The sequence below is a fragment of the Onychostoma macrolepis genome, chromosome 14 (assembly GCF_012432095.1).
Source record: "Onychostoma macrolepis isolate SWU-2019 chromosome 14, ASM1243209v1, whole genome shotgun sequence".
NCBI classification, from domain to species: Eukaryota; Metazoa; Chordata; class Actinopteri; order Cypriniformes; family Cyprinidae; genus Onychostoma; species Onychostoma macrolepis.
The window spans coordinates 16,655,073-16,943,430 of record NC_081168.1 but is presented as its reverse complement, the minus strand read 5'-3'; the positions used below and the strand labels follow the sequence as shown (position 1 = coordinate 16,943,430).

General features: G+C 37.9%; 5 protein-coding genes and 1 long non-coding RNA gene across 18 annotated transcripts; 4 read left to right on the top strand and 2 right to left on the bottom strand.

Annotated features, from left to right (window-relative positions):
* Window positions 1–47,674: 47,674 nt before the first annotated feature.
* rxfp1 (relaxin family peptide receptor 1) lies at window positions 47,675–125,558 on the top strand. 2 transcript variants are annotated; one of them, XM_058798929.1, is made up of 18 exons: window positions 47,675–47,963; window positions 50,649–50,798; window positions 96,146–96,229; window positions 101,827–101,932; window positions 109,622–109,693; window positions 111,079–111,150; window positions 111,334–111,405; window positions 111,806–111,877; window positions 112,065–112,133; window positions 112,375–112,446; window positions 114,468–114,539; window positions 114,865–114,936; window positions 116,100–116,171; window positions 116,587–116,658; window positions 118,340–118,569; window positions 121,470–121,880; window positions 123,219–123,437; window positions 124,657–125,558. In XM_058798929.1, exons 1-18 carry the CDS (start codon window positions 47,921–47,923, stop codon window positions 124,956–124,958), a joined length of 2,262 nt encoding a protein of 753 aa, XP_058654912.1. In that variant the 5' UTR covers window positions 47,675–47,920; the 3' UTR covers window positions 124,959–125,558. The 2 variants fall into 2 exon arrangements, with proteins under 2 accessions (XP_058654912.1, XP_058654913.1); XM_058798930.1 differs by lacking the exons at window positions 47,675–47,963; window positions 50,649–50,798 and adding exons at window positions 75,221–75,239; window positions 95,290–95,350.
* On the top strand, window positions 73,171–76,055 carry LOC131553946 (uncharacterized). The gene is made up of 3 exons (XR_009274297.1): window positions 73,171–73,262; window positions 74,767–74,855; window positions 75,027–76,055. It is a non-coding gene; the product is annotated as an uncharacterized LOC131553946 (long non-coding RNA).
* A 5,355-nt stretch (window positions 125,559–130,913) lies between the features above and the next one.
* etfdh (electron transfer flavoprotein dehydrogenase) lies at window positions 130,914–138,983 on the top strand. Its single transcript, XM_058798176.1, has 13 exons — window positions 130,914–131,117; window positions 131,728–131,874; window positions 132,902–133,131; window positions 133,372–133,453; window positions 133,652–133,770; window positions 134,518–134,595; window positions 134,872–135,018; window positions 135,231–135,371; window positions 136,478–136,621; window positions 136,707–136,875; window positions 136,994–137,176; window positions 138,120–138,341; window positions 138,511–138,983. Exons 1-13 carry the CDS (start codon window positions 131,087–131,089, stop codon window positions 138,672–138,674), a joined length of 1,857 nt encoding a protein of 618 aa, XP_058654159.1. The 5' UTR covers window positions 130,914–131,086; the 3' UTR covers window positions 138,675–138,983.
* A 184-nt stretch (window positions 138,984–139,167) lies between these two features.
* ppid (peptidylprolyl isomerase D) lies at window positions 139,168–145,256 on the bottom strand. The gene is made up of 10 exons (XM_058798177.1): window positions 145,079–145,256; window positions 144,256–144,396; window positions 143,766–143,872; window positions 143,151–143,339; window positions 141,421–141,543; window positions 141,194–141,300; window positions 140,753–140,894; window positions 140,387–140,473; window positions 139,695–139,737; window positions 139,168–139,599 (listed from the first exon to the last, which is right to left on the bottom strand). The coding sequence occupies exons 1-10, from the start codon at window positions 145,161–145,163 to the stop codon at window positions 139,511–139,513; spliced, it is 1,113 nt and encodes a 370-aa protein (XP_058654160.1). The 5' UTR covers window positions 145,164–145,256; the 3' UTR covers window positions 139,168–139,510.
* A 1,003-nt stretch (window positions 145,257–146,259) lies between these two features.
* Window positions 146,260–150,760, bottom strand: LOC131553615 (uncharacterized protein C4orf45). The gene is made up of 5 exons (XM_058798400.1): window positions 150,538–150,760; window positions 150,220–150,446; window positions 147,273–147,322; window positions 147,001–147,115; window positions 146,260–146,853 (listed from the first exon to the last, which is right to left on the bottom strand). The coding sequence occupies exons 1-5, from the start codon at window positions 150,620–150,622 to the stop codon at window positions 146,851–146,853; spliced, it is 480 nt and encodes a 159-aa protein (XP_058654383.1). The 5' UTR covers window positions 150,623–150,760; the 3' UTR covers window positions 146,260–146,850.
* A 1,076-nt stretch (window positions 150,761–151,836) lies between these two features.
* rapgef2b (Rap guanine nucleotide exchange factor 2b) lies at window positions 151,837–287,610 on the top strand. Of its 12 annotated transcripts, none has more exons than XM_058797260.1 (32): window positions 151,837–152,476; window positions 190,680–190,750; window positions 194,248–194,304; window positions 209,704–209,787; window positions 218,741–218,816; window positions 222,163–222,330; window positions 228,504–228,521; window positions 250,956–251,087; window positions 252,963–253,001; window positions 256,510–256,687; window positions 260,960–261,096; window positions 261,813–261,971; window positions 263,320–263,472; window positions 264,246–264,410; window positions 264,492–264,599; window positions 264,688–264,891; window positions 266,204–266,312; window positions 266,505–266,781; window positions 267,787–267,944; window positions 268,372–268,386; window positions 269,019–269,259; window positions 269,360–269,746; window positions 269,867–270,078; window positions 272,039–272,162; window positions 272,571–272,594; window positions 273,544–273,767; window positions 274,641–274,811; window positions 274,902–275,051; window positions 276,985–277,186; window positions 277,638–278,089; window positions 282,918–283,169; window positions 285,367–287,610. In XM_058797260.1, the coding sequence occupies exons 1-32, from the start codon at window positions 152,408–152,410 to the stop codon at window positions 285,390–285,392; spliced, it is 4,842 nt and encodes a 1,613-aa protein (XP_058653243.1). In that variant the 5' UTR covers window positions 151,837–152,407; the 3' UTR covers window positions 285,393–287,610. The 12 variants fall into 12 exon arrangements, with proteins under 12 accessions (XP_058653243.1, XP_058653237.1, XP_058653239.1 ...); XM_058797254.1 differs by having other exon boundaries at window positions 282,918–283,269; XM_058797256.1 differs by lacking the exon at window positions 228,504–228,521 and having other exon boundaries at window positions 282,918–283,269.
* The last annotated feature ends 748 nt before the right edge of the window (window positions 287,611–288,358 follow it).

Here is a 288,358-nt window from a genome sequence, read left to right as displayed (position 1 = left end):
GGCCCTGCAGCTGTGCACATCATTCTCATATTCATAAACTTAGGAATTTATAGAGATAAACAAATATCATAATATCACATTACTCCAGCTTGTTGAAATTTTGCAAGCCCCTAAGTTGTGACAAATATTGCTGCAATTGAAGTCAAATACTTTCCACATGCCCCAAAGCTCTTACCAACATATATATTGAAGTACAATATCTCTCTAGGTGTATTTTGATTTATTGCAAGCTAAACTGATTCTCAACATCAAGGCATTAACACATGCCATAAATTCAAAATCCTTAATGTGTTAAAATAATGTAATGTAAATAAAGTATTGAAGCACACGAAATAGCGTCATTAACGTAACCTAATTTACATCCCGTAGAATCACTAAAATCACCATCATGAACACACACTGCTATAACAAACCATATATTTGAAGTCTCAACAAGTACATCCTTGCCAAAAAACACTTAAAACTACATTCTGTGACACAAAAATAGTATTATTTTTTAATTATAGTGGATTTGGACATCTGCCATGACACTCGCTGTGAGAAATACGGAAAGCGAAGTGTGATACATGATACAAACGGTGAAGCGGTTGGAGGAGCTCTGTTATCAATCTAATATCGCACTCTTCTCAGCCAATCAGATTTGAGAACCAGAAAGAACTGTTGTATAAATATATAGGCTACATACACATACACACTTACATATATATTACAGTTATATATTTACGGTATTTAGAACGAATCAATGCAGCCTTGGTGAGCAGAAGAAACTTTTAAACTTCATTATAACGACAAATAATGACATACATGTGTGTGTGTCTCAAGACTACTGAAAAGTTTTCGTTGCATTACAGGGTCAGTTCACCCAAAAATAAAAATTAGCCCAAGTTTTACTCACCCTCAAGGCATCCTAGGTGTATGTGACTTTCTTCTTTCAGACGAATCCAATCGGAGTTATATTAAAAATTGTCCTTGCTCTTCCAAGCTTTATAATGGCATGGGTGTTTTTGTTCAACAGTCCAAAAGTAGTCAAATAAAGCGCATCCATCCATATTAAAACTGTATGTCACACAGCTCAGTGAGGTGAATAGATGCCTCCTGTAGCGAATCGATGTGTTTTTGTAAAAATAAAAATCAATATTTAAAATGATATAAACACTTCCGCCAACTTTCATACGTGCGTTCTTTCGTATGCATAGCGCATGCGTGTGAATCTCGCGAAAACCAATGTTAGTTTACAGGAGCAAAGAAAGCAAAGTTTCCTTACTAAGCAAAGGAAAACCAGTCTTTTCTTGGCTTACAGTGAAATCCTCTGACATTTTTCTTTACAAATCCTCATTTTGTACTTCTAATTCGTGACCGTTGTTTTGTTTTGTTCTGTTCTCTCTGCGCCGCGCTTCCGCGTTTGTCACTAATCACCGCCGCATACAGTACGCCTACAACAGTAAGCAGAAGTGGAAGAAAGGTGTTTATAACATTTTAAATATGGATATTTTTCTTACAAAAACATCGGTTTGCTACAGGAGGCCTTTATTCACCCCCCAGAGCCATGTGAGGCACATTTTAATATGGATGGATGCACTTTATTTGACTGCATTTGGACTGTTGAACAAAAACACCTGCCCATGCCATTATAAAGCTTGGAAGAGCAAGGAAAATTGTTAATATAACCCCCACTGGAATCGTCTGAAAGAAGAAAGTCATATACACCTAGGATGCCTTGAGGTCGAGTAAAACATGGACTTAATTTTCATTTTTGGGTGAACTAACCCTTTAATTTATGCACTTTTTCTCACTTGCACCTTTTTGTAAACTGTTCAGTTTTTATTCATAACTGAATCTGAATTAGATCAAGTGAATGATGAAACATTATTGCTTGTTGAAATATATTCAAGATATTCAATTGGTTTTGGTAACAGTGCATTCAGTATTGAGCAATGCACATGACCTATCGGTAAGCCCCTCCCCTCGAACGCAGACTAGCCAATGGCAGTCGAGTATCAGTTGCACTGGGGAGCAGAACTCGGACATCTTCAGGTTTCAGCGCCATAGAGAAACATTGGAAGATCCGAAGCTCGCATCGGTTTTATGGGGTTTTTGCTTCAAAATGGAAAAAAAGATGTGCCTGGGGTACTTGTAACACTGATTCCAGGTATCCTGAGAGGATGGGCGATATAATTTATTTTATTACATTTCCTGAATCCAAACAAAACAGAGCAAAATGCTTACTCAGAAGTTACAATTTTCATCTGCTCAAGCAGTTAAATGTTATCTTGTGCTTTAGCAAGGTATTGCTGGCTAAAACTAGCTAACGTTAAAGTTAGTGAGTCCATGCTGATGTACAAACCTAAATAGCGGACTGTTCTCGCGTCTTGTACAGTGTAGATCAAAAACACATAAACGAAGGTCTACATTTCAGTGCCTCTCCATATTAAACTGGTTAAATGTACATTAATTTAATCGTTCCCTGCGATACATGAACAGTGTTGATCCTGCATGTTGTCATCCGCGATCGTGATGACCGACTGTAATATGAGACTTCTCCCGCTTGCATTGTGATCTATAAACCCTCCTTCGAGTTACCCACCGTATTTATTTTTAAATATGTTATAAATCCCTCCATGGAATATTTAATTCCCATTTGGTGGCCTTCTGTGTCCAAAATTGTGCAAAAACATTGTGGGACAACGTTTTCACACTGCAGCTGTCAGTGAGCAACAAGACAGTGAGCAACTCCGTTTGTTTGTCCGAGGGAGCAACAGTAACTAAGGGGGGCGGGGCTTACCGATAGGTCAGTTGTAATAAATAAATAAACAATAAATAAAAAAAGATTCCTCCTTTTGAGGAATCTTTTGAAATATTTGAAGAAAGAGGACGCTGCAGCTTAGGTTCTGATGTTGAGGCGAACACCTTATCTACTATAAACAGACAGTGTTGAAAGAACTGGTCCTGAAGGCTGGCCATCATCTGTTCCTGAAAGGACTGACAGAGTTTCACTCTCCTCAAACACAGACACTGCATTGCTCCAAAAACCTCCAGTCCTATAGTTCAGCACAGATGCCTGAGACAGTGAATATGGGAATGCTGTCTTTTTCGGTTCTGATGAAGGGCATGTCTTCGACACATTGGTTTTTCAGAAGCCAATGGAGCTGTTTTGCAGTGTAATGATTTGAGACTTTACAGTTAGAGAAATAATGAATAAACAAACAAATAAACAAACAAACCACTACAGATGTGCGCCGCTGATAGGAGTGTAGGTCTCTTTGAAGCAGCAGTAATAATGGCACGGAGGTCTTTGATATCAGGGTTGCTCGCTCATGCACCCACTTGATTAAGAGTGGTGGCAGCTACTTCCTCACAGCCTATTTCAGAACCCTGCGTTTTTTCTTACAGGAAATTGTCGGTGTCATTGTGACATGTCATTCCTGGCACGGATGCACAGTTACATATAGTTACAAAAATATTACCGGTATTTAAGTATTTTCTGCTAACTGCTATCATGAGTGTGAGAAAATGGTCTTTTCACATGTTGTTTCAGACTAGTAGAAAGAAAACATCAAAAATATACAAGTGTTTATTTTATTGCACTTTATGTGTCGATGCATATCTTTAAAAGAATAGTTCACCCAAAAATGGAAATTTGCTGAAAATGTACTCACCCTCAGGCCATCCAAAATGTAGATGAGTTTGTTTCTTCATGAGAACAGATTTGGAGAAATTTAGTATTACACCACTTGCTCACCAGTGAATCCTCTGTAGTAAATGGGTGCCATCAGAACAAGAGTCCAGCAGAAAAAAAACAAAAACATCTCAATAATCCACAAATAATTCACACAACCCCAATCCTTTTTCTTTTGGCTGTTGGTAGTACATTCTGGTTCACATTGTATGTAAATTAGTGAATATTTAATTTGATAATGCTTAATTTCTCTGCAAACCTGTAGTACAAAAATGTTTAACCTAAACAGTTAAATTTTTTCCCCTATTAACCTGTGGGGTCTTGCCTCAAGGCATCAATAACAGTTTAAGTTAAACTATAATGCAGTTTATTGTAGTGCATATATTTAACAGAATAATTACAATTTTAGCTGTATTCCCTTTTTCGTCTTCTAACTGACACTGACTACTGATGTCTGTCCACAACTGAAATACTAATTTTGGGGTTACTTGAGAGAATATAAATGACTGTTTTTTTTTTTTTTCTGTATATTTCTGCATACCCTCTGATGTTCATGTTTTTTTTTTTTTTTGGTTTTTTGGGGGGGGTTTTTGTTGTTGTTGTTGTTTTATTTTTGTTTGAATTTAGTCATAAAATTAAAAAAGTTGAAAGCTGAGGCTTTTTTTACTCATATCAGAAAACTTTTTTTTCCTTATTGTTTTTCAGTACGTGGCTAATTGTGACTTCCAACTTAAAATGATAGAGTCGGTCACATACTATGTTACATGCATCTGTGAATTGAGCTCTGGTCTTTTATTTTGTCTCTAATCTAAATCTAAGTGCCATTATGTATAGTATTTGAATGCATGGTATCAGAAACACTAAGACACAAGAATGAAAACGTACAAAAGCTGTCACTGGGGTGGTACCCTTTTAAAAGGTACTAAAATATACCATTTATTTAATAATATGTACACTCTAACAGGCGCGGCTCGTCTATGAAAATATTCATCCAAAACAGACTTCTATATAAACTGAATCAATAATAAATTGTAAATGTGTTCAGTATTCTGCAACAAATATTTTTCGGATTTTCTATACTATTTTAAGTCGTAAAGTAAGCAGTATTAAAATCCTGCGCATGATACTAAGTGGGGCAGACAGTGCCTGAGCCCTGCCGAGCTCAACAGCGCCCCACAGTTTTGCAACGTAAATCTGTGGTGAAAAGGGGAACTGCAGCGCGCGCCCCGTTTATTTTCACGTTACCTTACGTGAACCTCGCTCCACCAAGACGATATCAATCCGCCATGCGTCTGCATCAGGTCAGTAACTAGTTGGCATGTCCGTTTTTTGTTTTGTTTTTGTTGTTGTTTTCTATGTGGAGTAGTGGATCAAATTAACAAATTAGGCTATACATTAAATCCTTTAGTTTAAATGTGCTCACATGAATAGCCTTTATGGTTCTGTTGTGTTTGTTTTGTTTATTCTGAGAATAGACATATGATCTTCCTTCCTCACCCGAATTGCTCCACAACTTGTAACATTCTAAATCAACATTTGGAGGTGATAAATACTATATTAAGGCAATTATTATACAGCATTTTATGCGTGTAACATTACTTCGAGCCTGTTAATCAACATTAGCGCGCCACCCACAGGATAACGCAAGGACATCTCTGCCAAAATTTTGTGTTCAGAGATTAGAATATAAAATTTACAAAATAATCTACCCCACCTAAATTTACGGTCCTGCACTCTAAGTAATGTAACAAATATTTACACTATTATTTTATATTACTAATATGCTCCCTTTACAGAGCTGGGTAACTGATTGCATGTAATCTGGATTATATAATCAGATTCCAAAAATTTAATTAATTTTTTTTTTTTTAAATACCTAAAATTCAATTACGTTTTATTGATTACATCATTACATATTATTTACATAATAAATTATTAATGGTCTCATGACTTGCTGTAAACAAATAAAATGTTTGTTTTTTTAGTAGGCTAAGTAGGCTATTTAAATCAATGTGATAAATGAGTTATTTATTTTAAAAGTATAATCGAAAAGCAGTCTGATTTCATTACTTAAAATGTTACTGTCGACAATTTTTGTCATTACAATTCATGTCATTTGGAATCAGTAATGAATTACAATTTGTAAGTAATCTACCTAGCTCTGTCCATTTAGAACAGTTTTGTATCTTTTTTTTTCTGTCCAATTCATTCTGAAAAGACAGTTGTGTAAATCCACTCACACTCACACTTTCAGTTCAAATGGGCTATTTAGTTTTATTGCTGAGCTGCCTGGTGCACTGATGGATCTTCAAAAGAAGTAGATGCAAAAACAGCCAGGCTTCTTCAGTGACACCATGCAATTGTGCATAAGTATCTGTTCTGAATTATAGCAAAGGTGTTTGTCATTTAGATAATATTTAAGGGTCTCCCCTGAAACTTTTTACTTGTTTGTTACTATGCAAATTACTCCATTTCAGCTTCCATAAAATCAAGCTGACCTTTCCAGGGACAACTCAGTCTTTCTGGAAATCAGGTTACTCACCCATGACAAGATGAATCATTTGAGAGCACACTTGTGTGCTGATGGTGTTTTTCTTTGGAGGTGGCATCAAATGTTCATGAACAGCTTCCTGAAAATGATTCAGTCAAAAGGTTCTAAGAAACCGTTTGAAGCTATGTCATTTTAAAGGGATTCAAAAAATGATTGGTTAAAGCTTTTTTTAACTGAAAAAGTTAAAAAGGCTTGTTTCCATCATAGACTGGGAAACAATAAAATATAATTCTGACATTATTTATTGTAATTGCAATTTTATTTATTTTAATAATCATGGCCATCTCTTTAACCCTCTACCGCACGCATTATGATAGACCTATAAAAAAAAAAATCCAGGATACATGCATCTACCTTTTTGAGACACCATGGTAGGCCAGTGGCTCACTGATGTAATGTTACCTGTATTCTTATCTAATCAAAAGTAAAATTACCATTTAAATTTGATTTTATCCATTATACACATGCCATTACCATACAACTAATCAACATTATATCACTAGCATTAATGGCGTTATTGTTACAGCTTAACAGATTGCAGCTGACCTGGCTAGCTAGCTAAACTATTGCAATGATATCATTCCACTATTGCACAGTGTTGCTGCTTGGCAACACATACATTTGACTGATTTACCAAAAACTAATTTCATAAAAACTTTTTTGAGTAGTGAATATGTCATTTTAACTTATCTGAGGTGATCTTTATGATTTTTTTGTGCATGTGACACGGGCTGGTCCTTGTTTTTTACTGACGTTTTAGTTTGCTTTCAGCAACTACTCACAAGAGACGGCAGTCTATCAGAAATCGCTCCACAGAAAAAAACTGCATGTCACGTGACTTAACCAAAGCACATCATTGGCTAAACAAAGGTCTTCTCTTTCCAACAAAAAAAAAACGAGAATGTTCTCTTAAAGACACAGTGGCAAGGAAATGAACACAAATTGTATGTTGCCATATGGCTACACCATGCGGTAGAGGGTTAAATCTCACAATATGGCTTTTTATGTTATTAAAGGAAAAGGAAAGCAAAGGACGTGACGTGTGGCCCATATTCGGACTTTGTGCTCTGCATTTAACCCATCCAAGTGCACACACACAGCAGTGAGAAGTGAACAAACACACACACCTGGAACAGTGGGCAGCCATTTTTGCTGTGGCACCCAGGGAGCAGTTTGAGGTTCAGTGCCTTGCTCAAGGGTCCCACCTCAGTCGGGGTATTGGAGGTGGAAGAGAGCACTATTCACTCCTCCACCCTACAATCCCTGCTGGTACTGAGACTCAAAGGTTTACAAGTCTGACTCGCTAACCATTAGGCCACAACTGCCCCTATTATTTGACTTAAAATATGCATTCTTATATATCCAGCTTTATATTATGAACTGGATGATAATATGGCTACAAACTGTAATATAGTAAAGGTGATAATATTATTACAAATGGTCTGTTCTATTTTTATTCTTAGAGGCAAAACAAGCTTTTATTTTCCACAAAGATTTAAAAAAAAAAAAAAAAACATTGTGCTGGTAGGTATTCTCATTTTTAAGCCAAACAGCTTTTGCATCCGTACATGGCCTCATTTTTGACCTATATTGTATATTTTTTATGTATATGTATAAAGCACTGAGGTACTAAAAGGAAGCAACTGATTTTAACTGGACATGATTTACTTCGAGAAGTTTTATTTTTTATTTATTTATTTACAGTTAGTAGCTTACAGTATATAAACATATTTTACTATTGCTGATATACTCCTGGTACTCTTTAAAAAAATCACCTTTGGTATTACAGTGTTGTCAGTTTAGGCAATGAAGATACTTAGCTCAATGTAAATACATTTAACAGTTCACTGATATATGCTGACATCTCTGCATGCTCTAATGATTTGTAGAATCCTTGGATATTTTATGTCAGTTTAATTTATTTATTTATTTTATTCATTTATTTATGTACTGGTGGAAAGCAAGGTGGATGCTGATAGAAATACTTCCAGAAGCATATCAAAAGACAGAAGAGGGGGGTTAAAGTGATATTTTATCTCCTTCCACAGAGACCATCTTCTCTCATGCCAAACACTTTGAAGTGTCAGGTGTGTGTTGTATACATAAGAAATCCTTCTGTGCCCATCTGCAGTAGACGTTGTATAGTAAATGTCTGCCTGGAATGTATAGGCTGCCTTCTTATTTCCAAATGAGGCATTTAAAGCCCACTGTTGGTAAGAAAATATCACTTTACGCATCTATAAAAATAATAATAAAAATAATGTCTCCATAAAGGACAAATAAAACACCTAAAGCACCATAAGTTGTATATTTGATTAATTTCACTTTATTTATTATATTTAATCGTTATGGATGTCAATGACATAAAAATTAAAAAAAAAAAAACTGAAAAGATACTGGTAATTTTCTGCCTGGACATCATTACTTAAAGCAATCTCAGGCCATCCAAGGTGAGTTTAATTCTTCATCTGAACAGATTTGAAGAAATTGCTCATTACATCATTTTTTCACCAATGGATCTCCTCTGCAGTGAATGGGTGCTGGCAGAAAAGCTGCGTCTTTGTAATAAATAAATCCATCATTATGAAGTTTTTAACATCAAGCCACTGCTTTCAACTAAAGTACAGGTCCTTTATAAATGTTGTTGTTTTTTCCAGTGAAGAAGTCATCTTGTCTAAGTCAGGAGAGAAACATGCACAGATCAAGCATAATTAATAAGCGTCCAAACAGTTCTAAACAAATTAATTTTCATGTGAGAGGACAACTGTGATGTTTTTATCAGCTGTTTGGACAATCTGATGACACTCCTTCAAACCCAAAACACAATGCAATCCGTAATGCAAAATGCGGCAAAAAATCAATGAGTAAAATGCATTCATATTATCCCAGTACATCGGTCCCAATTTTTACAGACTTCTCGTAGATGAAAAATCTGAGACACTTTTTTTAGTGGTATGCCTTTTGCATGGTTAGCAATGTTAATTATAAACTTTTTGACCATTAGCTCTTCTAACTTCTTTTTTTTATGCTGAAACCCATCAGCGACCTTAAGTCCGGATGTTATCAAAGTCATCCCACCAGTCATCACCTCCTGTCCGTACCCCTTGCCGACCTGCAGCAGTGCGACTTGCTGACTTCACTTGTCCCAGCAGCATGACACCGTACCCGCTTTTCCCATCCTTGGCTGTGTGACCAATTAATTCATCTATCATTAAAGAGCTACTGTGAAATCCCCCGCTGTGTTCAAGGTTGCTACGACTGTCTGCACTGATGAAAACTGAGAGTGCAAAAAACAGGAGAACTGGGTGTCTGGTGAACACTTACATCACCAAACAGGCTCCTGAGGTAGAAGCAGAATCTGATGAGGGAGAGAAAGAGAAAGAGAAAAGAGAATTTTTCTCTCTTTTAAACTTCTCCCACTCACAGACCTTAGAGGCCCCTGTGTGGGCCTTCAGATGATTCCACCCATATGCTCCTTGTCGTCTGCTCAAGAGGAATAAAGAATTGAGGATCTGTCATATGTCTCTGCAGTGCTGAGGCAAGACTTCATCTTCTGCAGCTTATAAGCACTGATGCCCTGTCAGTGGCCTTGTTTTCTTAGGACAGGCACCCTGGAGTGCATTAACAACTCGGATGATTTCAAACAGATCTTAATCTCGCCTAATCTGAACCCAGCTGATGGACATATAGGCCATTTTAGGTCACACCAGGTAATAATTGAAGTAGCAATTACACCAGGTGCAGTGGTTGGTTCTGATGTACAGTAATAGAGTGGAACATCTCACACAGCTGTGGAGGTACTGATAAGAGTAAATGCAAAATCGTACCAGATATTTTACTTTATAGCTGATTGATACTACAGAAAGTAAACTCCTACTTGTTTTTTTTTTTTATAAAATGAAATAATGAAATACAGTAACGTATTTTGTCTGTATAACTTATCTTCTACACACAACCATGTAGGCTATTATGAATTGGATAAGTTACAAAAGATTTCAATTTTGGCAAGTTAAGTCCCTTATTGGAAAACAATATAAGTAAACATCCAGACCCTTACCAGGTATCATGCACAGTCCATGTGGGTTGTGAACTAGAGATTTTGATTTATTCATCTCAGCGACTTAAAGCTTTTTAAATCCATTCACCCAAGAATTGTTCAGTTATTTTCTTGCAGGTTTCATCGCTTGTATGTTAGTGAGTCATGGAGTAATTCACTCAATTAATTCATTAAAAAATGAGTCATTGAAAATTGGTTTTGCACGTCTGCAAATGCACTCGAGAAACATTTGTGAAAGAAAAAAAAGTGTTTCTCCCCACAAATGACAATAAAGCAGATCTGTAAAACAAAAGTTAACTGAATAAACAGTCAACAGAGTCTCATTAGTGCTCTGAATCGTGTTAGTGAAGGGGCGTATCCATTCAGTAGTTCAACCAATGAAATGCTCTTTCTCAACATGCTTTGAAATTCTATTGCCTCGTGTTCCAAGACTGCAGTTAATCTCTCTCTTTCATCGACTGCAGTGTTGTTGATCTTAAAGGTGAACTACTTAGCTACTAAATGTATTTATGTCAGATCCTGACTTATTTAACTTATTTAGCATGTATTTAATAAACAAATTTAATATTATTATGTAGTCATCGACATCCAAACCACGAGCACCACTCTGCAGCACAAAATATCAGCGTTTTGTCTGATAAGATTATGTTCAAAAGTAACATTGCAGTCATATGGTCAAACTATTAACACAAAAAATGATCTTCAGATATTGGCACTGGGTCTAAGCCCTCTGCCCTCATTTTATGTTGGATGTACTGTAAGAGGTTTCGCCATCAAGCAGTGAACGATCCTCATCAAAGTTCAACATCTTTTCAAGAGAGAAGAGCTGTAAGAACAGCTGCAAGTCAGCAGATTTGAACACTAAAACACAAAAGAAGATATTTTAGAAATGTCTCAGTGGTATCTTTCTTTGTCCATACAATGGAACCGAATGAGCACAATTGCTGTTTGATTACCAACATTCTTTATTATATATATATATATAAAAATAAAATCTCGTCTTAAAACGTCTTTCTGAAACGTCCTGTCAGTTGCCAATCAAATTATATTATATTATATTATATTATATTATATTATATTATATTATATTATATTATATTATATTATTCATAAATAATATTTATAAATGCATATTTAGGGATTTATTTTTTGGTACATTGTATTTTAATCATTCATAGCAAATAGCAAATCCAGTGAGAAACACATAATAAAAAATAAAAAATAAACTTTTTTTTTTTTTTCATTCAAAATGTCCACTGATGGAAGTAAGGCAGGAAATATCCTGGGGCATGCACCCCCCAAAAATTATCTATATTGGCGTTAATGGATGTGTGATGTGAATTTTTTAACCATCTGAGTTGAGATTATCTAAATATAGTGTTTTTATTAAACTTTTGATACAACAAAATAGACATGCTGAATTCTATACTGTAGATTAGAATGCAGGGTTCTGAAAATGCTCCAGTGCAATAGGCTAATTGTCTATCGAGCCTGTGATTTTAAAGTTATAATTTAAAATGTTCCTTCCTTTCCAACTAAGTGACCTCTTATATCTTAAAATATTTCTGGTGAGAATCAATTAGTTTTTCATTTTTCTTCTAAAAAGATGTGCATATTCTTTGGGTAATGATTCTAGCCTGTCAGACAGAAGACCTAAAAACACACATCTTCAGAGCTAAAAAGGTTCTTTTCACAGTTATTCTGTGGTGTCCTTTATTACAGGTTCATTAAAACTACAAGAGGACTTTGATGCTCCCATGCTAATGAACGAGGCAATCACTCTTCGGCGTGCCAGAGTCTGCATATTCAGAGTCAGCACAACAGCGACACAGTTGTTAGTGATTGAGAGAGCACTGAAACCCTTGAGATTTCATTTTTAATGCTTTGAGCATAATAGCAGGTGTAGGTGTGCTTTGAAGAGCCAATTCTCTGATTGTCACAGCATAATATATAGTCTTTCTTGTCAGTTGCTATGAGAAGAAAGCCCCTGTCGATAACATAGATGTGTTTGGAAATCTCATTTACAAATACAAAGCAAATTGTTAAGAGAAAGCAAAATAAAAGGTCAGAGAAAAAGAATATACGTTGGAATACAAAAGGCTCTAACTGCAGAAAACATAAAAGGTGACAAACAATTTATCATAAAAATGCATTCTAATGAGCAGATTATCATAATAATGGACAGATCAATGAACCAAAATGAACTGCAATTCCAAAAAGCAATTTCAGGAATAATAACCCCCTAGTGAGTTCTATTATATTACACAGAAATAATTTTTTCCAAGATTAATTAATATCAACATGCATCCTGGGAAATGTTTGTGAAATACCAATTATTTCATTAATCTGTCGAAAGGACAAAGGACTGTTATTCACAATAAGAGACAGACCAGTCAAAAGAAATTGTGTTGTCAATGTCCAATTATACATCACATTTAAATGTCTGCTGTAAATACAAGATAAAAAAAAAAAAAAAACATTGTTCATGGTGGCTAGAAATGTGGCAAAGGTTAATAGAATGATCTGCTAGCAGGTGAAAGGAATTGGATAAGTCAATGATGTTAGAAATCTCCACGGACTGCCTTAGGGTGAGAACCGCTTATGGGATTGCTAACCAGCAGCAGGCTTGAGCGGAAAAATCCCTCTGTCACAGAAAAAAAACACACTTCTGTTCTAATGTTTGGCTAAGTTAGATTACAGAATGACATGCAGAGAGCCCTCAAGCTTTCTTCAGTGCTTAAGAATATAGATGAAGGAGCCTGGGCATTTGTGTCAGATGTCAGTTTTAGTCTTTGCTAAACTGAGCAAGATTCTCTTCAACCACTCAAACAAAATGGAAAGGATTTGTCAGTTGAAAATCCATAGAAAATGTATTAAAAAAAATAAATAAATTGAAATACTACCACTGGTGGTCTTATTGCAATTTGTTGCTTGTGAAAGGGGATGGGTTTTTTTAATGGTTTCAAGGTTAATTACATGCATTGGTTAAATTATCCTATTACTGTAAGATCTGTCAGTCATGGAAATCCTTGGAACTGACATTCAATGTACATTCCTTATTTAATTTTAATGGATGTTATTGTTACAAAACACAAGTCTGTCAAGTCTATTAAATAAGCAGTAGTTGAGCATGTAATTCCAAATATCTTCAAATTACTATATGTGACACTGTGGCTAATGACACTATCAGTACACCAGTCTGAACAAGACTGTTATTAACCAGCCAAAACGGTAATCATTTGTGAAATACATGTTATTCTCGTAGTTCTCAAAAAACAAACTGTTGGCTTTATTGTAATTTGTGACCTGTAATTTTGAGCTGCAAATGGCGAGGGGCTTTGTTTGATTTTTTATCATTTAATTTGAGCACACTGGCTAAATTATCATATTAAGATGTCAAGTGGAAAATCCTTGGAGCTGACAATCAATGTACATTCATTATATCATTTTAATGGATGTTATTGCAAAAGGCTTCAAATATAATTGTCTAGTCTGTGAAGCACTACTTGAGCATGCAGTTCCAAACATCATCAAATTATATGACACTGTGACTAATGACACAATGAACACATCACAAAGTCTCTGTGTTTTTGCTTACCTTCCTTAAGGTGCTGTCAGATTAGACATTAAAGGGGTCATCGGATGAAAAGTCACTTTTACATGTTGTTTGAATTGAAATGTGTGTTGGCAGTCTATGTACACAACCACCCTATAATGATAAAAAAATCAACCCATTTTTTTTTTTTTTTTTTTAAATCTACCTAAATGCGTCTGTGTTCACGCGAATCATTCGTGATCCAGTTTCACCTACAGAAGAAGTGAGTACAAGGTTTTTTTTTTTTTAATGAATTTTTGCAAATCGCCTTTCCTAATAATGTGCTAGTTAGCAAGTTCCATGACGAATACGGCTAAAGTTTACAGTCTCTCAGAGAACTGCTCATCACCCCACAGAAGAGAGGGGCAGGGTGAGCAGAGCTCATTAGCATTTAAAGGGCCATGCACTGAAACTGCTTGATGAGAACAGAGCTGTTTTTGACAGGGTAAAAAGGGTGTTGTTTTACACTACCATGGAGAAATTTTAACTAAAGTATGTTATAATTTTCATTATGACCCTAAATAATCTTATCAACTTGAGGAAAATGGGCATCCGATGGCTGCTTTATACTATACAATTTGATTTTTATACTATATGGCCCCTTTATACATTATATTATACAAGATGGTGCCACACATGACTACCTTGGTTAGTTGCTCCTTAGTACTTTTACTGTTTTTGTTTGTTTGTCCTGTCTTAAGCAACGTTTTTCTGATCAGCTTCACTAGAAACGAACTCTTGGACATAAGAAATAGCACACCAGATAACTTTTTGCCAAAGTTTGAACATTCAGATGTTTTACTGGACATTTTAAAATATCGCTCCAGGCGATGCAAGCGAGGGAAGCGTGTGGTGGCTGGTGTACAGACGTGACAGTTTTAAAGAAGATGTGCTGCCCAAACTTGGAAGCTCTCTTTATTAACTGTAAGCCTTTCTATTCGCCATGGGAGTTTTCCTAGTTTATTCTGGTGAGTGCATACATTCCTCTTGACGTGCGTGTGAGCGCGGCACTAGAACTGTTGGCCGATCAAATCACTCACACAGAGGAGCGTTGCCCGGACTCTTTCATTATCATTCTCTGTGATTTTAATAAAGCTAATCTCACCCGCGAACTGCCTAAATATAGACAGCAATATACTGGACCATTGCTACACTGTTTTAAAGGATGCATACCACTCTGTCCCCCGTGCAGCGCCGGGACTCTCTGATCACTGTTTGGTTCATCTTCTACCAGCCTACAGGCAGAAACTTAAATCTTCTAAACCTGTAGTAAGAACTGTAAAGAGATGGACTGTTGAAGCAGAACAGGATTTACAGGCCTGCTTCGAACTTACTGATCACCATCATCCCAGATACCCTTCAGAATAAACTGACCCAGCTCTCTGTACCCACCTCCATCTGTCAGTGGATCACCAGCTTCCTGACAGACAGACAGCAGCTAGTGAGGCTGGGAAAACTCACATCCAATACCCTCACCATCAGCACTGGAACTCCTCAGGGCTGCATTCTCTCCCCACTGCTTTTCTCTCTCTACACAAATGACTGCACATCTAAAGACCCCTCTGTCAAACTCCTGAAGTTTGCAGATGACACCACAGTCATCGGCCTCATTCAGGACGGCGACGAGTCTACTTTCAGACAAGAGGTTGAGCAGCTGGCTGTATGGTGCAGTCTTAACAACCTGGAGCTGAACACGCTCAAAACTGTAGAGATGATAGTGGACTTCAGGAGAAACCCCCCTGCTCTCCCCCCACTCACCATCATGAACAGCACTGTGGCTGCAGTGGAGTCATTCAGGTTCCTGGGAACCACTATCTCCCAGGACCTGAAGTGGGACACTCACATTGACTCCATCGTGAAAAGGGCTCAGCAGAGGTTGTACTTCCTTCATCAACTGAAAAAGTTCAACCTGCCACAGGCGCACATGACAGTTTTACTCAGCTGTTATTGAGTCGGTTCTGTGCTCCTCTGTAACTGTCTGATTTGGGTCAGCCAGCAAATCATATATAAGATGACTGCAGGAGACTGTTAGGACAGCAGAAAGGATCATTGGCGTGCACCTGCCCAGCCTTCAGAACTTGTACTACTCCAGAGTGAAGAAATGGGCAGGAAACATCATCACAGACCCCTCTCACCCCGGACACAACCTGTTTACACTTCTCCCTTCAGGCAGACGCTACAGATCTCTGTGCACTAGAACATCTAGGCATAAAAACTGTTTTTTTCCCCCATGCCATCTCCAGCCTAAACAGCTAATACAGGAATTATTAACTGTGTTCTGTAATTCATGCCTGTAATTCATTCGCCATCTCTAATTATTGCCTCTCTCTCAAAAGCTGTGTAAATACATATGCATGTTTTCTATACAGCTGTATATATAGAGTAAATAATGCACAAATCTGTACATAAATCTTCTGTTCCAGATTCATACACATTATTATTTATTGTTAAGTCTTATTTAAATGTTTCTTTTTTCATGTCAGATATGTATGTATATATGCAGAGCTGGGTAGATTACTTACAAATTGTAATCCGTTACTGATTCCAGATTACATTACAAAAATTGTAGTCAGTAACGTAATCCGTTACACATTTTAGGTAATATAATCAGATTACTTTTGGATTACTTTTAGATTACTTGATTATGCATTATCTTGTACCATAATGATGGAAAAAATGCAAAGTGTAAGAAAACTTATTCCATTCATTGTAATTTACAACATGAAGTGCATTAAACATTATATTACATCAAGGTTTCCCAAACTAGAGTTCATAAAGGAACTGCAGGGGGGTTGTGAGTTTAATGAAAAGCTGACAATTAATCATAAAAAAATTAAAACGAAAATAAATCATTTTAAAACAAACTCCCTTTCGAGGAAAGTCTCTTCACTCGGTAGCCATATTTGCAACGCCTCCAAGCAGCTCGTACAAGACCTATCTTAATGAATGGGGGAATCCTGAAATCTCAAAAACTACTCGTTGAACTCACAATTAAATTACATATGTCAAATCAGCAACAAAAATCTGAAATTAATTGCCCCATGAATGTTGTTTATTATGCTAAATAGCATTTAAAAAGCTTATTTTTTTCAGGCTAGACCAGCCAATGTGCATGTGGAAGCATAACGTGCTTAAGACTGCGCATGTGCATTGGCTGGTCTAGTCAGGTTTCAATGAGAAATTTGGCTCTTTCATTTAGAAGGTGGGACTATTCCTCCATATTGCGCGTTGCAGTTTCTCCCATTCATAAGTATAGGAGTAAATAAAACACTTACTAAAAAAATGAAATATTTTTATTTACCTGAATGCCATGTGATCATAAATCAACATCAAAGAAACCGTGAACATGCAAATGTATTAATTAATTGGTAACACTTTACAATAAGGTTCATTAGTTAAACATTAGTTAATGTATTAACTAACATGAACTAACCATGAGCAATACATTTGTTACTGTATTTACTAATCTTCGCTAACGTTAGTTAATATAAATACAGATGTTCATTGTTAGTTCATGTTAGTTCACAGTGCATTACCTAATGTTAACAAGATTTTAATAATGTATTATTAAATGTTGAAATTAACATTAACAAAGATTAATAAACGCTGTATAAGTGCAGTTCATTATTAGTTCATGTTAACTAATGTAGTTAACTAATGAACCTTATTGTAAAGTGTTACCAATTAATTATTGAAATATTTATTTTAAAATCTCAGGGGTACTTAAAGCAAATATATTTGTTGAATAAGGTTAAGATGACAAAACGTTTGGAATACCTGCATTACATGTAACTAAGAAATAATGTGAATATGTGCATTTTAATTAGTTATAATTAATAATACATGGTAAAAAAAAAATCTACAGAGTAATAATTCAAATAAAAATTAATGTCTTCATCAGTAGTTGATGCAATATTGAAACCCTTCTTAAACCTGAAATTATTTTTGTAAATCCAGTGGTCAAATTCTTTCACCACCTGACTAATGATGACTGATCTTTGTGTGAATGTCCACAAAACTGGACTATATATACATATATAATATGTATATAATCGGTAGGCTATTCTACAAAGGAAAATTTAAAAGATGAAAAAGAGAAATTAGGGAGAATCAATGAATTATGAATCATTTATTGCTATTTTGTGAATAATATGTAATCATGTAATCCATAAAAATGTAACTGTAGTCTGATTACGAGTATTTTAAAATGTAATTTACTCTAATTACAAGTACTTAATTTTTGGAATCTGATTACGTAATCCAGATTACATGTAATCAGTTACTACCCAGCTCTGTATATGTATAGATGACTTCAGGACACATATAAAGGTACCATCCCGTAAAATACTCCATTGTTCTGTGTTCATGAATGAAGATATTTATTTATAATTTGCCTATGGTGGGAAAGGGATCATGTAAAAAGTCCACACATTTATCATATTTTGTCGCTTGACCATGTCATGTGTAGTCCATGCACAGTAACCACAGAATATACCATGCTTCTCCCACCATATCCGTAGTTTTACTGTGGTATTTGTAGTTAAAGCACAATAACTTCAATATTTACTATGAGTTTACCTCAGTAACCGTAGTTTTACTGTGGTATTTGTAGTTAAATCACAATAACCTTGATTCTTACTATGGGTTTACCACAGTAACCATAGTTTTACTGTGGTATTTGTAGTTAAAGCCCAATAACCTCGATACTATGAGTTTACCTCAGTAACCGTAGTTTTACTGTGGTATTTGTAGTTAAAGCACAATAACATCGATACTTACTATGAGTATACCTCAGTAACTATAGTTTTATTCTGGTATTTGTAGTTAAACAGTAACAACAATACTTACCATGTTTTTACGACAGTAACTGTTTTTACAGTATACTATTTGTAAAGCACAGTTACCACAACGCTTTCCATGCCTTTAATATGTATTTGTGAAGTAATTTTAATTCAATATTTTTTTCTGTCTTGCAGTTACGTCAGATCACTTACTCCAGCAGCTCTTTTAAGAGTCCATCTCTTGTAAAGGTTCTCTCTCTCTCTCTCTCTCTCTCTCTCTCTCTCTCAGCTTTTCCTTTCCTATTTTTCCAAACTGTAATCCATAATTAATTTACACATATTTTGCTCTCTCTCTTTCTGTGGTTCATCATGGCATATTTTTAAAACATAGCATCAAATTTTGACCAGTTCTTTCAGAAAGCTGGTGTTCAACACCACCTGGTGTTGATGTCCTGGAGGGACAAAACATGTATTTAGGGTATGGTAAATCAATAAATAATATATAGTATTTTTATTTATAATTGTTGCACTGGACTTACCATTGATTCTTGTTGGAGGTATGGGCCAAAAGAAACCCTCCTCAACTATCTCTCAGTTGTGAAGTTTACTTTTATGGGCTGTAACATCTGCGCTGTCACAGTAGAGCTGTTTGTGAATGCGGTCTTCACAGCAGATAACTGATGGGTTCAGGCAGCAGTGCAGCACTTGGTGACCACTGAATTGATATCTTCATCAAATGGCTTCATCCTCCTTCAAACAAATTTGGTGAATTCAGGTGCAGGTGTCAGTACTCAGCATATTCAGTCATTTCCTGCCCAAATTCCAAAGTTGATGGCACAGATGATTTGCTCATTCTAGGAGCTATAAAAATATGTATGTGCGAAAAAATATAACTATCACAACCCATTGGACTCTAGTTTTGTCTCTGCCTGTGTTCCCTTCCTGTTTGCCCATATTTGGTTCTGTTCCTGTTCTCATTAGTTCATTGTCTACTTATTAGTTAATCACCTTCATTGTGTCCACCTGTCTGTCCTTCGTTATCTGCCCTAGATGAGTTCCTGTTCTTTGAGTTCTGGTTGTCGGTTATTGTTGGTTACCCTGTTTGTGAACCTCCTCATCTTGAATTCTATTAAATGGGGGAGGAGTGGCCGCCGACTCCATGGGGCTGACCAACGGTGGCAGAGCAGGTGGTGGTGGAGCCCGAGGTGGCGACAGAGAGCCGAAGAGCCAGGGTGACGCCGAGGTCCTTGAGAGCCTCGCCGCCTTCAAGTGGGTACTGGTGGACATGGCGGACAACGACACCAGCCCCACTCGGGACCCAAAGCCCAGTCAACTACCACCCCGCAATGCGGAGCTGCCCGAGCCCACCACAGACAGAGAGCCAGAGCCTGCCACGGTCGTTGAGGTCAGCCGTCCCCCTACCTCCACCTCGGGACTGCACTCCTCCAGCTTTGCTCCGTCCTTCCGTCCCTCTGGCTCCGTTGGGCTCCTCCTTCCCTCCAGCTCCACCTCAGTCCTCTGTCGCTCCGGCTGCGCCATGGCCTTCCGGATCTCTGCCTACACCTCGGTCGCCGAAGCCTCCGGCTCCGCCTTGGCCCTCCGGATCCTCTGCGTTACCCTGGCTCTTCGGCTCTCTGTCGCCGCCTCGGGCTCCACCACCACCTGCTCCGCCACCGTTGGTCGGCCCCATGGAGTCGGTGGCCACTCCTCCACCATGGCTCCTCCCTCCGTCGGCTCCTCCATGGGCCACCATCGTGACTGTGGCCTGGGTCCCACCGAGCTCCTCCTGCTCCAAGTCCCTCCTGTCTCCGTCCTGGCTCCTCCCTCCATCTGATCCGCCCTGGCTCCTTCCATCTCCACCCTGGACTCTGTTAGTCGTTGTCCTCCCGGGTGTCCGTCCTCCGCCTGAACCTCCTCTGGTATTGCCTGCCTTCCTGCCAGCCCTTCGCCGTCCCCTGTCACCATCCCACATCCACTCCTTTTTCCTCCTCCTAAGTCCCCCACCATCCCTCCCTTTGTTCCACGGCGTGAGGCCACGCCTTCCAGGAGGGGGGCGAACTGTCACAACCCACTGGACTCTAGTTTTGACTCTGCCTGTGTTCCCTTCCTGTTTGCCCATATTTGGTTCTGTTCCTGTTCTCATTAGTTCATTGTCTAATTATTAATCACCTTCATTGTGTCCACCTGTCTGTCCCTCGTTATCTGCCCTATATGAGTTCCTGTCCTTTGAGTTCTGGTTGTCGGTTATTGTTGATGTTACCCTGTGTGTGAACCTCATCATCTTGAATTCTATTAAATGCCTTATTTCATTTAAACCTTCGTCTTCCTGTGGCTATTGTGTGTGTGCACTGCACAGGACTGTGAAAATAACTGCTGTCTTTTGAGAGATCAACATCAATGCTGTACCACACATACCTGCATTGAATACAGACATAACAATGGAAATGTGCAACTTTCCAGCTCTGTCTTTTCTGTTTGGGCACAAGAAGGCCATGTAAATTCCTCATTCATCAGGACTGGTTTGACTGGCTTGCTGTGACTGATTTTCTCTGCGTTTTTGGTCTTCAGCTGTAAAACAAGAAAATATCTACTGACCCCATGTTTAATTATTGTTCTTTATATATTAAGCAGTTATAATAGTAAACTTCAAGCTCAAGTTCCCTGGCAACTCTAGCAGGCTCCTGAGTTCATCTGTATACATCAGATTCAGAGTCTCAGAAAAGGCCATCATGCAAACTCTCAGTTTCTACCTTACAGCAGAGCATAATAATGTGTGAGGGAGTAAAGGAATAAGATGAAGATAAATAGACAAAGGAATACAATGGACTTAATATAAACTTTATGATATAAACACTCTGACTACTTACAATGGGCACAATCTGCATGAGAGTTGAGGCAAAGGCCAATGACAGCAGGAGTAAAAGTCGTAGAATTTTGTATGAGTACACTTGTACAATATCATATGAATTTGCTGATTTAGTAAATTGTATGAATTATTACTACTTCAACATGACACTTTGTTGAGAGTTCTTCCTAACGGGGCCGTGGGGTATGTAAACCAAAGAAACATCAAATCCTGCACAAATAGTCAAGGTGCTCAGACCAACACAGACATACCATTGGAAATGTTTGCCTTTGCAGCTGTTGGTCTTCTCCGTAAACACACAGTACGGCCAAATTCAAATCCCATGACAGGCCTTCCTTTGGTCTTCATTCTCAGCTGAAACAAAGAGAAATATATACATGTTGAGACAGTGTGTTAAAAATGATCTGTGAGCAAAATATTTGAGAGGAAGGACTATAAGGACAGATATTACCAACACTTAAAATGATGTGTTCATTAAAGCAAATCAGTTATTGCTAAAAGTGTTCAACAAAACCTGTGAAGGGCTGACCCTTTGAAGGACTTGTTCAGCCTCCTTGGCAGCTTCTTCAAAATCAGCATTGAGAGCTTTGAGTTCAAGTTCCCTGTTAATTCCAGCAGCTTTCTGAAAGAATTGGTCAAAATGTGATGTTATGTTTTAAAAATATGCCATGAACCACAGAAAGAGAGAGAGCAAAATATGTGTAAATGAATTACAGATGCTGTGTCAGGTTTGGAAAAATAGGAAAGGAAAAGCTGAGAGAGAGAGAGAGAGAGAGAGAGAGAGAGAGAGAGAACCTTTACAAGAGATGGCATCTTAAAAGAGCTGCTGGAGTAAGTGATCTGACGTAACTGCAAGACAGAAAAAAAATATTGAATTACAATTACTTCACAAAAACATATTAAAGGCATGGAAAGCGTTGTGGTTACTGTGCTTTACAAATAGTATACTGTAAAAACAGTTACTGTGGTAAAAACATTGGTGGTAAGTGTTGTTGTTACTGTGCTTTAACTACAAATACCACAGTAAAACTACGGTTACTGAGATAAACTCATAGTAAGTATTGAGGTTGTTGTGCTTTAACTACAAATACCACAGTAAAACTACGGTTACTGAGATAAACTCATAGTAAGTATTGAGGTTGTTGTGCTTTAACTACAAATACCACAGTAAAACTACGGTTACTCAGGTAAACTCATTGTAAATATGTAAGTTATTGTGCTTTAACTAACTGCAAATACCACAGTGAAACTACGGTTACTGAGGTAAACCCATAGTAAGAATCGAGGTTATTGTGCTTTAACTACAAATACCACAGTAAAACTACAGATATGGTGGGAGAAGCATGGTATATTTTGTGGTTACTGTGCATGGACTACACATGACATGGTCAAGTGACAGTTACTATGGTAAAAATATGGTAAATGTGTGGACTTTTTTTTACATGATCCCTTTCCCACCATAGGCAAATTTTAAATTAATAACATCATAAACACGGAACAATGGAGTATTTTACGAGACTGTACCTGTATATGTGTCCTGAAGTCATCTAAATCCATCTTTTAATGTACTATTTTGCTGGTCTTTGGTCCGTGTGCAGTTGTTGGCATTGGGATAAACGATCACCCCTGCTGGTACTCCAGTGGTGACTTCACCTTCATACATGCGTGCGGGGATTAACCATGTGGATCGATGATAACAGCCTTCTCAGCCTACCAGTAGGTGCAGCAGCCCTCTTCTGGCCCATATCGATGAGCTGATAACCACTGATAACGCCCTCTTCTCATTTTAAGAGAAGCATGACTTACTGAACACTAAAGTGCTTTGAAAAAGGAATGCTTTTGGCATATAATTTTCAATTTGACTTCTTTTCAGTAAATATGTGTGATTGAGTCGTTGGCATGAGTAAAGCAGACAAACAAAACCCTGAAAGAAATACATGAAAGAAAAAAAGATTAAAAGTTGTTCACTTTTGCCTGCTTGGAGTAATTTCTAGGATGGATTTTTATTTCATAAGAGAGGCTCAGATTAATACATTTTTTCACTGAAAAGCATTTCTTTGTTGTTGTTGATGTATTTGATGTATTTCATTGTATTATTTTTTTTTTTTCAGCCATGGCAATCTCCAATTTGTTAAAAACAGGTTTTGTTTACATTAAAGGCCTACTTTTGTAAGAGTCTCGTGACCTGCATTTTGTTAAGGATATAGTAAGAATTAAAGAGTTAAAATTACTGTAGAAAATTACTAAAAATGTTGCATATTAAATTGCAACAATAATCACCTCCAAAATCTTCAAAAGAGAGTAGCTGAAAAAGAGAATGTTTCTTAGTTTGTTGAAAACATGCCAATTACATACAGGAATATCCATTAGCTGTAGAGCTCGTTTACAGGCATTTACTTCAAGCTGACCTGTCTGACTTCTTTACACCTAGCTCATATCGTACAATCTGACAGGAAACAAAAATCATAAAGGACAAGAAACTGCACACTGCATTCACCGGGCTTTACACTGCGTGTGTCTGCATAAATGTTACAGATAAACCCTAATGGGCTTCAGGGAAGGAGTCATTAAACTAAGAACAGGAACTGGAAAACAGTGTGGCTCCTGTTAAAACCTCACCCTGATTGTCTCATGCAGCCTTCAGGCAGTTTTATGCATCATGGGATGGGCTCTCTCACGAAGGCAAACTGCGACAACTGGGGAACAAAATTGGCGATGACAAGATATCTGCAGTTATTTTTGCTTCTCCTGGTCTCCCTAGTTCTCTAAATGGAAATGCAGCTTGACTGTCTGGCAGACAGTCCCAAACAAATAACAGTTATGCGGACATGTCAGCTTATGTAAGTGTACACAGAACAGATTTCAAGGGCAGTCACATTATGTACACCAGTGGAGAGGCTGGTGACACATTTAGCTGGATGGAGGGTGTTGTGTGTAGTGGTTTCTAATGGTTCCAGGTTGGTAGAAAGGAAGAAAAGTCTTGAGGGGGTGCTCACATCCCCACATCTGCCACAGGAGATAACAACTGCTATGGTTTTTGAAGTCTGCCATCAAAACATAACACGTTTGCTCACTGTTGTGCTAATTTGTGATGATAGCTCCCTCATAAGGTCAGTGGGGAAGGTTATGTCAGTGACATGTCCTTGTGAGATTCTTTGCATATTCATAAGAAAAAATTTAGATTTAAAAATTGGCTAAAATGGAGATACTTGCAAATCAGCTTGGCAGCTACTTTATAAGAAGCTTCAACAAAATATATATAATTTGGTATAATTGTAAGGGATAATTTCACTGTTAGTGATTTGAATGAAACTGCCTATTAAGGAAACCGGCTTTTCTCATTCCAACTTTTACCTTTGTAGAAAATTGAACATTATAAGTTTATCTAAGATGACTTGATTTGCAGAGCTCCATGCACAATGCACAGAGTTAATACTAGTTGAAATAAGCCACTTGTTTTGCATATTTAAATAAATTGGTTGATGGAAGGATTCAACGACTCATTTATAAGATATATAAGACAGCCACTTGTTTCCTTTCTCAAATCTTCATTGTTTTTGGATGAGTAATTTTAATGAATTCAATGACTTTAGAAGGTCACTTGTTTCATTCCTGAATGAATCTGCATTGGATAAGTTGGTTGCATCCAAAAGTAATTACTTTGCGACCACTAAAACGTGTTCTATTTTATGAATGTGTGTAGTGTGAATGTAATCTGGATGTACTACATCAGCCTGTTGTCAATGACTTGCCTGTATCAGTTGCGTCAATTCACCGCCATTCACAAATCCTCTCCCATGCCCTCATGGTAAAGTGTCCATCTTATCTGCACTTCAGAATCTCACCGGAAGTAGTAGGTCATCAGGGGTCTTTTCGCCTACTGTTTTATGTATACTGTGAATTTAAACAGTGCTCTTTTTGCATAATGTTTTTATCCTATTCATTGCCTGCCATTGTCAACAAAATGTATGTCATTTAAATTCAAAATAAAACAATTCGGTAACATTTGATTTTAAGGACCTATTTTTTGCTATTAACTAGTTGCTTATTAGCATGCATATTACTAGCATATTGGCTGTTTATTAGTATTTATAAACCACATATTTATGCCTTATTCTGCATTACCATATTTAAACATTACCATATTTAAACTTAACTATTAATAAACAGCAAATTGTTAGTGAATATGTGTTCCCTTTTCTAAAGTGTTACCAGCATTTTAAAATGCAGTTTAACGATTTGAAAGAATAATTATGGCTGGTAAATTTTCTATATTGCTCTGTAAGGTGTGCATGCAGCTGCTGTTTGTTTAATAAGCCTTTTTTGTTTGTTTGTTTGTTTTTTTAAATAATATCACCATTGCCGTCATCTCCCCATGGACTGTATCATTGTATGAATCTCAATCAGAGGTTTGGACACAACAGCATGCATTTCAATGTTCTTTGTGCCAACAGAATTCTAAGTACATGTGCAAGTACCTTTAGGGACCCTGCAGCTTTAATAATAAAAAGCTTTTCAATTAAAAAAAAACAATTATAAATACAAATAAATAAATAAAAAGATGAGTTAAAAGCTGCACATTAAAAGACTGAATTTGAAATGTAGTGTGAAGTATTCCTGGCTATGTGACCAGATGACAGAAATAGAAATAAATATGATACCTCAAAAGTTACGTCTGAATGGCAGACCTTTTCAAGTGTCAAAAAAGTTCCAGAAAAGTGGTTTTAAATTTTTAATATGTCAAATCACGATTTTGGAGTTTAAGTGACTGGGGAAAATGTGTGTGATATGAAATAATCATAGCTCATTGGTGACAGGTGTCTAGAAATATACATCCGCAGTCAAGCAAATGATTGGATTATGTCAAACAACTCATCTCTTGTTGATGTTGATGGAACAAACATACACCAAAAATATACCTTTTTATGACACCTTTGGTTTTCTTAGGTTTAAAAACAGGAAGCAGTTGTGTGAAGTAGACTAGAGTAATTGTACTTACTGTACTTTTTTGGGAATTCATAATCAACTCAAGTACTATTAAAAATAGAATTTTGCTTGCTTAATTACATTTCCAAAGACTGCCCCCCCCCCCATATTTTTTTCCTTTTTACAGTGTCATACTCTTTAACTTTAATCTAAACCAAATGGATTTTTATTGTAAAAATTAGTTAATATTCCATTTCTAATATTTCAAAATATTTAAATTTTTATTTTAGTTTATTTTAACTTTCTATTCATTAAAGAATCCTGACAAAAAAAAGAAAATATTTAAGGATGGAGAATCACAAAACACAATCCAAAATCAGCAACAGATACCAGGCTACAGGCAGCAGAGAATCAAAGACGGAGAAGCAAGCTCAAAAGGTCCAAAGGCAACAGGCAGGCAATCAGAGAAAAGTAAACAGTCCTAGGTCAATACACAGGGAATCAAAGAATCAGAAGAAACGCTCAGAAATTGTGGCCGGGGCTAACAATACTTCGCAATGGTTGATGAGAAGGGCACAGCTTAAATAGGGAATGGAAGTGACAAACACCTGGGGTAGGTAATCAGGCCAAGGCACGGGGCATGTGGGTAATGTGGTCCATAATGGTATTAGTACTCTGGTGAGGATGCCCTACGGTGGCGATCGGAGAGAGCCACAGAGGTGCGGTTTGTGACAGAGCCCCCCTCCTGCGAGCGGCTCCTGAAGCGAGGTCCATCTTGACACCGAGGTCTGCCAAGGGCCCTGGGAGCTGGTCTTTCCGGATGATCCCGATGGAAGTCAGAGATGAGCGTGGGGTCCAAGATATCCTGTGAACTGACCCAGGATCTTTCCTCAGGACCGTATCCCTCCCAGTCAATTAAGTATTGCAGCTCCCTGCCTCGGCGTCGTGAATCGATTATCTCTCGTACTCGGTAGGCCACCTCGCCGTAGATGATCAAGGGAGGGGTGTTGCTCTCCGCAGCCTCGTCCTGGTCCCTCTCTCCTCTCGGACCACCGGCGGGCTTGAGCAGGGACACATGAAATGTGGGAGAGATGCGATAGTTAGTGGGTAAAGCCAAACGGTAAGAAACAGGGGTTATTTGTCGGAGTATCTTGAATGGACCCACGTACCTTGGCAAGCGAAGATCTCGGAAAGACAGCCAGACCCATTGCCCAGGTCTATACTCGGGGGCCCCTCTCCTGTGACGATCAGCTTGTGCTCGGTTTCTTCGTACCGCCCATAGTAGGTGCACGTGAGCGGCGTTCAATACCTCTTCACTTCTCTGAAGCCAAGTGTTGACTGCAGGCAGGAAACATGGGTGGTTGATATCCCAGGACACATTGGAAGGGTGTGAGACCAGTCGGGGGTTTTCGCAGGGAATTCTGTGCATATTCGGCCCAGATGAGAAACTTGCTTCAGTCCTGCTGATTCTGGTGACAGTATGAGCGGAGGAAGCGAGTGAGCTCCTGATTCAGACGTTCTGCCTGTCCATTAGATTGGGGGTGGTATCCTGAATTCAGACTGACGTTGATGTTAAGATTGTTACAAAAGGCCTGCCATACCCGAGAGGTGAATTGTGGACCCCGATCTGACACGATGTCTTCAGGTGAACCATAGAACCGGAAGACTTGTTCCATTAAGACTTCTGCGGTCTGCCATGCAGTGGGGAGCTTGGGTAGAGGTACGAACCAGCATGCTTTAGAGAATCAATCAATCACGGTCCGAATAGTCGTGAAATTACGGGAAGCGGGTAGATCTGTGACAAAGTCTATGGCAATGTGTGACCAGGGGCGTTGAGGTATGGGCAGTGGCTGCAACAGACCGGCTGGTCGTTGATGGGAAGATTTAGAGATGTTACAGGTGGGGCATTGTTGAATGAAATGGATGACATCAGCTTGTAGTGTGGGCCACCAGAAACAATTGGTAGTGAGGTGAGTGGTCGCTGTGATCCCGGGGTGGCCAGAACTAGGAGTGTCATGGATCCAATGTAGCACACGGTCACGTAGGTGCTGGGGTACATATGTGCGATCGGCTGGGCAGGTTGGTGGAGTGGGTTCGGTATTCTGAGCCTCCATAATCTCAGTCATAATGTCCCATTGTACAGGAGCTATGATCAGAGTGGAAGGGAGTATGGGGTCGTGGCTGGGGTTCCCTTGGGATTGATCAAATTGTCTGGATAAGGCGTCTGCCTTGCCATTCTTGGAGCCTGGCCGGTAGGTGACTTTGAAATCGAAGCGAGCAAAGAACAGTGACCATCGAGCCTGCCTTGAGTTTAAATGTTTAGCCGTCTGGATGTACTCCAGGTTGTGATGATCTGTGAGCACTACAAATGGTAATTTCGCCCCCTCCAACCAGTGTCGCCATTCCTCGAGAGCGGCCTTCATGGCTAAGAGCTCTCTGTCCCCGACATCGTAGTTCTGCTCTGCTGCATTCAGTTTTCGAGAGAAGTAGGCGCAGGGAAATAGTTTGGCTGGGTTACCTTGAAGTTGCGATAGTACAGCGCCTACCCCGGTGTTGGAAGCATCAACCTCTACGATGAATTCCTTCACTGGGTCAGGGTGGTGGAGAATGGGTGCAGTGGTGAATTTTTCCTTGAGGAGTTGGAAAGCTCTGACACTCTCTGGGGTCCACTGTAAGCGTTTGGTGGTCTTCTTGACAAGAGATGTGAGGGGAGCGGCAGTGATACTGAAATTTCTAATAAACCGTCGATAGAAATTGGCAAACCCCAGAAAGCGTTGTAGTTCCTTCACTGTAGTGGGTTGTGGCCAATTGACGACAGACTGAACCTTACGATCGTCCATGGTTACCCCCTCAGAACTGATGATGTAGCCCAGGAAGGCCGCCCGAGTTTGATGAAACTCACATTTCTGCAGTTTGGCATATAGCTGGTGTTCAATAAGGCGTTGAAGAACAGCTCTGACCTGTTGGACATGGGAATCGTAAGACTCCGAGTAAATCAGGATGTCGTCAATGTAGACAATGAGAAATTGATGCAACATGTCCCGGAATACCTCATTTATGAACGCCTGGAACACTGAAGGACTGTTGGCAAGCCCGAACGGCATGACGAGATATTCATAGTGGCTTATTCATTAAGGCTTCGGTAGTCGATACACGGACGGAGCCCCCCATCCTTCTTTTTGACGAAGAAGAAACCCGCAGAGGCTGGTGAGGTAGAGGGTCGAATGAATCCCTTGGATAGTTCCTCCTTAATGTAGGCATTCATGGCTTCGGATTCGGGTTGAGATAAGGGAAATATTCGACCCCTGGTGGGCATGGCTCCCGGAACCAGATCTATGGCACAGTCATGGGCTCGATGAGGAGGCAACTGTGTGGCGTTCTTCTCACTGAAGGCGATGACTAAGTCTTGGTATTCAACAGGCAAGCCCGATTGGTTGGGTTCAACGGGCTGGGTAGTCAATGGAGAGGTCTTGGCGAGGGGTTTCAGACACTGTTGTTGACAGTTGGGAGACCACTGCGTTATTTGTCGGTCTGTCCAGGAGATAGTGGGGTTGTGCTTCTCCAGCCAAGGGAGCCCGAGAATTATGGGATGATGGGGGGACTCAATGACGAACAGTCGGATGGTTTCAGAATGTAGAGTGCTGGTTTGCAGGGTTAAATCCTGGGTGATGAGAGTTACGTTCCCAGGTCCTAAAGGACGTCCATCTAATGCTGCCACTGCCACCCGAGGTTCACATGTAAGGAGAGGAAGATCATGCAGTTTAGCAAACGATTCATCTATGAAGTTACCCGCTGCACCTGAATCAATAATGGCTTCGGTCTCAACCCATCTCTCCTTAATCTTTAAACAAACAGTTATTTTCAAAGATTCCCCAGAAGGTAAAGAACTCACCGAAGCAGGATTTTGGCGAACTGGTCTGGTGGGACAGGAAGCGCGGAGGTGTCCAGGTTGTCCACAGTACAAGCAAAGATGGTTCCGGATTCTTCTCTCTCTCTCTTCAGGGTGAAGGTGAGTTAAGCCGATCTGCATGGGTTCGGGGTCAGAGCTGAAAGAGGGTGACACGCTGGGGCGAGTGGAATAAGCACCTCGTCGGGCTCGCATCAAATTGTCTATGCAAATGGCAGTCTCCATGAACTGCTCCAGAGTCTTGCCCTCATCACGACATGCCAGCTCCGATTGTAGATCAGCAGTGAGTCCCTTTCGGTAGATTAATTTAAGCAGATCCTCCTCCCAGCCTGTCTGTGCTGCCAGCGTGCGGAAGGTTAATGTGTACTCAGCGGCGGTGTCTTTACCCTGACGTAGACTGAGTAGATGCTCACCAGGCTCTTTCCCTCCCGCGGAATGCTCAAACACGTCTCGAAATTGGCGGAGGAAGTTTGCGTATGAGGGAAAGGTCATGGGAAGGAAGGCGCATATGGCGGTAGCCCAGTCCAACGCCTTACCAGTCAGTAGTGAACATAGAAATGAGACCTTGCTGTTGTCTGTGGAGTACAGATGGGGTTGTTGATTCATAAACAGAACACTGAAGCAAAAATCCTTTACACTTGGTGGTGGTTCCGTCAAATTTTTCAGGAAGGCTGAGACGTGGGTTAATGTTGAACAGATTTAGACTAGAATCTGGGTGAGCAGATGCTGTGGCTGGAGGGGCTGATGTAGCAGAAGGTGGTGTGAGTGCTCGCATGCTTCTTACCAACACCTGTGAGTGAGGTGAGCTTGAGTAGTTGTTGTTGGTGGGCAGCTAGCATGGAAGCTTGAGCGGAAACTTCGGTGACCAGATGGTACAGAGTCGCTGGATCCTGTTGTGGCGAAGTATTCTGTGATGAAGGGTCAGAAACGTCTGGATCCATTTGCGATAAAACTTTAATGGTGCAAGATGGGCAGGGTCAAAACAACAGCGTAGAGAATCACAAAACACAATCCAAAATCAGTAACAGATACCAGGCTATGGTTGGGGCAAGCAGCAGAGAATCAAAGACGGAGAAGCAAGCTCAAAGGTCCAAAGGCAACAGGCAGGCAATCAGAGAAAAGTAAACAGTCCTAGGTCAATACACGGGGAATCAAAGAATCAGAAGAAACGCTCAGAAATTGTGGCCAGGGCTAACAATACTTCGCAATGGTTGATGAGAAGGGCACAGCTTAAATAGGGAATGGAAATGACAAACACCTGGGGTAGGTAATCAGACCAAGGCACGGGGCATGTGGGTAATGTGGTCCATAATGGTATTAGTACTCTGGTGAGGGTGCGAGAGAGAGCCACAGAGGTGCGGTTTGTGACAGTGTACTTTTAAAATAAAATATTAGCACAGATGTAAAAAGAAAATATGCACTCAAAGTAAAGATACTAAGTCAGAAAGATATTATAAATGATATTTATAATAATTTTGTTATAAGTACTAACAGAGAAACATTTTACTCCACTGAACAGGGATTTAAGATCAATTGGTTAACAAAAAGTTCAAAATGCTGCAATATAGCCACCAAAGGTCAGTTGCCAACATGGTTAAATGCAAAGAGAGTACATATAAAAAAAATTTAATCCATACTTGAAGAAAACTTTGCATTTACAGAGAGTAGTGGTAGGATGTTCGTCAGAATGATTCAAGAGTGGGATTTGCATGCCGCTTCCTCCCAGTACTGCTTAGCCATTCATTCATTATCGCTCCGGGAATGGACCTGAATTTTTACTTCCTCTGACAGTTTTTTCCTCATCCATCTGCCTTGACAAACAATGTGATCTGTTCTCCAACCACCCCAAAATTTCTCCTTCTCCGCTCATACAGAGGTCACATTACAGCCCGTCCATTGCAGAAAGGGAATGATTGGATGATGGTGTCAGGCAGCTCAAGGTCTTATTCTCTGTCTGCATGGCAAGAGCTAACGAGACACCACGGACCCATCAGTCACTATAAACTCACATACCCACAATGTCACTTCAATCTCTCAAAAAGAATCAGAATTAAGTCAATATGGCATTTCTTCATATAGCTGCTGGCATCTCCATCCTTTGTAGTATCTTTATTACGGCAAGATTTCAGTCAAACGATCACATTCATTTAAGCACAAGGCATTCATAATGCTGAGCTCAGACGTTTTTAAACTAGTCGTAGCAGGACTTGATCGCACATGGCTCAGCATATCATCTTCAACTGAATATGGCAAACTCTATAGCACTGGCTTAGAAATTCAAAGAGTACGGGAAGAAGATTATGAGTTGGATCTCAGTTGTGCATTAAGAGCAGAAAGTATTTTATCGACTTCGTATCCTAACTGCTGTTGGAAGTAACCTGTCATTGGGCTCTCCAACTGTCTCATTCTGAGTGGAACAGACTCAAATTGTTCTGTGTTTGGCATTCTGACTGGCAGGCTGGTGCCTGGCATCAATTTTCCTGCCATCAGACATTTGACGGGAGCACACCTCGAATGCTTGTGCATTCAAGGTCGGAAAAGGAGGGAGGGAAATTACACCGCAGACACTTCTCAAATGATAGATTGCCGTAATTGCTTGCTATGAGCTTCCCTGAGAGGCAGCAGTCAAATGTGGTATTATAGACAAAGCGAAACATTTAGTGTTATGCAAATAAAGTGTGTGTGAATTAATTCAAATCTGTGGTGGCAAACTTGTGAAAAAGGGGTGCTACCTGCTTTTTTTGTCAAGATAAAACAGTGGGACTTCTGGTATTTAGGATGTACCTTGGGATGAGAGAAGAGAGGCTATGAAAAAAAAGATTAGGTTGTCTTATTCCTCTCAAAGACTAAACCAAAATGTGAGTTCTACAGCTTTTAAAAGATTATAAAAGCAGCTGCCTAAACCACATGCTGTGGCAGAAGAGAAGCTCATAAGATGGGAAAATAAAGTTACATCAGTTAAGATTTATTTGAGTCTTTGATATTAGTTTATCACACTCAGTAAAAATGTTTCCTAATTTATCAGGTTTTGACCTTGTTATCATTGTCTCAGAAATGCAATTAATTAAAAAATGATAATAATAGTCAGGAAAAGTAAAATAGAGGGGCCTGTAAAATAGTTTTATTGCTCACTGCACTGCAAGGCTGCATTTATTTGATCAAAAATACTGTAAAAACAGTAATACTGGGAAATATTATTCAAAATAAAATAACATTTTAACACGATCATTTTTTTCAGGATTCTTTGAATAGCAAGTTCAAAAGAACAATATTCATTTTAAATAGAATTTATTTATTTTTTGTTACAATATATGTCAATAATGTCACTTTTGATCAATATAATGCATCCTTGTGGAATGAATGAATGAATGAATGAAAAGCATACTGACCCAAATGTTCTTGAATAGAAATGTATCATTTTATTTTTATTTATTTATTTATTTTTTATGTTATTTTTTTTTATTTCATTTTTAAAGTGCAGGAACAGTTTGAGATGAGGGGGGACTCAAACTGTTGTAGATGAACCAAAATGTTATCCTGAAATAGAAAATCAAATTTTACCCTTATTTGCAGGACGAAACTGATATGTGGCAAAGAGGAAAAGTTCTTCATGAGTTACAGTAATATTCAAGTTAAACTGAGCTGTTTAGATAACATGTAAGGTTCCCGGCTTATTTCTTTTCTCACAAGTTCAGCATTTCTTAACTTTCATTGACACTGTGCAGTAATCCTTTAGCGTTAAAGTTTACTCTCGAAATACCGGAGTTACCAAATCTTTTCTCTGTGCAATCCAGACTGTTATTTCATCATCTGAGAAGATAGTGTTCCTGTTTAGCCCAGCCAAGGGTCCTTCACTTGGAATCGAACGCGATGGAATTGCAAAATACACTTGAGTAATGAAATCATCTCCCTCCTGTGTTGGTGAGCTTAGAGGAGTTCAGAGAGCTCTTACATCTGTGCAATCAAAGACACATCTGGCTGAATATTAACTGAGCTGCAGTGGGGTGTATCCTGTTTCCACCTAATGACATGTTTGTACTCCACGCCCAAAACAAACACAAATTCTCTTTCCATCTATATCCCTGATTGCATTTACATATTCAAATGTCCCCTCACTGCTTGTTGAGGTGCCATGCATCCAATTACTGGCAATGAACATCACCTGCTCATAAACATTGTCACCAGTTGAATTTTTAATGATTTAATGACCAAAGTTTATGCACTATGTCAACGGTGGTTTGCTATCACTGCACCATATTCATCAGTGAATGTTTTGACATATGCTGCATTATAGAAATAGGCTATGAAAAACTGTTTAATGAACGCTTCTGAATATTACAAGCATACAGTAGATCTGATGAAAAGTTAATCAAAGATGAATAATTGAACAAATAACATTTGCTTTGAACTTTAACCAAATCTGTGGTATAGATTTTTTATGGTACGCTGGGACTGAAAGTATTCAACAGCATGTCTATATTAAAACAGAATTTGTGATAAAAATAATAAAATGAAAACATTTCTTTCTTTATTTCAATTAGGCAACAGGAGTCCTCAAGTCCGGTCCATCACTTTAAGGTACGTATGCAAACTGAAGCTGACAGAACTTCTAGTGATGATTCACATAAGTTGTTAGATAATCAGAGTTTGGTAATTATATGTGACAAGCTGAAAAAGCTCTAACATCAGTTGCAGAATTTGGTAACACTTTAGAATAGGAAACACCTAATTTGCTGCTTGTTAATAGTTAGTAATGTAGTTGTTAAGTTTAGGTATTGGGTAGGATTAGGGATGTAGAAAAGTTCATGTAGAACAAGGCATTAATGTGTGCTTAATTTGTACTAATAAATAGCTAATATTCTAGTAATATGCATGCTAATAAGCAACTAGTTAAGAGACCCTAAAATAAAGTGTTACCCAGAATTTTATTTTATTTTTAATTTATGTATTTAAAATATGTATGTATAAACTATTATATAATGCATTATATATAGAATTTTTGTATTTTAACACCAATATATTGTTTTTATAATTAAGAAACATCATATAAAATAAGGCCATAATATTTGGCATGTATGGTTTCTCCTCTATGTGCTTGTATATGTGTATAAGTTTTACATTGATGTTATTTTCATCTTCCTGTCAGTGCAGCAGATGAACCCGTTTAAAATTCCATCAGTGTGAACAGGACAAGGTCAAAACTGTCCGATTTTCTCTGCGTGAACCGGCAAGAGCACTGACGGAGAGGCACCGCTGTTTTATGCAAGTAATCAGATTTTCACAATTTTACACCAAAGACTGAAATGACTGAGAACGTGAAAGTTATATCAAGCACGCAGTAATACGATTTTCTCAGTTAACAAGGTGGAAGATTTCATTTTGAAGCTCAGTTGAATAAATTACCTTAACTAATGGATTTGACAAAAGCTCCTGAATCTTTTTACTTGTGCCGAGTGGTACAACTTTAATGCAATAGATGGGTCTATTGACAATTTAATCCAATGGATGGGTCTATTGATTTTTTTTTTTTTTTTTAATGCTTTTATTCTATCGAAACTAAAGTGTAGTCCTCAAGCTATTTTCACTGGGTCTTTTAAGCCAGTCTGCTCTGTTTATCTGAGCCAAAAGGAAATTTCCGTTCGAGACAGATTTGTTAACGTGGGATTAAAAACCAAACAAGCTCTAATTCCCAAAGGGAACTGCAGTTGATAAAGCATTCAAAAAACGAACAGATGAAAGCACTAATTTCCCAGAGGAGGCAAACTTTTATGACAGTATTCTGAAGTGCACGGTCATTAACAAGTGTACTGCAAAACATAACCAAGAAATATCCAATCTAATATGCATCAGATTACAGAAAAAAAATAATAATAATGTGTTATGAATGCTGTTTCATGTTAACTTTAGGGCACTTGAGCTAACTGCTTCCTCCACTTGATATCAAACTCTTTTTTCAGTCGTGTTTTTCTCCCTTTAATATCTTATTGACTCAAACCAGATTATAATGTGCTATTAAAATAGACATACCAAACTGCTGTGTATATATTCCAGCTCATTTATTTCCCCTCATTTCTTTCAGTACAGTCAGATTGTCATCTAATCTGCTAGCTGTTGAACCCAGTTGTTTATCATTTGCCTCTCTGATTTTGCAGACTTTAATAACAAGGGGGTTTTAGATATGTTTTATTAAAGCAGTTTTCCCACTGTTGCTATTTTTATCTTTATTTCTCTCCACTTCCCCTTCCCTTCTTAATTCTGCTTTTCTCTGTTTAATGGCAGCATGATTGGATAATTGTTGTGCTAACAATTTCTGTCATAGCAGACTTGCTTTGTTTGATAAAGGCTTTTCTACCTCCTGCTCTGCAATTATAGTCCTTTCCCTTTATTTTCCAGTGATGGCTTGACAAATAGTAATTTTGACTTTGCAGGGGTTCTTCTTTCAATGGTCATTTTCCCAAAGAAAAAAAAAAATACAGTAAAAGATGGTGGAACTCCCATTGCTTTGAGTTTGCTGTTTAATTTGCATCCTCAGCCAGGTATTAAGAGATTAGGAAAAATATATGCACCCCAAAATATATATATTTTTAAAATATATCGTTGTAAGATACGTGTTTGTCTCTTTAATTTCAAACTACTTTGGTCCTGCCATCAAAAATATATAAATAAATAATAATAATAAAATAACATTTGAAAATGATATGGCACTATATCCACAAGTGGTATGTCCCATTCTTTGGATAAAAGCGTAAATGTCGTAAAAACGTAATCTCACATTTTCTCCTGAGAAATATAGTTTTCTTGTCAGTAAATTTAACCACAATAGTGTCATTTTTAAATGAATAAGCATTTTGAAGTCCTTGGGTGTCATATAATAGTACTAGACCCCTATTTAAGTGATAAGTGGTGCAGGTAAAGAAAGCCAGAGGAAATTTGCTCTAGCTGCTGATGTGAATTTGGTGACCCTAAAACATTCAGATCAATCTACAGCTGCTGTAATGTGAGAAACATGCCTCTAGGTGTTTTAAATCCAACATAATCCTCTCTGAAAACAGATGTTTCATTTTCACCTTCATTGTTTGTGGACATAATGTCTTGGTATACTGATTTATTTGTAGTTTTTTTCAAAGATTATTAGACAAAATGTATAATCAAAGGACTATTCCATCTGTTTTCACCCTAAGGGGACTTTTTATGTGAGAGCTATGTAAGACATTATCCTGGATTGTGGATACAAAATCAAGATGGTTAATCCAGTTGGCAAATCACTAAAAGTGTTTTTATCTTGTGTTGTCCAAAAACAACTAGCTTTGCTGTTCAGCATGATTCGAGTAAAAAAACACCCTTCCTTTTTCCAAAAATAAGACCTTTATTAAAAATATCCTCATCAATCACTGCTCTGCGGATTCCCCTTAGTAATTTGTTGTGCTTCATTTAGCACATCTTTTAAAATGAATACTGTCGTTGACTGCGATAAAACTCTGATCTTGCTTGTGCAGTCCATTGTTTGCATATAATTTGAAATATCATTATTGATTATTATAGCTTAGTAACAATTGCACAAACAAAATGTCGTTTATGATCAATTGTGGTGGCAAAAATTATTATTATTTTTTTTTTCTCTTTCAACAGGCCCATGAACCAGTCACTAAATGACCACTGATGCACAGTTGACCTGTAATCATCATGTCTCAGAGATCATTACTGGCTTGACTGAACAGCTCCAAAGATATGTGGTCTGTGTATAAAAGGTTTTTTAAAGATTTTCAGTTGACCTGCAAGGTCACATATCTATACTAACATGTCATCTATCCACTGTTGTGACATATCAAATATGGTTTCCAGGTCCAAGCCTCTGTTTCAATTCAGAATATCATCTAACAGATGTTTATAAGCACTATTTATTTATAGAGTTCCCCTATATGGTGAAAAACTGTATTGGACATGACATGTAATTTTACGGTAGTATACCGTCTTTGGAAGTGAAAAAGAATGTATAATTTACAGTGAATAACTGTAAATTGACATTCCCAGAATTCCCTATGTTACATTTAAATTTTGATGGGTTTTTTTTGTTGTTGAAATAAGAAAAAACTAAGAAGAAACATGGTTATCAGTTTTGTACATGAGGGTTGTATGTTACATCTAATGTTATTGAATTAATGTTTATCGCATTATTTCAGTTTCATGTGTGTTACCATGATGGAGTTTAGTGTTTGTGAGAATGACACAGCGCACCGTCTATATACGTTAATATTTAAAAGCTGCTTGTGATGGACTTTGGTTCATCATGTGACTTTCTCATCACCACCTGCTTTTTATCAGTCTATTACAAAGGTTCAAAACAGATTTCAGTACTTCAGTTGGTTGGTATATTAACATTATATCAGGTTATGAAATTACGGTATTGAAATGTAAATTTAAATCCATACAACCTAAAATATTGCTACCATATTTTTTACGGTAAAATTCTGGCAACCACCGTTTTTTACCGTTTTTTTTTTTACAGTGTATACAGGTGCTACGTGAATTTTAACTTTTAAATTGTAACTTGTATCAAGTCTTTTTTTTTCTTTTAAGTTTTTTTAGTACTTGGGTTTATATTGTTGAATAAATAATATACAGGTGCTGGTCATATAATTAGAATATCATCAAAAAGTTGATTTATTTCACTAATTCCATTCAAAAAGTGCAACTTGTATATTATATTCATTCATTACACACAGACTGATATATTTCAAATGTTTATTTCTTTTAATTTTGATGATTAGAGCTTACATTAGATTTTTGACATGAAAGTCAAAAATCAGTATCTCAAAATATTAGAATATTTACATTTGAGTTTGAATAAATGACCATCCCTACAGTATAAATTCTGGGTATCTCTTGTTCTTTGAAACCACAATAATGGGGAAGACTGCTGACTTGGCAATGATCCAGAAGACGAACATTGACACCCTCCACAAAGAGGGTAAGTCACAGAAGGTCATTACTGAAAGGTGTGGCTGTTTACAGAGTGCTGTATCAAAGCATATTAAATGCAAAGTTGACTGAAAGGAAGAATTTGGGTAGGAAAAGGTGCACAAGCAACAGGGATGACCGCAAGCTTGAGAATACAGTCAAGCAAAGCCGATTCAAACACTTGGGAGAGCTTCACAAGGAGAGAACTGAAGCTGGAGTCAGTGCATCAAGAGTCACCACGCTCAGGCGTCTTCAGGAAAAGGGCTACCAAGCCACTTCTGAACCAGAGACAACGCCAGAAGCATCTTAACTGGGCTGTGGAGAAAAAGAACTGGACTGTTGCTCAGTGGTCCAAAGTCCTCTTTTCAGATGAAAGTAAATTTTACATTTCATTTGGAAATCAAGGTCCCAGAGTCTGAAGGAAGAGTGGAGAGGCACAGAATCCATGTTGCTTGAAGTCCAGTGTGAAGTTTCCACAGTCAGTGATGATTTGGGCTGCCATGTCATCTGCTGGTGTTGGTCCACTGTGTTTTCTGATGTCCACAGTCAACGCAGCCATCTACCAGGAAATTTTAGAGCACTTCATGCTTCCTTCTGTTGACAAGCTTTATGGAGATGCTGATTTCATTTTCCAGCAGGACTTGGCACCTGCCCACACTGCCAAAGGTACCAAAAGCTGGTTCAATGACTATAGTGTTCCTGTGCTTGATTGGCCAGCAAACTCGCCAGACCTGAACCCCATAGAGAATCTGAGCAGTGCCACAGACTGATCAACTCCATGCCACGCCGCATTGCTGCAGTAATTCAGGCAAAAGGAGCCCCAACTAAGTATTGAGTGCTGTACATGCTCATAATTCACATATATGACCAGCACTTGTATATTATTTATTCAACAATATAAACCCAAGTACTAAAAAAACTTAAGAAATAAAAAGACTTGATACAAGTTACAATTTAAAAGTTAAAATTCACAGAATAGAATAAAGAGCCCTTAACTTTAACACAAAGCAGCATTTCAGCTTAAAATAGTTTCACAGGATGATATGGTTCTAAATAGTGTTACCACATGTAAAGAACCTTTAAAAAAAAATTTTTTTTAAATCGTAGTTTCTGGAGTTTGCAACTAACCCAGGTTTTCTCCAATTTTTATTTTTATTTTTTTTTTTTGATCTTATCAAAAAGGCCAGCTCCGTCAATTCTCCCATATGCCCTGTATAAAAATAAAAATGTCCTCAAGGACTGTAACCCGTTTTAAACTGAAACATGTCATGACTCTTAAATAGGCCTTTGGAATTACCCAGAGTTATTGACATTCTGGAGCCACATTAGCAAGAGATTGTTTGTTTTGCGCATATTAATTATTGTGTATGATCTGGTAGCTCTTAAAACAGAGCATTTTGTGTGTTTATATTGACGAAGGTGAAATGTAATATAAAAATAATTAAATAAAAAAACTCTTTCTCTGAAAGTAATGTCAACATAAAATTAACAGTTAGGTTTGTTTGAGGTTTGTCTCTGATTCACTGATAAAAGAGACATAGATTTTGTGTCAGATTGGTTTTGGCGACAGTTCAGTCTTTGTGAGGCCATGTGTGAAAGACAGGAGGAGGGTGTGTGTATGGTTTCTTCACAATTGTCATCCTGTCAACAAGTGCCAGCAACTGTGGATTTCAAGCACTCTCTTTCTTTGACTGATGTAAGGGAGCAAGTTGAAAGTAAGTGTGTCCTCTTTGGTTCTTTGTGGCAAAGTTGATTTATGTTCTTCAGTTGAGCCTAACCATTAAGTGAAATGTAATTTATCGAATCATTGTGTAATCAGTAAAGCAAAATAATATTTCCCAAATATAATTAATTTGTTGATAATTATCAGCTTTTACGGTCCAAAATAATGTTTCATAACATTTTATTCAAATAGATGTGATTATTCTCCTTTTTATCATCAGTTATGTGCAGAATTTATGATGCTTATTTAATGTTTATTGCTTTATTTTAATGTTGATACACAGTTTTCGTGTACATATGATACGCATCTACCCCACAATCCTAATCCTACCCATCGCGTAGCATATACACGCCAATGTCCATTTTTGCGTATCAATACCACAAGTTTTCATTTTTATTTGGCATACTATTTATACACACTTTCATGAGATCGGGTTGGAAACCGAGAGATAGATGCATTATCATTATTGAATTTCTGTGTGTGAGTGTATGTGAATAGCCATCCAATCAGTTCTTTTCTCCTTCATTTTTTATTCTCTTTCTCTCAGATATTCCTGTACAGTTGTGGTTTCTGTCCAGTGTGTTGAGAGTGAGTGTGAAGCATGGAGCTATCGGAGGAGATACGGGTCTGCTTTCATTCATCCTCAGCACTGACACACGTCACCAGTCACATTTCTCTTTAACCTGCCAACTAAAGGGATTAACAAGTATAAGCCTGAGCTGTGTTGATCGGGATAATGGGTGAGATTTCTCCCTGAATCGCTCATAAAGAATCCTCAACACCTGTCTATATCAGTGCTAAAATTACATCAATTTTACTCTAGTTGTTTGATGGACACATGAGGTTTGATCCTAGAATAATGAAACAGACATGGTCTTCATGCTGATACTGTATGTCCAAAAAGGGTTTCTTTTGGGTAAACATTTCATGTGATTTTACTTTAAAGCTTAGGATTATGGATTTTTTTTCTGTCCTACTTGTTTTCTTGACTTACCTCAGCAATGCCAAGCTATTATTAATTTAAAAACAAAGGAAAAAAAGTTCGATTTGATTGAAGATGTCCCTGCAGTGGGATGATTGTATAATACATCTTTCGCAAAAGGCTATTTTCACAGTGTGACACCGAGACAGGACGGCAGGTCCTTGCAGGACAGTAATGTTTCAACAGCTGTACTTCTGAGTTAAGAATGTTTTTGAATACCAAAAATAAGACAGATTGGCTTGCTTATCTTAAAAGGATAAAATGTAAAAAAAAAATTGAATCACTTTAAACTATTTTACATAAAATAGGCATACCGTACGTATACACACTCAAATATTAAAAGCTGATGTCAAAAATGATTTGATTTAGGGTCTGAAAGTAATGACACTCCACTTACAAAAGCTCTGTAATTGTAGAGATCTGAGTGGTTCATATCTTTATCGATCCTATGGAAAATTGCATTGTCTGATTTATGAGATGATATATTGTGCATATTTGTGTACACTACTGTTCAAAAGTGTGGTGCCAGTAAGGTTTTTAATGCTATTGAAAGAAGTCTCTCAATGCGCATCAATGCTTCACTTGTTTGATCAAAAATGCAGTAAAATGGTAATATTTTGAAGCATTATTAGAATTTCAAATAACTGTTTCTATTGTAAAATCTTTTGAAATGTGATTTATTTCTGTGATGACAAAGCTGAACTTTCAGCATGTCTTCCATATGATTTTTCAGAAATCATTCTAATGTGCTCAAGAAACATCTCTTAATGATATTAATGTTGACAACCATTGTGCTGATTATTGTGTTAAATAAAAAAAATGTAATAAAAAAAAAAGGTAATTGCAACTTTTTATATCACAATTCTGATTTTTCTTTTCTCGTCAGTTGCAAGTTTAAATCTCGCAATTCTGACTTTATAACTTGAAATTGCGAGAAAAAAAGTCAGAATTGTGAGAAAACTCGCAATTGCGTTTTTATTTTGTATTCAGTGGCAGAAACGGGCTTCCAAACATGTACCATTTTCAACTTCATATAAAAAAAAATTACATCAAAACCGATGGTTTATATTATATAGTGAGTAAAACAGAACATTTTGTGTTCAAGTGGTTTTCCAACATGGTTTATAAATGTTTTTATTATTGTTCATTTGAGCAGAAACATTCAGTTCAGCTTTGGATGGGGTACATAATATTCAAGCTTGGTTTCATGAATCTGTAGTTACAATTATTAATTTATCAGGTGCTTTTATCTACATTGACACCATAGACCTGGATCTGACAGTGGATTCATCGAAAATGGTAACAAAGTCTCTTTCAGTTATACTAATGAGAGACAAACAGGAGCTCTCTAATTGAAACAAACATCTTTTATTCACCTCTTGGTCTAATAAAGACTAATGGATCTGAAAGAAAACTAGTGAGAAGGGAAATCAGAGATAAAGTACAGATGGCTAAGTGCAAGGCATGCTGGGAAATGTCATCTACACTCTCAGAAATAAAGGTACAAAAGCTGTCACTGGGGCGGTACCTTTTCAAAAGGTACACTTTTGTACCTATTAGGCTAAAATATGTACACTTTAAGTACTAATATGTACCTTTAAGGTACCAAAATGGACCCTTTAGGTTCAAACATGCACCTTTTGAAAAGGTACCGCCCCAGTGACAGCTTTTGTACCTTTGTTTCTGAGACTGTACTGTGTAGATATCAGGACGTGCTGTTACAAGGAAGATGTGTATATGTCACAGCTTCGTCTATTTCTAAGCAACCACAGCTAATAGAAAAGTAACTGATGCTTTTGGCTCATTTTGCATGAGAACGATTATTTCAATGATGTGCTTCCTCATAATTGAGTTTTCATTGTTGTGTCTAAAAGCAATTGCTTAGAATATATTTTAATTTCTTCAGCATGCCCAGAAACCACAGCAGTCATGAAGCTCCTTTGGAAATATGCATCCCTCTCTGAGATTAGCTGCTTTGCAAAATCAGCTCTCTGGTTTGCATTTGTTAGAGTTTAAATAGGGTCGGTGTCAAACCAACAGAGACTGAATTGTGTACCAGGCAAATAGCAATTAAGAGAATAAAATAAATAGTGTCAGATTGCCAGAATGTCCACTCTAGATTGTCAGGTGCCACTCAGGAGTTTCTCTTGTCACTTACTCCCCAAAGAACACAGAGTTGTTTGCCTGTTAAGCCCAATGATATTTTAGATTCATGTCTGTGTAGTACACCGAGATATAAGCTGCAATAATGAGAAGGCTGTGTCATAGGAATCACTCGGAGTATCTGGGTCATGAGGGAGAGGGAGGTTAAAGAGAGCTCATTGTAAACTTATTCAAGCTGTTAGCTGTAAATTAGCTATGATTCAGAACTAAAAGAGCAAATGGTTCTTTTATTACAGCATGTTTCTCCCTATTGTGTGTGTGTCTAAACTTTTAGGAAATGGAGCAAGAGACGTGAAGGAGAGATTAGAGGAGAGCAGCACTTCTCTCATGACCCTTGTGCATGAATCTTAAGAAGATCTTCCAGGTTCCTAGTAACTATATTATTATTATTATTGTTGTTGTTGTTATTGTTGTTATAAAAAGAGAAAGAATTGGTGTCAAATATCACCAAAACATAAATAAAGCTCATTTGGATATTTAAACTTTAAAGGAATAGTTAAAATAGTTAAAACTCAAAATTGAACATACAGTGGGTACGGAAAGTATTCAGACCCCCTTAAATTTTTCACTCTTTGTTATATTGCAGCCATTTGCTAAAATCATTTAAGTTCATTTTTTTTCCTCAATGTACACACAGCACCCCATATTGACAGAAAAACACAGAATTGTTGACATTTTTGCAGATTTATTAAAAAAGAAAAACTGAAATATCACATGGTCCTAAGTATTCAGACCCTTTGCTGTGACGCTCATATATTTAACTCAGGTGCTGTCCATTTCTTCTGATCATCCTTGAGATGGTTCTACACCTTCATTTGAGTCCAGCTGTGTTTGATTATACTGATTGGACTTGATTAGGAAAGCCACACACCTGTCTATATAAGACCTTACAGCTCACAGTGCATGTCAGAGCAAATGAGAATCATGAGGTCAAAGGAACTGCCTGAAGAGCTCAGAGACAGAATTGTGGCAAGGCACAGATCTGGCCAAGGTTACAAAAACATTTCTGCTGCACTTAAGGTTCCTAAGAGCACAGTGGCCTCCATAATCCTTAAATGGAAGACGTTTGGGACGACCAGAACCCTTCCTAGAGCTGGCCGTCCGGCCAAACTGAGCTATCGGGGGAGAAGAGCCTTGGTGAGAGAGGTAAAGAAGAACCCAAACATCACTGTGGCTGAGCTCCAGAGATGCAGTCGGGAGATGGGAGAAAGTCAACCATCACTGCAGCCCTCCACCAGTCGGGGCTTTATGGCAGAGTGGCCCGACGGAAGCCATAAAGCATGGAGTTTGCTAAAAAACACCTGAAGGACTCCAAGATGGTGAGAAATAAGATTCTCTGGTCTGATGAGACCAAGATAGAACTTTTTGGCCTTAATTCTAAGCGGTATGTGTGGAGAAAACCAGGCACTGCTCATCACCTGTCCAATACAGTCCCAACAGTGAAGCATGGTGGTGGTAGCATCATGCTGTGGGGGTGTTTTTCAGCTGCAGGGACAGGACGACTGGTTGCAATCGAGGGAAAGATGAATGCAGCCAAGTACAGGGATATCCTGGACGAAAACCTTCTCCAGAGTGCTCAGGACCTCAGACTGGGCCGAAGGTTTACCTTCCAACAAGACAATGACCCTAAGCACACAGCTAAAATAACGAAGGAGTGGCTTCACAACAACTCCGTGACTGTTCTTGAATGGCCCAGCCAGAGCCCTGACTTGAACCCAATTGAGCATCTCTGGAGAGACCTAAAAATGGCTGTCCACCAACGTTTACCATCCAACCTGACAGAACTGGAGAGGATCTGCAAGGAGGATCCCCAAATCCAGGTGTGCATCTTTCCCAAAAAGACTCATGGCTGTATTAGATCAAAAGGGTGCTTCTACTAAATACTGAGCAAAGGGTCTGAATACTCAGGACCATGTGATGTTTCAGTTTTTCTTTTTTAATAAATCTGCAAAAATGTCAACAATTCTGTGTTTTTCTGTCAATATGGAGTGCTGTGTGTACATTAATGAGGAAAAAAAATGAACTTAAATGATTTTAGCAAATGGATGCAATATAACAGAGTGAAAAATTTAAGGGGGTCTGAATACTTCCCGTACCCACTGTATGCTGAAAATGTACTCACCCTCAGGCCATCCGAGATGTAGATGAGTTTGATTCTTTATCTGAACATATTTGGAGAAATTTAGCATTGCATCATTTGCTCACCAATGGATCCTCTGCGGTGAATGGGTGCCGTCAGAATGTAAATCCAAAAAGCTGAGAAAATGCTTGACTTTATTCCATCCATTAACATCTTGTGAAGCGAAAAGCTGCGTGACATAGGTTCTACAATGCCTACAATTCATAATATTACTTTCTCGTCTCATCTGAACCAGGAGAGAAATATGCACAGATCAAGCACTGTGTACTAACAAAAAGTCCCTAACATTTGTAAACGAATATGTTGGTGGATTTTAATGTGAGAGGACAACAGAAGATGGAGATTTTCACTGGAGGAAGTGTCATTATGGACTTGTATTTTGTCCCAAAGCCCTAAGGTTTAAAGTCAAAACCACTTAATGATGGATTTGTTTTATACAAACACAGGTTTTTGCTTTACAAGACATTAATTGATGGACTAGAGTGTGGATTAATGGTGGATTATTGTGATGTTTTTATCTGCCATTTGAATTCTCATTCTGACAGCACCCATTCACTGCAGAGGATTCACTGGCAAAAAAAGTGATGTAAGGCTGAATTTCTTGAAATATGTTCTAATAAAGAATTAAACTCTTTATCTTGGATGGCATAAGGGTGAGTAGGTTTTCATTGTTTTTGGTAACCTATTAATTTAAATTAACGTTATCATATTAGGCATCACATTATTATTATTACTATTTTTTTTGTTTTGTTTTGTTTATTTTTTTATTTTAATTTTTTGCAGACAGCGCCTCCATCTGTGGCTTTAACACAATCCTCTTTGATCACCACTCTCTGGCCTGATACTGGGACAATTTCCCCACTGAACCGATGACCCAGAACTGGACTTGACTGAAGGTCTGAAGGTCATGTTCTGGCTGTTGCACAAAGACAAGCAGCCACAATGTTCTTCAGCCAGGGTTTTCCGCCATTATGCCATTCATGTGAGAAATGTCATGTAGACGTTGGTGAACTGGACAGCAATCACAGGGCAGAGAGAGTGTGGTGAGTCATATGCTTGTCCTGTTGAAAGGTCATCTTGACAGCATTTTGAGAGCAGCTAAGGAAGGGGCAGTCAATACAATAAAAATCTGCTGACAACAAGTCTGGGTTGTAGCCTACTCTATTCACTAAGATGAGTCAAACTTTTTAAGTATAGTTTCAAATAGGCCTACCAGTGTGTCATCTTTAAAAGAACATTTTGGTTGCTAACAATGATATATTAAACCTCACCCCTACATTTGTTCGTCGATTTGAAGAAAAGCGATGTTGTTCATTGCAAAGTCCCTCCCCCAGGTTTCTGTGCGTTGTGCATGTGAGTGCGCTCTCTGCGCTCCATACACAGTCCGTGCGCGCACAGGAGCGCACTGAGCATCTCCGCGGATCAGACGGATCTGTCCGAGTCCTACAATTCGTACACAACTTTTTATTTGTTAGAGGAGGCTAACAACGAGGGAATATACAAGTCTTCTTTTTTTTAATCAGTCAGGGAAAGATAGAGCGCGCGCACAGGGGTTTTAACCGTTTTTGGACATCACATCCTCAGTCGCCGTTACCATGCAAGTTCACATCGCCGGCATCCTGATGTGCGGTGTGTCGGGTGAGTTGTTGTGCTTCACCTGTTTTCCTCATTCATTCAGTCAGAGAAAGCATGATTTCCTGATGTATAGCCCAACTAACTCATCTTTCGCTATTAACAGTTAACACGTTTGAAGTGCTTTTAATTTCAAAAATATTTTTAAATCTTCAAGTTTTTGTGAATGATGCATGTGAAAATGCATTTTTCGTTGTTTTTGATACATTGCCAATTATTGGCGGATATTGATTAATTTTATTTTACTATTAACCTTTTATTGCCATGTGCAATTTACTCAATGACTTTAAAAGCGGATCTACTTTTTTTTTCGCGCAATCGGTTCGTCTTGGCCACAGTTTATATGTTTTACCTTGAACAAACACCAAAGATTTGGTGATATGTAAATATACAATTAAGAGGTTGAGAGCACTTATATTTGGTTAGAGTACCGTCTTTCATGGACAATGATCAAGCCGCCGTTTGCTATGGTTACCTCTTCACGCAAATGCGATTTCTGTTCGCGAGTTTATAGCGCAGCGTGTAATCTAACTTTTTTTTTTGTGGTCAGTGAAACATTGTTTAAACGCTGTTGGTACATTTATATAAGCCTACATGAAAAAAAAAAAAAAAAAATAGATATCCTATTTCCATACCCTGCTCCCCTAAACGTTTACTTTGATCTCGTAATAATGATTTAATTGGATTAATGCGGACTCTACTTTCAATTGTTCAGTAATTTAAGTATATCAATTTGGCTGTTTAACGAGAATTATCTATAATATATCAACACTATATCAAAATTCGCTGTAATGGGAATAATAGGGCCACATCAAGGCTGCATCTCAAATCCTACAGTGCTACGTACATAGTTGCTGTACATTTTAGGCTGTGCCAAAATTCTGCAGAAATTTGATGCTGCAAAATACTGTCTAGGTAAGGTGCACAACTTAAAACACATCCCATATTTCTTTTCTTGTACACCTCGTGTTCACAAAGTTCACATCGCATTGGTTTTGTGTTAGAGAGTTGTGTGAACTTTTGTCTACACTGAGGGGACCAGGCAGCAGTCACCAAAAGGAAAACAGCTGCATAAACATACAAAACAATGTTCTAATTAAAATAAAAAAACTGCAAAGTTAGGTTACAGGGTAGAGGTTAAGGGATAGGAAATATCTTGGATTTAGTAGGCCTATAAAAACAATAGAATTCAATAAAGTCTCCACTGTGATAGGCAAAAACAAATGTGTTTGTGTGTTTTTAAATCTGTTGGGGTATTATTAACTCACAAATAATGAATTCCATAATGGAATGTATTCCATAGCATAGACTGTATAGTGCTCCTAATAATAACATAGTTTATGTCTTATATTGATTGTTTCAGTGTAGTCTGTGTTTTTCCAATTTTTACTTATGATTTAAGATTTGTCATAAATAGCACTCAAAAGTGGATAAACGTCTTGATCCAAGCACTACTCAATACAGCTGCAATGAGGTCTTCCAAGAAAGATATTTATAGATTTTTACTCCTTGGATAACAAATGAAGTGAAGGGAGCAAATAGAACATGATTTTATTTTATTTTTTTGGTTTGCTCATAGAGTGCATCATGGCAGTTTTATTTTATTGGTTTAACTAGAAACCCAGCAGAAAATTTCTTATGATATCAGGCCACTTCAGGCCCCCATTTCAAAAATGATTTTATTTGATGAAGTATATTTTACTTTGGATCGGATTAAGAAAATGTTCCATCCTTTTGCTTTACACTTTTATACCAGCTCTAAACATTAACAGAACAGTTTACAGTCTTGAATATTGACCTCCATTCATTAGCTGTGAATGGAGACTAATAGTGTAAAAATTGACTGTATTATAGTTTTTAATTATCTTTTAGACATCATGCGTTTGCATTTAAGTGAATAGGAAATTGCAGTTAATTGCTGAGCATATCACAAAACTTTCACCACCTTTTCAATAAGATGACTTTCAAATGTATCTAATTACTTTCTGTTGTATAAATCAACCTAGACCTTAGTGTGCTTTACTCCCATTCAGAAAAGAAAGAAAGTGAAAAAGCTCCTATGTGATAAATCGCCCTGCACCGTCTGCCCCCAAAGCTTTAGCTACACCATGGCAATTCTTCATGTTGACACACAACTACTTCTTCTGTTAGGCTGTTTATTCATAGGTCTATAGGTTGCCTTGAGAATGACTTGCAGTAATTGGAGTCATACAGAAGGTAGTGATGAAATGATGAAATAATAAAATCTTTGCTGCAGCACAAGAGCTTTGTGATGTTCATTCTTTAAAATGATTATATTTCAATATGCATTTTAGATGTTTTTCTTTATCATACAGGTCTGACATTGTTTTTATACAGAGGCCACCAGTTGTACTTGTCAAAATAGTGTTTAACATACAGAAATTGAAAATGTTATAAAACAGCACAATGTCTGGGGATATATTTTACTGTATAACATATTACCAGAAAATATGCAGTTTTAAGTTGACGTGAATTAACATTTTGAAATTAAATTCATATATAATTAAATTCATACATAATGAAATCACTGTGAATTACTAATAATTAAAATAAAAATACTTTTAAAAAGGTACTACACCCCACAGTCCAAGAAACAGACAAATGCAACAGTGTAACCTGAGACTGAATTTATAATGCTAAATTTCTCTCTTTTCTTTGTCTCTTCTGAAGTGGTGCTGACCGTGTTTAATGTATCAGAGGATCGGGCTCACTGCCCGCTGGGCTACTTCCCCTGTGGAAACCTCAGTACATGTCTTCCTCAGCTACTTCACTGCAATGGCGTGGACGACTGTGGGAATCAGGCAGATGAGGAGAATTGTGGTTAGTTCAGATTGCTTCCTGTTGGTCTCTTGTCATTTCCCCTGTCTGCTATTCTTCACGTTTTTTTCCTTTGTACTGTAAGCCAGTGGTGTTGAGCATAAACTTGCTTACCTAAAGCCGATTTTACTCTGGCAACACCAATATTTAAACTGCATCATACAGATTTTTTAATACCACACATAGAGAGAAAAAAAATGTATTTATTTTTGGTCATTTAATCTGATTGATTGAGCAACCTTCCAAGAGTGGTGATATAACACCCTGTCTACACTGGACGTGAGCGGTGCGACAAGTAAAATGCAATAAGAACCCATAATCAGTAAACATGCCCTGTACTATTTCTGAGGATTTGTAACGTTTGCTGTGATGCATACAGCATACAACAGATGCCGATGTAGACATGTCCAGCTTCAGCAGCACTGGGGCTTTTCATGTGTTTTTCACTCTGCTTGTGTGTGTTGAGTGTTCCAGACAGTTTGATTGGCAGTCGATGTATTAGTGGTGGGACAGTGCAGGTTACTCATGAAGTTCTTATTTATTGAACTGTTGTATATAAGCAATATCACTTTCGCAATCATGCTAATATATAGTTGTACTGGTTTAAAAGAGCCCTGTTTTCAGGCAACCATTTGGATATTGTTTGAAATAAAACATCCTGAGATATTTAAAGTATTCAGCAATAAAGAAACAAGATTTGAGGTATCCTATTGCATAAGAGTGTATTGTCCCGGTTCTGATTTTTCCCTGGAATCTGTTATTCTTGCAATATTTTCTCCTCCTATCCTTCTTTTTGCATCTCATCTTTTCATTCTTGTGCTTTGTTTCTTCTTTTCGGATTCTGACTATTTCTGCTCCTTTTCTCCGCCTCTCTCTCTTTTCTTCATTTTATGTCTGTGAGGTGCAACCATGTCAGTTGACTTTACTTCCACTTCTGGATGCTGATTATAATACATAATCAGTCAGATTGAAACAAAGATTTCTGCAGTTTTCATCTGTACATATTGTCATATTTAATTTACCATCTCATCCATCTCTCTGAATAAGGGAAATCCTAACAGCTTGATTTATCATCAGACTCCAGTCCCAAGCCCCAATTGATTTTTTTTTTTCCCACAGGATTATCTTCTAATAGTCTCAAAGGTATCTGCTGACAAAGTACTGATGAAGCACCAGTTAAGTCCCAATTATCCTCCCACCTCAAAATCAAATAGCATTCCTTGACTAGTAAACAATTGTTAATTAATTAATGTATTTTTTTTTTTTTACAAGAGAAACCCCACAGTGCTGTTTACTTTGCGAAGAGGTGGTAATTTCCCATTGATTCCTCAGTAATCATTTACTTAACCAGTGTGTTACAATAGCCCTAGTGGTTATGTAGGTAGTTTGATAATGTCATACTTGTCAGAAACAGTGTGTGCCCAGCCGTTTGGCAACTGTCTCACGGCATCTGTCACAGTGACTGTATCAAACTCAATCTTAAGTGTCATCATTTGGCCCCTACAGCGGTAGGCGCCGTGTTTAACCTTGTCTTACTCGCTTTCGCGGCCTTTGTACGATGGAGAACAGGGGGGAGATTAAAAGCCGTTGTGTCGGCACCAGACTGTAAAAGGTCAGGACGAAGGGAAATGTCACAGTGTACATAATATCTTAAGACATTTGCTTAGACCTGTGTGTTGAGTCAAGCAGAACAGGATAGACAGGAAGTGAGAGATCCTCTAATGCTTTTCCAAATCCCCGCGATTGGTATTCCGAACATTTGAGATTCCACTCCTACCTTTCTTATCGCATTCCGCTTGTCGTAAGTGAGTTATCAAAGCCTTTTCAGGGCCAGAAAGGTCACTGTCGGATATCGCTGTAAACGATAGGCATGAATTATCCAGGCTTAGCACCTGGCATGAAGACGCTTGCTCTCGCTGTTCGCCGAAAAGTTGGATATAGATGAAAGGCCAAGTGACCTAAAAGATTAAGCTGTGCTTGAGCTCTCAAAAGATGATAAAAGTATTTTTTCAAACTAGAAAGAGAAGAAAAAGTGCCTTTGAGATTTGATAGATAATGAAGTTTTGGATAAACAATTGAATCTCTATATAAAATGAAAGTGGAGATGCGGGCCCACCAGCAGTCAATCTCATTCTGTCTCTCTCTCTCATCCAACCTCTCATGAGGATGAAAGATAGGGACATGGGCACATTTTGACTCTGGGTGACGCCACAAAGAAAGCCATTTGTTATTTTTGCCATGAATGCTTTGAACCTCAAGAGCTTTGTCGGTTTGTAAAATCCGAGTCCCTCAGGAACAGAGCGTCCATCTGTGGGCTCATAAACATTTTGTCATCGATAATGGTGTGTGGCTTTGATTTAGAATCATATTAATCTTGGAACCTGAAGTTAGAGCGCTGCACCATTTTCAGACAGTCGTCCATTATGATGGCAGTTTATTCTATTCCAAATAATCTTTTGTCTCCATATAAGCTTCTTTCTTTATCTCAAAGTGATTTTTTTTTACTTTTCGGTGCCAACCTTGACTTCTGTGTGGCTTTTCTCCTTGTAGAAAACTTCTTTTGTGTGTCTTTTGTGAATTGTTTCATCAGTGTAGACTGTGATTATTTTGTTAGCTGGAGATAAGACTGGGACTGTTGTTTAGAGGCTGGATTCTCTCTCAGTAATACAGTGAATTCAAAATATCTCACAAGGCTTTCTTCTGATTATGAGTTTTGCAATACCACATAAACAAAGTATTACATTATTCTTGCCAGCCAACAAACTGCTTTGTCATCCCACCTGTTTATTATAAGTACTTTCATCAAGTTATGGTGTGTTTTATGCAGCCATATTTGCTTTTGAGTTTAGCTATACTAATATAATACTATCTCAAAGGAACATTTTAACGCTCAGGGTTTTTTTTTTTCCTTATAACATGAGAAAGAATGTAGTCCTTGTATTGTGTTTAATTTAAGTGTCTCCGATGCTTTGAATGGTACAGCTCAGAAACTTTAGTTCATATTAATATCCCTGAAGTTTCATTGATATTTTGGGAAACCGGAGCACAATTTGAGATATTGTTGGGACCTTTTAAGGAGACTGAGATGTGGAAGTCTCTAAAAATTGTTCCTCATTACAAGTAACAATTTATTATATTAGATTTCCTTTTTTTTTTTTTTTTATCTCAGTATATAATTTTGCCTTCTAGTTTTAAAGAACAGCACATCAACAAGTTATTGATGCAAAGTTGGACATGCAACTCCAGACAGCTGCTGAAAATAATTTAGTCTCTGATAAATTGGTTAAAGGATTTAGTGAGCATATTATTATTAATTCTCAAATGCTCGGTGTGTAACTTTCTTTTAATATATAAATGCACAAGATGAAAATCCTATCCATTTTGTTTGGTTCTGAAAATGCAGAATGCAGTATTAATAAGGTGCCACACTGTGCATTGATTTAGTGTCCATTCATTACATACCAATTATTTATAATTACAATTTCATTATAGAACTGTATATTTTTAGCCAAGGTACCATTAATTAAAACTAATAAAACAAGGGTGGCTGCATTAGCCCTTGCAAAGTTTGAGAATCTGAGATCAATTTTTAATTTTGTGGGGTTGTTATATTAAATAGGACATAATTTGTGCCACACTGAAGTGCAATCCTTCTAGAGTAACATTATGAAAATAAATAAACTCATGTTTTTTTTTAGCAACCTGGATTATGCAAAATATTTCAAATCCAGTGATAGGTTTCTCTTCACAAACACTCATAATTTTAAGCCAGTTACTTTTAAACACATTTTTGTTTACAGTCTCATTGATTTATTCACGAGTGCATTCCAGTTTTGTGTGCAATATGCATCAACCAGTCTGTGAAAGGACTGTGAGGGTGATGTAATGATAAACCTAAGAAACTGATTGGTGCATGCAACTCTAACAAAGATGAATGTGCTAACCTAATAATTGATTAGCTGTCTCTTAGCGGACCCCATAACCTTGGTCATACCCCACCAGTTCCCTCCAGGCATGTGATTGGAAAGTGATTGCATTTACTGTATGTGGTACAATTTCTGTGCTGAAATGTAATGAAAAAGCAGTAAGGAAATATAATGATGTGCCTAAACTGATAGTTCTATCTATCTATCTATCTATCCATCCATCCGTCTATTGCTCTTTCACAGACAGTGAGTTCTAGGTGTATGCGACATCTCATTTTGTATCCTGCTTAGGTTTCATTTAGAGACTTTTGAAGTATGTATATTGTTACATATGAATGTGTTCTGTATCTTCATGCAGTATGCATGTTTTGCATATTCATAGCCCAACATGGATAAAAAAAATACATCATAGAAATTATATACTGTAATTATGTATATGCAAATGCAGTGCTTAAACATTTACAAAACTAGACACATTATTCAGGCATGTTTGAGTGTGCAGTAGTTCTTAGAGAGGGGTGGATGAATAATGCATTATATTTCAAAATAGATCTTCTTAATGAAACTCAGGAAGTTAAATAAGATGTCTCAGTCATCTATACTTTTGAAGTGGCAGCAGTTTTTTAAGCAGCATAATCATACATTTTGCAGGTATTTTAGCTGGGGTTTTTTATTAAAGAATATATGGATGAATGAATAAACTGAAATTTGTGAGCTAACAGCAGTCAGATCAATGAGCGGATTGTTGATTTGGGAGTTATTAGAAGACAGTGATCAAAGGACCATTGACAAAGGCATCGCAACTCTTCATAGAAACTGAGATGTTTAAAAAATTTTTTTAAAAAGTATAGTTCTGTTTATATCAAGATGAATAGGTTTAATAAAGGTTAAGAGTTCTTTTTAAGCTTAATGGGACGTAGAGATGATTAATTATTACCTAAATAGATTAATGCTTTTTCTGTGCCTAGACATGATATGATTCATTTAAGCAGCTTGAGCTTCATGCAAAAAAAAAAGAAAAAAAAAAGGCAAACCAAAAACAGTTAAAGTCTTAAGTTTACTTACAACGCATGAATTGTGATCAGAATGTGCTACTTGATCTCATTAGATGTATGTCATATGAGTTTATAACACACATACTTCTTTTTTATGTTTGGATAAATTATGTTCAAAACAAATGCATGAACAGCTGGTAAGATGTAAACACAATTACTTGTATTCTTCATTTTCCGAATCCTTTGATGTTTTTTTTTTATTTCATTATTATCATCATCATTTTTAAACAAATTATCTCCATCATTTACTGACAAAGTAAATGATACAGGGTTGTGTTTAAGTTGTATTGTTCATTTATGTTTTAAATGCTGTCACTATTAAATGTCATATTTTGTCTATATGCACAAATAAGCATGTGCAAATTGTATATAATTTTACAATTTAATAAAGTTTTTGGATTGATTGCGGATATGACAATTCATCCGGGTGAGGTGTGTGTATAAAATGCTTGCATCTCTCCCTCTGTTTGTGTAATCTCCATCAATGTATCTTAGACTAGAGATCTGAGATGCATGGGAGAGAAACATAACTCTGACTGGCTTGAATTGCACACTCTCATTATAATTCAGAAAATGTAATATGACAGTGAGTGACTCGGATGAGTAGAAAGAATGAAAAATAAAGGCACTGCAAACTTTAATGAATGTTTTAAAGTCGACCAGTTTGACACTTAAAACATCTCCTTTTTATCACTGTTTATCTAATTGGGGTAAGGATCTGTGTTGTTGATCTGCAGGGGTTTTAGAGTTGACATTATTTACATCCGTGCATCAGAGAATGAGCTTAAACATAAACAGTTGCGGTTCCCTGGTATGGCGAATGGGGGAATATCTGTTTCTGCTGTATTTTTTAACAGCTCTGAGTTCACTGGTGATTGAGAGGTCCAGCGGGAAATCTCTGACAGAATTCATCAGGACAGAGGGAACAAGCTGAGGATAAACCGTAAGATTAGAGCGAGATGTCTTAATCATATATCCGTTATCTCTATTTCTGGAAGAAAATGAGCCAGGCTTGTGTGAATTTTCAGCAGCCATGTTTGGCTGACAGTTGTGCTGCCTATACCCTGATAGGCTACCCTTCCAGTTTTACAATTCATTTTAGTTTTTACATTCATTTAAAAAAAAATGTACTAAACAAATGTAAGCTATAATGTTTTTATGTAAAATAGTTTTTCATATATTATTCTCAGACATGAGCAGACCTATGTAGCTACTCACGTAATTAACGTTACGCATTTAATGAACACTTACAAGTGTGCACTTTGGCAGAATTCAATTCAAATAGTCATCAGCAGCCATTAGTTCGGTAAAATTAAGCATCAGAATGGACAAATTTGTTATTAAGGGAGAAAAAAAAAAACGAAATGTGGAAAATGCCAGCCAAAGAACACATAAAAACAAAAATAGTCGCAGCATCAGCAGTAAAGGTAGGAGAGTGCTGGACTTTCGGCATCAACTTTCAGTTTGCCCCACCACTCACTTGAAGATGTTCAGGCAAAAGAAAACACCCATACTATGCAGCAATCATCCTTAATTGCAGAAATATGGCAAAACATCTCTGGAGAGAACCTCAGATTATTAAATTCGAAAGTGCTTTTCATATTTGTATCAGCATAGGCTACGTTTGTGAACACACATTTTCTGCAATGTCGCGCATCAAGTCACGCTTCAGTGCGAGTCTTACAGACTGCAACAATCGCAACTTCATTGTGCTGTTACTCCTTTCTAGCCGAATTTCACAAAATTGGTCAGCTCCCGACAGAATCTGGTTTTTTATTAATGGGGAGTAGAATTATTGGTTTCACTTTATTTTGACGTTCCCTTTAACACATTCTATTGACTATAAGTAATGTTGCACCTACATTTCTACTAACTCTCATTAGAGTGTTAGTAGTGTATTAGTTGACTGGTAGGGTTAGGGTTAGATTAAGTTGACACGTTCTTGCAAAGTTACTTATAGCCAGTAGAATATCTGTTGGGAGACCAACACAATAAGGAGTTAGTCGATATGAAGCAGACAGTCTACTAATACTCTTATGAGAGTTTGTTGACATGTAGTTGCAACATTACTTAGTGTCAACTAAGAATGTTCAAAAGGGACCATCAAAATAAAGTGTTACCGAATTATTTATTTAAATAAGTGTAATTGTTTAGATAAAATAATATTTAGGTTGTAATATTATAAATCTGGTTGGTTTGTATTGGTGACGTAATATGTAAATAATAAGCTGCCCGTGAGACTTGGACCATAGTGCAGCCCAGTGGAAAAAAAGGTTGAGAACCACTGGTTTAATGCATCCTTGCTAAATATTGTTAAAAAGCAATCATACTGACCCAAAACTTGTGCACTGTGATGAATAATATGCATTGCTAGACAATACAGGGATCATATTATGAGGAATCAAAGATGACTGCAAAAGCAACTTGTTTTGCGGTTCACTTGTTCTGAATGGTTCACAAATTTAAGATGTCTTCCAAATATATTGGTAAGAGTAAAACATGTGAAAGTTGGCCCAACCTTGAGGTGTTCTTTGAAACTGTCAATAAGCATTGCACTGTTAAAACTAGTCAGCGTCAGAACATGTTTCTCCAGCACGTTCTCACTCCCAACTCATCACATATTAATGCTTGGTCAGGACCCCTTGGCGTCGCTTTTTGACGCTCAAGGTACCCCTTTAGAGTAATTTTTCGGCGCATAGGGGTATCCTTTTAGCATCTTTTTTTGACGTGCAGGGTCCTCCTGGTTTTCAGTTGTTTGTGTTAATTTAATGGTTTGCATGCATTTGTAAAAAAAAAAAAAAAAAAGAAATAATTTTATATAAATGAAATATTTCATTGGAGCACCTAATACCACCCTAACCTAAACCTACCCACTTCTGAGCAATATAAAACACATAGCAGGCAAATAATAGTGCAGTCACAGATATTTATTGCAAAAACCGACCATAAAAAAAAAGCAGTATAAAAGCATTACAAGTCCTGTTGCATTCCAAATCTTCTGAAGACATACAATATCTTTATGCGAAGAGGAGAGTAAAACATAAGGTTTTAATAGCTGAAAGTGATGTCGCTCCGTTAAGACGCTCACATCTCATTCAAAAAGATACTCGTCCCATAGCATGACACAACCAAGGCTGACATAAGCCTTCTTCTGGCGGCATTTTTAAAATTTGTGCACAGACTGCAGCACACAGGAAGAGCTTTATGGCAGACGGAGATAGCGTTCTTGTCTATTCCTCTCACAAATCAGTCATTTTGCCTCGGAAGACTTGGAATATTAATATTTTTGAATAAATTATGACTGTATCTGTATCTGTCTGTTATATCTTGTGTTTTATTGACAAATGGTAGGTTTAGGGGCAGGGGTTGGGTTACATGCTCATAAATGTGTAAATAGAGTAATGTAAATAAAACTGTTGTGTCTGTTTACATTAAAATAAATAAATAAATCACACCCCCACATAAGCGCAATAATAGCAATATCATTACCCAATATATAATTTAATCATGACGATAAAATTCCCAGTGCCTTTCATGTCGGCATATTGATTCAATTTCCAAGGGTTTCTTATTTTTCGACCCTGCACATCGAAAAATGGTGCCGCCAAAGGGTCCTGACCAAGCATTAATATGACGAGTTGGGAGTGAGAATGTGTTGGTCTCTCCCACTGTTTCACATTGCAATTCATTTTAGTGAATTGCCACTATACATTTCCTTCTGTAGAATCCAAATGTTAACAGTTTAAATAGAACACTGCAGGACAGGAATTTTTGGAGGAAGGGTCTTTTGCATGCTCTTTTTAGAGGTGTTTCTTAAAAGCACAGCTGCTCAAAAAAAAAAAAAAAAAAAAGAGAGTGAGAGAACTGATTAAATCTAAGGTTAGATTAGGAGAAGAAAGACTAAGAGTAGAATACGGTCATAAAAAACCAAAATTTACATCGATTCCATAGAGAAAGAGAGAGCTGAAAAACATATCACAACTTTTTACCATGTAGCATTTTTATTGTCATTAAAACAACAACAATAACAACAACAAAAAAGATTAAGCTTGTTTATAACCAGCACTTCGGTTGCAAGCTAAGGGGCATTAGGATCTGAGGTCGCAGAACAGCAACTGAAACCAGGAGCGATGTTGCCTTTGACTTTTGATATTTGTCTCAGGAGAGAAAGAATGTCTGCTGTGATACATGAATAAGCCTAATGTGTTAAAGTTAGCACAATGAAAGTTGTCACAGTTCTAGTGAATAAGAGTTTTTTTTTTTTTTTCATAAAATACTTTTATTCCACATTTATAATGTTACGAAATATTTAAATTTCAACTGAATGCTGTTCTTTCTAATCAAAGAATTGTCACAAAAATATTAAGAACAATAATAACATCAATAATAAGAAGAAGAGTATCTGGAACACCCAAAACTGCATATTAGAATGATTTCTGAAGGAATGTGTGACATTAAAGACTGAGGTAATGGTTGCTACTGACTTCAAACTTTAGAACAGTGTATTTCTAGAAACAAACTTTTGGATCTTTTTAAGTTTGTAAAACAGCCCACGTGAGGTTTGAACATAAAAGATCCTAAAAGTACCATAAAAGTAGTCCATATGAATTGTGCACTACATTTCAAATGTCTTTTTAAGTCATGCAGTAATTTTATGTTAGGAAAAGATTAAAAAGAAGTTATTTGTTTCAGCATTTTCTGAAAATGTTTAGGTGCACTTTTTCTTTAATTCAGTTGTATCCAAGCATTGATACTAACATTCTCTCAGTAGCCTTTGGCACAAAGTCTTGCAGCACCATAGATCACTGATCTGTAGCTTAATAAAGAAATGATGGAATGGAGCGGGGGCATTTGTCACGTACATGAACATCCACTGACTAACACAACTGTGTCATAATTTGTCTGAACCTCAGTATGTGGAACGGTTTACGTGTCAAGGCTTTTCTCTGGCACATTAATTACAGTTATCTTTCTCATCTTGCATTTTTCAAAGCTGCTATTTCATGGTTCTCATCTTTTTTCTGTTGGCCCTATTGAAAAAAACCCTGTCAAACTTAGAAACCCATCAAGAGAGAGAAAGTAGAGGGACACTTTGGTTTGAAATTGGCTCAGATTGAGGGAGGGCTCCTAATTTTCTGTCTGCTGTCTAATGGTCCCATCATTCTCTCATCATTTAGTAGTAAACGAGGGTATGAAATGAAAGGCTGGGTAGATTGGAGAGCTGAAAATGTTCCTCTGGCACTCTTTATACATTCTGGACAAACCTTTTGTCCCTTGCTATGAAATCTTAGCACTCAAAGCAAGTAAAAACATGGTAAAAGCCATAAGGAATTATTGTGTCAGTCCCTCAAAGTAGAGCAACCTCCAACATTTATAGTTTAGGAAAAGATGCACTTTCATATTTTCAGTATTATTTTAATCCCAAAACATTAGAATCATTGACATCTTTTGTGAGTAAAAGTCATACTATTAGGACTTCAGGGAAAAACTAAATCAGGCCAATAAAATGGGGGCAATTCACAAATTATGAACTAAATAAGAAAATGTGGTTAGTCTCGTTTTCTAAAAATGAAACTTTGAAAATCATAGTTTACACTGCGGTTCAAATACATGTTTTGTATATATTCTTTTGAACTTCCTATTCATCATGGTTTGCACAAAAATATTAATATTTTTTAAAAGATCATGTGAGACTGAAGCAATGACTGCTGAAAAGTCAACTTTGCCATCAAAAGAATAAATCACATTTTTACATATATTAGAACAGAAAACATTTATTTTGAATGGTAAACATATGATAAAGAAAATACAGCTTTGGTGAGAAGATATTTAAAAAATAAATAAATAAATAAACTTACCTCTGTCACAGGATCGTGGTCTATCAAACATGCACGAAGAGGAAGATTAGGTCAAACAGTCTTTAATCCAAACAGGGGTAATACACAGCAGGCAGGAGACACACGTATAACATCAACAATAACGGACAAAGACAATCTGAACAGACTAGAACTAAGTAGGGGTGCTACTGAGGGACAGACAGGTGAGGAGGATAAACTAATGAGGAAAACAGCTGAACTCAATGACACAATCAGACAATTACGGAAAACTAGGTCACACAGGGCACATGGTAAATGAAAACACAAACATAGAATGTCCATGGGTGTGACAGTTCACCGCCCTCCCGGAAGACCTCGCGCCAAAGAGACAAAGGGAGGGACGGAGGGGGACTTAGGAGGAGGACAAAGGAGTGGATGTGGGATGGTAATAGGGGATGGTGAAGGGCTGGCATGAAGGCAGGCAAACAGTACTGGAGGAGGTTTGGGCGGAGGACAAACTCCCGGGAGGAGGATGACCAACAGAGTCCAGGGTGGGGATGACGGAGGGAGGAGCCAGGGAGGGGACAGGTGGGAGTAGGAGGAGCCAGGCGGGACCCAGGCCACAGTCACGATGGCGGCCCACAGAGGAGCCGACGGAGGGAGGAGCCATGGTGGGGGAAGGGCTGACAGCTCCAGGGGGCCGACCGACAGCGGCAGAGCAGGTGGAGGTGGAGGTGGAGCCCGAGGCGGCGACAGATAGCCGAAGAGCCAGGGTGAAGCCGAGAATCCGGAGGGCCAAGGCGGAGGCAGAGCCGTAGGCTTCAGCGACCAAGGTGAGGCGGAGATCCGGAAGGCCGCGGCAGAGCCGGAGTGACAGAGGACTGAGGTGAAGCTGGAGGGAAGGAGGAGTCAGAAGGACGGAAGAACGGAGCAAAGCTGGAGGAGTGCAGTCCCGAGGTGGAGGTAGGGGGACGAATGACCAAGGCGGAGCCGGAGGGACGAGGGAGCCTGGCGGAGTTGGTGGACTGACGGCTTCCGGTGGAGACGAGGGAGCTGGAAGCCATAGTGGAGCCGCTGGGTCGCAGGACCGAGGCAGAGTCTGAGCCTTGGAGGCTGATGGCGGAGTCGAGGGATCCTCCAGACTCGACGCCAATGGAGCTGGAGATGGGCAGACCAGCGGCGAGCCCACGCCACAGATGGTGAGCTGTGGGTGAGCAGAGAGGCTGACGGGATCCAGCGTTGAGGAAGGGAACAGCTCTATGAGAGGCGGTGGGAGAGGGAGGTTGGGTCAGATATTTTCCCAGGCTAACAGTTCGGGTGACGACTGAAGGACGAGTATCTCTGAGTGAAAGTCTAATAAATCTTGCAGGACACCAGCACCCACTCGATGAAGGCGGCGATGCTCTCTTGAGGACCTTCCCCGGACAACTGCGCTCGGGTGGTGGTGTTCAGTCCTGCTTGATAGAACAAGCAGAGGCAGTTGTCCGGGTAGTGTGTGAGGTTAGCCAGTAGAGGTCGACCGATTCATCGGTTTTGCCGATTAATCGGCACCGATAGTTGATTGCCGCAACTATTGGTTCTCGGCAAAAATCCATGCCGATAGTTTTCCGGTTTGCAACCATTGCTGGAGTGACTGAGAAGGATCCGCTGGCATTATACAGTACGAGAGCGGTCTCTAGAGGCGGAAATCACTGACAGCACGTGTTGTTTATTTTGACACGTGCGCACTGCACAGAGCGGGAAACTCCAGACTCGCATTTAAATACAGCCGACAGAAAATCCTGCCACGGAACAGAGTGCCATTCACATAGTTTTCTATTAAATTACATTATATTTGTCCCAAACATTATGACTTCACCCTAGGCTATAAATTATGTATTGTGCATTTTTCAGCAAAACGTTTGTCTTTCTGTGGCTCTAATAAAGTCTGTATGCTTCATATAGAGAGCTGTAATAGATCGCGATTTCTCTTTCCGCTTGCTCTGTTTTTTTAAACACCGAACTTCAAACTCATTTATGCCAAATTGTTCATTCTTGAAGCAAACTTATGTCCGTTTGGGGATTAAATAAATGGTTTTAGACTGCCCCTCGAATTGAACGCAAAGCGTCTGGTGTGTGTGTGTGTGTGTGTGTGTGTGTGTGTGATACCTCTGAGTTCTCCTAGATGCAGCGCTGCGCTTTTGCCCGGTGTGTGACTAACATTTTTTTTTTTAATTTTTTATTAGATAATTATCAAGTGTTAAAAAATAGAAGCATATAAAGTGTGTAAGTACACATACAATATTCATATGCATGTAATTGTAATGCTATGGCCTTGTGTAGATATTTAAAGATGGCCATCTTTAAGCATGATTGTTGAAATTAAATGGTAATACTTAACAATAAGAGTCCATTTGTAACATTAATGAAAACTGTAGAAGTATTGTTCCTTGTTAGAGTGTGTTAATTGCAACATTCACTATTAGCAACTAATAGGCTACATTTTTTAAATTTAAAAGTTTCTTCTTTTAACATTAGCAAACTATGAAATAACTTTAATGATCAATATAGTAAATAATATTAATATTTTTATTCAATAACAATGTATGGTTCAGTACTGTTACTGTTTTTTTTGTTTTTTTTAAATAGTAAAGCACTAGCTTTCTTTCAGTATCCATTTTGAAAACTATCGGTTGATTAATCGGCATCGGCCAGTGTAGTCCAACCTAGCTATCGGTATCGGTAAAATCCACTATCGGTCGACCTCTATTAGCTAGGAACACAAAGATGTTAGTGTGGTCTTCGAGAGTGTGATCGCCCTGCTCCAGCAGGAGGATGGCAGGGTCGTCCATGACATAAAACAAAAACTGACAAAAACGAAAAACAAAACGAGGGTAAGACACCACTTAATTTGTTTTAGTTTGGACCAGTATTCTGTCACAGTATCGTGGTCTATTAAACACGCACGAAGAGGAAGATTAGGTCAAACAGTCTTTAATTAATCCAAACTAGGTCACACAGTGCACATGGTAAATGAAAACACAAACACAAAACGTCCATGGGTGTGACAACCTCCTTCAAACTGTAGTGTGTCATACATGCTTTTATAATGGAGTGTCAGCCAAATCAGTTAATATTAAACAGAACATCAGTACATTTAAAGTTTTCAGGGCAATTTTAGGTAATCATTTCTCTCCTCAACTCAAAAACTGTCTTAAATTGTTTAATTGTTTTCTAGTCTTTGTAGTCCTATTTTCAAACTGACTGTGTCTGAAACAGAAGGCAGCTGCCAAGTCAGTCGGTCAGTGATTGGACAGTGTATCAAGTTGTAGGTCTGCAAAGCAAGAGAACTTTAGACAAAGAAATATATTTTGTGACTGCAATGGCTATTTCTCTGTGGAAATTTAATCACAGGTTGAAAGAAACAAGAAAAACATACATTTATCAATTCATTTTCTGCTTTCAACAGCTCTGTCAGGTGCCATTTTTATTTTTTTCTGCCAACTGTTGAATGCAATGCATTGTTGGAGATCATAGGCAGTAAAGGATACAGCATACTGCCCTAAAATAGCCAGATAATGGTAATTTAGTGGGCAGAATGTTATGATTGCATTGAATTCAGACTTGAATACATGTCTTAATGTCTTCCAACTGTATGTTGCCCTGAAGGTCACATTTTAAGGTTTCTAAGATGGCAACTGTCAGTGTACCGAATTATTCAGGCACACTGACTCATTCTGCCTCATTATTAATAAAGCATTCAATATTCACATCATGTTCGAGTGCTGTACTTGGAAAATATATTTTCTACATCCCAAATCAAATAAAAATTAAGCAAAAAATGTTGAGCTTAATTTCAATATTTTTAATCTTGAGCTTCACAGTTTTGTCGAAGAATGTTATCTTATGAAAATCCTATTTTGAACTGTAAAATTCTCAAACTTAGCAAAGCCCCCTAAAGGTTTAAAAATCCAACTTTAAACAAATGTAAATGCTATTTTATGAACTTTTTATTTTTATTTATTTATAAAAAAAATTATTGACTGATGCCATTGTGCACCAGTCATTGAACATAACTGAACAGATAAAAGGTTCTTATTCTCAGATCTGGCTAACTTTTCTTTTGCAGTCTTTCCACTGTGAAACATCAGTATGATTAGTCAGTACATGTGATAAAAATTTTCGACAGATTGAAGTAATTAGGTGAAATTTATAATCTTCATATTGCATTTATAGAGTTGAAAGCTACAGTCAGGTGCTTATGTATGTCAGGTGCTTATGCTTATGTATCTTGTGTCTTTTGTCCTCTCTATCTTAAATGCTCCATGACAGCTGCACGCATGGGAACACAGTGGCCACGTCACATCAGTCTTGCTTACATCTGTTAGAAAGGTCATGTTTGAGTGAGAACCGTGTTTATGTAGTAGTGCGTGCTGTGACACGTGCTCGACAGTGCTTGACTGTTAATGCAGTGACGTGCTCATGTTTTTTCTTAGAATTTGAAGCCCCAGAGTTATGTGCTTCTCTTCCAAAATAGCCTTATGTTATGAAATGGTTGGCTTGTGAACTCTGATATTTACAGTATGCCCAGCTGAATGAATTAGTCATATCATAGTGACACAGTATGACAATAACAGTATATCACACCATTGACGAAATAGCCTGAATAAAGAAACTCATCTTGAGTTTCATTGATTTAATCTTCAAGGTAATGGCTAGCCAGACAGATTATTCTTTCAATAAGCCAAATAGATTTCTTAGAGATAGAGATGCTACATGTACTGTATAAAGGCTGAAAGCTGTATAAAGGTGTTTTTTGTTGCAGTAAAACACCATATATGCACTATATATACCACATATATGCAATATTTGTGTATTAATATAATTGTTTACTTATACATGCAGTGGACAGCTCACTAAGTTTTAGAATAGTATTTTTATAGTAATTAATTTTATTTTGTCATTTTTATTGATTGATTGATTGATTGATTGTAGTTTTTAGTTTTACACTTGGTACAGTTAAAGGGATAGTTCACCACAAAATGAAAATTTAGTTTACAAGCATGAAACATACCTTTACCCAAGGTTAAAAGCGTTAAAAAAAAAAAAAAGTGAAATATTACACCATTTCTCATGTTCTATTTCTTTTGATTTAGACTACACGTTTCTACAATATTTCTAAGCCCCTAACTGCACTTCCATAGATTGCTGACTATTCATTTGTTAGCATTTAGTGATTCAAACTATGTTCTGCATTACCTAGAATGCAGTGGTCATCTCAGTCGTCATTACCTGTATTTTTTGTAAAAAAAAATTCTTTCAATTTGTCATGGACCAGCCGCATAAACAAGGCCATTAATCTTAATGTTACACAGGGAGGAGATATTATCTCAGCACTGAATCTTCCTTGTCATTTTACATTTCTGTTGCAGAGCTTGAAAAGACCAGCAATGACGCATAGAGGATGCAGTGCAGTGATGCTTAGATTAAAAATAAAAATGAAACACCTACATAGTTTTATGTTTTGCAAAGTCTTAAGCATCTTCATTGCAGTTTTTTTACATGCTGTCAGTGATAATTTGTCAGAATGTTATCACCAAAAAGCCACAAAATTGCTATTGTCCACTTATCAAAAAAAGCATTGAAATATGATTGTTCACTTATTAAGGATGACAATATGACACAACAGTCATGTTATGTTGTTAAAAGTTAGTAATACGTTGAACTGTCTGTATTAGTAGTGAAAAGCCTTTCTTTGGATTGGCTGAGCCAATCATAAATTGGGGATCATTATGTTTTATGGGGTAAGCTGTCGGTCAAAACACAATAGAGTAATAAAACTGTACAGTCCCTGCGCATGTAAAATCAATGCAGAGGTTAAACACTGTAAAAAATCCAAGTAACAAAATGTTGGAAGGGCAAAAATATTTAAGTTGAACTAATTTTATTGCTTGAGCTTAGTTGAGAAGACGTATTATATTAAGTCTGCACATATTTATTTTAAAAACATTAAATGAATGGTTATTTTCAAATCCAGTCAACATTCAGAATGCCAATGTTTGACTGAACTAATGAAAACAAATCCAGCTAACACTGAGATCATTCCACACATGCACAAGCCTGAGTGACTTCGCGGGAGAAACAGCGCCACCATCTTGTCAAGTTCACGCATCAGGTAAGTCCCACTAAATACACTATTTAGACTAAATTTAACAGAAAATCATGCAAAATACTGTATTTTTTTGAGTGGACATTTATAAATGTGTTATGAGTTGTATATCCGAAGTGGGGTATAACAGTGGGTATAACAATGTATGTCAAGTTCGGGCGTCAGATACATTAAGTGGCACTGAAGAAATATTTGTAACTTACTTAACTTTAGACTGAATTTATCAAAACGTATATTTAAAAGGTGTAAATGTTTTATTTAAAACGTATATTTATACACAAACGTCCATCATATATAAAAACATCGAATAAGCGTTGTATGATATGTCTAAGGGAAATTTCAGTGAAGGGAATGTGGTCTTTCACCTTGTTTAATCCATAAAACACTTAATATTAAAAGCTGTGTTACTATTATGAATTTTAGCTAATTTTGGCGTGTTGTATGATATTTGTGTGTTTCCGTGACGTGAAAAGATATGAAGAGATCACATGGGCTTTCTTTTATAAGCCATTATGCTTAATACATCTAACTTTAGCCACAGTAATGCGCTCATTTGAAGTTAACATGGGCGTGTTGAATGGGTTCTTGCGTGTGTAAACTTTTGCAATTGTCCTGTGAAGTAAAAGACGACATTAAACGTGACTAACAACAAGCCACGGTGAAATGTTGCTTTTTCACTGCGTTTTTGGTCTCGTGAAGGCGATTTGGAAGAGAAGTTAGTCATTCTGAATGAAAATGAACAACTGAATCGTTTCACACGGCCGTTCACAAAGCCTCTCAGTCAGTTCCCTAGGTAGTGAATCACTAGTGCACACGAGTCCCTGCACAGGGAAAGACTTTGGCTCAGTAAACACTGGGACAACTGATCAATCAATTTGTAAAACGTCACCATTTATCAACAACAGGCAGGACCGTTATATTTTGATATTATTTTTATGCTATTTGACAGACATGTTCACAAGTCCCTGAGGTAAAAGTCCAAGTCAAGTTTCAAGTCTTTGAGTTGGAGTCCAAGTCTTTGTTCTATTTATTAGCAACAGTTCTTTCAGCTAGTAATTGAGGCTAAATCCATTTTGAAATACTGATTTCACAATATGATTTTCTCAGAAAAAAACTTTAACAAAGTTTGACAAATTAGAAATGAAAAGGTGTCAATTTATTGTCAGACAAAATGCTGCACATTTCTTTGTAAAACTGAAATTTGTCAAACAACAAAACTAAATTGAAATTTTAAAACAAACCCCTGTGTCAGTGCTCTTTTTCAATTTAAAATTAGAAGCGACCACTGTATTTTAAAGAACACAATCCAAACAAAGAGGCTGCATACATGCAGCATGAGCAGTTTTTAATATAAATTGGATTGTATAATTTCGAAATTTGAAGCAAAAACAAAATGGTCTGACTTTAGTTTTGTTAAATTCAAGTCTCGAGTCAGCTGTTCACAAGTCCAAGTCAAGACCCAAGTCTTTATTTATGTAACTTAAGTGCGACTCGAGTCCAACTCGCAGACTCGAGTTTCCATCTCTGCTGTTTGAGGTAACTTAGCCCTATAATATGAAATGTACATGTTAGATTACAAATCCAGTCAACATCAATGCTCCCTGTTGTGGATTGTGGAATGGATTTGTGCCAAAAAAAAAAAAGGTTGCTACTTCTGTTTCATCAAATATTTAATTAACTGATATTGATACACTGTAAATGATTTAAAAGGCATCATTTCATTTTTTTTACTTAAAATGTACTTTTCTTTCTCCATCAGGGTGTGGCCAAAGGTTTCATTGGTACTTTGTCATCGTTGCAAGATTTCAGATGCTACCCAGTCAGTTCTTCCAAGGCACCAAACACTGGCACGTGACCAGACCACTCCACTGCAACTACATACTGTGTGTGTACTTTCAAGAATAGGAGTTTATTGTTTTCATTCCAGGTAATGTGTGTAAATGTTTTGAGTTTTTCCTACAATTATAATGTGCTTTACTGTTCTCAGTGGCATCTACGCTAATATTAGTCTGTTTCATTCTTATTCCGATGTGAATATTGCCACCCAGTACGTATCCAGATCAGATGGTCACTGCAGTCACTCAGATCCAGTACGTATCCAGATCAGATGGTCACTGCAGTCACCCAGATCCAGTCCGTATCCAGATCAGATGGTCACTGCAGTCACCCAGATCCAGTCCGTATCCAGATCAGATGGTGGATCAGCACCTAGAGACGACCTCTAACAGCCCTGAATGTCAGCAGAGACCACGTCAGCTAGATGAGCTCCAGAGAGAGATCCACTCCGAAGACCCCGTCAGCCATCGGGACAAGACCACGAGAACCAGACAAGTCCTCTGCTCAATCTGACCTGTGTTGCAGCCTAGAATTAAACCACACCATGCTGGTTTCGTCTGGCCAGAGGAGAACTGCCCCCCGACTGAGACTGGTTGCTCCCATGGTTTTCTACTCAATCTCTGTCACCGATGGAGTTTTGGGTCCTTGCCGCTGTCGCCTTTGGCTTGCTTATTTGGGGACGCTTGGCTGATTGCACAGACACTGTTGGAAGAGAGCTGAACTGGATGATGTCAACACTGAATCACCAATGAACTGACTTTAACTGGAATAATTACTTGTTATTGTCCTCTTGCATTATTGACAAACTATTTTCCTGTTTGACTTGGAACTTGTGAACAGTAATAATATTTGTAAATGTTTATTTGCTAACATTTTGTTTAGCTTGTTTAGTTTTTTCTTAGTTCATTAAACAAAGTTTAAACTGAATTTTGCAGTTGTATTACACATTTAAAGGGATAGTTCACCCAAAAATGAAAATTTGCTGTTAATTTACTGACCCTTAGGCCATCAAAGATGTAGGTGACTTTTTTCTTCATTCCTGCATGTTTAGTTTGTATGAAAAATGTTATAAACGGATATTGTTATTAAATAAAGGCTATTATGTGTTGTAAAGTGTGTTTTTAGTGATTGATAAACACCAGTTAATCATTTTTTATAATTTTTTTAAACTATAAAAATATGTGTTTATGTAGTTCCCCAGCAATTTCTTATGATGCCCAAATACTAAATCATAGTTGAGGTAACATATAAAACACATAGTGTAAATGGTTAAATTTTAATTGACATTAAAATTAATTAATAATTATTAATAAAATTAATTAAGTAATTGACTTGCTGTAGTCTTCTAAATGTTTGACCAATTAAAACATAGTTCACTAAAGGTTGCAAGTAAAAAATAACAACTCAGATAACACTTTGAAGTCAGAAATTGACTGAACATAACATTTCTGTGGAACTTGTTACTAAATAATAATTAGTTGAAACCTCTTGCAATTTTTTACAGTGAAGGATCAGATGGGTTTCCTCTTTCCATGTAAGCAAAGATTATATGGTGTCTTTACTAATGGCTGCCTCAGTGCTGCTCAATATAACCAAGAGTGTGAGCTCCTTTAATTGTGACACAAGGCTCAATGGGGAAAAAAATTACCTGTCAGAGCCTTGCTGGGACAAAAATAGCAACATTACCTGTCAATGATGGATTTAACCCCTTAACTGTCACTCACGGTTTTGAACACAGACATGATAGTGCACTATCCAAACTTATTTTTTTGTAATTCATGAATGAAAACATTTTCCAACGTGATTTTGATGTACCATTTCCATGGTAATGCAATGTCTGATTTTAAAATGGGTTTCAAAGGATGAATTTTGAGATTTTAAGTTTTCAACTGATATATAATTTCTTATGATTTCTAAAGCGTGATAGAGAAAAAGGCAAATAAGAAGACTTTCTGTGACAAAGGTCAGAACTCCTGTTATGATGTAGATTTTTCAGGTGCACTCTTGTCATAAATTAATCTATTACTTTTCCTACATAATTTTTTTACAAAAAAAGTGGTAAAATACTTATTTAGGAGTCTTAGACCTTTCCAACGATATATAGTTTGTCATGATTAGATTAGGATTTAATTGTAAAATAGTGAAGTAAACGTAGGCGTCCCACAGGGTGGACGGTGACAGTTAAGAGGTTAAACTCATTGCAATGCTGTTCACTCGTGTTGTGTGTAGTAGAGTGTTAAAGGAGAACCTGAATTCATCCAGTGGTATGGAGGAAAAGATTCTGAGTTGTAAGGGTTTACTAATGGTTTTTCATAGTACCTTGCCCCCAAATAAAAGGACCCAAAATGGTCTCTTTTACCTCGTTTACCAAAAATTTTGAATTTTTCCATATTTATTCTCTGTCATAATGTTCCAAATCATTCCATATATTTTCAAATACTTTCCCTTTTGAGCTTTTTATAGAAAAATAGCAGCAAGCAGCATGTTTGGAATGACAAAGGCAGAATTTTCCTTTTTGAGTGAACTGTCCCTTTATTATTCTAATAGGAAGTGCATTTAAATTATTAATAATTTAAGTTCCTTAAATTTAATTGACAGTAAAACATAATAATCCAAAGGGGAATAAATGTTTGTTTTGCAGAATGCAAGACTAAACCTTAATTGAGGGCAGATGATTTAGGGTGTCTAGATAAGACTGAAATGTTTACAGACACAATATCCTTTCGTAGCCTGTTTGCAATCAAGATAATTCATGAGAACAATAATTAATTGAGATGCCAGTCAAGAGTTTATTCCATTTGAATATGGCCTACTTTTTTTGTCTTGGTAACAAAATTTGAATATATCTGTTTTGTTTTTTTTGTTTGTTTTTTTTTAATTTCCTGTAAATTGCTGTCATTATTTCTTTAGGATGCCAGGTGTCTTTCGTTGTTTATGAATGTTTGAATGGTATTCACTTTTTTCCCATTATAGTTTATGAAAGACATCAGCCCTGCCATTTTGGCATTTCAGTTTAAATGAGAAATTGATTTACTATGAACATCCCTAGATTGAAATTGTGGTATGATGTAAATAAATAAAAACATCTGTTGTTGTAATATCAAGAATACATGATACTATATATATATATATATATATATATATATATATATATATATATATATATATATATATATATATATTTTTTTTTTTTCATGTTTTGTTATGTCGCAGCCTTATGTTAAACTGCTTTAAATGACTTCTTTTCCACATCAATCTACACTCCATATACCATAATGGCAAAGCAAAAACAGAACTGTCACAACTTTGTACACTGTAAAAAAATGTACATTTTGAAAAATTGTGGAAACTGAAAAATAAACATTAACTCAACAAATTGCTTCCCAAAAATTACCCCCAAACAAAAAAATACATTGTACTAATTTTATCTAAAGGTCTGAAGTTAAAATAAAATATATATATTCACCAAACATATTAAATTGTGCTGCTCAGCCAATCTATGAAGCAGAAGTGAAAAATCTGTGTTGGCCCAACAAGCCTTGCACCAAAAAACACGTGTACGCATGCGCCCGAGAGAAACCGTTGGTGTAGTGAATTCAAATGTCTGTGCGCGCGAGAGCGGAGCTGATGCTGAGGAGCTACAAACATCATTTCCAGACGGATTTTCCATCATTAAAGTTATGGTTGTGAGTACTGAACTTTGTCTTTATTAAGTCATGTTTAAGTTAAACAGAGGTCTTTATGTTGATTTCAACATAAAAATGAAAAACGTGGGTATTACATTAACTTACATTATTAAGATAATTTACATTATTTTTACTTTAGGACACAAAACATTTTATATAAATTACACTGTATTTTGCAGAATAACGGTGCCTGTACTCTTGTCATGTTGGCGTTATAATAACCTATTTTAGCTCATACTGATCTCTCGGTAGAGGTGTGCGATAGGCTATACGTTGTCGTCTGCGATAATATCGTAATTGCTGTTTTAACGATGTGGGGTTTGACATTATGAGTAACGTTACTTCGCAAAAACCAAACAAAACACACCTACAGAGTGCACGCATACATTATGTAATGAAGGTTAGACTAGTGCGCATTAGAGTGTCTTTTACTGCATGATTCAGTCTATTATTAAAATGCATTTAGAATGATCAAAAAATTCAAGATATGGGGGCAGAAAATGTACATATTTACATCATTTCAAATGGTTAATCAATATCACATGAAGAGTGACGTTTTTTCTTCCACAAAGCAACATGATTACAAATGTGAAAATGATTTTTTACAGCGGTTCAATTAAGGGACTTACGTTTTAGACACAATATTGGCTGTTTTTGCTCTATTTTGCCAACAAAAATAATTACAATTTGCATACCAACATGTAGGTGTTCCGTTCCTGAATGAATCAACCGTTTAAATTATTCAGTTCAATCGCAATGACTCACTTATTAACAGTGACTGCCACCTACTGGCGGTTTTAATTTCACATTTAAAGTATCTTTTCATTTTTTAAATAATTCTAAATATCAGTATTCAATGTTTTAATGTTTAAAATATCAAAATATTATTTATGCAGTTGTAACTGTAGCTTAAATGGTTGATGTCCTGCATTAAACTGTTTGTAAATGTTTCTAAATGCCACTTCAGATGCAGCTTATGTGTTTCCTCTGCATTGCAAAAGATGCATTTTGTTGATACTGATTTCATTTGCTTGGTAACAGCCCAAATGTCTTATTCTAATTGACTACTAAAATGTAAGAATTTGACTCAAACGATGATGCACATTTTTAGAAAAATGGCTTTATGAAGGTAAAAATGCCCATAAAAGCCGGTAAAACTCAATTTAAATGTATTGGAAAATATTAATTTCTATGACTGCTGTGAACTGACCACCACACAGAATATGCAGAATATCAAAACTTTAGGAGTCCACGGCAGTCCTTAAAATGTCAGCACAAAAACACACTCAGCAAAATATCGTCCGTCTAATTATTGTTATCGATAAAATCCCAGAAAATATTCTGATATAATTTTTGTCAATATCGCACACCTCTATCTCTCGGTTACCTAAAGTTACTATTTATTGAACTAATATATTTGTATTTCACATTATGATTATTATATTAAATGTATGAGACACAAGGAAAACGTTTCTGCTGTAACAATTTTTTTTGTTCCCCTCAGTGTAACCCACCATTGCTAGGTCTGAGCTTACGAGGCACCATTTAGTCAGGAGTCAGAAGTGTAAAAAAGGAACCACTATGAATATCACAGTGAGTATTTAACTCAGTTCTTATTGAATATGTTAATTCCATATTAGTGTCAAATACTATGAGCTCTTAGATGTAATTTGTGTGACGTGGCTTTGTGTAATGCAGGCTGCATAAGTTATTGAAGTTATATGTAGACTTATATTGACATTGCTATTTTATATTTGTTTACAGAGCCATTGGAGAACCACAACTGCAATGAAAATTGGAATAGTAAACATCAGCAGTTGCACTTCAAGAGCCCTGTCAAGTGTGCTAAATGTCTCCGTTGTCCTGGAAGAGGGGGTGGTGATTCACAACTTAGGAGACTTTGTAAATGTATTTATTGTACTCTTTGGATTATTGTGTGCACTCAACATGGAGTATAACAAGGATTTACAGTAAAAGGTTAGTTCACCAAAAATTGAAATTGTCATTAATTACTCACCCTCATGTCATACCCAATCCCGTAAGACCTTCAGTCATCTTCAGAACTAAGTAAAATATATAAGTAAGATATTTTTGATAAATCCAAGAGCTCTCTGACCCTCCATAGGAAGCTATGCAACTTACACATTCAAGTTCCAGAACAGTAGGAAAGACATTATTAAAGTATTCGGTGAGTCCAGTGGTTTAACCTAAATTTTATGAAGCAACGCAAGAGTTTTGTTTGCAGAAAAAAACAAAAAACAATTTACTACTTTATTTACAAAATAATATCCAAAATGTGGTGGTGCTTCCCCTATTGGGTTGCAGATCGATGTTTTAGTAAATAAGGTGGTTATTCATTTATTTATTTATTTTTGTGCAAACAAAGCACTCGCATTGGTTCCTAAAATTGAGGTTTAAACCACTGGAGTCACATTGATTACTCTAGTGATGTCTTTCCTACTGTTCTGGACCTTGAATGTGTAAGCTGCGTAGCTTTCTATGGAGGGACGGAAAGCTCTCAGATCTCATCAAAAAATATCTTCATTTGTGTTCTGAAGATGAACAAAAGTCTTACAGATGTGGAATGACATGAGGGTAATTCATGACAGAATTTTCATTTTTTTTAGGTACCTCTTATGAGATTATTTATTTATTTTATTTTATTTTTTGGCAAACATTTGAAGTGTAAGTTTCATGAGCTCAGAGTACCTTTTGTGAGAATGCTAATATTCAGGAGACATTACACTAAACACTGGTTGAAGTAACCTCAAATAAATTATTACATTTGATGGTGTTTTTGATATTTTTGCATGTTTGTGAATGTATTAATGTTTAAAGTGCAATTCATCAGCTTTGTGTATCTTATGAGAATTAAAATGCATGATTTTGTAAGGTTTACTGTGTAGAATATTATTTATTAAGTATTTATCATTGTAAGGTATTACAATATTGTTGTAGATTTTATTAAAAATGTTTTCAAATGTGTCCATGTTCAGTGTATCATGATTAAATTTGTTTTTTTAATCATTTTATTTTGGGACAACGGGGAATAAACAATTCAGTAAGGTTAATTTAGCAATATAAAATTGCCAATATACATTTTTAGATTAGGTAAAACAAAACATGTATGCTACTACTATTTAAAATATTTAATTGGGCCAATAACATGGTTTGGTAGATTTAATGTTTTTCCAGTTGGCTCAACATATTATTTCTCATTGAGCCAATGTTAACAGACTGTTGCCATAATTGAAAAAATTCAATTGGGCCAATGGAAAAATTTAGATGTAATCAGTCACTAGAAAATTTTGAGTTGGGGAGGTAAATTTATATACAGTATATATAAAAAATAAAAATAAATAAGTACATTGCCTAAGTATTTAAACCCTTAACTCAGTACTTAGCTGAAGCACCTTTACAGCTAAATAATTTTTTTGAGTATGATGCGACAAGCTTTGCACATCAGCATTTGGCAATTATCGTCACCTCTCAAGCTCTGTCAGGTTGGATGGGGGCAGATGCACATGTTCAGGTTTCTCCAGAAATATATGATTGGGTTCAAGCCCAGGCCCATTCAAGCCCAAGGACATTCACAGAGTTGTCTATAAGCCACTTTTGCTGTGTGCTCACATACAAGCCATACAAGTCAGCCAAAAGTGTTATGTGTGTGTGTGTGTATATATATATATATATATATATATATACATAAATACTTACAAGTCAGCCAAAAGTGCTGCCTGACATTGTTCACTTTCTTTGAAAAGTTTATTTACAAAGACTGTTTGAGGTCTTTGTAGTACAGCTTAGATGTTTAATTAACATTTGCATTTCACCCATGAATAATCAATTACCTGCATGACACGAAAGGAACGCCATAGAAAATTGATGGATAATGAGCTATGCAAGCCAAGTGTTGATGTTTCAGCATCACAGAAGTCCTTTATCCTTAAACACGAAGTAAAATGAAATATGTTTATCATTAATGACCCCAGAAGACATTATCTTGGTTAAACTTAATATTCAAACAGAACAGAAAGAGCACTGCTGAGTTAGAATTACTGAGCTGAATTATTTTTAGGAAATCAGTTTTCTTTGTCAGGCTGATTTCAATTTTGGTAACATACCGTATTGACCCGAATATAAGACGATGTTTTTTTTCTTGGAAATACTGTACATCTGAAAAAATGCGGTCATCTTATATTCAGGGTCTAGACTTTGACATGTCAGTAATACACCCACAACTATGTGAAATATGTAATGTAATTGACTTGGTCGGCATCGCTGGGAACGCCCACAAAAACGTCATATCCATTCACGCTGTGGGGGAAAACAAACCGTTCGAATTAATGTACGGAGACCTTGTTAGACGCTTGATCTTTACTTTTTGTTATGATATCGATTGATTTTTGCTTGGTGCAATGCTGAAAAGTTGCTGTGTGGCGTTCTGTACCTCTAATAAGTAAAAAATAAAAATAAAAACCCGATCTGAAGATTTATATACTGCCGAATAAACTGACAGAGGTAGCACATCTGAGCGGGTAGCGCACAACATCAGATCTCCGACAGCAGTTATTATGGATATACAATGTATGAAACATATCAAGCTTACTATTCATATTTATATGCACTCCAGATAGACTACACAACTTCAATGACCTGTCATTAGCCCCGTCCAATTCTGATGGGGCTTTACAGCAACCCTCCTTCACATCAAATAAATGTCACTCCCTGATATTTTGTGATGTAAATGTCATATTAAAACATTTATTTCATATTATTATATACAATCCCTTACAAAAATTAACAATGGTATTACTATAGTAAATGTAGGCTAGGCTAACCGTGTTTTTTGGGTGTTTTTGAGCTTATAACCACAGTTTTACTACAAATACCATGGTTAAACTATGGTTAGTGTAGAAAAACATGTTTAATTTGTTTTTACCATGGTTTACCTATAATAAACATGTTTTTTTGGTTGTAACCATGGTTAATTTTCATAAGGGATATTTTCATGTTATTTTATATCTTTTTATTTTACGGCGTGTATTTGTGAAAATGATTAGGCTATACGTTTAGCACACACCACATAATGCTGTGCATTTCAAAGCATTTCAGTAGACCATTAATGTTACCTATATGTTGTCAATGTTAAAATTATTTTTAATATATAAATAAAAAAGTATGACAGGCTTTTACTCTAGTCTTTATCACTTTATTAAGATTAAGCAAAACAAAACGACTAATGTTTACTTTCACAAGCCGTCACGTATAGGCTTGAAGTAACCCAGACAGCAAGCAGTGTCAGCCCAGATCCGGCCCACATCTGGCCCGTATGGATTTCACATGGGCCAGATGTGGACCGGATCTGGGCCAACACTATGTTGCTGTCTGGGAAGCTGTCTCTTGCCTGGAGACTCAATAAGGTAACAAAAAGTATTGGGAAACGACACCTCTGGCCATTTCGTTGGGTCATTTGTCCAGTCACAGATACCGTACGGACAGTCCGACTGTCTGGCTCAGTTTTTCGATGTATCGTGCTCTGTCGAGCAGCAGAAATGATTTTATGTACACCATTCTGGGTCAACACCATGCTTTTCCAATGAGGGGGAAACGTTCGTTTTCCCCCACGCTGACTCCGCCCACACAGCTATGACACGACACCGACCAAGTCAATGTGTGTTGTAAAGATCGCGAGTGAAAACAAAAGAAAAAGAAAAGCTTACAGCGGTGAGTCGTGACTGTCATGTTAGCCTGATGGGAACAAACTTCCTCTGTAAGTGATTTTAAAACATAAGACAGTACCCAGATATGAAGACTACGATAAGATTTCACTTCTACTGTTAATAAAAGTTTGGTAGGCTATTATGAGATGGATAGCCTAAATGTTATATAATTCAGATGGGCTACCTGTTATTTCAATGGTATATCAAAAAGTGTATATTTTTCAATGTCATTGTTGGTACATTTTACCAGTATTTACCATACTTTCAAAACAAAAATTAAAATAGGAAAAATATGCAATTTGAAAATAATTTAAGAAAAAATGTGTTTTACAGAGAGAGAAAAAAACAAGATTTGGTTTTCAAAAAGCCTTTTTCCAAAAGGTACATCTGGAAAAAGGGGGGTCGTCTTATAATCAGGGTCGTCTTATATTCGGGACAATACGGTATAAGGAACACTATTTTTATTATATGAGAGCTTTTATAAGACAACATCTCTATAATTGTCCCTACAACCTTGTGAATATGGTTTGGGTTTAGTTCTATTATCCTGTAGACCTGGAAGAGTCCATTTTTATTTGTTGTACTGCAAAAATGCAGTAAATGGTCACATTTGGTCCTGTGGACTTTTAAGAATTAAAGTCCAGTTAAATCTGATCACAGTTTGTTCCATTTATCAGCTAATAATTAACAACTGTGGGTAGAAATGCATCTTAGGAGAATTCTGTCATTTTGTTTTTGAAGCATCATGAACATGTCATTTCCATCGCATCAAATCTCCACTCATTCTGTGGTGGAAATGACAGTTTATTGATATTTTAAACACACTTTTCTAGAATACAATTTGTCATGCAAAGGCTAATTTATACAGTAGATTGCATTTTGTGTAGGGTTGCCACCTGTCCCTTAAAATACGGAATCGTCCCGTATTTAAAGGTAAAATGATGCGTCCCGTATCTAATCAATACGGGACGCGATTTGTCCCGTATTTTACAAAGGCCAACACTTTTTAACAAATAAATAAGTATTTTGCACTGTTTATAATACTAATAGCAATTATAGTGAAATCAATCTCATAAGAAGTATTATTAGATTAGCTCATATGCGCGTGATTGCATTTTGGCGTCTTTGTTTCCATAGCGACGGAGTCTCCAGAACGCGCGCTGTTAAAGCCCTTTCACACGAGCGCAGCGTGCGCTAAACATGCGCGGTTTACAACATCTAGAGCTCACATCCGCCCTTTAAACACAAGACTCTCCAGATGTAGGGCTGAATGGGAAAGTTATCAATGGTCTGTCCTGTATCTAATGATGAACGCACAATTTGCAGAAAAGCATTTGCTCAAGGTGGACTGTCTGACTTAAAGGGACAGCTCACCCTAAAATGATTAATTTTTTATTTTTTATTTTTTTATCGTTTACACACACTCAAGTTGTTTCAAACCTGTAATAATTTCTTTCTTCTGTTGAACATAAAAGAAGATACTTTGAAGAATGTGGGTAACCTAACAGTTTCTGGTACCCAATGACTCTGATAGTATTTTTTCTCTACTATGGAAGTTACTGAGGACCAGCAGCTGTTTAGTTACCCACATTCTTCAAAGTATCTTCTTTTGTGTTCAACAGAAGAAACAACTTTTTGCAGGTTTATAAAGACCTGGGTAAATTATGACAGAATTTTCATTTTTGGGTGAATCATAGCATTGAAGTGACAGACACATCGTATATGTCACGGGTGTGAGGAACGAAGACTCAAGTGCTGGCAAAAGGATGCTTCTTTATTTACAAATTATAAAAATAAACACAAACACAACTGAAACCACCCCGAAGGGGAAAACGCCAGAATAACACAACCACTGAAAACAAGACATACACAAGGCACAGGGCAGACATAGGTAACAGGCATACCTGGCACAAAAGTGAGACGAGCGAGCAGAACAGAAAACACAGGGAGCTTAAGAAGGGACAGCAATCAGGAACACAGCTGGGGCAAATCAAACAATAATGAGGTGAGTGGAGTTTGGGGAATTGAATCCGGGAGACAGTGACCTCTGGTGGTGAGAGGGAGCATCGTGGACCCGGATTCATGACAGGACCCCCTCTAAGGAATGGCTTCCAGACATTTCCAAGCACCAAACCAGGGGATGGCCAGGCGGAACGGAGCAGGGAAGGGGAGGGATGGGGGCCAGGTCCATGTGCTGGTGGGGACCTGGGGACTGAGGCAGCGCCCGGCGGATGGGGACCCAGGGCAGAACCAGCGGCCACCACAGCAGTGTGTGCGGAGCTGCCACCCTGAAAAGGGCAATGGCTCCGCTGCTTGGGAGCCTTGTGAACGGGCGCCGCCGCCGCCGCCGCCGCCTCGGGAGGACCGTGAGCGGACACCGCCGCCTCGGGAGGAACGTTGTGTGCGGACACCGCCGCCTCGGGAGCATTGTGAGCGGGTGCCGCCGCCTCTGGGATCCTGTGAGGATCGTGAGCGGCCACCGCCGCCTCGGGAGGACCGCGAGCGGACACCGCCGCCTCGGGAACCTTGTGTGCGGACTCCGCCGCCTCGGGAGGACCGCGAGCGGACACCGCCACCTCGGGAACCTTGTGTGCGGACACCGCCGCCTCGGGAACCCTGTGTGCGGACACCGCCGCCTCGGGAACCCTGTGTGCGGACTCCGCCGCCTCGGGAGGAACCCTGTGTGCGGACACCGCCGCCTCGGGAAACTGTGTGCGGACTCCGCGCCTCGGGAGGAACGTTGTGTGCGGACACCGCCGCCTGAACCTTGTGTGCGGACACCGCCTCGGGAACCCTGTGAGGATCGTGGCGCCACCGCCGCTGAACCTTGTGTGCGGACACCGCCGCCTGAACCTTGTGCGGACACCGCCGCTGAACCTTGTGTGCGGACACCGCCGCCTGAACCTTGTGCGGACACGCCGCCTGAACCTTGTGTGCGGACACCGCCGCCTCGGGAACCTTGTGTGCGGACACCGCCGCCTCGGGAACCTTGTGTGCGGACACCGCCGCCTGGGAACCCTGTGTGCAGACACCGCCGCCTCGGGAACCCTGTGTGCGGACACCGCCTGAACCCTGTGTGCGGACACCGCCGCCTCGGGAACCCTGTGTGCGGACACCGCCGCTGAACCCTGTGTGCGGACACCGCCGCCTGAACCCTGTGTGCGGACACCGCCGCCTCGGGAACCCTGTGCGGACACGCCGCCTCGGGAACCTTGTGTGCGGACACCGCCGCCTCTGGGATCCTGTGAGGATCGTGAGCGGCCACCGCCTCCCTGGGAGGACGCGGCGGACACCGCCGCCTGGAACCTTGTGTGCGGACTCCGCCGCCTCGGGAGGACGCGGCGGACACCACCGCCTCGGGAACCTTGTGTGCGGACACCGCCGCCTCGGGAACCCTGTGTGCGGACACCGCCGCCTCGGGAACCCTGTGTGGACACCGCCGCCTGGAACCCTGTGTGCGGACACCGCCGCCTCGGGAACCCTGTGTGCAGACACCGCCGCCTGAACCCTGTGTGCGGACACCGCCGCCTGAAACTTGTGTGCGGACACCGCCGCCTCGAAACTTGTGCGGACTCCGCCGCCTCGGGAGGACCGCGGCGGACACCGCCGCCTGAACCCTGTGTGCGGACACCGCCGCCTCGGGAACCCTGTGCGGACACCGCCGCCTGAAACTTGTGCGGACACCGCCGCTTCGGGGATCCTGTGAGGATCGTGGCGGCCACCGCTGCTGGGCGATCTTGAACGGCCACCGCCGTTTCGGGACGATCGTGAACGGCTACCGCCGCCTCGGGAACCCTGTGTGCGGACACCGCCGCCTCGGGAACCTTGTGTGCGGGCACCGCCGGGATCCTGTGAGGATCGTGAGCGCCACCGCCGCCGGGATCCTGTGAGGATCGTGAGCGGCCACCGCCGCTTCGGGACGATCTTGAACGGCCACCGCCGCTTCGGGAGCTTTGTGTACGGACACCGCCGCCTCGGGAACCCTGTGTGCGGACACCGCCGCTTCGGGACCCTTGTGTGCGGCCACCGCCGCCTCGGGACGATCGTGAGCGGACACCGCCGCCTCGGGAACCTTGTGTGCGGACACCGCCGCCTCGGGAACCTTGTGTGCGGACACCGCCGCCTCGGGAACCTTGTGTGCGGACACCGCCGCATTTTTGGGTGAATCATAGCATTGAAGTGACAGACACATCGTATATGTCACGGGTGTGAGGAACGAAGACTCAAGTGCTGGCAAAAGGATGCTTCTTTATTTACAAATTATAAAAATAAACACAAACACAACTGAAACCACCCCGAAGGGGAAAACGCCAGAATAACACAACCACTGAAAACAAGACATACACAAGGCACAGGGCAGACATAGGTAACAGGCATACCTGGCACAAAAGTGAGACGAACGCGAGCAGAACAGAAAACACAGGGAGCTTAAGAAGGGACAGCAATCAGGAACACAGCTGGGGCAAATCAAACAATAATGAGGTGAGTGGAGTTTGGGGAATTGAATCCGGGAGACAGTGACCTCTGGTGGTGAGAGGGAGCATCGTGGACCCGGATTCATGACAGGACCCCCCCTCTAAGGAATGGCTTCCAGACATTTCCAAGCACCAAACCAGGGGGATGGCCAGGCGGGAACGGAGCAGGGGAAGGGGAGGGATGGGGGGCCAGGTCCATGTGCTGGTGGGGGACCTGGGGACTGAGGCAGCGCCGGCGGGATGGGGACCCAGGGCAGAACCAGCGGCCACCACAGCAGTGTGTGCGGAGCTGCCACCCTGAAAAGGGCAATGGCTGGCTCCGCTGCTTCGGGAGCCTTGTGAACGGGCGCCGCCGCCGCCGCCGCCGCCGCCGCCTCGGGAGGATCATGAGCGGGCGCCGCCGCCTCGAGAGGAACGTGAGCGGACACCGCCGCCTCGGGAGCATTGTGAGCGGGTGCCGCCGCCTCTGGGATCCTGTGAGGATCGTGAGCGGCCACCGCCGCCTCGGGAGGACCGCGAGCGGACACCGCCGCTCGGGAACCTTGTGTGCGGACTCCGCCGCTGAGGACCGCGAGCGGACACCGCCACTCGGGAACCTTGTGTGCGGACACCGCCGCCTGAACCCTGTGTGCGGACACCGCCTGAAACTTGTGTGCGGACTCCGCCGCCTCGGGAGGAACCCTGTGCGGACACCGCCGCCTGAAACTTGTGTGCGGACTCCGCCGCCTCGGGAGGAACGTTGTGTGCGGACACCGCCGCCTGAACCTTGTGTGCGGACACCGCCGCCGGGAACCCTGTGAGGATCGTGGCGGCCACCGCCTCGGGAACCTTGTGTGCGGACACCGCCGCCTGAACCTTGTGTGCGGACACCGCCGCCTCGGGAACCTTGTGTGCGGACACCGCCGCCTCGGGAACCTTGTGTGCGGACACCACCGCCTCGGGAACCTTGTGTGCGGACACCGCCGCTGGGATCCTGTGAGGATCGTGGCGGCCACCGCCGCCTGGGAACCTGTGTGCGGACACCGCCGCCTCGGGAACCCTGTGTGCGGACACCGCCGCCTCTGAACCCTGTGTGCGGACACCGCCGCCTCGGGAACCCTGTGCGGACACCGCCGCCTCGGGAACCCTGTGTGCGGACACCGCCTGAACCCTGTGTGCGGACACCGCCGCCTCGGGAACCCTGTGTGCGGACACCACCGCCTCGGGAACCCTGTGTGCGGACACCGCCGCCTGGAACCTTGTGTGCGGACACCGCCGCCTCTGGGATCCTGTGAGGATCGTGGCGGCCACCGCCTCGGGAGGACCGCGGACACCGCCGCCTGAACCTTGTGTGCGGACTCCGCCGCCTGAGGACCGCGGCGGACACCACCGCCTGAACCTTGTGTGCGGACACCGCCGCCTCGGGAACCCTGTGTGCGGACACCGCCGCCTCGGGAACCCTGTGTGCGGACACCGCCGCCTCGGGAACCCTGTGTGCGGACACCGCCGCCTGAACCCTGTGTGCGGACACCGCCGCCTCGGGAACCCTGTGTGCGGACACCGCCGCCTGAAACTTGTGTGCGGACACCGCCGCCTCGGGAAACTTGTGTGCGGACTCCGCCGCCTCGGGAGGACCGCGGCGGACACCGCCGCCTCGGGAACCCTGTGCGGACACCGCCGCCTGAACCCTGTGCGGACACCGCCGCCTCGAAACTTGTGTGCGGACACCGCCGCGGGATCCTGTGAGGATCGTGAGCGGCCACCGCCGCTGGGATCCTGTGAGATCGTGAGCGGCCACCGCCGTTTGGACGATCGTGAACGGCTACCGCCGCCTCGAGAACCCTGTGTGCGGACACCGCCTCGGGAACCTTGTGTGCGGGCACCGCCGCGGGATCCTGTGAGGATCGTGGCGGCCACCGCCGCCGCTGGGATCCTGTGAGGATCGTGGCGGCCACCGCCGCTGACGATCTTGAACGGCCACCGCCGCTGACGATCGTGAGCGGCCACCGCCGCTTGGGAGCTTTTGTACGGACACCGCCTCGGGAACCCTGTGTGCGGACACCGCCGCTTGGGATCCTGTGAGGATCGTGAGCCACCGCCTCGGGAACCTGTGTGCGGACACCGCCGCCTGAACCTTGTGTGCGGACACCGCCGCCTGAACCTTGTGTGCGGACACCGCCGCCTCTGGGATCCTGTGAGGATCGTGAGCCACCGCCTCGGGAGGACCGCGAGCGGACACCGCCTCGGGAACCTTGTGTGCGGACTCCGCCGCCTCGGGAGGACCGCGGCGGACACCGCCGCCTCGGGAACCTTGTGTGCGGACACCGCCGCCTGAACCCTGTGTGCGGACACCGCCGCTGAACCCTGTGTGCGGACCGCCGCCTGAACCCTGTGTGCGGACACCGCCGCCTGAACCCTGTGTGCGGACACCGCCGCCTGAACCCTGTGTGCGGACACCGCCGCCTGAAACTTGTGTGCGGACACCGCCGCCTGAAACTTGTGTGCGGACTCCGCCGCCTCGGGAGGACGCGGCGGACACCGCCGCCTCGGGAACCCTGTGTGCGGACACCGCCGCCTGAACCCTGTGTGCGGACACCGCCGCCTGAAACTTGTGTGCGGACACCGCCGCCGGGATCCTGTGAGATCGTGGCGGCCACCGCCGCTGGGCGATCTTGAACGGCCACCGCCGTTTGGACGATCGTGAACGGCTACCGCCGCCTCGGGAACCCTGTGCGGACACCGCCTCGGGAACCTTGTGTGCGGGCACCGCCGCCGGGATCCTGTGAGGATCGTGAGCGGCCACCGCCGCTGGGATCCTGTGAGGATCGTGAGCGGCCACCGCCGCCGGCGATCTTGAACGGCCACCGCCGCCGGGAGCTTTTGTGTACGGACACCGCCGCCTCGGGAACCCTGTGTGCGGACACCGCCGGGAACCTTGTGTGCGGCCACCGCCGCCGACGATCGTGAGCGGACACCGCCTGAACCTTGTGTGCGGACACCGCCTGAACCTTGTGTGCGGACACCGCCGCTTGGGATCCTGTGAGGATCGTGAGCGGCCACCGCCTCGGGAGGACCGCGAGCGACACCGCCGCTGGAACCTTGTGTGCGGACTCCGCCGCTGAGGACCGCGGCGGACACCGCCGCTGAACCTTGTGTGCGGACACCGCCGCTGAACCCTGTGCGGACACCGCCGCTGAACCCTGTGTGCGGACACCGCCGCTGAACCCTGTGTGCGGACACCGCTGAACCCTGTGTGCGGACACCGCCGCTGAACCCTGTGTGCGGACACCGCCGCTGAAACTTGTGTGCGGACACCGCCGCCTGAAACTTGTGTGCGGACTCCGCCGCTGAGGACCGCGAGCGACACCGCCGCCTCGAACCCTGTGTGCGGACACCGCCGCCTGAACCCTGTGTGCGGACACCGCCGCTGAAACTTGTGTGCGGACACCGCCGCCGGGATCCTGTGAGATCGTGAGCGCCACCGCCGCTGGGCGATCTTGAACGCCACCGCCGCTGACGATCGTGAACGGCTACCGCCGCCTGAACCCTGTGCGGACACCGCCGCCTGAACCTTGTGTGCGGGCACCGCCGCTGGGATCCTGTGAGGATCGTGAGCGGCCACCGCCGCTGGGATCCTGTGAGGATCGTGAGCGGCCACCGCCGCCGACGATCTTGAACGGCCACCGCCGCCGGGAGCTTTTGTGTACGGACACCGCCGCTGGGAACCCTGTGTGCGGACACCGCCGCCGGGAACCTTGTGTGCGGCCACCGCCGCTGACGATCGTGAGCGGACACCGCCGCCTGAACCTTGTGTGCGGACACCGCCTCGGGAACCTTGTGTGCGGACACCGCCGCTTGGGATCCTGTGAGGATCGTGAGCGGCCACCGCCGCCTCGGGAGGACCGCGAGCGACACCGCCGCTGAACCTTGTGTGCGGACTCCGCCGCCTCGGGAGGACCGCGAGCGACACCGCCGCCGGGAACCTTGTGTGCGGACACCGCCGCCTGAACCCTGTGTGCGGACACCGCCGCTGAACCCTGTGTGCGGACACCGCTGAACCCTGTGTGCGGACACCGCCGCCTGAACCCTGTGTGCGGACACCGCCGCCTGAACCCTGTGTGCGGACACCGCCGCTGAAACTTGTGTGCGGACACCGCCGCCTGAAACTTGTGTGCGGACTCCGCCGCCTCGGGAGGACCGCGAGCGACACCGCCGCCTCGAACCCTGTGTGCGGACACCGCCGCCTGAACCCTGTGTGCGGACACCGCCGCTGAAACTTGTGTGCGGACACCGCCGCCGGGGATCCTGTGAGATCGTGAGCGGCCACCGCCGCTGGGCGATCTTGAACGGCCACCGCCGCTGACGATCGTGAACGGCTACCGCCGCCTGAACCCTGTGCGGACACCGCCGCCTGAACCTTGTGTGCGGGCACCGCCGCTGGGATCCTGTGAGGATCGTGAGCGGCCACCGCCGCCGGGGATCCTGTGAGGATCGTGAGCGCCACCGCCGCCGACGATCTTGAACGGCCACCGCCGCTGGGAGCTTTTGTGTACGGACACCGCCGCTGAACCCTGTGTGCGGACACCGCCGCTGGGACCCTTGTGTGCGGCCACCGCCGCCTCGGGGCGATCGTGAGCGGACACCGCCGCTGAACCTTGTGTGCGGACACCGCCGCCTCGGGAACCCTGTGCGGACACCGCCTCGGGAACCTTGTGTGCGGACACCGCCGCCTGAACCTTGTGAGCGGGCACCGCCTCGAGAGGATCGTGGCGGGCACCGCCGCCGGGAACCTTGTGCGGACACCGCCTCGGGAGGACCGCGAGCGGACACCGCCGCCTGGGAACCCTGTGTGCGGACACCGCCGCCTCGAGAGGATCGTGGCGGGCACCGCCGCCGGGAACCTTGTGAGCGGGCGGAGCCCTGTGAGCGGGTGCCGCCGCCTCGGGAACCTTGTGCGGACACCGCCTCGGGAACCTTGTGTGCGGGCACCGCCGCTGGGATCCTGTGAGGATCGTGAGCAGCCACCGCCGCCTCGAGAGGATCCTCAACGCTGCGTCTCAGCCCGGGCGCCCAAAGAAAAACCCCGAGATTTTGGAAGTGGCTGGCACGATCCGAGGAGGTTCTGGGGCAACAGCCCAGACTGGGAGGGGGGCACCCTCCCGCAGCTCCACCTCCTTCAAGTAGATGACGTGGTCGACCATCTCCCAATAGGACCACGTATCTAGCTCCCCCAGCTCCTCCCGGTTGACAGGCTCATCCAGGCCCGCTAAAAACAGGTGGATGAGGGTGCTCCCTCTAATCCCCAGCTCCTGGCCTACCTCGAAGAGGTCTTCGGCGTAACACCCAAAAGGGCGATTGTCTTGTGGGCAAGGATGCGGCCCACTGGCTGGGGCCTGGTTCCTCTGTCGACCAGGAGCTGGGTACAAGAAGATTCCCATCGCCGCTGAGTCTTCAAATGTGTCGCGTTCGTACTGTCACGGGTGGGAGGAACGAAGACTCAAGTGCTGGCAAAAGGATGCTTCTTTATTTACAAATTATAAAAATAAACACAAACACAACTGAAACCACCCCGAAGGGGAAAACGCCAGAATAACACAACCACTGAAAACAAGACATACACAAGGCACAGGGCAGACATAGGTAACAGGCATACCTGGCACAAAAGTGAGACGAACGCGAGCAGAACAGAAAACACAGGGAGCTTAAGAAGGGACAGCAATCAGGAACACAGCTGGGGCAAATCAAACAATAATGAGGTGAGTGGAGTTTGGGGAATTGAATCCGGGAGACAGTGACCTCTGGTGGTGAGAGGGAGCATCGTGGACCCGGATTCATGACAGTATAGGCCTATTGTTTTATTAAAATTTGGATAGTGTGTTAATATAATATTCCATACATTATCAGAGCTTGGTAGACATAATTATTACATTATAATGATTAAACATGACAGATGAATTAATAGGTTAGAATTAATGTTAGACCCTATTTATTAATTTATCATTTATATTAATCACAAATATATACATAATACATATAAATATACATACTACAACAATTTGGCATTTTAAAAAAGTTTAAAAAAATGCTACATTATAGATAAAAAATGGGACAAATAATTATGTAATAATGTAGTCCTAATTTAAGCAAATAAAAATAAAATAAATAAATAATAAAAATGCATCCCATCCAGGGAACAGCTGCAGAACTGTCAAAAAAGACCAATAATAATAATTAATAATTATAAATAATCCAATTTAAAATAGCAATATTAATGTGTTCTGTTTCAAGTTTACATACTTGAGCATGTTTTCTCATGGTTTATTGGTAATTATTTGTGTCCTAGGTTTTAAAAAATTTTGGGGGTCGTGAATGGGTGTCCCTTATTTTGCCTTGCTAAAGGTGGCAAGACTAATTTTGTGTATCTTTAAAGGGGTCATCAGATGCCCATTTTCCACAAGTTGATATGATTCTTTAGGGTCTTAATGAAAAGTATATCGGTTAAAATTTCTCAAGGTAGTGTAAAAACACCCTTTTTAACCTGACAAAATCAGCTCTGTTTTCAGCAAGCTGTTTTTTTTAGTCTATGTTGCTATTTAATGAGCTCTGCTAACCCTGCCCCTCTCTTCCATGGGGTGATGAGCAGACTGTAAACTTCAGCGCAAAACTGGCTAACTAGCACATTATTAGCAGTGGTGGGCCGCCAGGGGCAGCAGGGCCTTCTCTGCTGGCCCTATAAAAAATACAATTGTGTGAAAAATGTTTTTATTGATTATTTAGGTATAATTTTCATTTGTGTAATGTCCACAAAACTGCTTATGATTAGTTTAGTTGCGGTTGAACTGGAATATCCTACATAAAAAAAGTCTGAGGCCAGCACTACAAATAATAGGCTTGTTTGAGATGCGCCTCGCCTGAAATGTAGGTGAGAGTAGGTGGCTGCAGTGAGGGGAGGAGTGAAATAAGCGCAGTCAAGACGGACAGTTCTGACCTCTCAAAGTGGAACAGATACCAACGAGATCAAAGGCAGATATCGCGTTATTCTCACTCATATGCTGTGCTGCTGATAAACATGATATAATTTAAGTTCTGTTGCTTTTATATGAATATAAATATACTGAACAAGACACTCAAATTGCTTGCCATTTAATTCCATATGAAAGGCGTATTTATCCTCCATTTTTATTTTAATTCAAACATATATTTTAGATTTTTGTAGAAAATATGACAACAATCACATATCTTACACAGAGATTGCACTGTCATAGTGTTTGGGAATATTCATGCATAATTTAAATACATAATAGCATGAAATCAGATTAAAAAAATAAAACATTTTAGAAGAGAATGCAGCATCACAGTTTTCTGAACCAATGAGCATTAAGCTGTGTCGTCAGTCAGTCGTTTCCCATCATGCTTTTGATCAGCGCAGTCGGTGGAGAGCAACTGCGCGCGACTGCTCAATCCGACACAGCCGCCTCGCTGTCGCGAGAGTTTTTTGGCACACGTCAGCATGACATCAGAGCAAGGCGGACGTAACTCGGACACTTTTCTAACCGGCATGCATCTCGCGGTGATCACCGGTGATCGGTTCTGCGCAGATTTTGCTCATCTCAAACAAGCCTAGTGTTACCCTTTTTTTGAAAGATGTCACATCTGATTTGTTACGAGCATTAGAGACAGAATCATCAGCCAATCAAATTTTGATGTTCAATGACAGCCCACCCTCTGAGTCTAGCGACGTGCCCAGTGCTACCCCCAGACGCCCCTTCAGGGATTTCCAAGGAACGAAAGTGAAATTCAATGAAAAGAAAATGACAGCTGCAGTCATTGGCGCCTACACCAGATCTTGTTGCTGATCAACTAAAAAAGCCTTTTTCAATGCGCTCTTTTGCAGACAAAAGAGAATAACTGAGAAAGGAAGACCTACACTGAATTCGCTAACAAAGGCCAGCAAAGTTTTTATGCGCCATTTCAAAGATTGCAACTATAGCCCTATTCGGACGGGAATAGTTTTCTAAACTACGTTTGAGTTTCGATTCTTATCACCTGACGTCTGTGATTTTCATGTACCAATTCGGACTGCACTAACATCTCCATGTTTATTATAGAGGTGGGAGGGTCTGTTTTGGACATCTGGGCGTTTCAGAGGTCACGCGCTCTGTATGCGTGCATTGCATGTCATTCGGATTGATTACCATTAGTATAACAGTTTTACTACAAATACCATGGTGAAGCTAAATGGCTAGTATAGCAAAACCATGTTAATGTGTGGTTGCTTTAGTTTTACTTTAGTTATTTATTTGTAGTAAACCCGTGTTTAATTTTCATAAAGGTGCATATTTAATCTGCAAAGATGCAGCACTGAAAGTTCAATGCAAACAAGAGATATCGTCTTTTAAAATTCTGGAAGTTTAATGCCTACAAAAACGGCTGGTAAGGGACTACAACGAACTACTTCCCGGGTCTGATACGTCACTGACCCAGATAAACCCCGCCCTCAGGAACATGTAAGGAAGGGGGCGGGGCCATGCTGTGCTGCTTTAGAGAAGAGGAAGAGAAAACTAGGGGTGCACGTAAAAATCTATTCATATATGAATCGCGATTCTGTCTTCTAACGATTCTAATGGATTCACAAGTTTCAAAATTAATGTTCTAAAACAGCAGTTCTCAATACTGTTCCTCGCGTTGCCCTGCTCTGCATCTCTCTCTCTCTCTCTCTCTCATTCATATCGTCAGATAAGCTCCAACAAACTGTTCCAATTATACATTTTCACATAGTAATGAGAAGCGTTATACATGGACGCGTGTGCGGTTGCCGTACTGTATTAAAACTTTAATCAGAATAAAAAAGTATATTAAAAGCTAACATAAGCAGTAGCATAATAACAGCATATCTAATGGTATGAGACAACAAACAAAGATACCATTAAGAGCCGTGCTTGCACAGGTTCTGCGCGATCCTCTTCACTAATATCCTCAATCGGGCTCAAATTGATAAGCAATATAGACGTTTCTATATTGTTGTAAATCATTGTTTACAATACAACCGGAGCACATGCCGCTGAGCTGAGGGGCGAGACATTTAGACGCACACTCGGCGGTTTAGTGAATCACAACACACTGAGCCAGCTAACCAATCAGAGCCCATTACGTGAGGGAGGGGCTTCATAAAAACAGGAAGTAATCCAGCCGTTTGTCAGAGAAGGGACAGAGCTGTGTGGAATAAAGGTAAATTATATGAAAAATAATGCGTTTTTAAAAAAATGAAGCATGAACACATGTTAGACTGCACCCCATAAACACAATCAAGCCTAGAAAAAAAAACAGTAAACCACCCCTTTAATTTATTTACTTATTTTTTCCTTGCCGGGAGACATCTATATCAAACATGAGCGCTTTAAGAGCGTCTACGGTAATCCACGTTGGCCAAAACACACAAGGAAACGTGTTGTGGAAAAAAATGTCACGGGCAATCACAGACATGGCATTCGGACGGGATTAGTTTTCTCAGAGGATCACTGAGTTTGCTGAAAAACAGTAGGTAATTTGCTCTGGAATTATTACAGAGGTTGTGTGAGAAAAAAACAGACATGGCAGATTCGGACGGGATTAAAATCATCAAGCACATCTGTGAAACACACATTTCTCTAACGACCCCCTGTAAAACTAGTCCGGTCCGAATAGTGCTTATGAGTGCTATGAGTGGCTAACAGCTAGCACTGAGCACAAGTTATTTTGTTTACTTTTTAATACGAGTAAAGGGACGGAATGACAGACCCATGGACTTTATTTACAAGTGACAGGTGAGTGCTTTATTATTTGATGAGTATTGTATCATGCACATTGTTATGGAGGTGTACGTGGTGCGTTGGATGTACAGCGTTTGTACAGTTTTACTGCTTTGGACGCGTCGTCATTTTAGAGTGATGTGAATATGCATAGTGACCTGTGTACTGGCGGATTACTTTTACTGACCATGTTGGGAAATTTACTCTGCATCTAACCCACCCTAATCTAGCCTACTGTTGAATTTGTTGATCAGCGTCATTGTTGTTGAGAGCCTGTGTGCGGCATAATATGTGTATTATATTCATATGGCTGCGTTAGCTGTAACAGAGACGTGTAATGTGTACATGTAGTTTACAGTTGCTTACTGAAGGCCCTGACTGAAACCCCACGGTATGCCACTAATAATAATATATCAGGAAATGCGATTTGCAAAGATTCATAAAAACCCTTATACTCACTTCTTCTGTAGATAAAGCTGGATCACGAATGATTCGCGCTAACATAAACGCAGGCAGATCGAGGATCTACGCATTCCCTTCAAAACCAAAGTAAGGTTAATCCTCTGCGTCTTCAGCGGTTCAGATGTCGGGAGTAAATGATGACTGCTATATTCATTATTACATCAAACAACAAAACACCTCAATGTCATGTCAGATACATCGTATTTACGAGTTGAACGCACATGAACTGCACCACAAAGTCCTTATTAGGAGTGGGAAACTCAGAATTTTCTTTAAGCCCCGAGTTTCCGAGTTGGGGGCGTGTCAGTGAAAAAACATGTCGGATGCAATGGACGCAGCCAAAGACTAAAGATATGCAGCGTCGGTAAAGTTGTTGAAATGAATAAAAAACATTTTTTTTTTGTAATGTACAATAAAACTATATAAGTTACATATACAAAATATTATATTAATGTATAATTATAATAGAATATATAATTATTCAGTTTACATCACCTTCCTAAATTAAATAAAAACGGAAAAAAAGAAAAAACACAATGATGCACATTCTTCTTTCAATATTTTGTAGATGTAGAGTTTAAAAAAAAAAAGTTGAATTGTGTAGAAAAGATAAATCGCCATCTTTTTCCGACCAAAGTGACTTGAACGCAACCGATGTCGTAATAACGACTTGTCAACTGGTAAGTACGAACGTCCCAGGAGGACTTGAACGCAGCAGGAGACATTCTTGTCTTCCCCTGCACCGGAGTCAACACAATGGCGGACAGCTCTCACCTCACTCAGGGCGGTATGGTCTTGTCAATCAACTATCGTGGGAGCGGCCTGTTCAGAACTACTCATTCTGACAGGAATCTCAGAACGTCCTGATTTGAGAAAGGGGATTTTAAAATAGGGATTTAAAAAAAAAAGCACTGGGTGGATTTTTATCATTATAGGATGGATGTTTACACACACTTCCAACACATGTTCAAACAACTTCAATGACCCATTAAATACCCCAAAGTGTCCACATTTCTAAATGTTACCATTCATATTACACGAAAAGTTTTAGTTTTAATAAAGTGTTCATAATTAAAGAAACAGCCATATACTGTACAACAAAACCACTTTGCAGAAAATCTGATGCAGTTTTCTGGGTTTGCACCAAGGCACATGACTGAATGGTGAATTATTTTTTGCTAAACTTTTAATGCCCAGCACTGAATGTTTAATTCAATGCAGAAGGACAGTGTGGCTCCCCTGGCCTGGCAGGTCTTGTTAGCAGGTCAGGTTTCCCCTGTGTTGACCATCTGGGCAGTGAGGTCCGCAGCTGGATTATTAATAAGATGGTCAGGCTGAGAATGTGCTTTTTGATGAACCATTGGACATGTTTGGCATTAAGAACACAGCTTGAGTCTACCTTTAATATCACTACTTTCTGTATTTATGATATAGTGTGCATTACAGCTTCTGTCTGCAGTGTTAAACAGCATGTGTGCTGGATTTGTAATGGTTTCATCATGTCATTAGTATTACATTAGATATTCACATAAAGTCTTGCTCTAGCACTCATTCCTTCACTTATGTTAAGATAATGGTTTTCTATTTGAATTTTCTGTAGGCATTACTCCAGTCTTCAGTGTCACATGATCCTTCAGAAATCATTCTAATATGTTGATTTGGTGCGTCATTTTTAATATCAATGTTAAAAACAGTTGTGCTGCTTAATGTTCTTGTGGAAATAATGATACATTTTTCAGAATTATTTGATTAATAGAAAGTTCAAACGAATGGTATTTGTTTTAATAATGTAGAAGTCTTTACTGTGTTTTTTTTTTTTTTTTTCTTTGAGCAGTTTAATCTATCCCTGCTGAAAATTAATTCCCAAGTATTCATTTCTTGAAAAACTACCCTAAAAAAAAATTACTGACCTCAAACTTTTGAGTGATATTGTACATGAACACTTTGCATTTGAATACATACAAATATGAATGCGATCACGCTGACAGTGATTGATGAAGGTGTATTGAGTGAGCCAGAAGGTTGAGTTTAATTTGTTTGAGATGTTAAGTGTGAGATGTCAGGAGACAGGAAACGCCACAAAAGTCACACCTATTTGCATGCCACCTGCTTCATTTCCTCCACAACTTTTGTTGTCGGCAAGCAGTGTCAAGATGATTGACAGGGGTTGCTGAGTAGGTTAACGTGATTCTTAAAAAAAAGAACAAACCCAAATGCATTATTATGTATTATGCAACTTCCCCAGAGAGAATGAGTGGAGGCAGATTTGTTAAACCAAAGACCCTGCAAAATGGTTCTTAGCCATTTGAATTTTCCATTGTGGGCTTTGCTGTGCCATCAGTGTGTTCCCTGTCACACCTGTAAACATCTGTGCCACCTCAAACGGCTTTGTTAACAATGACAAGCAACATGTGTTTGATTCAGTAACCTTTTACTTCTTGTTGTTTTTCTTCTAGGAGACAATAATGGTTGGCCTCATCTCTTCGATAACTATTTTGGCATGCCCAGTAATAACCTTGGAACCAAGTCAAACGCCTGCTGTGAGTATGCTCTCATTTTTACATTTCTGCAAAAATTCTGATAATTTGAACCTTGTAGGGAATATCTTAAGGCCATGTTCTACACTTTTAGAAATGCAGTGTGCATACATTTAGCAGCTGTTTTTTGTCATTCCACAGCTGAAACAACAGTGAGAGATGGACAGTTAGAATAATACATGCACAAGACTTTTTCAGTCTGACATAATTATTGCCATTCACAAAATAAACACGTAATACTAAAAGTGTTTAACCGAGATGTGTGTCCTTTTTATTATCAGTATGATCACTTTTTGATGTTCAAAGTTTTTTGTAAAGAAATTAATACTTCTATTTAGCATTAAACTGACCAAAAGTTGTTTTTAATATTGATGATAATATGAAATGTTTCAAATGTTCAAAGTTCCAAACGTGAGTAGAATCAGCGCCGAAACGTGTTACTCGACCCGGTGACTTCTTATGAATGGCGGTGAGAATTTGAAATTGCTTAGTGTTGTCATAAAATTCACAACAGTTGTGATGTAATTATATAATAGGCTATAGTTTGACGCGCTACATGTCTGCTGTTACAGTACTCTTTTTAGTTTCGATTCACTGTTAGTCCTAGCTGCGCTGCGTGTGCTTGATTTGAGCCACTTTAAGTTGCATTTGGGAACACAACATTCGTCATTAGAAACGTTTATAAATCTGTTGTTGTTTACAAAGAGAAATTTCAGTGCAACATAATCCTTCAGAAATCATTCTAATATGCTGATTTGCTGCTCAAGAAACAAAAATAGTTTTGCTGCTTAATATTTTTGTTGAAACAATGATACCACTCAAACATTTGTATAAGATTTAAAATTTTAAAAAAGAGAGAAAAAAATTCCATCAGGCATGAAAGTGATAAAAAGTGAGTGAAGACATTTAAAGTGATTTCTATTTAATAAATGCATTGACAAATTTAATTAATACATTTGATGAATGCAAATAAATGCTGTTCATTAAACTTTATATTTATCAAAATGTCCTGAAAAATAAAGTATATCACCATTTCCACACAAAATACGAAGCAGCAAAATTGTTTTTAACATTGATAATGATCAGAAATGTTTCTTGAGAGTCAAATAAATTGTAGTGATTTCTAAAAGATCATGTGACACTGAAAACTGGAGTAATGATGAAGAAAATTCTGCTTTGCATCACAGGAATAACATTACATTTTATATTAAAATTGAAAACTTTTTTTTTTTTTTTTTAATTTGTAATAATATTTCACAATATTGCTTTTTTTTTTTTTCTTTGTTTGTTTTTTTCCTTACTTTATTTTGATCAAATAAATTCAGCTTTGATGAGCAGAAGATATTTATTTCAAAATCATTAATAATTGTAATGTTTCCAAACTTTTGGCAGGTACTTTAATAATAATAACAATTCTACACTCTCAGAAATGAAGGTACAAAAGCTGTCACTGGGGCGGTACCTTTTCAAAAGGTACATGTTTGTAGTGACAGCTTTTGTACCTTTATTTCTGAGAGTGTATATACTTTATTATAATATATTATAGTACTTTATTATAATATATTATGTTATTAAATGCTGCTTTTTATTTTTTACAGGACAATAGTATGCATTATTACAATATAAGATATATCTTTTAATGTGCTAAAATATATATTTTTAATAATAAGTGCTGGGGGCTTGGCTTGTGGGCGTGACTTGAGGCGCAGTCAGATTTTCCTTCTTTTTTGTCTCTAGCTGATCACATGCCTGTTTTACCCGACAACCTTCAATCCTTTAGGCATATGTGATTCTGTTGACATTTACACTCACGTACATATTAAGAAAGAGAACAATATGTGAATAAACGTACTTTGTTTCTTTTTTTAGCGTGTCTGTGTTGCACATGTCAGATGAAATAATAAATAAATGGCATTTCTTATGTTTTTTTTTTTCTTTCAGTATTTATTGATCCTTATTCATTTCAATTACAGTTTCTGAATGTTATTTACATATGAAAATAGCTTACATATAAACGAATGTTATCAATGTATGGTTTTAACGGAAACTTGTTTTTACCATTAGTATACGTGAGGCTGCTTGCGTATTTGACGGTTTCTATTGGATGATTTAGGGTAAACATACAAATAGCTAGTAGTTACTTAGCCTCTAGTGTGTACTAACATTCTAATTTAAGTAAGAACTTACAAATGGCTGGTGCAACCCTACCCAGATCTAAAGGTGCAGAAAGAGTTTTCTGAAAAACACTGTTGCAAGTGGACCGAGCACCAAAACACACTTCTAGCCAATCAGCAGCTAGGGGCGTTTCCCCACTCATGATTGGGGAGTTGCCTGTGTTGCGTGTTCGTAAATTTGGGGGGGGGGCAGAGCTATCAAGATAGAAGTGTAATCCTTTTTGGTAGGAGCGTGTTTGATTTGGTGATTTTAAATATCACCAGCATTTCTCAGAAATCACTTGCCGCACCTTTAATAAACCAATAAGCCAATTGTTCTGAAATTGAAGTATACAATGTATACATGTGGTGCGCTGCATAATCAAAAAATACTGTCAAAACACCTCTAATTGTGGAGAGCACATAATAACATAGCTGTAATGTTTGTATGCTCACTGAATTGGTACAATTTAGATGATTTCAAACAAGCAACTGACAGCTGATTGTCATGAATTCACTTCCGATATTGAACACTTTGTCTTGTTTAAGGAGTCTTTTCATGTCCCACTTTGATATTCTGTTATTTGACTGACACACTTTGACAGGCAACATTTTGCTGTCAGATGCTGTCAGTACAGCTGTATTTACCAGCTGACCACTTCATAGCAAACAAAACCACTTGATCATTTCCAGACATCACATTATAAATCCCTGCTAGTGTTTATTTGATTACAGCTTTTCCAATCAGCAATATTTACTCATGTTTGGAGATTTTAAGGCATGTGCTTCTGAAGATTGGAGTCATGTGTAATGCACTGTTTATCCCAAACGTGATTGGACAGACAGGTTAATGGCTCAGCACAGGCAGCAGCTGTCTGTATATTGCTCACTTTCTCTCACAAGCAAAAAAAAGTTTTCTGTTCCTTAAAAAAAAAATTTTTTTTATTAAATTTATTTTTTATCATTTATGAAAGGCTGTTTGATAGTTTCAAAGTTTTATTACTGTGAGTCTTGTGCAGGAAATGAAAGAAGATTAGGGCAACTGCTCATAAGTCTTATACAGCTTATATCTTGAGGCTCATATGGTTTATGGTTGGAGGTGATAGGCAGTATTGATCACAGATACATGCTCAGATGGAGCTTGAGTGTGTGAAAAATCAGTGTAATATTGCAGAGTCACTGCAAAGCTCCAGTAAACAAACATGACACTGAACAATATGTGACCTTTAACCAGCTAATCTCAAGGTGATTCTTTCCTCTCAAGTTCATGCAGGTGTCCTACAGCTGGAGTTCATTACAAACATGATTGTTGTATAATTTAAAATAAATCAAACTTCTATTTGTACAATGTTTTATTTGAAAAGTCCTCGTAAGCTATAGTTCTTTTAAATTAATGTAATTTTACTATATAGTACAATGACATTTATACACAAAATCTAGATAATGTTTGTGGGCCACTGTATATACGAAAATATGAGCATCAGAATTTAATCTTTTCTAACCATATGAATGAACATTAACTAATAATATATTGCCATTTAAATATGTAATGTAAAAAATGTTTTGTATTTTATCATTTGAAATTATTCTAAAGTTTAAGCATTCCTGGTTATAGCATGAAGCCTATTTCTGCCTCATAAGAAAAAATTAAAAAAAATCATGCTTAGGTAATCCATGATTATTAAATAAAAAGTAAAAGATTATGAGATAAAGTCAAAACATGAGATATGTCTAAATTATAACTTTAATTCATAATTATGACATAAAAAGAGACTGACTCAAAACAATAATTATGATTATGACTTTATCTAATAATTTATTTATTTATTTATTTTTATGTCATTTTGATTCTTTTTATCTCATAGTAATGACTTGCTATGTGGTCATCTTTTTATTCCATGATTGTGAGTTAGTACATTGTAATTTTGACTTTTTAAGTCATAATTATGACTTTTTATGTCATTATGATTTGTCAAAGTGTGGTGGAAATGAGCTTCTATTAATTTACACTTCACTGGTCAGAAATAATTTTTATTCACTAATATTGTCCTCCAATGAGCTTAGGTCATTTACATAGCTAAACAGCTTAAGGTTTCAGTTATAGTCGATGTGCTGGAAACATACCTTACATGCACCCCAGCACATGGGCCATTGTTAATTAATTAACTACAAGCAGAACTATGCAAGCCGCACTAAAACGACCCGAATAACCAATTAAAATCTAGCCCGTGTTGGCAGTGATGACTTTGCTGTATTCATACCCTCATTACCAGCAAATTTAGCTCTGAAAGCACAAGTTGATTGGTCTGAAGACATCTCTGCTTTGCCTGCATCACTTCTCTCCTCTTCTCCCCAAATTAGTCACCGCGGGCCATCCTGGTGATTGTGGGAGTACGATTTATTTTTCTTGTTGTCGCCTCCCTGCATCTTTTGTTCTGTCTTTGTGCTTTCACATCCTTCCCCAATGTTTAATACAGATAAGACTCTGTTTGAACAATGTGTTGGGCCACAGATGGTCTGTCAGAGGCATTTACGTTCCCTGGATTTGAGGGCAACTGTTTGCTCTGTTTAACTGCGATAAAGAGCTGGTGTATCTCGTATGGCTTAATTCTGTCTGGGAGACTGAATTGAACTATCCAACTGCTGACTCCATCAGATTACACAAATTCCTTTTCAGTTTTCACTTAAATTCACTTTTAATTCAAAATCCGCTGTTTCTTATTTTGGATAATCTGCTGACAATATGTATGAATGACAGAAAATTATATAATAAATCCTATTTTTTTAAATAGGTTAAATTTCATATTCATAAATGTAATATCTATTGAAAAAAAGCTATTTCCTTTACAAAATAGAAGATACTGATTTTCTATGAAGCATAAGGCAAGTAAAACATTTTAAAATGTTCATTTAGACAAGTTCCCCCTACTTGTATATGTTTTGTGACATTCCTGTTTTTCTCAAGTATTTATAACATGACTTCTGTTAGTTAATTAATTAATTAAAAATTAAAATTACTGTTTCAAACTGTTTTTTTTTTTTTAAACACTCCCTCTGTTTGCCATTGGTCAAACAAACAGATAGTCCTACCTCAAATTCATGCTATTGGTTGTACTTTTTGGAGTAATGAGCCTACCAGTGGCTTACTTAAGCTTAGAGAAAGCATTTAACATTGAATTATACACTTGCCCTTTAAATATTTGATTTCTCTTGAGAGCTCAAATGATTATAATTAGGAAATCTTAGTGGAACTTATCCTTAACCCAAGCTGACTTAGACCAGTTTGCAGAAATAATTTAGTGCTTATTAGTTCAGCATGACTGTTCACATATTAAGTGTTATCACAGATCAAACTGTAATGCAAACATACTTTTTGAATACCAAGTTGTATATCTAAAATGTTGTCTGGTTTGTCTCCCATTTTATCTTACCCTTTCTGTCACGCAGTGCTTGGGACTGTCCCAGCTGAGTGCCAGTGCAGGGACCTGGAGCTTGACTGTGACGGTGCTCACTTTAAAGAAGTCCCCACAGTATCCATTAATGTCACCATGATGTGAGTTTCATGGCTTGTGTGTGGAGTGTGCCTGCAGTTTGTTGAGTTTGTGTGACTCCTCGAATTTGCATGAGATGCCAAGGAAGTTAAATCCGGGAAAGTTATTCTAACACAAATATTTTTTGTTGTTGTGCTAATTGCAACAATATTTTTTACAGTGCACTGCTCAGTTTAAATGGCCTGTAGTACAATACGTTGCTGTTAAGCGTGAACACCATACCCCCACGATATTATGCCAAGCACATTTTGTTTTACGTGGATATTGGAATGCGAAGTACAACATTTTAAATTAATTTGTTTTTGCTTGTTATAGTAGCTTCTTATATTTTCATTCTTGTTGTAAACTGTTAAATTTAAAGGATTTGTTGTGGAGTGAGGGGAACTAAAAAAACATGGTTTTTCAATATGTTTGGCTGACTGTATTTTAGTATGACAATGAACAGGCTGCGTTGTCAAGTTAGTAGCCTAATGCTTAACTGCATGAGATCGCTTCAATTTATTTTTCCTTATAAAAATGGAAACAACTTACAATACTCCTTAAATTGTGGTCATATAAGAGTAAGACATTATTCAAAACTATTCTAATTATTTCTTTTATTTGTGTACATTCACAATTAAAACAACACATTATGCTTTTGTAAAATAAAGGAAACAAACAGGATCACAAAAATGAACTGAACTTCTGTATACAGTATAGGCTGCTACTTGTTGCACAGTTTGTTTCTTTCATTTTGTTAGTTTATTAATTATTCAGAAAAATATAGGCCTATTTATTTCTTTTATATATGGCTTTATTATGTTTTTCTCAGTTCGCAGAAGCGCTGCAGGTGCATGACTTGACCATGTGAATCCTCACGTTCTGTTGTTTATGCTGCTTTTTGTGAGCATAAAATTAATCCATGGAAAATTTTTTAGGTATTTTTAATGGGTCAGAGCCACGTATCAATTTAAATTTAATTTAATTGTAATTTAACATAATCTTTTCGGTTAACAGTTAATAATGGCTTAATGACCATCAGTTGTCGGTTGGGAGAAATAAAATAACCAAAATAAACATTTCTATTTTCAATACAGTATATTAAAAGTTAATAAGAAAAATAATAATACAACATGTTTATGAATATTGCTTGCTCAAGTATCTAAATAGTCTATAACATAGTACAAAAAAAAAAAAACTCATGACACTTGTTAATAGAAATTAATTTATGTAGGCCTATTTTCACGTTGTGGTGCAGGAGAAACGCACAAATACGAAGAGAACAACAATAAACGGTCTTTAATAATCCACATAAAGGTAATCCATACTAGGTAGACTAGACTGAATACAACTTATAGGGGAACGTAAATGAGGATAATTGACAAGACACACCTGAACATAATGACACAATCAAGGGGAGACAGAAACTAGGTCAGAGAACATGAGGGGTGAAATGAAAACAAACACAAAAGTCCATGAAGTGTTACACCTATACAATTTAATAATAGGCTGTATAATAAAATTGGATGAAGAACAGGCTACTATGTGAAATTACAATTTTAATAGAAATTACAAAATTAATAATTGTGCTACAATTTGGCTACAATTTGCAGAACATGTGAAATTATGTATGGAAACAGCTCAAGGGCAAAAATATTTTGCGATACACCAAAACTTATGCAACAATTATTTTTTAATTTTTTTTAGGGATGACATCATCACGCACGCCATTTTATTGGTAAAAAGCCAGTTGGATTGTAACAGACTGGTTTGGGTACCAACATGTACATTTAAAGTACTAATAAGGTACTTTACGGTACTCATATGTCCCATTTAGGGGTAAATAAGGCACAAAAATGTACCTTTTAGCTTTTGTATCAGAATTTTCTGAAAGTGAATAAACATTTGTGTCTCCAAAGAGTTGTACATGTGCTTTAGAAAACAAGGGAGCATTGAAAATGTCTCGGTTACGTACGTAACCCTCATTCCCTGATGGACGGAACGGAGACGTTATGTCGTGACGACATAGGGGATTCACTTGGGAGCCCCAATCACCTCTGACTTTGGCATTGCAAATGTTGACAAGCAAGCATGTGACAGACAAATGCCATGCAAAGATCGCAACCTTCCCATCGCCCCAGCGCAAATTTGCTGACCTTGGTACCGGCAGGGACCACAGGTGAGTACAACGCTGCTGGTGATAACCAAGCCGCTGTTCCTTTCCCCACAGAATTTCTTAACAGAAGGGATTTTGACCTTCAGAAAAATAGCTTCAAGTCTTTCCTATTTTGTTGCTACAGCTTGGCAGTAACGACGAGGAAGCGAGCCTTCCGGAGAAGGGTGCTACGGATCCTGCCCGAAGGGAGGTGACATGTGGAGACACTGATATGGACTGACCCAGGCCTGGGGCAGTACTACATACGGAATGGGACTCTGAGGCAGGTTCTACCTATGAGTAGGAAGGAGGGCTGCCAGCAGAGCCTGACAGAGGGAAGACACGGGCTTACTGAGAGGGAAACCTTACCGTGGAAGAATACACATATGGGATTACCTGCAGGGAATCAAGCCATATGTACAGGGGCTGACTGGAGACCCGGGCAAGCTAACACCAATACTGGGCAAGGGTGCTGGAGGAACTCCACCAGGGTTCGCAGTCCGGCGAACTTTACTGGAGGAGGAAAAAAGCGCTCGCATCCCCGGGTGAGGGGGAATGGCGCAGTAAGCGTGACACCGGCCAGCTCTTCCCACCACTTACCTGTTACCCAACACACAGGAAGAAACTAGCTCAACGCGGAGACTGTAAAACCTAGCAAAGCTGTGCCCACAGCTCTACATATGTCTGCCAGAGAGGTGCCGTGCGCCAACGCATAGGAGGAGGCAACACTCCGTGTGGAGTGAGCCCTCACCCCCAGGAGGCATGGCTTGCCTTGAGATTGGTACGCCAAGGTGATGGCATCTACTATCCAGTGGGCCAACCTCTGCTTGGAGACAGCCTTCCCTTTCTGCTGACCTCCGTGGCAGACAAAGAACTGCTCAGAGCTCCTAAAGCTCCGGGTGTGGTCCACGTATATGCGCAGTGCTTGCAGGTTCACCACCTGATCGCGGAAGGGCATGGTGGGAACCTTGGACATGTATTCAGGCCGATGTCCCGGGACAACGTGAGAGTAGGCTGGCACTCTCTCACACAAGGCACTCTTTGCTCACTGAAAATTCTTGGAGGTCCTCGACCCTCTTGATGGAAGTGAGCACGGTCAGGAGCGCTGTCTTAGCAGACAGGAACTTCAGCTTAAGTCCATAGGCTCAAAGGGATCCCTGTGAAGTCTAGTCAGGACGATAGAGAGGTCCCAGGAGGGCACCAGGGGTGACCTAGGAGGATATAACCTCCTGACATCCCTCAAGAACCTCACGATGAGATTGTGTTTTCCCAGGGACCGGCAATCCACTGCATCATGATGGGCCGCGATAGCAGCCACCAGGGATGTGGCCGAAGCCGAATACCTTATTCGGAAAGGCATGGATAATGGCTTCAAAACGAATAACTGATTTATCCAAATAACAGAAAAAGTATTCAGCAGACACAATCACATGTTTGGTGGAACAGCAAGTGCTACATTAGTGAGGTCTGCGGTTGTTAAGATTTGTGCAATAATAATGGCTAGTACTGCTTTGATAGCGTTTGACACAGTTTCGTACAGATAATATCATGGTGATCATTGCATTTGTCTAATGAATGTGGTCTCCTCAGCAATAAACTATCCGCGTGCTCCTTTTTTGATTGCTGCCTGTCAGTGCCGGCGAAGCAGTGTTGCCAGATATTGTTACAAATAAAACAAACACAACCAATCTCCTGAAAAATGCACCAAAATAAGTTTAAATCTTGTATTTTGCAAATAGGATACAGAATCCCTAACCTCAACCTTCATCTTCTTATTAATGCCCTAATTACTTTATTAACGCTGTTACATTAAGTATTAAAACAAGTCCAGCAATGCTTATAATAACTAGATCTGGCAACATGGCAGAGCGGAGTGGAGGCTACACTTGCGCCAAGCTCCTTTACTCCTGCGTTTCGCAGCTGCTGCGAATCAGCCACCTGAATTTATTCAGCGACATGATTTTAAATAATTTTTCATATGTTTTCAAATTTTATTTTTGAACATGAAACATTTACGGAGGTCTGGACCTCATAGCTGGCTATAGGCCTGGATGTGTAAAGTGAATGAGTGTAAACTATAGCCTATATGAACAATTTAAGTGCAAATCAATAGCCGCGTTGGGGTCTATGCGCATCTCTCAGAAATCAGAGCTTTGTCTGGCGTTATATCAACTTGACAAAAATATCCTAAAAACGGTCCTAATTTCAAACCAACTTTAAAAACGCATTACATTAGCTCTTTTCGTGAATAGCATTGCATTTAATTATACAAGACGAAGAAAAGCGATGTTTGATCAAGGCTTTTGGAGGGTCCAAATGATTTGTTGCGCTCTGTTGATAAAAAAACTCGTAAATGATCACAGACTCCCGCAACACATGATCTAAGTTACTTAAAGTTCAAGCGAGCTTTATTGTCTTTCTGCTATGAGTAGGCTACTGAACTCTTTTTTTCTATTTCTATTTTTTTTTTTTTCAGCTTCTTTTTTTTTTTACTAGTGCTCTTATTTAAGATTGTGGATGCTTGTCTCTTGTCAAATTTGTACACAAAGTTTCACTGGAAAATAAGAAGAATAAAGTTATTTTTCTTTTTTGATAAAGTTTTAAAGTTATAATTTTAATAAAAAAAAGAATACTTTCTTTAGTTACAAGGCACATTTGTTAAAACTACGAATCGAACAGATTTGCATTTAAAATGGTATTTTCATGTAATTTGACGAACTTCCGGTTTAAGCCACGCCCACTTCCAGATCTATCCCAATTCAGATACAGATACAAATAATGTACTGCACACCCTAGCAGCCACATACACTTTCAAGGTGGAGGGTGGCAGCCTACGCTCCAACCTCTCTTGCAGGAAAGAAGGCACTACTCCAATAGTGCATCTTCGGGGGTCTTCTCGGCGAGAATAACACCAGTTTGCGAACAGACTCCACTTCAGTGCATAGGCTTGCCTTGTTGAAGGAGCTCTAGCCTGAGTGATGGTGTCTACCACAGCCTGTGGCAGGCCACTAAAGTCTGCCGTGTCCCGTCCAGGAGCCACACATGGAGGTTCCACAGATCTGGACGCGGGTGCCATATGGTGCCGAGGGAGTACGCCAGGGAGGGGCTGTCGTGCGGAGCATGAGTTCTGGAAACCAGGTCCGGGTGGGCCAATATGGCGCAACCAACAGGACCTGCTCCTTGTCCTCCCTGACCTTGCACAGTGCACAGTGTCTGTGCGAGCAGGCTCACTGGGGGAAATGCATACTTGCGTAGCTATGTGCCAGTATGTCTGTGCCGAGGGGGGCCTCGGTCAGGGAGTAATACAGCTGGCAGTGGGAGGACTCGCGGGAAGCAAACGGGTCTACCTGAGCTTCCCCGAATCGACTCCAGATCAGCCGGATCGTCTCAGGATGGAGTCGCCATTCTCCGGAGAATGTGAGCTGTCATGAGAGCGCGTCGGCTGCACAATTGAGCTCCCCGGAATGGGCGATTTGAGCTGCACCTGATTCCAGAGGAGGAGATGGCGGGCGAGCTGTGACATGCGGCGTGATCGTAGACCTCCCTGACGGTTGATGTACGAGACAGCCGCAGTGTTATCTGTACAGACCAACACATGCTTGCCTAACAGCAGTGGCCGGAACTGCCGCAAGGCCAGATGCACTGCCAGCAGCTCTAGGCAGTTGATGTGCCAAAGCAGTCGAGGCCCTGTCCAGAGCCCCGAGGCTGCCTGCCTGTTGCATGTAGCACCCCAGCCCGTGCTGGAGGCATCTGTTGTGACAACAACATGCCGGGACACTTGTTCTAAGGACACCGCAGCCCGTATAAAAGCAAGGTCCGTCCAGGGGCTGAAAGAGTGGTGACACGATTGTGTGGTGGACACATGAAGTGTACCGCGGCTCCATGTCCATCTCGGGACTCGTGAGTGCAACCAGTGCTGAAGTGGTCTCATATGAAGCAACCCGAGCAGCGTGACTACGGCTGCAGATGCCATATGCCCCAGGAGCCTCTGAAACTGTTTCAGCAAAAACCACTGTCCTGCCTCTAAAGGAACTCAGGCAGTCCAGCACTGATTGGGCGTGCTCATTCGTGAGACGTGCCGTCATACTCAGGGAGTCTAACTCCACACCGAGAAAAGAGATTCTCTACACAGGGGAGAGCTTGCTCTTTTCCCAGTTGACCCGAAGCCCCAGCTGCCTGAGGTGCCGGAGCACCAGGTCCCTGTGATCGCACAACGAGTCGAATTGTGCGAATGAGCCAGCGAGGCGGGCTGGGCAGCGCAAGCCACGCTCCCAAATACCATGCAAGTGGCACCAAAGGAACAACCGATGTACCCGCAGTGGTGCAGCGAAGGGGAGTAGGGCTGGATGGTACAGAAGGCACTGCGTTCTGCTGACTGCACCGTAACACCAACCAGGAGCAAATCAAAGAGGTGAAAGGCTTCGTGGAGATCAGCATACTTCTCATCCACTCGGTTCCGAAGCAAAAATCTGAAGAGTGGATCCAACTGTCGCCTATTTATACCCATATGCACGGGGAGTGGCTCAGGTATGCAAAATCCACTAGCCAATATTCATTGGCGTTTTCTCTTAAAGTCAGAGGTGATTGGGGCTCCCAAGTGAATCATCTATGTCATCACGACATAACTTGTGGTGACCGACAGATAGGGAACTGAGATAATTGCATTAAAAGGTAATTGTTCCAACATTATTCTTCACACAACTTAACTGTGAAGCTTCATTCTCATTTGTATTCAATGCCTCATGAAAATCTCTATTGTTCACATAATAACTGGCTGATACAAACCTTTCTAGCAGTTTAATATGTGGATTTGAAATGCATATTTATGTATCAGCTGAAGCTGCTTCTTAATTAAGTCCCAATTTCCTGTATTGCGGCTCTGTTTGAATTTCCGCTGTTCATTAGTATGCCACAGTGAAATTCACATCTACATATCAGTAATGCGGACAATGTGGCAAGGTGTATTAAAAGCAAAGTCACTCTCTGATTTCAAGTAGACACGCTGCGTGTCTTCTCTCTAAGGTCTCATGAAAATCATTGCTTTTAAACAGCCTCTCTTTATTAGGTGAAACATAACGTTTTTTATAAAGTCAAATATTCCCATGCATGCCTGTGTTTCCTCTTGAATATAAAGTATATCAAAAATGAAGCAGAGTCACAACACATCTTATTTTTTGATACTCAACATATTTGGCACAAACACAAAACATATACATACAGCTTAAATATAAATATATGAATTTGTTAGCATGTCATTCCTAGGTTTATGAATACATGTAACTAGATTAGGCCTATAGCAGATGGACATATCAGTCTAAAGTAATCTGACCTAAATAATTGTATCATTGTCTTCATGGTCATGTCATGTTTATGTCACTCTACTCTATCTATCTAAAAAAAAGAAAAAAAACCTTCCTGAAGACTGTTTTGACGGGTTTATGGAGAAAATGAATAGGAAACATATGGCCACTGTAAAGTGTGCTGTCACTTTTGCATTCTGTTTTGATGTGTACTTTTAAAAAACACTTTAGTAATGTCTCTTTTGTTCACGTTGCAGGTCCCTACAGAGGAACCGGCTTAGAAAGCTAAATGCTGACATGTTCTTGAAATATCAGAGCCTTCAAAAGCTGTAAGAGCCTCTCTGCTTCACTAAGTATATCTCCTCCTTGTCATTGGACTGTATGGATGTTGTAATGCTATGAATGCCATCTTGGCATTTTTGCAGATGTTCTCAAAATGTTGTTTGCTTGTCCTCACTGTGCCATCGTAGTGAGAAGTGAGTGAAACAGAGATGTAGAGTGAGATTAAACAATCCCTGTGGAATAAAACATTCAGTGCTCTCCACAGGAGCTGAGCCAAACACATTCAAGCACTGAAGAACTTGAGAGCGTTCTCTTTTTTTTAACCTGACAAAAATGGCTCAATGTTTTTCTTTCTCCGGCTGTAGAATTTTTCGAGTGTGTTTGCATGTCTTAATCTGACATGCTCGTTTGTTGTGAGTATCTGGTTTCTCATTCAGGAGTGCCAGCTGACTCAAACAGAATCAGCTGTATTTTTGTCCCAAACACCATTCTTGATCTAGTGACAAATGGAGGCTTCATTGTTCAAACAAACTTAATCTGAGGAATGACAAAAAAAATAAATACAAAAATGAAATAGGAATAGAGACCACAGTGCATCTTTTGTGGAGCTCAAACTTGTGTAAGCATTTTTAGGTTTAATGACAGAGCTGTTGGATATCAATATGAATTGGCAGTGAAGTGAGGTTCAGATGAAGTGAGAATGACTAGTCAATAGAAGAGCAAATCTAACTACATTTTAACACATAAAATGTGAGTTTTTCTTTTCTTTTTCTATTTCTATTTCTTTCTCTTTCTGTCTTTTTTGATGCAGATTTCAGTGCTGTGATGCTGGGGTGTTACTATATTGTTGCTCTAAGTGTTCTAAGTACTTTTTAGTGCATTGTATACAGTTGCTAAGGTATTTGCTTATTCAAAAACTTGAGCACATTAAGTTTATATGATAGTCTGGTCCCTAGTCACAAAATATGGACCCTTTTTCAATATGAGTCTATGGGATTATACACTGCTAATCTATGCGATTATATTTTTATAATGTCACAAAAGATTTTTTCCCCAAATAAATGATGTTCTTTAAACTTTCTGTCAAAGAATCATATTAGAATTATTTCTGAAAGATCATGTGACACTGAAGACTGTAATGGTTGTTGAAAATTCAGCTTTGCCATCACAGGTATAAATTACATTTATTAAAATGTAATTATTCAAATTGAAATGTAATTTAAATGGTTTTTACTTCATTTTTTATTTTTTAATAAATAAATAACCTAACTTTTTCATTTCTAAAGGCCCATTTCTGAATATAGGCTTGTATAAAAAGCAAGAGTCTGTGTTTAAGGCACTTCTGTTCCTTGAGAACATAATTAGACAGTAACATTTTGTGTTATTTCTCTCTCTTTTATCGCTTTTTAATGCTTCCTGGAACTTATTTCAGGTATCTCCAGCACAACCGAATTAAAGCAGTGCACCCACATGCTTTCAGAGGCCTTTACAATCTGACGAGACTGTGAGTCAGCAGACATTTCTATTGTCCATGCGAATATGGTAAAACTTTAATATGCCTCATTTGCTGAGAGTGACAAATGGGCTCGCAGTGAATGATAGATTTTTTAATTTGCTTATTTGCTTTTTTCTATGGTCAAAATGCTTTTGGCTACTCTCAGACAGCTGTAATGTCTTATTTTCTCAGGTATCTCAGTTATAATCGAATCACCACGCTACTTCCCGATGTGTTCCAGGATTTGCACAAACTAGAATGGCTGTAAGCGTTTCTTGTCATTCTCACATTTGCTTTGAAAATGTCTGCTAAATGAAGATGGATTTTCTTATTCAGTGCTTTCTTGCAGATAATTGCAGTGGCACATGTCAATACAACTTCTCTAATGCCGAGTACTGACCGTATAGACAACACAAATTTGATGTAATTTCTTTGTGATATAAGGAGTGATTTCTGTAGCAGCAGTCATTAGAAGTCACTGAAGATCTGCTCTAAAGAAACACAAATGATTGAACTTCCATCACACATCTAATTGAATGCCATTGAATTATGGTTCAAAACCCTTATGCATATATTAGTGTTCTTTGAACAAATATTTGACAAAGCACTTCAGTTTGTGAAGCTTCAGTGTTTTTAATGAGCTTCTCCTTTTTTTGTCCTGAAGGATTCTGGAGAACAACAATATTCATCACATCTCCTCTTTGACCTTCTCTGGTTTGCGCTCCCTTGTGCTTCTGTGAGTTTCAGCCTGTTGCTATTTTGGTGACTTATCTTCCGTCTTTCAAATGTAAATCTTATATTTTAACAAATGCATAGGAGCTGTTCTCTAAACATTTTTGTATTTTTATTTATTTATTTAGTTTTTCAAAAATATGCTGCACTTTTACGTTGTCTTATAAACCTTTTGCCTGTGTGTGTTTCAGAGTGTTGTTGAACAATGCTCTCACAAAGCTTGATGACATTTGCTTGGAGATGCCGCGATTAAATTGGCTGTAAGTTTGAATACAACATTATCATGATAAAAACACTTATTATTTATTCACGTAGTTATTAATTTATTTCCATGGCTGGAGATTTTAGAAAGCACTTTAATGTATTCACTAACCAAAAAATCTGAATAAATCTATATTTGCATTTTGCTAGTAAGCTGTTAATCAGTAAGTAGAAGTGATTTGTCTTTTCTTTTCCAACTACATATTCAATGCACCCAATTTTTTCTATTTCTGTTTGCAGAGACATTGAGGGAAATAAGATGGAGACTGTGGGAAATGTGACCTTCAGGTCCTGTAACATGTTAACAGTCCTGTGAGTATTCCCACCCTTTCGTAACAGCTGCTCAAAACTCTCTTCCTCTTCTTCCCGTTGTGCATTCAAGATTCACATGACCCTAATGGGCATTGAAAAAGTGAAGTGAAAGTGACATGTGGCCAAGTATGGTTACCCATACTCGGAATTTGTGCTCAATTTAAAAGTGCACACACACCCGGAGCAGTGGGCAGCCATTTATGCTGCGGCGCCCGGGGAGCAGTTGAGGGTTTCGGTGCCTTGCTCAAGGTCACCTCAGTCGTAGTATTGAGGGTGGAGAGAGCGCTGTACATTCACTCCCCCCACCTACAATTCCTGCTGGACTTGAGACTCAAACTCGGAACCTTTAGGTTACGAGTCCGACTCTCTAACCATTAGACCACGACTTCCCCTCCCCCTGCATGAGGAGACCCCAAAGGATTTCGAGTCCATCACCTTAACCTCTCGGCCACGACTACTTGCGAATGTATTCCAGTATTAAAAATAGGGTGCAACAGGTCATCAATTTCCATTTGTGTAAAAGGCCCTTTCCATTTTACTTTCCAAAACACTAAATAAAATAGAATCAGCAGCATTTAAAATGTCCAATATTTAAAAACAAAACAAAACTAAAAATTTGGTACACAAAATGCTTATTCTGAATATGTTCTGAAATAAGTACACAGGGAGCCCTTTACTCCTCTAGCTGCCTTTATATTTATGTTTTTTAAAAACAAACAAACCATTTATTTTGTTTAATCAATAATCAGTATTTATCTCTTGAAGTCACATAACTTTTTTTTTTACTCATCTGCCATATTTATGATCATCAGTGGGGGAAAGTAATGGCGTAGACCCAACCAAATCTAATATTCACAGACATTTACATATATTAAATCCTCAATCCATCTACATATATTAGGGCTATAAAGTATCTGGAGATGAATTATGGATTGAATATATGTAAATGTTAAATGCTAACTGAAAAAATGTTGTCTGAGACCTGGGATGGATTGAATCCAATGCTCAACATTTTTGTCTTGGTTTCTCTGTTCTTTACGTCCCACACTGATAGTTAGACATATGCCAGATTAACATATTTTTCTTTTCTTTTTTTATCATAATATGAAATAAATCATAATGCAATTATATTTTCAGATACTCATACTTAAAGGAGGCTTTTAGCCCAGTTGTACCCCACTCTTAATATTGAGGTCCTTCTTGCCAAAAACACCAAAAATGAGGTCAAACATATTTTTAGGGAAAGCATTTTCCTCTCCCCAGCTCTCGCTTTTCATTTTTAATCAATGTTCTGAAGATATCTGAGTAAAAGAATTATCTGCTTTTGTTCATTTTGAAGCTTAATTCAAGGAACATGGAAACATTTACATATTAAGCAGAATAGCAATGTGTTTGGACTTCAATTATGAATATAATTCTATATTACTCGAATTATTATAATTTCACTGATTATATGCAAGAGTGATTAGAGGTCAGATTCCATTTACCTTCTAAATTGGTTTTTGTTTTTGTACTCACCACCACTGACACTGTTGTGTACAACTACGTAATTCCAGAAGTATAAAATACTTGAGTAATTTTACCTGAATACTGTACTTAAGTATTATTTTGAGGTACTTTACTGAAGTGCAATTTAAACTGACTATTTTTACTTGATTACATTTCTGAAGAAAGAAAAAAAACATACTCATTACTCCATGAAAAGTTCTCATATTTTTACATTTTATTTTCTTTAATCTTGCACACATAAAAAAAAAAAAAAAAAGGTAAACAGAAGCTCAGATGCATGTGCTTGATGTGCGAGAACGAGAATGTGTGTGTCTGCATGCTCAAGATTCTCCTCTCTTGTTTTTATTTTCTCTTGGTTATTTCTACTTTTTTAATACTAAAGTACAATTTGAAGTTGTGCTTTTCTACTTGTACTTATTTAAATATAATTTATTTTCACTTGTAAATGTAAAAGTAAATGTTAATGTTCTGATAAATGGTAATGTTTTTTGTTGTTGTTGTTTTTTTTGCAGGGTCCTCCAGCGTAACCGCATTAGTTACGTCCACGAGAAGGCTTTCTCTCTGCTTCGTAAACTGGGCGAGCTGTAAGTTCTCAGGCATTCCACTCCATTATAAATGTTTGCCAAAATAATCACCACAAAGTGTTCTCTGGAGTTTAGTTGTGACCCATTTCTGTTCTATTTTTGAGAAGCTAAGCAAAAAATAAATAAGTAAATAGAAATAAATAAATCCTCCTTGCATGGATTTCCTTATCAATTTCAAAGTCTGGTTTGGTCTTACTCCCACTCAGCTCGACCAGTTACGGGACATCAGTCATCAAAGAGTTTGGCATCAGACTGCCTTGCTCATCACTTCTGTCAACAGATGCCTATTTGAAAGGCAAAAGGCATGAATATTTTCTCTCCACAGGGATTTGTCCAGTAACAGAATCGAAGCAATCCCTCCTGATCTTTTCGTCAATCTCGGAGACCTGCTTCAGCTGTGAGTCTTCCATTTAGATGCACGTTACAAACAACCCCAAACTGCTTCTAATGACTGTGTTGCGGGGGCGTGTGGTGGGCTTCTGCAAAATTGTGATTTATTTTTAGTCCAATATGAATTTGTATTACAGTTCCATTCCAGGTTAAAGGATTATGGAATAATGGAATAACATTACTACATCAGTGACTGATAAAACGTCTGATTAATAGATTAAGTAATATATGAATTGCCAATAATTAAATGTGTCATCATGTAGCCTATTAATTCCTTAATAACATATGGTATTAACTAATAATGCCAAGTAATGTGTTAATTACCACAGTGGGTCAAAGCTATACATTTCAGCTTTCAGTTCTCTGCTTTATTTAATTATTAGCTAATGATTTGCAAAGATATCATTATGTTATGACTTTAATTGTTGAGGCACATGGCTATTGGTACTACAGGATGACACATTTAATTAATTGCAATTCATATACTTAATCTATTAATCAGATAGATAGTCGCTGATGTAGTAATCATTAATGAATGGTTTAGGTCTCCATGAGTCATTCATTAACTCATGATTATCTGTGCATTAGTTAAGAATGAATTGATGCAAATTAGTGCCCCCGTATTGTAAACTGTTACCGTAGTTTTTGTTGTTGTTTGTATGATTATTAACATACTATTTACGAAACCAAAGTCAGATGACAATCTAATGCAGTTTATAGTACTGTTCAACTGTTTTTAAAATTGATATTAATCAGACTTGTCTTGAGTATCAAAGGAGCATATTAGAATGATTTATGAAGGATAATGTGACAGTGAAAACTGGAATAATGATGCTGAAAATTCAGCTTTTTAAAATGATTTATTATATTTTTTCATCAGTTAAGAAATAATAAATACAATAGTACAATAAAGAAGCATATTTTGTATAGTTTTGTGTTGTCGGCTGTTACATCAAACATGAAGATACACCTTTAGTTTAACCTGAGAGGTGTTTGCAAAATGTGTTTATTAATTTCTATACTGTCAGTTATGGTCTTATCTAAACATTTTCATATGCCTTTTCCTACCTTTGCAGAAAAAATGCCTCAGCTCTGCACAGATCATACATTATAACTTTGACATTAGAGATATATTTCCAATCAGTTCACTCGCCTCCTATTTGTCTGCAGGAATATTTCATATAACCCTATCACAGACCTGCGTGTGGACCACTTTGACAAGCTGCATAAGTTAAAGTCACTGTAAGTCGTTTTATCATTTCCTGAAGCTGAAATAGTGGAATAAGTAAGAAATATGTTTTAAAGATTTTGTAAACTTTCCACAGTGAATATTGTTAATAAACCAAGAGACACCACAGAAATAGCTTGCAATTTTAGTAATGTGCTGTTTGCGGGGAACCTTTCAGTGCAGCACAATGGTCGTACCCAAACTTCACGCCGTGAAGATTGTCTTCTCCACTACTCAATAGAGGAAAAACAATCTGCTTTTAGGTCATACTTCAAAGACATCCAGAGAGCATCTTGGGCACAAAACTGCGTATTTATAAGAAAAGGAAAAGGGAAAAAAGGGCTAAAGCATTGTAAAGTGAATACTGAAATGCTAATGATGGTGGTTTTCTAAACAGCAACCCCTGAGAGAAAGCTTTTTGTGTCATAGGAGCATTGAGGGAATCGAAATTGGGAACATTCACAGAAAGATGTTTGAACCTCTCAAGAACCTGACTCACATGTAAGTGCTGCTTTTTGAAAGTTTTGATAACAAAACGCTTCTGCTTGCTCAGTTTCTGAAACTATATTTTCTGAAGTAGTCACCATTGAGAATGATCGTTTTTTAATGTTGAATAATGAAGTGTTGAGACTGATGTTTGAGATATTCTGCTTGAATTGCCTGACAGCTGACCATCTCTATAATTATTTGTAGTTTAAAACATTAAACAAATGACAGCAGACAAAATGCGGACATTTTGTAATGTTTTCTCTCTGGAAAAACCTCATTAAAAAAGATAAAGACAAACTCATTAGTTCTCATCTCAAAAATTGACTATAATATTTTGTATTCTATTAATTATTCATGGCAATCATTTTCCTCCATGACCTGGTATAGTAATTGGGAGTGATTCGCCTGAAAATATGGAGAGAAAAACAAAACAAAACAAGAGTGTCTGGAATATATATTGGAGTGTTTACAATTCCCTTTTCAATCTTTTCAGATACTTGAAGACCCAATATTGTGTCTGTCTTCTTTGCATATCTTGCGGTATATAATTCACTCTATGAAAAATGAGAACACTCGATGAATCTTGCAAGTAATTTACAATGCTTCCTCTCGGAGCGAGACTGAGAGTGTGCTTTTTTTGTTGACTGTGAAATTCAACTCAAGACTTCCTTGCTGTTTCTGGAACTATATCAGTTCTGTTCAGTGTGAATCTCTCCTCTCTCCTGTTGTCTTCCCCTTTATAAACACCTTTCTCAGTAAGGACAGGATGAGTGACAGCAAAACACCGTCACAGCAGCTAAGCAGCAGCTCTCATGTGTTCAATTAGGCAGGGAGTTGAAGCAGTGAGACAATAGTAGAGTTTGAAGATTGTTACAGTTTTATTACTTTAGTAAAGATTGAAAGATACTAATTAATTAGATGGCTAATTAAATGATAGACCCATTTACTATTAAAAAATAAGAATGATTTTAAAGATACATGTTGTGAACAATTCAATGATTAATATTTATTTGTTGTTGTGCTAAAGCCAAAATCATTTTTTGAAAAAGTATCTGTAAAATTTTTCCACCTATTTAAAATATTTACTATAAGTGTTGTGCATATATATATATATATATATATATATATATATATATATATGCACAACACTTCTAATAATAAATGTTGATCAGCTTATAGACAACACAATTAAAAATATTCTTGAACATATGAATATTTTATTTGCATTGCAAATAAAGAGATGTGCTGTCAGATGAACATTTTGAATAAGAGAAGTCATTTTCACAAATCTATATGCACTTAATTGGAATCCAATAAAGCTTTAATTGGAAAAAATTGGCTATTAGTTAACATGAACTAACAATTCATGCTTCTAGAACATTAATATTAAATCTTAATATTAATATTAATCTCAACATTTATTAATACAAGTTAATGCATCAGCTAATGTTAACGAATGAGACCTTATTGTAAAGTATAACAGTTTATCTCTTACTGTTGAAATTAGTATTTAATGTATTGAATTATGGAAATATTCATGATTATTATATATATATATATATATATATATATATATATATTTTTTTTTTTTTATCAGATTGTTCTTAGACATGTCATGGCACAACCAAAATGATGATCTGAATATTTTTGTCTTTTGTGCTTCTTTCTTCTTCTCAATTCTTCTTTCTTTCAGCTACTTCAAAAAGTTTCAGTATTGTGGCTATGCACCTCACGTCCGCAGCTGCAAGCCCAATACTGATGGCATCTCATCTTTCGAGGACCTTTTGGCCAACATCGTGCTGCGTGTCTTCGTCTGGGTTGTCTCGGCAACGACATGCTTCGGCAACATCTTTGTGATCTGCATGCGATCCTACATTCGCTCTGAAAACAAGCTCCATGCCATGTGCATCATCTCTTTATGCTGTAAGATGATATTTTGCATCTAATGCAGAGGCATTTTAAAGCGTGACTAAGTGTGTCGGAATACATTTCTGGAGCGCTATATGCTGTGTAGAAGATCGCAATGTGCTGCTCATCATCTCCTTGTGGCAAAAGCAATTTCACACATAATTAGTCTCATGCAACTTTCTATGCATTCTTTATTGTGTTTTTTTTCTTTACCTCTAGCATTGTTCAAAATATTATTTAGCCTATACTTAGGAATGCTTTGTGTGCATTTAACCGGAAATTCAAGCTTTTTCGTTAAGATGAGGTGGGGGGAAATCATCTTTTAAATTGCAGTTATGGAGGTTGTCCTAGTTCAGCAAGTGGATGGTGCCTTCTAGAAAAACAGACTGATAGCCTAAAGGCAGCTCATAGCCGGCCAACAGCATTCAAAGTCTGTGTTTACCTGACAGTGTTCCCTCTTGACTGAAGTGCTGCCACATGTTTCACGTTTTATTGCATGAAATTCACCCATACAGTCTGCTTCCTGTAAACTGATCTCCGCTGCACAAAGAAAATGTTTCTTTAACACTTTTCCTAATTCATATTGTACACACTTTAGCCTGCTCCCAAAGGAAACGGCAACCTATGAAATGAAAAGCAGTCCTTTGATTTCTGCTCTTTGATATGGGCTGAATAAGGGGGAAATCAAAGTTGTGCACTGGGCATCTGTATGCTCCAGAGAGGGCTGCCAGGGGCGATTCAGATGAGTGGAAGCTCATTCAGAGTACATGGAAATCAATCGCTCAGAGTGTCCACTTTGAAGTGTAGATGTCACACTTAGATGTAGCTACATTTACAGTTTGTTTTTACATTTACATTTAAATTCTTTCACTTACAACATGAAGTATAAGGTAACCAATAAAATGTTTATAAATAAGAATGAAAATAGGTGAGGAAAAGTGGGATATCTTATTTAATTGTTATATAATATTTTTAAAATATTATAATTATACAATGCATTTTATTAGTGTAAAGCTACTCACACACATGTACACTTATATCCACTCAATCCCACCGGTCACGTAAAGAAAGTTTTCATTTATGAAGCTCTAAAAATATTACTGACAGGTGTTTTAGTGCATTTTCTGCAAATATGGAAAAAATAAAGGGTCTCAATTAAATATGTGCGGTTTCACATGGTTAGTGCAAATTGTCACATGACCAGAGCAGTTTCCTGTTTGCACCATGAGATGATGATGGCTGCATCAAAGCTCCAAAACAAAAGGCTAGTAATGTATGTTAACATAAAGATACGACACATTTTTGGTACACGTTATCTTTAAGGTGTTTAATATTAATATATGAATTAACAATTATTCAGTATTCTTGAGTGTGGACATAGAATGAGTAAACATGTTGATGGTCACAATTTTAACCGGTGGGATAATATTTTTATATTAATACTTATAGTATATAGTATAATTATTCAATGTTGTGTAAGGGTTTTTATGTATAATAATAACCACAGAATGTGATGAAACAGTTTAAAATGGGTTAATAACTGGGCTGAGATATATAAGAATTTTGATGACTGCAGAAATAATTTAATTTCGGTATACATATTATCCCACCGATCACAATTGTGACCTACCATAAAATTTCAAAAATAATTATTGATTATTTCAAAGGGTTACTAATTACATAACATTTTGATATTTTCATGTCTGAGAAAAATTTGGGATTAAATAGTGAATATAGTGAAATATATTACTGCAATTTAAAACAACTGTTTTCTATTTTGATATATTTTAAAACATTTATACCAGTGACGGCAAACCTGAATTTTCAGCAGCTGTTATTCTCGTCTTCTATATTATGTTCTTTAGCACAATTTTTTGCTATTACATTAAATGGGTCTAATAAAACATTTTCTTAGGAAACTATAATATAACTCACCCCACTGAGCTGTTCCCGTAAACTATATATTTGTAACACTTTGGTAACATCATTATGACCCACCATCTGCCTCAGGCATGGTCAGCTCATGTGTTAAATGCTCCACAATTACCCAGCAGCTGATCGTGCCTAAATTGCTCAATTGGCTTTGTCAGTCATGGGGAAAGTTTCTGGGTTAATAGTCTATGGGTGAGAAATGCTCTCAATTTTAGGGCACCTGGAGGAGGAAAATGGGTCAGACGTGGAAAGTGGCAGACTGGTAATAAAGGCTTTTTGATTTTTAGCCTGCTGTCAGTTTTCATCAAGAGTTTTTTTTTTTTATATATATATACATAGTGCTTTAGTTGAAGCAAACTGTACTGCAAAAATACTTAAATAAGGCTGAAAAAAAAAAAGTTTTAATAGTTTTCTGCTTTTTGGAAGTTCTAACACAAGGAACACAAGTAATATGTCTCAAAAAATTGATGTACAATCAGTACACTCTCATTTATCACGCTGAACCTACAAGCACAGCAGTTAGAGTAACAGTTAAGTCCGAAATTATCGTCTGAAATTTTCGCACGTTAAAAAATAAATACGACCTCATGTTGTGTCAATCACGTTTACACACTGCCTCCGAAACTTTCGTCCGTAATAAAAAAAAATTGGACCAGATTCAATTTTCTGCGTTTTTGCATCCGTAGCAAGCATTTTGATAGGAAAGGATGACAAATACGAAAAAAACGCATACGAAAATATTGGAGGAAGGACCTTAAGTTAGGGCTGAAAATATGGTTAATTTTAAGAAATTATACAGCGTAAGAGATGTTCTATAGTAATTCAACTAAACTCAAAGTTAGTTCTGTTTTTACAGTGTATTGACTACATAAAAACTATCTATTTAAAGCTATATTTAAAATCACTATCACATATTTATCTCATGTAACCTATAAAAATGATGTACATTTGTCTAGCTTACGAGCTCTTTCTCTGCTAAACAGGTGCAGACGGTCTGATGGGTGTCTACCTCTTCATGATAGGCGCGTATGACCTGAAGTTTCGGGGCGAGTATAATCGTCACGCTCAGGCCTGGATGGATAGTGTACCCTGTCAGGTGATTGGATCTCTAGCCATGCTCTCAACCGAGGTGTCAGTTCTGCTTCTCACCTACCTCACACTGGAGAAATACATCTGCATCGTCTACCCATTCCGATACCTGACCCCCGGCCGCAGACGCACTGTTACCATTTTGGTGGTCATCTGGATCTTGGGCTTTTTTATTGCTTTCTTGCCTCTCGTCTGTAAAGGGGTTTTCAGAAACTTCTATGGAACCAATGGTGTGTGTTTCCCTTTGCATTCTGAGCAGCCAGAGACTCTCGGAGCTCAAATCTACTCCATTGTGATCTTTCTGGGTACGTGAGAATCCTTTAATTGTGTTCAAAAGATGTTCTATTAGATGATAGCGCACAACAGTTGGGTTCTGGCCTTGAAACCCCAGTTATTTTCTCTATAGAGAAATATATTTGTAATGATTCTGTGTAAATCATTTATGACAGACCTACCATAAGCTCTGAGGTAATGGTATATGCTTTTATTGAAGCCACCAGTCAGAATAATTTTATCATTTCAAAACCATGCTCATAATCCGTCAATTGTCTTTTGTGTTATAGGCTGATATTTTAATATTTTGAAATAAATACATTTTTTTATGGAAAAATTTATTCTTATGCTCGCCAACACTCAAAAAAAAAAAAAAAATGGTGCTATATAGCACTTAAAGTGGTTCTTGGCTCGTAATCATAGGGGAACCACTTTTAGTGCTATATAGCACCATATCTTTAAAGGTGCTATACAGCACCTTTGTCAAATGGTGCTATGTAGAACCATAAGAGGTGCCATACTGCATTGTATTTCTTCAACAAAAATGGTAAAAACTGTAATATTGTGAAATATTATATTAAAATGTCATTTATTTCTGGGATGGCAAAGCTGAATTTTCAGCAGCCATTACTCCAGTCTTCAGTGTTACATGATCTTTCAGAAATCATTCTAATATTCTGACTTGGTGCTCAAGAAACATTTTTTATTATTATCAGTGATGAAAACAGTTATGCTGCTTGTTTTTTATACATTTTTTTCAGGATTGTTTGATGAATAGAAAGTTGAATAGAACAGAAAATATATATATATTGTTTTTAAAAACTATCTTTATGTACCTTTTGTATTAATCTCAGAGCTGATTGGTTTGGTTTATGTATTGATTCCCTATGGAGAAAATCAATTGAAAAACACAGAGACAGCTGAAAAAGTGGTTGGTCGATGTGGCACTCAGTCAAAGCTTTTTAAGACATTTGAGATATCATAATTCCCCCTTCAAAAGTTTACTTTTGTTTGCTAGCTTTCCTTTTCTTGCAGCAGTAAGAGTTATTTTGGACTCTTTTGTTCCTGGTTAAGAAATTGCTCTCTCTGTGAGTGCTCAATTTGTTTGTGTGATAGAGGTTACATCCAGAGGTCTAAGTTTAGATTGGAAAAGAGGACTAAGGGCACTGACATTATTAAGAGCACTGAAAAAATGTAGTGGTTTCCAGCAAAACCAATCATCTCAACAATAACTTAATCTTTCTTGACCTGAAAGGTGTTTAAAGTGTACTGTTGTGGTGCTTATGTTTTGTATTGAGGTCATCCTTCACATTGATGAATGATTTTCGCTGTTATATATCATGTCAAAAACATATCCTGTTTCCAAATAGGTCTCAATTTGGTGGCTTTTCTCATCATCGTACTGTCTTATGGAAGCATGTTTTACAATATCCAGAGAACAGGAACGCAGACGACCAAATACAGCAACCACATTAAGAAAGAGCTGACCATTGCCAAACGCTTCTTCTCCATTGTCATCACCGATTCGCTCTGCTGGATTCCCATTTTCATACTCAAGATCCTTTCACTGATGGATGTCGAAATACCTGGTAAGTGCATCACGGGCCATTTAAAGTCTTCAGGGCCATGGGTTTCTTCAAGGATGAATCTGATATTGGGCTGAAGCAGTATTTTTATCAGCTGCAGTAATTCATCATTCTCTTTTTCTGTAAGTGTCTGTAAGTAGTGAAATGGTTAAAGGCATCTAAATGTGAATACAATATGAAGAACATGCTAGTTCAAGTTTTACTTCTCCTTAGGAATTATAGCTAGAAAAAGGAAAATGTTCTCATTATCTACTGTACAGTCAGTGCTCTCCCTCGTGTTGTTACAGACCTGTATGCATTTCTTTCTTCAGTGGAACAAAAAAAGAGACGTTTTGAGTAATGTTCCGATCATTTGTTTGCATATAATTGCAATGAATGAGGGCTAGAGCTTTTAAGCTTCAAAAATGGCAAAAAAGCACCATAAAACTGCAGTTCCTATGGCTATATTCCAAGTCATCTCAAGTAATGACTTACAGCTGTGCACGAGAAACTACAAAAGTTGTCATTTATTAATGATCTTTCCCTCCAGTGAGCAGCTACCTGCTGAAACTGGATCGAGTCAAATTTTGCAAACTGATTTATTGAACAAATTTGACTTAGCTTTAGAAGACCAGGCCTAAATTATAGTGCACAAGTCATCATGTGGGCTACTTTTATGGAGCGTTTCATTAAAAAAAAAAGAAAGTCATACAGGTTTTGAACAACATGAGTGTAAACAAAGACAGAATTGTATTTTTGGGATGAGCTGTGCTTCCAAAGTATTTTCAAAAACATTGACTCCTTTTCACAAAAAATTGTGGGAATTATTTCATATTTTTGTACATTTAGAATAAGTTTTTGGGATCTGAATCATGATTTGTTTGTGAAAACATTCATACACAGATTTCACACACAAATCCATGTCTACTCGTGCTTAGTGAATGAGACCCATTGGATGCTCTTTCCATCTGCATAATATTCGACAACGGCTGGGCAAATGACACTGTGCTCCATTATGATTGCTGAACCCAAGCTATATTTTTCTAGGACACTTCACTGAAAGATTGTAGTTTTTGTTCCCATCCTCTATTTGAATGATGATCGTTCTGGAGATAATTAATGGGCAGTTGGGAAGTGGACTGCCTTTTCCAAAATGATTTTTCAAAGAAAAGCAATCAGCTAAAAATGACATGGGATATCAACCCTCAATGCATAATTTTCTCCCCATTACTCTTCTCTGCAGGAACCATCAGCTCGTGGGTCGTCATCTTCATTTTGCCCATCAACAGCGCACTCAACCCCATCTTGTACACGCTGACCACGCGGCCCTTCAAAGAAACACTGCTGCAGGTGTGGTCCAACTACAGGCAGCGGAGACCCCTCCTCAGCAGCCACCCGGCTCATCTGCCTTCCTTTACGTGGCAGGAAATGTGGCCACTGCAAGAAAACAGCCAAACCCTCTGCACACCGGACTACCTGGCGCATCCGTCTGAAATGTCTAACACCGCCCAGTTGCTGCCAGTGGAGGGGTCGAACGGGACATGAGAGGGTCTGATGGAGTCCTACCATCAGCATCACCTCATGCCTCACAGCCATGGACTCATTCTGAAAGGACAAACATTTCTTTTTGTATGTTTGTGGATGTTTACATGCATGTCCTCACTCAGAGCAGGGATAATAATGATGCACTGCATATAAGGACTGATTGCCATCATGAGCGTGTGTTTGTTTGGGAGGATATTAGGAGAACGGCGCAAAAAAAAAACAAAGACACAGAGCCAGATGTTTGCAAGCCCTGCTGAAAAGACCTGCTGGTTCATGCTGATTAGTACTGGTCTATGCGGTTTACCAAGGGAAAGCTGTTGGTTAAGAGGATTGTCAAAAAATTACAGTTCTGTCATCATGTCGTTTCAAACTCATGAGCAGAATACAAAATTATTTTATTTTAAGAATTTTTCTGCTGTTTTTGTGCATTCAATGAACGTCAATGGAGGGCAAAACAGAATTATTATACTTAACTTAAAATGAAAGCCATTTTGTTACTTGAAATAAAATAAATGTTAACTGAATTACATAGCAAAAACTTTAGTATCCATTTTGACATTTTCATTTACTTTGATAAACTTGATATATTAAAATAACTAAAACTGAAATAAAATTAATGAAGATTTTTATAGATATGTTCAAAATGGAAACTAATAAAATGACTAAAACTCAATAAAATTACTAAAGTTGTAACAAATTAAAAGCTAATTCAAAATATTAATACTATATACATAAATTATATTTAAAAAATAATATATAAATTATAATTTCACATTCACATACCAAAAAGAAATAAATACAATAAGTGAATAAAACAAAAATGATATTTATATTAATTAAACATATTAATACCATACATATATATATGTATGTATGTATGTATATATGTATGTATATATATATATATATATATATATATATATATATATATATATAAGTGCTGTCAAACGATTAATCGCATCCAAATATAAATACACACACATACACTATATATTTAGAAAATATTTACATGTATATATTTATATTTATATAATTTAAATTATATATAAATATATTTAATATATAAACAACATATTTTTCTTAAATATATACATGCAGGTGTGTATTTATATATACATAATAAATATACACAGTACACACAGATATACTATGTGAACAAAAACTTTTATTTTGGATGCGATTAATCGTGATTAATCGTTTGACAGCACTAATTATATATATATATATATATATATATATATATATATATATAAATAATTTTACATACACATACCAAAATAAATAAATAAAATAAAAATAATTAAATTACAAAAATTTCAACTAATAGTAATATATTAGTATCTTAGGGGTACTAAAATAGACCTGAACAACAACAACAAAAAGAACGCTTTAAGCTCAAAATAGGATACAGGTAGTGTCATGGATAGAACCTCTGGATCGTTTCTACATGAGAATGAGTAAATGATGACAGAATCTTCATTTTTAAGAAGCCTGGTAGAGGCATCAGCACACCAGCATCCAAAAGACAACATACAATATGCTAGTGGCCAGCAAAGCTGATCTTTTCAACAGGGACATAACAGCACAATTCATTCGATTGTATTGTATTGATAAGTCATTGATAAAGCTTAATCAGTTTGTTTACTAGTGACTCATCCACAGAGTCTGAAATGACGGAGAAAATATAGATATGGTTGAATAATAAAAGTGTTTACTTAGTGTTTTACCATCAGTCAGTGTTACACATTAGACTTTTTGCCCCTGTTTGTTGTATTAATTGACATCTTGTCTTTTCAGTGTTAGTACTGGTGTGCAGCTATTCAGTGTTTAAGATGTGTTTCTTGTCCAAATGAAAATGTGTGTAGCATGTTAATACCTGCTGCTTTTTGTACAAATGTACATATATATTGTATAGAATTATTTTTATCTAGCCAAACTGGTTCAAGCATCATTCAGGGTTTTAACAGATGTTGTAGGAGCTCTTCAGTTTCCATGAGAAATATCAATCCTAATACTGTAAGATGTGAAGGCAGAAGGGAGGCCGTTGTTTTAATTAGAGATATCTGTCAGTCATTTTAATTGTCTTTCTCTTTCAAAACCAGGAGAAACAAAGTGAAAATGTCCACTCAGTGTTGCCTTGTTTTTATTATTGTATCATCAGAAGGACTATGTTTAATGTACAGCTTTTATGGAAATAACTCCATGTATAAATAGAAACCCATACATAATTTTTCGTCCTTATTTGAATATTTTTTATCTGAAACTGTCTGCCTGCACGCACAATGATATCTTCATTCAGGGAGTAATATATAAAGATAAAGTGGGATGAATCTTGCACATGTCAGTGAACATGAGCATATTCAGTCTATATTTAACCCTCAATAAAATAATAATATATCTGAAATTAAAGGTCCTGAATATGGATTTATTCTCATGAAACTATTTTTTTTCTTCATGAAATTATATATATATATATATATATATATATATCTCTGTGTGTGTGTGTGTGTGTGTGTGTGTGTGTACACACAAATATACATATATAATTTCATGAAAATGAAGCCATTTGCCATATTTAGGACCTTTAAAGTGTTTTGCACTGTGACTGTTATTCTTATGGCGTTTTCTACCCCAGTTCTTATAACTGTAATGTCATTCACAGCACTGTAATTTTCAATAAAATGTAATTGAAATAGTACATGATAGTAATTAATCCATTTAATTACACAGATTCACACAGTATCAAAGTAGTGAGATATTTACAAGTATAACATACAAATATTATAAAGTTTGAGGTTTGTTATGTTATCCGTAATTTAGAGAAACATTGCTTTATTGCCATGCAAACAATGTCATAATGTTAAAAAAAAAGATCTGTTATGGTCTTAAAATATGCTTATCTTCATGCAATATTATATTAGAATATATTACTTTTTTTTTTTTTGGGGTGAAATATGACCTGACATGTTTTTGTGAGATTCGCCTAGCTGCAAAGACCACTTAATTGATACAATGCCCTCTGAGCAGGCACAAGGCTTTTATGTCAGTTGGACCCATTTATAAATAGCTGTCAACTAATTATTAATAAAACACCATTAGTGACACTCTCACACTCCTCTCTTACATGTGGAAGGTTATCATTTACAACTGTGATCATTGAGAAAAACAAAAACAAAAAAAAAAACAAAGTTGTTTGCACTGTCAAGTCATCGAAAGAAGAATATTTTCATGTTTCCCTCAAGAAAATGCTGTTTTTGTGACATGTCATTCTCAGAGATTACCTTTAATTTTATGAATGTAAAGATGAAAAATAAAACAATTACTTTTTCAAAAATATTTTTGGTATTTTGAATGCAATTTGGTAGTTTGAGTGCAATGCTTTCACAGCTCACTATTTCAGAAAATGTTTGTCAGTAAAGGTGTTGATATATTGCTTCACACCATACACACCTGTGTCACTAAATTTAGGTGAAGTTCCCAAATGATTCACATGTGGGAGAATGTTCTGTGCTATAGGTGTGAAGACGTATGACGTTACAAGTATGTAATATCTCTATTTTTAAAACGTTAATATATTTCTCTACATGCATTCTGTGCTATTTACTGATCGTCAGTGTTTTTGGTTTCTAGTAATTAAAACTCACAAATGCCCCATAAGCAGCCACACATCACCAATAGCCCCTATTAATCTATTTTCTTAATCGCTTTTCCCTAATTATTTGTATCTTGTGGGACTGATGCTGTGATGATATGGGTTATCATGTTTTATCACCATGTAGAATTAAATTTTCTTCTATGCGGTGGAAAAGAGTAAAGTGAGCAATTACACTAAACACAGACTGTTGCAAAAAATATAACAGTCAATTTCACAAACACTTAAAATAGCTACGGTTAAGCTAAGTTAATTCCAGAAAGTCATCTCAGACACAGGCCACCACAAACATGTCTGACTGAAAATCCAAGCCAGAATAAACCAGATGGACATGCTAAAACAGAAAGAAAAAAAGAAAAAGAAAAAAAAGTAAATTGGACCCTAAACAGAGAATATGCCTATAAATAGGTCAGTCACACACTGTGACTGACCTGGACTGAAAATGTCTTGACCATGTGTGAAGTCTGTGTTGGCATGGCGACAGGCAGATAAATTAGGTGACCCTATTGCACATTAAATAAAGTGGAAACAGAGCTTCATTGACTGACAGCTTGCCATAATTATGGGTTAATCCTAGTTATTCTAGCCAGTGTATATTATTAACCGCTTAATTTTCATGAAAATAAAGTTATAATGCAAAAACAAATATGCAGTGGTCTCCAAAATGGGCTTGATGGCTTCTTCAATGTTTAAAATTTGGGAGAAAGGAATATGGTCTGTGATGAAAATATTAGATAATATGTGACCCTGGACCATAAAACCAGTCTTAAGTCTCTGGATTATATTTGTAGCAATAGCCAAAAATACATTGTATGCGTCAAAATTATAAATTTTTCTTTTATGCCAAAAATCATTAGGACATTAAGTAAAGATCATGTTCCATGAAGATATTTTGTAAATTTCTTACCGTAAATGTATAAAAACGTCATTTTTGATTAGAAATATGCATTGCTAATAATTTAATTTGGACAACTTTAAAGGTGATTTTCTCAGTGTTTAGATTTTTTTGCACCCTCAGATTCCAGATTTTCAAATAGTTGTATCTCGGCGTAAATATTGTCCGATCCTAACAAACCATACATCAATGGAAAATTTCGAAAAATTGACACTTAAGGTTTTGTGGCCCAGGGTCACATATGTCTTTTGAAACTTTTAGATACAAATTTAATTTATATGGCAGAAAACAGTATGATAACATCACCAAAGCTATCCCACAATCTATAATTCAGATGTCTTGTAACTTATCTCAAAATAATGTAAAACCTTGTCTTCCTCAGCTTTTGATGAATGGAGTTTCTCTTACTAACCTAAATTTACCCAATATTGCTATCCGGAAAGTCTTTATAAAGGAATTATATCCTTTTCCTTCAAATAAAAATTCAACACAAGATCCAGGGGGTGTGGTTGGATCTAGATCCAACTCCTCCCACCTTACATTTATCTAAACCTACCAAGTATAGGTCTCTGCAGCAAAGTAATGGGAGTTACCAGATCGGGGCGTTTTTTGACCATGTTACTTGATTGGCTGACGTCATAGTGACGGTAGGTTTAGGGGTGAGGTTAGGTCAGGGGGATCATTTTGATTGCATGATTTAGAAACACCCAGCAGTTTGAAAACGCCCAGCAATTCACAAACACCCACTTTTGCTCTGCAGAGACCTCAATCTCCAACCTACCCATCTCCACCCCCTGGATGTGGATCCAACCCCGCCCCCTGGATCTTTTGTTCTGCAGCGAGGAGCTACTGGTGGAATGAGCTGCCAACCTCCACCCGAACTGTTAAAATCATCACATCCTTCAAGATAAAGCAGCTGAAGACCTTTTCCACAAGTACAAAATCACCCCCACACTATTAACCTATACACTCACTCACTCACTCAATCAATCAATCAATCAATCAATCAATCAAACATCTCTCATTTTCTGTAGCTTGCCTTCCATTAGCTATCTAATAAACCTGCCCATTGTGTAATACGAATATTGTTGACTCTTTCACAGATTTCTTTGTTTCTCTTTTGTAAGTCACTTTGCATAAATTTACATTTTTAGCATTTTAACTAATAATAATAATAATTTATTATTATTATTATTTTAACATTTTCATTTATTTTAGTAATTGCCTGTATAGGTGTACTCTATCTCTAATCCCAGATTGCAGAGCGTCCCCTACAGCCGAAAGTAATAAAAGTTTCCTGACAGCTAAACTGAATGACAGTTGCCCCTCGCTATCACGGACACCGGGTAACTCTTATCCGCATGAGTTTATGATCAGCAGTCATTCGCAAGTGTTTTTTTTTTTCTTTTCCCGGCGCGTTTTTGTGACGTCATTCGGAGCTGCGCAACAGACGCGCTGAGTTTGTTATGACACATATTTTGTAACAGGGTAAACCAGAGTGGTATTTGTTTGTCCACACTCAACCTGGAAAACCACGGGAAGCACTTGACCAGAGTCACGGCCGCACAATAAGCTCCATACATGTTTCCAGCCTGTAGATATTCCCTCCAAGGTACTGTCACACTTTCACTGACGTGTAGCCAATACGCTAACAAACGTTGTAAACCTTTGATTCTACACACCTGAGAGTATATATATTGTCCTACTAAGTTGTTATTAACCATGTTTAGACGAATTATGCGTTTAACTGTAGGTTTATCCGTTTAGCTAGCAAACAGTATCTTGCAGCTGTTTAAGTCAAAGGGAAAGTAGGGTAAAGGTCACTCGAATATCTGTCAGTGTATGTGTCCTTGTGTCTGAGAGATGAATACTTAATAACGCGTTCATGCATTAAATATATACATGAAACTGTTTTTTTTTGTAAGCAAACAAGTAGTGCTTACAAGTCTGCTTGCCTCTTTTAACAGAGTAAGTTACCTTAGTTGGCCTGTTACTTAAGGGAGGATTTTGTAACAGCTTATCCTGTTATATAAAGTTGATCCATTTAGTTTGGAGCAACTTTATTGATATACTTACATGCACTATAGACAGTATATATACACAGTGTGTTTGTAATACTAAACTTTTTGTTAATCCGATATGAAGTTAATATGTAGCTGTATGAGAATGATCTTGTCTGTGTTTTGTGTGACCTAATTGTTTTGACTTTTTTGTTTTTGCAGCACGGAGGTGTGTAGGTGCACTGAAGGCGGTTCAAGCGGAGCATGTCGCTCCTCAGGTGTACTCCACACGGAGTTCCTCCTCCACTGTGCCACGAATTACCACACATTACACAGTGTGCCCCAGAGATAAGGACCCACGATGGGAAGGTCAGTTCTGTGCTACATTGTTATTTCATCACTTTATCCTCTTTAGAGGTGAGAGCCAACACATTTTGATTGGATAGGACAGAGAGAAATTCAGATTCTGGATTTTATTTACAGCAAAACCTGGTAATTTACAAGAGAATGAGTGCGTGTATTTGTGTATAGTATACAAATAATAAATAATTATCCATGTGTATGTGATATGTAGCATGAGATAAGAACTATATTATATTTAATGTATGTATTCATAGTAAATATTATAAATGACACTTACATTATTTATGTATATATCTATATCTATCTATCTATCTATCTATCTATCTATCTATATATATATATATATATATATATATATATATATGATTTATAATATTAAATACCATACCACTCCATATCAGATTAACTCCCTCTATTTCCATTTTCAAGTCTGCTGTAATGACATACTTATTCTCACTGTCCTTCAATGTTCCTTTGACCACTGGTTTGATCTTTTTTCTTTACACTATTCTTTTGTGTGTGTTTTGCACTTCTTGTAGTTTGATTTCTGAATTTCACTTAGGTCAGCATTGATTTTTGAAATGTGCTTCATAAATAAATATTGCTTTGCACTGTAGATATTTTTAATTGACTTGTTAAAAAAAAAAAATATATATATATATAATGAACTTGTTACTGAAAGTTGTACTGTAAAATATTTGCTTTTCAAGACTTTACTGAACTTCAGAATAACTAAAGGATAGCCTGTCTGACTAAATATAGCATGTCACTGAAAATCATCAGCTTGCTTAGACTGATTTGACTCTCATTTACATTTAATATGTATAAATTATAAATTAGCTGCTATTTATCTCTACATTAATACCCATTATATTAGCCATTGGTAGCTGAGTTGACATTTCATAAACCTTGTATTTTTAGACTAAATCCAGAATTAGATTTTGCATTTAACGGCACTGGGTGATTTTTGTATCACAAAACAGGCTCAGATAATTGTCAGCGACTCTGTGATTGTCTGTTTTCATATGTTCAGGGGTGGAAATGGAGCGCTTCGCTGATGAGGCAGACGTTGTCATCGTTGGTGGCGGTCCAGCCGGCCTGTCAGCAGCCATCCGGCTGAAGCAGCTGGCCAGTCAGCATGAGAAGGAGCTGCGGGTTTGTGTGGTGGAGAAGGCATCTCAGATCGGAGCTCACACGTTATCTGGAGCCTGTCTAGAGCCCACTGCACTCAGTGAGCTTATTCCAGACTGGAAGGAGAGAGGGGTACAAACAAACACACACATGCAATTCTTTACCCCACTTAGGATCTGTTAACACACAACAAAGACTATTGTAAATACTATATTCCTATTTTACATAATTCATAATCAAAAATAGCTGTAAAAATATGGGAAATATGTTGGCATTCTGATTTACTGTCATGTTATTGATAAGCATTTTCTGATTGTGTTGACACACGAACCAATGATGACCATGACACTGGTTTTGATTCATGTCTAACAGGCTCCACTGAACACTCCAGTTACAGAGGACAAGTTTTCCATTTTGACAGAAAAATACCGCATTCCTGTTCCAATATTACCAGGTAGGTTATTGCTATTGCATAAGGCCATTTTGGAGAGTTATAGAACTTCACACAATGAGAATTACATAATGGAAGAAAAAAAAAAGGTCTACTTGTGTCGCAGTGTTCTGAGTGGTTTTGTAACCTATACAAACTTTTAAAGCTTTTTAAGACTGGTTCAGTTACATGAATGCATTTAAATGCAATTTGTGAACACAGGACTTCCAATGAATAACCATGGAAACTACCTAGTTCGTCTGGGGCATTTTGTGCGCTGGCTTGGGGAGCAGGCGGAGGAGATGGGAGTGGAGCTGTATCCAGGCTACGCAGCAGCTGAGGTCAGAATGCCTTCCTTATCTGAACACATTTATTAATGATGCAATTAACCATTATTTTAATTAGACCTTCTTTCTGTACTTGTAATTTGTATTGTGAGCGATGTGCTGTACTTATTAAAGCTCTGGATTGGTAACCAAAAGGTTGTAGGTTCAAGCCCCACGAGATGATTAGCACACTATAACCTGGAATTTATTTAACTTCAGGACTGCTGTTTCTGTAGTAAGCATGGTTCCCACGGTCATAGAAAATTTGGAAATAAATTTTCAAAATATTAAAATTGGAATTTTAAAATAGTTCATCACAAATGTCATGGAAATGTATACAATTTTAAAAGGTCATAGAAATTTATGTGATGTAAACATTTCTGTAGTTCCTCCTTAGATTGCCTTGAAATGACACTCTACGAGTGCATTTTCTATTAAATTATTTAAAAAAAAAATAGTAATCAAAAACAACTGAAAAATCATGGAATAAAGAAAGTTAATTGGTTAAGAGGCAGGGAAATGCATAATACATTCTGTAAGTTGCTGTTGATAAAAGTTAAAAAAAACGTCACATGATGAGATATGAAGTTGTAATCTTGAGACTCAAAAATGTTCAGTTATGACATCACATGAATTCCTATGGTGAGTCACAATTACAAGATAAAAAGTTAGTGACATTACTTTTGTCACATTACAGTTGACAAACTCTTGTCAACCTGTCTTTTTCGCTCTCTCTCTCTCTCTTTTTTTTTTTTTACACAGGTGCTGTTTCATGAGGACGGAAGCGTGAAGGGAATTGCAACCAATGATGTTGGCATTGCTAAAGATGGCTCTCCAAAGGTTTTATATGTCAATATACCTTCCAGTGCAGAATATGCAAATGCCCTAAATACACATGCACCATTTAAAACACATTTTTTATTTTTATATAAGAATAATTATAATCTAAAACCGTCTGCTGAATGTTCACACCAAGGCCAAATGACTTCTGTGAACTACAGTGAACGATTGCAGTGAGAAAAAATAAAAGGGTAACTGTGGGCAAAGTGATTCTGCTATGCAGATGGCATATTGTGTTCTATTACCACCACATTTCAATCTGTTGAACTCCCCCAGGATGTGTTTGAGAGAGGCATGGAGCTCCACGCTAAGGTCACTTTGTTTGGTGAAGGCTGTCACGGACACTTGGCCAAGCAACTCTACAAGCAGTTTAATCTCAGGGAGAACTGTGAACCGCAGACATACGCTATCGGTCTCAAAGAGGTACAAAACCCCTCTTGCTTTGATGCTTTAAACTTGCATAAATATTTCTATGTTCAATTTGATGTCGCTGTTTCCCTTTAAGTGACAACGTTTGTAGTGAAATCAGCTAGTTCATTTTCATGTTTGGAGTCATTGCTTTCATTTAAAAGCTTGATGCAATTTTTATGAACTGATGAATACAAAACAAAACATAAAACAGTGCTTTCTTCTAGCTTTGGGTCATTGATGAGAAGAAGTGGCACCCAGGACGGGCAGAGCACTCGGTTGGCTGGCCTCTAAACAGGAACACGTACGGAGGCTCCTTCCTGTACCACCTCAATGAGGGAGAACCATTGGTGGCCCTGGGATTTGTTGTAAGTCATCTTATTCCTGAACATTTTGGGTGGAACTCTGATTGAAGTGTTTCATTGGATTTGCAAAAGTCCTCTTTGAAGCCTTAATCTTAAAGCAGAATGTTCTGGATTGATGTCTTTGTCAGGATGCTTTGATCTGTATAGATATTATTGACCTCTTTCATCATGTTCTTTCATGAGCTAAAACGAGTGTGAAAAGGCTTTCAACTTTTGAAGTTGTTCCTGGTCAGGGTCTGTCATGAGGACATTCACTCATCCTGTTGATAATGTAGCATATCAAAATGACATTTTTTTTTTCCAATCACTTTTTAAAGAGGCATTTCACGGAATGCTTGTGATTCATAGAAAATAGTCTCAATTCCAGACGTCTTGAGGAGTTCGGCAGTGATGACGGGCTATTATCCAATGTCGTCATGGCCCGGGATGGTACTCAGTCTGATTGGTCACAGTTGTGTGGAGATACAGTGCAGCATTTGATTGACAGAACTAAATCAAATCTCATGATTGCTCTGAATTGTTTGTCCCTTAAATACAGTTCATTTGCTTGCTGAGCTGTTAGCACAGGCATTGCAATTTTGAGATACGCTGTGTGAAAATACATTACTGTTCAAAAGTCTGGGGTCAGTAAGATTTTCTTTTTTCTTTTAAAGAAGTAATACTTTTATTCAGCAAAGATGACAGTAAGACAATCATAGTGTTACAAAAGGCTTTTATTTTAAGTAATTTTATATTCATCAAAGAATCCTAAAAAAAAGGTCTCACGGTTTCCACAAAAAATATTAAGTAGCTCAACTGTTTTCAACAATAATAATAATAATAAAAAATGTTTCTTGAGCACCAAAACGGCAATATTAGAATGATTTCTGAAGGATCATGTGCCATCATAGGAATAAATTACAATTATTACTGTATTTTTACAAACATTTGACAAACATTAAAAAAAATTTCCCAACCTCAGCCATTGGATTAGTAGGGTATTTGGGCCAGATCAAATTGGGGCTCATCTTAGCTGGCGACAGTAAGCAAGGAGGGTGGAGCTTTGCAAACAGTCAGCGCAGTTATTCTATTATGGTCATCTGCAGATATGTTTGTGTGTGTCTCCTCAGGTAGGTTTGGACTACACTAATCCCTATCTGAGCCCGTTCAGGGAATTCCAGCGTTGGAAACATCACCCCTCTGTAATGTCAACCTTGGAGGGTGGCAACAGGATAGCATATGGAGCCAGAGCCCTCAATGAAGGAGGTGTCCAGGCATGTCAGCGACTTGAAATTCTCAATGTATATATTCTTCTGTTTTCTCTTGATGAACTTCTCTCATTTGTGATCTCCCCTTCAGTCGATTCCTAAACTGACCTTCCCAGGTGGCATGCTGATAGGGTGCAGTCCAGGCTTCATGAACGTGCCCAAGATCAAAGGCACACACACAGCCATGAAGAGTGGCATGCTGGCGGCCGAGAGTGCCTTCAGCAAAATCACAGATGAGAATCTGCAGTCAGAAACAGCAGGTAGCAATCCCAGACATCTTTGCAAATTAGCTGAAGTGTAACTCACAGGGCAGTATATTAAAGGTGTCCATGTATCCTAGACAGAGAATGTTTTTATGTTCTTTTTGCACTCTGTTAGGTCTTTATATTCCTGAATATGAAGAAGCTTTTAAAAAGTCCTGGATCTGGAAGGAGTTGTATTCTGTGAGGAACATCAGACCATCTTTCCATAGCTATTTTGGTCTCTACGGAGGGATGGTGTACACCGGGATATTCTACTGGATTTTGAGAGGAAAAGAACCATGGACTCTAAAGCATAATGGTAAGAACAAAGAAACACGTTATGAAATGTTTGCTTGTTTATAACAAATGCTTTTCATTTAAATCAAACATTGCAAATAGATGCAAATTCTGAGCTATAAAGTCAGTGCAGTGTATTTATATTTATTTTATTTAATAGATGGTATATGCACATGAATTAATGAATTACACTGAAGAGTTGAATTAATGTCATTAATGTCCATTAACGAGTGAATTTTAGTCCTTTCTGATGCTTCTATAGATGGAAAATGCTGGGCGAAATCAGTTTCAAATTGGGTTTTTATCTGCTGGAAAAAAGGTGTTGTTTGAAAAGTACTATTTACAATTACATACTGTATATTAACTCTGAGAAAGAACTAGAAGGGCATGCAATCAGACATTTGAAATAAAATAAATACTGCCAAATGCTAAGTGAATGAATGTAAATAGTCTTTTCCTTCCAAAAGATTTGAAATGCCCAAGGCAACATGGGTTTTTAGACTATATTATTCATAGTTTGTGTTGTTCCTTATCAATATCACTTTTGTTGAAAAACAAATGTTACAATATTGTCCGAAACCTTACTTTGTCCAAAAAATTTTAAACTTTCGGAGGTTTCTAATTCCTATTTAACACAACGTAGTAGCAAGTAAACAACGTAAGCACAACTTGAGCACAATTGTATATTCTTCTTTGTTCTCATTTCTGAATTCATTTCAGAGTTTTGTCTCATTTCAGATTCACCTGCTAAATGTAACGAACTAACTGTGGTTAGCCAGAGGGCCCCTTCCTGGCTGAGCAGGCAGTTCTTAGACAGAATTAGCTTCGGTGTGGGCCAGACTGCATGCTAATAGTCAGACATGTTGCTATGCAAGGCTACTACTCGGTTCACTACAGCAGTGGGCACTTGACATCTGTTACAATTCATTTGTATCTTTATTTCTAAACAAATTAATTTACTGTAGGTTTAGACTCTGCTCAGCTGAAGCCGGCTAAGGACTGTACAACCATCGAGTATCCGAAGCCCGATGGGAAGATCAGCTTTGATCTGTTGTCATCTGTAGCCTTGAGCGGGACCAATCATGAGCATGACCAGCCGCCCCATCTGACGCTGAAAGATGACAGTGTTCCCGTGGCCCAAAACCTTGGGATTTACGACGGCCCTGAGCAGAGGTTCTGTCCTGCTGGTATGTAACTAATGCTCTTAGCGTTTCTGCTGCATTTAGGAATAGAGACTCAACCTTTTAGATGCACCTGACAATACAATATCAACGAGCTTAACATGCTTGAGGCTGATGAAAACATCTGGTGAACAAGCTGCTAGTGTTTAGACATTTTGTCCCTGCTGTCCCACAGGTGTATACGAATATGTTCCTGTGGAGACGGGCGATGGCATGAGATTACAGATCAACGCACAGAACTGCGTCCACTGTAAGACCTGTGATATCAAAGACCCTAGCCAGAACATCAACTGGGTTGTGCCTGAAGGCAGTGGAGGACCAGCCTACAACGGCATGTGATTTCAGTATTACATATCGTTTTTATTATTGGGCACATCGCACAAGTTCAGAATCACTTTACTTAACTTTCAGGGCTAAAGCTTTTAAAGACTTGAGAGTCCTTCTGATGTGCCTAAGGTGCAGAAAGTCCTCATATCATGTCTGATATGAGCTTGAAGTGTAATTACATAAAGTGGCTTTGCATATTTCAGGTTTGATCTAATTGTAACATTTGGAAGAAATTTATATACAACGTCCGTCAAAGGAATGTGTCAAAAGACAAAGGATCATGTTGGAATAACAACCAGTGGACGTTTTAGCTCACCATGATGCGGTTAACTGTAAACTGACAGTTTTGTATATATTGTCAAAGTTGGTAACTGTAACTGGTAGAAATAAATTAATTATTCCATTCTGTTGGTATGTTTTATAGAACTGCAAACACAAAAATCCCTGAAAATATCAACTGTTTTATTTCACACAACTGACAAGACTGAATCTCATTTCATCAAAAGAAAAAAAAAAAAGGTTTTTTAGCCACCATTTGAAAAATGAACCCAGAAACAAACAATGTTATTTGCCTATTCTTTCTTGAACAGTAATCAATGCAAGACGTCTTTAGATCAGCTTACTAAAAATGCACAAACTTTTTTCATTCACTCACAGACAAATCGTTTAATATAACACAGCAGACAAAATGAAATCTCTTTCCAAATTGGACATTTCATATTTATCCTAACTGAAAGACTCCAAGGCCTTTTTTTTCCCAGCGTGAGACTAAAACTCTAAGACACAAGTGCTATGTAAGTGAACATATGCAGGTAGGTCGGTGTGGAGTGAGGTCACTGCAGTTTCCGTTATGCAAACATTTTGGCATAAATCTTCTTTTCCTTCTCTTTCTCTTCCTTCACTTGCTGCTTCACTTTCAGCATTTCATTTCCAATCGCTGAAACCAGAGAAAGGAAAATGTTAAACCAATTATTCACAAATCACAAGATTTTTTTTAAAACCAAATTCAAGATTTGTAAAGAGATGTTTAACCTTTGTCATCTGGTGCAATCTCCTGTGCTTTCTTAAGATCAATCTGCAGTTTAAAAACAGAAAAGATGAGTGCTCTTAAGAAATAAACTGTCATCTAAATTGGGAGCAATTTTCTTTTTTTTTTTGTAAGACTGATTCATTTATACTTTTAACATCGTCTTTTTCTGCATTCAGTAATTGGAGTGATTATCTCTGACAAAAGCAAAGCCCTCAGACCTAGAGAATATGCAGTTTACTAACGAATTAAGCTGTTTTCCTGAATAACAGGTAATGTTAACTAGTTCTAAATTAAACTGTAAAACATTCATAATGCATCCTTTTTTGAAGCATGAAAGTGCCATATCAGTTTCCACCTGCATGGAAAGGAACAAAAACAGTACATCCTTCATAATTTCTCCTTTTGTGCTCCATGGAAGAAATAGTCATCAAGAACGACATGAGGGTGAGTAAACGATCCCAGAAATTCATTGTTTTCTTTGAGGCACTTAGTGCAGTGGTTCTCAAACTATTTGTTGTTGAATTAACAGTTGTCTTTAGGCTGATTAGCTACAGTATATGCAAAAACTGAGAGCAACTGTTTAGGTACATTTCAGATATTTGAAGTGGGCTGCACTGTTTGTTTGACAAAACGTTTGGGAACCACTGATTTATAGTGAGATGAATGTGTATTTCTGTCCATGTAGTGTTGGTACCATGGCCTTGTTGAATTCTTTAAGTCCCTGCCAGGCCTGAGCTTTCCTGAACAACGCTTTAGTGTTTGACTGGTTAAGCTCCAGGGCCTGAGGAGAAAAAAACCACAACTATGTTATAATACATAAAACATTACAATCACCCCACGAATAAGGAGAAAATACACTTTTACAGGCCATTTCATGAAATCTGAATCCATTTAAACTGTTCCCTAAATAGAGAGACTGGTGGTCTATAAATGGTAGCGGCTGTGACAAGGTTATTTCAAGAGCGGTGAATAGCTGAGGTACGTCATTATAAAACATCAAGGCTTCTTATGTCCTGTAACCCAGATGCAACTGGACACCATTCAGTCGGTCCCATGTTACCTCATCACAGCACTCGATAGCTTCCTGCCAGAGTTTCAGTTTGAGTTTGCAGGCGGCCGTGTTGAGAATGCAGCTCAGGGCCGTGGGCTCCAGCTTTTTTTGGGCACTATCATCTAAGGTGCTGCCGCAAGTCTCTAGATACCTGTGGACCAAAACAACCTTTGCTGGGTTACAGTGATGCATACAGACATGTTGCAGTCACAGTGTTGTCCAACAACGCTCACTTTAGATTACACAGTTAGAAATCTTGCATATCAAACAGGTACTTACGGAAATGTCATCATAACATAAGACATTTTGAGGACAGAAACCTCAGCTATAACAGCATGGTTAAAAATGTTTGACAAATTGAAATCAAGTGTGAAAAGCTGTCTCCTTAATGTCACGGTGCAAGCGTAAAGCAATAATGGGGCTTAATGGCTAGACTAGACAAGTGTTCACCTGAGAGCTTTTGAATATTTTTCGATGGCCGACTGCCAGTTCTGAGCCTTGAACAAGTTATTCCCGATGTTTTTCACATCCTCTGCCACAGACAAGACTTTGTTTGTCTAGAAAGAGAACATCAAATAAAGACTTGATTGATTGATCAAAGTGATTCTGGATTTTATAGAGCAGGTGATATATGAATATATGTGTATATGCAAGTGAAGATGCAGAAATATAATGACATCTTTAAAGTCCATGTCAGAGTCCTCAGGGAAGTCTGGGTATGTGTCTCCTGAGCCGTCATTAGGTGCGATGCCCCAGTCATCACCTGCTTTATGTTCTCCACATTCAGCAATGATGCAGGGCTAAGAGAGAGAGAGATGACAGTAACAATCAATCTAAATATTCAGTTGTTCACTGGAATAAGGAAAATACTTAATTTCCTTACTGAGGAGAAAAATGGTCACACACAATGTCTTCTTTCAAAACATTAATTCATCACACTTAGCTAGTTCACCCGTGCAGAACATGTGCCAGACTGAATTTCATGACTGTTAAATCTTGATTAGGGTGACTAAATTAGAGGTCGACCGATTCTTCGGTTTTGCCGATTAATCGGCACCGATAGTTGATTTTGCCGCAACTATCCGTTATCGGCAAAAATCCATGCCGATAGTTTTCCTGTTTGCAACCATTGCTGGAGTGGTTGAGAAGGGTCCGCTAGCATTATACAGTACGAGAGCGGTCTCTAGAGGCGGAAATCACTGACAGCACGTGTTGTTTATTTTGACACGTGCGCGCTGCACAGAGCGGGAAACTCCAGACTCGCATTTAAATGCAGCCGACAGAAAATCCTGCCACGGAACAGAGTGCCATTCACATAGTTTTCTATTAAATTACATTATATTTGTCCCAAACATTATGACTTCACCCTAGGCTATAAATTATGTATTGTGCATTTTTCAGCAAAACGTTTGTCTTTCTGTGGCTCTAATAAAGTCTGTATTCATATAGAGAGCTGTAATAGATCGCGATTTCTCTTTCCGCTTGCTCTGTTTTTTTAAACACCGAACTTCAAACTCATTTATGCCACATTGTTCATTCTTGAAGCAAACTTATGTCCATTTGGGGATTAAATAAATTGTTTTAGACCGCCCCTCGAATTGAACGCAAAGCGTCTGGTGTGTGTGTGTGTGTGATACCTCTGAGTTCTCCTAGACGCAGCGCTGTGCTTTTTTTCCCCCGGTGTGTGACTAACTTTTTTTTATTTTTATTATTAGATAATTATCAAGTGTTAAAAAATAGAAGCATATAAAGTAAGTACACATACAATATTCATATGCATGTAATTTTAATGCTATGGCCTTGTGTAGATATTTAAAGATGGCCATCTTTAAGCATGATTGTTGAAATTAAATGGTAATACTTAACAATAAGAGTCCATTTGTAACATTAATGAAAACTGTAGAAGTATTGTTCCTTGTTAGAGTGTGTTAATTTCAACATTCACTATTAGCAACTAATAGGCTACATTTTTAAAATTTTAAAGTTTCTTCTTTTAACATTAGCAAACTATGAAATAACTTTAATGATCAATATAGTAAATAATATTAATATTTTTATTCAATAACAATGTATGGTTCAGTACTGTTACTGTTTTTAACTTTTTTTTTTTTTTAAATAGTAAAGCACTAGCTTTCTTTCAGTATCCATTTTGAAAACTATCGGTTGATTAATCGGCATCGGCCAGTGTGGTCCAACCTAGCTATCGGTATCGGTATCGGTATCGGTAAAATCCACTATCGGTCGACCTCTAGACTAAATGACTGTAAAAGAAGGATCTCGGAAATAGCTGTCCTTCAGGACCAGTTAAGATCTCTGTCCCTTTATAGTTCCAAGCATGAAACAGTTGTCGCAATGCCATGATGCATTTAAGAAGTAAAAGATGTTTGTGTGTTTTTAATGTGGTCACCTTTACGGGATTGTCATCCTTTGTTTCCATCCCCTCCAGCATTTTCACCACCCCCATTCCCTTCAGCACCAGGCCAAAGACAACATGTTTGTCGTCCAGGTGCGGTGTGGGAACCGTGGTTATAAAGAACTGTGAGCCGTTCGTGTTAGGGCCAGCATTCGCCATGCTGAGAAGCCCCTCTCTGTCATGCTGGGGGGGAAACCAGAGCGAAAGACCACCGGATTAATAAAGCACCACTTCATTTGACAAGAAAAACAGAAGCTTTATCTGCGTCTCATTTTTTCGTCAGAGCAGACACCAGGAAATTAGTGGATGCCTCAGGGAGATAGATCAAGTGCTGTATTTGGTTTATTTAATCTCATAGCAATTACACAGACTGGTGGCTTTGATTAATTAGAGGGGGAAAAAAATCACAAAAAAATGAACATTCTGTCAGTGAATATGTGCATTAAACAAGGTTTGACATCCGTTGGGGAGGGGTCGTGTGACCAGAATCTTATCATGATTTCTAAAATTTTCAAGAGTAGCGTTAATTACTTCTTTTGTGCTAAAGGAACAAAATGCCATCTTATTTTTGGGTGAAATACCCTTTATTGCAAAGCAGCTCTGTGGTACCTTGTAGTAAAAGTTTTCATCCTCAAACTTGTCCCCATAGATGCTCTCTCCTCCGGTTCCATTCTGATTAGAAAAATCTCCACCCTGGATCATAAATTTCTTGATGACTGAGGGGTACAAAAATAAGTACAAATGATCACACATGAATGATTACTGAATAAGATTTTGATTAAATGTTTCACAGTGGATTTCCAGTTGTATGTCAGGTGCCAATTGTTATAGTTTTACTTTTAAATTATTATACTTGATATATTAAGGTCTAATAAAAAAAAAAAAAAAAAAGTACTTTTACAAATTATACTCTAGCAAGCATGAAATGAAATTAAAAAGTTTAGAGATTGGCATTACAGAGGAAGAAAGTATATATTATATAGTAATTTCCATAAATTTTCCAGGCCTAGAAATGACAATTGCCTGATTCCTCTGTGTGAACCTCGCGCATTAGATCATTACATGCGTCTCCATGGAAACGGGAGGTCAGGACACTCACTGCGGTGGAATGGACAGCCCTTGAAGTGCAGCGGTTTTCCGGTGCTTTTACCGATCCCTTTATCGCCGGTACAAAGAGCACGGAAATTCTCTGCTGTTTTCGGGACCACATCAGCAAAGAGCTCAAACACTATACGGCCAGCTGCAAAGAGATAAAAACAGCAGGAATAAATCATCAGATTGTTTAACTGATCTTTAGTTATGCATGATATATTACATATTTTTACTGATTTTTTTTTTTTTTTTTTTTTACATTTTATTTCAATCCCTATGACCTTTTTTGTACATAATTTGATATGCCAATCTGACCATACTGAGTCAGCTTTACAGAATAAAAACAAAGTCTACTGTTTAATTTCCAAAGGAGTTACTGTAACAGAAGAGTAGAAATGTGCAGTGCTGTTATCGTTTCTCTTATTTATTGCCTTTTTTTAGTTTGTATTTTTGTCATTTAATACTAATACTACTGGCAAAGAAATATTTTTGTAGGGAATATTGCTGAAACATGTGAAACGAAGTAACACCTGTAATATTTCTCATACAAGTAAACCGTATGATTTCAGGCTTGAAGAATGCGACATTAATATTTTAACCCATTTGAAGGGGACATAAAATGCACAACAGTGACTCGCAAACAGTACTGCATTTTACTGCCAGAATTACTGTCAAATTAACACAGATTTTCTAAATAGCTGTATCAGTGGTTGAGTTCAGTGCATCTATTTCCGTCTCTTTCTTCTGTGCAGATACAGGCATGTGGCAGAACGCAGCAGCATGCAGTCATTCAGAAAAAGCCTTTCTAAAGAAAAATAAAAGATCCTGACCTCTTTCACCACCGATATCTACGTCAAAGAATACCCGAGGGTTGTCTGCGTTTCCAGGCTTGGCCACAGGAGTTGGGTTTGACATTTTCTTTGATTTTGATTGAGAAAAGGGTTCTAGTTGAATGGACGGTCACTGGAATATTCTGTGAAAGGAAAGCGCTAGTGAAGTTGTAACTGAAGCATAAGTGAGCGTGTAGCGCCCTCTACTGCTCTGGAGGCTAGTACACGGATTCGCTGCACTGCTTTGTTCTTCTTCTTCTTTTACTGCACTGCTTTGTTTGAAAAAATATCTCCTATATGTGACCTTGGACCACAAAACCAGTCATAAGGGTCAGTTTTTGAAATTGAGATTTATACATCATCTGAAAGCTGAATAAATAATGTTAGGATAGGACAATATCTGGCAGAGATAAAACTATTTGAAAATCTGGAAAAAAATCGAAATATTGAAGAAAACCGCCTTTAAAGTTGTCTAAATTAAGTCCTTAGCAATGCATATTGCTGATCAAAAATTAAGTTTTTATATTTTTACGGTAGGAAATTTACAAAATATCGTAATGGAACATGATCTTTACTTAATATACTAATGATTTTTGGCATAAAAGAAAAATCGATTGTCAATATATTGTTGGGTATTGCTATACCTGTATACCTGCTACTTATGACTGGTTTTGTGGTAAAGGGTGACATAATCTATTTATAGTCAAATATTTCTGAAAACATTTCAAAATCAGGCAAGAGACTTTCCATATTTCACCTCCTTCGAGATCAAAAGCACAGTATTGTGCTCATATTTCCTTTCACAATCATGTTAACTTCATTTTAGTATCACTGAGATGAAAACATTTTTTATTAAATAACCATAGCAAAACAAAATAAATTAATTGTTTGAACCTACTGTTGCAACCTGCATTGTGTGCTTTATTAGACATCATTTAAATTTAATACAGTTACTAAACAATTAATGGTTTTTGCCATTTTCTGAATTAACAGATTTTTCTGTTTTCATTAGAAAAGACCCATTTTGCTCAAAGACAATAATGCAATATTGTACCTAATCGTTTGAAAAAATGCAGTCTAGGTTTCCCTGAAGAAGGCAATACTTTAGAGGTCAAACCATACTCTCAAAAACGTAATGAAAAAGTGAGAATTACAGCTGAACAAGGTTGCGTCTGTTCATCTCAAGATACTGGAAACGGCTGGAGTGGGTTGTGTACTATTATTAACTGGGATTGACCACTGATAGAGACGGGATCACATATAAACCTCTTTTAGCTGCAGGATTATTGCTTTCTAGTTCCTATCGACTGTCTGAATCTACAGTGACCCTTGTTAAGAGGATTTGATCTCTATGTTATTGAGACTTTACAAGCTGCTGACAATTTAAACCACAGAGATACGAGGTAAACAGCAAAGTGAATGAAGTAAACTGCTTTATTTCTGTACCTTTTGTTTGCATTAATTTGAGACTAAATATTCTGTGTACTACCCACAAACATAATAACTGAATGTATTAAAACCCTCCTTTTTCCAGCTGATAACATGGAGGCAAATGAACCAAGAAATGAACAGTACAGCAAAAAAAGATGCATTTAATGTGGTTTTATAAGAGTTGACAAAATATTATATGGATAATAAATTGTTTAATGATCACAAACCAACATTCAAGAATCAGTCAGCTTATAGGCCTCATGTCATATTTCAGAGCTGATCCATATCCGTGAAAAAGTAATGCCATCTGGTTGTGCTTTCTCAATATGGATTGACTGTTTTTACTGCAGAAGAACAATGAGAAAATGTTGAGTGAAGTACTTCAACATTACACACTGATTAGACAATGAATTCCAGTTTATTCTTAATATAACAATCAGGCATTGAGGTTATACAGGGTTCAGAGTGTGTATCATTTGTTTATATCACACCTGGTTAAGCGGGAACTGTTTGTTGTCGTCCTCGCTGTAGGTATCATATTCACTGTGGTTCCAAGCAAGCTTCCCGCAGGTCAGTTGTTTGTCCTGAAACTGGGACTGATTCTGCCTGTGTGCAGAGTGTTGAATTATTGATTACTAGAGGAGAAAAGCTTCCTCTCCATCCACTCTACCCATTTCCTGCCAGTGAAACCCATCACCATCTAGAGTAACAGGGGGAGCTGGAGGTAATCTAACCCTTCCCTCCCTGGTTACTGGTAGCTCACCATGGGCTGCGAGTCACTTCGTCCTGCACGGCTGATTGAAATCTGTCAAACTGATACAAAAGAAAAAAAAGTATTTTATAATTCAGACACATACAGGTGCATCTCAATAAATTAGAATGTCGTGAAAAGGTTCATTTTTTTTTCTTGTAAGTTATTTCAAAAAGTGAAACTTTCATATATTTTAGATCCATTGCATGTAAAGTAAAACATTTCAAAAGTTTTTTTTTGTTTGTTTTAATTTTAATGATTAGAGCTTACAGCTCATGAAAGTCAAAAATCAGTATCTCAAAATATTAGAATATTTACATTTGAGTTTCAATTAATGACCATCCCTACAGTATAAATTCCGGGTGTCTCTTGTTCTTTGAAACCACAATAATGGAAAAGACTGCTGACTTGGCAATGATCCAGAAGACGAACATTGACACCCTCCACAAAGAGGGTAAGTCACAGAAGGTCATTACTGAAAGGTGTGGCTGTTTACAGAGTGCTGTATCAAAGCATATTAAATGCAAAGTTGACTGGAAGGAAGAATTTGGGTAGGAAAAGGTGCACAAGCAACAGGGATGACCGCAAGCTTGAGAATACTGTCAAGCAAAGCTGATTCAAACACTTGTGAGAGCTTCACAAGGAGTGAACTGAAGCTGGAGTCAGTGCATCAAGAGTCACCACGCTCAGACGTCTTCAGGAAAAGGGCTACCAAGCCACTTCTGAACCAGAGACAACGTCAGAAGCATCTTACCTGGGCTGTGGAGAAAAAGAACTGGACAGTGGTCCAAAGTCCTCTTTTCAGATGAAAGTCAATTTTACATTTCATTTGGAAATCAAGGTCCCAGAGTCTGAAGGAAGAGTGGAGAGGCACAGAATCCATGTTGATTGAAGTCCAGTGTGAAGTTTCCACAGTCAGTGATGATTTGGGCTGCCATGTCATCTGCTGGTGTTGGTCCACTGTGTTTTCTGAAGTCCACAGTCAATGCAGCCATCTACCAGGAGATTTTAGAGCACTTCATGCTTCCTTCTGCTGACAAGCTTTATGGAGATGCTGATTTCATTTTCCAGCAGGACTTGGCACCTGCCCACACTGCCAAAGGTACCAAAAGCTGGTTCAATGACCATGGTGTTACTGTGCTTGATTGGCCAGCAAACTCACCAGACCTGAACCCCATAGAGAATCTGTGGGGTATTGTCAAGAGGAAGATGAGAGACACCAGACCCAACAATGCAGATGACCTGAAGGCCGCTATCAAAGCAACCTGGGCTTCCATACCACCTCAGCAGTGCCACAAACTGATCACCTCCATGCCACGCCGAATTGAGGCAGTAATTAAAGCAAAAGGAGCCCCTACCAAGTATTGAGTACATATACAGTAAATTAACATACTTTCCAGAAGGCCAACAATTCACTAAAAATGTTTTTTTTTTTTATTAGTCTTATGAAGTATTCTAATTTGTTGAGATAGTGAATTGGTGGGTTTTTGTTAAATGTGAGCCAAAATCATCACAATTAAAAGAACCAAAGACTTAAACTACTTCAGTCTGTGTGCACTGAATTTATTTAATACACAAGTTTCACAATTTGAGTTGAATTACTGAAATAAATGAACTTTTCCACAACATTCTAATTTATTGAGATGCACCTGTACAATATGGCAAAACAATCAAAGCAGTCTTTGCAGATTTGTAAAAAAAACATGTTAAACAAATACATAAAGTTATAATCTGATCCAAGAATAGACACTGAGATGCATATGACGTTCATGGGTCGTATAGCCTAAGGCAAATTCTCATTTTGGGGCAGTTTAATTAACAGCAACCATATTGTTTAGGACTGATTTATTTGATTACAAAATACAATTAAATATTGTAATAATGTGAAATCTTATTACAGTTTAAAACAACTGTTTTCTATTTTAATATATTTTAAAATGCTGATTATTCCTGTGATGGAAAAGCTGAATTTTGTCACATGCAGAGGATTACATAATCAGATTCCAAAAACTAAGTACTTGTATACTCGTAATCCGACTAAAGTTACTTTTTTTATTGATTACACGATTACATATTATTCATAAAAGAGCAATAAATTATTCATAATTTTTTAATGCTCCCTAATTCCTCTTTTTCATCTTTTAAATGTTCCTTTCTAAAATAACCTACACATGACGTGGGGGAAATCAAATCAAATATTTCATTTTTTAGTAAGTGAATGATGTTGTTTTAAAAAGATTTATTTTAATTTGACTTTATTTTTTATTTTTTATATGATTTAATTAATTATGAGCTTTTAATGAAACTTAAACCCCCCCTGCAGTTCCTTTACGAACCCCGGTTTGGGAAACCTTGATGTAATGTCATGTTTAATGCACTTTGTGTTGTTAATAAAAATGAATAACAATTAATACATTTTCTTTCTCTTTGTATTTTCCTATCAATATAGTACATTGATTTAAATCAATCATAAACGAGTTAGGTCAAAAGTAATCTAAAAGTATTTAAAAAGTAGTCTGATTATATTACCTGTGTAATGTAATGGATTACATCACTAACTAGCCAAAATTTTGGTCATGTAATTTGTAATCAGTTACAGATTACAGTTTGTAAGTAATCTACCCAGCTGTGGTCACGTGATCCTTTGCAGCTCAAGAATCATTTGGAAAATGTGATACAACTTACTGATCCCAAAACTTTGAAAAGTATTGTTTATTTATGTCTACAAATAGGCCTATAGCTAATTAGGAAAAATGTGGTTAGTTGTTTCACTTTTTACACCAATGTTTCACATGGGTTTATTTTTTAAAGTCAGTTTCACATATTGACTTGGCTACAAAAATGAACATATTCACTCTCTCTATATATACAATTTATTTAACACAGTGACAATATGTGTCACTTGACATATCTTTTGACCGAAATAAATTGTAAGTAAACATATGGCCTATATAATAACCTCATATTGATTGTTGTTGACAGTTGGCCTGTTGAGTGCAGTGGAGTACTGCAGACCCCAGCCCACTTCTCCAACATAGCAGTGTTTCGGTAACGGCGGGGTCGCGTCTGGTGCAGACCGGAAGAGGTAGTTGAGATCACTCGTGGCATCTGGAGATAACGGGCCGATTCCAATGCTGCGCGGGAAATAGTCCAACCTGGGACGGAAATCTCCAATGCCGTCTGGACCTAGATAGCACCAGAAAAAGATCAATTGATTCACATTCGTTAACTTACTAAAGATTAAATAAAGTGTCCCACTAAGATAAACGTTCGTTACCTGTGAATAGTATTCGCTGTCCAGACGAGCTCTGAGTTTCCCTGTCTGCTTGAGAAGCTGTAGTGTCCTGTTGTACTCTCTTCATCACCTTCACTTTGTTTAAGCTACCTTGGTCTTAAAACTGTTGCCAGATATTTGAGATATCAGTAAGCGCATCTCAGTGACTGTAAAACAAGCCCTGGGCAGAAGGTCACTCACTCACGCGCCGTTGCCATGGAGCGGTTGGTCTCCACGGAACCAGTTTAGTCGGGTTGTATTTTGCTATTTATATGGATTATTTAGTAAACTAAAGTCAGTAAACACGGATTTTATTTAGTACATTTGAAACAATACATCTGATGTAGCCTGTAGTTTTCTTATTGACATCAGTGATAAATACATAAATTAATTAAAATACAATTGGTAATAATAGCCTAAATAAATAGCCTACAAACAAATAAACAAGCAAGCAGACAAAAGACTGATTAATTGAAAAAGGAATAAATGAAGGACTTCACAGTAGCTATATTTAAATTATAGTGTCTAAATCTATAAGCAAACAATAAAAATGAATAAACAAAATACACACATAAATAAAATGCACAAATAAATAAATGGGTTTGAATGCATGAGCTGATAAAATGTACACTTTCAATGCAATAAAAGTTGCTTTGGATATTAGCATCTAACGCAGAAATGTAATGTAAGGTTTGACGTTAACTGTTTATAAATGCGAAGACAGTGTTTGTAGAAGGAAACCACTTTTCAAAGCACATCAGCAGAATATTTGATGTTTAAAACCATGTATTTAAACCGGTTTGCTTTTGTTGATATAAAAATAAGGCTTTACTCGAGTCTCAGATAACTGATTTCTATCATCATGGAAGTGTCATATTATTACTGATTTTTTCAAGGCACTATTTTGTTTTTTTAGACAGTGCAGAAATTGTCTAGATTTCATGAACATTCATGAATCACATGACCAGAGCTGTTTAATTCCATTTTCCCCCTCTGTGTAAAACCTGCTACAGTAAAGAGAAGGCTACCATGTTTGCCACATTTAATATGAAAAGGCTTTATTATGATTATATTATCAATCATAAATACAGATAAACATGACAGTGGCCATAAAACAAAGCTTCATTTCGAATAAGTAAGAGATGGATTTACATGATGTAATATAACAAATTAAAGAACAAATAAATATAGGGCTACATTACATTTTTGGATGATCATTGTCTTTCCTAGTTTGCAGTACCGTCTTCAGCCAGTGGATGGAGACAAAGCACTATGTGTTGTGGGTAGGTTGTTCTGTGGGCGCATTATTGTGCTGAATGGACTCGCCCATGAAACCTCTTGAGGCGGTCGGTCACCATGGTGGTGGCTTACAACAGCGAGCCCAGACGGCAGACCATCCGTCGCGTTTAGACGCTAAAACACTATTTATAAATGCTGCCTTTGACCCTCCGCTGCTTTGCAAATGGCTTAAAATTGACAATCACCCAACGCATGGATTGCACATTGTTTTAAAATGGAAAACTGAAGAAGATGGAATAGCGAGCAGGAGACAAACGGAATGCTGAAAAATGCACTCGTCTGCGTAAAACACAGACGTACCGCTTGCCTGCAAAAACCCTTTCATTAACACTAAATCGCCTGTCAAGTCACAGCTGAAGCTTCAGCGGCTGGAATAGGAAAAGCAGACTGTCTGGTTTTGTAGGATTGGGACGAGGGACAGTAAGAGAGCTCCTGGCTTAGGCTGTGGCCTGGGGACAGGCTCTTCTCTGCAGTTGCTGCTGTATAAAAACGTTTTTGTACCACTAAAAAGCCACTTGTGAGATTTGCTTTGGATTATTTGACTTAACAGTTGTGCGCGATTGTTTTGAAAACCATGGCGTCCTACGTGGATAACAGTTTTCGACAGGCGGTGATGGTGAATCCTTCAGACAGGACGCAACAGGTCAGAAGACAGTCTTTTAAATCATTTATTATGTGCACTGGTGGCTGTTAAATGTTACAGTATGCTGCGTTACTGCTGTTAGTATCACGTGCATGATGTGCTTTTCTTTCACAGTGTTGACAGTGCAACAGTTTTTAAGTTTGTATAGCTTAGGATAAGCAGTGCAATGAAATAAAATAGTATGGATTAATATGCACATATGTATAGACTTGTCCCCAATCAGCTTACAATGCAGGCACGTATTTTCTCTTCACTATTTTTGCAGTCTATTACGTAAACATGAAGCAAACGTTTCTAAACTTTACGTTTTTCACAGCCTTTTCAGCTAGGTTTTGCGTCGGAAACAGTTTAACAGTACATGAAGCAGTGCTACTGTGTGATGTGAGACAGAACTGACTTTTAGTTATAGGTTTTAAGTGCAAAATATTGTTCTATTATGCTTTGATAGGCGTTGCGATGACATTTTGCCTGCTCTGTTTAGTCTCCGCCCTTTTACGTGGCTCAGCCGGTGACCGAAAAGCTGTATTATGTTTTCTGCAGGGCTGTCGATATATGTAAGAGTCGAAATGTATTTGAAGTTCAGTTTGTGTTCCCCCGTCTGTGATGATTTGGAGAAACTACGAAAAATAATCGATACTAAAGAGTCGGGCACTTAAAGTGACAGGCTGCTTTGTCAGACATAAAAGAAGCCATTGATTCTTCTACTGCACAGCTGGTTAATTAGATTTTGCCCTCTATTTTATCTTAGGTTACAATAATTCAAACAATTGTGTGTTTTTTTTTGTTTTGTTTTTTTGTATCTGTGCTGAAAATCACCGAAGAAGATCAATATTTTAAGGGCATTTGAGGTCATTGTTATCATAAAGTGGATATGAATTATTCGTGTTTTGTTCGTGTACGAATCGGTGTTTGAATGAATCATTAGAGTAAACGACTCTCCGATTCTCGGGGCGGCACCGAATGAACAAAACATTTCTGTTGCAAAATAAATGAACATCACAAATGAATAAACAGAAATGCACAACTAATATTTTGGGGTGCTTACAAGTAATGGATGTTGCTGGATTTGCATTCATTTAAATATTGTGAGTTCGCTTACAAAAAATCGTTCACATATGTAAAGCAGTGTTAAGTGGCCATTTTTTGCACATTGTGTACATTGCTTCATTCAGAAAACGTCCATTTTAATTGTGTATTGTCATCAGTCGTTTGTATGCATTCTCGTTCCCAAACAATATTTCTGATTTGTTCATCACGTTCAGGTGACGTTCATTTGTAGTTCACAAACAAAACCATTAAACGACAAAACAATTAAATGCTTCACAGCCCACACAGCAATGCTATATAGGCTCTTGCTATAGTCAGTTTTTAAAAGCAGGAAGCAGTCACATGTTCAGAGTCTAAACATGTGCAGAGAACGAAAAATCAGTCAGTGCATGGAAGTGAACAAGAATGATTTGTTCATTTGAAAGATTTGTTCGCAAATTAGACACCACTAGTCAATACTAATTAAATAATGTGTTGGGCACTTGAGGTGAGAGGCTGCCAGACAGAAAATAAGCGATACAATCTTCTGTTCTCTGGCTAATTTGATTTTAGCCTCCATTTTCCCACTTTTAGTGGGTTACATAGATTCTCCTACAGATTGTGTTTTGCTGAAAATAACCAGCTCAGTGTATGAATCTTGAGTACATTATCATACAATGGACATGAATAATAGCAAACCAGCTGGTCTGCTTCACATATGCATGAATATTAATCACACAATAATCTTATAATCACACAAGGTTCCTGTTGTGTGGAAATAAACATGTTCGCTCATTAAGCCTTTTACATCAGATTGAGCCCCAAAACGTAACAAACTGATTGTGAAAGAACTATTTTAGTGCACTGGGGAACAATCACATCTGTTCATGCATTGAGTTGTTTGTACCTGGATTTAAGCATTGCAGACAATAGAGGCACTTGAGGGTCAGTATGGTATTCATTAGCGAATGCAACTCTGTACAGCTGCATTTCCGAGAGATTACGTGATATTCCATGTCTGCTCCCATTGAGTGATGGAGCCTTTAAATCTTCCCGGGTCACTTCAGAGTTGGCCTTTATTCAGCTATCCCCGTACTTTGGCCTGAGTGATCAGAATGTGTGCGTGAGTTTGGGAATACTGACACCTGAAACCAGAACGCACCACACCTTAAGTTCACAATTGAAAAAGTCACTTGCGAGTTCGTAGAATGTAGCATGATGTAATCTTAGTCAGTTCATGTGGATTAAAAGGAGCTGTTCCATGAAGTGGGCTTTGACACCGTTCTTTTTAGGGAATGACGCAAGCTGTTCTAATGGAGCTTGAAGCTCATTATGGCTTAACGGCAACAACCTCAACGCTTTGCATTAACTTGCTGATGGATGGTGTACATCTTAAAGGGGCAAAATGTGCCCCAGTTGGAGTAGGCAATATGGGGGAATAGTGAAGGGTGTAGCTTCTACAGCTTTAGGAAGCTATTTTCGAAGGCAGATGGGTATGCAGAGGTCAAGGAGACTGTAAACCGGCTGATGGGAGTTTGTGCTTTGACCTCTATGAGTCAGTAGATCAAAGTGCAGTAGGGCACATCTCTTATTGTTCCACAGAGCCGCATATTGAGTATTCGGTAAATGAACACGCTAAATATAACATTTGGCGTCAGAAGACAAAATTCTTTCTTTTTTTTTTTTTTGATGCCTACAAACATATCTGAAGCTGGTCATCCTGGACTGATGGTTTCCTTCCAAGCAGCTTCCTTCCTTTCTTTAACAGTGAGAGGAAGTGCATCAGAGGGTTGTCTGAGCTTGAGAGAGCTTAAGAAATCCTTTTTCTTGTTTGCTAAAAAAAAAAAAGAAGAAAAAAAAATCTTCCCGGTTCCTTTTTTTGTTCTTCACTAATGAAGCTTTGTTTACACACATATGCCAGTCAGTAAACTGCAGGTGTCTTAGGAATTCTTGTAAGAGCAGAGGCATATGGGTCAATCTTTGTCAAAGAATTGTTAAAGATTTTTTATTTATTCTTTTTATTTTTTAAATAAATCAATAAACTATATTTGACATAAAAGTAGGGATGTAACGATTAAGCGTGAGCCGGTTGAAAATCAGTTGAGATGCTAAACAATTCACGATTCAAGGGATAGGAGTTTATATGAATGCATGTCTGAGGGTAATTTACTGTCTTTAGAAAAGTTTAGATGGTATTTTTTTTTTTTTTAATCTTGCCTTGTGTAATGCATTTTAACGTTCATATGTACAGCACTGCTTTGTTTGCAGCGGAAACAGGGCTTGACATTAACACCCGCCAAATGCGTGTGGATTTCAGCTGTGGCGGGTAACACAGTCACTCCCACTGGCTACTCTGGCGGGTTGAATTTTATATACAGTAACAGAGCTCGACATTAAGGCTTGTGTGGGACAAGTAGATTTTTTTGAAGGGGCAAGTGAAAGAAGAGAACATAACCTGATTAAAACATCTAATTAGGGAAGCACCGAAATTTCGTCAAGAATGGTTCTGATTTTATTACATTCTGTGTAAACGACGATTGATAATGGATAATCAGTAACAACAAGGTCGCGCCAGTTGAGGCTCATGCAACCTGTGTGAGAGAATCTCATGGAGAAATCAAAACAAATGAAAGCAACTGCACAAAGAAGAAACATAAAAATGTAACTTAGCTTTTATATTTATAACATACAGCCTAGTTAAGCAAAATGACAAGACCAAGAGAGTGAAGATTTCCCTGAAAATTATTATTGCAAATTTAACATTTTATACAAGAGTTAAAACAAGTAGTTAATACACATTTTAGTTCAATATTTGAATTTATTGAAAGGATGTATTGTCAAAGTTGACTGTTTTTGCTCCATTTGGTTAATGATGATAGTTCCAAACAAAGGTCACAGCAGAACAGTCGCGCATCTCTGAGCAGTGTTTTGATAATGAATGATTCGCGTTTTTGAATTTTGAATCATTTGAGTCAATGATTCAGTGGTCCATTCATAAGGACAGGCACTTGCTTCATTCTTGAATGAATCAGCTGTCTGAACAAATTGTTTGAAGGCATGCTTCAATGACTCATTGATTAAGATTTTGCCACCTACTGGCGGTTTACTTTCATAGTAGCCTATCTTTGCATTTTTCCAACATTTCATATTTGTATATGAACAAAATATATATTTTAAAACACTGAGCTCACAACATTATAATAATTATAATTTTATAACTGCAGTGTAAATGCATTTGTGCTATATTTCAGCTACACTGAACCGTCTGTGTAATGCATCTGAATGCCGCTCCAGTCACTTCTGTTTCTTTTGCAGTGGAAAGATCGGTTTTGTAGATACTGATTTCATATGATTGGTAACAGCCCTATATTATCTTATTATATTAAGTGAAATTATTAATAAAATGTGATATGAAAGATGATGCATGCGTTTAATATGGTTAGGGAAAATGCCCTTTATATAGGTCAAAAATGACCTGGAAATCAATTTAAATTAATTTTTGTATGCAGTATTAAGTCATATAAAAAGTAATTTCCTAACAACAAAATTGTGGCCGGTGAAAATGCTGAGTGGCTAGTAAATTTGGAAAACCACTAGCCACAGTGGCCAGTGAGCAAAAAAGTCAAGCCCTGAGCGGAAACCAAGGAAACGTTTTAAGCGCCACCTGCTGGCAGAGAGTGAATCTGTGTCTCATTCAGCTCATCTGCTGTTTCGGTTTCATTCAGATATTTTTTTTATATTATGTATAGTTTCACAAAACTGAAGTCAGACCATTATGTTTTTACTTCAAATTTCGAATTTATACAGTCTAATTTAGATTAAAAACTGCTCATGTTGCATGCATGCAGCATCTTTGTTTGGATCATGATTAAAATGCAGTGGTTGCCTCTAATTTTAAATGGAAAGAGCACAGACAAACCCTTATTTTGTTTATATGAAGAGTTTTTTTTGTGTGTGTGTGTTACTAATTTATTTGATTTGGGGCTTAGCAGACGCTTTTATCCAAAGCGACTTACAAATGAGGACAATAGAAGCAATCAAAACCAACAAAAGAGCAATAATATGCAAGTGCTATTTTAGAATGTTATTATAGGCTAGTGTTATTATGATTTCACAAAGAAACATGCAGCATTTTGTCCAAGCAATAATAAAAGGACACATTTAATTTTATAATTTGTCTTAAACCTCATTTTGTAAAAAAAAAAAAAAAAAAAATTGTTTATCGTGAGTTGAGTGAATCGTTACATCCTAACATAAAAGAAAAGCCTATTAAAAACATCTCATTACCGCAATTTAAATCATGTAATGTAAATCATCTTATTGTCAATGTTGGAAAAACGAAGGAAATGATAGTGGATACAAAAAGTTTTGGTCATTACAGTCCAGTAATTATTCAAGGTAACACTATTGAACAAGTGGATACATTAAATTATCTTGGGGTGGTCATTGACCGTTCATTGACTTGGAAAGCCCACATTGATTATCTCTGCTCAAGATTCCAGCAAAGACTATATTTTTTAAGAAGACTTAGGTTGGTCGGAGTAAGTGAAGAAATCATGTTGTTGTTTTACCAAGCAGTTTTGGGAAGTTTATTAAACTATGGAATGCCGGCTTCGTACAGCAATCTTTCAGTTCAATCAAAATCGCAGCTTGTACATCTTATCAAAGTTGCCATGACAGTTATAGGTGTAAGAGAGTATACATCACTTCAGTCCATTTTATGAGTCGTTGGTTTTTAAGAACACGCAAGCAATAGTAAGTGATTCAAGCCATGTTTTATTTTCAACACATCAATTACTGCCATAAGGGAAGCGTTATAGAGTTCCATTATGTTGAAGTAACCGCTATAAGAATTCTTTTATACCGGAATCTATTAGGATTTTAAATAGTAAATTATAGTAATTGTGATGGTTTTTTAACTTACAAAGTGTTGTTGTTTTTGTGTGGTTGTTGTGTATTGCTGCAGCTTTAAGTCCAAGACAAATTTCCTGCAAAGGACAAAGTATAACTCTAACTCTAGCAATGCAAATGTTATGATATACTATTTAATATATTATGAATGTATTATTAATCCATAACTCAGTATTATAGTGTTTTGATTTAATTGTTTTGAGCTGAGTTACATTGTATTACAGTAATGGTAATGCTATGAAAATCACTATTGATAACACTGGAAATTACAAAAAAACAAAACAAAATAAAAACCATTAGTATATCTACAATATATAATATAATATAATATAATATAATATAAATACCATCAATAATCCTAAAAAAAAAAAAATTAAAGGTATGGTGAAATGTACCTTGGACATGTTTTACCAAAAGCATAAATCTTATAAAATGTTATAAAGAAAAATTAGTTAAACATGATTCAACGTATTCAAAATCTGTAGACTGCTGTCTGGCCATCCTCACTGTCTAAACATGTTTTAGTAGTTAATAGTTCCTTTTAAAAATACTGGCAGTAAGAACTGCTATTCTTATAGCCTCAGGTCTTGTTTTTCTCTGTTTCTGAATTTTTACATAGCTGTTTTATACTTGGTCTTCTTGCCAAGTGAAGTCACATGTTATGAATAGGAATCATTGCCTTGACAGAAGTAGTTGGACACATACTGTTCATACACAAGCGTGCGTGAGCAAAGAGTGGTTTCAATGACATCTCCCATCTCAGTTTACACAGGAAGAATAGACGGGCCGGCTGGAGAGCATAAACAAATGATGACAACTGTCACGTTAAAACCAGAGCATGTGGCACGTCTTTCTTCTCCTTTGTTGTTGGCTTGTGAGATATTATTCTTTGGTAATATATAGCCTGTAATGGCCCATCAGATGCTAGTTGTCGAAATGATTATGGAATTGCATTGGTACCTTTAAGTCTTATTGGACTGTTTCCAGTGTGATGAGGTCAGCTGAACTTTTGATTTCATGCCAAATGATGTTTGGCTTATGTTAAAATTGGCCAGCCACTGGGTTCCTTTGTTTATTTAAAAGAAAATATGAGGAATGCCTAATGGCTGAAGTGGGAATTTCACTAGGATTTGGAAGGCAAATGGAATGTTTTTACTAGAGCATTCCAATCCAGTTATTGCTGGACCAACAGCATTTGACTCTGTGTGTCCGTTTAGTTTCGGTAGGAGAGTCTAATAAGTGCATCCAATGAAGTGGAATGCAATATTTGAATGCACCAGTGGTCATCCCATGCTTAATTTAATAATAAAGTTTAAAAAAAAATGCTCATCACAAGCTACAGTTGGTCACATTGCTTTGTGTTTTACCTCTTGTGCACTAGTTTTCTGTTTATGGAAAAATACATTTATAACTTTCTGAAATTCTTCTGCTTTTCAAAGGTAAGATGACCGTTTGCTTACACTATTGAGATTTTGCAGAGAAATAGACTGCTTGTAAAATATTAATGCTATTTGTGGTAAACTACACCTGCTTGTTTAGTTACTTTTGTTCTGTTCATTTCATTTTGCTTTCCAACTAGTGAGGGGAAATGGAGAAATGTAATCAGTTCTACTTAATGATTCTGATTGCTTATCGATTCCATTAAAAGTGTTGCTTGATGAAAGTTCACTTTGTGAAGAACAGCTCTGACCCGATGTTAGTTAGTCACTATACGATTCAAACCAATAGCTTTGCCACAACAATGACTTGCGAGTCATTTTTGCTGATTCATTAAAAAGAACCAGTTCATAAGATTCATTATTATGCGTATCTGACATCACTGGTCGTGCTGTTTGTTTGTTGTTGCATGCAATCAGTGAGGACAGTGTTTCCTCTTTCATCACATTTCATCACAAATGCATATTAACAGTAGAATGCAGATATTTAAAACTGTTAAAGAAATGAAACGCCATGAAGATTCTGTTCCAGATATATGTATAAGAACCGTTTCTTCATTCTCAATCCTATTTCCAACACCCGTAATACAAGTTCAAGTCAAAACAAGAGTGAAATGGGGTCATCACTGAATATGAATGGGTGTCTTGGGGTGAAGATCATGATTTAAATACACTACTTGGGCATCAGTAGTGGTTGGCGGCCCATGTCCCTTCCGGTGGTTCTTTTGATCCTCGCATTGGGCTGCTTGTGTCGGAGCTTACAGCGGATTGCTTTGATCTGCCGCGCTGTTTCTCTGCTCTGATCCATTTGTTAGCATCTCTGTCTGTGATCTTCCTCAGTGGATGAAACCTCTCACTCTGAAGCTACAGACAAAATGCACAGAGATCTCTGAAGCATGATATAGCTTTTCGCAAATCATGATATGCACATCATGCTTAGTATGACTGTTGACTATTGCTGTCGACGTGCAGTACACATGCGGACCGCTAGTCCGCAGTGTCCACGGGCATGTTACTTGTGAACCCGCAGTACCACGGTAAAAGCCGAAGAACAAGCAGCTCGTCGGAGAAGCATAGCCGTGACGGTGGCAAATAAATATCAAATCATTATTTAAAACTACAAAAAGGATACAACAACTGAACAGGAGAAGATGGCATTCTTACAATCTCCACAAGGACGTGTACCACGGCAGATCAACATTGTTTGTCGCGGACAACTAGTGATGTATAATGCTATGTAGTATAATAAATGATAAGACACTTGTTCTTTGCTTTGTTTTATTCTAAATAAGAAGGTGTAACATTAAACTATATTACAGCGCTCATAAGCGCACACAAAGCTCAAGTGCATACAGAGGGAGGGGTTCTAGCAGACCAATCACAGCGCTTGCGGTCCGCGTAGAATTGACGCGCTGTTAGATTTTTGGAGAGGTGCACGTCAGGTACGGCGTAGGTTATGGCGCAGGCCTGTGCGTCCCTGCATAGGCTACGGCGTAGGTTCGACGCAGAAGTATAAGTTGGGCTTTAGTTGTAAGCTGGTTGTACTGTTTTTGAGATTCATTTTGTGCCTTGTTGCTTTATGTGGCATCCTTCTTTGAGGTATGGCGGTACATAATGCTCAGAGCGGTGGCGCTTGTGCATTGTTTTTCCATTGCGTGTATCGCCCATAGCGCTCTGATGAACAAAGAGCCCAGACAAACCTTCAGTTGCATTACAGAAATGTCAAGGCTGCAGAAATGTAAGCGCATCTGAATTCATCTCTCCGACACACAGCAGCAGAGGAACCAAAGACATTCTTTTTGATGGAAAGAAAGAAGAAAAACATGCAGACAGATTTCATCAAGTGTTCTGATGGTACAATGCCACCATTTGTGGAAATAGCTACTCTGCTCTGGGTAGAAGTGGGCTGATGGCAGCTAATCTGGAACTAGCTCCTCTCAATTAAATCCTGGCCATGCGCATTAGGGGAGAAACTACAAAACTGGTCTGAGATCAGTGTTTAAAGGTAGTAATCCCGCCTGTCCCTTACTAGACCAACACATTAGCTGATTAATTACCTGATTATCTGCAGTGTGCTAAGGATTGTTTACAAAAGCTCCCTTCATTCAGTATGTAGGCCAGTTTCCACAAACGTGATATCCAGCCTTGTTATTCATTTTAATAAAGCAAGCATATACTTTTTGTTATATACTATAAGTCAATAGTGGCACATGTTTTATTATTACACCAAAGTACTCTTTAAATATTGCCTCCTATGTATAATCTGTGTTTGTAGCAAGCAGCTCCGACACATGAGCCCGGGATTGTATTCCCCTCAATCATGAACAATGGTACGTCTCCAGATAGAAAGCTGTAGTCATGAGGTCATATTCCCCTCTGCTCTTTATGGCTCCATGGACCTGTACATTGCCATGTTTATAGGCGTTCAGCACAGGTTTTATGATGACAAGGATTTAGGCTAGGTGATGCCCTGGTCTAAAAAGAGTCTCTCAGACCAGACTGACGCCTCGTTCTCTTGCCCTATTATTTTGAAAAAGCAAGTTAGTAGTGCAAAGTCAAATGTACATGAATAAACCAAAATTGTCTATTGCAAAACCTAGTGAGCAGCCTTGTTGTCTCCATGCATCATACAAATAGTAAAGTGAGCTGGAAATTTGATCTCAGTTCATTCCAGTAGAGTGGTGAAATTAGTGATGTGATTCTATAATGAGCAAGAAAATACAGAGCATTTGCAAATGTATAATACAGACTGTTTAAATGAGTTATTTCTCAGTAGGAATTATATGTATAATTGTATTTTTTTTCTTGCTTTTTTTCTATTTTGTTTTCTACTAATATGCTGCCTGTGTAGTATTTTATGCAGTTTATTGACCATCACAATAACGAATTGTGCAGGAAAATGTTTAATTGCGTTATATGTCACAATGCATCTAATTTTAAAGGCCCATAATTTCCTTTATACACAATATAATTTTCTTTCTTTCTGTTAATTTGGGGTGAAATATGACAAATATGACATGTTCGTGACGGATTTGTGATATTTACCTATAGGGTCTGTATTTCTTATTACTCTTTTGACTTTGACTAATGGTGTCTGCTTGCGTTATTAAATGCATATTTATAATCCTCATTATAACATTTCTCATCTATCACCTTGGGTTATAATTTTTCATTCTAAAATGCTGCCATATTCAGTTTTTTTCCCTCTTCAGTATATTCCTGACTTCTCCATTATAAATCGTATAATGAGTTTTCTCTTCCTCCCTTTTCTGAACTGATATCTGTATTGGAGGTGTTAGGTAACCATCTCAAGTGTCTGTTAGCTTGACAGAAATGTGGGTAGTCACATTTTCTGTTCAATTACATGTGCCAAGAAGTAACAATAACACACCAGTGGTGCTTACTAATCCAGACTAATCTAATTCTTACTGAAATGTCTGACAGTTTGACTTTTGTTTTACCCTCCTACTCTTGCACGGGGGATGGAAAAGCTTTGTTGTCCCTCGGGTGATTGTTAACCTGGGTTGAACCGTACGGGTGGGTTCCTCATGCCATGTTTGCTATAGTATCCCGATTAAACAGACTGCTTTTCCCAGATGCATCTCTTAGATCTGTGAAATGAGCCTTCACCTCAGCTCACCAGGTTTAGAGCATGCAGCTTCCCCTCAGCTCTGCTCTCCATTTCTGTAAGCTGAGGTAATGTGTACTTTTGTCCGCCTCATGGACACTGATGGCAGAAACCATTACGGATGAGTTTGAAGTGAAACTCGTGACGTGAATCTCTGAAAGAGTGTACAGTATTCACCTCTGACCTTCCCTAATGGGAAGTAATTGCCTGATCTTGTCAACCTGAGGTGAAGAGTTTGCCATTATGTTAGCAAGATATTATTACAAAGAATTGAGTTTGTACTGCATTTAGGTGTAGCTCACAGTGTTCAACCTTAAAAATTATCATTTTGTCAGTGGGGTTTTTAATCATAATTTTAAAGTCTTGTTACGGGTGAGCAGTGTGTCCAAAATACATACCTGGAAAATACACACAAACTGTTTCTTAATGTCTGTATATTTACTTGCATTAATACTTTTGTCTCTTTCGTTTCTTTTTATTTATTTATTTTTTACTTTTTTTTTTAAATTTTATTTGATGGATGCAAACCAAAAGATAAGATTATTTATAACAAATTAAATGAATAAGTCTGGCTTCAGTGCAAGAACAGATGTTTCACATTTACACTCCCATTCAATATACAATATGTATTGTATAAAAGGAGATAGGCTACTTTTTGCAGGAAGGATGTATTAAATTGATCAAAAGTGGCAGTAAAAATTTATATTGTTACAAAGGATTGCCGTTTCAAATTAATGTTGTTCTTTTGAACTTCCTGTTCATCAAAGAATCCTAAAAAATGGATCATGGTTTCCACAAAATTATTAAGCAGCACAACTGTTTTCAAACGGTAATAAATTACGGTATTTTAATAATAAATGGTATTTTAGAATGCAATTCTGAAGGATCATGTGACACCGAAGACTGAAGTAATGGCTGATGAAAATTCAGCTTTGCATCACAGGAATAAATTATATTTTGAAATATATTAAAAGGGAGAGTGGTTATTTTAATTTGTAACAATATTTCCAATATTACTGTTTTTACTGTATTTCTATAAAATAAATGTAGCCTTTGTGCACATTAGACACTTTTTACGAAACATTAAAAAATATTACTGACCCCAGATTTTTGAACATTAGTGTTTGTAAAACAAAAGTTAAAAACAGCTCATTAGTTTTAAATGTACGACTCCCATACTGTATGTTTGAAGCTGCTAGCACTACGGTTTATTTGGAAATTTGATGAAGCTTCAAAAAAGAATTTCAAAAGGCATCAGACTCCATGTATGGTGACATTTTTGCATCCATTTTCCACCGTTCTGACAAATCACTCTATATTCAAGGACAGAAAGGTGGCTTGCACAGATAGTGGATGGATCTTTTTGTGCCAGTATTAGCAACATCCTGCTTGCATGGCTTCTTCTGTGCACCTTTTTTTTTTTTTCTAGAATAAAGATATTGTGACCCTAAATTTGTGGTTTCAGATCTTGTTTGGAAAGCTTTGCCCTGTAACACTAAGCACTATTGTGTGACTATTTTTGTCCTAATCCCCTATGTCTAATAAAACCAATTAGCTTAAGCCTGTCTTCACTGGCCTGTTTGTATTTGATCAGTAGAAGGCTTTGAACTAGGAACAGGCGAACAGGAAAACCCTCCTGTTGGCCTCATCACTAACCTCTGCTGTGTACATAACCCAGATTTTCTTTACAATAGCGGCTCATAATTATCCGCGCAGTGACAAGGTCCACCGCAGTTTCGGAAACACTTTTATTATACTGCAAAGCCCTTCAGTAGCAGCTGATAAATCCCTGATATGAGTGTTTATGGCATGTGATTAAGTAATAAAGCCCCACTGATTGTTTAAAGCACTAACTTCAGCTGTTTGTTTAATTCATGCGCTCCATTATATCACCTTAAGTTATCGTATTACACATCTGTGATTATCGGTTTCTGCACATGACGGCCATCACTGCTTTCTTATTCGTGAGTGTCCGAGCGCAATTGTACACTGTCCACCTCACACTGCGCTTTTGTGTCAAGAACATGTTGTTCATTAGCATTATCACCAGTGATGTCTAATGGATAGCTTTTATAATCTGCGTCAGTGTTCGTTTTGCATTATGCTAATGAGAGCAGCTTGTGATTGTAGTAGCCTTTCATCGGGACGCACCCCTCCTCAGATGGGCCCCTTCAGCTTTGTGTTACCAGTGCGGTTTCAGTACAGTGGACCCCTGTGGAAATCAACCAGCGCTTGTCACTAGTAATAAGTGTCATTGTAATTATTCTGTCATGTAGAGGAGTTACTTACTCCTTTTGGACTTGTTCAGTAGGAAACATTAAAATTTAAAGGCTGTTTTAATGAAAATGACATTTATATAACCAAGACAGACATAATTAATGAAGGCATGGCAGGTTTTTATATGTGTGAGTCACAAAAGGAGAATATTAGCAGCATGTTGATGCTCCTTTTTCCCCGTACAGTGAAAGCTTACAGTGACCAGAGGCTGTCAAAATCCACAATGCATTGTAAAAATAATAAAAAGCACCATAAAACTAATACTTGCGTTCAATATAACATGTCTTCTGAAGCCTCTGTGTAAGAAACAGATGAAAATCTATAGTTTTGTCTGCTAAAAATCTCAAAATTGCTATTTAGATTTGAGAGCTGTACTGAAAGATACACAGTTTTTTACTTTTATAATCCTTTTTTTTTTTTTTTTTTTTTTTAAACTTGACAGTCCTTTGGTCATGATGTGTTTTCAGTGTGAATGTCCTTCAAAATTTCTCCTTTTGAGTTTCACTAAAGAGAAAGTCATATACTGTTTGGAAGAACGTGAGAGAGTGAATTTATGTCCAAACTATTTCTTTAAATGTTAGTTATTCATTAGCACGCTGAATGTTTTGATTTTGTTTTTATATTCTAAGTTGCTTCCATAAGCTAGATAGGTCCTTAAAAAAGCTCCAGGGAAACTGTGACATCAGTTTCCCTTTTTTAATTCAATTGTGGGCCAACATCCTGAGGATGCAGTCTGAAATAGCATGATGTGTTCTTCAGACGCCTTCACCGCAAGCTTCCAGGGTGGTACACGATTATGTAAACAGGAAAGCGAGTACTGTGTTGACCAATTAGGTGAACAATTGGAAACAAGGGAAACCACTCTCTCAACAACAACAACAAAATATATTCATAGCCAACTGTAGTATAATGCCTTTGTTTTGCTTAGTTCTTCGAAAACGGTTTTATATAGTGCACAAATTTCTAGGACAAGGTTACACAATTTCCTTATCCAGTTCATGACAATGAGTGCAAACAAACAAATAAATATTAGCAGTCAGTGTGCATTCAAATTATCTGTCTGAAAAGATTTGTCATACTGAGTTGTTCACCTATTTATTTGAGTCTTGAGTCTTTCACCATTTTGTATTATTTTTATGTAGTGAAAAAAATAAACATAGATTTCCATATGTTCTCTATTACATTTTACCAGTTAGATTATTTTACGTTACTTTGTCATGACAAATCTTTAGCTAAACACTTGTTTTCCTCAGTAATGTTATGTATTCAGATATGTACAGATTGTCAGATCTTCTCCATTAGTTGGGTAATTAATGATTTGTAACCCAATTATTAAAAAGAAAATTTTAGAAAAATGATTTGTTTGAGAATCGTACATCACTAGTCCTAATATACTTGCATAGAGGTGACAGCATGCAAATATTCCTTTCTCCTTCCTGAACAAAGTTTTCCTGTTGAAAACAACAACCACAGGCTGGTTTTCAGAACCAACACAGCCTTAATACCTCATAAGCAAATTTATCTCACAGACTTGACAAGGCTATATGTATAATCTGTATAAACAATAATCTATTTGAATGCGGTGTTTCCTGTCTACATCTGTGCTCTTTTTAGGTTGCATTGCAGCAGAACATTTTAGTCAATCCAGGGTTTTCTTTCACAAGTATTTCTCCTCCAATTTATATTCTGTGCCTCGCATTGTCTTCAAAGGAGGAACACTATGGACCCCACAGGCCTAAAATATGCAGCCAAATACTCTGAATGCTCAGAAAAGAAGCTCTTTTGTCTCGGAGTTCCCTAGCAACCGAGTGGACTAGAATGGCTGGAAGAGAATCACCCTACAGAGGGAAAGAATTCAATTGATCCGCTATTGTCACTCGCCTAAACACCGGCCAGTAGTGGTAGAGATGTTTTTTCTCTTTGAGACTTGAAGGAGCAGGGTGGGGGAAAAGGAGCTCAGCTGAAAAGATTGGCTCGGAAATGGGCTGCAGACGCAACACTGTACGTAGCCCTTGGCTTAAGACTCGCTCCCCCTCTGCTGCCCAGGATGTGCTACATCATCAGAACTCGGCCGAGTAACGTTGTTCCGCCTGTGTCAGCATCAGTGATTGTTCATTTAATTGTCGGGGGAGAGAAAGAACAGTATGCCCTTCCGTATCTCAAGCCCGTTTTATCCAATTAGCTCATCTGCTATTTGTTGATGAAGTTATGTGTCAGAAGAGCACAGCGATGATGGCGTCTGAAACAATTAAAGGACCTTACAGAGCCCTTCCACCTTAGGTTGTGCATTATTTTGTGCAGAATCTTGTTCTTTAAGGCCGGGACACACCAAGCCGACTTCAAAGAACTAGCGGCGACGAAAGCCGACGGTGTTATTGCCTTGCGTCGGCAACATCGGTCCAAAAAGCTGCGCTCGAACACACCAGTGATGGGTCGTTCTTGAACGATTCGTTCTTTTTGATCGAATCTTTAATGTGACTCGGGAAGAACGAGTCGTCTCGGAGAGTGATTCGTTCAGTCGCACATGTGCAACATCCTATAGGTTCTGCACTGAATTAGTTCACCTGTTTCGAGTCTTCGGGTTTGAGTCGTTCGTTCATCACGTGACCGCCCCATACGCGTAACCTATTCAGTCTGAGGGAAAAATACTTAATAATAATAATAATAACCGACTCTTTAGTTTATTACCTTTGTTACCACATTCAGTGTTATGGAAAAGAACCATCATGACAGAAATTCACATTTATAAACTGTAATTAAAAAGCTACAATTTGAGACCAGAAATGCATCACGTAACTGTAAGAGTAAATAATAATAATAATAATAAATATGCACCCGTTTGTAAGGAAGCTTGTAAATTAACTAATTTATCTGTCCAATGCTGTCACGTCACGTGACAAAAGAACGAATGACTCGAAATACTCGGGAGACGAACTAATCAATTCTCCGGCTCTGACTGCATAGGTTTAGCTTATGAGGCTGTCACGTGATGAACGAACGACTCAAACCTGAAGACTTGTCAGATAAGAGGTGAGGTGAGCTAATAATAGAAGACTCAGGTAAACAATGTGCGTTCTGCGCATGCATGAGATTAATTAACTGTCTATTTCAGCAGCTATCAATAGTATATATTCGTCATTCAAAAGGAGAAACCGAAACCAAGATATACAAGATAAACGCAGATATACAAAACGTAAACAAAACGCGTGAACCGGAAGCAACGAGACCTGGTTAGCAGAATACAGAAATCTGTTGCGCATAACCCCTATAATGAACATAGCAGTGAGAACACTACCAATGAGAAATTTTAACCAAACTATGTTACAGACTTTTCATTAAGATCCTAAAGAATAATATCAACTTGTGGAAAATGGGCATTCTATGACCCCTTTAATTATTTTAAGCGGCTCATGTTGTTATGAAAACATTTGCGTATTAGAATGATTGGCAAAGATCACCTAACATTTAAACCGCCTTCTGTCTGTACCGCCTTCATTTACGTGCTCGTTTTCATCACTTTTGCTGCAATTCTCGAGCACTGCAGGGATTAAAGTTCTCCGTCGCTACGACGGATTTCCGTTAATTGCAGAGAGTCTACGACGGATTTCCGTCAATTGCAGGGTTCCCGCCTGTCTTTAATGTCTTAAATTCACACTTCATAATTTTAAGGCCGTAAATAGGCTTACATTTCTCAAACAGTGTAATAAATGTCTTAATTTTAGCTTGAATAGGTCTCAAATTAGGGAAAGACGAGGTGTATTCGGCCTGCTGAGGAGGGTGTGATCAAAGCCTGGAGTGGATTAAAATCACGTTCCTCTCTCCGCTCTAAGCGTTCTGTATTCACTCCGCTGTGGATCCACTCCGGGTTTTCTGTTCCCGCTCACGGAAAAACTGCTCCGTGTTCACGCCATTAGTTATTAGGGATAACGGGGAAAATGAGGGGAAAAGAAACATGTAGCGCATTGTTGTTCTGCCGGCACACCAAAAATCATCCCTGCCACGGCTGCTGCTTCTCACTGACAACACAGTAACGCCGCTCGCATCATTCACAGTCGGGTTATTATCAGAGAACTGAGCAGAATTCGGCACGGGATTGCGGCTATTACCAGTAATAATCATTCTACTCATTCCCGCAGGTTCCGACGGAATGTATCACATTTGCACCTGCTTTTGAGTCTTGAACTCTCGCGCGCTCTCATTTTCTGTGCACAGGTCGCGATAAGGAGAGTGACAGCTTTTAATTATCATTAAGGGAGTTTGCAAATGTGATATTGATTTAATACAACAGATTAATAAACAAGTACTGCATGATTTTGCTCTATATCATCAACGAAAATAGTTCTAAATGAAGTAACAGCTGAGCCGCTGCGCATCTCTAAAAGCAAACACGGCGGTGTTTCATTCATGAATGAAAGTGCGTTTTTGATTCATGATTAACCATTCAGGCAGACAGTGCCTGCGTCCCAATGTGCATACTATCCATCCTAAATTCTGTGTGGTAGTAGTAATTTTCAATACTATTTAGGGCAAATAGGGTGGATAGTATACATATTGGGACGCAGGGAGTCACTTGCTTCATTCCTGAATGAATCAACCGTTCGAACGAATCAATTGACTGAATGATTCAGTGAAGAAATCATTGACTTGCCGCCACCTGCTGGCGGTTTCAGTTTCACTTTTAGCGTATAATTTCAGTTATTTAAATTTAATATTTCTGTATTCAAAATTTTATATTTAAAACATTAATCTCCACATGAATCTATGAATTTAATTGCACTCATGCCACCTCTGAGCCTCATTAAACTTCTGAAAATCTACAAACCACTTTTGTGTTCTTCTGTGCCACCTCTGTAGTACAAATTATTTTTTTATTAATACTAATTTCATATGATTGGTAACTTATTTGTCTTATTCTACTACTTATATTGTTTTAAATAGAAATTTTAAAAAGCTTATAAACATAAATTTTTGAATTTGACAGATGAAAATGATGCCATTGCAAAGGTAAAAAGAAAATACCCCTGTAAGTCACTTTAAGAAGTCAAATGTCACCTCGTATTAGGAAGGCTAATTTTTAAATATTGATCAGAAGGTGCTCCTAAACTTTTTTAAATTAGGAGGACAAGCACTCCTAAAAAGAAAAGTAAGCACAGAGCCATGTGTAACATATTAGATCTGTGCATGAGGTCTTAAAGAGACAGCAGCCTAACTAAACCTGCTGCTGTCTTTCATTATACAGTGAAGACTATTCAGTGTTATTTTACAGTTGAATAGATTATAGTTTGACCTAACTGAAAAATATTAAGTATTGATAATTTAATTTGTATCTTGTTATTGTTTTTGTTTGTACTATTGATTGTCATTAATTTATTTGTTCTTATTTTATTATTTACTATTTACTTGTCTTATTTAGTTAAAATAAATTCGATTCTGAGTGCAGGTGATTCATGGGTGGGGAGGAAGAAAAACACGGCTCTTAAACTGGGTGTGTGACAGGTATGGCTGTGGAATGGGGTTTGGCCGAGGAAAACTTTTCAGTAAAAAGATTTTTTTTTTGCTTTAACCCCTGGCACTGACTCGTTCACTAAACTGAACATCCAATCAGAGTTCTCCCTTTCGCTGACGGTCCCGACAGCCCCGACGCCAATTCGCAAACTGCCGCCGACGAGTAGAACACACCAAACGAACTAGCCCGACCATCGGCTTGGCGTGTCCCGGCCTGTAGGGTCATGTTGATTTTGGTTTGCTGACGTCTTAGAGCTAGTGGGCTATTAAAGGAATAGTTTAGCTAAAAATGAAAATGTTTTTGTCATTTATACACCTTTATTTTTAACAACTAACAAAAACTAAAATTGTTTAAAAAAATAGTATTCATTAATTGAATGACATAAATATTAGATTCAAAATGTAAAAAAAAAAAACATTAATGTTCTATAAATGAAATAATTTAAGTTGAAGTACTAAAACTGAAATAAAATAAATGTAAAGCTAATAAAATATTAAACAAAAATAAGAATTAATCAACAGAATTACTCAAACTAAAATTAAAATAAAAACTGAAATAAAGCTAAATATTCAAAATATTAATAAATACTGTATAAAACACTATATAAAAATTAATCTTCTTTCTACATTAACAAGAATGTCACAACTTCTGTCTTCTGTTGTCTTAAATAAAAATACATTATAACAGTAATGAAATGAGTCTGTTTCTCATTCATTGTATTCCAGATCTTCTGAAGTCATACAATAGCTTTGTGTGAGGAACATTATCACTAAATACCATTTGGTCTTTTCTTCAAACAAAGCTATCAGAAGGTTTGGAATATAGTGCATGAGTCATATAGGCTGCTTTTATGGTACTTTATGGAGCTTAGGATAAATTAAATGTACTATTAAGAGAGAAAATAATATGGTGTAAGAATAACATAAGGATGGATTCTTTTTTTGGGGGTGAACTGTCCCTTTAAGAAGTGCTTTTATCTGTCCTTTCTTCTCCAGCAGATCTTGCCAAGATGAATCTTTGAACACCGTTATATAATACAACAGGGATAGGAATACAATTTTTTTAGTTGTTTGACGCTGACTGAGCTTGTGCATTTCTGCCTGGATGTTTGGCGTCGATCCCAGTCAAGGAGTGCTGTGATGCGGTTGAGTGTTGGTTTTTAGAGGCATCATTGTTTAAACTGTTATGTGGGACCATCTATCAGTGTGGTTTCAAGGTGATTTGTGGTTTTGGGCCACTGGGAAAGATCTCGCTTTGTGTTATAGTGCCTTGTCATTGATGAAAGGGCACAGGTAATGTCTGACTTGTGTGATCTAGTCACAAGTTTTCCAGCATCATTTCAGTCCTTGTATTGCAGCAGAAAAACAAACGACAGCTCTAGTGGACAGAAATGTGACCACATGACATTTTTATTGGCATGACATTTTATTTCCTGTCAGTCAGCGATTGCACAAATACAGGATAAGGCTGAAGTTCTGACATGTGATGTACAGGTTTTTTTATTTTTATTTATTTTTTTATTTCCACTTTCTGTATCAGGCTTGTGTGCTAACTCTGTTCTTTTTCTCACTGCATGACATTTATTAAAATCTCCTCATTTGAATGATTCTCTTCATCTTTTCACTTCATCTGATCCAGAAAAGCTCCTGGAAACAGTGAAATAATAATGAAGGCAGCTAGTCATTGATGTAGTTCAAAAGAAAGCTGGGAGCAGGAAGTCTTGTTTTTGGAAGGAACCGTTTTAACAGCACATCTTCTCATCGTCATCCTCGCTGGCTGCTGCCTCCTTGTTCTGCATTATTTAACGCGTATGTTCTGCTGTGTGATGTTGGTGATGCTCACAGATGTCTGGCCCGTTAATGAGACACTTTCTCTGCTGTTCTGTCAAAGTTTTATATGGTTTTGGCAGAGCAATACTTTCAATCTTTTTTTTAACAATTCAACAACAAATGCTTCATATTTAACTAACTATCTGTTAGTGCATATTTTTGGATGATCCAGTGAATTATGCTTTATTTAGTGAAAAGTAGCTACTTCTAATTGCATTGTTTTCTCTCTTATTTGAAACTTTATGGCCACAGACCAAAAGATATGGTTAATAAGACATTAATGCTATGTTTTGTTATTTCAGGGACTAAAATGGCTGCAAATGTGGATAAAGAAAAGCATTTAGAATATAAATGTTGTTGTTGTTGTTAACGAGAATCAGCAAATCATCCCAACTATTTAAAAAGGTTTTGATGCGCTTATGTATGCAGCCTGCTGCAATTTGTACACCAATTTAACTCTGTATTAATGCGTTAAATTCGTTAAGTACATCTTGACTTGTTTGGGCCATATCCTGCTTTAATTCTTGTATATTTGTTGCTTTTACATCTATGTGTAACAAAAAAACATCTTCGGATGTTGATTCGCCTGTCATTCATGTGTCATCTTACAGAGGCAGGTTGATTTAGTTCACTGAGGTTTCAAATTTGGGACACTGATTCCATCATTTCTTTGCTTGCAGCTTCATCCTTATGCATCAGCATAAGACAGACATGAATCCTGAGCATGCATCTCTGTTCATCACAGCTGTACAATAGTAAGGGGTCTCAGAATAGAGTTTTTTTAAGCAGATGTAGCATCCAGAGATGGCAGCTGCTTCAGCTACGTCTCAGAACGACTTTTGACTCGACAGCAGCAAACTGGACCATCTCTGTTAATTATTCACACTTATTTTCAGCATGAATAATGCAGCCTCTGGCAGGACCAGGGGCTCCAGGCGCTAGCACTGCACTAACGGCGCGTGAACAAACACAGCTCGAAAGGTGTTGACTCGACAGCAGGAGGTGTTAGAGCAGAACCGAGACCCAGCATCGTCTGCCTTGTCATCACTTCCTGTTTTTGTCTTTCTAATTGGCCATCGCGAGTTATTCGATTTAGTTTTCCCATTTCCTTTCAATCATTAGTGCATGTTTTTAAAAGAATCACGTCGTAGTGGTAGGTTTCAGCCAATGTAAGGGGTTGGATGCAACCCAGATCAGTTTCAGCATGTGATGCATCAGTGTGCCAGCTGCTCGGCTGTCAGAATAAATGCCTGTAGACTGCTGCAAAAGCACCTGCAGTTTAATCACACATGCTACACAGAAAAGCTGGTCTGTCGGCTGCTCTCCTGCTGATTTACTTTCACATAGACTGACAAGGCCGGTGTGTTTATTCCCCTGTGAATTACACATTGTGACACAGATGAGGACAGTGTGAGTTTAAGGGTATTTGTACATGAAATTGGAAGCAGTGTGTGCAGAGGATTAAAAAAAAAATCTTCTTTTTGGCTCCTACTCAACTCCCACTCTATGTACCATGATTTTTTCCTTTCAGAAATGTCTTTCTTTTATAATTTTACCTAGAAACTGCTAATTTTGACAAATGATCTGAAAATGTAAATTGTGAACCAGTGGTTATCAACAGTGGGGCCGGAGCCCAATAGGGGGCATCAGCAAACTGTCTTAAAATTATTTAAATCTAGTTATATTAATAGAATCTTAATTAAAATGCTAAAAACAAACAATAAAGATGTCCAGCATTAAACTGACATTGCTTTTGTGTTTATTTGTTTTATTACAACATAAATACCATGTATACATATCAGCTTAGATAGGAGGGCCTTCGAATATTGTCTGAGACAAAGGGCCTTGGAGTCAAAAAGGTCCGTTATAAACGGCTATACCAGCTAATATTTAGCTATTTTGAGATTATCAGCATCCGCCAATAATTGTGTACTCTTAGCTGATTAACAAAAGTGTGATTTTTTTTTTTTAAATCTTGTCATAATCAAATTACTGAACAAATGTATGAACGAGCCTGACGAAAATGTACACGTGGGAACCTTTTTGCAAGATACGAAGTACGTAACGCCATGTATGTTTCTTGACATAGTCGATGTGAAATGTCCACTGAGTGGTGCTAAAAGAGTGTTTGTTTGTTTTTCCCCCATATGATACGTTTTATGTGATGTCGGTTTTGTACGCGTCACTGCAGCTCTCTTGAAATGTCCGTTGAGTGGTGCTATAACTACTGCTTTGTGACATTTTAAAATAACGTCCCATCTGCACTACACCTAAACCTAAACGACAGTATGAACAAAAGCAATAGCAAGCATGCCATTTTAGCTTGTTTTTCAATCTCTCATCTTTGAGCTCTTTCATTGTCAGTCATGTTTTTGATGGGATTCATACCCAAGGATCCGGCATTCTAAGTCCTATTCTGTGCCAGCTGAGCTACTGAGCAAGCTTGTTACATCTGGAAAGCAAAACATATGGAGCTGTAATCGTAACTGTGTACGAAAACGATTAAAAGTGCTTGCTGCTTTACCACCTCTAGAGTTAATTTCTGTTGAAACTGTAGTGAGATGTACTTATTGGTATGTATTTCGCATTTTGCGAAAAAGTTCCCACAGGTATGTTTTTGTTATGAGATCAGGTTAAGGGTTGCATTTCATATGTTTTCACTAAATTACTTTATATTTGAATTGACATAATATCGTCAAACTGCCAAACACACCAATGTCTAGCATTGAGATTTGAAAAAGCCATATTGGTTCGACGTAGGGATGCGCGGCATACCGGTACTGGAAAAATACCGGTGTATATATTATATTTCAAACGGTACGATATCATAATTTTTCATACGCTGCTGTTGCGAAGTGCACCTGTAGGTGGCAGTGCTTCCCAAATTGCTGCGCAACCAGTAAATGTGACAACAGAACAACACGATGGATCAAACAGATGAAACTCTATCAATGTGCCCAAAATTAATAAATAAAGAGAACAGTAGAAGTGAAATATGGCATTACTTTGCATACAAAACAGGTGACAAAGGTGAATGAACTGACCTTACTGCACCTGTATGCAAGTGTTGCTATAAATCATGTGTTGCCACAGGAAGCCTTTTTAAGCATTTGTCGCTTGCTCATCCTAGTCTTTTCAGAGAATGAAGAGATCGACAGGTGAGTGCATCATTCATAAATTCAGATTTAATTTTAACTTTTATTTACAACTGATCAACGCACATACAGATGTGATAGAGTAAGCTCAAATGTGCAAGCAAGAACCAGTGAAGTTCTGATCACGTAATATATGCACTTGCATTACATACAATGGAATATTAATTGAATTTGAATTAAAGCAAGAGTTTTGCTATATTAATTTTAGTATCAATAATATGAAGGAAATGTTTCTGCTGCTCTGCCGACCGCTAATATGAAGCAGCCAAGAGAGAGCGCGAGTGAGATTTATATCTAATGTTTTTTTCTTTGGCTGTCTGAGTCTGAAATCTGAAAACAATCTGAGAGAGAGAGATAATGTTATTTTGATTATTACTTTGACTGTTAAAATATCACTTTACAACGAAGCAACATTTGTTGCATTAATTGGGTTACTTCGGTTATTTTTTTTCTTCTTCAAACTCAATCAAAATGTATCGTATGTTCCCGGTAGGTTTTTTGTTACATTTTGAGACATTTTGTTTGCACTCTGTGTTTGCGCTGAAAAGATAAGAAGATTTGAATATGTTTTCATTGTATTACTTCAGTTATATGTTTTTTTTTTTCTCCAACATCAAAATGTAACCTATGTTCCCTGTAGGATTTTTGATACAGTTTGATACAAAGATTTTAAGATATGAATCTGTTTTTATTATTATTATTTTAATAAAATGGTTTTCAATTCATTTATCTTTTGAGACTGGCTGTTTGTCACCTATGGTATCGATTTAGTATAGATACCGAGGTATTACATTCTGGTATTGTACCGAAGCCAAAATTATGATATCGAGCCATCCCTAGTTCGACGTGATGCAACTCTTGCATTGAGCTTTTGGCCAAATATAGCCTAGTCGATTGCTTTAGTTGCTAACAGAAACCGATATGTGATGGCTAGCAGTCTGTAAATATTCATGAATGACAATCAGCGAAAGAAGAGGTTTGTAACTCTTTTTTTTGTGTCTTGTGGTACTGCCACTGGGGACTGCATCTAATTAGCATTAGCACTTAGCATAAATATACCCACAGCGATGAAGCTCTCCACAGTGCAGCTTTACTGACATTGAGTGAGTGAAGCATGATTGCGACTTTTTGAATGAGAGGTTAATTCATAGCCAGTAGCTTTCAAGCTGAGGTTGTGATGTCTGTCCTAAATGTTGAGCTAATGTTAGAGTTTCTTTGTTAAGCGCAGACATTACAAAGCTACATAGTGCTACATTTAATGCAGATCAGCACACTTTCGTTGTTTCATTTTATTAAGATGAACAGACTTGCTAACCAAAATCCTTCTACAGCTATTTTAGAGCCCCTTAGACTGTACTTGCTGTACATTTTGCAGATACGTCTCCAAAGAAGTAGACCTCTGGTGTTTTGGTCATTTTGAGTGGATTTTATCCACACCAGTGAACATGTATCGTTAGCCTTCTCCAAACTGAGCAGTTTTGCCACTTTAAAGCTTAAGTCATTCATGACAGTCTGCCTCTGAGGCAGCAGTGGGGTCTGGAGTGTGTCCGTCTTTTTTGGTGTGCTTGATGCAACTCTGCTTTTGTTCTTATAGGATTAGAGCTGCCAGTTAAAGACATGATGCTAAGCCCATTCACATGCTTCCAGCTTTCCTCTTTCTGAGCTGCATTTGACTACATGCGTTTATGTCGGGTTATTACAATGACAATTCAAGCTGTTTAGCATCGGATATGCACACTGGGGACAGCATTGAGGAAATATTAAATGTCACCGGATCAATGAACGGTTCGGATGTAGCCTGCCTCAATGTAGTATAATAGGTTTGTTTACACCGTTATGCATCATACTGTCTTTACATTGTTGAAAATATTTGGATAATTTAGCTGACGACTGTAAATGTATCCAGTACTGTTGGGATCAAGCTGGCTGTCGGCGACTGTGTGTTAAATTGCTAATGCTAGTGACCTTGTTTTTGTTTGCAAAGACTCCACCTGGTGCTATGTGCTGTTCTACGGATAAAAATACCCTTAAGGTCCACACTGTCAATAGGGTCTCAAGGACAGTGCGGTGTGAGCACAGTTGGCATGGAGAACACAATGACGCATGCTCTTAAATGCCACAGTGAGTGATCTATACGTTGGCACGTGCCCTCGTGGTAGTTATACTGCTGACCCGACTTAACATTGCATGCTGCAGAGACCTCACATTAACATAGCTGTCTGATCCTAAAGACGTGCCACATTTCCCTTTGTTCTTATTTTTTGCGGTATATTTTTGCAATGCAGACCAATGATTTCTCTTCTGGATGCAGTACAGGGAATGTTGCCACACTTCTTGAGATAGACAAATAGCAGTAACACCCTCTTTAGAGAGCCACGCATGACCTCACGGGTTGCTTTGGCTGTCTAGTTGACAAATCACTTGAGGCTAATTAAAATGTGCAGACAGCTTTTTTTTTTTTTTTTTTTTGCTAGCCTGAGTCTGTTTGCTTCCCTTGCTAATTGTTTTTGGCTTTTTTGGTCTTGGTGTGCTTCAGTCCACCTGTATAAGCTTTTACTTGCTTATTTATGTAGAGTTTATGTATTTTTGCACATGTACGTGATTTTGCAGTTTTGTAATGTTTTTCACAGTGTATAGTGAAATTATATATACAGTATAGATACAGGTGCATCTCAATAAATTAGAATGTCGTGAAAAAGTTCATTTTTTTCTTGTAAGTTATTTCAAAAAGTGAAACGTTCATATATTTTAGATAAATTGCATGTGAAGTAAAACATTTCAAAAGTTTTTTTGTTTTAACTTACAGCTCATGAAAGTCAAAAATCAGTATCTCAAAATATTAGAATATTTACATTTGAGTTTCAATAAATGACCATCCCTACAGTATAAATTCCGGGTATCTCTTGTTCTTTGAAACCACAATAATGGAGAAGACTGCTGACTTGGCAATGATCCAGAAGACGATCACTGACACCCTCCACAAAGAGGGTAAGTCACAGAGGGTCATTACTGAAAGGTGTGGCTGTTTACAGAGTGCTGTATCAAAGCATATTAAATGCAAAGTTGACTGGAAGGAAGAATTTGGGTAGGAAAAGGTGCACAAGCAACAGGGATGACTGCAAGCTTGAGAATACTGTCAAGCAAAGCTGATTCAAACACTTGTGAGAGCTTCACAAGGAGTGAACTGAAGCTGGAGTCAGTGCATCAAGAGTCACCACGCTCAGGCGTCTTCAGGAAAAGGGCTACCAAGCCACTTCTGAATCAGAGACAATGTCAGAAGCATCTTACCTGGGCTAAAGAGAAAAAGAACTGGACTGTTGCTCAGTGGTCCAAAGTCCTCTTTTCAGATGAAAGTCAATTTTGCATTTCATTTGGAAATCAAGGTCCCAGAGTCTGGAGGAAGAGTGGAGAGGCACAGAATCCATGTTGCTTGAAGTCCAGTGTGAAGTTTCCACAGTCAGTGGTGATTTGGGCTGCCATGTCATCTGCTGGTGTTGGTCCACTGTGTTTTCTGATGTCCACAGTCAACGCAGCCATCTACCAGGAGATTTTAGAGCACTTCATGCTTCCTTCTGCTGACAAGCTTTATGGAGATGCTGATTTCATTTTCCAGCAGGACTTGGCACCTGCCCACACTGCCAAAGGTACCAAAAGCTGGTTCAATGACCATGGTGTTACTGTGCTTGATTGGCCAGCAAACTCGCCTGACCTGAACCCCATAGAGAATCTATGCGGTATTGTCAAGAGGAAGATGAGAGACACCAGACCCAACAATGCAGATGACCTGAAGGCTGCTATCAAAGCAACCTGGGCTTCCATACCACCTCAGCAGTGCCACAAACTGATCACCTCCATGCCACGCCGAATTGAGGCAGTAATTAAAGCAAAAGGAGCCCCTACCAAGCATTGAGTACATATACAGTAAATTAACATACTTTCCAGAAGGCCAACAATTCACTTAAAATGTTTTTTTTATTGGTCTTATGAAGTATTCTAATTTGTTGAGATGGTGAATTGTTGGGTTTTTGTTAAATGTGAGCCTAAATCATCACAATTAAAAGAACCAAAGACTTAAACTACTTCAGTCTGTGTGCATTGAATTGATTTAATACATGAGTTTCACAATTTGAGTTGAATTACTGAAATAAACAAACTTTTCCACGACGTTCTAATTTATTGAGATGCACCTGTACAATATGATACACTGTGAAAAAAAAAATATATGGCTAAGTTGTAAATAAAACAATGATTTTTGGAGTATAAGAAAATACAATTTCAGTTTTTCTACTTTAAAATTTCACTTTTAAATCAGTGTTACTTGCCGTTTCTTTGTAATTAATTGTGGAATTTACTTGCAATTTCTGAGTGGAAATAGTTTCTACATAGTTTTTTTCAGTTGTGCTTGTCTGTGTTTTATAAAACAGTATTGATGAATGGTGCTGAGAGGTCTTCGTTTATCTATTTCACTTCATAAGACAGACCGTTGCTTCATCATGTGTTTATCATCCCAGGAATCTCGATCATTCCCCACAGCCACAAGCTGCACAGCCTTTCCTCTGTCATGGGATCTGTGTCCAATGGGCCCCCTGCCTCAATTTACCAGACCCGTGACAGAAAGAGGTCAGTTTTAGTGCTCAGCCTGGGTCAAGGCTGACCTTCAGGACAGGCACCATGTGTCCTTCTCAGCTTATATGTGCATTGTTGAAGTGATTGTTAAACACCTCATGGCACATGAAAGGGGCAGATCTCCTTAAAGGCGTGGATACAGAGCTGACAACTAAATAGCAACATGTTTAGGGGGAACTTAATTTTTTTTGCTGACAGAAAAGCCATTTTCAAACCTAATTTGTTGGAAAATAGCACCCTGCGTGCTATGTTGCATTATGGGGAGGAATCTATACTATTTAAATGGGAAGTTACATGTATAGTTTGCTGTGCTGCGCTGGCTTTGTGACCTGATTTTAGGCCCATTCACACCAAGAACGATAGCTATAAAGATATAGTTTTAAAAATTGCTCACAATATTAAAGAATAGCAGAGTCCACACCACAACTATAACGATAAATGCACAGAGAGACGATATCGTTGGAATCGCTTTCAGAACGATTTGTTTTTCCCAGCTGATGAACGATAAAAACATGGACAGCCAATCAGAATCAATCTTGCTATGACAAGCGCGAGAATCTAAAGCGGCAGACGAGCATGCACTTAGAATAAACAGACAGTATTGTCTGCGAGTGTGGCCGCTAATATACAGTGAGGAAAATAAGTATTTGAACACCCTGCTATTTTGCAAGTTCTCCCACTTAGAAATCATGGAGGGGTCTGAAATTGTCATCGTAGGTGCATGTGCACTGTGAGAGACATAATCTAAAAAAAAAAATCCAGAAATCACAATGTATGATTTTTTAACTATTTATTTGTATGATACAGCTGCAAATAAGTATTTGAACACCTGTCTATCAGCTAGAATTCTGACCCTCAAAGACCTGTTAGTCTGCCTTTAAAATGTCCACCTCCACTCCATTTATTATCCTAAATTAGATGCACCTGTTTGAGGTCGTTAGCTGCATAAAGACACCTGTCCACCCCATACAATCAGTAAGAATCCAACTACTAACATGGCCAAGACCAAAGAGCTGTCCAAAGACACTAGAGACAAAATTGTACACCTCCACAAGGCTGGAAAGGGCTACGGGAAATTGCCAAGCAGCTTGATGAAAAAGGTCCACTGTTGGAGCAATCATTAGAAAATGGAAGAAGCTAAACATGACTGTCAATCTCCCTCGGACTGGGGCTCCATGCAAGATCTCACCTCGTGGGGTCTCAATGATCCTAAGAAAGGTGAGAAATCAGCCCAGAACTACACGGGAGGAGCTGGTCAATGACCTGAAAAGAGCTGGGACCACCGCTTCAAGGTTACTGTTGGTAATACACTAAGACGTCATGGTTTGAAATCATGCATGGCACGGAAGGTTCCCCTGCTTAAACCAGCACATGTCCAGGCCCGACTTAAGTTTGCCAATGACCATTTGGATGATCCAGAGGAGTCATGGGAGAAAGTCATGTGGTCAGATGAGACCAAAATAGAACTTTTGGTCATAATTCCACTAAACGTGTTTGGAGGAAGAAGAATGATGAGTACCATCCCAAGAACACCATCCCTACTGTGAAGCATGGGGTGGTAGCATCATGCTTTGGGGTGTTTTTCTGCACATGGGACAGGGCGACTGCACTGTATTAAGGAGAGGATGACCGGGGCCATGTATTGCGAGATTTTGGGGAACAACCTCCTTCCCTCAGTTAGAGCATTGAAGATGGGTCGAGGCTGGGTCTTCCAACATGACAATGACCAAGCACACAGCCAGGATAACCAAGGAGTGGCTCTGTAAGAAGCATATCAAGGTTCTGGCGTGGCCTAGCCAGTCTCCAGACCTAAACCCAATAGAGAATCTTTGAGGGAGCTCAAACTCCGTGTTTCTCAGCGACAGGCCAGAAACCTGACTGATCTAGAGAAGATCTGTGTGGAGGAGTGGGCCAAAATCCCTCCTGCAGTGCGTGCAAACCTGGTAAAACTACAGGAAACGTTTGACCTCTGTAATTGCAAACAAAGGCTACTGTACCAAATATTAACATTGATTTTCTCAGGTGTTCAAATACTTATTTGCAGCTGTATCATACAAATAAATAGTTAAAAAATCATACATTGTGACTTCTGGATTTTTTTTTTTAGATTATGTCTCTCACAGTGGACATGTACCTACGATGACAATTTCAGACCCCTCCATGATTTCTAAGTGGGAGAACTTGCAAAATAGCAGGGTGTTCAAATACTTATTTTCCTCACTGTAGTTATCTTTATAGTTATCGTTCTTGGTGTGAACAGGCCTTTTCACTTGCAACATTGATGGAATGTGATGTAATGTGATTTTGGAAATCTGTCTTCGCTTTGTGTGTGTTAAACTACCATTCAAAAGTTTTAATATTAAATTAATACTAAAATCCATGATTTCTGAATGATGTGATACTGAAGACTGGAGTAATGGCTAATGAAAATTTAGCTTTGCCACCACAGGAATAAATAACATTTAACATATTACTATTTAAAATTCTATTTTAATATATTTTACAATATTAATGTTTTTTCTGTGTTTTGATCAAATAAATGCCTTGGTGGACATATATAATATATATATATAATATAGGTACAAATTGAAGCAAGTTTTTACATTTATGGACGAATCAACCAAACACATTGGTTCTGATCCAAAACGTAGTGGGCTGCCTACATAGGATTTTAAGACGTCGTAGGCGTGCTCCTGACATGCAGGCTGTCTCAAAATGTAGGCGGCATAGATATCTTATTTTGGCCAAATTCTAAGGCAGAGGCGGCAATACCCGAAACACTGTGGCACACTCAGTGAAAAAAAAAAAAAAAACATCCAAGTTGGCTGACTAATCGAGAGAAATGTGAGTTATAAATACAAAGCATTCGGTGCTGCAGAGTGTTGATAAAATACAATCAGTCTTATTAAAAATTAACTAAATGACCAATATTTGAGTTTTCTGTGTGTCTTTATGCATATTAGAGCATTTGTGAACTACCGTTCAGATGTTTGGGGGGGGTCAATAAGATTTTTTTATTTTTTTTTGGAAGAATGTTTTTGAAAGAAGTCTGTGTTGCTCACCAAGGATGCATTTATTTGATACAGTGATAGCACTGTATAGTGATGCTTTTACACTGTAAAACTAATATTGTGTAATAACATTACGTTTTACAATAATTAATAATTTAGTTACTTTAAATGTATTTAAAGAATAATATATTAACCATATTTAATTAAAATGTAATTTATTTATATGATGGCGAAACTAAATTTAAAGCAGTCCTTACTCCAGTTTTCAGTGTTACACAATCCTTTAGAAATCATTCTAATATGTTGATTTGCTGCTCAAGTATCAAAAGAACAGCTTTTATTTGAAGTAGAAGTCTTTTGTGACAGTCTCTACTGTCACTTTTGATAAATTTAATGCATCTGTGCTGAATAAAAGTTTTTCATTTCTTTTCAAAAATCTTACTGATTCCAAAATTTTAATTGGTAGTGTATGTATTTTTAATGTTTATACTGTGAGCTTAGAAACATGCAAACTGCAAACTTGTTGATGCTATTTTAAAATCAATTATCATGCTTTTATGATTTGATATACGTGTTGATGACGACACTATATAATATTACTCCATTAAAACGGTCATCGCAAATGAAGGTCATTGCAAGAAGATGTTGATTATATCTGCCTCTCCTTGGATACGATGTCTGGATTTTGATTAAACTGTGCAGATACTCAGCAAACCACTCTTGAGCTCTGGTTTAGGACCCTTGAGGCTAGTTACCCTGTCAACAATGCAATTCAGCCTAATGTAGGGATGATTGTCCTGATTGGACTGATGGTTTTTTAAATGCCACCTGCAGGGGCGCGGGAAGTGGGGGTGCTGAGGGTGCTGCAGCACCCCCTGTTTTTTTCTGTGGGCAGCTGTTTAATAAAAAAAAATCGGAGTGTTTATTTAAGTGCAAATAGCCATGTTGTTGGCAGAGGCTATTTACATTAACTCCACCCACAAAAGACAGTCGTCGATTGTCAGATTCAGTGGCACAGATGGTAAAGCGTGTGTTACACTTCTTTCACGATCGACCGGGGTTCGAATCTGCCTTTTAGCGAACTTTTTTTCTCCCTTTTTAAATTTCAAATCACATCAGAAAAGCATTTATTTTTTAATAAAAACGAAGGAAATAATCAAAAAGTTGAACATAAAGTATCGGGTAGGGTATAGGGTTTAGTGTAGGGAGAGCTTTTTTCCCAATAAGGTGGCATCCATTTAATAATTTGAAATTAAAATTACACTCAATAAGTTATTGCATACTATTTTATAATGTATTACAATGCAGAGGTGCAGATAAGTAATGTTTTTCTCTAATAATGTTTTTCGCCACAATTAATCATACCCTTTTATTCAATATGTGCAATAAGTAATTAGCAGGATCCTGCTATTTTAACATAGAATAAATAGAATCTGAAGCTATTTGCACTGTGTAAATAGCATATCACTAAAGTATACTGCTATTTTCACTTAGTGTAAATAGCCTCTATCGCACCCATCTCCCCCCACCCGCACGTACAGCACCCCCAACCTAAAACATCTTCCCGTGCCCCTGGCCACCTGCTCAGGCAGCTGATCCCAGTACTGTTTATTGCTATAGAGGGAAATTATTGACTCTGATCATGTAGATACTTAGACTGCCGGTTGCCATGGTCACAGCGAAGCCTTGAGTGGAATGTGAAGAGCCTCTTGACCCATTCAAGATGCATCGTAATGGGTTACATTCAAGATGTTGGGATACAAAACTGAGAAGAGGCATTTTAAGTAACAAAAGCAGCAAAACACTTCAGTTTATTTCTGCAGTCTCTGTCTTGGACAGCCAGCATACATGCTATGACAGAATATGTGTACAAATAGCTGCAGTGTGCTGGCACTGCACAATGGCATCAGATGGGAAAATATTACCATGATAAAATAAAAGCATGATATTTTTACAGGGAGTTGCTTATATAATTGGCTGCTTTGAGCTGCTTTTGCTGATCTCCTGATTTTGTCTTGCAACATTAAAGGAGTAGTTCTCTCAAAAATGGAAATTATTTAATTACCATTGCTATCAATTGTCATTGACATGTCATTATTTATTTATGTGGTTCCAAACTTTTTTCCGTGGAACTCAAAAACCTTTCATTCTGATATTCTTCTGAAGTGATATAATATTATATCTTACTATATCTACTAGTATTATATTTTACTATAATACAATGCATTGAAATAAATCTATTTAATATTTCATTTGTTATATTATACATGTTATATATTATATTAATTATGTTAATAAAATATTATATTCTGAATCTATACAGTATAGCTTAGCATTAATATAAAAATGTACTTTATTTTAAATGTCGTCATTGTAGGCTTTATATATACATACATATATATATATATATATATATATATATATATATATATAACTACTCTAAAAAGTAATTACTTACTAGCAACTAAATGCATCTTCAACAGTCTAATTAGATTACTGTGCTAATTACTGTCTCTAAAAGTATTGCATTATTTCTTACTAATTACTTTCTAATTCCAATATCAGCCTCGACCAGTTAAACAATAAAATTGCTCTTTTAATTCTTTAACATAAATAACATAAAATTGCATAAATTATTCTTAAACCAACCAAAGTATTTAAATGGAAAAATAAGACATTAGATGTTAAATTCTAGTGTTAAATCCATTATTTAATTTTTTTAAATATATATTTTCCCATAGTCTATACAGTATTTAATGCAGATACATCAGAGGTAACTGTAATTAAATTACAGAAAAATCAAGAGTAATCCCGTACTTTACTTTTTCAGAACACATTTGATTATTAATACAGAATTATATTGAGTATTATTTTGAACTGGTTATATTTGTCCAGACTGAGTGTCCTGTTGCTTGTCATGGTTGGAAACCGATTTGGAAAAGATAGGGTCTCTGTTGTCATTTCCAAGGTCTTCTGCTCATATTTGCTGCATTATATCTGAGCTTCTTTTGTGGTGTGTGCACAACACATGAAGTAGGCTGCACAGGTAGAATCTCATGGCTTTGTTCATTTAGTTTTGTGAAGGTTTTAGTCAAGGCTGCTGTTGTTTGCATAACTCACCGGTTTCATCACTGCTTCTCTACCTGGTCTCAACGGTATTTGTCTCTCAGCTTGTTACCACAGCACCCGCTGACTCCCACGAGAGTTGCGTAACCATCGAGGGCTGAGTGCCCTGGGCTTCACATATTGTGTTTGACCAATCACAAAACACAATGGTCCCTTTGTCACAAAGAACTCTGAGGAAGTAGTCACAATGCTGAAAGAGAGGACAAACTTTGTGCAAAAACCTTGTGGCGTTTAACTCTGAACCTGGCATCTGTTGGAAAATTGTGCCAGAGGCTCAGCCTTTTGTTAAAAAACAAAACAAAAACAAAAAAGTGGTGGTGCTTGTAGTAGTAATTCCTCCAGATTCTCAGATCACCCTTGTGCTTTGTGTGTGTAAACAGTGCCCACGATGTGTGAATGATTCAGACCCAGCATCAAGACCGTTTGGTTATTATGGCAAAAGTAAAATTGATGCTCTTGTTTTTTTCCCTCATGCCAATATTGATTTTTTTTTTTGTTTAATAGTATGCTGTAAAAGGCATAACTGTTATATCTGATGAAACCGAAAACAGTTAATGTATAATCAATAACCACAAGCACTTTGACTTTTTAATGCTTTTTTATTTATTTTTTTATTTTTTTAAACAATGCTACCACACAGATTTTGTTGCATGTTGCTAATGCTGAATGGTGCTAGTCTTAACTATCATAAAATGTTCTTTTTAGTGTTATGTATATAATATTATAATTAATAATCAATGTTTTGAATTTGTTTTTATTTACATTTTTGTTTAAATTTTATTTTAGTAGTTTTATGTGCCTTTGTCATTTTTATTAGTTTTTATTTAATATTTATATTTATCCATTTTTATTTTTAGTCATTTTAGAACTTACACTTTTTCAGTTTTTAATTAATTAATTAATTTATTTATTTATTATTGATAATTTCGAGAGTTGCGTAACCATAATTATTAACTTATTTTAAAGTTAAAAATAATAACAATAAAAATAAATAAATTAAATAATAATAATAATAATAATAATAATAAATCTTCCAGGACATTATCCATTCATTTTACAAACATTTTTTGGGAACTCTAAAACGCATCTCAAAAATGTCAAATATAGGTAAAACCCCCCAAAAATAAATCAAAGCGAAAAATTCCTTCATTTTAATGCAGTACATTATGCCCTGTTTTACATACTTTTATAGAGTGCATCTAATATTTGTTTTGCTGTATTATTATTTTTTGTTTCTGATGTATTTCAGTTAGCAAAAAGGTGTTTAATAGTTTTAGTTGACGACAACAACAATGTAAAATATTTTGTACATGTCAGACAGCACAAAAGAGAGAAAATTTGCATTGTTTGTTCATTCAGTTTTTTTTTTAATAAACTAATTGTTAATTTAAACATTAATTAGGATTTTATCACATGTACAACTGATGAAAAATAGCAAAGAATGACTTTACGTCACAATACTCTTCTCGAACGTAAGTGTATTAGTTAAAAACTCTTCCTTCTCATTGTGCATTTAGAGCAAACTTGTAGTGGTCTCATTATGAACTCCTGGCAGAGAGAGAAAATAAAGGAGTGAAAACTCCTCATGGGGACACTGGGACTGAAGAAATGGGGTTCTGCACATTCTTTCCATGTTGAATTTAGTAATATTTGAGGGGGGAAAAAAGAAAGCCACAGTGTTCTGGTAGAGTTTCATTCCAGCCAGTAGAGGCTTTAAGAGGAGCGAGAGAGCTGGACACCAATCCGTGAAATCTTACACCAGCCTGACATCTAGTGGAGGATATGTGTAGTGCACCTCAGCCAGAAGGTCCTTTGTCATTGTCACAGTCTTATTGTTCTTTTTGTGCTGGCTAAAGCAAGCATCACTATTACTGATGCTCATAGTTAGGGTTATGGATTTGGACAAAGCATTAAAGTTAACGTGTAAAATTTGCCACACCGTTTGATCTACAGATATGAATGATGCCTGAAATGATTTGGCTTTGTTGAAGTGAGATGTGCCATTACGTTTCTAAGCAGTCAGACTCAGTACACCATAGAAACCACCCACAAGACCTAGTGTGTTTAAATCCACTCAAAACAACTTAGCAATTACAATTTTACAATAATAATAATAATTAAAAAAAAAAAAAAACTCTACTTTGCACTCATTTAGGAATAAATTATTAAATGAATATATAGAATAAATAAGATACCTTTAGGCATATGTCTTTAAATTCTTATTTTTAATAGCCTTATAATAATATCATGTAATAAAAGTATTATATTAATATACAAAATGTTTATAAGCTAGTCATAAAATTACTAAATGAGTAGATACAAATACCTTTTGGCATGTGTCTTTTATTATTATTTTATATTGTTCTTTAACACAAGAAAATATAGAGATTTTTATACACAAAAATAGTCAAAAATAAAAATATATAAATATATAAATTTTTCACTATCCAAATATTTTTCTGGTATTCTTATTATATATATATATAATTATAATTTTCCCCAAGACTTCGTGCAGTGTACCACGTTTAACAGCAGGTGGTGACAAAACATCATTTAAACAATATACTATTCTGCCTCTTTTGATACTGCAAAAGATGGAGGTCACCATTAGGTTCCAGTGCAGTTTGTCCATGTGACCTTGCCCTTTGTATAAGTGTAAATTTAGGGTCACCCGCCCTCTTCCAAACATGGAGCCTACAAGACGACATTTAAGATGCCTTGTTGTTTTACCTTGGAGTCAATACTTCACTTTCATATTTACTAACAAATGATCAAAATACTACCTATTCTGTTCTGATCCAATCTCAGCTGACGTGTTTTCTCTTTCTTTCTTTCTTTTTTTCTTTCATTTCAATTCTTATTTATCAAGTAATCCTTTAGTCTTAATAGGAAAACAAGGAGGCAGAGGTTTACTTGTACTATATCAGAAGGAAAATGTTTGGCGAGCTGTGTGTTTGCATTTGTGTTCTTTGTCACACAGGGTCTCTCAGTTCATAATCAAGTGCGTCTGTGTGCGAGCACAGAACCTCTTTTGTCCTCATCGCTATCCCAGCATGCCTTTGTGAGCACAAAGGCAGCCCAGTTCTGGCGTCAGTGATCTTGTGCGTGTGCAAGGGGACAGGGCCTGCTGTGTGCTCAAGCAAGACGCTCTCTGCTGAAAGGACCTGTTTAGGGACCTGAGACTATTTGTTTAGTAGTGTCTTGCCAAGCCTGTTTGCAGTGTACTTCTATAAATGATATTTAATATTTAAAATTGGTTTGAAATGGGCAATAGTAATGGATCCTAGAGAAAAGTATTGTAAGGTCAGATGTAACTTTTAATTGCTTTAATCACTTAACCGGTCAATAAACTTACCGGTCAATCAGAATATATAGTGCTTTTTTTGGTATTTTTATTTATTTTTTTATTATTACCATCATTTATTTTTTATAATATATTATTATTTGCTGTAGTAAAATTACATTTAAAAGTTGCTTCCGGTCTCCTGTATTGTTATAGAGAAATTTCATTTTTGTTCTGTAATTGCGTTTCAGCAGTGCCATTTTCTGTAGCACTCTTTTCAGCGTGATATAAATGTCTTCTTGTCCTTTGCTGAGAATTCTGGGAGAGCGTGTGCTTTTACAGATGAATAGACTTTGATCTTTTCTCTTTCTTTCTCTTCTTACCTGCAGGACCTGGAGATCGTTTATTCCTACTTGCATGGAATGGAGGCGCTGTCCAATCTTCGGGAACACCAGCTGAGGTAAAACTGAAGGAAGGATTTGATAAATGGATGGAAAATAATGCACAAATGTTTTTGAGGTCAAGCAGGTGGTGGATGGTGGGTTATGCGTGAAAGACAGTTTTGCAGTGTTTGGGTTGATTCATTATTTTATTTTATTACAAAACGTATAAAAGTAAAGATATTTGTTGTTTTATAATTTGAACAATTATTTTTACTTTTTAATATCAATTTTGGAGTGCTATTTTAGTAAAAAAAAAAAAAAAAATTCTAAATTCCAGTGTAAATTTATTACTAATTTTGTATGATTTTTGATTTTATTTTATCAAGTCAAATTGTTTACACATATATATTTGTGAACAATTATTTTAACTTTTTTATAACATTTTCGGACTGCTATTTTTAGTTATGTTATCCACTAGTGTCAATATTTTATTAGTTCTATTTTTTGTTGTTTGTTTTGTTTTGTTTTGCAAGTTAAAGGGATATTTCACCTAAAAATGAAAAGACATTAATTGCTCACCCTCATGTCATTCCAAACCCAAAGACTTAGGGTCTTTCTGACCCTGCATAGACAGCAGTGCAACTACCACGTACAAGGCCCAGAAAGGTAGTAAGGACAGCGTTAAAATAGTCCATGTGTCAGAAAGTTGTTGGATTTCATCAACAATATCTTAATTTGTGTTCTGAAGATGAACAAAGGTCTTTAGGGGTGTGTGATATATATTGTCTGCGATATAAGTCTAAACTAATGCACATTTAAAGTGTGTTCTTGCACTGCATGATTCAGGTTCAGTCTATTAAAATACATTTACAATGATCACAAAGTCAAGACATGGGGCCAGAAATTGTATATATTTATACCACTTCATATAGTTAATCAGTGTCACATGAAAAGTGCCGTTTTCTCCCAAAATTACCATGGTTACAAATGTGATATTGATTTTTTTTTTTTTACTTACATTTTAGACACCATATTTCCTCTTTTTGCTCTATCTCGACAACAAAAATAATTCCAAACAGCCACAGCACTGTTTTGTGTCTCTGAGCAACTTGAAGGTGTTTCGTTCCTGAATGAATCGACTGTTTAAATGATTCTGTTCAATTGCAATGACTCACTTATTAACAGTGACTTGCTGCCTCCTACTGGCAGGTAGGCTACTGGCATACAAAGTATGTTTTAATTTTTTTTAAATAAATAATTTCAAATACAAATATTCAATGTTTATGCTTAATATATCAAACCATTATTTATGCATTTGTAACTGCAGGTTAAAGCATTCATGTCCTGCATTAAACAGTGTAAATTAGGGATGTGTGCTACGACTAATTTGACAGTTGTTTAAACTGAAGTTTTGTATCCGACTAGTCGACTAGTCTAAAAGCTAGAAACCCCCAAAAAATGGCAAAAGAAAAAAAACTGTGCGTGTATAACAGCCTACACTTGAAATACTTAATCTTTGCATCACACTGTCAAATCCCTCAATGAAATCTGCTAAAAATAGTTCACGATTATGCCGTATGCTTGCCTCACGTTATCATTTAATTTTAGGCGGTCGTTAAACAGAAAATAAGGAAGAGCATACACTCAACATAAACCAGTGCATAGCTTATTTATTCAGATCAGCTGGAGCAATGCAGAAATGGAAAATAGACTGACAGAATTCTTCATTTTCATATAACGTTAGCCAACATATTAAAACACAAGTCAAAAACAATAGGGAAGTTTATCAAGGAATAGCATGTTGGCTATATTGTCTAAAAACAAAACAATGCTCGTTTTACTTACTTTACCATGCGCATTTGTTCAGTTAATTTAACATGTTAACGTGGTCTGGCGACTAGAGGCGATTCTCTTTGGAAAAAAAATGCGCTCAGCAGGAACTGAAGTTACAGGCACGCAGAGAGATAACTACAAGCAAGCAGACAGTTTCGAAAAGAGCCTGGAAATCCCGCTCCACCACCGAAGTGGGTCTTAGAGGAATAGACGGCGCGGATGGGATCGCGGACCGCAGCGGCGGGTTGTAGTGTATGACATGATTGACATTTGCTGGCTTTGGCTAGCCTCCAAGCTAACGCATACGTGCCTGTATTGAATATGATTACGCATCGCTCCAGTAGTTATTGTAAGCCAATTTGACATTACACAGTTTACACACAACTTTTCCATTTCCTAATTCAAAATAATCCCACACCTTGCTGGTTCTTCGCTGGTCATTTCGAGCTCGCCGCAACTGACATGAAGAGAACGCATGCGAGGTCTGAGGAAAAAATTTAGTTTCTGCCCAGATACGCTTTTAAAAATATTTAGATATTTATTATTTTTCAAAAGTTTCATTTTAGCTTGTTGTTAAAATGTTTTAAATGTAATGTTAAAATTATGGTAATTTTTTTTTCTCTTGTGTAATCGACTATTGATTTCAGTGTCGACTAGCAGGAGCTGTACCGTTTAGTCAACTAGTCGACTAGACCCACACATCCCTAGTGTAAATACATCTAAATGTCACTTCAGATGCAGCTTCTTTTTCCTCTGCATTGCAAAGATGAATTTTGTTGATACTGATTTCATTTTGCTTGGTAAGATAATGCATGCTTTGTAAAGGTAAAATGCCTATAATAAGGTAAACATTTTTTAACTTATTAGAAAAGATTAATTTCTATCAGTGTGACAATATGAAGAATATCAAAAACTTTAGGAGTCAGCTGTCCACAGCAATCCTTAAGATTTTAGAACAATAATACACAGAGCAAAATATCGTCGAATTATCTTTATGGATAAAATCCCAGAAAATATAGAGAGATTATTTTTTTTCTCAATATCACGCATCCCTAGGTCTCACGGGTTTGGAACGACATGAGGGTGAGTAATGAATGAACAAATTAACTATTGTGATATTCACATTATTAATGGGGTTAATGATTCTAGTTTTGGCTTAAGGTATTTGCATTTTTGTCTGAACTCTTAATTTGACCTTAAAAGGTTTTGGACGTGAATATTGGGGGAAAAATACTTTGCTGCTTGACCACAGTGTTCTAGAACATTCCAAAGCCTACCTGACCCCTCCAACACCCCTTCAGTGGTCCGTACACATCTTCAGGAATGTGTCAGATGGACTTGGTTGATTTTCTACCCCCCCAACCGAGCTGAACTTTAAGGAATGTCTTTTGAAGAATGTTTTTGTCCTTTGGAATGTTTTGTTCTGTGGCAATACATCCGAGTTTGCTTAAACAGCACTTCTGGCATAAACCAACACTGAAATATGTCATGCACAAACAGAGTTTGGTTTTGTCCTTGATGTTCTTAACAACAGGCAGCCTGTATTGTTTTTCTTTTCGAACACAATGCCAACCAGACCTGAATACCCACAAGACTTTTGGTCTTGAAATCCATTTTGGTTTCACAACACGATATTTCATAATCGCTGACAAAAATATGAGGTTCATTGCTTCTTTTGGAAACATTAAGTTTGGATATGTCACTGATTTATGGTTCTCTCTCTCTTGTCCTCTTTTTTCAGGATAATGTGTGAAACCGTCCGCTACGAAAGACATGAAGCCAACGAAGTGCTCTATTAGTGAGTAACAACCATGCTTTCCATCCAATTTCCTTTTGTTTAAAGCCATTATGCTTCTGTAAGCCTTTATAGGATGTGCAATGCATAACCACAAATAATCTTCAAAGATCGTGCCACTCCAGAAGCGATGATAAATATAGCCCGCTTTTGAGAAGACTTATCAAATTACAAAGGTGAGATGTGAACTCGTTGAAGCAAAAGTGTTATATTCAGCGCTGCATGAGCCTTCTGTTGTGTTATAATGAGTATCCTAGTAGCTGAAAATGGCATTATGAGGAATACAGGGTTTCTGGATGATACACACACAGCTATTGATCTACAACATCTAAGACACACTGACCCACTTTAGATTCGCCCTTCATCTGGCATGTGTGTTTTTAAAAAGTCCTTACTTGTATCCTCTCGATGCTGTTTGAAGTTTATGTTGGCTTTGTCTGATGCCCAACACACACACACACACACATACATACAGTGGGGCAAAAAAGTATTTAGTCAGCCACCAATTGTGCAAGTTCTCCCACTTAAAAAGATGAGAGAGGCCTGTAATTTTCATCATAGGTATACCTCAACTATGAGAGACAAAATGAGGGGGAAAAAATCCAGAAAATCACATTGTAGGATTTTTAAAGAATTAATTGGTAAATTCCTCGGTAAAATAAGTATTTGGTCACCTACAAACAAGCAAGATTTCTGGCTCTCACAGACCTGTAACTTCTTTAAGAGGCTCCTCTGTCCTCCACTGGTTACCTGTATTAATGGCATCTGTTTGAACTCGTTATCAGTATAAAAGACACCTGTCCACAACCTCAAACAGTCCAACTCCAAACTCCACCATGGCCAAGACCAAAGAGCTGTCAAAGGACACCAGAAACAAAATTGTAGACCTGCACCAGGCTGGGAAGACTGAATCTGCGATAGGTAAGCAGCTTGGTGTGAAGAAATCAACTGTGGGAGCAATTATTCAAAATGGAAGACATACAAGACCACTGATAATCTCCTCGATCTGAGGCTCCACGAAGATCTCACCCGTGGGGTCAAAATGATCACAAGAACTGTGAGCAAAAATCCCAGAACCACACGGGGACCTAGTGAATGACCTGCAGAGAGCTGGGACCAAAGTAACAAAGGCCTCAAATCCTGCAGTGCCAGACGTGTCCCCCTGCTTAAGCCAGTACATGTCCGGCCCGTCTGAAGTTTGCTAGAGAGCATTTGGATGATCCAGAAGAGGATTGGGAGAATGTCATATGGTCAGATAAAACCAAAATAGAACTTTTTGGTAAAAACTCAACTTATCGTGTTTGGAGGAGAAAGAACACAGAGTTGCATCCAAAGAACACCATACCTGCTGTGAAGCATGGGGGTGGAAACATCATGCTTTGGGGCTGTTTTTCTGCAAAGGGACCAGGACGACTGATCCGTGTAAACGAAAGAATGAATGGGGCCATGTATCGTGAGATTTTGAGTGAAAACCTCCTTCCATCAGCAAGGGCATTGAAGATAAAACATGGCTGGGTCTTTCAGCATGACAATGATCCCAAACACACCGCCTGGCAACGAAGGAGTGGCTTCGTAAGAAGCATTTCAAGGTCCTGGAGTGGCCTAGCAAGTCTCCAGATCTCAACCCCATCGAAAATCTTTGGAGGGAGTTGAAAGTCCGTGTTGCCCAGCGACAGCCCCAAAACATTACTGCTCTAGAGGAGATCTGCATGGAGGAATGGGCCAAAATACCAGCAACAGTGTGTGAAAACCTTGTGAAGACTTACAGAAAACGTTTGACCTCTGTCATTGCCAACAAAGGGTATATAACAAAGTATTGAGATTAAATTTTGTTATTGACCAAATACTCATTTTCCACCATAATTTGCAAATAAATTCTTTAAAAATCCTACAATGTGATTTTCTGGATTTTTTTTTCCTCATTTTGTCTCTCATAGTTGAGGTATACCTATGATGAAAATTACAGGCCTCTCCCATCTTTTTAAGTGGGAGAACTTGCACAATTGGTGGCTGACTAAATACTTTTTTGCCCCACTATGTATATGTGTGTGTGTATATATATGTGTGTGTGTGTATATGTGTATATATATATATATATATATATATAATATATTAGGGGTGGCACCGTGCACCGATGTCACGGTTCGGTACGTACCTCGGTTCGGGGGTCACGGTTCGATACAATTTCGGTACAACAGGGGAAAAAATAAATAAAAATCTACTATGCTCAGTTTCTTTTCATTTATTTTGAACAGACAGTAGTGCAATAGTGTTCCATAGAAATGGCCATATCAAATTAAGGTAGGTTAAGTTTTTTTTTGTTTGTTTTTTTCTTCAAAACTCTTAAGTGTAAAGTGTTTAAATGTATTTTTTACATTTATTTAATTTAATTTAAATAATAAAATTATATATGCCAATAATTCTGACCACTACTGTACGTATGTATGTATGCATGTATGTGTATATGTATATACAGGTGCATCTCAATAAATTAGAATGTCGTGGAAAAGTTTATTTATTTCAGTAATTCAACTCAAATTGTGAAACTCGTGTATTAAATAAATTCAATGCACATAGACTGAAGTAGTTTAAGTCTTTGGCTCTTTTAATTGTAATGATTTTGGCTCACATTTAACAAAAACCCACCAATTCACTATCTCAACAAATTAGAATATGGTGACATGCCAGTCAGCTAATCAACTCAAAACACCTGCAAAGGTTTCCTGAGCCTTCAAAATGGTCTCTCAGTTTGGTTCACTAGGCTACACAATCATGGGGAAGACTGCTGATCTGACAGTTGTCCAGAAGACAATCATTGACACCCTTCACAAGGAGGGTAAGCCACAAACATTCATTGCCAAAGAAGCTGTTCACAGAGTGCTGTATCCAAGCATGTTAACAGAAAGTTGTGTGGAAGAAAAAGATGCACAACCAACCGAGAGAACCGCAACATTATGAGGATTGTCAAGCAAAATCGATTCAAGAATTTGGGTGAACTTCACAAGGAATGGACTGAGGCTGGGGTCAAGGCATCAAGAGCCACCACACACAGACATGTCAAGGAATTTGGCTACAGTTGTCGTATTCCTCTTGTTAAGCCACTCCTGAACCACAGACAACGTCAGAGGCGTCTTACCTGGGCTAAGGAGAAGAAGAACTGGACTGTTGCCCAGTGGTCCAAAATCCTCTTTTCAGATGAGAGCAAGTTTTGTATTTCATTCAGAAACCAAGGTCCTAGAGTCTGGAGGAAGGGTGGAGAAGCTCATAGCCCAAGTTGCTTGAAGTCCAGTGTTAAGTTTCCACAGTCTGTGATGATTTGGGGTACAATGTCATCTGCTGGTGTTGGTCCATTGTGTTTTTTGAAAACCAAAGTCACTGCACCCGTTTACCAAGAAGTTTTGGAGCACTTCATGCTTCCTTCTGCTGACCAGCTTTTTAAAGATGCTGATTTAATTTTCCAGCAGGATTTGGCACCTGCCCACACTGCCAAAAGCACCAAAAGTTGGTTAAATGACCATGGTGTTGGTGTGCTTGACTGGCCAGCAAACTCACCAGACCTGAACCCCATAGAGAATCTATGGGGTATTGTCAAGACGAAAATGAGAAACAAGAGACCAAAAAATGCAGATGAGCTGAAGGCCACTGTCAAAGAAACCTGGGCTTCCATACCACCTCAGCAGTGCCACAAACTGATCACCTCCATGCAGAGGTGGACAGTAAGGAAGTAAATTTACTTGAGTAGTGTACTTAAGTACACTTTTTGAGTATCTGTACTTTACTTGAGTATTATTTTTTCTGGAAACTTGCGACTTTAACTTCACTACATTTGAAAGACAAATATCGTACTTTTTACTCCACTACATTTATTTCAAGGTCCCCAAGTAGAAAGTCGTTATATGTAGCAGTTTTTACAGTGAGTGCATTTTCAGATTCACTGAACCCTTTTTTTCTGCGAAAATCCAGCTAGCGATCTGCCAGGACCTTCCTGTGTTGCCAAGTGTTACAGTATTTCTAAGCCTGCAGTTTTCCGCCTAGCTTTGAATGGACATTTGGCTTATTTTTTTTATGCAAATCTGGCAACCTCGGGATCTTCCCCACTAAACTAAACGTCCGCGCTACTGCATAGCTAAAAGCGCTCTAAAAAGGCATGTGTTAACTCATTAAAGCCCTTTGGAAAATTAACCATGTTTTTACTATAGTAACCATAACTATGGTATTTGCAGTAAAATCACAGTATCCACAAATTTACTATTATCTCACTATAGTAACCATAGGCTATTTGTAGTAAAACTTCAGTAACCACAAATTTACCATAGTTTCATTATATTATATATGTCAAAACACTGCCCATACATATACATTCATTCAAACAATACCCAACCCTAGCCACATGTTGTGAAGTTCACTGATTTCTGAGCATTTTATGAACACTGATCAGTTGATGGCAAAATTCAAAAAGACGGTTCTTTGGCACAACCTGCAAACCCATGGCCATACTGACAGAGTATGATCCAGTTTCCAGAGACTAAAGGTTTGTTTTCTTTTCAATGTTTGCTTTGTTTACCTAAAATGAACCATATCATAGACTTCAGTATCTCTTTAAAAAATAACTTTGTAACTTTTAAACAAGTATTAAAATGAGTTCAATGTATTTGTAGGAGTGTTAAATAAAAAAATAAAGATGATTATCTTCATTCAGTTGTTCCATTTCTATAGGTTTGGTAACATAAAAACTCTTAATTCCAAAGATAATACAAGCTAATCAGTGTATTCAGTAGGTTGCATTAGTGGCATAAGGTATTGTAAGTATACAACAATGCGACAATAAAACAATGCATTTACTTTTGATACTTAAGTACTTTTAAAAACATGTACTTCCATACTTTTACTTAAGTAAAAATCTGTCTTTACAACTATCACTTGTAGTGGAGTAGTATTTGACCAGTGGTATCTACTTTCACTCAAATAAGGAAGTTGTGTACTTTGTCCGCCTCTGCCTCCATGCCACGCCGAATTGAGGTAGTAATTAAAGCAAAAGGAGCCCCTACCAAGTATTGAGTACATATACAGTATGTACATATATGTACATATATGAACATACTTTCCAGAAGGCCAACAATTCATTAAAAATGTTTTTTTTTTATTGGTCTCATGAAGTATTTTAATTTGTTGAGATAGTGAATTGGTGGGTTTTTGTTTGATTTTGTGAGCCAAAATCATCACAATTAAAAGAACCAAAGACTTAAACTACTTCAGTCTGTGTGCATTGAATTTATTTAATACACGAGTTTCACAATTTGAGTTGAATTACTGAAATAAATGAACTTTTCCACGACATTTTAATTTATTGAGATGCACCTGTACATACATGCATGCATACATACATACATACAGTAGTGGTCAGAATTATTGGCACCCTTGGTAAATATGATCAAGGAAGGCTGTGAAAATTTATCTGCATTAATCCTTTTGACCTTTTATTTAAAAAATTCACGAAATTAACCTAACCTAATTAATCTAACCTTTTTAATAAGATAATAATAATTTAAAATGGGGGCAAATATCATTATGAAATGTTTTCTCGAATACACGTTGGACACAATTATTGGCACCCCTAGAAATTCTTATAAGTAAAATATCTCTGAAGTATATTCCCATTCATATTCACAATTTTGAGCATGAACATGAAATTATCCAGCCATGGCTTCCTGTTTCACAGAAATATAAATAGGAGGGAAAACAAAGCCCAAATTCTCTTAATCATCCATCACAATGAGAAAAACCAAAGAATATATTTATGATGTGCAGCAAAAGATAATTGAGCTTCACAAATTAGTGAAGTGGCTTTAAGAAAAGAGCTAGAGCAGTGAAAATCCCCATTTCCACCATCAGGGCAATAATTAAGAATTTCCTATCAACATAAAATATTACGAAACTGCCTGGAAGAGGATGTGTGTCTATATCGTCCTAATGCACGGTGAGAAGGAGAGTTTGAGTGGCTAAGGACTCTCCAAGGACGACAGCTGGAGAATTGCAGAAAATAGTTGAGTCTCGGGGTCAGAAAACCTTAAAAAAGAAATTGTCAAACAGCACCTACATCACCACATGTTGTTTGGGAGGGTTTCAAGAAAAATTCTCCTAGCTCATCCAAAAACAAACTCCAGCATATTCAGTTATCAGACACGACTGGAACTTCAAATGGGCCTGGCTTCTATGGTCAGATAAAAAATGAGCTTTTTAGTAGGGATGCATCGATCCGATACGCAGGATCGGTATCGGCTCCGATACTGGCATTTTCTGCGGATCGGGTATCGGTCAGACGAGACCGATCCAAATCCGATATTGTGTGTATACTATTCTATGTTATTGTTAAGTCCCACGAAAGCACAAAAACATTATAAAGCACCATAAAGTCAAAGTCCAAATGTTCTGAAGCCGTTCCATAGTTTAATGTGAGGTACAGATGAATATTTAAGTCGTTAAACTCAAGTTCATGTAAACTCTTATCTCCGCTGCGTCTCTGTCATCCTCCGTTCAGCATTCAAATAGCGTGTCACGTTCGGTTACGACAGTCAAGACGACTAAACTCTCTCCAAGAGCACACAATAACTAAAATTTAAAACTGTTAAAAGAAAAGGTTCAATAAACTACCGCAAGATTTAATAAGCTACGCATCAATATCTCTTTCCTTTGTGCTTTGAACTTCTCTATCCGGAGCTGCGCGCTGTGACTCCGTGCTGCTTCAAGCAGCATTCTGCGCACGGGATGCACATATGCGCTTTGTGTCGCTCTCTATTGGAGCTTTATGTATAATAATGCTTTTGCGCAATGAAAGATTATTTATAGCGTTTCTTGTTCTGTCCTATCAAGGCTGTTAATAATCTAATGTATAGCACAGTAATGGAGGAGGCAGCAGGACTCCTCTATCATATGTTGCTGCCTGTGCTATACATTTAAAAGAAATGTTTTTTTTTTTTTAATTTGTGTTTATATTTATAAATAAATACATTTACTTGTTTTCATTAATGTGTTTTACAACAATACAAAGAGCAATGTGTAACATTTTACCAGGTTTAGTCCTTCACATATTCACTTTTATTTGTTCCCCACTAAATAATATTATTTCACTAAATGTTTCGATAAAATTGTGCACTCATGATTTTTCTAGAATAACTTTTGCTGCTAAATTATCCACTAACCTAGTTTATAATAGCCTAGTATTTTTGTCATAGATTATGAATGGGCCTGTTTACACCTGGCCATTTCATGCCTTTTAGCTGATGGGATATCTAGGCTATCTAATTTGTTAAAACATATTTACACTTGACCACATAAATGTGTCATCGCAAAATGGATATAAATCCGATCTTCAATTCCCGCGCTATATATAAATTTAACGAAGTTCACGTCAACAAAATCAAAAGCGCTGCATTTTATTAATTATCAGCTCATTTCGAGATCAAAGACCACAATAGGAGAGCGCGCGGCATCTGCACTGGAAAGTTTGCCTTACTACTTTTAATGAAGATGATTGTGTGTTGACCGTCTGCATCTTACTTCTAAGTTTCTAAATCTAACTTTCAGTTTCATTTGCGGCAGTTTGCGTGTCGGCTTTCTGATACTCGCTGTGATGCTTGTAGTCATATCTGACTATAATGTCATTAAATTTACATATGTGGTTTCAACAACCAGATGCATTTATACATGTCCAGTTTCATCTGAAATGCGGCCCAGACCACCTCCTGAAGTGGTTTGAGCGATCGGATTTATTTTACAAAATGCATGTTGCAAAATGCAAAATGCAAGTGAAAAGGTGTAAACAACCCCTATATTTTTTTCATATTATTTTTCATTAAAATGAAGTTGTCTAGTAGATTGTGTTTAACACACAAAAGAGTGACACAGAAGTATAGAAATTCTACATTGATTGAATTTAAAAAAAAAAAACCTGCGCTGGGATCGGATCGGATCGGAATTGGCTGATTCTCAGAATTTTCTGGATCGGATTTGAAAAAATGGTATCGTTGCATCCCTACTTTTTAGCAGCAAACACTCAAGATGGGTTTGGTGAACACAGGGATAAAAAGTACCCCATGTGTACAATGTAATATACTGCTGTATTTTTGATGTGGGTCTATATTTCTGCTGGAGGTCCTGGACATCTTGTTTAGACGCATGGCATCATGGATTCTATCAAATACCAACAGATAAAAAAATCAATAAGTGACTGACTCTGTTAGAAATCTTATGATGGGCCATGTTTGGATCTTCCAACCGTACAATAATCCAAACACAAACCTCAAAAACAACACAAAAATGGGTCACTGAGCACAAAACCAAGCTTCTGCTATCGCTGTTCCAGTCCTCTGACCTGAACCCTGTAGAAAATGAGTGGGTGAACTGAAGAGAAGAAGCACTAACATGGAGCTGTGAATCTAAAGGGTCTGGAGAGATTCTGGATGAAGGAATGGTCTCTGATCTCTTGTCAGGTGTTCTCTAACCTCATCAGGCATTATAGGAGAAAATTTAGAGCTGTTAAACTGGCAAATGGAGGTTTCAAAAAGTATTGATTAAAAGGGTGCCGTTAATTGTGGCCAATGTGTATTAGAGAAAAACATTTATTTCATAATGATATTTCCCCCCATTTTAAATTCTTATTATCCAATAAAAGGTTAGATTTTTGTGATTTTTTTTTTTCTTCTTTTTTTTAAATAAAAGATCAAAAGATTAACAATGCAGATTAATTTTCACAGCCTTCTTTGATCATATTTACCAAGGGTGCCAATTATTCTGACCACTACTGTATATGTATGTATGTGATAAAAATGTTTTATTTTTAATAAAATAAATGTTTATATTAAAATAAGTTAATAAAATAAACTATATTCTGCATTCTGAAGATGTTGTTTTTCAAAAGCGAATAGGGACATCCAGTGCTGGTAATAGTTTGGAATATAATTCATAAATTTTTCTTAAGCCATATAACTATATGCGTGAGAAAAACACAGATACTTAAGTCATTATTCCCTGAATCTTTGCTGTTGCTTATTAATTCTCAAAATGAATATGGTGAAATTAGATGCATTTAACCAATTTGGCACAAATGCCAACAAATATCATTGGTTCCTGCATGTTTCGCAACCATTGACGTCAAACCTGAACTCAGTACAGTCGGAATATAGTACAATCCCAGTTTAAATTGACAATTTGAAGAGACTAAGCTAAAAAAAAATGGCTCAGAAATCCCTGAATTTCTGTTGTAGTGAAAACAACTTGCAGGCTGTAAGAATGAGTAAAGTGCTCAACTAAAATAATAATAAGAAAAAAACTACTTTTTTTGGTGCACTAACAAAAAAAGTAGACCCTAGGAAAAATGTAAAAAGAAAGAAAGAAAAAAAAAAGATTCAGAAAAATATTGCAACAGCTTTCAACTAAAACACCTCTGTGTGACTTAATTATTGCTCTTGTGGGTTTGTGTCTTGGATTAGACAACAATTTGACAAAAATGCAGATTACCTGTTCATTTTAACGGCTCTATCTGATTGGCTGTAGCAAGTTGCACACAACTGATCAGTGTTTGTTTGAAAACAGCAGGAGTCAGACCTCGTACAACATCCTGCTGTTCATTGGCTGCAGGGTGGAGATGACAAAAACTTTCTTTTGGAATGCAAGTTTGTCTGCCTTGTCTAATATTTTTGGTTCATCTAATAGTTGTGGATTTGTATAACTGTGTGAGTCAGTCCTCTGTTTTAGGTGGTTGTTTTCATCCATACACTCTCAAACTCCCAGCAGCAGACTATTTAAGTACTAACACTCCACTGAGTCTGCTACACCAGCCTTGACGCTGTTCCTCAGCGACTCACTCCACTGTTTTTTTTATTAGACAGCTTGCTGCTTTAAAGCTCGGCACTAATAATAATCTTCAGACTTGTGTGTGCCGCTGCTGATTTCCCTCAGGAACAAACCACTCCCACCGCAACAGCTCTCTGAACCGCTTGTGCCAAATACACAAACATCGCGCTTTACGAAGTGCTATAAAGATACGCTTTTTATGCTTTATTTTTAAGCATGTTGGAAGGACAATAATATCACCCTGGGGTTTCTAAAAATATTAGTGATGTTTTAATGTTGTTACTGAGGCACATTGATTTCTGCTTTCTGTAAATAATATTTAAGCAGTGTTTAAATTTGTTGAACAAGTGGAAGACCTCAGGGGACTTTGCTCAGGGACTTTTTTCATGTTCATGCTAATTATGATCTTAAACAAGAATTAGACATTCACATCATAAATGAAGAGGTTGGCTAATTATTCTATTTTAGTGGATGATTGATATAGATTTTTCTGTGATTTATTTCAGAGTGGTCAGTGTCTTACAATACTTTTTTTTCACTATGTATCAGATGTGTAAAACTCCATAAATGTCTTTAATGTCAGCATTAGGGTTCGATCTCACAATAGTTATCACAATACCTATGCTGTTATACGTCACAATATCATGATTGGATGGTGAATGAAATTTTACCTTTTGTACAAAGGAGTTGACAAAGGAGTTATAAGTGTTACAGGTTTGTGCCTTTAGAAGTATTTATAAATTTTTTTTACATAGCTTAGTTTGCTTTCAATTTCTCACAATACTACAAAGTTTGTTTATTTCCAGGTTTAAATGAATGAAAATCAAATCAGATTTATTTAAAAATAATTTTTTTAAACATGTATGAATTAGTGGTGTCAAAATTAGCGTGTTAACGCAAGCGATTAATTTTTTCAGTTAAAAATATTTAATGCAATTAATGCAGGGGCGGAGCTAGGTGAAAGTTACAAAGAACCACATTTATTTGAAATAGAAATTGTTTAAAATCATAAATGTCTTAACTTTCACTTTTAATCAATTTAATGGGACATTGCTAAATAAGTGTTTATTTCACAATAAAAAGAAATGTCTCTTGAGCAGCAAATCAGCATATTCCATTTTAAAATATGCTCATATAGAAAAGTTACTTTAAATTGTAGTAATATTTCACAATATTACTGGTTTTACTGTATTTAGCAAATAAATGCAGCCTTGGTGAGCATAAAAGACTTCATCCAAAGACTTGAAAAAATGTGTAATTATTCCAAATAATTAATACCCCAAACAACCCCAAAAAAAAATAAAAAGCAAAAAAAAAAAACACATTGTAATGACAGAAAACATGTCAAATCTATTGAAAATGATCAGTAGTTTAAAAAAATAATAATGATGATGATAAATAATTTGCCATTTACTAATATTTCTTATTGTAGAACTGCACCATCTCAGTGAGATTTATAGTAAGATGACTTCGGGTTCATCTGTGTTGTCACACTCTGTTAAGGCTGCTGTCATCCTGCCATCTCTGCACTGAACAGCCTCAATAGAAATAAAACCCTATAAAAGCCTTTTATGTGTGTAAGAATAGCTGTTGACTTTGAGTACTCAGGCAACATTCACATAAAAGTGTGTCTGTATGTGAGTGTGTGCATGCAGGAGTGCTGCTCTGTAGTGGCATGGGTGATCCATCATTCTCTACCCTGGTCTGATGCGCACACACACACACACACACACACACACACACACGTACGTTTGTTTTAGTGGTTTACGGGGACTCTCCATAGGCGTAATGGTTTTTATACTGTACAAACTGTATGTGCTATTGCCCTACACCAACCCTACACCTAAACCTACCCCTTACAGGAGACTACAGGCATTTTTAGATTAAAAAAAAAAAAAAACACCATTTAGTGTGTTTTTTAAGCCTTTTGATTTACGGGGACATAGACAGTGTCCTCATAAACCACCTTCAAATTGTAATACCTCTGTCATACCCATGTCATTATACAAATTTTGTACCCGTAAACCACAAAAACCAGTACACACACACACACACACACAGAAACAACTCAGCAGAAAGGTTCTGTCCTGCAGTCATGGCCACCAGCTGGTATAGAGAAGGTTTCCCTCTCCCCATCACTCTCTCTGTATTCCTGCTGGGACTCCCATCAGAGATGCCTAGAGATGCCGCTGGGCACAAACACACAGCCCAGACCAGAAATGCAGGCACATCAACATGGATAATTTGGTAATTTTTGCAATGATAAAACTTTCATAATACTACTCATAAAATATTACTGGACTTACTGTAAAGATATCAGTAACTTTGCAATTAGACTAACTCACTTAATTGTTTTATATTATTTTAGTTTTAGAATTTAATATTTTATGGTTGTCAAAGTTAACAGTTATAATTTAAATATTTAAGGTGATTTTAGTTTTCTTTATATTCTTTATATTTAATGAAGTTGGTTGTAAACGTTTATAATTTAAAATATACCCTGAAATACTTTTTTTGAGTTTCATGTTTTTATTTTCATTTCATTTAACGGACATGTTTTTATTTACATTTCCCTTTTCATTTTTTGTTCACGCCCACTGATGCCCTCACAAACTTTGCCATGGTTTTTGGAAAATGGCATTAAAATGTAATAATAGCTGCTGCTACAGTAAATAAAATACTGTATAATGTTATCAGAAGCTTTCCAAGTTTTACTATAGCAACAATAACTGGAAAATCTATGGCATTGTACAGTATTTACCATGGTATGCATTTGTAAAGGGATGAACACTTTTTAATATAAGGCAAATATTAAAATTTCCTAAAATTTGTCTGATAATTTTAACCTTAAACCAAGAGTTTCCTTTTTCGGTTGACCGAAGATTAGCAGATAAATAACCCCCAAGGATGAATGCATGAAGTCCATATTCCTCCAAACCTCGCCTGACTTCCTGCTCTCGTTTCTGCTCCCCAGTCATTCCTGAGGGGCTGGAGGCTGTTGCTGTGTGCTTGATGAGCATTTGATGAGCGTTAGAAGAGTGTTTCAGTGACCCAGTTCAGTCAGCGCTGCTCCGTTGATGGTGCAGAACATCCTCACGCTCTCCGTCTCTCACCCTCCATCATTCCCGCTCTTTCCTTCTCTCTCTGCATTCTGCTGATTAATAATTGAGTGTTTCGTTTTTGTCTGCGCACACTCGGGGAAAAACGATTAAAAGAGGGAGCAGAGGCGGCAATGATGAAGGGAGCGATGCAGAAAGAGAACGAAAAAAGCAAGCAGTGCTCGTGCTGCGTTCGAAAGCAGTCAGGAGCTGCCTCATTAGTCCTATAGAGACGATGTAGCGAGTGTGTGTGTGTGTGTGTGTGTGTGTGTGAGAGTGTGAGTAGGATTTTTGTTTAAAGGCAAACATCCAGTAGTTTGGAGAAGTGTTTTTTTAACTTAGATGATGAGGAAATCAATTTTTTTTTTGAAAATCTATTTCACAAATTTGCACTTTTAAATAATGTTAGTTAATTAAATAAGGGAAATTGTATGTGGCTATTCAACAAATAAATATGTGAATGTGAAATTTTGATTTGAGTTCAAATTATGGTTGTATCTGTATGTTATTGTAAATCTTTTGCTAAGAAAATAAATTACCCATTACAATATACAAAACGAATGTTGGAGCAACAAGACGAATACTGAAACGGTATTACAGAAATATTAATGCTGAAGTCCTTGGATGTTATTTTTACTGCAATCAATAACGGACACACAAGATGCCAGTAGTTGCGTTTGTATGAAATGTGAGCGCAACTCTGTGGTGTGATACGAGAGACGCCGGTTTCAGTTACTGAATGAGCGTTCTGATATACAGAGTTGCCATGCATGACGGAGAAGATTAGGAAACAGAGTGGCCTTGGTTCCGGAAGTATTTTTCCCATAGGAATTTTCAAAAATTCTTTATTAAAAATTATAAGTCATGAACCAAACCAACCAGCTATGAGGTGATGCATGACATTACAAAATTTGATTTAAATAAAGTATTCGAAAATTGGAAATCTGAAAATTTGAGAATTTAAAAAACTAAAATATCATGAAGCATTGCGAAAAAATAGGTGTTGGTGATTGTGTGTATCAAAAAAAAAAAAAACCTTTTTGTGTTTATTGCAAAATATGTACGTGAAAAACCTGTAGATACAGTTTAACAAAACGTGGCGAGATTGAGTCCATTGTGTCATTTGTTGTGCTTCATGGGAGTTTCCATTTTTTGCAGAATCATGGGTGATGTAGTTTTAAACACAATAATGACCCAGGGAGGATTTTCTTTTCCTGAAAATGTGAGTTAATGTTATCACACTGGACTAAAACTGAATTACTGACTCAAATAGCGTATAACAACTTCCCAAACATTTTCTGATGCTTTTTGAACTTTTTCCACCTCGTGGCCTGCAAAAATTGATTATACGTTTCTTGCTATTATTACCAAATGTTACATACATTTTTTTTTTTGTGGAACTGATAGATCTGAGCTTATGCACCTCAGTTGATTTAATTGAGTCCAAGATTTGGTGATTAAAATATCGTAACAAAACATTTACAAGCAATGTGTAAAGGGTGGTAATTTTTGACCGAGAACACCAAATTTGGTGAAGGATTTTTAGCAAGCATACAGTATATTGATGAACAACCTTGTTCTGTTTTTAAATGTTTATAAGTATCATTAAAAATAGATTCCCCTGCATGGAAAATAAATATTTTTTTTCTGTCTGGAACCTGTCTGTTGCACTCTATATGATTGACCAATCAGAATCAAGTATTCCAGTGAATCGTGTGATAAGATGAAGATATACAAGAAATCTCAGTGCTGACAAAACATATTAAATCGAATGAAAAACAAGTACTATTAAAATGTGCAATAATGAAGTGTGCAGTGTCGCGTGATAGCTGGGTTATTTGTGTCTATCAGCTCATAAACCCCAGCACTGCTTTGGGCCTGTTATCTCACTGGAGTGTGTATTGGCTGTTCTGACTCGGTGATCAAGATGTCCGCTGCTCATTGGATTGCTCCTCTTTTCACATTTCCACATTTTAACACTTACTGGAGAGGCAGACATGGAGTGGGGCGCGCCGGGAGCTAGAAGGGTGTCTCTGGCGTCGACCCAGCATGCCTCGGAAGATGTCTAACGTTCCTGACTGCTCTGTGACCTGAAAAAAAGGAGTGTTAAGGGGGATTGTGTGTCAGTGTGTTATTTCCTACACACACACATAAATCAAGCAGTCACATTTCAACTGGCATCACTTACAAGAGGAAGAGAGATGGTGTGTGTGTTTCGCACTTGGCCGTTTGATCGCTCTGTCCACTGTTTTCCTCTGGGAATCTCTTTATGTCGTCTTTTGTCTGTGCAAAGGAGTGTGTCACAGAACAAAAATGATGACAGAGTGTTTACATTAAGCATTGATCTTATGTGTGTCTGTGTCAGCTACTTCTACTCTAACCATACAGCAGACCACATGTTTTGTTTCCTGTTGGAATCTGTGTGACACTTTTCTCTTTCTGTCTCACACAGTCCGGATGACATTGGCACGTGTTGGTACATTCTACTTTCTGGATCGGTCTTCATCAAAGAGTCCATGTTCCTGCCACGCTCCAGGTACGTCACCTACCCAAATGCCATTAAATATCACACATTCACACTTAGAAATTAGAAAACACACCCTAAATACCCTTTCAGTTAACCTGTTATGTGTATTAGGCTTGTACCTTTCTTCTTTCTCTAAAAGTTCTCACAACTGATTTGGAACATGAACATGATTTGGAAATGTAAAGCCTATAAAAAATATGTAACATTGAACCTTAAGAAGAGTAAATATCCATCTCCGTGCATGTCCTCATCCTAGTTTGCCACTTAAATGGCCCAAGTGTAGATACGCACATCAAAAAATGTGACTGGGACCAATTTAGTTAAATTTGTATTTTTATTTATTTATTTTTTTTGTGATCAATTTTTTTATTTTTCCAAATCAACAAAACAACATCCACTCAAACAAACAACAGGGAGGGGGGAACAACAGACACGCCATCAACAATTTCAATTTCAATTTGTAGTAAAAGGAACAAAACAGAATTCACATGAGATTGACAACAATTGGACATTCCCAAAACATGTGGAGAAAAGTACCTGCTGATACAGTGTTACAGATATGACCGTTATAGGCTGATTACAGTTTCATTTTAAACCTCTTGTAAGGAGTTATATATGCTCTATGGATGACTTTGAAATGGATAAAACGATGAGCCAAGGTTTTAGAAGTTGAGATTAGATTAGACCACACCCTCACCCAGTCGACCGATAAATCAAAATCTGTTAATTCATGATTCCAGATAGATCTAATAGAAATGTGATCATTAAGTTTACTATATATTAAAGAAACAGATGGCCGACCAGAGGGTGGTGCGATCCAATCCCACATAGGATGAGAGGAAATAGGGGATGCCTAGGTAACTCCACAGGCCTTGAGAGCAGAACGTAACTGAAAAAAAGACAAAATAGGATGATGCTGGTAAACAAAACTTATTTCTTAGTTCTTGAAGTGAGTAGAGTCCCTGGTTATCATATAACTCACCGCATGTGTTTCTGCCCAATGTAAACCAAGAGAGCTGGACAAATGGCCGATTTCAACATAAATACATTTAAAGTTGTGCCATAAGGGAGTGTTGTTACAAAATTTGAAAGGTCCTCCCATCAGACGTTCCACCCTTTTTTAGAAAAAAAAAAGTGAAGTCCTTAGATGTAGCATTCTGGATTCTCCAAAGATTGATTACATTAAGTTCAGTGGTAAATTTATTCAATAACTTAAGAGGATGGGTTAGCTGTAGTATCAGGGTGAGATTTATCCAGTGCAGGATTTAAAACAGCATTAAAATCACCACCCATCACTAAAGGACAATCAATCCGCTCAAGTAATATATTGGAAATATTTGTGAAAAATGCACTGTCTGCCTCATTCGGGCAGTAAATGGAGACCAGTGCTAACCTGTCATTATGTATTTTACAGCGTATAAAAACAAATCTAACTTCATCATCATTCCTGGTATGTTCAATAGTTAAATGTAACTTCCTATCGAATAAGATAAGCACCCCCTTAGTTTTATTACGAGCACAAGAAAAGGCTGCCAGTTTGTAATACTTGTTTTGAAAACGTGCCACATCGCATTGTTTTAACTGAGACTCTTGTATCAGGGCACAGGAAATTGATTTACGGTGCAAATATTCTTATATTGGTGTATGCTTAATAGGAGAATTTAGGCCATTCACATTCAATAATAAGATATTCAGAACATGCATTGTGTGCCCGCAATGCCAAGATTCTGTCTAAGAGAAGAGAAACAAAACCAGTGCCATACTGCCAGTGACATGTAAACATTAGTATGTATCCAAGATACCAATCCACCTAGATGCATAGTCCTTTTTTGTAAAAGTAAAGCAAAATAAATAAATGTATTGATGTCTGTTGAAGCATAGAAAAAGGCATAGAAAAACAAAAAAAAAAAAAAAGCAACAACAAACAACTGTGTATAAAAACCAAAGCAGACCGCACATTACCGAGAGTGTAGGTCTGCATAAATAACAGAAACAAATGTTGATGCGTGACCAGTCCACTTCAATGCAAGACATGTCCCCAAAAGGCCCACTGAGCCAAAAGCGTAGTGATTGAACCTGCTCTCCATCACCCCGAAGTATAATAATAATAATAATAAAGAAAAATAAAGAAAATAATTCATTATTTACTAATCAGCGGTTATTATTTTTCATGCTCCTATCTTCAATGTCCGTCATTTTTTCGGTGAGTTGCTCCAGCTGATTTCTTAAGTTTGTGACTGGCCTCCTATCCTCACGTGCAGCTGCTTGAACGGAATCGACCCGTTCACGTGTCTGTTTCGCCGCGATGGCTAGCTTTTCAACTTCTGCTTTTAGCTCTTTTACAGAATCGTTGGTCGTTTGTATATCCAAATGTAGATCACGGAGTGCTGGGGTCAGTACAGAGTCTATCGCTCTTCTCTTACAGTCGAAGCCGCTACTGAATCGAGAGTACTTTGTTGCTCTTTAAGTGCTAGCTTGATACCGTTAGCGATAGCACCGTCGAGGACCTCTCTGGAGATGGTGGAATCTTTTAATTTTTTCTTTATTGGTGATTGTTCACTCTCTCTTTTCCGGCTGTTCTTGACTGCTGGGGTACTCATAGTGAGCTAAATAAAGAGTGGTTCAAAATTTACTGACAGGAAATACACAATTTCTGACGAAGTGAGCAGAGCGAAGGACTATGCGTGCATTGCCGCCGAAGGGTAACGTCATCTCCCAGTTAAATTTGTATTTAATGAAAGTACCTTCAAACAGCCACTGTATTTTTCTTTTTTATTATTATTTTTTATATGTAATTAAGGAGCAATTTTTGCAATATATGTGGACTTTCAAATGCATTTTTTTTTTTTTTTTTTTTTTTACTTTTATGAGTGCCACATTTTTTATTTTACAGAAATGCTGTCATAATTTCTCACATACTTTAAATATAATCAATTCATTAAAATAAAATATTTAAATAAAATGTCATTATAATTAGATTCATGAGAGTTATCGAATTGTGAATTATATCAGGTGTTAAAAATAATAAAAATGACTTTGTACAAAATATTTAAGAAGTTACAAATAATAGAATAATAATACGGAAGTTATAAGAAAATTTTTTTTTTAATTCAGTTTGGCATTTTGTGTGCGTGTCTAGTTTTTGGCTTTAGTTCAGCCAAAATGAAATTTTTTCACCCTTTTGTCATTTCAAACCGGTATGATTTAGTTTCGTCTGTGGAACAGAAAAAGAGAAATTTTGAATGTCTTTCATTTTTCCCCTGAGGCATAGGATGGGTATTGTCTTTTTTTAAAAAGCACCATAAGCATATCATGTAAATATTTTTGTCCTGCTTCAGAAGATTTGACTGACACACAAACTGCATGGACTAATTTATATGTCTTTGGTGCATTTGAGTCAAAACGTTTCCTTTTACTGTTGTAGTAAGGAAAGTCAAATCACCTTTATTTATATAGTACAATACAATACAGATCGTTTCTAATCTGCTTTACAGTAGTGAACTGGAAAATAACAGAGTTAATGAGGCCAACTTCATCAACTTTGAGACAAATCCTAATTCTGCTGTAAATCAGCTCTAAAAAGACAGTTGTGTTGTTATTCAACTCGAAACAATTGAATGTTGAATTGAACAATTGAATTCAATAACAGTATAAATTTTGAAATCAATCAAATCAATTATGAATCAATTAATCTCATGGGAAGTCATGAAGGTTTAAAACAAAATAATGGTGAGTAAATGATGACAGAAGTTAAATTTTTTGAGTGATCCATCCCTTTAATTTCTGACCCTGGCATGTAATCAGTTACCTAATGCAAACATCATAACTTTAGCAAGGCCTGTATGCAAATGAAGACTAGTCATTATCGAGGATCAATATTTTGCATGGCACACTATAATCTACCTGTAGGATAGAACTTGGTGTGACAGAAATGAAGTGTACGTACAGAAAGAAACATATTGACTTGGCGTAACTGAAAAACATAGCAAGCTGTACAAAAACACTTGAAAGAGATGCACTAGAATTGGCTTGCAGTTGGGAATATGTCATTTTATCACCATGGCAATGAAAAAAGCAGGTCTCTCCCTCCCTTGCTTTCTCGTTTGGCTTCATGGAGAGAGCTGTGATGTGTTGCTCCTGGAATAGACTGTGACTCAGGCGTCCAGTGAATGAAAACCAACAGGACAGCGGTGCACTTCATAAACAATGTCTTGATAGCGCTCGCAAATGGCCAGCCCCCAAGAGGCATCACAGCTACCCTGTGTACTGATTCTTGTCTGAGACAGACCAGATCTCCAGTAACATCTTATTGGCTTCCTTTAGCACATGAAGTGTGTTATTTGCTTCCAGTTTCTTTCCAAACAAAAACACTCTCTTTTTTATTAAGATTTTGTGTAACATTTCTGTTTATTCACACCTGAAACTCTCACTCATAACAAATGCAGAATGCAAGTGTTTAATTGCGAAGCTATTACCATCATTAAAAGCATAATGGTGTACAAAGTGCGGGCAGAAGTCAGAGTTGAGTTTGAGGTGGCAGTACCACCTGGTACTCATGCCAGTACTTATGCAACAAGACCAAGCCCTTTAAAATGGTTTTGCAGGCTTAACTACCAACAATCGTTTCTATTGTTATAAACTCTGTTAAATCTGATCCTTCAGTAAATCCATTGCTTTCTTAACTATTCCTGACCTCAAGACTTGGGAAAACATTGATAATCACAGTTCCTAGAGATTTTTACCCATGCTTTACCATGGTACAAATATGGCTAACTATCTGTTCTAACAGGGAACGTTCTCAGAACTTTGGCTAATGTTCTGACAAGATTCTCTCAAAGTTATGAACATTCTTCTAGTAATGTTAATAGAAGGTTTGTTTGAAGTCGTCTGGTTTAAAATGTTGAATGTTTTTTTTTAAACTTGTTTCAGAAGGACATTCAAAAGTGATCCTGTGATGTTTGCAAAATTATAAAATTGAACATTCCATTTACGTTCCAGAAATGTTTTTGAAACTTCTAAAAATGTGACATTGTAAATTTTCAGAGAACATTCATAAATAACATTTTTATACCTTAATAAGAATGTTAGGAAAATGTTCTTAGAACATATTTTTGTTAGCTGAGATGATACTTTGATATGGTGCATGGTATTAAATTTTTATGTGCCAAATGATTTAAAAAAAAAAAAAGATTTGTACCAAAGTGTTCACGCTACATGTCCTTCAAATTGTTTTCTTTGCACTTTGGCTTAACAAAACAAACCAGAAACTTTTAAATTTAGTTAAATTTATTAACATGCTCACATTTTCAATGCTTATTTATTTATTTATTTTTTATTCACCTACAGATAAAAAGTTTTGATAAGATGCAAGCTTTTAAATTCTTTCAGTTTCAGTAAGATGTTTTTTTTTTTTAATTATCTTTTTCCACTTAACCACATGCAAACTCCCAGGTGGTTTTCCCATGGAAGTGCTTTGAAAGCCTTACTGTTCCTCCCTGAAGTGATATGAATGCACTTCGTGAGAATATAATCTGCAACATCTGATATGTGACTCAGTCCCAGACGATACAAGTTACTCCCTACATGCATCAACATGCCTCATTTGTTGTTTAGCCACAATTTCTTAACTTTGCATTTCAATCTCCAGCTAACTGTTATTCATAGTTTGTGGCATGTTTGTGAATTTTAACTTTTTGTAATTATTTATTAACTATAATTATAATTAATTATGATTGTTTTTAATTTTTTGGATTATGAATAATACTTTTTGAATCAAAGTATCTTTTTTTTTTTTTTTACTATTCCCCAGGTTGCCCTTTAGAGTTTTTCTGGGTGTTTCTCGCTCTGATCACTACAGGTCTTGAGTTAAGTTGGGAGGTCATGTTGTTTTGTGGGTAGAGGTCAACCCCTCCCTCTCGGCTCCACAGGAAGTAAGAGGCAGGCAGGAATGTTGGCTTCAGTCGATCACCACTGACTCTCAAGAACGCACATTCCTCAACGCATACTCTCGTAAGATGAAGGCGGTAGACGGAGCTGTCAGAACAGAGTGCAGCGTACGTGAAGTTGGATTATCATGTGGCGTTCAGGAAATCGTGTTTGTTTAGTGTAGTAGCAGTGTGTGGGAATGAATATTAAGAAAGGACATTAAAAACACATTTGAGGTAGAAGTATCTACAGAGAACTGAATGCATGATTTTCAAGAAGCCGGGATTGTTTATGGATTTCATTGGACATATTTTGTAACAGCTCTCTCATCTTCAGGTACAGGTATTTTTATTTATTTGTTATTTATTTGCTTTATTTTTTTGTGTACTATTTTATATTAAGTGCACAATTAGATCACTTTAAGAAATGACTTGAAATATTTTTATATATTTTAAATATTTATGAAATATTTTTCACTTTCCAACAAATAACTATTTAAAGGACTTTTTTCATTTTTATATATTTGATCTAAAAAAAAAGAAAAAATCGAGCCTCAAGCATCTCGATCCCTGCATTATATCTAGTAACAGTTCAGGGTTGATTTGGTGCCCCTGAAATGCTGTTTACTCTGCTTTATGTTGCCATGTGTCTGCAAGTGTGGATCTGAGAGGCAGCAGAGCAGTTTAGCACTCACTGAGGCGTTACAGTAGAATCCTGTTATTGCATTACCATTCTACTGTACTTCAGCATGTCCTTAAGCCTTCCAATGTATCCCTTCTCCCCTCTGACTTTCCCACCGACAGCACTTACATAACAGCTCTTTAATCTTTGCTCTGCTTAATATGGAGAGATGAAAAAGAGGCTTATTTATTTTGGAGACCCCTATGTTCTTTGCTGTGTGTGAGTGCTTGCCACGTTCATCACAGAATCACATTCCAGACACCCGGAATGTTGTGTAATATGGAATGTAGGGGCCGACTGGGTGGGCATCACGTCTCACCGGGAGTTCAATTCCCAAAGGATGCTATGTGGTGTCTGACGTTAATATACTTTATATGAATATCTGGGTTTTTTAAATTTTTTTATTTTTTTTCCTGGCTTCTACAGAGAATAATGACTTCTTTTTAGACTTCAGGATTTTATAAGCCTGAGTTTTATTTATTTATTTTTTTCTCTTTTCATTTAGTTGTGCTCAAGGCGGCTGCTTTATTTATTTATTTATTTTCTAAGCACATCTCAAAAAAAAAAAAAACTATAATCTATAAGTGTGGTGAATATGTATTCCATTTTTCTGTTCCTATTGCATTTTGCAGTTTAAATTAGACTTGGAATCCCTGATTTTCAGTGTGGTTTCAGACTATGCCCACCGACCGTATCATCAACTACGGTATATCATGAATGATGAATGAAAACACTAAGTCTTGAGGTTTTGTATTTGAATAGAAGCTTGTAAGGGAAGTCATACAGCATTACAACAACGAGTGCTCATTGTGTGTGGTCTTATAACGAGGAACAATGTATGTAGAGGGAATCCCACCTGTTAGTCTAACTATATTAGCTAGTTACTATATCTGCCAGCTGCGCTTCTAACCCATACAGTGTGCAAGTAGCTATACAACAGTAAGTGTCGTTTTACTAATGTAAACATTTAAAGGAGCATGCAAATTGTCATTTTAAGGTACTATGTTTTATGTAGAGTATTTTCTTAGTAAAGTCAGTCACAGTTTTCTGAAGTGTGTAGCAGTTTTTCCCCAGCTAAACCGCTGTAAGCATGTGTGTGTCAACTTTGGACCAAAGTGTCAACTGGCAGCTCATTCAGCTGCAAAAAGTGTCTTACAAGCAGCATTAATGGTAAATCAACAGACGTTGAAAGGTGAAGTGTTCAAACAGCACCAAACAGAATTGGAAAAAAAAAATGTAAAGTGCCCCACCTGTCTAGTCCCATCCTAAACTCACTGTGTTTTTATGCTGGACTCAGTTGAGATGCTTAAACAAACAAATTACATTTCTGTTTGATGTGCACATTTTACTTGATTTTCTTTTTGGCCTTTTCCCTAATTATTTTAGTTAAGTTTAGTTTTGCCTTTTTCCTATTTAATTTCTTTTTGCGTTTAGTGTAGTAAAGACAGAAAATGATTGTGTGACGAAGAGGGAATGGGGTCAAGAAATGCCATTCTCTGACTTTGCATTTTAATTCCACATTGCAAGTGATTTAGTGAAGTCCAAATATGTGACCCTGGACCACAAAACCAGTCATAATTTTTTTAATTAAGATGTATACATCATCTGAAAGCTGTTCCATAAGCTTTCCTTTGATGTATGGTTTGTTAGGATAGGACCATATTTGGCTGAGATGCATCTTTTTGAAAATCTGGAATCTAAATATTGAGAAAATCACCTTTAAAGTTGTCCAAATTAAGTTTTTGACAATGCATATTACTAATCAAAAATTAAGTTTTGAGATATTTATGGTAGGAAATTTACAAAATATTTTCATGGAACATGATGTTTACTTAATGTCCTAATGATTTTTGGCATAAAATAAAAATAATATAATATAAATAATATAATAAAAAAATAATTTTGACCCATACGATGTATTGTTGGCTGTTGCTACAAATATACATGTGCTACTTATGACTGGTTTTGTGGTCCAAGGTCACATGTGTATCTATATAAAAATGTTAAGGCATGTCCACCTTGAGTGAGTATTTGTCTTCATCTTGTGTGGAACTCCACCTCACATTTCCATTTCTATTTTCAATAGAGTTTTTTGTGTTGCCACTCAAACGCTCCATCATTTTGCACTGTACTTCTTTCATTAGGCCGTGATGTCATTTGGTGGACTTTTCCAGTCTGGTAGTAGTTTCTTTCCCAGTGGAGCCTTACTGCCTAGACCAGGAACACTGCCACAAGTGTGTGGATATGTGCTCCTCCGGCTCAGTTTCTGAGCACGCTTTCATTCCCACAGAATCTCAGGATTCCATAATTGGTCAAGCAGTTTATAATCTTTCTCTCTCCTGTTCTTCTCCTCTAGTTTTGGGAAAAGGTCTGCAGGGAGTTTACGCCGTGGATGCGAGTGCATCGTTTTGGAGCCATCCGAGATGATTGTGGTGAGTAATCATGGACCCGATAATCATCTTAACTTCATACTCTTACTAATCATACTATGTAATTGCTGTTTTGTGCTGTAGTTTCATTCCTCTTCCCCAATGGTTCCCACAGTGTGCTAATCTTTACCCCCAGGGGTACACACAAGGTCAGATTTGACATTACATGGGCAGATAACAATTTCTGAAACTAAAAACTAAAGGGACTAAAAACCATTTTCCGAAGAAAATGTGATGGTTCGATAGTGGTTCCAACAACTGACAGTTACTTTGCACATAAGCTGACTAGTTTATCTAGATGGTCTTATTTTTTGACGGTCTATTTCTTTGAGATAGAAACACTCTTAAAATGTTGTGCAATTGACTGCAAAGATCTGTCTTATGTACTGTAAATGCCTTAATGCACTGGAAATCAGCCTGACTATGGGCTTTGTGAATATTTTAACATACTACTAAAATTCAGTGTCTTTTTGCCATTGTGAACTATAAATATTATTTAAATATTTAATGAATATAGCAATCAATATTTGTGGTATTTTTTGAGACTGATGGGGGAAATGAAGTTGCTGTCTGGACACAAGCTACAAGCTTTTACTATATGGACATTTTAGTAACAGCTATATTGAATTTGTTTATATTTATATTAGGAGAGCAATTTAGTTGTGTGCTTTCTAGTTTTGTTTAGCATCAGGTGAGCCAGACTAAAGTTGCATTTTGGAACCACTGCTATAATGATAAATGGCATATAAATGTTTCTGTACTCCTCCACATCTGTCTCTTTCTCGGTTTGAATTTGGCATCTTGTTTACATTTTACCACAAGCAAATTTCATTGTGGATTTGTTCCTATTAAATTACTCAGCCCACTGCGGGTAATGTTCAACATGGCCTAAAAAACCTAAAACGATTATATTTAGGAACCCAAACACTTCTGTGCATCCTAATATATTCCATATTCAGTTCATGATGTATGTTCATGAGTAAAGAAAGACCCTCCCTATCTACATTTGCAGCCTCGGATTTGGTTAAGCTCTCGGGGTGGCATGGAAATATGCCTACATGTGACTCAATGGGCTCCTATATGTTTTTGCATGTTGAGAACATTACTGTTCAAATGTTGATGAAAAAAGAATACTTTTATTGAGCAAGAACACATTTATATGTTCAAAAGTGACAGTAAAGACATTTAAAATGTTGCAAAATAATTCCATTTCAAAAAATGTGTACTATTAATCAAAGATATAAATCAAAGTTGCACAAAAATAATAAGCAGCATAACTCTTTTCAGCATTCATAATAATAAGAAATGTTTCTTGAGAATTTTGGAATGATTTTTTTTTTTTTTTTAAATCTAGCTTTGCCATCACAGGAATTAATTCTGTTCTGCATTTTAAAATATTTTTAAAAATATTACAATATATTTTACAATATAAATAAATAAATAAATTATGTTGAGCAACAGTATTAATGTTTTAACTATTTTGTAACAAATTCTTTACAGTATAGTTAAAATGCCCTCAGTCTAGGGCCCTATGACTTCTGAGATGCGAAAAACGTGGATGGAATCGTGAAATCCAGTCAAAAAAATTCAATTTACTGTATAATGCTGAATGTCATGGAATTTGCCAAATTTTTGATGGATGAATCAAATGTAGGTCAGTACACTTGAATCACAATGCGATATGGACTAGTGTGTGAATATTAAGCTGAATATTAAGAATATAAAAGACTATTTAAATATGAATCCTGCATGTTAATGCGTGTCTCCGTGTGAATGAATGATGCAGATGCGCGGTTTCGTTTACTACAAACATACTGAAGTGCTTGTGACGCTTGCGGTGTTTTCAGCCTCTGCCGCTTCAATATGAGTACATTAACACATGAATATAATCTCTTGAACTGTCTGTGAGCATTTTACCATTTATTTTGAGAAAAACTATCGTCATATCATATAAACAGAGAAACATAAAGTTTAGTTTAACTTGAATAAACTGTGACAGAAATATATGACCTAATGTAATGATAGTACTACCACTACTAATACAATTATTATTAAAACATTATTTTTAAAGGAATATTAACCAAAAAAAAATTTAAAAATGACCAGAATGTTTTTTTTTTTTAATGAAATCAGCTCTTTAGAGATGCCTTTGATTATCAAAATATAATGAAACCATTAAAATGGAAAGCAGAAAATTAATGGAAAACACAGAATTTGGTATAAAAAAAACCTAAATAAAACTAAATTTGAGGGAGGGAAAAAAAACATATTTCATAGGTACTTAAAAAATTAATTTTTTTGTTAAACTTTTAATAAATTGCTGTTAAATTGTATACATTTTATTTAAATTAATTAGGTTTTTGATTAATAACATTTTATTTAACCATTAAAACAGAGTCTAGAAAAATTAAAATGGAAAAATAAAAAAAATCCAGAAAAAGTGTATTTGGGAAAAACTGATTACATAGGGCCCTATAAGTTGTTTAAAAGCGTCTGCCAAATGCATAATCGTAATCTCCTGTTTGGGCGATGGCCACTGTCCTCGACAGTTGATGGTGCCCTTGTTGGGTAACTCATCTGTTATTACTGGCCGATGCTGCCCTGTAATTACGGGCCGAGGCAGGATATAGATACTGCACTCTCACTCGCTCAAACCGACCAATATATTCCCACTGCTTCGCTCTCGCCGGCAGTTGCCATAGCAGCGGTTGGTACGGTAGCGAGAGATTTGATGTGTAATCCCAAAGGCAGAGTGGGTGTGAAATGTGAGGCTGCAGCAAAATAAGGCAGAGGGATAATCATGTCACTTTCTATGGTGTAATGTCACAGTGACCGGCTCTTTTTATATGCAACTTATACCCATCATGTGTATGATGATGCCACCCTCGTTCACAGTCATTCAAAGACCTGCCATGGACAGTTTACACATTTTAATTTCATTTTTAGGTGCCACAGTGACAGAATACGAGGCAAAGATAAAGAATAAACGTTGATCCGGAATACGCATGGTTTGGTTTTTGCACATGTCTGCAATTTGAACTCTTAATTTCAAGGTTAAAACGGCATAACATGCACAACTCGGCTCCGAAAGCCCCTTGCAAGTTGCTCCAAGCTGAAACTACATCTCCCCTTTTCTACCTTTCCTTTCTGTCTTCTGTGCGCCTCTCTTTGACGTAGGTGTTTGAGGCTCAGCCCACACACACGCACACTCACACTCACACACACACACAGACAGGCTCGCACACCCACTTCTATTTTTACACAGCACCAGTAAGAGGGGTGGGAGGGGGGTGGGGGTGAGGAGAGAGAGAGAGAGAGAGTCTCACTCAAATCGCTCCTCCGTTTGCAGGTGGACTATATGGATGAGAATGAGGAGTATTTCCAGCGGCAGGCATCGCACCGACAGTCCCGCCGAAGGTTTCGCAAGATCAACCAGAAGGGCGAGCGACAGACCATCATCGACACCGTAGACCCCTATCCCGCCGGCAAGCCGCCCGTTGCACGGGGATACCATACGGTTAGTCGCATGCTTTAACACTACCTGTACAGTTTCTCTTTTGCCCCTCCCCCTGTATGACTGTCGGCGTTCCTGGTCCTCACCTGTCTGGCTTTGCTTTCCAGTTTGTTTACAAGCTGGTAAATGTGTCATTGCAAGTGCTTGTTTTTTTGTTTGCAGTGTTATTTATGCATAGGATGGATGGTATGATAAAATCTGATATTACAATATCAGTGATTTTAGATCATGGTATCATAGTATAGTTATTTGTACAGGATTTTCAGTTAAGAATGGTTAATGTATTAAATGATCATTAAGTTATGCTTATTTTTTGGATAATTCAATGAATTCAACAAGCAAGGATGCATTAATTTGATCAAAAGTGACAGTAAAGACATTTATAATTTTACAAAAGATTTATTTATTTACAAATAAATGCTGTTCTTTTGAACTCTGTTTATCAAAGAATCCTAAAAAAAAAAAAAAATCACTATATTTGGTGTTTTCAGCATTGATAATAAGAAATGTTTCTTGAACACCAAATCAGCATTTTAGAATAATTTCTGAAGGATTATTTGACACTGATAATTCAGCTTTGCAATAGATATTTGTAATAATAATCATACAGTTATGATTTATTTTTATTTTTGGGTAATCCAATGAATTACATTTGATATATTAAAGCTCTATTGGTATAAAATTGTCTTTATTTGGATGCAAACCAAAAATAAGATTTTTTTTTTTTTTTTTAAACAAATGTTACCTCTGCACAAATACCTTCACATTATATAACACATTACTCAAAACTATTAAACATACTAGTCAGAGTCTTAATTTTGACTGAATGAGTGAAGTTTAAAGCTGTAAAATAGCCAATATATACATGTTCATTTCTTTTTGTCACTCTTATGTGCAAATAATGATGCTAATATATCTATGGTGTATAAATGGTGCAGGAAAATCTGTACCACTTGATGCATTTCTAACGTTGCATGGTATATACTGTCATACCGTCCAGCACCATCTATGCATAATGTTGGCTAGTAATATATTCAATGTATTTGACTGCTGCAGCGAAATATAACAGGCTAACATTTCTTCATTATAACCAGTGCAGTGCATCAGGTTCTTGTGAACCAAAATGTTCCTCTCACAAAACTTACGCTACAGGAACATTATGTAAAGCTTTAGATTACTGGAAGACTACTGGAAGTCTGTTGGCACTCTTTTTGGTAACATTAACCACTTCTCTTTCCTCATATTACAAATGTGAAAGGAACAAGATTTCTGTCTCTTCCTATGAACTTTGTTCTGCTACTATATTTGCATTTGTTCTTCTATTACTGTAAGAATATGTTCATTTAGCTAGTGCAGCCCATCCTCATGGGGTTGTGTTCATTTATTTGTTTTATATTCTGCCTGAAAGGAATATTCTGGGTTAAAAACAACTTGAGCACCACTGACAACATCTTAAGACTATCAGGTTGTAAAAATTACCGTGATAGAAAAAAAGTTTAGGAAGCTGGCAAGTGTGCAGCACTTCAGATAATTTTGCAGTTATTTCACCTACTGTTTTTTGCTGACTATATGGTAGGGAAGCATGCATTTCGGAAGTAGCCAATGACTGTTTTCAGACTGTTGCTTACTTACATTTCTCTCTATATTAGGCAGGTTAGAAGAAATTATTGTAGCGTTGAAATGCTGCTTAAAACTAAAGCGCAGTACATTACCTTATAAAAAGCTAAAAAGCTAGCAAGTTTAGGTTTAAAATGGGTGCTGACTCATTATAAAATGTAAAAATAGGCAGTGAATGCTCTCTTCAGCTCATAACTGCCTCTTTTACACTAATGAACAAAAAAAATATCAAGTTGGCATCAAATAACCCTCATGCTTATCCCTTACTTTTGCACTGTTTTTCAGTCTCTTAAATGTTATTTTTACCTAGCAGCAATGCAGTTTGTTTGTGCCTGTATGTGCAAGATGCTTTACTTGTTTCCATTATAGCTGCTCATTTTCCTTGTTGTGCTGTGGTGGCTGTTATATGGTCTCTCTGTAGGTGTTAGCTGGTGTTCTGCCTATGTGTTTGCAATCAGTATGTCGTGTTGGCTGAAGATGTGCTGGTGTTTTATGCACTCAGTCCCCACTGTGCTCTGGCCAGGTTGAAGTGAGAATCCACTGCACTGCTACCATCTGTATGTGTGATATACAACATCATCCAGCCCCAGCTGAGTAAAGAGAGCAAGCAGAGAGAAAGAAAGATTCAATATTATTTATCTTGAATAATATATTTATCTTTATCTAAAATAATCATTTTATTTTATTTTGATGACATATTACTAACACATTCACATTTCATTTTATTTTATATTATATATTTAGATTCACTATTTATTTTATTTTAGTAATTTATTACAAAGACAAAACAGAATTTGTTTTCAGGTCAGTTTTGATATGTCTTTCCCTTTGCACCATGAGAGGGGGGAAAAAAGGTTGTATTTTATTCTACTAAATCTCCAGCAGTTTTGATAGCAAGACTCGGCTTTCATAATGTTTTGGGCATTAATCTTGTGAAATTTTGACACAGATGTTTCATGGAGGTTCAAAGCTGGACCCTCACGTAGACACATTCCAGGTTTTTCTCCCCTAAATCTACTGCAGTTCATTCCCAGCATTCCTCCCATTCCCCCGGGAGAGAAGCCAGTGTTCCCTCAGCTTGTTTGGAAATTCTTGTTTTGTTTAGTACAACAAAATACGTCAAGCATCATTGAGCTAAATTGTTTTTCCCTTGAGATACATTAGAAGGGGACGCCAAAATTATTCCCACCATTGTATCTTCTCAGCTGCACAGTTTTCCCAAACAGCTCCCTTTTTGTTGTTATGGTCTGTGGGAAGCGATTTGGACCATGTTTTTGTTCTCAGATCAGTGGTAGCAGGCTAAGAAAGTTCACAGTAGCGTCTTCAAGAGGGACCACAGTGCATTAGATGTTAAGCTGACGGGCATTCCAGCTAATCCGTGAGTTTTTGAGAGTGCTTCCACGGTGGGATTTCCATACTCAGACATAGCCGAAGGTGAAAATTCACTTCACAAACATTACATCATGTACCAGCCTTGAGTATCTCACATAACCTTATAGAGACTTGCTGACTGGCATTAATTTGATTCAATTTCTGGCACCAGAGTGAAATAATTGTACTCTGCACTGCCTGCCTCACACAATTGAACTCAACTGAGTCTCTAAGCATTTCTGCCCTACACGTGATTCGTATTTGTCGTACTGTATTTGGAGGCATCTTGTAGATGCACAGCGATTCAAAACAGCTCAGAGACAAATGATGAGGTAGAGTTCATTCATCTCAGTGATGTTAGTGGACGCACAACACTCCTTCTGCAATCATTTAAACAACATTTTTGGATATTACACTGGCTGTCTCACACCCAAACAGAAAGTTCCTAATGTTTAGGATGTTTTTCACTGTTATATAGTAGAGATGCACCGATTGACTGGCCAGTGATCAGAATCGGCCGATTTGTCGCATGACCAGCCCGGTTCGGTGACCAGCCGATCGGTCTCAAGTCTAGCCGATTCCGAGCCGATCCTTTTATTGCCAGCGGCGCATGCCTTCAGTGTCAACGGCGACTGATAATGTATTTCTGTCGTGCCAGATGAGGCTTGCACAGCCTGAGTGAGTGTGTGAGAGAGACAGCACACACAAAGTAACTCATAGAAATTTATAGATGCATACTGCGGTAGAAAAAAAGAAAAGATATTTACAAAATATGATTTAGATAAGTAACATTATACGGCCATGATGTTTCCCCGAATATCAATATCAACATGATTGCAATATGGCACTGATTTTATATAATAGTTTTTTGTGTTTTTTTGATTTTATAAAATTGTTTGCTCAATTTCGCTGACGAAAATAGTTCCGATCAAAGCCACAGCAGAACTGTTGTGTGTCTCCAAGAAACACAGCGGTGTTTCGTTACTGAATGAATCCACGTTTATGAACGAATCGAGTGAGTCAATGATTCAGTGGCCCATTCATAAGGACAGTCACTTGTCTCGTTTATGAATGAATGAATAAATGACTCACTCATTAAAACAGACACTTGCCACCAACTACTGGTGGTTTAGTCATATTTAAAAGTATCATTGCATTTTTTTCAACATTTATTTGTTTAAAAAAAAATGTCAAACATTAATCTTATAAAATTATTTATGCGATTGAAATTTTGCAGTGATAGAGTTTGTTAATACTAATTTCATTTGAATAGTAACAACGCTACAGTTTCTTATTATGATAACTGAATTAATTGAAACAAAGTAAGAATTTGATGTGAAAGATGACACATTTAATAAGGTTAGGGGAAAAAAAATGACCATTTATAAACAGTGGGAAATGATATTGATTTTGTTACATACAGCAACTGTGCTGAAGTGAGAGAAAAGTTGTAACTTAGTCCATTTTGGGAGAATTGTAATGTTTAATGATTTATTTTATTATGTAAATAATTTTTGCATTGAAATTTGCATAGATATTTGTTTGTATATGCTGTCAATTATAGTTCTTAGAAAGAAAATCGGAATCTGCAAAAATCGGTATCGGCAGATCACACTTACAGAAAATCTGAATCGGCCAAGAAAATTGCAATCGGTGCATCTCTATTATATTGTCCAGACATGGTTTTAGATTTTTTTTTTTTATTGCTGCACAAAAAGACTTATTTTATTTTAATTTTTTAATTTAATTTAATTTAATTTAATTTAATTTAATTTAATTTAATTTAATTTAATTTAATTTAATTTAATTTAATTTAATTTAATTTAATTTAATTTTTTTGTTTTGTTTTGTTTTAGTGTAGTGATGATAGAAAATTATTGCATGGAAAAGAGGGAATTGGATTGGGTAATTTTATTTTCATCACCTTGGAATTAAAGGTTCCATATTAAAGATTTTTTTTTTTTTTTTTAATTCAGTTATTCACATATTCTTATTCTGTGACAACTTATTTACATTATGTGATATTCTTCTTTCTTTTTTTAAGCTGTGTACATTTTGCGAGTTTTTATCCAAAACAAACAAAAACAATAACAAAAAGGTTCTATCTACAAAGTATATGGAATGCAAAAACTTTGAAGATCAAAACTGCTCAGAATTCAAATAGAATATATTAAAATTATAATTCCAAGGTAGTGTTTTAATTCATACATTTTTGCTCAAATTTCAGTACTATTTGTGGCATTTTTGTGGTGTTTTGCCGTGAAAACCCATCAGTAATAAAGCCATTATGTACTTTTTGCTGAAAATCCCAAGTTATCAAAACCAGAGATAGTTTGTTGAATTTACACTCATATCACATATAATTGTGCTGTAAACACCCCATAAAGTCAAAGTTGTAGTTTTAGTTCCTAGCTTTGAGATCATGTCTAGTAATAATTTAGAATTTACAGTCTTTTTCTCTTTCCATCTACTGTAGCAAGTATTTAATGATTGTTCAAAACTGATGTAACTGATTTACTTTCTTTTTTTTAAAGGATAAAGCCGTTCAGTATGCTGTGCCCAAATTTCCTCTTTCAATAAGAAAGAAAACTGCTCTCGTCAAGCCATTTCATGGAGTCTTTAAATGAAATTTGTTTGTCTGTCAATAGTGACTTTAAGACCAGTAAACAGTGACAGCCTTGTTGTTGGCTTACACTGGGTACCATTTTGTCTCCATAAATCTGTCTTTTTCCCTTCCTCTCCGGTACTGTGGGGCTTTAATTATCATGAGACCCTCATTCAGTCAATGAATACCAGTTTTTTTTGCATCTCCTAGTTTGCTGATCACTGCATTTCAGTTGTTCAATAACTAAATGACCTCCAATCCTTTGTATTTGGTTGCATAATTAACCGCTTTTCCGTTCACCTGAAGTGCCCGAGTTCCCTTTTTATTTTAGGTTTGTGGCTTTTTATTTCAGCATCCGCCTCATGTTTCTCGGCTGTGTGTGTGTGTGTGTGTGTGCACTACCCTCTGTTGTTTTTTGATAGCGTCTGAGCTTTTATAAAGGATGTGTCCCTCTCTTCTTCCCGTAGTATGACTTGCAAAGTGCTTAACAGGGTTTCTCTGAGCCTGCTCTGCTCTTCAATAACCCAGGCTGATAATAACTCTCCTCTTCTCTGCTTCTCTCCTCATACTGGCTCCTCCGCAGGAATGCGTTAAGGCTCAGGTATCGTACTTATTCACTGTTTCTGTTCCTCTGTGTATGTCACTTCCTGCTTAGCTGTGATTATATGCTGTATATGTGTGTAGGTTATATATGTGCGTGTGATAAGAGTTTATGACCCTGTGGCTATAGAACTATGGCTTATTTGCGTGGATATGTCTTGTGTGTGTGTGTGTGTGTGTGTGTGTGTATTTATGTTGCCAAATGAATGTTTGGTCCTACAGTGATTTAAAGTGGGTGATGCTAGACTGCAAGTCTTCAGGTTACACGCTGAGATTATTGCCTTATAACTAGTCAAACAAACTAGATTTGTAAAAGAATATTTCAGTGGCTCTTGCTGGTGGAGAATTTGCTGCTAGGGTTCCCGAGGCATTGCTATGCTATGCTATTAATGGTTTTTAGTGTCTTGCTATGCAGTTGCTAGGGTGTTCAGGGTGGCTGCTAGGCGGTTGCTTGGTGGACCAGGACAAATGAGTCTCTATCATATTCCAGTACCTAAATATGGCTTGGGTCCACCTCTTTCAAAGTGAAGGTGTTCTGTTTAGTTTTTTTTTGTTTAAGGTTTTTTGTTTTGTTTTTTGTTTTGTTTCAGAACCAAAATTATAAATTTGACATCAACTGATGACCCAGAACAGTACCTAAATTTGATGTTTATTATGAAAAAAAAAAAAATCTTTACAAAATTCTTTACAAAAAAATTAAATATAAATTTTGTTTTGTTTTCCTGGCTGGTGAAAATCATAATTTTTATCATTTAAGCATGTAATACTATACTTTTTTCCCAACAGGCTGCATAATTTGAGTGTCATTCATGTAGCATAAGTGGTGCAGGATGAGTTATGTACTGTTTAAGGGTAACTGTTCCACTAACAACTGATTATATTTGCTGGTTCTCAACTAGTTTTGCTTCAGAACCCAGATTATACATTGGAAATCAAGCGGCGACCCAGAACAGTAATTCAGTTTGATATTTTTGGGGAAAATCTTTCAAATCAAATATTGCAATTAAATTATTTTAAATATGAAATACAAAAATTAAATATAATTTTTTTTTTAAATGTATATGAATTAGTGCTGTCAATCGATTAAATTTTTTATCGCGTTAATCACGATTAATCACAAGTTTAAAATACTTGCCTGTAAATGTGTTGAAATAAAGAAATGCATGACAAACTAGTTTAAGGAAACAGAACCTTTCACACTTCCGCCAGGTATGAGACATAATCCTTATTGTTCTTTTATCATATCTTTTGTTTGTATTCAGTCATTATCAGCCTTTATACTGGCAATAAAACGTTTACCAAGCCACATCGCTTCAATCCCAGTATACATTTACCCAACTATTATCAAAAGTATTTCTAAATAAATACAACAAAACATTTTCTTGCGACCTTACGTGAAGTATTATGACAAAATGCATTATGAAGAAGAATTGGACCTGTTCTGCAGCTGCATTAGAGCTAATATTAGCATCATGCTTCATAAGACAATTTATGAGATTAATAGTGCACTTTTACTCAGAACTCACTTCAAACCACCATCAAGTGTTTGTAATAACTTCCTTTTACGATCACATGTAGAATTTGGTCGTTTACTGTTGTTAAAATATACTATTTATAGCCTTTTATATCGCTGCACAAATTAGCATTTCAAATGTATACATTCATCTCAAGAAAATCACATACAAATATCATATCGTAATCGTGTGTTTATTATCTTATATAATCTATAGTGGCTGTTGTCATGTTTATTTCTGCTGTGTAAAAGCCTTAACATGTATGCTCTGCTGAAACTCACGTTGTTTGTGATGTTACAACCGCTTCTCCGTTCTTAAGTTCCCGGGTATACATTTCAAGTATAATACACATTAGTAAAAGGATCTATTTTAATTTTTATTTGTCTATATACACCTTGGGCGGCCGTGGTACATTATAAAAGTAGCCCAAAAAAACGCAACCCACGGCTCTGTAATTTTTCCCGCGACTGTATTTTCAAAGTAGCCCATTTGTGCTGTTACCTTGGCAACACTGGTGCTGTACCCTCATCACACAATGATAGATAACCTTCCGTGCTGCGATGACGGGAAGAAGTTGGGGTCAAACCTTATCAAACGATTAATTTGCGTTAAGAAAATATTAACACATAATTTTTTTTTGATTAATCGCATGCGTTAACACGTTAACGTTGACACCTCTAATATCAATATATTTATTACTAATAGACCCAATAATTTTCAAAATAATAACATGACAAAGCATGATATAGATAATAGGTTTCGTAAAAGCATAAGCAACAACAGGAGTGTGATGTACCATCCATACTGTTTGAACAAACATTCCGCCAACTAATGTATTAATTTTAGCCGTATTTCTATTTTACAATTTTACTTAATTAGTTTAATTTTCACCGAAATACCAAAAAGTTCATTTAATAGCATGACTTGTGCCATCAGTAACCAAAGATTTATTTGAACCATTTGATTCAAAGCATTTTCTCTTATTTACTTTGCTATGCACAATTAAATGTTCAGTTGAATTTTGCCTTGTTTGTTTCATTTATTTTCCCGATGACGCTGTCTGAACAGAATTACACTAGTTGAGAACAACAATAGCAATTTAGGATTTCATAGCTAGGCGTAATAGTGCTGCACTACCAAGGCGCAGCCCTTTTTAAACAAACAAGGGTGCATGTAAGATTTTTGTGTGTTAATATGTTTATATGTGTCTGTTTTAGCATGTTATTTAACGCCCTAGGCCTGATGAGGATTGCTGATGGGTAGACTTAGCTGCCGCTGAGCTGATGCTTGTTTTGTGGTAATTAGATTCAGTGAGGAGTGAAGCAAAGCGATTGAGAGATGGAAAGTGTGATCGTGTGTGTTAGAGAGTGGAAAAGAGTGAGAGAGGGAGTCTTGTCAGGTGTTCTTGTGAAGAGTCGGCTCTATTTTTAGAGCTGTCCTCAGTGATGGCTGCTGCTGCAGTATACGGCGGCACTGAGACACAAAAGGCCTGCACTTAAAAAGATTTATACCACTATAAACACACACACAAACATGCAAAGCTATCATATGGCTTCAGAAGACTATTACAGAACATACTGTAAAGGGTTGTATCTGTTATGGCCCTCAGGGTTTTATACTGTCACAAATGTATCGTGGTGAAGAAATATAACTAAACATGCCTTGTTTTCTTCGTATTTACAGCATGGCACTGTAGAATGAAAATTATTTGTATTTCTGCCCTGCTAAACTGACCATTAGCATAAATGACAGTTGACAGTTATGACACCAGCTCTGTCATAGCTGTTATGACAGTTACGATAGAGCTGATGGTTTAAACCACACGGACGTTTCAAATGATGACAGCAGGGCGTCGGGTCCAGATGGACGGCTATCAGCCAGGAGCAGTGTACCTTGCAGAAACCTTGCAGCCCTCCTTGTCCTTTGATCTTGCTGTCTTTTCATCCCTCTTTCCTCTCATATTCAGTCTTCAGCAGTTTTGTTGTAGATTACCATGCGTACATGGTAATAGAGGTTGACAGTTAAACCAGTGTGCTGTAAAGTCCCATCCAGTGACCTTTTAGGTTTATTCTTTAACTTTTACACCTGGAACTTTCTTTCTCCAAAGCAAATGGCTTCAGCTTTGCTCTGTTATGGCTAGAGTAGTGAATCGAGAACTGATTCATATTCAGATTCATTTATGGGTCAAACAAATGATGAACCAGTCCTCACTGGCTCAAACCAGACTCACTCAATCAGTTATAGTGGTTATTCACCTAATAACTGAGCTGCACATCAAACTTGTAACTTTTACTTTCTTACATGTAGAGTACTTTCTCTACCTGACTAAGAGGTTCATTCATGGAATCGAGTCTGAACCAGAATCGTTCATTATTTTTGATTCCCATTCCACAATTTCTATAGAGTCACATTTTTTTAACGTTGACATGTTTACAGAAAGTAACTCATTATTTAGATTGGATCCTTCCTCTCAGTGTTTTATTTAAAACGGACTGATTACATATGCAGAAAATCTGAAAGTGAGGAAAAAGTGAAATTGACGTGGCCAAGTATGGTGACCCATACTTGGAATTTGTGCTCTGCATTTAACCCATCCAAAGTGCACACACAGCAGTGAACACACACACCATGAACATGTGTCGTGGTATTGAAGGTGGAGAGAACGCTGTACATTCACTCCCCCCACCTACAATTCCTGCCGGACCGGAGACTCAAACTCGCAACCTTTGGATTACGAGTCCGACTCTCTAACCATTAGGCCATGACTTCCCCACAAGGCTAACATATGAATAATACATATGTGATCCACAGTTTTGATATGTGCATGTTGTAGTAATCACACACCAGAATGCAGGTGCTCTACTTCTGGAAGAGGGGAAAAACACACTTCCTTCTTTGGGTGCTGTTACATTGACCCTCCGCGACCTTCACAATTACCAGAACGCCGCATCTCACTTCACCATTGTTTTTTGACCACTTACTCTTCCTCCTGCATTATTTCTTTAAGAAAGTCACTTCAGCTCTCTCGCTCTAGTAGGAAATCCTCTTCCTGCATCTGTGTTTTGATAGGAAGAATCCAGGATTGAAAGTGCACTAGTGAAACATGGACACTTTGAACCCTGACAGACGATATGAGAATCAAGCAGCACTCATAAGCTAGTCAAGACACTTTCTCTTCCTCCACAGGATTGAACACCTATGTTGTCTATAGCATTGATCTTTAATTAGTCCCATGTTAAACATATTCCTCCAAGATATATCAGCTCTGCTTAGAGGGAAAACACACTTTTTCAGTAAGATACACAGCTGTAATTGGGATGGAACGACTTATGCAATATAAATGAAGTTATGCATTTATATTGATCATTGGTGTCTTTTGCTGTTTGGAACTACTTTGTCCTGCCCAACGTCACCCTTTAACCCATTGTTAATGCATGGCCTGTCTTGGTTTATTGCTTTAATAACATATAGGTCATTTGAAGTTGCTCTCCTTCTTGTAGTATAAAGGCAGTGGTCCTTATTGTTATGCATGTGGTGTTCTCTGTCTACAGTCTTAACCAGCTCTAACACTGCATGTTAATTACTGTGCAAGTCATTTAGAAGATTACTCCATGAACTAAGCACCACTATAGACATTTTAATGTAATGAAACAGGTTAATTGAGTTGTTAGTTGGACTGGGTCTTTATGTGACAGTATGAATAATTATATATCATGAAAACAATATTTATATCAGAATATAATTATCTGCCCGTGACCCTACAGAGGATAAGTGATTTGGAGAATAAATGGATATATGATTATAATTATTTTGTTTTTGTAATGGTTTATATTTTTGTGATTTGTATTTGATAATATCGTAAATTGAAATCATTTACAAATATGTTATCTAATTAGATTTTTTGGGGGGACAATTTAATGGCCACAGATCAAAAACAGATTCTAATCATGTTGTGCATGAGTTCAATCAAAAGAATAACAAGTTCTTCCTTGTCTTGACTTGTTTGGGACACATTTTGCTTTGTATTTTTGCTTTTCTTCTGGTTTCTTCACCATGTAAATAATGTAAATATGTCCTGCACACTTTAGCCAAATAAATAAAATGTATATCATGTGATTATGTGCATCTCCATAACGGGCTGATGCGATACTCATCTCAATGCATAGCCAACAATACGATACGTTAAAGATACATATGAAGCAGGTACCGATGCGATACAACCCTGTTATGATGCAGTGCGATCCAATTTTTATTTGATTCAACACAATGTGTTTCAATGGGAAAAAATATGATGCTATGCAGTTCAATATGGTACACATAATTCACTTTTATTTCTTTGTTTCAGACAGAGAGCAAATCGTAAATTAACTCAAGTGCCTTCTCAACGTATCTGATGCACACTTTGTTTTTTTTAAATTGATGCATCGCGATGTTAACTTTTATGCCGATGTTCCTATTGGTGAATCTTACCATACCTAACTGTATATTCCACAGTATGAACTAGTGTTGTCAAAAGACCCGGTACTTCGGTACCAAGTCGGTACTAAAAAAATGAAAACGTCACGGTACTAGGTTTTTTTAAGTACCGGTGGTACCGAGTACCCGGTCAGCCCGGTTCTTGACGCCAGACGTCTATGATTTCCGCGATGCAGAAAACGCGGACGGAATCTCGGAATCCAGTTAAAAAAACAGAATTTACAGTTTAGCACAAAATGTCACGGAATCTGTCAAAGTTTGGATGAATTGATCAAAAGTAGGTCATTACACTTAAATCAAATCGCGACACGGACTAGTATCTGTAAATATTGTCGCAAAAGTCGGTTCAAATATGAATCCTACTCTCTGTGAGTGAATGAAAGGCAGAGACGCTGCTTTTTATTTTTTTAAAATACATACACTGAAGTGCGGCGTGACGCCGCGGTGATTTCAGCATCTGCCGTCTCAGTGAGGACATAAATACATAAACAACATCTATAGAACTGCTCTAAGAGTCACTTCACGAGCATTTGACCGTTTCATTGAGTAAAACCAGCGTCATATCATATAGCTACACACAGAAATTTAAAGGTATTCACGGCAACCCGTCAAAATAAACGTTTATCTTAAAGACATTGTGCCAGAAATATATTACTATTATTTAGTAGAATGTATGTGATACTATTACTACTGTTGAAATTTTTGTTATAAATATTTATTTTTAAAGAAATCACACAATATTTCTTCCATATTTTAATTTTAATAGTAAATCTCCTTTATTTACCCAAAAAATAAAATGTTTAAATTTAATTAATTAAAAAACAAATCAAATTTGGGTAAAACTTGTTTACTGTTTTTCATACTTTTATTACTTGTGGAAAAACTTGAAACACAATTTTCATACATTTTATTTTTGTTTGACTTTATTATTAAAAATAGTGTGTTTTTTTTAATTAGCATGTGGTACCGAAATTGGTACCGAGAACCGTGGATTTTCACTGGTATCGGTACCGAATACTGAAATTTTGGTACCGTGACAACACTAGTATGAACAATGCATTTTACCTGGCATAGACCACCCAGCCTTATTTATTAGCATATGTTATACTTATACATATTAGATATATTAGATGTCACAACAAAAATGAGTGTTTGCTTGTCAGAGTAGCAATGAGCTTTCTTCATTGTCACACTGTAGCTGTGGTCTATCCTTCTGGAGAACGAGTGCAGTCTAACTCTACTGTACTCAAATTTTGAAAAGGTTTGGCATGAAAGGAATGATCCGGAAGAGCTTCAGTCAATGTTAATCCTATCTGTCTGTCTCTCTCTCTCTCTCTCTCTCTCTCTCTCCTTCTCTGTGTCTTTCTTCCTCTATCTCTCACTTCCTCTCATTTCCTCTGCATCCCGACTCCCTTGTGTATAGGCTGGAGAGGGATCTTTGACAGTTGTGCTGTTTTCAGCAGCAGAGGGATAACAGTAGCTTTTCAAAAGGAACTAATATCTCAATTTGTATTCTGAAAAGCCTCTCAGAACTTTGTAAGAAGCATGGCATATTTTGCCTACATCATCAGTTCACAAAACCGCTGGGTTTTCCTTTTTTTTTTTTTTTTTTTTTGGTGATTGATTCATTGATCAAAACTTTCATCAATAAAGTTAATACACTTTGCACTGTTTCTTATTATTGCATGTCTTGGTGTATTGCACTTTGATCGGCCTTATGCTAAACAAAGTACTGTCGATTAGAAACTGTAACAGCTGTCATTTGATGGAACTTGGATGACATAACTAGTGATAGTCAATTAATCCACCGGTAATCATTTTAAAATAATCAGCAACAGCTCCATTGTGTTATCTCCAAAGTCTATTGACTGCTTTAATGATGTGTTTTTTCTATTATTTTTATTATTATGATTATTATATTTTGAACCAGTTTTTATCGTTTTTTTTTTCTTATTTCTCAAAAAGCATACATTTTAGTATAACTGAGATTTTATTGTTATTATTGTAGAATTTGTTGTTTATTGTCATTTTTATTTATATTTTCAGTTAGAATATTTTTCGTTTTCATTTTAACTATAGTTTGTCATTTTTATTAGTTTGTCTTTTTTATGTCTATTAATAGTGTTTATTAATTTTTATTTCGGTTTTAGTGTTATTTTAGTACATGAAGTTAAATTAAAATGAGCTGAAATTAAAAGAAAAATGTTGAAAAAAATATATATATATTGTACAAAATGTTTTTCCCCTAGTAATTTCAGCATCTTTGGTCACCACTTTGATTTCTAGGTATCTAGATATGAGTTAGCCTTTTTTAAATCTATATCAGTTGATCACTAAACAGCCAGATTATTATGTACCTTAATCTAAAACATGTTTGCTCACTTCATCTTCATGGACATGGACGCTCTTTGTTGTTTCACATGAAGCGGAGGCTGCTTGACCCACTCTCAACCTTTCCATAATGTGCATCTATTGTTCCTGAAATGTGCTCTGGTTGATGCTGAGCCGTCCCTTGATGTGACCCTGTTACCACAGTGACGTAATGACGCTCTGTTTTCCTGTGATGATTGGTGGTTGCTCTAATGACAGGACGTGGCAGCACCTGAGCTTGTTTTTGTCAGGCATTACATCATCGGGGATGATGTCATCAGGGGGTTGTTTTGGTCCCTGTGCATAGCTGGAAGCTGTCCAAAATTTCAATCTGTTTCTTCACGCCCACATCGCCTCTGTAAGCACAAACGTGCAAGCTGGCTGTTTCTATTTGATACGGTAGCGAAATGCTTATGTCTAAGTTTAACACTAAAAGCCTTTATCACTTCATTGCATATAATTAGCATTTAATTATATTAAATTGGTATAAAGCTTTTGATGCAGCCATTAACAGCACACATTTGAATGAACATATATTTTCTTGAGAAATTATTCATTTTAATGTTTTTTTTTTTCAACTATTAGGTTTATTATTTTTTTTACTATATATATTATTTTTACCATAAAGGTTGTTACTATACTTACTGTGCTATACTGTTATTTATACATTTTTATTTATGCCATATTGACATATTTGCCTTTGTCATTAGCATTATGTATAGATATTTGCATAAGTCATCTGATTGGATGTCTGTTGGCCTATTGACCTGCTTGATGCATTGTTCATATTTTTCTTTGTTATTCAAATTCTTATTATCATATAGTGTCAGTCCAGGGCACAGCTAGATATTACAGCTCACCTCTCTGTGAAACAACGAGTGCTTTATACCGGATGGACAGATGACTGATTGATTGAATGATAACATTTACTGTATGTCTTTATTTTGACAGACAGAAAGAATGATGGACCTTTAGGGAAGAGTGTGTGTGTGTGTGTGTGTGTGTGTGTGAGAGAGGGGTGAGCTCACTTCTGTCATCACAAAGCTAAAGGGTCGTGTGTGGGTGGGGCTGTCATTCGCCCAGAGGGGGTAACTGGAGCGTTTGTGTGTGTGTGTATGTGTGTTTGGTGGGGGTGGGGAGTGAATTGGCAGCGTTGTCATAGTAACACAGAGGATGTCAGAGAGCCATGTGCTCTGTGCTTCTGTCGTCTGCTCTCATCTTCCATCTCTCCGTCTCTCCGTCTCTTTTTCTTCCTCTCCAGCCTTCGCTCACACTCTCCCGCCCAAACCGACCAGGAAATGGCTCTCCTCCGCGGTTGCCATGCCAACTGCCTGCAGCCCTGGTGGTGAGCGGAGGGGAGCGTGATAATGACATTACTCTCACTGGGCTAACTGTGCTCATCCTTCATTTCTCTTGTCTTTCCATCCCTCTCTATCCATCCCTCTCTGCCTCCCCCCCCACCACCACCATTCAACTCTCTCTCATCCTCTCTTATTTCCATATCTGCACCTCACCCGTTGCATGCTCTTTCATTCTCATTTTCTCATTAGCACTCTCTTGTTCTCTTGCAGTGTCTGTGCGAGTGTGTGTGTGTGTGTGTGTATGGGTAATTCACATTGAATACCAAGTTGACCGTCCTGCTTAAAGGGATAGTTCACCCAAAAATGAAAATTTGGTTATCATTTACTCACCCTCACTCACCCATTCCAAACCTGTACGAGTTTCTTTCTTAATGTGGAAAATAAAAGATATTTTGAAGAATGCTGGTAATCCAACAGTTGACGGTCCCCATTCACTAATATAGTATTTCTTTCCCTACATGGAAGTCAATGGGGACCAACAACTATTTGGTTTTTTAAAATATCTTCTTTTATGTTCAACAAAAGAAAGAAACACATAAAGGTTTGGAACGACATGAGGGTGGGTAAATGATGACAAAAAAATCATTTTGGGGTGAACTATCCCTTTAAGCAGGACGGTCAACTTAGCATTTAATGTGAATTAACCATTTGCATACATTTTTGGGTGAACTATTCCTTTAATATTCCATCTAAAACATTAATTGTGTGTGTGTGTGTACAGTATGTGTGTATGTATATACAGTATGTGTATATATGTGTGTGTGTGTGTGTGTGTATATATATATATATATATATATATATACATACACACACACACACACACACACATACTGTGTATATATTTGCCATTTGGTAGATGCATTTATTAAATTTATATTACATAAAGTATATATTTATGAATATATAAATACAATATTGTAACTAATAATTACAATAAAATATTAAAAATATAATGGTTTAATAAACATTATTATCAGCTATACAGAAAAATACCATTATGAGATTAAGCTCATAATTGAGAAACTACACAGAATGTACTCATAGCTTATGAACATTAAAAAGCCCATTAAATATTTACATTTCCCAGTGAAAATGGAAGATTTGGTCAGACATATCAAAAAGAGTAATTTTTTATTTAAATAACCAGTAAGCTTTAGCTGCATTCTTATTGTAGAGAGCTTACAATTGGACAAAAAATTTGTAGTGCAAGATGATGTCATCAGAATTTTTAATTTATTCAACTAAGAGAAAAAACACACAAAATTTTACATTGGTAAGTCTGCTCAAAGTTAATTTAGTTAGCTTACTGGAGTGAAATAATGTAAAAATGGCCTAATAGACATGAACTAATATCCACAACTTCGTTTTTGATTTCATAGGCTGTTTAAAATGCAAAAAGAGGATTTAAATGAAATAAGCAATTACAGAACCCAACTTTCTTTTATACATACGTATAAACGTTAACCCTGAAGATGATTAACCATGTTATGCGTCAACTACCCATATGTGTGTTGTATGTGTGTAGTATAGCAGGCACCAGCGGCGCTCTTTCAACATCAGTGAGGGAGGGAGGAGGTTCCTATTCAAAGCCCCCTCTCTTCCTCCCCCTCCACACACACTCTCTCTTACACACTCACACACCCCCTGCTTTGGACACAAATGAACCGAGAGTGTTTAACAAAGACAGCTTGGATGCGTGAGGTTGGTTCTCTGGTCACAGCCTCGGCTAATGGTGCATAAATCCATTCGCGTGGAGACGAGAGAGACAGAGGATGGAGAGGCAGTGAAAGTGCTGTCAGCCATTTTTGCCTCTTTTTCCCTCATTTTTTGCAACTCCGTCGATCGGCATTGGTCGTCACTGGTGGGAGAGTCTTACCTAATTACCTGAAACGGAGGATTCGGTTTTTGCTCATCCCTGCTTGGATTTCTCATCCTTTTGCACTGTGTTTCGCCTTTCTTTCCTTTTTTTGTGGACCCAGTGGACAGACAGATGCCGTGTGCACCTGACAAGGAAAAACATTAATTTAAAAAGAATTTGAAGTGGGAACCGCGTTGTTCGAATCCAGAGCATCATCTCCGGCGAACATACTCTCTCCCCCTCCTTCCCCGGGAAAGATTCTCCTCTTCTCCCCTGCAGGAGGGGGGAGAAAAACGGGAGACAGGGGAAGACTCACTGGAGGGGGGAGAGAGGGAAAGATTAGTGGGAACCAGCAGGATGCTTAAATTTCGCTCTGGCTCTGTACCTCCATTATGAAGCCATTAGTTAGTGGTGGCGGCCATGGAGTCTCCAGCCAGGCTGATAAAAGCCCCGTAAGTATCGACCCTCCTCAAAATACTAGCAGCATTCGCTCATCAGATTAGCCTGATGCGCCGAACATGATCAGGATGGACGGGAACAGCGCTGGATGCATTGGATGTCTAATATTGCAGAGAGCTAAATGAGATTTCAGTGATTGTAAATGGCATATCAAATTGCGTTTTTGCAATTTAAAGGGTTAATTACATATATGCAGATCTGTTGTAATTGACATTTCATGCAAGTCTGGTGTAGTGCTGTGTTTTATCGCTCGACTCTGTGGAATCTTGTATTACGAGAGGCTGTCGAGTGACTCGACCTCATTCATCCGCTGCTAGTGTAATGTGTGTCAGTGTGTGAAGGCGGCCATGTGCACACCGCCCCCCGTCACCCCGCACACGCTCAGACGTGTGTGTACTGGATGATGAAATGGCCAAGATCACGTTTGGCTTGTCACAGCTCTGGGGAATCAGTAAAAATGAGATTTAAATGGCTTTATAATGACTGTGTGCGAGCGTTTGCGTGTGGGAGGAGTTATGACGTTGCTGAACAATGCTGTCAGCTCAATATATGTTGCGTTTCATAAAGCCACCTGTGACCGAATGCATCTTTGAACGCCTTAATGCTTGTTCGTGTGTGTGTGTGTGTGTGTGTGCAAGTGAGTGATCACGTTCAGTGATGTTTGCACACGGGCAGCATCGGAAAGCGATCAGCGCCGGACTGCTGAGTGGAATGATGAGCACTTTTAGCTGTAAATGAATTGATCTTCTGTCAGCCATAATGTGCTAGTGTTCGTTTGGCCTTGTACAAGCCCTGAAAGCATGTGCTGGTCTTCGAACGCCTTCATAGATCCTGACATAAGAGTGTTGCTATGCAACAATACAACAATTCACTGTGCAAGCTGCAGTGATACTGTGAACAGGTGTTTCTCGTCAGAGTGTGAAGGCTTGAGCACAGCTAGAAAAATGAAATTGACCAATCAGATGTCGGAACCAAATTATGTTTTTATAATATTATTTTCCCTTTAAGGCATGCTAGTTCACTCGTTGGCCATCTTGGTAACTCCATTGGGCAGCTATTGTCTATCTAGATTTATTTTATTTATTTTATTTATTTATTTATTTTTTTACTATAAGGCAGGATTTCCACCATATTGAGCATTTTGATTTCTCCCATTTATTTTTCTACATCTCCTCCCTCATACATTCTTTGATTCATTTCAGTGCTAGAATTAATATTATTTTTCATGCATCCTTCATATTATGTTTTATATTTATGTTTTGTTTCATGAAGTTGTGTAGATATGTTTGCTGTTTACTCTAGTAACTTCAAATGAAGTCAAAAAACATTTTTTGTTCCTTATTACGTATTAATATTCAAAATATAAATAAAATGTAAAAGTTAATAAAATAGCAAAACTGTAATATTGTAAAACAGTAAAAAAAAATAATAATAATTCTATTTGAATATATATTAAAATAGAAGTTATTTTTGTGATGGCAAAGCTGAATTTTCAGCAGCCATTACTCCAGTATTTAATGTCAAATGATAATACAGAAATCATTCTAACATGTTGATTTGGTGCTCGAGAAACATTTCTTATCATCAATTTTGTAAACTGCGTAATATTTTGTCGAAACCATGACATTTTTAGTATTATTTGAAGCATTTGTATTTAATTTTAATTAATTTATGCATTTGTGTTGCTAGTATCATACTCTACCTGTTGAGCTTCAGCAATTATACAAAATCATATAGTTTGTGCTGCAACTGCAGTACAAAAGTTTTTCAAATGTAATTTCACCATCTTTTCTCTTTTTGTAAAAAACCATCTTCAGTTTTTAATATTTTAATGCCAAAAAAAAAAAATATATATATATATATATATATATATATATATATATATATTAATTTGCAATCGCTCCAATGAGAATGTGTGTACAGAGCTCTTTTTGAAGACCAGTTGGACATATGCTGGTCATTTAGCATAAATTAGTTGCATCTTTAAGGAGACCAGTACTTGAAGAGATTAATTGCGGACACTATTTCATTGAATATCAGGAAGTTGTGGTTTTCCTTTGCTGTATTCCCTACATTAGCGTAGTAAATATATTGGCATGTGTTTGTGAGAATATCGGTCCTGTTTAATCTGACGCCCAGCTGAAGCTCTTTAATCTTTTGATCCTCTCAGCTCAGGAAAGCGAGAGGCCCCAGAGCGATGCTGAGGCTTATGGGATAGGTTTGCAGCTTTGAGTCCTCCAGCGTCAGCCCTTTTTTATAATGTCACACCTTTCGCTTTGACAGACATGAGCTCATCACACGCATATAAGCTACAGGTTCACATATCCAAACCTCAAATGCTAAACAGCAGGTAGGGTTTTGTTAGAAACAAGTATGCATGCAATTGTGCATAAAAATAAGCTAAAGCAATTTCTGGTAGCACTCTTTTCTGGCTATGTAGGTCATTAAGACTGCAGTATCTTTTTTGGACTTGCTTTTGACCCACAGACATTTTAAAGAGCAAGGATCCAGTTAAATCTGTGACCCTATAGCATTTATTAACCTTGCATTCGTACAGATAAGTGTGAAAGGTTAGTGTTGCCTTAGGCCCATTCATTTATTTACAAACTCCCCCAGAGGCATCGCAAGAGTGATATTTGGGACCCCTGTGAGTGTAGCGTGCTGTCTGTGACCTGTGCGCAGTTTGACTAAAAGCCTCTTGGGTTAATTGACTGAAGCCTGCCCTAAATTGTGTGTTATGAGAGTTAAGTCTTTATTATGTGCAACAGTGACATGTAAAGGGCACTTAAAGGACAGGAGCGGACCCCTGGGTGGGCACGGGAGGCAGGCAGGATATTGCTATTGACACATGTATATCGACTGCTGTCGCTACCAACATTTTGTCTAAAGGATGTCTTTGCATACCAAAGATGTATGTAGAGTCAAAACGGGCTGGGATGTTGCTAATAAATTAAACATTTTTGGTCAGTTTTTAAATTTGAGTTTTCATTCATTTGGCCCTGAGGAGCTTATGCTACCATTAATATCTTGCTGGAATCTAGATATGTTTTATCACCATGCATGTTGAACCATCCCTCCAAACTAATGCATGCCAATTTTGTTTGTTTTGATTTCTTATACATACTGAGATCACAGCTAAAAGTGCATGCATATGTTCTTTAATAATTGGTCAGTAATTATATATATATATATATATATATATATATATATATATATATATATATATATATATATATATATATATATATATATATATATATATATATATATATATATATATATATATATATATATATATATATATATATATATATATATATATATATATATATATATATATATATATATATACAGGTTCATCTCAATAAATTAGAATGTCGTGAAAAAAATTTTTTTTTCATGTAAGTTATTTCAAAAAGTGAAACTTTCATATATTTTAGATTCATTGCATGTAAAGTAAAACATTTCAAAAGTTTTTTTATTTTTTTATTTTTTATTTTGATGATTAGAGCTTACAGCTCATGAAAGTCAAAAATCAGTATTTCAAAATATTAGAATATTTACATTTCATTTTCAATAAATGACCATCCCTACAGTATAAATTTTGGGTATCTCTTGTTCTTTGAAACCGCAATAATGGAGAAGACTGCTGACTTGGCAATGATCCAGAAGACGAACATTGACGCCCTCCACAAAGAGGGTAAGTCACAGAAGGTCATTACTGAAAGGTGTGGCTGTTTACAGAGTGCTGTATCAAAGCATATTAAATGCAAAGTTGACTGGAAGGAATAATTTGGGTAGGAAAAGGTGCACAAGCAACAGGGATGACTGCAAGCTTGAGAATACTGTCAAGCAAAGCTGATTCAAACACTTGTGAGAGCTTCACAAGGAGAGAACTGAAGCTGGAGTCAGTGCATCAAGAGTCACCACGCTCAGACGTCTTCAGGAAAAGGGCTACCAAGCCACTTCTGAAGCAGAGACAATGTCAGAAGCATCTTACCTGGGCTAAAGAGAAAAAGAACTGGACTGTTGCTCAGTGGACCAAAGTCCTCTTTTCAGATGAAAGTAAATTTTGCATTTCATTTGGAAATCAAGGTCCCAGAGTCTGAAGGAAGAGTGGAGAGGCACAGAATCCATGTTGCTTGAAGTCCAGTGTGAAGTTTCCACAGTCAGTGATGATTTGGGCTGCCATGTCATCTGCTGGTGTTGGTCCACTGTGTTTTCTGAAGTCCACAGTCAATGCAGCCATCTACCAGGACATTTTAGAGCACTTCATGCTTCCTTCTGCTGATAAGCTTTATGGAGATGCTGATTTCATTTTTCCAGCAGGACTTGGCACCTGCCCACACTGCCAAAGGTACCAAAAGTGTGCTTGACTGGCCAGCAAACTCACCTGACTTGAACGTCATAGAGAATTTATGGGGTATTGTCAAGAGGAAGATGAGAGACACCAGACCCAACAATGCAGATGAGCTGAAGGCCACTGACAAAGAAACCTGGGCTTCCATACCACCTCAGCAGTGCCACAAACTGATCACCTCCATGCCACGCCGAATTGAGGCTGTAATTAAAGCAAAATGAGCCCCTACCGAGTATTGAGTACATATACAGTAAATGAACATACTTTCCAGAAGGCCAACAATTCACTAAAAATGTTTTTTTTATTTTATTTTTTATTGGTCTTATGAAGTATTCTAATTTGTTGAGATAGTGAATTGGTGGGTTTTTGTTAAATGTGAGCCAAAATCATCACAATTAAAAGAACCAAAGACTTAAACTACTTCAGTCTGTGTGCACTGAATTTATTTAATACACGAGTTTCACAATTTGAGTTGAATTACTGAAATAAATGAACTTTTCCACGACATTCTAATTTATTGAGATGCGCATATATATATATATATATATATATATATATATATATATATATATATATATATATATATATATATATATATATATATATATATATATATATATATATATATATTGCATTGAAACTAAAAGTACTGATAACCTACAGTTCAGTTAACAAGTTCAATGTTGAGTAATGAGTTTGTGCAGTGATCAAAACCACCACGTTCTGAGTTTGTGAAGCTTTTTGAATGATTCGTTAGATTAACTGGTTCATAAGAGTCATTTGATACGAGGATAACTGAATGGAAAGATGTGTTGTCGTTTTTTTATTTTTTTTGCAGTACACAGCATTGTTACATTCAGTTCATCCTGCAAACTCACATTTACAAATATATGGGTAAAATATAATTTTCAGTATACTGCTTTAACCAGTATATCTCCCACCCCCACCTTAGAGAATAAGCTTCATTAGTCTTCAATGCTCCATTTCTTGTTCAATGAACCACCTCATAAAATGAACTGTGTATGTTAGCAGGTTGTTCTTTGGAAGGAGATAATATTTGTGCGTTGCCCGTGGCGATGAGATTTATGAAAGTAAAGCATTTTATAAGAAGATCATACAAAGTTTTGGGAAGATAAATTAAATGTCATGGACAATTTGTGCAATATTTAGGACTTGGAACACTTTGTAATCTTTTATTCTCTTCTTAAGTCATAAGCCGACCCACAGGGACAAATCTGGAGATGCCTGCAGAATTGGAACAGCTGTTGTTGTTGCACAAAGTTCCTCTGCTAACTGTTTTGGCAAATTTAATAATACTCTTAGCACAGTTTAACATTTTACCATGTTTAAATCCATTCTGTGATTTTTCCATTTCAGAAAATGAGGTGAAATGAGCGACTGTTCGCTTCAAACAAAAATATGTTTGTCTTTTCTTAAACGCTGTACATGTATTTCTGTAGAAAGCTCTTGTCATTGTAATGAAGATGCTGTTAAAACACTGTGCAGTTGAAACTCCTGTGGGAAGCATCACGTGCAAATCACCCTCATTTACAAACAAAAAGACACCTTGAAAAATGGCATTGCTCAGTGTAAGCTGGTAACTGCGCCATTGTTCCCTGCTCGTTTCTATGACAGCAAGGAGGAAAGCCCATGTACACTCCTGAGAAGTGAATTTACTGGCGTGCTGGAGGTTTTGATGGCTCCTTTCTGCAGTGGAAGCGAGAGGAGAGCTGATGTGTGTATCATAGCTGACAGCTCTGTGGCCATCCAGGACTGTTCAGGGAATAGCCTTGAGGAACACGAGCAAGGGATGTGGAGGGAGGATTGAGGCGCTTTGCTGCTATCACTGCGCCTTTATTTTAAGTGCTGAATGTACCCGCTGACCTGATAGTGTACACTGAACCACATCAGTCTGAGTGTGTACTGGTGCTTCAAGAACCCTTAAGTACGCTTTTCTTTTTTCTAACTTCTCTTTTGTCTTTCATTTGTTCTGTCCTTCGTTGTTTTTTTGTTGTTTTTTCTTCTGTCTGTTTGCTAGTTCTTGCGTTCTCTTTTGTTTGTATGTTCTTTTGTACGCTTGCATGTTTATTTTTGTCTTTCATTCATTTGATCTCTCTTGTTTTTGTTCTTTTATTTTTCTTTGGTCTTTCATTCTGTCACATTCTGTTTTTCTGTTGTCTTTCGTTAATGGTGTTTTGTTTTTCGTTTTTTTTAAACTCTCGTTTGTTTGTTCCATTTTCTCATTTTGTTTTGCTTCATTCTCTTTTTTTTTTGTTCATTATGTGCTTTTTTTTAAGTTTCCTTTTGCCTTGCTTTCCTCCTGTCTGTTTGTTATTCATTCTGTCTGCCTTGCAGTCCTGTATTTACTGTAATTATTTTTTTTTCTTTTCATTCGTTCTGTCTTTCAGTTATTTGTTCATTTGTATTGTATATTGCTTCATTTCATTTTGTCCTTTTCCTTTATTTTGTTAATTGTAAATATTTTCATTTTTGCTTAATTTGTCTCCTCCTCTCTCTCTCTCTATTTGTCTTTTATTTCTTATTCATTTGTCCAATGTTTTGTTCTTTTCTTTGCTATGTTGTGCATTTTTGTATTTCTTTCATTCTGTCTTGTGCTTTTTACTAGTTTGTTCGTTCGTTCGTTCATTCATTCTTTTCTTTCTTTCTTTGTTTTTTTCTTTCGTTCTTTTTTTCTTTTTCGCTCACTCAGTCTCTCATTTTTTTTCTCTTCCTTCCTCTTATGTTGTCTCTCTGCTTTTAGGTGTAAATAGCCGTAATTAATATGGATGAACTGCCATGGCAATGGATTAAAATAATGAATTTGCGTATGTGAGGAGGAATATTCATCAACATTAGTGTGTTAACACCTTTAGCCTCACAACGCACAAAACAGCAGGCATCTACCTCCATTCCCCCTGTTACCGCACCAGTATTGGTGCAGATGGTGTCTTGCAAATATATCTGCATCTATTCCATCTATAAGGTTGTTTTTTCTGTGTTCAAGCTCTCCGTCTCCCAGGAGAATTGGCTGCATTTCCAGCATGTATATGATTATGGGAGTGGAAATTAGGTCAGATGCCTTTTGTATGAAAGCTATACTCAGCCACAGCTGGCTGAAGACATCCAATAGCCCCCCAAAAAAAGCAATTTCACTCGTGAACACACATGCACACACGCAGGCACAATCAGGAGCCGATTGAAAGAGCTTTATCGGAATGTGGCCGTGTGTGCACGCGTGTGGGCTGTGTGCACTCTAATATTAGCTGAAATTGGTTCTTAGCTCCTTATCTCAGTGCTGTTGTCAGAGCCTTTCCTCTTGCACAAGCCCCCACACACGCATGCTTTGCTCTTGCAGCCGCACCCCTTCAAATATGTACAGAGCATCGCCACAAAAGAGCTGCTTGCTCACACTGAACCAGAGGAAATAAACATGCCACATGCATATCTTGTAGTCTTCGACTATGCAGTGTCTTTCTTTCATTAATTATGAGGTATTTGTTTTCCTAATGATTGTTTTTGTGTAGATATGACCCAGCCTTGTTCGTGCTGTCAGCCAAGATAGTTCTACAGTGCCAAGGCTGTCTTGCATTAGAAATATAATTAGAAATTTCAGTTTCTCTACAGCTTCAGTCCAAATTTAGCTTTGGGGAATCAACGTATAAGCAGACTTAATGGCAGGCTTGCAGAAAATATACAGGACTGTGGAAAATATGAGCTTTTAGATGTTCGTTTGTTCTTTTGAGGTCATAGAATGGCTTTGTGTGAGAAACCGCTTGTCAACAACCATTAGCATTAGAAAATGAGCTGTGCTATTCTGTTGAAGGAAAATAGGGAAACCCCGTATTAAATGTGACTGAACTGACTGATATTGTGTTGCATTTGATGAAACTGTGGATCGGGAAAATTGCCCCCGTTTAAGATATTGTCCGGTCATGTTTTAGCTCTAATAAAACATTGAATGTCTCTGAGGCCTGGAGAGGAGTCATATCAGAAACATCAGACTGCAGGTGTGATGAATAAATGATAGCGTAGTGGACTGCAGCTTTCCACAAAACTGACATTACTTTGAACCTTAGCTGAAAAGACTGCAATCTGTGACATTTGGAAGTCCAATGAAGTTCAAATCAGCGCGTTTTGCTTTTAGTCTATATCTGTTCGCTTTGAGGCCATATATATATATATATATATATATATATACAGTCAGGTCCATAAATATTGGGACATCGACACAATTCTAAAATTTTTGGCTCTATACACCACCACAATGGATTTCAAATGAAACGAACAAGATGTGCTTTAACTGCAGACTGTCAGCTTTAATTTGAGGGTATTTACATCCAAATCAGGTGAACGGTGTAGGAATTACAACAGTTTGCATATGTGCCTCCCACTTGTTAAGGGACCAAAAGTAATGGGACAATTGGCTTCTCAGCTGTTCCATGGCCAGGTGTGTGTTATTCCCTCATTATCCCAATTACAATGAGCAGATAAAAGGTCCAGAGTTCATTTCAAGTGTGCTATTTGCATTTGGAATCTGTTGCTGTCAACTGTCAAGATGAGATCCAAAAGAGCTGTCACTATCAGTGAAGCAAGCCATCATTAGGCTGAAAAAACAAAACAAACCCATCAGAGAGATAGCAAAAACATTAGGCGTGGCCAAAACAACTGTTTGGAACATTCTTAAAAAGAAGGAACACACCGGTGAGCTCAGCAACACCAAAAGACCCAGAAGACCACGGAAAACAACTGTGGTGGATGACCGAAGAATTCTTTCCCTGGTGAAGAAAACACCCTTCACAACAGTTGGCCAGATCAAGAACACTCTCCAGGAGGTAGGTGTATGTGTGTCAAAGTCAACAATCAAGAGAAGACTTCACTAGAGTGAATACAGAGGGTTCACCACAAGATGTAAACCATTGGTGAGCCTCAAAAACAGGAAGGCCAGATTAGAGTTTGCCAAACGACATCTAAAAAAGCCTTCCCAGTTCTGGAACAACATCCTATGGACAGATGAGACCAAGATCAACTTGTACCAGAGTGATGGGAAGAGAAGAGTATGGAGAAGGAAAGGAACTGCTCATGATCCTAAGCATACCACCTCATCAGTGAAGCATGGTGGTAGTGTCATGGCGTGGGCATGTATGGCTGCCAGTGGAACTGGTTCTCTTGTATTTATTGATGATGTGACTGCTGACAAAAGCAGCAGGATGAATTCTGAAGTGTTTCGGGCAATATTATCTGCTCATATTCAGCCTAATGCTTCAGAACTCATTGGACGGCGCTTCACAGTGCAGATGGACAATGACCCAAATCATACTGCAAAAGCAACCAAAGAGTTTTTGAAGGGAAAGAAGTGGACTGTTATGCAATGGCCAAGTCAATCACCTGACCTGAATCTGATTGAGCATGCATTTCACTTGCTGAAGACAAAACTGAAGGGAAAATGCCCCAAGAACAAGCAGGAACTGAAGACGGTTGCAGTAGAGGCCTGGCAGAGCATCACCAGGATGAAACCCAGCGTCTGGTGATGTCTATGCTCCAGACTTCAGGCTGTAATTGACTGCAAAGGATTTGCAACCAAGTATTAAAAAGTGAAAGTTTGATTTATGATTATTATTCTGTCCCATTACTTTTGGTCCCTTAACAAGTGGGAGGCACATATGCAAACTGTTGTAATTCCTACACCGTTCACCTGATTTGGATGAAAATACCCTCAAATTAAAGCTGACAGACTGCAGTTAAAGCACATCTTGTTCGTTTAATTTGAGATCCATTGTGGTGGTGTATAGAGCCAAAAATGTTAGAATTGTGTCGATGTCCCAATATTTATGGACCTGACTCTCTCTCTCTCTCTCTCTCTCTCTCTCTCTCTCTCTCTCTCTCTCTCTCTCTCTCTATATATATATATATATATATAAATTAAAAAGTTGGGTCAATTACTGATTAACTGTCATGGTTATTAGCTTTGCAGGTTGCATATGGATCATTATGGTCGAATGTACATCCTGATGCTCGGTTTGTTTGTCTCCATATGCAGCTGCCGGCAGACTTCAGCAGATTGCACCTGGCAGACGGGATTCACCCCCAGGTGACACACGTTTCCTCCAGCCACTCAGGATGTAGCATCACCAGTGATTCTGGGAGCAGCAGCCTGTCGGACATTTACCAGGTAACAAACACCTTGTCTTTGGGTAATGTAGGAGTAGCAGCTTTGTGACAATGCCATCACAATGTGAGACACATACTTTATGATCTAAACTGAGAGTCAACAGTTTTTACTGTTTTCTGCTGCAATGACTAATGCAGCTAGAAATAATAAAGTAATAGTTTACTCAAAAAACAACTTAATTTCTTGGCTCTCATGTTGTTTTGTGTAACCCAATTGGAGGTTCAAAGTATTCAACAATCTCATTGCTCAGTTTGTCGTAACCATGTAAGTTAAGCGGTATATAAGTATATGTATAATATATACTGTGTCTGTGTGTGTATGTATGTATGTAAGTAAACCCTCTATGGCAGCGGTTCTTAATTCGAGTCCCCGCTCTGCATATTTTGCATGTCTCTCTTAGTTAACACATCTGATTCAGATAACCAGCTCGTTAGAAATGAGCTCCATGCATGAACTGTGTTCCGACTGACATAATCCCTACACAGTGTCCATTGCTTCCTACTCCCTGAAGAGGGGAAATCCGTTGAAGTTTACTTCACTTCGGAACATTCATTCACATATTTGCGCTACGCCACCACCTGCAGCTTGCCTGCAGCGTCTTCACACACAGACGAAACTTACTAGAGTGTGACATAAATGCATCTGTAAATAAATACAATTTAAATTCACATCTCGTACACTTTAATGACCTTTAAATGAAACACGTACACTCGCTTCAATCTGGAATCATGGTGGAATATCCTGTGATGTCCACTTCACAGGGCACTTAGTTCGAATAGAACAGACGCCTGAAGCGATAAGAGATACACACAAAATGTGCAGAGTGAGGACTGGAATTGAGAACTGCTGCTCTATGGTACACTGTTGCCATATGGCAACATTTTCCTAAATTCTCCCCAAAAATCGTTTTATTTTTTTCTCTCAAAAATCTGTTTTGATTTGTATAATTGAAGCTATTTCATGTAGTAAAAACTTATTTGAAAAAAAATATTTCATGGTTAGAACATAATGCATACCATAGAGGGTTAAAGGGATAGTTCACCCAAAAATGAAAATTCTGTCATCATTTACTCCCCCCTCAAGTAGTTCCAAACATGTATGAATGTATTTGTTCTGCTGAACACAAAGGAAGATATTCTGAAGAATGTGGGAAACAGAGCAGTTCTGGGGCACCATTGACTTCCATAGTATTTTTTTTTCCTACTATGGAAGTCAATGGTGCCCCAAAATAGCCTGGTTACATACTTTCTTCAAAATATCTTCCTTTGCGTCCGGCAGAACAAAGACATTCATACAGGTTTGGAACTACTTGAGGGTGAGTAAATGATGACAGAATTTTCATTTTTGGGTGAACTATCCCTTTAAGTATGTAATATATATAATACCGATAAAAAGATTGAAGTCACAAATGCTTTTGAAAAAGTCTCTTATTTTTTACCAAGGCTGCATTTATTGGATCTAAAATACAGTAAAAACAGTAATAATTTGACAAATGTTCCTATATATGTAATTTATTCCTGTGATGGCAAAGCTGAATTTTTTTGCATCATTACTCCAGTGTCACATGATCCTTCAGAAATCATTCTAATTTGCAAATTTGATGCTTAAGAACATTGCTTATTACTATCAATGGTAAAAACAGTTGTGCTTTTTAAGATTATTTGATGAATAGAAAGTTCAATAGCATTTATTTGAAATAAAATAAATACTATAAATGTAACTTTTGATTGATGTGTCCTTGTTGAATAAAACTAATAGTTTATTTCAAACAAATATACATGTATATGGAACAACGCTGAACCATTCCTTTAATGTGCATGCAAATTTCATTCCTCTTTATTCGTTTATTTCATTTACGTTTTATTCATTTGGCAGATGCTTTTATCCAAAACATCTTACTCAAGTGCATTTAAGGTACATATTTTATCAGTATGCATGCTCCCTGGTAATCAAACCCAACACTTCTGTCACTAAACGTTTGTCACTATAACTAAACCTGAGCCAATGACCTGTGAAACTGAGCCAATGAGATTAAAACAGAAGAACCCCATTTCCCTATTATATCAGTGCCAGTCTATAAAATGTGTATGTTTGCCTCCATTAATCTTATTAATAGTGTTTGGCTTGGTATTTGCGTGGCTGTTTAATTGATTTCCTTGTGTGATGTGTTTGCGGATTAAAGATGTTTTGTGGCAGGCTGTGTGCAAAGGAGTATGGGACATAATTCAGTTTATGCAGTGTCCGTGATCCTGGCCTTATGGCCATCTGTTAAAGGCTCATTAACAGCTGGACAGTGTCCTCATGAAAAGAGGTTGTGATCTTCCTGCTCTACACCTCGCTTTACTACAATTCTCCTCACCTTTCTCTGCGATCCACGGCTCGTAAAACAAGAGCAGGCTGAGTGGAATGTTGTCTATATAAAATGAATGGTTTAAAATCAAAATTCTGGTTGCATGTGTTTGAAGCTATTGAAGCTGCACAATAATTTTATTCATGTGTCTGCCTACAGTTAAGCTAATTAACTGCTGTATATAATTATATTAGTTAATTTAAGAATGGTTCATTCTAATTATTGTTTTCAATACAGTTTAACATTAGTGTCTTTTATCATATCGTATTTTTTCAAAATCTTATCCAAAGTTTTGAACGATAGTGTATGTAAATTAATCTTAAAGTTTTGATGCAAAAATACTTTTTGACTTTTTTTTTTTAATTATTATTATTATCCAGTCAAAGACTGTCTGAAGTTTGTTACTCTTCTAATTTAACATTTCCCTGCATTAAATTGATGAATTACTCACAAAAATACACAACAGAAACATTTAGTAGCAATAGTGGTCTCACTTTTGGACCCCACTGTATGTGGGTATCTTACAGTACTTTTTGTAAAGAGTAATGGCCCATATCCTCAATGTGGCTGTCAAAGCGGTCTCTCTTTTTTTTTTTTTTTTTTATAACATTTGAATAAATAATGATACAGGTTCTTCAGGGAGGCTTGAAAGCATTGATCCAAGAATAGCCCTGCTAAAAAATTAATGTTCCCTTCACGCTCATCTTAGCCGCCCAAACAGTGCTATAGATCGCACCAGACATGGCAGTTTGAAAGATAAATCAGTTCCTTCATCGGCTACAATGTATTAACAGCCCCTGTGTTTGTCTACACTGATTAGCTGTTAAATGGTTTTCATAAGGGAAGCCAGCCCGACTCTGCCTGCATCATTGGTGGTGTTTGATTCTTGTTACAGCAGTCAAACTTTTGAACGCTGGTTTATCAAGATGTGACTTGAGTGTGATGCATTTGGTTTGCTCCAACCTATCTGCCAGAGACTTAATGATCTGGAGTGAGTCATCAACTTAACAGTGTCTGGATGAAAATGTGATGTAATGTAAATCCCAAAAGGTTCAGGTAATGGGTGACTGCTTAGTGTATTGATTTTTAGATCTTGAAACCACATTAATCAACAGTCATTGATACCTTTCCTCAACAAGATTGCTGTTGTTTAAGTGCATAGATTTCAGTCGTCATGCACCAGTGACTTACTGCTTTGGGAATGCATATTTAATTAATATTTGAGAGTAGGGAATACTGGGGTTTCCTGCGATTTGATGGATGCGGTATTTGAGATTGTCTGTCATTGTAGTTTGGAAATACTGGTCATAGATCTGTGTTCATGTTTTAACTCCAATCTGATCTCCGGGACAGATGTGTGCCACAGGGTTATCAGGCATCTGCGAGCTCATGCAGGTTTTTAGGAGGATTTTTGGCCTTAAAGGAACAGTTGACCAAAATAGAAATTCTGTCGTCGTTCCAAATCTGTATGACTTTCTTACATTAAACACAAAAGGAAATAGGTATGCTGGTCGCTCTTTTTTGTGCAATTGAATTGAGCTGCCATGCTTCAAAAAGGGCTGCAAAAGAACCATGAAAATGATTCATATGACTTTTGTGCAACTCTCACCATAAAACTTTTTTTTTTGAGGAACAGTTTAAAATTTAAGCTATTTTCTTGAATTTAAGTTGGTAATCACTTTTAGTGAGCTGTTAATAGCTGTGACCGGAACAGTGAGTCATTGAGTACTCAACATGAGTACTAGATCTTGTTGAATTATTTCTTCAGTAATCATAACCAATTATAAAAAAAAAAAAAAAAAAAAAAGCAAGAATTTGACTCGCTTCCCTTATTAAAAGATTTCAAGATTTTTAGTGAATAACAACTTTAACCATATAAACCAAATGATAAAAAAAAAAACATGGTTTAAGGATGAAACATATCTTTTTGGTATTATGATATTTGAATGCAGCTTTTTAATTAAAAAATCCAAAAAGCTTTAATCCCCATTCACTGTAATTGCAGTGAATAGACTCTCCACCATTTCTCCTTTTTTATTCTGGGTAATAAAGAAAGTCATACAGGTTTGGAATTACATGAGGGTGAGTAAATCAGAATTGTTATTTTTAGGAGATCTATTCCCACAAGTAGTTTAGACCTCTTTAAGAGGGATGCTTATGTGATGGATAGCCCACTTGTTTTATATAAGTGCATTTTGCCACCTGCCACATGACCATCCTCCCCCACTCCCCTGTCCCCACCCTAAAAAAGAGTCCAGCCTCACATTGCTCCGCCCAGTTCGCCCTCTGAGTGGCTGCTTTCAGCACCGTCTGAATATTTGATGAGTAATACAGGTCATTTAAGTCAAAATGACATGCGTTTGTGTGAGCCCAGATCGAGGGGCTTAAAAAATTAAAAGTAGCTGGAAGCCTGAGCTCTAAAGATGCGGCTGGGACACGGCTTCTGCAAGCATTTGGTCAAGGCATCATTGTGGGCAGTTTCAGGGAGGAATAGAGCATCGCTGGGGCTCCTCAGCCAGGTGAGAGCGACTCAGGGTTGGTTGCGATAGGAGATTGTGGTGTACACAATGGGATGGGTGTTTCTTTTGTTGCATACCTAGTCAGGTTGGGCCATGTCGCAGTGCTGAGTCGGAGTTGGGTTGTATTTTCAAACATCTACCTCTGCACTTAAATACCCAGTATATATATATGTGTGTGTGTGTGCGTATGTGTATATATGTATGTATGTATGTGTGTATATACATATATATATTGTTACCTGTGCTTGTGTTGGTTGGTTAGTTTTCTTGCTTGCTTTGAACTGTTGTTATACAGTAGCACATGCAGTCATGTTCGTCATCTGCTTCCATTTTGTTTCTAATTTGGAATTAATGGAAAAACATCTTGGTTTTCTTTAGTCTTGAGTCTTTTTTGATTCTTGCTTCTGAAATATGTTAGATTTTACGTCTGTGATCAGCTCCAGGGTTCAGGATATTAATTTAGAAGAAACACCACAGTGATGTACAAATATAAAGCAAAAAATGTCCAAAATGCCTTTCTATGATTGACTGAACAAAGGTTTCTGACCCACAGGCCACCGAGAGTGAGCCCGGCGACATGGACCTCAGTGGCCTGCCCGAGACGGCCGTTGACTCCGAGGAGGATGATGATGAGGAAGATATCGAACGTGCCTCAGATCCCCTCATGAGTCGAGACATTGTCCGAGACTGCCTGGAGAAAGACCCCATGGACCGAACAGATGATGACATAGGTGAGCGATTCACTTAAACCATCACGCTAGAACATGATTCAAACACCAGAGTTTGCTTGAGGAAGAAAGAGGAGATTCTCGAAAGCGATGAAATAATTTACCAGGAAAGCAAGGTAACAAAAGGTCGGGGAGACTACAAAAGGAAAGCATGAGGGGGAGACATGTTGATTTTTTCTAGGTCACCCTCTCAGCCGAGCCTCTCGGAGCGCATTAAAATTTGATTGGCTGAGCCGCATCCACAGCTACGCTTCAGTGGTGCCGTGCCAAGCACAGGTCATCGAGTACGCAGACAGGCCATGGGCAGGGAACAAAATCCAAAATATCTTGTCTTCACTTTCCTCGATCTCAACTCAACCACTCCGGGCTTTGGGCAGCCCTGTCACACTAGCTAAAGCCAAAGACTTGATTTGATTGGCCTGTCGAGCATGGAAAGAAAAACTATTAACTTGCTATAGAAAAACTATTATCTTGCTGGCCAGTTCCAATAATTCATATTGATTGTAAAATAATGATTGCATTGCGATAAATGGACACAAGAGGTTAAATGTACCATGTTCTTTGCAATGAAATGTTCAGCACACTTGCAGGCATGCTAAGCTGTCATAAATATGTAAATGGATTCTGTATGAGCACTTTTGCCCCTCTGGCCTTTATTATTATTGAAACACACTTTTCATACTCTCACTAGTTTATTTAAGTTGCCTGCTGCCATTGTCCAACAGTGTATAGCAATATAGCAGAGTAGGAATTGTCATTTTTCTGTCAGTATTTCTGCCATTTCTGCCACATCCCAAAGGATATTTTGTATTTAATAACATCCTGTGGTGAAAATGGCTTTCTAAGGTTAATGCTGCAGCATTCTAAATACACAATTATATCTTTATTTTGTTTAATATTTCTCAGGTTTTCTTTTCACATTGCATGTCTTGAACTTGATCTCAGTGACAACAACTGAGGGACAGTTGTAATTTGGCTAAAAAGTGACAAAGTGAGCAATTAAAGAAAAAAAAAAATCGCTTGCTAAATACTAAAGTGGTTTATTTGACTAACTATTTTAAGTGGTTAATGTACTAATTTAACTTGGTTTATCATGGTTTGTAAAATGCAGTAATATTTTAATTTTACATTTCAATGTTGAAAATTGAGCATCTGGTAGAGTAAAATAAAATCTACGCATCAAATACATAAATTTGGAAGGCAGCAGAAACGAATGATAAATGGTTCTGTGACTGTTTTATTTTGACTTCCATTAAAAAAAAAAAAAAAAAAAAAGACTAAATCTGTTCATTTTAATAAACCCCCCTGGGAAGTGTATGGCTGTGATGGTGGCAGATTTTTACCACCGCGGTGGTAATGGAGCAACTACCGCCGGTGGCGTGGTGTTGTGTATATTTATATATAGAGGTGCTGGTCATATAATTAGAATATCATCAAAAAGTTGATTTATTTCACTAATTCCATTCAAAAAGTGAAACTTGTATATTATATTCATTCATTACACACAGACTGATATATTTCAAATGTTTATTTCTTTTAATTTTGATGATTAGAGCTTACAGCTCATGAAAGTCAAAAATCAGTATCTCAAAATATTAGAATATTACTTAAGACCAATACAAAGAAAGGATTTTTAGAAATCTTGGCCAACTGAAAAGTATGAAAATGAAAAAGTATGAGCATGTACAGCACTCAATACTTAGTTGGGGCTCCTTTTGCCTGAATTACTGCAGCAATGCGGCGTGGCATGGAGTCGATCAGTCTGTGGCACTGCTCAGGTGTTATGAGAGCCCAGGTTGCTGTGATAGTGGCCTTCAGCTCATCTGCATTGTTGGGTCTGGTGTCTCTCATCTTCCTCTTGACAATACCCCATAGATTTTCTATGGGGTTAAGGTCAGGCGAGTTTGCTGGCCAATTAAGAACAGGGATACCATGGTCCTTAAACCAGATACTGGTTGCTTTGGCACTGTGTGCAGGTGCCAAGTCCTGTTGGAAAATGAAATCTGCATCTCCATAAAGTTGGTCAGCAACGGGAAGCATGAAGTGCTCTAAAACTTCCTGGTATACGGTTGCGTTGACCTTGGACCTCAGAAAACACAGTGGACCAACACCAGCAGATGACATGGCACCCCAAACCATCACTGACTGTGGAAACTTTACACTGGACCTCAAGCAACGTGGATTGTGTGCCTCTCCTCTCTTCCTCCAGACTCTGGGACCCTGATTTCCAAAGGAAAATTTCATCAGGGAACATAACTTTGGACCACTCAGCAGCAGTCCAGTCCTTTTTGTCTTTAGCCCAGGCGAGACGCTTCTGACGCTGTCTGTTATTCAAGAGTGGCTTGACACAAGGAATGCGACAGCTGAAACCCATGTCTTGCATACGTCTGTGCGTAGTAGTTCTTGAAGCACTGACTCCAGCTGCCGTCCACTCTTTGTGAATCTCCCCCACATTTTTGAATGGGTTTTGTTTCACAATCCTCTCCAGGGTGCGGTTATCCCTATTGCTTGTACACTTTTTTCTACCACATATTTTCCTTCCCTTCGCCTCTCTATTAATGTGCTTGGACACAGAGCTCTGTGAACAGCCAGCCTCTTTTGCAATGACCTTTTGTGTCTTGCCCTCCTTGTGCAACGTGTCAATGGTCGTCTTTTGGACAACTGTCAAGTCAGCAGTCTTCCCCATGATTGTGTAGCCTACAGAACTAGACTGAGAGACCATTTAAAGGCCTTTGCAGGTGTTTTGAGTTAATTAGCTGATTAGAGTGTGGCACCAGGTGTCTTCAATATTGAACCTTTTCACAATATTCTAATTTTCTGAGATACTGAATTTGGGATTTTCCTTAGTTGTCAGTTATAATCATCAAAATTAAAAGAAATAAACATTTGAAATATATCAGTCTGTGTGTAATGAATGAATATAATATACAAGTTTCACTTTTTGAATGGAATTAGTGAAATAAATCAACTTTTTGATGATATTCTAATTATATGACCAGCACCTGTATAATTCTGAATCGCAAAAATAAATAAATGAGGCTCAATCATCTATTAACAAACGTGCGTGTTTACTTTAGCACTTCCGTCAGTGAACACTCAGCCTGCAAAACACTAAAATAAATATCAAAGAAATAATACAGTTAAATAGGAAAGTAGCCTTAAATAAGAAACTTAAATGCACCCTGTCTACCTCACACGAGCAGCGCGGCGAGAACCCATTATAATCAGTGATGCTGTCTACACTAGATGTGGCGCGATACAACACGACAAATCCCTCACAGTAAACTGCCTCGTCCTATTTATGATGTACTGACACAAAGTTCAAATGTCCTGTAGACAGACTCAACCTGTTGTGCTGTGACACGGCGTCCGGTTTAGACACGGTTCACTGTTCCCCCACCAAGCGTTACCTCCTCGCCTGCACGCGCTCTGTGGAATAGGAATCGTGGCGTATGTTGCCACATTACTTGTTAGCATCTTCCATTTACCGCTGTCTCGTTCGTATTTGACCAGTTTGGAGAAAGCCTCACCAATACAAACCTGACCAGATCACATGAACTTGAAAACGCTTGTACAAACGCGGATGGGTGACATGAATGGAAATGATTCCAGATCGGCGATGTAGTATTTGGTTTCCCAAAAAGATCCATCGCTCATCACAAAATAAATTTGCTAAATGCAAAATAAACTATTTTCCTGCGCTCAAACCTGCCAATCTAAAGGAAATGACGTGCATGGCGTAATTAGTGAATTAGCATAGATTTATAGTCTAAATAAAACAATCTGCAACTGTATATTATTACACTTGTATAGAAAACTTTGTATTATGCTTGTTATAGAGTGTGTGACATCACGTACACTACTGCCGGTGGCAATAGACAACCGCGGTGACAACCGACCATCGCGGTGATGCAGTTGTCACAGCAACCGTCACAGCCCTAGGGAAGTGTCCATAATTTTAGAAATTATATTCTGTTTAGTTCTTGGTTACTGTGCAAATGGATTTTGTCATGTATAATATGTCCTGTATATTGCATAGCGGGATTAGCTGGTTCTCAGAAATAGCTTCGTATTAATAATGCATTTGATGCTTGGTTGCTGTTATTTTTATAGCCTTGGAAAGAATGTTTTTCCATTCTCCATGTGGGAAAAACAAACTGCATCTGATAGAGGGAACAAATATCAATGAGAGACTTTCAAAGACTATCTCTAAAAAGTATCTCACTTAGTCTTAAATGTGACTTACACTTCTTGTTTCTCACCCTGTTTCTTCAGAGCAACTGTTGGAGTTCATGCACCAGCTACCGGCCTTTGCCAACATGACTATGTCTGTCAGGAGGGAGCTTTGTGCTGTCATGGTGTTCGCTGTGGTGGAACGGGCCGGCACAGTCGTCCTTAATGATGGCGAAGAGGTCGGTCAGACTTACCAAGACATGAGACAGTAGCATTAGCCTTTATATGAAGCGTTAGTTTAACCTTTAACCTATATGTGTGACCCAGTACATACGCTGCACTTTTTCTGCATCAATAGCTGTTAGTCTAGCTTTTTATACTAATCCCATTTTAGTTCTTTCTTTAACCCTAATCCTCTCTCTTTTTAGATGTTATGTCATTCACATTTAACCTTTCACCAGCTTTCACTTCAGTCTCATGCTAATCTTGATTCTGTGGCTTTGCTTACACATACTGCCATCTCTCACCTCCCTTTCGTCACAGCCAATCAGCCATTCAGCTTCTGCACTGTTAAACCTGAATGGATGCCAGCATTCAGCATCTTGAGATTGCAAGATGCCCGCGGTACAGCGGGAATCACTTATCTCCTTATCTCAGTATTGACATGCCAAAAAGGACCATTTTCCCCCCTAATGCATCCATACAATTGAAAGCAGGACAGAGCTCGAGGCTTGTACAGTTCAATGTGATGACATGTTCTCCACTGTTATCAATGCTCAAAAAAAAGAGAAAAAGCAGCATCAAGTAATTAGGTTGCCTGTGCACAAGTTTTGTATTTTACCACAAAGGTTTATAATACAAACTGACAGTGATTTAAATTGTAATACAACATTAAAAATAAACCGTATGTCCTCCTTTGTCTTACTGTTAACTTGTCATTGTACCTTTATTGTAGCTGGACTCGTGGTCTGTGATTCTGAATGGCTCAGTGGAGGTGACGCACCCAGATGGCCGGACGGAAATCCTGTGCATGGGCAACAGCTTCGGTGTGTCCCCCACCATGGAGAAAGAGTACATGAAAGGGGTGATGAAGACCAAGGTGGATGACTGCCAGGTGAGTCAGCCTTCCAGAATCTGCCAAAAAAAGAATTTCACATTGTATCTGATAGCATAGTTTCATTGTGTAGAGACAATTAAGCCTATTTTTGTATTCTGAGATCATCAGATCTGTGAAGAATATAATTTGGCAAAACCATCTTATGATGTGTCATGTATGTGTAATAAAAACAAAAATGTAATGTTATAAAATGTGTAATGTAATAAAAAAAAAACTATATCCCTCCAAAAAATTTATTAACAAAATGAACATTTGCATCATAACATTTTCTGTAAAAAATAATCTCCAGATAGTTAAATGTATTGATGCAATAAACTTTATGCAGATTTTACTTATATTTTTGATAGCAATACAAATATTTTTTGCATTAAATGAATTTACTTGTAATTGTAATACAAATAATATCTCAATGCAAATTATGTAAAGCTTTATTTTAGGTTTATATAGATTTTTGATCAAATAAAAAAATTAAGAAGAATGTCTCTTATCCCTGCCCAACCTATTTTAGCTGTTTGCAATAGACGCTTTTCCACTGTCGGGTCAGTGCTTTAAACGGGCCGGGCGGGGCTAATAGCCTTGGACCTGTAGCTCCGAGCCCAAAATCACTCGGCGTTTCCACCCTTTGAGCCAGAAGCTCCGCAGCGCTTCACTAAAACCCACCCTTACACGCCTCTCTGGAACAACGTCACGCAACCCCGTCATTTCACCAACAAAGAGAAGTTATCAGAAAACTAATCAGAAATAAATCACTGGAACTAGCGAGATCACAAAACCAACATGATCAGAGTGGCCGTTTGTTTGCATTTTTTGTTGTTTACTTAAAGATTTAAATCCATAAGCATCAATGTTTTACCAGTTTTACAATAATAAGTGATACATTGATCATAATGAATTAATTTGTCAGGACTGAAAATTAATCACAGAAATAAAGTGGTATTTACCGTTATTACACAAAAGAAAGAAGGAACATACTTCAGTCGCGCCAGTTTCAGTTTTTTGTTGTCACAGTATACATCACATTTAGAAAGAATCCCCCCCCCCCCATTATCCTATATAATTTATGACATAACGTGGAGTTAAATATGAACATCAGACAGTCAGGCATAAAATATGTTACTAAATAAATAAACGACTGTGATAGCCTATATTTGTCTGATTTCTTTCAAGCAGTCGTACCATGTTTACTAAATTTAGCAATAATGAAATCTTGTCTCTGTTTCAATGCACTGCTGTAATTATTATGGGGAAATAATTTTAAAATACTGCTGCATCTTAAAAGTGATTTACTTTCGCCTCTCGGTTTGTGTCTGCTTGCTCACTTTTGCTCTCGTTTTCTCTCTGTCAGTTTGTTTGCATAGCACAGCAAGATTACTGCTGTATCCTTAACCAAGTGGAGAAAAACATGCAGAAGGTGGAAGAGGAGGGTGAGATTGTGATGGTGAAGGAACACCGTGAGCTTGACCGCACAGGCACCAGAAAAGGACACATTGTCATCAAGGTGAGAACCCAACTCAGAATGAGTGTGACAATTTTGTATTTTTCACACCCAGAGGTAAAGAAATGTTCAGAAACGGAAAAAAAGCTACCTGGTCTCATGACGAAAACGTACCTCTGGGAACCTTTTTGCAAGATGTGAAATACATACCAATAAGTACATATCACTGAATTGGGGGTGGGGGACTAATCCTCTTTAGCGCTACCCAGTGGACGTTTCACATCGAATATTTCACGAAACGTACTTGGCTGTACGTATTTTGCATCTTGGGAAAAAGTTCCCAGAGGTACCTTTTCGTCATGAGACCAGGTTGCAAAAAGACAGTTCCCAACTAGAGAATTGTAATTTTCACACAAATCATTTCTCAGATAGCTCACATCAAGATTTAATACTTAATTGCAATTCTATTTTGTTGCACTTTGGCCAAAATAAATATTTTATTTGAGTTGTGAGTTTGCAGTCTGAATTGAATCCAATGAGAATGTGCCACATGCAAAAACTGTGTTCTATAGGAAACATTGACTCACACTCTCGATTGACATGGCATTTGCCCTGATTTACACAAATAGCCATTTACTGATTCCTAAACATGGAAATATGCTTAGCACAGTAGAGGCATATATGGACTGAATATCAAATGTGTTTCATGAGTCCAATATCTTGATTGGAGTGGAGGGAAATTTGTCCAACAACAGTGAAACTTGATTAAAAATGCACTGTTTGGTGTCCTTTAAAGAGCATTTTTTTATTTTTATTTTTTTTATTTTTTTTTTCAGGGCACACCAGAGCGTCTTACCATGCACCTTGTAGAAGAGCATTCGGTGGTGGACCCCACCTACATTGAGGACTTCCTGCTTACCTACCGCACCTTCCTGCCAAGCCCCATGGTGGTAGGCAAGAAACTGTTGGAGTGGTTCCATGACCCCAGCCTCAGGGACAAGGTACATAGACACTCTTATGTAAGCACTTAAGTCAATCAGTGTTCGATGAGATGAGTGATTAGTAACATTATATGTCATCAGGTTACACGGGTAGTCTTGCTGTGGGTGAACAATCACTTCAACGACTTTGAGGGTGACTCTGCAATGACACATTTTCTTGAGGAGTTCGAGTACAATCTGGAGAGAGAGGTCAGTTGTGTGCAATAAAACCTATGATTTCTTGGTGATCTTCAGTGTCGACTGCAAAAATCTCATGAAATGCCTCTCTTTGAACCAGAAAATGTGTGGGCACCTAAGACTGTTAAACATAGCATGTGCTGCCAAAGCTAAGCTGCGGGTGGTGACCCTGACCAAACCCTCGAGGGAATCACCCCTGTCTTTCACCCTGCTGGGGGGTTCAGAGAAGGGCTTTCGCATTTTCATTGACAGCGTGGAGCCTGGCAGCAAAGCTGCAGAGGCTGGCCTTAAACGAGGAGATCAGGTAATGTCACACCAGCACCATACAGGATCTGAAGTAGGCTACAGAAATAGTTGTAGTTGTTAAATTGACACTGTAATAGCAGCTTGCTGTGGTATTAGCAACATTAATAGTAGTTGTGGGACTGGAAGTGGGAAACATTGTGCGAGAACATTTGTGATTGCCGTTGTCAAGTGGTAAAGCGGTTAGTCACAGCACTGAGAGCATACTGCTCGAAATCATGAAGAAGAGCTAAAACCTCATCTTATGATTTTGTTTCCATTCAGTCTGTCGTTCAAAGGTAAAAGCACACACATCTCAGCCTGTAAACTTGTTCTGTAGTCTAAATATGTCTACCACACGTCTTCCCTCCTTCACACAAGCGGAAAATGTGATTTCAGATGAATAGAGTGTCACACTGTTTCCTTTTGCCCTTCACTCACTGCGGTATTTGGCTCATAAAGCTGTTTAATGAGTTGCTATCTATTTGCCCTCCGAACCACACGAGGATTGTGATTGTTCAGAATGCTAATCAGCTGATGCTTGGCCGTTTTGAAATTATTGACAATAACTGTCCGCTTAGCCAATTAACAGATGTGGTAGTTCCCCTTGCATCAGTCAACAGCTTTGACAATGGATAAGCAATTTGTTGCCAAGTTTAATATTGTGTAGAATAAGTTTCCATTTAATTTATTTTGTGTTGTCTATCCATCCATCCATCTATCTATCTATCTATCTATCTATCTATCTATCTATCTATCTATCTATCTATCTATCTATCTATCTATCTATCTATCTATCTATCTATCTATCTATCTATCTATCTATCTATCTATCTATCTATCTATCTATCTATCTATCTATCTATCTATTAGTGCTGTCAATCAAATAAAAAAGTAACTAATTAATTGCACATTTTGCAATAATTTCATTTTCAATCTTCAAATGAATGTAGAAACAACAGAAAGATTGTATATTCTTAATATTTGTTAAATATTTTTTTAGGACCAAAGGTGCTTAATTAAATATAGATGAATCCTTAAAGCTACAGATGTTATTGATTTTCCTATTTTTCTTTTGTTCTTTGATTAATAGACATAACAGCAGCTGGGTTATTAGGTTATTTGGCTGCTAATACTTTAAGAGCAAACTCGCATTCACTCAGCATACCTCACCTCACTGAGAGAATTTTATGAAGTGACGTAATACCACAAACTGCTCTCTGTGTGCTGAAAGCAGACAATACTGAAATAAAACATTGTGTTTTAAGTATATTTATCAACTGTTCCAGCTGCAATGTTGATTGAGATTTTGGATTTTCATCTTTTTTTCCCAGATACTAGAGGTCAATGGACAAAACTTCGAAAATGTGCCGTTATCCAAAGCCAACGAGATTCTCAAAAACAACACGCACCTGTCCATTACTGTGAAAACCAATCTCTTAGGTAAGTTACACTAGCTCAAATGACCACAGCTGCACAGTCATTTAGACCCAACACAAATTGCCTGTCAGCTCTCTTTCCTCTTCAGTAGGGGAAAATGTAGCTGTAGTTCATTTTGTAAGGCTGTTTGTTGCTTGAAAATGTCTGATGGAATTGTTAAACTCATTTTCTCTGTGTCATGTTCCCTGCTCTTAGTGTTTAAGGAGCTACTGGCCAGGCCTGACCAGGACCAGGAGCTAGAACAGGAGGAGGAGCCAGACAGGAAGAACGGGGCACCTCACATCCCCAAAATCGGGGACATTAAGAAAGCCAGCCGCTACTCCATCCCTGACTTGGCTGTGGATGTGGAGCAGGTCATGGGTCTTGAGAAAGCTAGTAAGAAAGCCAAGGCCAACACCGTAGGTGGCAGAAACAAGCTGAAGAAGATCTTTGACAAGACACTGACCAGTATTCTTCCACCCAAACCTTACAAGTAAGCTGAGCTTGATGCATGAAAGCTCTCTTGGGCTGCATTTACACTGCAGGTCTTGATGACCAATTCCGATTTTGTGACTATATCCGATTTTTTGGACGACGTGCTTACATTTCTTTTAAAAGTGACCCGTATCCGAAGTGTGCATTTTACACTGCACTTGGTGAAACAAGCCAAAAATAGCATATGACATCACAAATCAATTTGAATAGTACATTGAGTTTAATTTATTGACATGGAATTCATATAGAAACGTTTTTAATGCAATAGTTACATCTATACATCAAAATAATTATATATCCTAGTACAATTCTTCAGGACAGTGATGTACGCAGCTCCGCTGAAAGCTTGTGAGTGGAATAATACTCAGGTGGTAGAAGCATGTCATCGTCTGTGTTTTTTTAGTAATTAAAACCAAATGCGTTCATCAGTGATTGTATATCAAAGGCAGGGATATGTTTGTGTGCATTTTATTTTGTGATTTCAATGGAACGAACGGGACTGAAGCGCTCGTCCGTGCACAAGCCGTAACTGATAACAGCAGCAACGAGCACTCAGCGTGATTTCAAAAGCAACACATTTCAGCGTCAAATCGCCTTTTATTTAACACAAACGAACAAAATTAATACTCTGCTACTCAACTAAAGATGTTTCATTTTTTACAGGTTTTTTGTACCGCAAAATGTTTAAAAAAAAATCACTTTTCAATGACGTAGGAGTCGCATTTACAGGGGAATATCCAATCTGACCACTTACACGGCAGGCGCAAATGCACGTATCTGATTCAGATCTGATTTATTTCCACATATGAATGAGGCCTGAAACCGATCGGAGAATATCGGAATCCATGTGATTTTTTTTCCTGCTTACACGGCCGTGGGCCATATCCGATCTGTACCACATGGGAGGACAAAATCGGAATTGGGTCACTTGAACCATGCAGTGTAAATGCGGCCTTGGTGATTTGGTTCCCTGTGGTGTATAACTCTTCTGGTATGTTCACAGTGACGTTGGCGTGGGACAGTCCCAGGATGACAGCATTGTGGGGCTAAAGCAGTCAAAGCAGATCCCTCCTGCTCTTCCTGTCAGTGGAAACCTTTCATCAAGCAACCCTGACCTGCTGCAGTCACACCATCGCATACTCGACTTCAACAACCAGCCTGGTAAGACACTTAATTTGGTTTAGCAAAGCAAGCCATTTTACTGCATTAACATCCATGCTGGTTCTGAAACAACAATCTAATCAACCACTCTCATGCTAGGGTTAGGTCTAGGGGTTAAGGTTAGACTGTGGCTTTAGGTTGGTCTTAACTCTCTCAATTCCTTAGTGATAGGGTTAGCCAATAATCATTTGATCCAAGAATTTGTTCTACTACTGTAAGTTAGACAGCCTTCTTAAGAGAGATCAGTTTTTGAGTCAGAACAGATTTTGAGTCAGTAAATAAAGGCAGCTGAGATCTTTACATGAATAGTTTAGATATATTCTGTGCACTTACCTTTAGGGCATCTACAGAACATTTCACAGATGTTTAATCTCAGTGCATGCATATTTAATAAGATGCTCATGCTGTCCTGAATGTCCTCTTTCAGAAGCAGTCTCTATAAGTAAGTATTTGATCTTGTCCTTTTAGAGGTTCCTCAACTACTTTCATTTTCCTAATCACAATCTTCTCAGGGCATTTCTCTGCTTTGACATTAATTGTGATATCCAAATTTATGTAGAACAAAATTTGGTGGTACTCAATCAGGTCTTAATCTATAAACACTATGCATTTGGTGGGATTCATTAAAATTATTTTGTTAATTGAATGTTGTTCACTGATTCATGTTGCTTTCACACTAGAGGTTTTGTTGCATTATGAATTTGATTGACCTTGAAGGTTGATTTGTTTGCTTGTTGTGAAGGTGTCTTCTGAGCATGCATATACACCAAGAAAAATGTACAAAAAGCTCCTGTTTATAGTTTAAAGTCAATAGGGTAAAGTCATGATGTAGAGATAATGCATAAATTAATTACACTGGTAATTAATCCACAAGTGGATTACTTCTTGATTGTCCAAAACTCTAGTTCAGATTCTGATTTAAACATACCAAGTGTGAAAGTGACAGTTCAGTAGTAGTGTAAAATGATAATGGGTAACATAAGTGGTTTTCCACCTAGATAAAGACTATATATTTGGGTGTTGGTTAATGAAAGAGTTAAGTATGTGGGCTCAAGCCATTCCTCTGTTCTTTAGACATGTCAGACCAGGTATTGAGAGTGTTCAAGGCAGACCAGCAAAGTCGATACATCATGATTGGGAAGGACACCACAGCAAAAGAAGTCGTAGCTCAGGCCATCCGAGAGTTTGCCTTGACCGCTGCCCCTGAAGCATATTCGTTGTGTGAGGTGTCAGTCACTCCTGAGGGTGTCATCAAGCAGCGGCGACTCCCTGAGCAACTCTCCAAACTGGCCGATAGGATCCAGCTGAGTGGCAGGTGCTGCCTTAGAGCCCTTGTGGCCATTATGTTCAATTTTCTGTAGTATTTTGGTGTCAGATCACTCAGAACATCCGTTGACCTCTTGTTTAATATGTAGGTACTACCTGAAAAGCAACATGGAGACGGAGACACTGTGCTCAGATGAAGATGCCCAGGAACTACTACGGGAGAGCCAAATCAGCCTTCTGCAGCTTAGCACGGTGGAAGTGGCAACCCAGCTGTCTATGCGCGCCTTTGAGCTGTTCTGTGCCATCGAGCCCACCGAGTACATCGATGACCTGTTTAAGCTGAAAACTCGCCTAACCGGGCCCCCCAGCCTCAAGCTCTTTGAGGAGGCCATCAATCGTGAGACCTTCTGGGTAGCCACGGAGGTGGTGCGTGAGCCCAACCAGCTCAAACGCATGAAGATCGTCAAGCACTTCATTAAGATCGCACTGCATTGCCGCGAGTGCAAGAACTTCAACTCCATGTTTGCCATCATCAGGTAGAATGAGTCTTCATTTTAAGAAGCAAAAAAAAAAATTAAGTGTTAAATTGAAGACCTCTTATGTATGTTTTATTTTTTGGAGTCCCAACTAACAATGACATTGTGTGTTTTTTCCAGTGGTCTGAACTTGGCACCAGTGTCCAGACTGAGAGGCACATGGGAGAAGTTGCCCAGTAAATATGAGAAGCTGTTTAGTGATCTTCAAGACCTTTTTGATCCCTCCAGGAATATGGCAAAGTACCGGAATCTTCTAAACAGCCAAAACCTGCAGCCACCCATCATCCCACTTTTCCCTGTAATCAAGAAGGATCTCACCTTCCTGCATGAAGGTAAGACAGTAGTAGGTGATGACATAATATATAATACCCGTATTTGTTTATTATTGAACCGCCTAGATTTTGGGAGGTTTTTTTTGTTGTTGTAATAATAGTGAAGTAAATTGATTTCCTTTAGATAAAATCAGGGCTCTCAAGTCTCACGCAATCGGAGTGAGACTCACACATTTCAACCAGTTCACACGCTCTCACGCCACACCTTGTATTTCTCACGCTGAGAAGGGATAACTTGTCCCGCTACAATTACTATACAATATACAGTATATACCATTAATAGATGAGGGAATACTGAGGTAAGTTTTCTGCCGAGTTCATAGTTCTCTCGACTCTGTAGTTATAGAGTTAAATGCCACCTACCAGCCACTCAGAAATTATGGTGTTGTTGTTTCCGTTTAAATTACGCGATTCTGCCGCAAGTGGGTTCGTTACTAAGCAACATGGATGCGCACGCACATGGAGTGTAAGTTGGAAGAGAAAGATCGGATGAATGCTGTAGGTAACCCCTTCATTGATTTTTTTCGATTTTAAGATTCCTCTACGAAATCACTTGCCTGTGAAAAGATAGTGAGAGGAGAGCTGATGTTGGGGAATATAGCCTAGCCAAATTCACGCTAAAGTATTACTGATGCAGTCAAAAAAAATACATTTAAATTTTTTTTAAAAACTCTCCAACTGCTTTGCAACCAGAAGCTTTGGCTTCCTGAAAGGAAAGTACTAGAGATGTTATAACAGTTGGTGAATCTGATAAAAGACAGACAAATTAATCCAAATAAAATAAGTTGTTTTACATATTTAAAAAAGGATCAAAAATACATGTGTGTGTGTGTGTGTGTGTGAGAAATAGAGAGAGAGAGAGAGAGAGAGAGAGAACACATTTCAGCTTATGATTTTATTTTTTTCTGTTGTGTTTGTTGCACATCTTGATGACAGGGGTAGGGGGCTCCCATATAAAGCACTAAGGCTTCCCCAAATCCAAATTCAGATGCAGTGTGTTTTCCATGGTGGGTTTGAACAAAACCAAAACTAGAAACAGTTTGGCTCTGGATGGAACGCTATTATCATGACAGTGCTTTATATGGGAGTCCTCTACCACTGTCATCAGGCATCAAAATGTGCAACAAACATTTACAACAGAAAAAAAGAAACATAAGCTGAAATGTGTTCTCTCTCTCTCTCTCTCTCTCTCACACACACACACACAGTTTGACATACATGCTCAGGGTAAGTACTGTAATGTATATGTGTACAGTATGTACATTGAGTACTGCTGTTCAGTTGGCTCGTTTGAGGCAAAATGTATTTTTATTTTTGATACATTTGTATTTTTAAATACATAAATCTTTTTATTTTATTAGAATGAATTTGTCTTTCATCAGATTTACCAAATGTTATAACTTCTATTTGTGCTGGTCAATTATGAACAATAGGTAAAATTGAACTGCTAGCAAAAACTTGGGTGCTGCAAATATTTGAGTTGCTCCTCCCCTTTGACTTGCCCCTCCCCTTTAAGTGACCCCTCCCCTAATCTCACTCCAAACTTTTGCTATAACTTGAGAGCCCTGTAAAATGGCTTTCTCAAAGCTTCCTTCCAAGTCCGAAAAGTCCTTTTATTGAAACTAAACTACAAAAATGACTCATTCTGATCTCCTGCAACTTCCATCAGATAGATGAAATATATGACATATATGATAGATGAATACATAACCATCCACATTTGTCAATGATGCATTTTCTTGGCTTTGTGTAGCACCTACATACCCTTCTTAAGTTTGTTTCAGATTCTGTTTAATTTTAAGAGTTTGTATGGTGCATTTAATGCAAGCTTTGTGTCTTAAAGGCACAGCTGCAAAAACTGAGTTTGAAATATGACTGCTTTGACACACACTTCACCATTTCAAGTTGACCCAGTTATAAAATTGTATGACATGAGCCTTTCCTTTATTGTTCACTCTAGGAAATGACTCGAAGGTGGATGGTTTGGTGAACTTTGAGAAACTGCGGATGATTGCTAAAGAGATCAGACATGTAGGCCGAATGGCAGCTGTAAACATGGACCCTGCTCTGATGTTCAGAACCAGGTGAGTGCGTTTGTGTTCTAACTGCTACAATGACATCTTTGCCCTTCTTTCAGGCTGGATTCTTCACACCACTGAGTAGCTTTTAGTGCCCACTCACTGCGATGTGTACAGCTCTCACCTCACGCTTCCACACACAGACCTTTTCCGAAGGTTTTTTGCTATGTTGAAGTGATGTTTATGTACGAGACAGTTAAACCATTTTGTATGTTACACTCTTGTCTGCATTATTGTCAGAGAAGTTAGTGTCTCTCTTTTGGGCTCTGGTGCACCTCACCTTAGTACCCTTGGTCTGTTTCTCCTCATCTAAGTGTGTCTCCTCTCTTTCTCTCATGGGCTTTCTCTCCCCCATTTCTCTCTTTGTCCACCCTCTCTGCCCCACGCTTCACTATTCATGGCTCTCCCTTACAGGAAGAAGAAATGGAGGAGTTTAGGGTGAGTATGGTGAACTCTCACCTTTGGCCTCATGTGTGACCCTTCTTTTAATTTGGGCTGGCTCTTCACCATCCATTATTTTTCATTTCCTGGTTCATTTGAGAATGCTTCTTCTTTGACGGATCCCATCCAAGCATTTGACCGCCATCACTTTTGCTACTCAGGGTCATTGAATACACTCACCTCATTCTAAAATACATCCTAATGTTTCTGTTGTATAATTACCATAGATTTTGAATGTTTCACAAACATGACCCCACTAGTATGCATGAATTTATTTACAGTTGTTTGGTTCCTGCTCATTGATTAATTTGATAGCCCATGATCCATTTTTAGCAAAAGTGATTTAACGTGCCCCTTCCAGCTGAACTACTTACAATAGTTGCACGCCTTCTACTAAGTATTTGCAGTTTTGTGCAAGTTTTTTTTTTTTTTTTTTGTACTTTTTATTTTCTTTAGTTTAAACTAATAATTATTTTATTAGTTTAAAAATTGTGATTAGTAATATGCGTGGATTCAAACACAACCCTCTATAAGAAATTTTATAAACCTAATATCAAAAGACTAATGATGCTAGTGGTGCAGAAATTACACATTTCACCTTTAAACATAAAATAAATAGTTGGGGAGAAAAAACAGTTCAAGAAAATACTGTGAAAAACACCAAGAAAAAATATGACCAAAAATAATGACAGTTTTTTTTTTTTTTTCCCAAATGTCATGCAAAGTTTAAGTACTCTACTTCTGTTGTTTTATTTAACATCCAGTTTTTATTTAACTGCCTGATTGGCTGAGATGTGAAATGCATGGAATGTTTGGATTGTTTTGAAGCTGCAAGGAATGCAACTTATTGCATGTCAAAGAGAGACTGCATCTGATCCTGCATCAGCATATTACCTACTATTAAAGTCAGCCCGCATCTTTAACTATAATACTCGTGTGCGTTTAGGTCACTCAGTCAGGGCAGTGCCAATGCGGCCGTCCTGGATGTAACCCAGACGGGTGGGCACAAGAAGCGGGTCAGACGGAGTTCCTTCCTCAATGCCAAGAAACTGTACGAGGACGCACAGATGGCACGCAAGGTCAAACAATACCTGTCCAACCTCACCCTGGAGACGAATGAGGAGAGCTTGCAGACACTCTCAATTCAGTGTGAGCCTTCAGTCAACACATGTGAGTAGCGTGCAAACACACACACATTCGTTTTTGTGAAAAGTGGAGACTCTCCATAGGCGTAATGGCTTTTATACTGTACAAACTGTATGTGCTATTGCCCTACACCAACCCTACACCTAAACCTACCCCTTACAGGAAACTTTATGCATTTTTAGATTTTCAAAAAAACACCATTTAGTATGGAACATAGGCAGTGTCCTCATAAACCACCTTCAAATTGTAATACCTCTGTCATACCCATGTCATTATACAAATTTTGTCCCCGTAAACCACAAAAACCAGTACACACACACACACACAATTATAAATAGGTGAATCCACAGGAAACAACACTGGCATGTGATCAGGAACACCACAGACATTTACCTCACATTAAACAGCTGCACACTCTACAGTATATTAGTAATAGGAACAAAATATTCAGTATCTCTTATGCTTACGAAGGCTATATTTATTTGATCAAAAAATACAGTAAAAAATTATATATTGTAATTTATTTTTGTGATGGCATAGCTGAATTTTCAGCAACCATTATTAGTCTTCAGTGTCATATGAACCTTCAGAAATCATTCTAATATGCTCTTTTCTTATCAGTATTGAAACAGTTGTTCTGCATAATATTTTGCATAAAATATTATATTTTTCATTCATGTTTATTATAATGACTAGAAAATTCAAAAGAACATAAAAAAAAGACATTAACTTTTGTAACATTATAAATGTCTTAGTTATAAATGCTATACTGTCACTTTTGATCAGTTTAACGTATTCTTGCTGAATAAAACATTTCTTTGAATTTTTTTTCTTCAAGTTTTTCTCATTCTGTAAATGTTTAGCTTAATATTTATTATTTGCCTTATATCATCACAGTGCCGAAGAGTTCCGGGGACAGGAAAAGACCCGACACATCGCCCGTAGTTGCACGGGCCGCCACTCACCAGCGCCAGCAGCTTCAGAAAGCCAATCAGGCGCTTCAAGTGCCTGCCGTAGCCCTCTACCCATCACGCAAGAAAGTGCCGGTCAAAGACTTGCCACCATTTGGTAAGACACCACATTTATGTAGCTAAAACATGATCAACTACTACATTATATGTTACTGGTGCTCATAAGAATCTTACTGTATTTTCACAGGCACAAGCTCACCACAGTCTCTGAAAAAGATACTGTCCCTTTCAGAAGAGGCAGGAGAGAGACACAGGAAACAGACAGAGGATAGTGTGTCCAACAACTCTTCACAGCTGTCGTCTCCTCCCACATCTCCTCACAGCTCACCTAAGAAAGGTATCATACACACAGACATACACACTATGGCATTTTTTGTAAATTTAAATGTTGTTTCTCCAACCTCTGGTCTTTGCACACTCAATTTACTCTCCTCATTGACTTATCAGTGAACTGTAGAGTCAGAGCCTTGTGGGCATGCAGTGAAATATATTGTCAGACAGCATGTGCCCCACTGGCATTTCTCTGTTAGCTAGGTGCTAGTTCATGGCAAATTTAATATGTTGAGACTGCCATCTAGTGGTGAAAAGATCACACGTAGTATATGAAATATCCTGCCAAGGTTCACATGTTTTTTTTTAACACTGCTTTTCTCTGATTTCATTGCTGTAAAGTTACACATGCTCCACTTTCCATCTCTACTTTTAAATTTGCATCACATAACATTTCTGTCTCTCATCATTCACGTGTTTTACCCTGTATTCAGCCATTGCATCTATACGAAGCCACAGTATGAAGGGTTTTTCCTCCTTCTGTAGAAAATCACCAACAGGTAACAGGTCCTGGATGCAGATTTAACCTGAGAGAGTTCACACAAGCATCATTATTGCTGTGTCTCAAAATGTAGTGAGCTGCCTACTAAAACATCATTCATTAGAGGTACACTACCATTCAAAAGTTTAGGATTGGTCTTATGTTAAGCGAGGGTACATTTATCTTATCAAAAATACATTGAAAACATAATATTGTGAAATATATATTTTTTGATTTAAAAATAGCTGTTTTCTATTTGAATATATTTTAATATTTAATGCATTTTATTATTTATTATATATTTGTTTAAACCATGATAATTCTTTTTCAGAATTCTTTGAATATAAAGTTTAAAAGTACAGCATTCATTTGAAATCGAGAACATTTGTAACATTATAAAAGTCTTTACTGACACTTTTGGTCATTGATCACGAAAAAATAAAATAAAATAAACAAATAAATAAAATATGAATTTACCAAGCCCAAATCCTTTAGTCCCTTTGTGATATTGGTTGCTTTCCTAGTATTGAGACACAACCAATGAGATGTTTTGTTTTCAGTTATGTATTTCAGTGGTATGATTAACATGTGACATTTGTGTCCAGACTTTCTTTAGCAGTAATATCAAATGTTATTGTTTGTGTTTTTATAGTACAGTGTTAGTTGGAGGTTCCACTAATGGTTTTATACATTTCTAAATATCAGAAGTCCTGGCATTTGGGTGAACTCTCTCACCAAGTCTAGACAGTGTTTTTGCTCCTGTTGTAGCTGGCAGAGGCAGGCTAGTGCTGTAGCTGTGTGTGTGTGTGTGTGTGTGTGTGTGTGTGTGCTGTAGGGCTATGTTACTGAAGTAACTGCCTGGTTTTGATTAGCTAATCTAAGAAAGGGGGTGACTCTAAAGTAGTGCTTTGCTCTGCCAGTAGCATGATTGTTTAGGAGTTGAATCTCTGAAACCCTGAATTTCTCTGAACTCTTCTTTCTTGTGCTGGTCATTGTATCATCAATTTCATCATGATGTAAACAGGAAGGCTTATTTTTCATTAGTGGGTTAAATGAACAACTATTGTGCAATTGTTTGACTCTTATTTCAAGTTATGATTTTGCAACTACAAATTGCAGGCATTACAGTGTGAACACTGACACAATATGTCACAGATATTCAGTAGCTCTGTTCCAAAAGTAAGTATACTGCATTTTAATCCTTCGCAGTCAAGGCATTCCCAGAATGCACTGTGACAAGTTACATTCTTGTAAAATAATAGACTCTAAATATATTTCTGTTTTATTCAGAAGTCAAAAGTAACTCTACAATAGTTGGTTGGCATCAAGGTAGCTCCATATATTCTGGAACAAAACCTTTTTAGGTGAAAAGAGGCAGTTATAGAATGGGGTACCGCAGGGCTCTGTATTAAGGCCAAACCATTTTCTGATCATGTCATTCTATGTACTCATTTGCCAGGCTATGGAAGAGCAGGTGAATACCTGTCGGACTCTGGCCACAGTGAGATCTCCTCACGCTCCAGTCTGGTGAGCACCTCCTCCCTGGACATGGGGCAAGATGAACGCAGGCATCGATATGGAGTAATGGCTGGGGAGGGCCATGGCAGTGGCCACCGGCTAGAACGCAGGGCTACTGCTGATCCTGACCAGTATAGCTTGGGGTAAGAACCACTCATTACTCTTTCGACTAGTTGGTATGTTGCCTGAATCACTAATCAGTTAATTGGCCTAAAGCAACCCTGGGTCAGTTAGGCTGGTTTTGGGCTCACCTGACCCCATTCGGATATGTTTCTCAGGCAGTACTTACATAAGACATGTTCTTGTGTTTAAAAGCAGATAGTCAGAGCACATTAAAATGAATATAGATTTCTTGAGAAATATGAAAGCATTTTTTTTTTTAATGATAATGAGTGTTAAAAGTACAACACTTGTGACGGGGCACTCAAAAATAAAGCAAGTTCTATTATGCAAACTGGAAATACCGGTACCACACTGAAAATAACAAAGAGCAAGTCTATATTAAGTTACCATCATTGATCATCGAGGCCTAGTCCTGGCAATGTAGAGTTACAATTAAACCTTTCTGTATCCCTCTACCCTTTCTTCTTTCAGGTCCTACTCATCAATGCAGGACTGCCGGGGTCTGTATGCGGGCGCCACCGTGCTGTCTTCACCCAGCTCAGAGGAGCTTACCCAGGACCAGGGTGACCGGGTGTCTCTCGATGCTGCTGATTCTGGTCGTGGCAGCTGGACTTCATGTTCCAGCGGCTCCCATGACAACATTCAGACCATGCAGCAGGGCCGTAGCTGGGAGGCACTTGCAGAGGGTGCGGGGCTTTGGGGAAGCAGAGGAAGTTGGGCGTCTGCCTGCTCCTCTTCGTCCTCTGCGGCATGTTGGGGCGAGGACTCTGAGGGTGACACGGGCACCATCAAGCGAAGAGGAGGGAGGGATGTGACCACAGATCCAGAGACCAGCAGCATCACCTCTACTGGTTCAGAAGAGTCCAGACAGCACAGTCGACGCCCCTCACCCATCACTGCAGGCAACACCAAGGCTGTGATCAGTAAGAGTCGCCACATTAACCTGGTTTGAAAGGAATAGGCCACCCAAAAATGAAATTTTTGTTGAATTATGTTGATCCAGAACTGTATGCTCTTATTTTTTTCCATAAAACACAAAAATGAGAAGCATGACACAGCTTTTTTCCATTCAGTAATATTTAAAAGTGACCATTTTTGTCTAGCTTCATAATGGACAAAAAGCTTTATGAAGCCATGCAACAACTTTCTTTTAGGAACATTTCAAAAAAGCTTATTTACTGAAAATTTGGCCCAAATCAAATATGATGCCTTTTGGCAATCTTGCGAGGTTGGACATGAAACTTTGATGTCTAACTTGATGCCTGGTGCTTGATGCTCGAAAGATGTAATGGGGGAAAGATTTTCATTTTTGGGTAACTATTTTAAAGGGATAGTTCACACAAAAATGAATATTCTGTCATTAATTACCCTCTTTTGCACAATCTCATGTACAGCATTTATGTAAAGTTCTTGTACAGTCTCTCTCAGACTATGTGTATGTATAGTCAACTATTTATAGTATATGTATAGTCAGATGTTTAACTGTGTATAGGTTCATAATTGTTTTTCTTATACTTCTATTGCTGTATGTTTATATTTATGTTTAATTAGTATGTAGCACCGTGGTCCTGCGAGAGACAACATTTCGTTCCACTATTTGTCCACACATGTAGCAGAATGACAATAAAGCTCGACTCAACTTGACTTGACTCATGTCGTTCCAAACCCGTAAGACCTTCGTTCATCTTCAGAACACAAATTAAGATATTTTTGATGAAATCTGAGAGCCTTCTGACCCTTCCTAGACAGCAAGGGTCCTACCATGTTCAAGGCCCAGAAAGGTAGTAAGGACATCATTAAAGTCCGCGTGAACTGGATTTCAGTATGGTGACGTATTTCCAATTGAAACAGAATATTGGGTAGGGGGTGGGGTTTTTAAGTTGGAGGGGCGTGGTTAAGCAAATTCTGGCCAAGCCGTCAAACTCACGTCATCAGAGCAGGAGTGCCATTCAGATTTTGATTAAAGATTACCAAGACAAAAAAATTTTTTCAGAGGATTAACTTGCACAGATTAATTGTTGGCCTTAAGACTAGCAATGTGGGCTAACAAAACAAATATTGCAAATTTTGATTTCATGCGGACTTTAATCCATGTGACATCAGTTGTTCAATCGTAGTTTTATGAAGCTACGAGAATACTTTTTGTGCGCAAAGAAAACTAAAATAATGACTTTATTCAACAATTTCTTCTCTAGTCAAGTCAAGTCAAGTCACCTTCATTTATATAGCACTTTTAACAATACAGATTGTGTCAAAGCAGCTTTACAGTATCAAATAGGAAATTAGAGTGTCGGTAATGCAAAAGAACAATAGTAAACACTCAATTTTCAGTTAAAGGCAGTTCATCATTGAACTCAGTGATGTCATCGTCCAGCTCAGTTCAGTTTAAATAGTATCTGTGCAATCAAGTCGACGATATCACTGGAAATTAAGTGTCCCCAACTAAGCAAGCCAGAGGCAACAGCGGCAAGGAACCAAAACTCCCATCGGTGACAGAATGGAGAAAAAAACCTTGGGAGAAACCAGGCACAGTCGGGGGGGCGGTTCTCCTCTGGCCAGACGAACCAGCAGTTTGTGCCGAGGACTCATCTGGTTCCCGAGGTCTTGTCCCGATGGCCGTCTAGTAGACAAGGTCTTCACTGGAAATCTGTCTCTGGGGCTCATATAGTTGGCCTGATCTCCGCTGACATTCGGGGCTGTAGAGGTCGTCTCTAGGTGCTGATCCACTATCTGGACTGGATACGGACTGGATCCGGGTGACTGCAGTGACCATCTGATATGGCTACGGACTGGATCTGGTGGCTACGGTGACCTCGGAATAAGAAAAAAACAGACTAATATTAGCGTAGATGCCATTCTTCTTACGATGTAACAAGTACATTGTGTGTTATGGGAAGTGTTCCCGGTTCCGGTTGACCTAATTAATGCAACCTAACAATCCTTTAAAGGATTTGAATAATAGAAATGTGTTAGTGTGTTATGTGTAAGCCAGGTTAAAGAGATGGGTTTTTAATCTAGATTTAAACTGACAATAGTGTGTCTGCCTCCCGAACAGTGTTAGGTAGATTATTCCAGAGTTTTGGCGCTAAATAGGAAAAGGATCTGCCGCCCGCAGTTGATTTGCATATTCTAGGTATTATCAAATTGCCAGAGTTTTGAGATCGCAGCGGACGTAAAGGACTATAATGTGATAAGAGCTCGCTCAAGTACTGAGGTGCTAAACCATTCAGTGCTTTATAAGTAATTAGCAAGATTTTAAAATCTATACAAAGTTTAATAGGGAGACAGTGCAGTGTTGACAGAACCGGGCTAATATGGTCATACTTCCTGGTTCTAGTAAGAACTCTAGCTGCTGCATTTTGAACCAGCTGGAGTTTGTTTATTAAGCGTGCAGAAAAACCACCCAATAAAGCATTGCAATAATCTAGCCTCGAGGTCATGAACGCATGAATTAACATTTCTACATTTGACATCCTTTTGGGATGGCAGGACAGTCATCTGCCATTATGGAGAGTACCATAACACATGCATTTGGTGCTGCTGAAATAGAACATGCATGCGCTGCACCTAGTTTGCAAGCAGAGGAATATCTTTTCATTTGACAACACTGAAGAAATTACACTTTGCTACAATGTAAAGTAGTGAGTGTACAGCTTGTATAACAGTGTAAATTTGTTGTCCCCTCAAAATAACTCAACACACAGCCATTAATGTCTAAACCGCTGGCCACAAAAGTGAGTACACCCCTAAGTGAAAATGTCCAAATTGGGACCAAAGTGTCAATATTTTGTGTGGCCACCATTATTTTCCAGCACTGCCTTAACCCTCTTGGGGTTCACCAGAGCTTCACAGGTTGCCACTGGAGTCCTCTTCCACTCCTCCATGACGACATCACAGAGCTGGTGGATGTTAGAGACCTTGCGCTCCTCCACCTTCCGTTTGAGGATGCCCCACAGATGCTCAATATGGTTTAGGTCTGGAGACATGCTTGGCCAGTCCATCACCTTTACTCTCAGCTTCTTTAGCAAATGTTTGGGGTCGTTATCATGTTGGAATACTGCCCTGTGGCCCAGTCTCCGAAGGGAGGGGATCATGCTCTGCTTCAGTATGTCACAGTACATGTTGGCATTCATGGTTCCCTGTACCTGAATTGTAGCTCCCCAGTGCCGGCAGCACTCATGCAGCCCCAGACCATGACACTCCCACCACCATGCTTGACTGTAAGCAAGACACACTTGTACTCCTCACCTGGTTGCCGCCACACACACTTGACACCATCTGAACCAAATAAGTTTATCTTGGTCTCATCAGACCACAGGACAGGGTTCCAGTAATCCATGTCCTTAGTCTGCTTGTCTTCAGCAAACTGTTTGCGGGCTTTCTTGTGCATCTTTAGAAGAGGCTTCCTTCTGGGATGACAGCCATGCAGACTAATTTGATGCAGTGTGCGGCGTATGGTCTGAGCACTGACAGGCTGAACCCCCACCCCTTCAACCTCTGCAGCAATGCTGGCAGCACTCATAAGTCTATTTCCTAAACACAACCTCTGGATATGACGCTGAGCACGTGCACTCAACCTCTTTGGTCGACCATGGTGAGGCCTGTTCTGAGTGGAACCTGTCCTGTTAAACCGCTGTATGGTCTTGGCCACCGTGCTGCAGCTCAGTTTCAGGGTCTTGGCAATCTTCTTATAGCCTACGCCATCTTTATGTAGAGCAACAATTCTTTTTTTCAGATCCTCAGAGAGTTCTTTGCCATGAGGTGCCACGTTGAACTTCCAGTGACCAGTATGAGAGAGTGAGAGCGATAACACCAAATTTAACACACCTGCTCCCCATTCACACTTCAGACCTTGTAACACTAACGAGTCACATGACAGTGTGAGAGAAAATGGCTAATTGGGCCCAATTTGGACATTTTCACTTAGGGGTGTACTCACTTTTGTGGCCAGCGGTTTAGACATTAATGGCTGTGTCTTGAGTTATTTTGAGGGGACAGCAAATTGACACTGTTATACAAGCTGTACACTCACTACTTTACATTGTAGTGTGTAATGACAAAGTGTCATTTCTTCAGTGTTGTCACATGAAAAGATATTTACAAAAATGTGAGGGGTGTACTCACTTCTGTGAGATACTGTACATGTATTGTGGTACTCTTAATAAAGTCATTATTTTTGTTTTCTTTGTGCACAAAAAGTATTCTCGTAGCTTCATAAAAGCTACGAGACTGATGTCACCACTGATGTCACATGGACTATTTTAATGATGCCCTTACTACGTTTCTGTGCCTTGAACGTGGTAGGACCCTCGCTGTCTATGAGCTTGGGGTCAAAAAAAGCTCTCAGATTTCAACAAAAATATCTCAATTTGTGTTCCGAAGATGAATGAAGGTTTTAGGGGTTTGGAACGATATTAGGGTGAGTAATTAATGACAGAATTTTTATTTTTGGGTGAACTATACCTTTCAGAGTAGCTACACCAAGTTATATTTCCTAACCTATCTCTTGTGTTTACATTTTTCAAATGTTGAAGTCATGATTTTTGCATGAAAAACACATTCCCAACGATCATACTAACATCTGAAAATGAACACTACAATTGAATTGAACACTACAAGGTGGAACTACACCACAAACTACCTACAAAAGTGATCCTTCCTGATCTAGTGCATGTCTGCATGTGTCCATCCACGTGTGTGAGAAGCGTTACGGATATTAAATGGAACTGTGGTGTACGTCTCCTCCCTCAGCACGGAAGGATGGCCGTTACCGGGACCCTCCACCCACGCCGCCGGGCTACACGGCACTGACCATCACGGACGTAACCGAGGGCACGGCTCACTCTGGCAGGAGACCCCCGGACTACACCACCGCCTTGCAGCGCTCCCGTCTTGTCACACATTCCCCCGACTCCCAGCAGCCCCCAGCTGCGGGAAAACCCACCCATTCGCCAGACCCCCGGGGACGAGAAGAGGAGGAGGCAGAGGAGGTGGAAGAGGAGGGTGAGTGCTTGTCTCCCAAACTCAGAGCTCAAAGGAGGAGAGGTCCACACACAGCAGTTCCCCCCAGGCCATGAGTTACATACACCACCCCAACAGGAAGGTAAAACATCCCAAACTCCAGTTACTTCCACACTCACACACTCACGCACTCCACGCACACTCACGTACACCAGTCACGGTCTCTGCATGCCAGGAGGACAGCTCCTTCACCTGCCCACCATCACCAACCACCAACGCATCTCACACAGTGCATGCGCCGCCACAGAGACAGCCTTCCCCCCCGTCGCCGTGACAACATCCCAGTCATTGCTCCCTGCTCTGCCGTGTGTATTGCCTCTCACCCATCAGTGCTCACAGGAAAATCACTAGATCTGCCATCATAAATGCTTGAACACATGATAGAGCCTGAAGTCGTGTTTGTGTTGTCAGGTAGCACGTAAAATAGCGTTAGTACTTATCAGCACAAAGATCCTGATTTGGGGAATTGTCATTTTATTAATTTTCACAGTAGTAGTCTTTCTTGTCTTGTCATGTTTGTCTTTGGTACGGTAAGGCCAGAGCATATTTTATTTCATTATTATATTTAGTGGTATGTCTGTGACTTTGTTCCAAACTCCAGTGCATTTCCTGCCCTAGACAGCATTTTTAGGCATTAAAAATAGCACAGCTATGCTGCCTTACATATTATGTGTTTGTGTGTGTATATTTTTTTTATATGTAGTGTATATATAATACAGTAATTTTATATTTATATTTGAAGTCAAAAGTTTACATACACCTTGCAGAATCTGCAAAATGTTAATTATTTTACTAAACTAAGAGGGCTCATACAAAATGCATGTCATTGTTTATTTAGTACTGACCTGAATAAGATATTATATAAAAGATGTTTAAATATAATAGGTGAATTTGGTAGGGACTCGTATGCAACTATTACAAAAGTTTAAAACACTTACTGATGCTCTAGAAGGAAAAACCATGCGTTAAGAGCCGGGGGGTGGAAACTTTTTGAATTTGAAGATCAGGGTAAAATAAAAAAAATAGAAAAATAAATTATATATATATATGTGTATATATCATAAAATAATAATAAAAACGTATTTTGGCTTCTGGGAAACATACCTTCTGTAGCTTCTGAAGAGCAGTACTAAATTAAAAAATATATATATATTTAGGCAAAATAAGAAAAATGTACACATCTTCATTCTGTTCAAACGTTTTCACCTGAATAAATATCTTATTCAGGTCAGTACTAAATAAACAATAACATGCATTTTGTATGATCCCTCTTATTTTGGTCAAATAATTAAAATTTTTCTGCAAGGTGTATGTAAACTTTTGACTTCAACTGTATATATATTAATATCTAAATATAAATATTAGTAATCTATCTAAATCTCTCTCTCTCTCATATACACATATATATATATATATATATATATATATATATATATATATATATATATATATATATATATATATATATATATATATATATATATATATAGACACACACAATCATATAGCCTACAGAATCAATGCTTCGCTCAAACTATGGCATCTAAAATTGAATTTTATATATTGTTTACTTTATTCACTACTGACAACTACTTCCATCTTTTTAAAAACTGACTTTTTTTGTATCCCATGTGTTTTTTATGGTTAGTGTCACATTGTTTGTTTAACAGTTATGGTTAGTCACTTGTGAGTGATGTCAGTAACATGTTGCTGCCTATGAAGCATTTCAGCTAGGATGCTGTTTTCACACAGCCCCAGTTCCAGTCTACCTGACATGCTGGTAATTTATTTTCTTTTAGCATTGCATTATTTGGTTCCAAACAGTGGTGTGCTTGCACCATCAACATTAGTATTTCTGTGATTACAAAACTAGTGGCAACTGTTTGCTAGGAGAAGACAATACAAGTTTTATTCCAGTTTTAGTTCCTTTGATTTTACTTCCAAAATTTAATATGCACAAAACTGCACTTGCATCTCTTTACTGCAAATGCAGTGTAAGAGGTGTGAAGTTTGTGACGCCAAAGGCAGTTTCTGCTGAGACAATGAGTAATGAGAAATGCACATTATCAATAACATCAGTAACAGCTCTCTTTCACATGTCACTTGGGTTTGGAACAGAGCCTGTGTGTTTAGGTGATTATGTCCATGATGCTCACAGAGATTCTCTCTTTTCCTCCAGAGGATGAACAGGTGTCTGCTGTTTGAAAGGGGGCGACACTGGCTGCACTGCTGCATTGACTGATGGCCCATATCGGGCATTCACAGGTCAGACAGACAGACCATCCAGTCTACATTTTGCTGGCACTGCCTCTCTCCCTCCTCAATGATGGATTCATCTCCCTGCCCTGCCTTAATGCATCATGGGGGGTTTAATGCCCTGCATGCTAAAAAAAAAATACTGTGAAGAAAGGAGGCGAGCAAAAAAATAACTTATTTGGCACTTTGGAGAATGGAAAAAATGAACTGAACTGAAACTCGAACACAGCGCTTTGACATTCACACACAAAAAACAAACTACTGTTAATGGTTTTCTTCAGACAATTCCCTCTTTCCTTCTGCTTAAAGGTCACATGAACTTGTTTAGTAGTTCCCCTCAGCACTTTTTAACTGTTTTTAAGGTGTAAACTGATGCACACAATCAACATTTCAGTCACCCGATTCTGGACATGCAGTTTGGATGGCAAAGAAGGCTTGACTACAACTTAACGCCACTCCTTTTCACATCAGTCCCGATGACAACACTCATATCTGTGTGGTTCAATATAACAGTATTATATTTGCAGGAGCACGACTTGAAGGACATCTCTTCTGCTGGATGACTACAGATGGAGTTCACATTGACTCCTGACAAACGTAGCACACCGATTTAATACGGAAGGCACTTTGTGAGAGGAAATTATGCTAAGTGAGTGATTTTATTGGTTTTTGGCTGCAGTGGGTTTGAGAGTCATAAGGAAGCATCAGTTTTGGATACAAAAACAAAAGGCTTAATAAATTTACATCTGTTGGTAATCGAGGAGCCAAAGTCCATTAAAAGTGAATCAGTTCTGCTATAAGAAGCTTTTAGTGATGAAGAGGAAATGTACACACTCATCTTCGATATAACGCAGGTGGTTTTATCAGTTGAGCGCCTCTCCAGCTTCAAAAGCATTTGCTGTGGCTGTGGCACAACATCAAGCCCCCTGTTGGTTAAGGTGAGAACTGCAGGCTACTCAGGCAAATGGGGCCGTTTTATTCGGGTGCTACTTCCTTCCTCTCATTATGTGAAACCATTAAGGTGGTGTGTGAAAGATGGTGGCTTTTGTGTTAAGTTTTTCTTTACGAGGGCTCAAGTCATGCATGTTTCTCCTGGAGTGGGCCTTGAACTAACTACCACTGCTGCACAACAGCTTCCACAATCATTCACAGGAACTCAACTGAAATGTGCTTTTGAGACTCCAGTGGGCCGGAAACATGCAAACCCACCCGAAGTCAGCCAGTCAGAGCAGAACTGAACCGGTGGGAGCACGTCACTTTTATTCTTTCATTTTAATCACTGAGTTAAGCTGATCACATTGATCAGTAGTTAGAAACAATAGACTAAAGAAGAAAAAAGAAGTTTGCAGTGTTTTCCACTGTACTCTGTAACATCACTACTTCAGTGTTTCTTTCTCTAGTTGCTTGTTTGTTTGTTCGTTCGTTTGTATGTTTTTGTTTGTTTGTTTTTGGCTCCCACATTTTTTTTTTGTAATGGTTGCGGATACAGTTGTTAATCAACAACATGTTTGTAACAGTAACTATATCGACCATCTGCTTCCACCTATTTTTTTTTTTTATTATTATTAAATATTCACGTTTTGGCAAGCCAAGATGAGTCGCTTGTTTTGCAAAATAAGTTGCACAAATTGTACAAGCATAAATACAAGGTAAATAGTAGTAGGTAGCTGTTCTGCTACTCTGTTCGATATGTGATGTCAAGTGAGACGTGTACATTTAGCTGGTGAAGATTCTCTCTTTTTTGACTACTTTTACCTGTACGTCTTTTACAAAGACAATTGGTGGAGTATGTATTTGTTCTTATTTTTTGTCTTTCTTTTTTTTTTTGTATTTTTAATACAATAATTGTAAATATTGGTTATATTTTTGTTGAATTGTAGAAATGTATGATGTTTATGCCTCAACATCCAGTTTATATGAAGCTGGGAATCAATAAATTCGACAAAAATGAATCAACTCATAGTTTTTAAATGCACTTATTATTATTATTATTATTATTATTATTATTGCTCTTTTGTTTTGTTGATTCTGCATTTAGGTTTTTGTTTTTCTCTGGCACCATCTAGTGTTTGCACAAGATAAGACATGGAAGTAACTTGAAATGTGTATCTCATACTTTTCTAACTGACAAATGTATGTTGGGGTTAATAAAAGACATCCGTATCGATCTGCTGTTCAACACTGTTTGCTTTTTCAGTGTTTCTTCAGAGATTTTGATGAGCCAAAGTGGATAAATGGAGTCGTGTACACAGTGATTTCTCATTAAGGGGATGATGCATTGCAAAACTAGATGAGTAAAGTTTGTGAATGAACTTTGAAGTTGATTTGAAAAAGCCTCGTCTGAAAGTTAGAAGCAGTTGTTTGAAAGTTTACATAGATGTTGATAGCATGTTGCTAAACTATTTTTAGCATGATTAGCATACTGCTAAGATATTTATAGCATGATTAGCATGTTGTTAATGTCTTTCTAGCATTATTAGCATGTTGCTAGCATGTTTTTACCATGATTAACGTGCTGCTAGCATGTTGTCAGCATGATTTAGCAATGTCCCAGGATAATCATTACGCTTTGCTAGAGATAGACAGCTTAAACATTCTATAAGTCTTACTGTACTGAAGTTTTGACCCCCTCAATGAAGGTCTATGAGACTCATCGCAGATTTGATCATCTGTTTAATGAAAATCATAAGTTTGATCAGTTAGAAAAGATATAGCAGCCCGAGGCAGACCAGTCTGAAGAAGGTCTGACCCAAATTTGGCGGTTGTAGCTTGAAAGCTCTAGGAGGAGATACATTTTAAAAATTTAGAATCTGAAGAAAAAGTAGGTTTTTCAAGCCACCTTAATTACTGTAGCGCAGAGGTTCTCAACCTTCTGCAAGCTGGGCCCCCCCCCCACACACACACACACACACACC

Excerpts from the sequence above, each read along its gene's own strand:
- rxfp1 (XM_058798929.1), top strand. The coding sequence starts at position 47,921 with ATGCAAGTTCACATCGCCGGCATCCTGATGTGCGGTGTGTCGG. Across the intron at positions 101,933-109,621 it reads TCCATTAATGTCACCATGAT|GTCCCTACAGAGGAACCGGC; the intron begins GTGAGTTTCATG and ends TTCACGTTGCAG. Across the intron at positions 112,134-112,374 it reads ATGCCGCGATTAAATTGGCT|AGACATTGAGGGAAATAAGA; the intron begins GTAAGTTTGAAT and ends TTCTGTTTGCAG.
- etfdh (XM_058798176.1), top strand. The coding sequence starts at position 131,087 with ATGTTTCCAGCCTGTAGATATTCCCTCCAAG. Across the intron at positions 133,132-133,371 it reads CAGACTGGAAGGAGAGAGGG|GCTCCACTGAACACTCCAGT; the intron begins GTACAAACAAAC and ends CATGTCTAACAG. Across the intron at positions 136,876-136,993 it reads TCTGCAGTCAGAAACAGCAG|GTCTTTATATTCCTGAATAT; the intron begins GTAGCAATCCCA and ends GCACTCTGTTAG.
- ppid (XM_058798177.1), bottom strand. The coding sequence starts at position 145,163 with ATGTCAAACCCAACTCCTGTGGCCAAGCCTGGAAACGCAGACAACCCT. Across the intron at positions 141,544-143,150 it reads AGGATGACAATCCCGTAAAG|CCCTGCATCATTGCTGAATG; the intron begins GTGACCACATTA and ends TCTCTCTCTTAG. Across the intron at positions 141,301-141,420 it reads CTGACATGGACTTTAAAGAT|ACAAACAAAGTCTTGTCTGT; the intron begins GTCATTATATTT and ends TTCTCTTTCTAG.
- LOC131553615 (XM_058798400.1), bottom strand. The coding sequence starts at position 150,622 with ATGAAGAGAGTACAACAGGACACTACAGCTTCTCAAGCAGACAGGGAA. Across the intron at positions 147,323-150,219 it reads TCAACAACAATCAATATGAG|TTTGACAGATTTCAATCAGC; the intron begins GTTATTATATAG and ends CTTTTGTATCAG. Across the intron at positions 147,116-147,272 it reads GAAGTGACTCGCAGCCCATG|GCAGAATCAGTCCCAGTTTC; the intron begins GTGAGCTACCAG and ends CTCTGCACACAG.
- rapgef2b (XM_058797254.1), top strand. The coding sequence starts at position 152,408 with ATGGCGTCCTACGTGGATAACAGTTTTCGACAGGCGGTGATGGTGAAT. Across the intron at positions 264,411-264,491 it reads ACCCCAGCCTCAGGGACAAG|GTTACACGGGTAGTCTTGCT; the intron begins GTACATAGACAC and ends ATATGTCATCAG. Across the intron at positions 272,595-273,543 it reads AAGAAATGGAGGAGTTTAGG|GTCACTCAGTCAGGGCAGTG; the intron begins GTGAGTATGGTG and ends GTGTGCGTTTAG.